The sequence below is a fragment of the Hemitrygon akajei genome, chromosome 30 (genome assembly GCF_048418815.1).
Source record: "Hemitrygon akajei chromosome 30, sHemAka1.3, whole genome shotgun sequence".
Classification (NCBI taxonomy): Eukaryota; Metazoa; Chordata; class Chondrichthyes; order Myliobatiformes; family Dasyatidae; genus Hemitrygon; species Hemitrygon akajei.
This window is the reverse complement of record NC_133153.1, coordinates 44642398-44881917: the sequence shown is the minus strand read 5'-3', so window position 1 is coordinate 44881917 and position 239520 is coordinate 44642398. Positions and strand designations below refer to the sequence as shown.

At 43.9% G+C, this 239520-nt stretch overlaps 3 protein-coding genes across 6 annotated transcripts; 1 reads left to right on the top strand and 2 right to left on the bottom strand.

Moving 5' to 3' along the window:
* Positions 1 to 52776: 52776 nt before the first annotated feature.
* On the bottom strand, positions 52777 to 70958 carry LOC140718723 (uncharacterized). The gene is made up of 2 exons (XM_073032819.1): positions 70923 to 70958; positions 52777 to 55591 (listed from the first exon to the last, which is right to left on the bottom strand). Exon 2 carries the CDS (start codon positions 55202 to 55204, stop codon positions 53936 to 53938), a length of 1269 nt encoding a protein of 422 aa, XP_072888920.1. The 5' UTR covers positions 55205 to 55591; positions 70923 to 70958; the 3' UTR covers positions 52777 to 53935.
* Positions 70784 to 125479, top strand: ints14 (integrator complex subunit 14). Of its 2 annotated transcripts, XM_073032818.1 has the most exons (14): positions 70784 to 70838; positions 80750 to 80896; positions 81346 to 81668; positions 86663 to 86770; positions 87538 to 87693; positions 87831 to 87949; positions 88518 to 88660; positions 106192 to 106284; positions 112465 to 112609; positions 113715 to 113848; positions 113934 to 114052; positions 120058 to 120123; positions 121227 to 121305; positions 122306 to 125479. In XM_073032818.1, the coding sequence occupies exons 3-14, from the start codon at positions 81447 to 81449 to the stop codon at positions 122461 to 122463; spliced, it is 1542 nt and encodes a 513-aa protein (XP_072888919.1). In that variant the 5' UTR covers positions 70784 to 70838; positions 80750 to 80896; positions 81346 to 81446; the 3' UTR covers positions 122464 to 125479. The 2 variants fall into 2 exon arrangements, with proteins under 2 accessions (XP_072888919.1, XP_072888918.1); XM_073032817.1 differs by lacking the exons at positions 70784 to 70838; positions 122306 to 125479 and having other exon boundaries at positions 80703 to 80896; positions 121227 to 122093.
* Positions 125480 to 127830: 2351 nt separating this feature from the next.
* On the bottom strand, positions 127831 to 233755 carry hacd3 (3-hydroxyacyl-CoA dehydratase 3). 3 transcript variants are annotated; one of them, XM_073032821.1, is made up of 11 exons: positions 233547 to 233755; positions 223660 to 223702; positions 187524 to 187597; positions 176742 to 176906; positions 176489 to 176543; positions 167547 to 167657; positions 145163 to 145290; positions 143242 to 143354; positions 136052 to 136158; positions 135758 to 135886; positions 127831 to 127983 (listed from the first exon to the last, which is right to left on the bottom strand). In XM_073032821.1, the coding sequence occupies exons 1-11, from the start codon at positions 233637 to 233639 to the stop codon at positions 127907 to 127909; spliced, it is 1095 nt and encodes a 364-aa protein (XP_072888922.1). In that variant the 5' UTR covers positions 233640 to 233755; the 3' UTR covers positions 127831 to 127906. The 3 variants fall into 3 exon arrangements, with proteins under 3 accessions (XP_072888922.1, XP_072888921.1, XP_072888923.1); XM_073032820.1 differs by having other exon boundaries at positions 135758 to 135889; positions 233547 to 233753; XM_073032822.1 differs by lacking the exon at positions 167547 to 167657 and having other exon boundaries at positions 135758 to 135889; positions 233547 to 233754.
* Positions 233756 to 239520: the final 5765 nt, after the last annotated feature.

Below are 239520 nucleotides of genomic sequence, written 5' to 3'. Positions count from 1 at the left end.
CTGCCACCTGATGGTGTCCTGTTGGAATGACAGTTCCACTGTTGATAATACTCCCAGCTGGTGGTGTCCTCCCACAATGACAGGCCCTATGTGGATAACAGTCCCACCAGGTGCTGTCCTGTCATAATGACAGATCAGATGTGGACACAGTCTGACCTGGAGGTGTCCGTTTGCAATGTTAGCTCCGCTGTCGACAACACTCTGACCTGGTGGTGTTCTGCCTTAATGAGATGCCCCCTGTGGACAACACTCCCACCTGCTGGTGTACTGCCACAATGGCAGATCATATGTGGACAAGACTCCCAGCTTGTGTTGTCCTGCCATAACAACAGGTTAGATCTGGACAAGAAACCCACGTAGTGGTGTCTTGCCACAATGACAGTTCCGCTGCGGATAACACTCCGACCTGATGCTTTTCTGCTGTAATGACATGCCCGCTGTGGGCAACACTCCCTCCTCGTGGTATCCTGCTACGTTCGACTGTGGGCAACACTCCCACTTGGTGGTGTCCTGCCATAACGGTGGACTACACTCCCATCCGGTGGTGTCCTACCGCAATGACATGTGTGCTGTGTATAACATTCCCACCTGCTGGTGTCCTGCTGGATGAACTGATCTCTTGCAGACAACACTCTCACCTTGTGGTGTCCTGCCGCAATGACAGTTCGTCCGTGGACGATACTCCCACCTGGTGGTGTCCTGCCGCAATGACAGATCAGGTGTGGACAACAATATGACCTGGTGTTCTCCTGTCGCAATGACAAGCCCGTCGTGGACAACATTTCAACTGGTGTTGTCCTGCCGTAATGACAACCCATCTATGGAGAACACTCCCACCTGGTGGTGTTCTACTGTAACAGTAGATCCACTGTGGACAACACTTCCGCTGGTGCTATCCTGCCTTAATGACAGGTCCAGTGTGGACATTGCTCCCACTTGGTGGTGGCCTGTCGCAATGACAGTTCCACTGTCCACAAAAATCCAACCTGGTGGTGTTCTGGCCTATTGAGATGTGTCCTGTGTACAACACTCCCACCTGCTGGTGTCTTGCCGCAAGGGCTGATCCATTGCAAACAACGCTCCCATCTTCTGGTGTCCTGCCACAATGACAGATGAGATGTGAACAAAACTCCCACCTGGCGGTGTTCTGTCGCAATGTTAGTTCCGTTGTCGACAACACTCCCACCTGCTGGTGTCCTGCCACAATGGCAGATCAGATGTGGACAATACTCCCATCTGGTGGTGTCCTGCCATAACAACAGGTTAGATGTAGACAACAAATCCACATAGTGGTGTCTTGCCGCAATGACAGTTCCACTGCAGACAACACTCCGACCTGCTGGTTTTCTGCTGTAATGACATGCCCGTTGTGGGCAACACTCCCACCTGGTGTTGTCCTGGCACAATGACAGGTCTGCTATGGACAAAATTCACACCTGGTGGTATCCTGCTGCAAGTTCGACCTTGGGTAAAACTCCGGCTTGGTGGTGTCCTCCCACAATGGCAGGTCCACCGTGGATAACAGTCCCACCTGGTGGTGTCCTGCCATAATGGTGGACAACACTCCCACCCAGTGGTATCCTACTGCAATGACGTGCGCTATGTATAACATTCCCACCTGGTGGTGTCCTGCAGCAATGTCAGTTTTGGTGTGGACAACACTCCCACCTTGTGGTGTCCTGCCGCAATGACAGTTCGTCCGTGGACAATACTCCCACCTGGTGGTGTCCTGCCGTAACGACAGATCAGATGTGGACAACACTCCCACCTGGTGTTGTCCTGCCGCAATGACAGGACCGCCGTGGACAACATTTCAACTGGTAGTGTCCTGCCGTAATGACAACCCGTCTATGGAGAACACTCCTACCTGGTGGTGTTCTGCTGTAACAGCAGATCCACTGTGGACAACACTTCCACTGGTGCTGTCCTGCCTTAATGATAGGTCCAGTGTGGATATGAGTCCCACCTGGTGGTGACCTGTCATAATGACACTTCCACTGTCCACAACACTCCGACCTGGTGGTGTTCTGCTGCAAGGACAGATCCGTTGTAAACAACACTCCCATCTTCTGGTGTCCTGCCACAATGACAGATCAGATGTGGACAATACTCCCACCTGGTAGTGTCCTGCCATAACAACAAATTAGATGTGGACAACACTCCCTGCTACTGGTGCCTTGCCGCAATGACAGTTCCACTGTGGACAACACTCCCATCTGGTAGTGTTCTGTCGCAATGACAGCTCCGCTAAGGACAGCAATCCCACCTGGTGGTGTCCTGTCACAAGGAAGGGTCAGGTGAGGGCAGAACTCCTACCTGGTGGTGATCTGTCACAATGACAGTTCTGCAACCTGACCCTAACCCTAATCCTAATGCGTTCTCCTATGTCAGGAGGGGCCAGATTCAACAAAGGCAAGTGCTGGTTGACACCACACTCTCACCTTGTGATGCCTTCCGCAATGACGGTTTGGCTGTGTACAATACTTGCACCTGCTGGTGTCCTGCCGCAATGAAGGGTCAGGTGAGGACAACACTCCCTGCTAGTGGTGACTTGCTGCAATGACAGTTCCACTGTGGACAACATTCTCATCTGGTGGTGTCCTGTCGCAATGAAGGGTCAGGTGAGGACAGCACTCCCACCTGGTGGTGACCTGTCGCAATGACAGTTCCGCAACCTAACCCTAACCCTAATCCTAATGCGATGTCCTAAATCAGGAGGGGCCAGATTCAACAAAGGCAAGTGCTGGATCTGGTTAATGAAGGCGTAGGCCAGATCAAAGTGGCAGGGTTGCGTGAGACTGAATCTCAAGTGACAAGATCAAAAAGCACAAGAGGACTGATTCACCCACTGCCGGCATAATCTCAACCTAACCCTAACCCAAATGCAAGTGGTATTGGAGCATGATAATGAAAGGCCTGGGCCAGATTAACCTGGCTTCCCAATACAAGCCTATCCACCATAGCAGTTCATACATCACCACTCAAAACTCTGCACCCTAACCTCTCCCAGCCAAACATATACATCCACCAGCCCAACACTCAAACCTAATCCTAAAGTCCAAAAGAGCACACACCCCCACAAACCCCAGGCACACCCCGATTACCCCTTGCAAAACCCTCACAAACACGATGTCCTATGTCAGGAAGGGCAAGATTCAAGAAAGGCAAGTGTTGGACCTGGTCAATGAAGGCGTGGGCCAGATCAAAGTGGCAGGGTTGCGTGAAACTGAATCTCAAGTGACGAGATCAAAAAGCACAAGAGGGCTGATTCACCCACTGCCCGCATAATCTCAACCTAACCTTACAGTGACACACTCTTCATTCTCCAGGGTCACAAAGTGCCAATAAGAAAGCCCAGATACACACAAGGCGAGAGAGAACCAGTAAATTAAACCCAAGATGAGGCGACAGACAACAAGTCAGTGCTAAACTCAGCTGCAGTTCTGCTGAATGCCCAGTAAACACTGTCAATTTAACCCATGCAATCCCAGGCATACAGATGCCAGGTAATGATGTTTAACAATATCATTACCTTCGGAACTACGTGCCTCTGCTTATCCTGGTCCATGGGAAAAACACAAGCCAAGTCTGATCAACTTTGGCTGGGCCACCTTGGGGAAGGTGTCTAATGATTAAAGGCCCAAAACACCTGACGATCCGAGGATGCATTACTGACAATGTGTCCCAGTGCACACCAGGTTTGTTGAACCAAGTGGTGTCGGACCATGATAATGAAAGGCATGGGCCGGATTAACCTGGCTTCACCATATAAGCCTATCCGCCATAGCGGTTCATACATCACCACTCAAAACTCGGTAGCCTAACACCTCCTAGCCAAACATATACATCCACCAGCCCAACACGCAAACCTAATCCTAAAGTCCAAAAGGGGCACACACCCCCACAAACCCTAGGCACTTCCCGATTAACCCTGGCTTCAGCCCCACAAACCCTAAGCACACCCCAATTAACCCTTGCTAAACCCCCACAACCCGATGTCCTATGTCAAGAGGGGCAAGATTTAACAAAGGCAAGTGTTGGACCTTGTTAATGAAGGCGTGGGCCTGATTAAAGTGGCAGTGTCGCGTGAAACTGAATCTCAAGTGACGAGATCAGAAAGCACAAGAGGGCTGATTCACCCACTGCCCGCATAATCTCAACCTAACCTTACAGTGACACGCTCTTCATTCTCCTGACCTACGAAATGCCAGTAAGAAAGCCCAGATATTCAAACCCAAGCTGGAGCTCATAAGACTAGTCAGTACTAAACTCAGGTGCAGTTCTGCTGAATGCCCAGTAAACACTGTCAATTAATCCCATGCAACCCCAGGCATACAGATACCAGGTAATGATGTAACCCCAACCCTAATTCGATGTGAACAACACTCCCACCTGGTGGTCTCCTGCCAGAATGACAGGTTAGGGTGGACAATGCTGCCACCTGATGGTGTCCTGTTGGAATGACAGTTCCACTGTTGATAATACTCCCAGCTGGTGGTGTCCTCCCACAATGACAGGCCCTATGTGGATAACAGTCCCACCAGGTGCTGTCCTGTCATAATGACAGATCAGATGTGGACACAGTCTGACCTGGAGGTGTCCGTTTGCAATGTTAGCTCCGCTGTCGACAACACTCTGACCTGGTGGTGTTCTGCCTTAATGAGATGCCCCCTGTGGACAACACTCCCACCTGCTGGTGTACTGCCACAATGGCAGATCATATGTGGACAAGACTCCCAGCTTGTGTTGTCCTGCCATAACAACAGGTTAGATCTGGACAAGAAACCCACGTAGTGGTGTCTTGCCACAATGACAGTTCCGCTGCGGATAACACTCCGACCTGATGCTTTTCTGCTGTAATGACATGCCCGCTGTGGGCAACACTCCCTCCTCGTGGTATCCTGCTACGTTCGACTGTGGGCAACACTCCCACTTGGTGGTGTCCTGCCATAACGGTGGACTACACTCCCATCCGGTGGTGTCCTACCGCAATGACATGTGTGCTGTGTATAACATTCCCACCTGCTGGTGTCCTGCTGGATGAACTGATCTCTTGCAGACAACACTCTCACCTTGTGGTGTCCTGCCGCAATGACAGTTCGTCCGTGGACGATACTCCCACCTGGTGGTGTCCTGCCGCAATGACAGATCAGGTGTGGACAACAATATGACCTGGTGTTCTCCTGTCGCAATGACAAGCCCGTCGTGGACAACATTTCAACTGGTGTTGTCCTGCCGTAATGACAACCCATCTATGGAGAACACTCCCACCTGGTGGTGTTCTACTGTAACAGTAGATCCACTGTGGACAACACTTCCGCTGGTGCTATCCTGCCTTAATGACAGGTCCAGTGTGGACATTGCTCCCACTTGGTGGTGGCCTGTCGCAATGACAGTTCCACTGTCCACAAAAATCCAACCTGGTGGTGTTCTGGCCTATTGAGATGTGTCCTGTGTACAACACTCCCACCTGCTGGTGTCTTGCCGCAAGGGCTGATCCATTGCAAACAACGCTCCCATCTTCTGGTGTCCTGCCACAATGACAGATGAGATGTGAACAAAACTCCCACCTGGCGGTGTTCTGTCGCAATGTTAGTTCCGTTGTCGACAACACTCCCACCTGCTGGTGTCCTGCCACAATGGCAGATCAGATGTGGACAATACTCCCATCTGGTGGTGTCCTGCCATAACAACAGGTTAGATGTAGACAACAAATCCACATAGTGGTGTCTTGCCGCAATGACAGTTCCACTGCAGACAACACTCCGACCTGCTGGTTTTCTGCTGTAATGACATGCCCGTTGTGGGCAACACTCCCACCTGGTGTTGTCCTGGCACAATGACAGGTCTGCTATGGACAAAATTCACACCTGGTGGTATCCTGCTGCAAGTTCGACCTTGGGTAAAACTCCGGCTTGGTGGTGTCCTCCCACAATGGCAGGTCCACCGTGGATAACAGTCCCACCTGGTGGTGTCCTGCCATAATGGTGGACAACACTCCCACCCAGTGGTATCCTACTGCAATGACGTGCGCTATGTATAACATTCCCACCTGGTGGTGTCCTGCAGCAATGTCAGTTTTGGTGTGGACAACACTCCCACCTTGTGGTGTCCTGCCGCAATGACAGTTCGTCCGTGGACAATACTCCCACCTGGTGGTGTCCTGCCGTAACGACAGATCAGATGTGGACAACACTCCCACCTGGTGTTGTCCTGCCGCAATGACAGGACCGCCGTGGACAACATTTCAACTGGTAGTGTCCTGCCGTAATGACAACCCGTCTATGGAGAACACTCCTACCTGGTGGTGTTCTGCTGTAACAGCAGATCCACTGTGGACAACACTTCCACTGGTGCTGTCCTGCCTTAATGATAGGTCCAGTGTGGATATGAGTCCCACCTGGTGGTGACCTGTCATAATGACACTTCCACTGTCCACAACACTCCGACCTGGTGGTGTTCTGCTGCAAGGACAGATCCGTTGTAAACAACACTCCCATCTTCTGGTGTCCTGCCACAATGACAGATCAGATGTGGACAATACTCCCACCTGGTAGTGTCCTGCCATAACAACAAATTAGATGTGGACAACACTCCCTGCTACTGGTGCCTTGCCGCAATGACAGTTCCACTGTGGACAACACTCCCATCTGGTAGTGTTCTGTCGCAATGACAGCTCCGCTAAGGACAGCAATCCCACCTGGTGGTGTCCTGTCACAAGGAAGGGTCAGGTGAGGGCAGAACTCCTACCTGGTGGTGATCTGTCACAATGACAGTTCTGCAACCTGACCCTAACCCTAATCCTAATGCGTTCTCCTATGTCAGGAGGGGCCAGATTCAACAAAGGCAAGTGCTGGTTGACACCACACTCTCACCTTGTGATGCCTTCCGCAATGACGGTTTGGCTGTGTACAATACTTGCACCTGCTGGTGTCCTGCCGCAAGGACTGATCCCTTGTAGACAACACTCCCAGCTTGTGGTGTCCTGCCATAACAACAGATTAGATGTGGACAACACTCCCTGCTAGTGGTGACTTGCTGCAATGACAGTTCCACTGTGGACAACATTCTCATCTGGTGGTGTCCTGTCGCAATGAAGGGTCAGGTGAGGACAGCACTCCCACCTGGTGGTGACCTGTCGCAATGACAGTTCCGCAACCTAACCCTAACCCTAATCCTAATGCGATGTCCTAAATCAGGAGGGGCCAGATTCAACAAAGGCAAGTGCTGGATCTGGTTAATGAAGGCGTAGGCCAGATCAAAGTGGCAGGGTTGCGTGAGACTGAATCTCAAGTGACAAGATCAAAAAGCACAAGAGGACTGATTCACCCACTGCCGGCATAATCTCAACCTAACCCTAACCCAAATGCAAGTGGTATTGGAGCATGATAATGAAAGGCCTGGGCCAGATTAACCTGGCTTCCCAATACAAGCCTATCCACCATAGCAGTTCATACATCACCACTCAAAACTCTGCACCCTAACCTCTCCCAGCCAAACATATACATCCACCAGCCCAACACTCAAACCTAATCCTAAAGTCCAAAAGAGCACACACCCCCACAAACCCCAGGCACACCCCGATTAACCCTTGCAAAACCCTCACAAACACGATGTCCTATGTCAGGAAGGGCAAGATTCAAGAAAGGCAAGTGTTGGACCTGGTCAATGAAGGCGTGGGCCAGATCAAAGTGGCAGGGTTGCGTGAAACTGAATCTCAAGTGACGAGATCAAAAAGCACAAGAGGGCTGATTCACCCACTGCCCGCATAATCTCAACCTAACCTTACAGTGACACACTCTTCATTCTCCAGGGTCACAAAGTGCCAATAAGAAAGCCCAGATACACACAAGGCGAGAGAGAACCAGTAAATTAAACCCAAGATGAGGCGACAGACAACAAGTCAGTGCTAAACTCAGCTGCAGTTCTGCTGAATGCCCAGTAAACACTGTCAATTTAACCCATGCAATCCCAGGCATACAGATGCCAGGTAATGATGTTTAACAATATCATTACCTTCGGAACTACGTGCCTCTGCTTATCCTGGTCCATGGGAAAAACACAAGCCAAGTCTGATCAACTTTGGCTGGGCCACCTTGGGGAAGGTGTCTAATGATTAAAGGCCCAAAACACCTGACGATCCGAGGATGCATTACTGACAATGTGTCCCAGTGCACACCAGGTTTGTTGAACCAAGTGGTGTCGGACCATGATAATGAAAGGCATGGGCCGGATTAACCTGGCTTCACCATATAAGCCTATCCGCCATAGCGGTTCATACATCACCACTCAAAACTCGGTAGCCTAACACCTCCTAGCCAAACATATACATCCACCAGCCCAACACGCAAACCTAATCCTAAAGTCCAAAAGGGGCACACACCCCCACAAACCCTAGGCACTTCCCGATTAACCCTGGCTTCAGCCCCACAAACCCTAAGCACACCCCAATTAACCCTTGCTAAACCCCCACAACCCGATGTCCTATGTCAAGAGGGGCAAGATTTAACAAAGGCAAGTGTTGGACCTTGTTAATGAAGGCGTGGGCCAGATTAAAGTGGCAGTGTCGCGTGAAACTGAATCTCAAGTGACGAGATCAGAAAGCACAAGAGGGCTGATTCACCCACTGCCCGCATAATCTCAACCTAACCTTACAGTGACACGCTCTTCATTCTCCTGACCTACGAAATGCCAGTAAGAAAGCCCAGATATTCAAACCCAAGCTGGAGCTCATAAGACTAGTCAGTACTAAACTCAGGTGCAGTTCTGCTGAATGCCCAGTAAACACTGTCAATTAATCCCATGCAACCCCAGGCATACAGATACCAGGTAATGATGTAACCCCAACCCTAATTCGATGTGAACAACACTCCCACCTGGTGGTCTCCTGCCAGAATGACAGGTTAGGGTGGACAATGCTGCCACCTGATGGTGTCCTGTTGGAATGACAGTTCCACTGTTGATAATACTCCCAGCTGGTGGTGTCCTCCCACAATGACAGGCCCTATGTGGATAACAGTCCCACCAGGTGCTGTCCTGTCATAATGACAGATCAGATGTGGACACAGTCTGACCTGGAGGTGTCCGTTTGCAATGTTAGCTCCGCTGTCGACAACACTCTGACCTGGTGGTGTTCTGCCTTAATGAGATGCCCCCTGTGGACAACACTCCCACCTGCTGGTGTACTGCCACAATGGCAGATCATATGTGGACAAGACTCCCAGCTTGTGTTGTCCTGCCATAACAACAGGTTAGATCTGGACAAGAAACCCACGTAGTGGTGTCTTGCCACAATGACAGTTCCGCTGCGGATAACACTCCGACCTGATGCTTTTCTGCTGTAATGACATGCCCGCTGTGGGCAACACTCCCTCCTCGTGGTATCCTGCTACGTTCGACTGTGGGCAACACTCCCACTTGGTGGTGTCCTGCCATAACGGTGGACTACACTCCCATCCGGTGGTGTCCTACCGCAATGACATGTGTGCTGTGTATAACATTCCCACCTGCTGGTGTCCTGCTGGATGAACTGATCTCTTGCAGACAACACTCTCACCTTGTGGTGTCCTGCCGCAATGACAGTTCGTCCGTGGACGATACTCCCACCTGGTGGTGTCCTGCCGCAATGACAGATCAGGTGTGGACAACAATATGACCTGGTGTTCTCCTGTCGCAATGACAAGCCCGTCGTGGACAACATTTCAACTGGTGTTGTCCTGCCGTAATGACAACCCATCTATGGAGAACACTCCCACCTGGTGGTGTTCTACTGTAACAGTAGATCCACTGTGGACAACACTTCCGCTGGTGCTATCCTGCCTTAATGACAGGTCCAGTGTGGACATTGCTCCCACTTGGTGGTGGCCTGTCGCAATGACAGTTCCACTGTCCACAAAAATCCAACCTGGTGGTGTTCTGGCCTATTGAGATGTGTCCTGTGTACAACACTCCCACCTGCTGGTGTCTTGCCGCAAGGGCTGATCCATTGCAAACAACGCTCCCATCTTCTGGTGTCCTGCCACAATGACAGATGAGATGTGAACAAAACTCCCACCTGGCGGTGTTCTGTCGCAATGTTAGTTCCGTTGTCGACAACACTCCCACCTGCTGGTGTCCTGCCACAATGGCAGATCAGATGTGGACAATACTCCCATCTGGTGGTGTCCTGCCATAACAACAGGTTAGATGTAGACAACAAATCCACATAGTGGTGTCTTGCCGCAATGACAGTTCCACTGCAGACAACACTCCGACCTGCTGGTTTTCTGCTGTAATGACATGCCCGTTGTGGGCAACACTCCCACCTGGTGTTGTCCTGGCACAATGACAGGTCTGCTATGGACAAAATTCACACCTGGTGGTATCCTGCTGCAAGTTCGACCTTGGGCAAAACTCCGTCTTGGTGGTGTCCTCCCACAATGGCAGGTCCACCGTGGATAACAGTCCCACCTGGTGGTGTCCTGCCATAATGGTGGACAACACTCCCACCCAGTGGTATCCTACTGCAATGACGTGCGCTATGTATAACATTCCCACCTGGTGGTGTCCTGCAGCAATGTCAGTTTTGGTGTGGACAACACTCCCACCTTGTGGTGTCCTGCCGCAATGACAGTTCGTCCGTGGACAATACTCCCACCTGGTGGTGTCCTGCCGTAACGACAGATCAGATGTGGACAACACTCCCACCTGGTGTTGTCCTGCCGCAATGACAGGACCGCCGTGGACAACATTTCAACTGGTGCTGTCCTGCCTTAATGATAGGTCCAGTGTGGATATGAGTCCCACCTGGTGGTGACCTGTCATAATGACACTTCCACTGTCCACAACACTCCGACCTGGTGGTGTTCTGCTGCAAGGACAGATCCGTTGTAAACAACACTCCCATCTTCTGGTGTCCTGCCACAATGACAGATCAGATGTGGACAATACTCCCACCTGGTAGTGTCCTGCCATAACAACAAATTAGATGTGGACAACACTCCCTGCTACTGGTGCCTTGCCGCAATGACAGTTCCACTGTGGACAACACTCCCATCTGGTAGTGTTCTGTCGCAATGACAGCTCCGCTAAGGACAGCAATCCCACCTGGTGGTGTCCTGTCACAAGGAAGGGTCAGGTGAGGGCAGAACTCCTACCTGGTGGTGATCTGTCACAATGACAGTTCTGCAACCTGACCCTAACCCTAATCCTAATGCGTTCTCCTATGTCAGGAGGGGCCAGATTCAACAAAGGCAAGTGCTGGTTGACACCACACTCTCACCTTGTGATGCCTTCCGCAATGACGGTTTGGCTGTGTACAATACTTGCACCTGCTGGTGTCCTGCCGCAAGGACTGATCCCTTGTAGACAACACTCCCAGCTTGTGGTGTCCTGCCATAACAACAGATTAGATGTGGACAACACTCCCTGCTAGTGGTGACTTGCTGCAATGACAGTTCCACTGTGGACAACATTCTCATCTGGTGGTGTCCTGTCGCAATGAAGGGTCAGGTGAGGACAGCACTCCCACCTGGTGGTGACCTGTCGCAATGACAGTTCCGCAACCTAACCCTAACCCTAATCCTAATGCGATGTCCTAAATCAGGAGGGGCCAGATTCAACAAAGGCAAGTGCTGGATCTGGTTAATGAAGGCGTAGGCCAGATCAAAGTGGCAGGGTTGCGTGAGACTGAATCTCAAGTGACAAGATCAAAAAGCACAAGAGGACTGATTCACCCACTGCCGGCATAATCTCAACCTAACCCTAACCCAAATGCAAGTGGTATTGGAGCATGATAATGAAAGGCCTGGGCCAGATTAACCTGGCTTCCCAATACAAGCCTATCCACCATAGCAGTTCATACATCACCACTCAAAACTCTGCACCCTAACCTCTCCCAGCCAAACATATACATCCACCAGCCCAACACTCAAACCTAATCCTAAAGTCCAAAAGAGCACACACCCCCACAAACCCCAGGCACACCCCGATTAACCCTTGCAAAACCCTCACAAACACGATGTCCTATGTCAGGAAGGGCAAGATTCAAGAAAGGCAAGTGTTGGACCTGGTCAATGAAGGCGTGGGCCAGATCAAAGTGGCAGGGTTGCGTGAAACTGAATCTCAAGTGACGAGATCAAAAAGCACAAGAGGGCTGATTCACCCACTGCCCGCATAATCTCAACCTAACCTTACAGTGACACACTCTTCATTCTCCAGGGTCACAAAGTGCCAATAAGAAAGCCCAGATACACACAAGGCGAGAGAGAACCAGTAAATTAAACCCAAGATGAGGCGACAGACAACAAGTCAGTGCTAAACTCAGCTGCAGTTCTGCTGAATGCCCAGTAAACACTGTCAATTTAACCCATGCAATCCCAGGCATACAGATGCCAGGTAATGATGTTTAACAATATCATTACCTTCGGAACTACGTGCCTCTGCTTATCCTGGTCCATGGGAAAAACACAAGCCAAGTCTGATCAACTTTGGCTGGGCCACCTTGGGGAAGGTGTCTAATGATTAAAGGCCCAAAACACCTGACGATCCGAGGATGCATTACTGACAATGTGTCCCAGTGCACACCAGGTTTGTTGAACCAAGTGGTGTCGGACCATGATAATGAAAGGCATGGGCCGGATTAACCTGGCTTCACCATATAAGCCTATCCGCCATAGCGGTTCATACATCACCACTCAAAACTCGGTAGCCTAACACCTCCTAGCCAAACATATACATCCACCAGCCCAACACGCAAACCTAATCCTAAAGTCCAAAAGGGGCACACACCCCCACAAACCCTAGGCACTTCCCGATTAACCCTGGCTTCAGCCCCACAAACCCTAAGCACACCCCAATTAACCCTTGCTAAACCCCCACAACCCGATGTCCTATGTCAAGAGGGGCAAGATTTAACAAAGGCAAGTGTTGGACCTTGTTAATGAAGGCGTGGGCCTGATTAAAGTGGCAGTGTCGCGTGAAACTGAATCTCAAGTGACGAGATCAGAAAGCACAAGAGGGCTGATTCACCCACTGCCCGCATAATCTCAACCTAACCTTACAGTGACACGCTCTTCATTCTCCTGACCTACGAAATGCCAGTAAGAAAGCCCAGATATTCAAACCCAAGCTGGAGCTCATAAGACTAGTCAGTACTAAACTCAGGTGCAGTTCTGCTGAATGCCCAGTAAACACTGTCAATTAATCCCATGCAACCCCAGGCATACAGATACCAGGTAATGATGTAACCCCAACCCTAATTCGATGTGAACAACACTCCCACCTGGTGGTCTCCTGCCAGAATGACAGGTTAGGGTGGACAATGCTGCCACCTGATGGTGTCCTGTTGGAATGACAGTTCCACTGTTGATAATACTCCCAGCTGGTGGTGTCCTCCCACAATGACAGGCCCTATGTGGATAACAGTCCCACCAGGTGCTGTCCTGTCATAATGACAGATCAGATGTGGACACAGTCTGACCTGGAGGTGTCCGTTTGCAATGTTAGCTCCGCTGTCGACAACACTCTGACCTGGTGGTGTTCTGCCTTAATGAGATGCCCCCTGTGGACAACACTCCCACCTGCTGGTGTACTGCCACAATGGCAGATCATATGTGGACAAGACTCCCAGCTTGTGTTGTCCTGCCATAACAACAGGTTAGATCTGGACAAGAAACCCACGTAGTGGTGTCTTGCCACAATGACAGTTCCGCTGCGGATAACACTCCGACCTGATGCTTTTCTGCTGTAATGACATGCCCGCTGTGGGCAACACTCCCTCCTCGTGGTATCCTGCTACGTTCGACTGTGGGCAACACTCCCACTTGGTGGTGTCCTGCCATAACGGTGGACTACACTCCCATCCGGTGGTGTCCTACCGCAATGACATGTGTGCTGTGTATAACATTCCCACCTGCTGGTGTCCTGCTGGATGAACTGATCTCTTGCAGACAACACTCTCACCTTGTGGTGTCCTGCCGCAATGACAGTTCGTCCGTGGACGATACTCCCACCTGGTGGTGTCCTGCCGCAATGACAGATCAGGTGTGGACAACAATATGACCTGGTGTTCTCCTGTCGCAATGACAAGCCCGTCGTGGACAACATTTCAACTGGTGTTGTCCTGCCGTAATGACAACCCATCTATGGAGAACACTCCCACCTGGTGGTGTTCTACTGTAACAGTAGATCCACTGTGGACAACACTTCCGCTGGTGCTATCCTGCCTTAATGACAGGTCCAGTGTGGACATTGCTCCCACTTGGTGGTGGCCTGTCGCAATGACAGTTCCACTGTCCACAAAAATCCAACCTGGTGGTGTTCTGGCCTATTGAGATGTGTCCTGTGTACAACACTCCCACCTGCTGGTGTCTTGCCGCAAGGGCTGATCCATTGCAAACAACGCTCCCATCTTCTGGTGTCCTGCCACAATGACAGATGAGATGTGAACAAAACTCCCACCTGGCGGTGTTCTGTCGCAATGTTAGTTCCGTTGTCGACAACACTCCCACCTGCTGGTGTCCTGCCACAATGGCAGATCAGATGTGGACAATACTCCCATCTGGTGGTGTCCTGCCATAACAACAGGTTAGATGTAGACAACAAATCCACATAGTGGTGTCTTGCCGCAATGACAGTTCCACTGCAGACAACACTCCGACCTGCTGGTTTTCTGCTGTAATGACATGCCCGTTGTGGGCAACACTCCCACCTGGTGTTGTCCTGGCACAATGACAGGTCTGCTATGGACAAAATTCACACCTGGTGGTATCCTGCTGCAAGTTCGACCTTGGGTAAAACTCCGGCTTGGTGGTGTCCTCCCACAATGGCAGGTCCACCGTGGATAACAGTCCCACCTGGTGGTGTCCTGCCATAATGGTGGACAACACTCCCACCCAGTGGTATCCTACTGCAATGACGTGCGCTATGTATAACATTCCCACCTGGTGGTGTCCTGCAGCAATGTCAGTTTTGGTGTGGACAACACTCCCACCTTGTGGTGTCCTGCCGCAATGACAGTTCGTCCGTGGACAATACTCCCACCTGGTGGTGTCCTGCCGTAACGACAGATCAGATGTGGACAACACTCCCACCTGGTGTTGTCCTGCCGCAATGACAGGACCGCCGTGGACAACATTTCAACTGGTAGTGTCCTGCCGTAATGACAACCCGTCTATGGAGAACACTCCTACCTGGTGGTGTTCTGCTGTAACAGCAGATCCACTGTGGACAACACTTCCACTGGTGCTGTCCTGCCTTAATGATAGGTCCAGTGTGGATATGAGTCCCACCTGGTGGTGACCTGTCATAATGACACTTCCACTGTCCACAACACTCCGACCTGGTGGTGTTCTGCTGCAAGGACAGATCCGTTGTAAACAACACTCCCATCTTCTGGTGTCCTGCCACAATGACAGATCAGATGTGGACAATACTCCCACCTGGTAGTGTCCTGCCATAACAACAAATTAGATGTGGACAACACTCCCTGCTACTGGTGCCTTGCCGCAATGACAGTTCCACTGTGGACAACACTCCCATCTGGTAGTGTTCTGTCGCAATGACAGCTCCGCTAAGGACAGCAATCCCACCTGGTGGTGTCCTGTCACAAGGAAGGGTCAGGTGAGGGCAGAACTCCTACCTGGTGGTGATCTGTCACAATGACAGTTCTGCAACCTGACCCTAACCCTAATCCTAATGCGTTCTCCTATGTCAGGAGGGGCCAGATTCAACAAAGGCAAGTGCTGGTTGACACCACACTCTCACCTTGTGATGCCTTCCGCAATGACGGTTTGGCTGTGTACAATACTTGCACCTGCTGGTGTCCTGCCGCAAGGACTGATCCCTTGTAGACAACACTCCCAGCTTGTGGTGTCCTGCCATAACAACAGATTAGATGTGGACAACACTCCCTGCTAGTGGTGACTTGCTGCAATGACAGTTCCACTGTGGACAACATTCTCATCTGGTGGTGTCCTGTCGCAATGAAGGGTCAGGTGAGGACAGCACTCCCACCTGGTGGTGACCTGTCGCAATGACAGTTCCGCAACCTAACCCTAACCCTAATCCTAATGCGATGTCCTAAATCAGGAGGGGCCAGATTCAACAAAGGCAAGTGCTGGATCTGGTTAATGAAGGCGTAGGCCAGATCAAAGTGGCAGGGTTGCGTGAGACTGAATCTCAAGTGACAAGATCAAAAAGCACAAGAGGACTGATTCACCCACTGCCGGCATAATCTCAACCTAACCCTAACCCAAATGCAAGTGGTATTGGAGCATGATAATGAAAGGCCTGGGCCAGATTAACCTGGCTTCCCAATACAAGCCTATCCACCATAGCAGTTCATACATCACCACTCAAAACTCTGCACCCTAACCTCTCCCAGCCAAACATATACATCCACCAGCCCAACACTCAAACCTAATCCTAAAGTCCAAAAGAGCACACACCCCCACAAACCCCAGGCACACCCCGATTAACCCTTGCAAAACCCTCACAAACACGATGTCCTATGTCAGGAAGGGCAAGATTCAAGAAAGGCAAGTGTTGGACCTGGTCAATGAAGGCGTGGGCCAGATCAAAGTGGCAGGGTTGCGTGAAACTGAATCTCAAGTGACGAGATCAAAAAGCACAAGAGGGCTGATTCACCCACTGCCCGCATAATCTCAACCTAACCTTACAGTGACACACTCTTCATTCTCCAGGGTCACAAAGTGCCAATAAGAAAGCCCAGATACACACAAGGCGAGAGAGAACCAGTAAATTAAACCCAAGATGAGGCGACAGACAACAAGTCAGTGCTAAACTCAGCTGCAGTTCTGCTGAATGCCCAGTAAACACTGTCAATTTAACCCATGCAATCCCAGGCATACAGATGCCAGGTAATGATGTTTAACAATATCATTACCTTCGGAACTACGTGCCTCTGCTTATCCTGGTCCATGGGAAAAACACAAGCCAAGTCTGATCAACTTTGGCTGGGCCACCTTGGGGAAGGTGTCTAATGATTAAAGGCCCAAAACACCTGACGATCCGAGGATGCATTACTGACAATGTGTCCCAGTGCACACCAGGTTTGTTGAACCAAGTGGTGTCGGACCATGATAATGAAAGGCATGGGCCGGATTAACCTGGCTTCACCATATAAGCCTATCCGCCATAGCGGTTCATACATCACCACTCAAAACTCGGTAGCCTAACACCTCCTAGCCAAACATATACATCCACCAGCCCAACACGCAAACCTAATCCTAAAGTCCAAAAGGGGCACACACCCCCACAAACCCTAGGCACTTCCCGATTAACCCTGGCTTCAGCCCCACAAACCCTAAGCACACCCCAATTAACCCTTGCTAAACCCCCACAACCCGATGTCCTATGTCAAGAGGGGCAAGATTTAACAAAGGCAAGTGTTGGACCTTGTTAATGAAGGCGTGGGCCAGATTAAAGTGGCAGTGTCGCGTGAAACTGAATCTCAAGTGACGAGATCAGAAAGCACAAGAGGGCTGATTCACCCACTGCCCGCATAATCTCAACCTAACCTTACAGTGACACGCTCTTCATTCTCCTGACCTACGAAATGCCAGTAAGAAAGCCCAGATATTCAAACCCAAGCTGGAGCTCATAAGACTAGTCAGTACTAAACTCAGGTGCAGTTCTGCTGAATGCCCAGTAAACACTGTCAATTAATCCCATGCAACCCCAGGCATACAGATACCAGGTAATGATGTAACCCCAACCCTAATTCGATGTGAACAACACTCCCACCTGGTGGTCTCCTGCCAGAATGACAGGTTAGGGTGGACAATGCTGCCACCTGATGGTGTCCTGTTGGAATGACAGTTCCACTGTTGATAATACTCCCAGCTGGTGGTGTCCTCCCACAATGACAGGCCCTATGTGGATAACAGTCCCACCAGGTGCTGTCCTGTCATAATGACAGATCAGATGTGGACACAGTCTGACCTGGAGGTGTCCGTTTGCAATGTTAGCTCCGCTGTCGACAACACTCTGACCTGGTGGTGTTCTGCCTTAATGAGATGCCCCCTGTGGACAACACTCCCACCTGCTGGTGTACTGCCACAATGGCAGATCATATGTGGACAAGACTCCCAGCTTGTGTTGTCCTGCCATAACAACAGGTTAGATCTGGACAAGAAACCCACGTAGTGGTGTCTTGCCACAATGACAGTTCCGCTGCGGATAACACTCCGACCTGATGCTTTTCTGCTGTAATGACATGCCCGCTGTGGGCAACACTCCCTCCTCGTGGTATCCTGCTACGTTCGACTGTGGGCAACACTCCCACTTGGTGGTGTCCTGCCATAACGGTGGACTACACTCCCATCCGGTGGTGTCCTACCGCAATGACATGTGTGCTGTGTATAACATTCCCACCTGCTGGTGTCCTGCTGGATGAACTGATCTCTTGCAGACAACACTCTCACCTTGTGGTGTCCTGCCGCAATGACAGTTCGTCCGTGGACGATACTCCCACCTGGTGGTGTCCTGCCGCAATGACAGATCAGGTGTGGACAACAATATGACCTGGTGTTCTCCTGTCGCAATGACAAGCCCGTCGTGGACAACATTTCAACTGGTGTTGTCCTGCCGTAATGACAACCCATCTATGGAGAACACTCCCACCTGGTGGTGTTCTACTGTAACAGTAGATCCACTGTGGACAACACTTCCGCTGGTGCTATCCTGCCTTAATGACAGGTCCAGTGTGGACATTGCTCCCACTTGGTGGTGGCCTGTCGCAATGACAGTTCCACTGTCCACAAAAATCCAACCTGGTGGTGTTCTGGCCTATTGAGATGTGTCCTGTGTACAACACTCCCACCTGCTGGTGTCTTGCCGCAAGGGCTGATCCATTGCAAACAACGCTCCCATCTTCTGGTGTCCTGCCACAATGACAGATGAGATGTGAACAAAACTCCCACCTGGCGGTGTTCTGTCGCAATGTTAGTTCCGTTGTCGACAACACTCCCACCTGCTGGTGTCCTGCCACAATGGCAGATCAGATGTGGACAATACTCCCATCTGGTGGTGTCCTGCCATAACAACAGGTTAGATGTAGACAACAAATCCACATAGTGGTGTCTTGCCGCAATGACAGTTCCACTGCAGACAACACTCCGACCTGCTGGTTTTCTGCTGTAATGACATGCCCGTTGTGGGCAACACTCCCACCTGGTGTTGTCCTGGCACAATGACAGGTCTGCTATGGACAAAATTCACACCTGGTGGTATCCTGCTGCAAGTTCGACCTTGGGCAAAACTCCGTCTTGGTGGTGTCCTCCCACAATGGCAGGTCCACCGTGGATAACAGTCCCACCTGGTGGTGTCCTGCCATAATGGTGGACAACACTCCCACCCAGTGGTATCCTACTGCAATGACGTGCGCTATGTATAACATTCCCACCTGGTGGTGTCCTGCAGCAATGTCAGTTTTGGTGTGGACAACACTCCCACCTTGTGGTGTCCTGCCGCAATGACAGTTCGTCCGTGGACAATACTCCCACCTGGTGGTGTCCTGCCGTAACGACAGATCAGATGTGGACAACACTCCCACCTGGTGTTGTCCTGCCGCAATGACAGGACCGCCGTGGACAACATTTCAACTGGTAGTGTCCTGCCGTAATGATAGGTCCAGTGTGGATATGAGTCCCACCTGGTGGTGACCTGTCATAATGACACTTCCACTGTCCACAACACTCCGACCTGGTGGTGTTCTGCTGCAAGGACAGATCCGTTGTAAACAACACTCCCATCTTCTGGTGTCCTGCCACAATGACAGATCAGATGTGGACAATACTCCCACCTGGTAGTGTCCTGCCATAACAACAAATTAGATGTGGACAACACTCCCTGCTACTGGTGCCTTGCCGCAATGACAGTTCCACTGTGGACAACACTCCCATCTGGTAGTGTTCTGTCGCAATGACAGCTCCGCTAAGGACAGCAATCCCACCTGGTGGTGTCCTGTCACAAGGAAGGGTCAGGTGAGGGCAGAACTCCTACCTGGTGGTGATCTGTCACAATGACAGTTCTGCAACCTGACCCTAACCCTAATCCTAATGCGTTCTCCTATGTCAGGAGGGGCCAGATTCAACAAAGGCAAGTGCTGGTTGACACCACACTCTCACCTTATGATGCCTTCCGCAATGACGGTTTGGCTGTGTACAATACTTGCACCTGCTGGTGTCCTGCCGCAAGGACTGATCCCTTGTAGACAACACTCCCAGCTTGTGGTGTCCTGCCATAACAACAGATTAGATGTGGACAACACTCCCTGCTAGTGGTGACTTGCTGCAATGACAGTTCCACTGTGGACAACATTCTCATCTGGTGGTGTCCTGTCGCAATGAAGGGTCAGGTGAGGACAGCACTCCCACCTGGTGGTGACCTGTCGCAATGACAGTTCCGCAACCTAACCCTAACCCTAATCCTAATGCGATGTCCTAAATCAGGAGGGGCCAGATTCAACAAAGGCAAGTGCTGGATCTGGTTAATGAAGGCGTAGGCCAGATCAAAGTGGCAGGGTTGCGTGAGACTGAATCTCAAGTGACAAGATCAAAAAGCACAAGAGGACTGATTCACCCACTGCCGGCATAATCTCAACCTAACCCTAACCCAAATGCAAGTGGTATTGGAGCATGATAATGAAAGGCCTGGGCCAGATTAACCTGGCTTCCCAATACAAGCCTATCCACCATAGCAGTTCATACATCACCACTCAAAACTCTGCACCCTAACCTCTCCCAGCCAAACATATACATCCACCAGCCCAACACTCAAACCTAATCCTAAAGTCCAAAAGAGCACACACCCCCACAAACCCTAGGCACACCCCGATTAACCCTTGCAAAACCCTCATAAACACGATGTCCTATGTCAGGAAGGGCAAGATTCAAGAAAGGCAAGTGTTGGACCTGGTCAATGAAGGCGTGGGCCAGATCAAAGTGGCAGGGTTGCGTGAAACTGAATCTCAAGTGACGAGATCAAAAAGCACAAGAGGGCTGATTCACCCACTGCCCGCATAATCTCAACCTAACCTTACAGTGACACACTCTTCATTCTCCAGGGTCACAAAGTGCCAATAAGAAAGCCCAGATACACACAAGGCGAGAGAGAACCAGTAAATTAAACCCAAGATGAGGCGACAGACAACAAGTCAGTGCTAAACTCAGCTGCAGTTCTGCTGAATGCCCAGTAAACACTGTCAATTTAACCCATGCAATCCCAGGCATACAGATGCCAGGTAATGATGTTTAACAATATCATTACCTTCGGAACTACGTGCCTCTGCTTATCCTGGTCCATGGGAAAAACACAAGCCAAGTCTGATCAACTTTGGCTGGGCCACCTTGGGGAAGGTGTCTAATGATTAAAGGCCCAAAACACCTGACGATCCGAGGATGCATTACTGACAATGTGTCCCAGTGCACACCAGGTTTGTTGAACCAAGTGGTGTCGGACCATGATAATGAAAGGCATGGGCCGGATTAACCTGGCTTCACCATATAAGCCTATCCGCCATAGCGGTTCATACATCACCACTCAAAACTCGGTAGCCTAACACCTCCTAGCCAAACATATACATCCACCAGCCCAACACGCAAACCTAATCCTAAAGTCCAAAAGGGGCACACACCCCCACAAACCCTAGGCACTTCCCGATTAACCCTGGCTTCAGCCCCACAAACCCTAAGCACACCCCAATTAACCCTTGCTAAACCCCCACAACCCGATGACCTATGTCAGGAGGGGCAAGATTTAACAAAGGCAAGTGTTGGACCTTGTTAATGAAGGCGTGGGCCAGATTAAAGTGGCAGTGTCGCATGAAACTGAATCTCAAGTGACGAGATCAAAAAGCACAAGAGGGCTGATTCGCCCACTACCCGTATACTCTCAACCTAACCCCAACCCTAATTCGATGTGAACAACACTCCCACCTGGTGGTCTCCTGCCGAAATGACAGGTTAGGGTGGACAATACTGTCACCTGATGGTGTCCTGTCACAATGACAGTTCCACTGTTGATAATAGTCCGACCTGGTGGTGTTCTGGCGTATTGAGATGCCTCCTGTGTACAACACTCCCACCTGCTGGTGTCCTGCCACAAGGACTGATCCGTTGTAAACAACGCTCCGATCTTCTGGTGTGCTGCCACAATGACAGATGAGATGTGAACAATACTCCCACCTGGCGGTGTTCTGTCGCAATGTTAGTTCCGCTGTCGACAACACTCTGACCTGGTGGTGTTCTCCCACAATAGCAGATCAGATGTGCACAATACTCCCACCTGGTGGTGACCTGTCGCAATGACAGTTCCGCAACCTAACCCTAACCCTAATCCTAATGCGATGTCCTAAGTCAGGAGTGGACAGATTCAATAAAGGTGTCGGACCACGATAATGAAAGGCATGGGCCAGATTAACCTGGCTTCACCATACGAGCCTATCCAGCATAGCACCTCATACATCACCATTCAAAACTCTGCAGCCTTACATCTCCCAGCCAAACATATACATCCACCAGCCCAAGATCCAAACCTAATCCTAAGGTCCAAAAGGGACACACAGCCCCACAAACCCTAGGCACATCCCGATTAACCCTGACTTCAGTCCCTCAAGCCCTAGGCACACCCTGATTAACCCTTGCTAAACCCCCACAAACCCGATGTCCTATGTCAGGAGGAGAAAGATTCAAAAAGGCAAGTGCTGGAGCTGGTTAATGAAGGCGTGGGCCAGATTAAAGTGGCAGCATCGCATTAAACTGAATCTCAAGTGACGAGATCAAAAAGCACAAGAGGGCTGATTCACCCACTGCCCACATACTCTCAACCTAACCCTAACCCTCACCAGTACCACACCACCCCACAACCATCCCCAACCCTACACTTCAGCCTAATCCTAACTTCCAAGGGACCGTGCACCCTAAGTAAAACAGGCAGCATCCCAACTAAACCAGACAGTACCCCAAATAACCCAAGCCAGTTCCCAGAAAAGACAGCCTTACCTCCCAGCCATACATCTAATCCTAACACCTCTAACCCTCCTACACTCCCCCAAAAACCTCTACACTCTCCCTACTAGGGAGCCAGGTTCACCTCACATCACCAATACCACGCCATTCCATAAACATTCCCAATCATACTCTTTACCCTAACCCTAACTTCCAAAGGATCGCGCACCCCAACAAAACTAGACAGCACCCCAAATAACTCAAACCACACTACACAAAAGGGCTTACATAACGGTCCTTTACCCTATCCCTAAACCTAACATCTCCAACCCTGCTACACACCCCCATAAACCCAAGCCACCAAGGAGCCAGATTCACCCAAGATCACCAGCAGTTAGGCTCCTAGTCCAGTCCTCCACCCTACTGAAAAGAAACAGCCCCCCGCAATGCCATTTGCCACCCTACCCCACCTTCCTTCACTGGGAATCCACAGCCCCCGTTACCTAACCCTATACCCAGGCTGGTCCCTCCCCACAACACCCCTCAATTAGCTGCTGCACAACCGCCAGATCACAGCACCCAGTCCCTACAAAAAAAACCCAAATCCAAAGCACTATCCATAAATAATAACTCCACAATTTTAACACAAACTCCAGAATGGAGGTTAACGAGGAGGAAGATCCTAATAAAGGCAAGTCGGGGACATAGATGATGACAATGTGGGACAAAAAACAAAGTGGCAGGGTGAAGTGAGATCCATCTCCAGTACGAGATCCACAAACACTAGAGGGTTATTTTGCCCACTACCCGCATACGCTCAACCTAACCCTAACCCTAACCCTAATGAAAGGCATGGGCCAGATTAACCTGGCTTCACCGTATGAGCCGATCCGCCATAGCACCTCATACACCACCACTCAAAACTCCGCAGCCTTACCTCTCCCAGCCAAACATATATATCCACCAACCCAACATCCAAACCTAATCCTAAGGTCCAAAAGGGGCACACACCCCCACAAACTCCTGGCACTTCCCAACTAACCCTGTCTTCAGCCCCAGAAACCCTAAGCACACCCCGATTAACCCTTGCTAAACCCCCACAAACCTGATGTCCTATGTCAGGAGGGGCAAGATTCAACAAAGGCAAATGCTGGACCTGGTTAATGAAGGCGTGGGCCAGATCAAAGTGGCAGGGTTGCGTGAAATGGAATCTCAAGTGATGAGATCAAAAAGCACAAGAGGGCTGATTCGCCCACTACCCACATACTCTCAATCTAACCCTAACCCTGACTCTGACCCTATCCCTAACCCTAACCGTGACCCTAACCCTAACCGTGACCCTGACCCTAACCCTCTAACCCTGACCCTAACCCTTATCCTAACCCTTCCTAAGGACCGCGCACCCCAACTAAATTGGACAGCACCCCAAATAACACAAGCCAGTCCCCAAAAAGGACATCCCCACCTCCCAGCCATACCCCTAATCTGAACACCTCTAACCCTCCTACACTCCCCCATAAACCTGAACCTTCTGCCCACTAGGGAGCCAGGTTCACCTCACATCACCTGTACCACGCCATCCCACAAACATCTCCAATCCTACCCTTTACCCTAACCCTAACTTCCAATGGACCGCGCACCCCAACTAAAGTGGACAGCACTCCAAATAACCCAAACCACACCACACAAAGGGCTTACATAACGGTCCTTTACCCTATCCCTAAACCTAACATTTCCAACCCTGCTACACACCCCCATAAACCCAAACCATCAAGGAGCCAGATTCACCCAATATCATCAGCAGTTAGGCTCCTAGTCCAGTCCTCCCCCCTAATGCAAGGGAACCCCCCCCCACAACAATGCCATTTGCCACCCTACCCCACCTCCCTTCACCAGGAATCCTCAACCCCCATAACCTAACTCTATACCCAGGCTGGTCCCTCCTCACAACACCCCTCAATTAGCTGCTGCACAACCCCCAGATCATAGCACCCAGTCCCTACAAAAACCCCCAAATCCAAATCCAAAGCACTATCCATAAACAATAACTCCACCATTTTAACTTAAACTCCAGAATGGATGTTAACAAGGAGGAAGATCCCAATAAAGGCAAGTTGGGGACCAAGATGATGACAACGTGGGCCAAAAACAAAGTGGCAGGGTGAAGTGATACTGCATCTCCAGTACAAGATCCACAAACACTAGAGGGTTATTTTGCCCACTACCCGCATACTCACATCCTAACTTTCCTGTAATACTATGGGCTTTTAACTTGTTAAGGCAGCTCATGTCTGGTATCTTGTCAAAGGTGTTCTGATAATCCAAGTTCTCAACATCCACTGATGACCCTTTGTCTATCATATTTGTTATTTCTTCAAAGAATTCCAATAGATTTGTCAGGCACGATTTTCACTCAAATACACAACAATGATTATGGCCTATTTTATCATGTGCCTCCAAGAACCCCGAAACCACATCAAAAACAATGAACTCCAACATTTTTGCAAACACTAAAGCAGAATAACTGGCTTATGATTTACTTTCTTTTGCTTCTCTCCCTTCTTGAAGAGTGGAGTGATATTTGCAATTTTCCAGTCTTCCAGAACCATGCCAGAATCAATTGATTATAGAAAGATAATTATGAATGCCTTCACAATCCCTTCAGCCACCTCTTTCAGAACACTTGGGTGTATGCCATCTCTTCTAAGTGACTCATTTCTCTTCATACCTTTCAATTTCCTAAGAACCTTCTCCATAATAATGTCAACTTCACATACTTCAGCCTTGACACTCGGACTTCCAATATACTGCTAGTTTCTTCCACTGTGAAGCCTGATGCAAAATACTGACAGTTCATCCACCATTTCCATCTCCCATTACTGCTTCTCCAGCATCAATTTTCCAGGGATCCAATATCTACATTCAGTTCTCTTTTACAATTCATGTCAAAGTCCCGAGAGAGTGTGCAATATTGGCTTTCTTTTGCTCTGAGAACGCTAAAGCTCTATTCTATGCAAATGGTGATATTGCTGAAAGTAACTTCTCTAACTTAAGGAGCACACACATAAAACTAGCTGCAGACAACTCTATATCATATGGTAAGTAACATTAAAACGTTTACATCAAGTTAGCCCTTAGTACTTCTGAGCAAAATTTAAATGAGTTTAGTACTGACTTGTTTTCTGAGCCCCATCTTGGGTTTAATTTACTGGTTCTCTCTTGCCTTGTGTGTATCTGGGCTTTTTTATTGGCACTTCGTGGGCCGGGAGAATGAAGAGCGTGTCACTGTAAGGTTAGGTTGAGATTATGCGGGCAGTGGGCGAATCAGCCCTCTTGTGCTTTTTGATCTCGTCACTTGAGATTCAGTTTCACGCGACCCTGCCACTTTGATCTGGCCCACGTCTTCATTGACCTTCATTGGCACTTGCCTTTGTTGAATCTTGCCCTTCCTGACATAGGACATCGGGTTTGTGGGGGTTTAGCAAGGGATAATCAGGGTGTGCTTAGGGTTTGTGGGGCTGAAGCCAGGATTAATCTGGAAGTGCCTAGGGTTTGTGGGGTTGTGTGCCCCTTTTGGACTTTAGGATTAGGTTTGAGTGTTGGGCTGGTGGATGTATATGTTTGGCTGGGAGAGGTTAGGCTGCAGAGTTTTGAGTGGTGATGTATGAACTGCTATGGTGGATAGGCTTATATGGTGAAGCCAGGTTAATCTGGCCCATGCCTTTCATTATCATGGTCCGACACCACTTGGTTCAACGAACCGGGTGTGCACTGGGACACATCATCAGTAATGCATCCTCGGATCGTCAGGTGTTTTGGGCCTTTAATCATTAGACACCCTCCCCAAGGTGGCCCAGCAGGGTCCGCTCAGACACTGCTTGTGTTTTTCCCATGGACCAGGATAATGAGAGGCATGTAATTCTGAGGGTAATGATCTTTTTAAAGGTCATCACCTGGCATCTATATGCCTGGGATTGCAAGGGATTAATTGACAGTGATTACTGGGCATTCAGAATAACTGCACCTGAGTTTAGTACTGACTTGTTTTCTGAGCCCCATCTTGGGTTTAATTTACTGGTTCTCTCTTGCCTTGTGTGTATCTGGGCTTTTTTATTGGCACTTCGTGGGCCGGGAGAATGAAGAGCGTGTCACTGTAAGGTTAGGTTGAGATTATGTGGGCAGTGGGCAAATCAGCCCTCTTGTGCTTTTTGATCTCATCACTTGAGATTCAGTTTCACGCAACCCTGCCTCTTTGATCTGGCCCATACCTTCACTGACCAGGTCCAGCACTTGCCTTTGTTGTATGAATACGGACAACTACGGTATTCATTTTGAGGTGAAACTGTACAGAAAATGCTTGAATAGTGCTCCTAACCTTGGAATACCCAAAATAAATCTGTATTCTGGAAGTTAACACACAGCATTTACATTGGAACAGGTATTGGCTTAACTTTGGTCTGAAAACGCTAAAGCTCTATTCTGTGCAAATGGTGATATTGCTGAAAGTAACTTCTGTAACTTAAGAAGCACACACATAAAACTAGTTGCAGACAACTCTAAATCATATGGCAAGTAAAATTAAAACGTTTACATCAAGTTAGCTCTCAGTATTTTTGAGCAAAATTGAAATGTATACTCTTTTCATCTGAATGCATTACTTTCTATAACTATTCAGGTTGAGGTGCCTGAATACTACAGAAAATGCTTGAATACTGCTGAGAACCATGGAGTACCCAAAATAAAGCTGAATTCAGGAACCTACCACACAACATTTACACTGGAACAGGCATTGGCTTTCTTCTGCTCTGAAACGCTTAAGCTCTTTTCTGTGCAAACGGTGATATAACTTAAAGTAACTTCTGTAACTTACAGAGCACACACATAAAACGAATTGCAGACAACTTTAAATCAGATGGTAATCAAAATTAATACTTTTACATCAAGTTAGCACTCAGTACTTTTGAGAAAAAATTTAAATGTCTACTCTTTTCATAAGAATGCATTACCTTCTACTGTGTGCATTTTGTGTTATGAATATGGACCGAACTATTCAGGTAAGGTTCAACTGTATAGAAAATGCTTGAATAGTGCTCCTATCCATGGAATACCCAAAATAAATCTGTATTCTGGAAGTTGACACATAGCATTTACATTGGAACAGGTATTGGCTTTCCTTTGGTCTGAAAACACGAAAGGTCTATTCTGTGCAAATGGTGATATTACTGAAAGTAGCTTCTGTAACTTAAGGAGCACACACATAAAACTAGTTGCAGACAACTCTAAATCATATGGTAAGTAAATTTCAAACGTTTACATCAAGTTAGCACTCAGTACTTTTGAGCAAAAGTGAAATTTATACAGTTTTCATCTGAATGCATTACTTTGTATTGTGTGAGTTTTCTCTTATGAATATGGACAACTATTCATGTTGAGGTGCAACTGTATAGAAAATGCTTGAATAGTTCTCATAACCATGGAATACCCAAAATAAATCTATATTCTGGAAGTTACCACATAGCATTTATATTGGAACTGGCATTTGCTTTCTTTTGCGCTGAAAACACTAAAGCTCTATTCTGTGCAAATGCTGATATTACTGAAAGTAACTTCTGTAACATTAGAAGCACACACATAAAACTGTTTGCAGACAACTCCAAATTAAATGGTAAGTAAAATTAGAACATTTACATCAGGTTAGCACTTAGTACTTTTGAGCAAAATTGAAATGTATTCTCTTTCAATCTAAATGCATTACTTACTATTCTGTGTATTTTGTGTCATGAAAATGGATTTAACTATTCAGGTTGAGGTGCAACTGTACAAAAAATGCTTCAATAGTGCTCAGAACCCTGGAATACCCAAAATAAAGCTGAATTCTGGAACCTACCACATAGCATTTACATTGGAACTGGCATTGGCTTTCTTTTCTCTGAACACATAAACCTCTGTTCTGTGCAAATGGTGATATTACTGAAAGTAACTTCTGTAAATTAAGGAGCACACACATAAAACTGGTTGCAGAGAATTCTAAATCATATGGTAGGTAAAATTAAAATGTTTACATAAACTTAGCACAGTGTTTTTGAGCAAAATTGAAATATATACTCTTTTCATCTGAATGAATTACTTTCTATTGTGTGCATTTTGTGTTATGAATATGGACCTAACTATTCAGGTTGATGTGCAACTGCACAGAAAATGCTTGACTACTGCTGAGAACCATGTGTCGCCTCATCTGGAAGGACTGTTTGGGACCTGAATGGTAGTGAGGGAGGAGGTGTAGGGGCAGGTATGGTACTTGTTCTGCTTGCAAGGTAGGCACCAGGAAGGAGTTCAGTGGGGAGAGACAAGTAGTCAAGGGAGTTGCATAGACTACTTTGCTGTGCACCTTCTCTCCATCTGTCACAAACAGCAGGATCTCCTGGTGGCTACCCATTTCAATCCTACTTCCCACTTCCATTGTGACATGTCTATCCATAGCCTCCTCTACAGCCAGGAGGAGGCCACACGCAGGTGGAACAGCAATACCTTAAATTCCATCTGAATAGCCTCCAACCTGATAGCATGAACATCGATTTCATGACCTTCTGGTAAATGCCCACTCCCCTTAAATATTCTCCATTCCCATTTCCCCCATTCACCTTATGTCCTTTCCTGCCCATCACCTCCTTTAGGTGGTCCTCCCCCTTATACCCTCTCCTATTATATTTCTCCTTTCTCCAGCCCTTTATATATTTCACCAAAGAACTTCCCAGCTCTTTACTTCACACCCCTCCCCTTCCCAGTGTCACCCATCACCTTCCACTTTGTACTTCTTCCTCCCTTCCCCCTGCTCAAACTTCTTACGATGACTTTCTCCCTTTCTTTCCAGTCCTCATAATGGGCTGGAAATGTTCAGTTTACTATTAACCATAGATGCTGCAACCCAGGGGTGCAGTGCCAATTTTTTAGGTGCTGGAGCTATATGAGGGTGATTGATAAGTTCGTAGCCTAAGATTATACAGCTCTCGTTATGTGCAGTTTAACACTTTGAGTGATTATACAGAAAGTTTGAAGTTAATAACTTTTGTGGTATTTGTTTCAGATAACTGATAATTGTTCAGTTCTCTAAAATTGTCTCCTTCCACCTTATGCCATGAACTTATCAATCACCCCTCGTATGTCACACCCAATTTGTGTACCTACTCATTTCATGTACTGAGCAACTTCCTTGCCCCATTCATGTAATGAGCAGGTACACAAATTGGGTGTCTCTCTCTCTCACACACACACACACACACACACACACACACACACACACACACACACACACACACACACACACACACACACACACACACACACACACACACACACACACACACACACACACACACACACACACACACACACACACACACACACACACACACACACACACACACCTTCTTATAATGTCAAGCACTAAACCAAGATTAAATAAATACTGCATATGAATTCCAGAGCTCCACAGAAATATAGTGATAGTTAAGACATTAACAAGATTATAGCCTATCAATCATCTGAACAGGGATACAAGCCTGACTTCAAAGGGCCATTACTTTCAGAACTGCATTTGGATCAGGTTAGAAAATTTGAACTAAAAGCAGGCGAAACAGAGCTTTTGTCACTTTTACTGTTATCAGTCTCTTTTACATTATTCTTGTTACACTCCTCAGCTTGTTTATGAAAGGAAGTTAACATTGTTTGCTTAGAAGCCATAGAGTTGTTAGTGAGAAAAATTTACTTTTGTATTAGTGAGTAATCCACGGACTACCACTGATGTAGCCTTACTAATATGACTGAGTCAGAGCAGATAGCAGGGCCTGCAGCACCTAGCAGTGTTCCTAAGCAGGTATAAAAATAGCAGAAATAAAGCAAACATGAGGAAATCTGCAGATGCTGGAAATTCAAGCAACACACACAAAATGCTGGTGGAACACAGCAGGACTGGCAGCATCTATAAGGAGAAGCACTGTCGACGTTTCGGGCTGAGACCCTTCATCAGGACTAACTGAGAGGAATGATAGGAGAAGACCGGAGGGGGTGGGGTGAAGCTGAGAGCCAGAAAGGTGATAGGCAAAAGGGATACAGAGCTGGAGAAGGGAAAGGATCATGGGATGGGAGGCCTAGGGAGAAAGAAAGGGGGAGGGGAGCACCAGAGGGAGATGGAGAACAGGCAGAGTGATGGGCAGAAAGAGAGAGAAAAAAAGAGGGGGGAAAACACTAAATATATCAGGGATGGGGTAAGAAGGGGAGGAGGAGCATTAATGGAAGTTAGAGGTCAATGTTCATGCCATCAGGTTGGAGGCCACCCAGCCGGTATAGAAGGTGTTGTTCCTCCAACCTGAGTGTGGCTTCATCTTGACAGTAGAGGAGGCCATGGATAGACATATCAGAATGGGAATGGGACGTGGAATTAAAATGTGTGGCCACTGGGAGATCCTGCTTTCTCTGGCAGACCGAGCGTAGGTGTTCAGCAAAACGGTCTCCCAGTCTGCGTCGGGTCTCACCAATATATAATGTTACGTATCCCGTAACTGGATCACTTACCAGCAAAGATAGAGAGGTCCGCTGAAGTCTGATGGTACCATTTTCAAACGTTTTTATTTATAAAGGGGCACAAAAGTAAGGTTAATACAAACATCCAGATACCATAAGTCGTCAATACTCAATCTAAAGCGCAGGTATAGTAATAACCAATAAGAAATAAACTCTATCGTTGTCTAGGGGTAATGTATATATTGTCCGCTGTATATCTGAAAGTCTCTTGCGGTCACTGCAGTTCCACCAGCTGCTGTCTTTTGTGGTGTTGCGTTGGTGCACTTTGTTAAAGAGAGAGAGATAGAGATTAAATGAAACAGTTACCCGGCGGGGTTTTCCAACCTTTAGGAGTTCGATTCGTCAGAGTCTCGTTGGGGAATGGACGCTCACTTGTGGCCTCCCCTGTAGCTAAGCCGTTCTTTCGTGGTGAGGTCGCCAATCCCAGGCAAGGAAAAGACGCACACAAACCCCACCACCGGCTGACGCTATTAAACGCTGTCGCAGGATTTCTAGTGTGTCTTCTGGTGCGTCTGGTGGGGCCGTCTTTACAACCCCTCTTTTATCTGAACTCACGGGGTCTCAGATGTCAATCAGGTTGGGATGATGCAATCTCTCTCCATCTCTCCACCCACGTTGCCCTGAGGGTATACACGTAGTACAGTTCCCAATTCACAAAGGTGTCTCCACGAGACAATGACCACCGTCGCCAGCTTTGCCTCGCCGTGAAACGAGGGACACCGCACGTATCTCTCTTCTCTTGGGTCATTGACCCCCCCTTCACTAGGGCTCTGGCGATTCTCACAAAGGAGGGGGCTGGGATCATAACAATAAAAGGCCACACTGAGAGCACCAGACTCAGTATACCACACCAGCTGACTCACAGGTGAAGTGTTGCCTCACCTGGAAGGACTGTCTGGGGCCCTGAATGGTGGTGAGGGAGGAAGTGTAAGGGCAGGTGTAGCACTTGTTCCGCTTACAAGGATAAGTGCCAGGAGGGAGATCAGTGGGAAGGGATGGGGGGGAGACGAATGGACAAGGGAGTCACTTAGGGAGTGATCCCTGCGGAAGGGAGGGGGAAGGGAAAGATGTGCTTGGTAGTGGGTTCCCATTGGAATAAATAAATAAATAAATAAATGCAAATAAGCTTTTTACACTTTTAGCCACCTAAATTGGAACCAAGTAATCAAGTGTGAAAAAGAACGTCTATTTACTATTGCTGAATATTAGTATCAAAAGTGGTAGGTTGGCAAATCTGCCTCGTACCATTTCTCTCTCAGAGATAGTTGGACAGGAAGTGTACCTGTAAGTGTCGATACTCACAACATCCTCACACGTCGGGTATTACATGGTTAGACCAATACAGATCCTGTTTAGTCTTTAAATATATAAAAAGTTAAAGAAGCTTGAATCTTTACATAAATTATTATCTATACCAATAAAAAATACTGTATCTTATTTTGGAAGTGACAAATGTCAACGGGAGGAGAGCAACCGTCTGAGAGGTTTGGAAATGCGTTTTGTCTCGTTCATTGCCTCACTAAATTACTCTTCTTCCTATCAACACAGAGAAAAAGAGCCTCTTTCCAATCACCTATAGTTGGTGGAGCTAGGCCAAGGAGTCAAGGTGCAAAGGCACATTACCAACAGTCACACACAGTAAGCTCACACAAGATCGCAATTACGTAGTAAAAGTTCCCAGGACCATCTCTACCATCTCCCCCACGAAGTCGCGGCTGGATGCATACAAGAAAACAAACCCATATAGAGTATCAGTAAAAAAAAGACGCAGAATATACTTGTAAGTATTCAGACCAGAACCCCACCCACCTATATCATCTGTTGATTGGTCCCCGAGGCCCGATTCCCGTGATTTTGAAGCCCAGTCCTCGCATATACAAGCACATATAGATTAATAACACAACCAGATAAATAAATATGTATATAGTCCAGACCCTCACCCCCCCCCCCCAGTTCATTGTAAATCGTCAGTCGTCACAACTGCGCCGCTCCCGGTAGAGTCACCTCCGGTGGATGAAAAGCAAGCGACTTCAGTTTAAGGTCCGAGGCCATTGAGTGTCGCTGAAAATCAGCATTCGGCCACAAAAGAGTGAAACCCTGTGAGGGCAGCTCCAGCTCCGTTATGGACATCGTGCCCCAACGCATCTGGTGAAGCACGTGGGCTTCGTCACCTCATTCCCCACGCGGCTGCAAACAGGCGACACTGTAGCTTCAGGTCTAATCCTCTCTGCGACCAAGGACTAGGCTCCCTCCATCCACCCCTGCTCGCATCCAATAAAGCAGCGAATCGAATTTGCGGCGTATCGGATTACTAATGTGCAAAGAGGTCTTGTGATCACAAGAAAAGCGACCAAGACAGTCACTCAGTATTTGACTGTAAGCCCCCATAGCAACAGATAATTGGATTTAAACAATAATTTGTGTTATATTTTAACGAAGTGGATAGTCTGATATTTCTACTTCACGATACCACACCCGACACCGTGTCCGTTTCTGTAATCCACGAATATCACTTTGAAGTATGTTAAGTCTTTGTCTTGTTATTCAAAGATCAGGGATCAATTTTACTCAACATATTCATTTATGTGTATTGGGAATTTGCCGCGGTGAGATGGACAGGATTAGGCATGCAACAAAAGAACAATATTCAACAAATATAAATAATATAAAAATACAATTAGAGGTTAAAGTACGGATATGGAATAAAATATGCATATATAACAGTATTTATATACAATGTGAATAATATTCGAAACGTGGTTTAAAGTGTTTACAGTGCAGTGGCTGAGTTCATGGAACTGGGGTTGCTAACTACAATGGTTGATCAGATGAACTGCCTAGAGCAGTGGTCACCAACCTTTTTAAGCCCAAGCTCCCCCACCTCAGCCTTAGTGAAAAGCAAGAGCGACTAGTTATACGCATGCGCACTGGGGCAGAAAACCCGGAAGTAAAACCACGTAACCCGGAAATAGACATAATGTATTAAACACTAGGGGTTCCCACCCTTTTTTGCACCGCGGACCTGTTTAGTATTGACAATATTCTTGCAGACCAGCCGACGGAGGTGGGGTTAAAAAGAACCGGAATACACCGATAGAGGTTTCTTATGTCCAGTCTATTCCGCAATTTCGCGGCTCTCGGCACTTAGCTTCTGTCCCACTTGCTCACGTTTTTTCCACTGAAAAATCTCAACGCGTTTGCCTTTAAGTGCTGGGTGCTTGCACTCAAGCTGCCGAAGCCGTTTTGAGGGCTTCATTGCCTTGGACAGCCTCCCGGCCCGAACTCCAGCCTCCCGCCCGCCCGCCGCCAGACGCCTTTGGCAGATGCGGTTGGTCGTGGGTGGGGTGAGAGGACAAGGTCAGGGCCAGAGGTCCCCGTACCGGGGCCGCGGCTGTTGCAGTCTGGAGAGAGCGGCCAACTGAGAGAGGAGTGCGACAGGATGCCCGCCCGCCCCCCTTGTAGGATCTATCGGCCGACAAGTTTGTTTTAGTAGATCGCGGCGCGGTAGCTGCTCTGATACTTAGGAAACGCTGAGCCTGAATTAGGTCGCCTGTGAATATTTTAGCACCGGGTTCCCCACGAACATTCGGTGTGTGGAACAGGTTTAGAGGCGGCGCTGAACTGGCCGTGCTCCAGGCCGGTAGCAACGGCACTTCCCACCGGCCGCGCGAGGCCAACCAGTGATCCCTGGCACGAGGGTATCACTGCGTTTAGGCGACTGATGACCTCGCGTGGGTTCAAGTTCAACAGTGGCCGTGACAGGAAATGAGGAAAAGTGCAGCTGACGTATATTGTTTCCTCGCGGCCCGGTGGTTGGGGACCATTGAATGTCAGTGTAATGCGGGGAGCTACACGCATGCGCACTGGGCAGAAAGAACGGAACTAAAACTCCGCAATCCGGAAACAATCTCTCAACAGTATTTGTGTATTCATTTTTCTTTTTTTTTCGGGATTTACTGGGAAAGTCTCAAAGATCGACCAGTCGATCGCGATCAACGGGTTGGCGACCACTAGTCTAGAGGAAGAAATGATTAAAATGCATAAATTTATGAAGGTGTTGCCTGGACTAGAGGGCGTGATGTATGGGGAAAAGTTGGCCAGGCTGGAGCTTCATTCTATGAACGTAGGAGAATGAGGGGTGAACTCGAAGAAGTGTTTAAAATTAGGGAAGACAGAGATCAGGTGGTAAGTGACAGTTATTTTTCTCATTGGGTAAGGGGAAGACTCTTTTAAGATGGCATGAAGCTGTTTTACGCTTTCCAAGCGTAAAGCAGTTCGCATGGTGGGTTTTGTCCGCATGATTTTTTCTGCACATTTCTTTGTCCTGGATACAGACAAGTCGCGCAGTGATGGTAGACTGCCGCCAATGACTTTTTCTGCTGACCTAACATTTCGTATATTGTGAGAGGATGCATTGAACTCTGACGTGATGTGAGGATGCGGTGTAGAATTGTACTAGTAGGTTCTGAGGAAGATTGAATTTTACCAGTTAGTGCAAGAAGTACATCCTCTGCTAATCATTTTTCTTAAATGAAGGAGATATGTTTCTCCCACATGAGGTCTACATCAGAGTAGATCAGCCACGCTTCTCTGTATTTCAAGAGCGGGTTGATATTGGCTAACTGCTGCTCGGCTTTCAGTTCTACTTAAGTGTTCACGTGTTTTTGCATATAGCCGAGGCTCAAAGGATGGTAGCCTGAAATGAGTAACCAATTTGTGTTGGGACGTGAAACTGATTTGAGGAACATGAGGCACCAGACACCATGCTTCGGGGCTTCTCCAGCGGCTCATCCTACACAGATAGTCAGTCCCCGCTCTCCCATGACGAACGACTTTCCCCTGGGGGGGCGTATGCACCACTCCCTGATTCGCTATTCATAGACAACCGTGGATTCACAGGACAAGACTCACAAGTCTGCATCCTTACCACAGTCGAATCTGAAGTTTCTAGGATGCAATGAAGGCGCTGGTTCTCCTCGTTGGACTTCTGTTCATGGCACAACACTTCCAAGTGGCGGATGAGTCAAAAAGCCATAAAGTCCTAGAATCACAGAAAAGTATAGTATGGAAGCAGGCCCTTTGGCAAATCTAGTTCGCGCCGAACCATTTCAACTACCTACATCCATCGAAATGCACCGGACCCATTTCTCTCCATTCCCCTACCATCTAAAAACATATCTAAACTTCTCTGGGACGTTGAAATTGAGCTTCCATGTACCATTTGTGCTGGCAACTTGTGCCACACTCTCACAACCCTCTGAGTGAAGTTTCCATTCATGTTCCCCTTAACCTTTCACCTTTCATCCTTAACCCATCACCTCTAGTTCCAGTCCCTCCCAACCTCAGTGGAAAAAGCCTGCTTGCATTTACCCTATCTATACTCCTCATAAGTTTGTATACATCTATTAATTGTCCCCTCTATCTTGTACGTTCCAACAAATAAAGTCACAACCTATTCAATCTTCCCTTATAAATGAGGTTGTCCAGACCTGGCAACATCCTTGCAAATTTTATCTGTACTATTACAACCTTACTTACATCTTTTCTGCAAGAAGGTCACCAGAACTGCACATAACACTCTAAATTAGACCTCAACAATCTCTCTTACAACTTCAACATATGGTACATTTCATCTTCTGTACTCAATATTTTTATCTATTAGGGCCAATGTGCAAAAAGTTTTTTTTTTGGAGCATATCTACCTGTAAAGTCACTTACAATTAATTATGGACCTGTATTCTCAGGTGTCTTTGTTTTACTACACTCCTTAGTGCCCTACTTACACTGTGTAGTGTAAGACCTCCCCTGCTTGGTCCTACCGAAGTGTAAGACCTCACAATTGTCTGCATTAAGTTCCATTTGCCATTTTTCAGCCCATTTTTCCAAATGGTCCAGATCCCACTGCGAGCTATGATGGCCTTCCTCGCTGTCCACTACACCTCAAATCTTGGTGCCCCTCTGACCCTCAACACAAGTACCTCTCAGGGCTGTGTCCTAAGCCCCCTCCTTTGCTGTCTGTATACCCATGACTATGTCGCCATCCACAGCTCCAATCTGCTAATTACATTTGCTTACGATACATTGATTAGCCTAATCTCAAAAAATAATGAGGCAGTCTACAGAGAAGTCATCACCCTGACACAGTGGCGTCAAGAAAACAGCCTCTCCCTCACTTTTGCAAAAACAAAAGAGCTGTTTGTGGATTACAGGAGGAATGGAGACAGAATAACCCCTATTGCCATCAATGGATCTGGGGCTGACAGGGTGAACATGATCTCATGTGATCTGTACATACTGGCTGTATGGCTAAAAGAACACAACAGTGCCTCTTTCACCTCAGACGGTTGAAGAAGGTTGGTATGGGCCCTCAAATCCTAAGAACTTTCTACAGGGACAAAATTGAGAGCATCCTGACTGGCTGCATCACTGGGAACGGTACTTCCCTTAATCACAGGACTCTGCAGAAAGTGGTGCAGACTGCCCAGCGCATCTATAGTTGTGATCTTCCCACTATTCAGGATATTTACAAAGACAAGTGTGTAAAAAGGGCCCGAGGGATCATTGGGGACCCAAGCCACCCCAACTACAAACTGTTCCAGCTGCTACCATCTGGGAAATGGGTGCACAAAAGCCAAGACCAACAGGCTCTGGGACAGCTTCTTCCACCAGGCCATCAGACTGATTAATTCATGCTGATACAATTGTATTTCTATGTTATATTGACTGTCCTGTTGTACATACTATTTATTACAAATTACTATAAATTGCACATTTAGACAGATATAACAAAGATTTTTAGTCTTCATGTACATGAAGGATATAAGTAATAAAGTCAATTCAATCCAAATGTGGTGATCAATTTTACCTTGTCTTGTCTTGTCCATACCGCCGCCACTGGGCTATAAATGTGCAGGAGCAGTGTGTGGTTAAGTGCCTTGCTCAAGGACACACACACTGCCTTGGCTGAGGCTCGAACTAATGACCTTCACATCACCAGCCCAAAGCCTTAACCCCAAGTGGTTATCATTGATATAGATGAAAAACAACAACAGACCCAACACTGATCCCTGCGGCCCTCCACTGGTCACAGGCCTCCAGTCAGAGAGGCAACCATCTACTACCACTCTCTGACTTCTCTCACACAGCTAATGTCAAATCCAAATTACTACATTATCTTGAATGTCAAGCTTCGGAACCTTCTTGACCAACCTCCCATGCAGAAGCTAAAGTTCATGCTGCCACTGCCTTGCCTTCATCCACTTTCCTGGCACCTTCCTCAAAAAACTACAAGATTGGTTAAACATGACCTACCTTGCATGAAGCTATTCTGACTATTCTTGATCAGTTCATGTCTACCAAATACTTATATATTTGTTCCCTCAAAATGGCTTTCATTAACTTTCCCACTACTGACGTCAGGCTCACCAGTTTATAATTTCCTGGTTTCTTTTAAGAGCCTTTCTTGAACCGTGAATAACATCCGCTATCCTCCAATCATCTGGTACATCACCTGTCGTTAGGGAGGATTTAAATATCCGTGCTGAGGCCTCGACAGTTTCTACACGCCTCCCATTGTGTCTGATGCAACAAGTTGTCAGGCCCTGGGGATTTATCCACCCTAATCTGCCCCAGGACACTCGAAATACCTCCTCCTTTGTAATCTGTGTAGGGTCCGTGAAGTTGTTCCACTTTGGCTCATTTCTATAGACTCTCTGTCCATCTCTGAGTAAATACAGATGCAAAAATATTTAACATTGTCTCCATTTCGTTTGGCTCCACACAAAGACTACCATTCTGAGTTTGCAGGGGAATTTCTTTGATGTTCAAAGTAAGTTATTTTCAAAGTACATATATGTCATAAAAAAATTGGATAAGTATATGGACAGGAAAGGAATGGAGGATTATGGGCTGAGTGCAGGTAGGTGGGACTAGATGAGAGCAAGTGTTCGGCATGGACTAGAAGGGCCAAGATGGCCTGTTTCCGTGCTGTTATGGTTATATGTCAGCAGACCCTACCTCAAGATACATTTAATTGCGGGCATTCACAGTAGATACAATGAAGCACAAAAGAATCACACAAAGGCTGACAAAACAATGTGCAAAAGAAAATAAATTGTGTAAATACAATAAAAAGAAATAACGAATCAATAAATAATATTGAGGACATTGTAGAGTCCTTGAAAATGAGACCATAGATTGTGGAATCAGCTCATAGTTGAGCTAAGTTAATATATCCACGCTGGTTCAGGAGCCTGATGGTTGAAGGGCAATAACTGTTCCTGAGCCTGGTGGTGTGGGACATGGGGCTCATATTGTCACGCTGAATTTTCGGATGCAAGCACAGGATCACACAGAGACTCGGAAGACTTAAACAAAACCAGGAAATTTATTAACAAAGCAGACAAGATCTTGGATAACTTGGTATACGTTGGCCAGAAATTCACTCGGCAAGGATCAAACACTAAACCCTGAGGGATTAGCACTGCCCTGTTAAAACACTCCAGGGTACAAAGGACAATTAAAGGCCCAAACTCTTTTGACAAGCTTACAAATGTAACACTTACCCACAAAGGCTGGTATATGTCTAGGGGAAAAGGAGATCCAGCCACACACCAACCCCGCCTCCCGTACACGCAGGTGCTGTGAGAATCGAGTTTATGCCTCGCTCCCGCCGACAGTATCAAACCCACAACAAATACCGTTATGAAATACAATTTAAAGAGTTTACTAAAATTAAAAGAGTATTAGGCAATACAATATATATATACAAGGAAAAAAACAAAAGGCACCAACTTATCAAAGTTCAGTCAGGGTAGTGCACTCGTTGGAGCTCAACCAGCAAACGATTCGACCCCTCGTCGCTTGCCTCCGACTTCAACGTCTTCCACCTCGGACTCCCCGGTGGTCTTCCGAGCGCACGTCCACCTTCCTCGGCTCTCCCTCCCGACTGCCTTCACACCCCAAGCCCGTGCAACCCCTCCCCCAAGTTCCCAGCCTCACAAAACACAATAACATTCCCCATTGATTAATAAATGAATACAATTACCATATCAGCCATTCTACAGCGAAACAACGGCGATAGAAACATTTAACAGACAAAGAAGCATTCCTACTCGTAACAAACCAAAGAAGCCCTTTTTAGTAACATACACAGGACATTGTACACAAGTAACCATTTTGATAAGAGACAAAAGTCCAAGGATAGTTAATTTGTCACGAGGAGAATTAATTGAAGGCATCCAAAGGCAACTGTAACTTAAATGCAAAGTATAACATATAAATAACCCAAAGCACAATGATACATTATAATTATAATTAATAAAACGCAGAGAATACAAAAAAGTGAAAAACAAACTTAAGAGTGCTGAGAATACTTGACCATTGACCCAAAGTTGTGGCAGAACCCCGTGACCTATGGCCGGCACCTGACAGCCCAGGACTACGTGGATGCAAAAGATGAAATTCTGAACCAGGGTCAGTATCCAAACTATCCCTGGAAGGAACCCAACACTAGTCCTGTGGACCATGACTCTCCCAGTCTACCAAGTATTGTAGTTCTCCCCTTATTTTCTGTGAATTGAACAGTCTACGGTTTCTGTAGACAGTTTCACCTTCTATGATCCTTGCCGGTGGGTGGGGAATTGGTGGCTTGGGAATCAGAGTCAAGGGGTTACAAAGTAAAGGTTCCAATTTGGAAACATGAAAGGTGGGATGAATTTGCATAAAATGGGGAAGTTGTAACTTGTATTTTAACGGGTTGATTGTCCTGATGGCTTTAAAGGGACCGATAAAATGAGCGGCTAGTTTCCACAATTCTACTTTGAGTGGAAGATCTTTAGTTGAAAGCCTGACCCGCTGACCAATATAGAAAGACAGACCTAACTATAGGAAAGATATCAATAAAATAGAGAGAGTACAGAGAAGATTTACTAGAATGTTACCTGGGTTTCAGCACCTAAGTTACAGGGAAAGGCTGAACAAGTTAGGTCTTTATTCTTTGGAGCCTAGAAGGTTGAGAGGGGGCTTGATAGAGGTATTTAAAATAATGAGGGGGATAGATCAAGTTGATGTGGATAGGCTTTTTCCATTGAGAATAGGGAGATTTAAACAAGAGGACATGATTTGAGAGTTAGGGGGCAAAAGTTTAAGGGTAACATGAGGGGGAATTTCTTTACTCAGAGAGTGGTAGCTGTGTGGAATGAGCTTCCAGCAGAAGTGGTAGAGGCAGGTTCTGTATTGTCATTTAAAGTAAAATTGGATAGGTATATGGACAGGAAAGGAATGGAGGGTTATGGGCTGAGTGCGGGCCAGTGGGACTAGGTGAGAGTAAGCGTCAACACGGACTAGAAGGGCCGAGATGGCCTGTTTCCATGATGTAATTGTTATATGGTTATATGGTAACTGCCTCTGAGAGGGGCCACTGTTGGAGCTAAAATTTCAGACAAATCTGTAACCTTGCGAACCCCAAAGACCTTTGAACTTGACTAAACTTGAAGTAGGTGGAGGCTGGTCCCGCACGACACATGTTTTTACAGGGCCCATAAGATGATTTCCTTGGGAGATGACAAATTCCAATTGGGGACATGGAACCTACTGTTTTCTAATTTCACAGACAGGCGACTCTTTAACAGACTCTGAAGAACTGGATTCACATGTGTTGCACGCTCCCCATAGGAATTAAAAAAATCAAAATGTCATTGAGGCATACAAACAAGAACTTGTTAAGCATTTCCCCCAGAAAGTCATTAATAAATGTCTGAAAGACAACTGGAGCATTGGCCCGCCATAATGAACCGTCAGGATATTAAAAGCTGTCTTCCTCTCATCTTCTTCACGAATATGAATTATAAGCATTCCTCGGGTCCAGTTTAGTGAGAATAGTTGCCCCTTGCAACAGTTCAAACGCTGTGTTAATTATGAACAAGGAGTAGCGATTCGTACCTGTTATTTTGTTTAAGCCCCTATAATCTATGCAAAATCTCAGACCTGTCCACCACATGGTTACCAAAAAAGACCTGCTCACACCAGAGATGTGGAGTGTCTGATAAACCCGAAGGTGAGCGCCTCTTGAATATATTTATCCATGGCCAGCATTCTGGGTCCTGAGAGGGAAAACAGCCTTCCTCATGGTGGTCAGGTCCCTGGCAATAACTCTATGGCATAATCATAGCACCGACAGGACGGTAGTGTGTTTGCTAAGGAGGTCGGAATACTCAGGGGTGGGTACTTATTGTGATTAAAATAAGGAATGTCAGAGGCAGACTTGGAAACACGGGTGATGGGCTTGGGAAGCTTTTGGAAACTCAGCCCAGGATACTGCCATTAGACCAATCTGTTATGGGGTCATGCTGCGACAACCACAGATACTCTAAGACAAGAGGGACCCAAGGGGAAGCGCAGGGGCTCTGAAACATGACATACGTTTTCTGGCTCGAGTTGTTCAATTGAAATTATTAACCTGCTCAGTTGAGGAAAAACACCAGAGACACGAAATTACCTCTGAAACGGTTTTTATTCAGAGAGGAATTCGCAGCCCCACGCACTTCGGGCGTAAGGTAGCCAACTCCCAATTTGTCGGTTTACAAAGGTCATACTTATACCCAAAAACGGGGCACTACATTCGCAAATATGGTTACCGATTCAAATTCATCGATTGATTGGCTATTGCATAGTTAAGCATGCGAAATACTCGGAATAAGCATAGACGCAAGCGAAGTACTTGGAATAAGTATAGACGCAAGCAAAACACTCGAAATAGGTATATAGCTCAGATACTTTGCCAAACACATTGTCTTGTGGTCGCAAGGTTCCCCTTTCCTTGTGGTTTCCATGTCCTGTCTGGCATTCTATTTTAGTTACCTGTTCTCTGTCCTGCTACACTTCCCCAATGATGTATTCTCTCCCTGGTCCTGTCGACATATTTTGCTATACTTACCCCTCGTCCCCCCTTTTACACGTACCCCTTACCCTCTCCACATTCTCAGAGTGGTCTCAATTGTGGTGGCTGCCAAGGGATAATCTAATTTAGAGACTGAGACTCCCACCCGTCAGGTAACCCGCAAATGTAAAAAATTACTTGTGGAGCTGGAGTCTACAAATGCCTGTTGGGCCAGTTCCTTGTTGCCCCGGCCCAAAAAGAGGGCACATGTACCCCAGAGTCGTAGGATTAGGGGTATCTTCGGGACTGTCACAGAACTCCCACTACTGGACGGCCCTTGCAGCTTCCTAACACAAGTAGGTCAAAGGTGCCTTGCTTCTCCTTAATAAGGGCACCTTCTCTATCTCATCCCCTTGCCCCATTCAGCTGAGGGGGATACGGGTCCTGCCTGGCTGCAGGGACTGCTCAGTTGCAGGTGGGGACACTTGCGGTATTGTACTTGGACAAGTAGGAAATGACGACAAAGAACGGGGATAGAAGGAACCTAATCTGGGGAACTCACTGCGACTCTCCAACGTCCGATTATCATAGAAACAGAAGCATAGACACATGGACATCTACAGCACATTACAGGCCCTTCGGCCCACATTATTGTGCCGACCATGTAACCTCCTTCAGAAACTCCCTAGAATTACCATACTGCATAGTCCTCTAATTTTCTTAACTCCAAGTACCCATCGAAGAGTCTCTTAAAAGACCCTTTTGTATCCGCCTCTACCACCTTCGCTGGCAGTGTATTCCACGCATCGTGTGACAGACTTATCTCTGACATCCCCCTTGTACCTACTTCCAAGCACCTTAAAACTATGCCTCCTCGTGTTAGCCATTTCAGCCCTGGCAAAAAGCTTCTGGCTATCCAAACGATCAATGCCCCTCATCATCTTATACACCTCTATTAGGTCACTTCTCGTCCTCCAAGGAGAAAAGGCCAAGTTTACTCAACTATTCTCTTAAGACATGCTCTCCAATCCAGGCAACATCCTTGTAAGACCATAAGATATAAGAGCAGAATTGGGCCATCTGTCCCATTGAGTCTGCTCTGCATTCAATCATGGCTGATCCTTTTTTTAAATCTCCTCCCCGACCCCAGTTCCCAGCCTTCTCCCTGTAACCTTTGATGCCATGTCCAATCAAGAACCTATCAATCTCTGCCTTAAATACACCCAACGACCTGGCCTCCACAGCTGCATGTGACAACAAACTCCACAAATTCACCACCCTTTAGGGTGTATACTTCCTCTGCACTCTCTCTATAGTATCCACATCCTTTCTGTAATGAAGTGACCGTAAATGAACACAGTACTCCAAGTGGGGTCTAACTAAGGTCTTATATATAGCTGTAACATTACCTCACAGCTCTTGAATTCAATCCGATGGTTGATGAAGGCCATCGCACCATACACCTTCCTATATATTCTGTCTTCAAATTTGACCTACCAAAATGAACCACTTCACAGTTATCTGGGTTGAACTCCATCTGCCACTTCTCAGCTCAGTTCTACTTCCAATCAATGTCGCGCTGTAACCTCTGACAACTCTCAACACTCCCAACTTTTGTGTCATCAGCAAACTTATTAACCCACCCTTCTACTTCCTCACCCAGGTCATTTACAGAAATCACAAAGAGGAGGGGTCCCAGAACACCACTGGTCACTGTCCTCCATCCAGAATACGAATTATCTACAACCACCCTTTGCCTCCTCTGGGCAAGCCAATTCTGGATCTACAAAGCAAGGTCTCCTTGGATCCCATGCCTCCTTATTTTCTGAATGAGCCTCGCATGGGGAACCTTATCAAGTGCCTTACTGAAATCATATACTCTACATCTTCTGCTCTACCTTCATCAATGTGTTTTGTTACATCCTCAATCAGGCTTGTAAGGCACATCCTGCCCTTGACAAAGCCATGCTGACTATCCCTAATCAGATTATGTCTCTCCAAGCCCTCATAAATCCTGCCTCTCAGGATCTTCTCCAACAACTTGCCCAGCACTGAGGTAAAACTCATTGGTCTATAATTTCCTGGGTTATCTCTGCTCCCTTTCTTGAACAAGGGAACAAGCAACCCTCCAATCCTCTGGAACTTATCCCATCCTTATTGATGATGCAGATCATTGCCAGAAGCTCAGCAAAGTCCTCCCTTGTTTCCCATAGTAGGCAGGGGTTTATCTCGTCTGGACCCAGCGACTTATCTAACTTAAAGCTTTTCAAAAGCTCTTGCACATCATTTTTCTTAATGTCTATATACTCAAACATTTCAGTCTACTGTATTCATTACATACCTCTGCTACCTCCTTTGACTCCATGCACATGTTTCCACTATTGCACCTGATTGGTCCCACTCTCACAGGGCTCAACCTCTTGCTCTTCACATACTTGTAGAAAGCTTAGGGGTTTTCCTTAATCCTGCTCACCAAGGCCTTCTCATGATCCCTTCCTGCTCTCCTAATTTCATTCTTGAGCTCCTTCCCGGCACCCTTGCAATTTTCTAGAGCTTTAACAATACCTAGTTTCTTGATCCTTGTATGGTTCTTTTACCCTACTATCCTTTCCCTGCCTCAATGGAACATATCTATGCAGAACACCATGCAAATATTCCCTGAACACTTGCCACATTTCTGCCGTACATTTCCCTGAGAACATCTGCTCCCAGTTTATGTTCCCAAGTTTCTGCCTAATAGCATCATATTTCCCACTACCCCAATTAAATTTTTTCCTAAATTTTCTGCTCCTGTCCCTCTCCAGCTCTATGGTAAAGTAGACAGAGTTGTGATCACTACCTCCAAAGTGCTCTCCCACCAAGAAATCTGACATCTGCAAACAAGCTGGAGGAACTCAGCAGGTCGGGCAGCATCCGTGGAAACGAGCAGTCAACATTTCGGGCCGAGACCCTTCGTCAGGACTCCTGATGAGGTTCATTTCCGAATACCAGATCAAGTACAGCCTCTCCTCTAGTTGGCTTATCTACATATTGCGTCAGGAAACCTTCCTGAACACAGTTAACAAAATCCACCCCATCTAAACTCCTTGCTTGCTCTAAGGAGATGCTAGTAAATATTAGGAAAGTTAAAATCACCCATCACAAGAACCCTATTATTATTGCACCATTCCAGAATCTGCCTTTCTATCTGCTCCTCAATGTCTCCATTACTATTGGGGATTCTATAAAAACACCCAGTAGAGTTATTGCTCCCTCCCTATTTATGACTTCCATCCACACTGACTCAGTAGACAATCCCTCCATGACTTCCACCTTTTCTGCAGCCATAAAGGTATCCCTGATTAGCAATGTTATACCCCCACCTCTTTTGCCTCCCTCCCCATCTTTTTTGAAACATCTAAAGCCCGACACACTCAGCAGCCCTTCCTGCCCCTGAGACATCCAAGTCTCTGTAACAGGCACAACATCATAGTTCCTAATCCACGCTCAAAATTCATCTGCCTTGTTTATGTTACTGTTTGCATGAAAATAGACACATCACAAACCATCTGGTTGAGTGCATCTTTGCTCCATCGTCTGCTTATCCTTCCTTACAAACTCCCTATAAGCTGTCTCTACTTGTGCGCCAACCACCCTCTTGCCTCTTCACTTCAGTTCCCATGCCCCTGCAAATCTAGCTTAAATCCTCCCCAACAGCTTTAGCAAACTTCCCTCCCAGGATATTGATTCCCCTCCAGTCCAGGAGCAACCCATCCCACTTGTACTAGTCACCCCTTCCCCAGAAACCAATGATCCAAAAACTTGAAACCCTGCCCCCTGCAGTCCCCTCAGTCACTCATTTGTCTGTGCTATCTTCCTGTTCTGACCTTCCCTAGCTCGTTGCACCAGGAGTAATCCAGAGATTACCACCTTGGAGGTCCTTATCTTCAGGCTCCTTCCTAACTCCCTAAACTTACTGCACAGGACCTCTACTCCTCCCCTGCCTATGACATTGGTCCAATATGTACCACGACTTCTGGCTGCTCACCCTTCCCTTCAAGAGTATTTTGCAACCGCTCAAAGGCATCCTGGACCCTCACACCTGGGAGGCAACACACTGTCCTGGCATTTCTTTTGCTGCCACAGAATCTCCTATCTGTCCCCCTTTCTATTGAATCCCCATGACTGTTGCTCCGCCTGACTTCACCGTACCCTTCTGAGGCTCAGAGCCAACCACTGTGCTATTGGTTTGGCTGCTGCTGCCTTGCCCAGATAGGTCATCCCCCTCATCAGTATCCAGAGGTGTATACCTGCTGCTGAGGGGAATGGCCACAGGGAGACCCTGCACTGCCTTCTTTCTCCCTTTACCTCCCTCAGTGTTCACCCAACTACAGTATTCTCTGAATTCTGCACTCTGGGTGTAACCACCTGCTCAAAAGTCTTATCTATCAATTGCTCTGCCTCCCAGATGATTCTTAGTTTATCCAACTCCAGCTCCTTAATGTGATCTTTCTAATGATGGAATTGGCTGCATTTCCCACAAGTGTAGTCATCAGGGAGAGCTTTCATCTCATCTGCTGATTTGTGCACGGCATTCATAGCAGTATGTAAATCTCGATACTGCTTTTTCCATTTCTTTAATGTTGTGTTTGCCTGTTTACACTCCTCTTCAGTTTTCTCATCTTCTCTTGTTAAGTGTTCACACTGAGAGTGAAACTGACTTATGTGGATCAAATTAGCCTGATCTTGCTCTCTCATAATTTCATTTTCTTTCCTCTCTCTCTCTCTCTCTGTCTCCAATTCTTCCCTACACTCACACAATTCTCCTTCCAGTTTCTGTTTTTCTCTCTTCACTTCGATTACACCTTCCAGCATACATCCCATTAGAACTGCTTTTTAAATCCCTCGTAATTTATTTGATTTTTCACTAACATGCATCACCAGGATCCCTGACCCTCCACTCTCAACCTTTCCTATCCATCTCTCATAGTCGGGAAAGTAATCTCTCCAATCCTCTGGAAACTCTGGATTATTCTTGTCCTTTTCCCTATTTTGCTATCATAACCTAGTGGATGATTCAACTGGAAACTAGGGTCCCAGACCTATATGCAAAGGCAACTGGTTTGTCTTCTTCCATATTTTAATTCCTTCATGGCCAACAGTGATGTATTCTAACAACTCAGTGACCATGAATGCATTCTAACAACTCAGAGACCAGCAGAGGAGGACAAAGGGCTTAATTAGGAAAGGGAAAAAAGATTATGAGAGAAAGCTGGCAGGGAACATAAAAACTGACTGTAAAAGCTTTTATAGATATGTGAAAAGAAAAAGATTGGTCAAGACAAATGTAGGTCCTTTACAGTCAGAAACGGGTGAATTGATCATAGGGAACAAAGACATGGCAGACCAATTGAATAACTACTTTGGTTCTGTCTTCACTAAGGAGGACATAAATAATCTTCCGGAAATAGTAAGGGACCGAGGGTCTAGTGAGATGGAGGAACTGAGGGAAATACATGTTAGTAGGGAAGTGGTGTTAGGTAAATTGAAGGGATTGACCCCAGGGCCAGATGGTCTGCATCCCAGAGTGCTTAAGGAAGTAGCCCAAGAAATAGTGGATGCATTAGTGATAATTTTTCAAAACTCCTTAGATTCTGGATTAGTTCCTGAGGATTGGAGGGTGGCTAATGTAACCCCACTTTTTAAAAAAGGAGGGAGAGAAACCGGGGAATTATAGACCGGTTAGTCTGACATCGGTGGTGGGGGAAATGCTAGAGTCGGTTATCAAAGATGTGATAACAGCACATTTGGAAAGAGGTGAAATCATCGGACAAAGTCAGCATGGATTTGTGAAAGGAAAATCATGTCTGAAGAATCTTATAGAATTTTTTGAAGATGTAACTAGTAGAGTGGATAGGGGAGAGCCAGTGGATGTGGTATATTTAGATTTTCAAAAGGCTTTTGACAAGGTCCCACACAGGAGATTAGTGTGCAAACTTAAAGCACACAGTATTGGGGGTATGGTATTGATGTGGATAGAGAATTGGTTGGCAGACAGGAAGCAAAGAGTGGGAGTAAACGGGACATTTTCAGAATGGCAGGCAGTGACTAGTGGGGTACCGCAAGGCTCAGTGCTGGGACCCCAGTTGTTTACAATATATATTAATGATTTAGACGAGGGAATTAAATGCAGCATCTCCAAGTTTGCGGATGACATGAAACTGGGCGGCGGTGTTAGCTGTGAGGAGGATACTAAGAGGATGCAGGGTGACTTGGATAGGTTAGGTGAGTGGGCAAATTCATGGCAGATGCAATTTAATGTGTATAAATGTGAGGTTATCCACTTTGGTTGCAAGAACAGGAAAACAGATTATTATCTGAACGGTGGCCGATTAGGAAAAGGGGAGGTGCAACAAGACCTGGGTGTCATTGTACACCAGTCATTGAAAGTGGGCATGCAGGTACAGCAGGTGGTGAAAAAGGCAAATGGTATGTTGGCATTCATAGCAAAAGGATTTGAGTACAGGAGCAGGGAGGTTCTACTGCAGTTGTACAAGGCCTTGGTGAGAACGCACTTAGGATATTGTGTGCAGTTTTGATCCCCTAATCTGAGGAAAGACATTCTTGCCATAGAGGGAGTACAGAGAAGGTTCACCAGATTGATTCCTGGGATGGTAGGACTTTCATATGAAGAAAGACTGGATCGACTAGGCTTATACTCACTGGAATTTAGAAGATTGAGGGGGGATCTTATTGAAACGTATAAAATTCTAAAGGGATTGGACAGGCTAGATGCAGGAAGATTATTTCCGATGTTGGGGAAGTCCAGAATGAGGGGTCACAGTTTAAGGATAAAGGGGAAGCCTTTTAGAACTGAGATGAGGAAAAACTTCTTCGCACAGAGAGTGGTGAATCTGTGGAATTCTCTGCCACAGGAAACAGTTGAGGCCGGTTCATTGGCTATATTTAAGAGGAAGTTAGATATGGCCCTTGTGGCTAAAGGGATCAGGGGGTATGGAGAGAAAGCAGGTACAGGGTTCTGAGTTGGATGATCAGCCATGATCATACTGAATGGCGGTGCAGGCTTGAAGGGCTGAATGGCCTACTCCTGCACCTATTTTCTATGTTTCTATGGTGTGACTCACAGCCCTTTAGAAGCAGCCCAAATGGGCTTATATGGGTTTCACTTTGTCACATTACAAGATTAAATACATAAAATATCTCAAATTTCGAATATATTTCCGCAGTAGTCCACTCCCATACCTGTGAGTATCCAGCTAATCCAGTTAAAATAACAGCATCTTGTATTTGCCAACGTGTTGCATTGAATGTGCTTGTATTTAGAGTGGTTCGACAGCCTCCTGTATCACTATGAAATTTTATAGGGTGCTCTCCTATTCAAGCTTCTACAAAAGGTCTACCCACACCATTCCACCTTGCGGTGCACACCCACGTAACTGAAGCCTGTCATTGTGCACTTGGAGTCCCCTTAGGTAGCTCCAGGTACAGTCATGGCTTTTCACCAGCACTCTGAACATTACATTGTTGGTAACATGGTTAACATTCTAGGGGCAATAGAGCCTTTGTACACACATTTGTGTAGTGGGCAATCCCTGACAAAATTACCTTCATGTCTGCAATTGAATAATTTCCATTGGGATCCAGTATTCAAAAAAGTAGTAATGTAGACATTCCAACCATGTCCTCAAACAGCTACTCTACTAGCTAGCATTGTTGAGCGCGCCAGTGGCATATCGTGATTGGCACCTCATCTCCATTCTGCCACTGCACCTTGTTTTCTGATACGGGCCATTTTAGAACAGTTTCCCCTTATTCTCCTTAGTACTTTTCTCCCTTACTTCCTTTTCCCGTCCTCATATCATCCTTCAGAGAACCTGTGCTTCAGTATGTTTGGGGTATGCAGGATCAAACATTTCACATACTCTTTTGCTCTCCTCAGTGTTGTGTGATACCAAATTCCTCAACCAGTTACTACTCTGTCATTGAGGTAAATTCTGCCTATCCAAAGTAGAACACTCAAGAAAACTTGCCACAGCCTCATCAAAAATGCATTAGTTTGCATCTCTCTCTGCTTACTGCACTTGTGCAAAGACTCCACTAGGTCACCTCGATTAGTTCCTGCAACTTCCAATGTAGCCTCCTTTAACCTACCCAGTGTCCACTGGCCTTGTGCCTGTTCCTCCGTCAGAATGGAATGTAACACTGAAGTTAGATGCAAAAGCGTTAACTCCCATTCTACTGTGCCATCTAAACTGTGAATTACCTTGTGCCACTGAATGGACTGAAGAAGTTCCCCTGGATCATCTCCCAGCCCGCACTTTGGCATATTCACAGTTATAGTACTCAATTGGGCCATGTCAAAAGGGGTAGAATTCCATGTCATAACCAGTCCCCTAGGCTCTGGTGTCTCCTGAACTCTTTCCATTACCACGGGCATCACTGAGGCAGTTGGTGTTGAAGTTTCTTGGAAAGATCAATAGGGAGGCAAGCCATTTCCCCAATCATTCTCACTATTGCATTGTGTTGCCTCATAACTAAATCACTCCAATGTACACCATTATTATTGTCAGTCCTCGCACCAAATGCACTTATTACTCTTCTCTGAGCTGAGAGTTGACTTTGTAGCTTTTCAATCTGTTTTACACACTTGTTGTGATTGGTACTGCCTTATCAGCTACCAATTTCTGCACGACATCCATAGCAGTCCGTAAATCCTGCCCCAAGTTTTCCATTTCTCTTGTTCTGTATTCGTCTATTTATACTACTACTCAGATTTCTACTTTTCTCTTGTTATGCATTCACAATGAACCCGAAACTATGTGGATCACATTTGCCTGACCCTGCTCCCTCAGGATTTCATTTTCTTTCCCCCTCTCTCAGTCTCTTCCCTACATTGACACCATTCCTCTTCCAATTTCTTTCTCTCTTCATTTCAATTACATCTTCCATCATACATCCCATTAGGACAGGTTTTTTTTTAATCCCTTGTAATTTCTTTGACTTCTTTTCACTATTTTATACAACCCATCCCCCAGGGTCTCAGACCCTCCACTCACAACCTTTCCTATCCACCCCTCAAAGTTGGGCCACTTCCTCAATATATAACTATGAAAGTAATCTCTCTAATCCTCCAAACCGTCTAGGTTCTTCTTGTCCTTTACTTTTCCCATTTTAATATCCTAACCTAGTGGGTAGTTCAACTCAAAATTAGAGTGCCAGACCTCTATTCTTCTTTTCAAATGCACCCCGGAATGTCAAGATATGTTAACCAATCATTAACTCAACTAGTTTTAGAAATTACTATGCAACTCTTTAATTAATCAAAGGTCGCACTTTATTGTCTCTGCACAAACAAAAACAACAACGCAACTATTTTGACCCCAGTCCAACAATGTAAAATATGAATTTTACTGGTCCTCTGTATCAATACTTAGTCAGACCACCTCTCCAATTTATAACACCGCAACAGGGGATCACCCATTGGTCAAATGATTGATCCTTTCTTCTCCCTGGTATGGTGGTACTTCCTTGCAATGGTTAGTCTCTGGAGTTATCACCCCTTTGTATTTGAAGCTCCTAACTTTTTGATCACTTCTGATCAGTTCAAACGACGCACCTCATTCAAGTTGGCTCGAGGTAATCTGACTGACCGATAATAGATTCCCAATGGATGAAGCCCAAGGGCTAAACAACTTCATGCTTTAAGTGATTTCTTATGTTCTCTTCAACTCTGTTTCAAAACAGTCAAACCAGGTTACTCAAACACTGGACCAAGATAATGTGATTACTTCTGCAAACCTGCCATTGTACATAACACACAGCTTATCTGAGAATGATTTCAGGTTCAGAAGATCAATAGCAGAAACTCCATGTGTCCACATTCAATTGCTCTGATTAGGTTATCCCAGAGCAAGAATCAGTTCATCAAACAGTTCACACATGGAGGTTACAGAGCAACATCATAAAAAGACAGCCTCCATTCCTTCAACCTCATGGCATGAACAAAGACAATTGGTTTGTCTACTTGCACCATCCTTGACCCTTAAAGTTCGATGTTTTCTTCCATATTTGCATGTCTTCTTCTTCAGTCTGCAGAAAGTCATGCTGGAAATTCAAAGGAAAACTTCACCCACAGAGTGGTAGCTGTTTGAAACCCATCACCACAGCGAGTGTGATAGGTCAACTGCAAGAATGGATTTAAAAGGACTGTTGTGGAACAGAAACACTAGCAGGGAGCAGCTGGGCTGAATTGACTCCCAGCTGTACACTGGGTGTTTTATAAATTCAATAAGTATCAAACATTGAGTTTAAAATAGAATTGACTTATTTGTCATAGATCCAAATATTAAAATCCAGTCTCATTAAAGGTGAACATCAGCACAAGAAAATCCTCCCATGTCCAGTGACCAGGGTGCAGAACTGGTTTGATGAACAGCAACAATAATTGCAGTTAGGCACCAACAGTCATTTTTGAACTTAATTCTGTATTCAGCAACCATGAAGGTTAAATACCCAGCATGCATCTTATTTAAACTTTATCCCCAGCGTGAATTTGGTAGTGCACCACAAGGTTCGATGACCGATTGAATCTCTTCCCACATTCAGTGCAGGTGAACGGTCTCTTCCCGGTGTGAACTAACTGGTGTCTCTGTAGGTGGGATGAATAAGCGAATCTCTTCCCACATTTGGAGCAATTGAACGGTCTCTCCCCAGTGTGAATTCGCTGATGTACCTTCAGTTTAGATGACCGAGGAAACCCTTTCCCACAGTCTGAGCAGGTGTATGGCTTCTCCCCTGTGTGAACTGACTGGTGTGTTAGTAGGTGATATGATTGAGTGAATCCTTTCCCACAGTCTGAGCAAGTGAATGGCCTCTCCCCAGTGTGAACTGACTGGTGTCTTTGTAGGTGGGATGAGTTAGTGAATCCCTTCCCACAATCTGAGCAGGTGAATGGTCTCTCCCCAGTGTGAATTCGCTGATGTACTTTCAGTTCTGATGACTGAGTAAACCCCTTCCCACATTCTGAGCAGATGAATGGCCTCTCCCCAGTGTGAATTCGCAGATGTATCTTCAGCTTAGATGACTGAGTAAATCCTTTTCCACATTCTGAGCAGATGAATGGCCTCTCCCCAGTGTGAATTCGCAGATGTATCTTCAGCTTAGATGACTGAGTAAATCCTTTTCCACATTCTGAGCAGGTGAATGGCCTCTCCCCAGAGTGAATTTGTTGATGTACCTTAAGTTCTGATGACTGAGCAAACCCCTTCCCACAGTCTGAGCAGGTGAACGGCCTATCCCCAGTGTGAAGTCGTTGATGCACCTTCAGTTCGGATGATTGTGTAAACCTCTTCCCACAGTCTGAGCAGGTGAATGGCTTCTCCCCAGTGTGATTTTGCAGATGTATCTTCAGTTTAGAAGACTGAGTGAATCCCTTCCCACATTCTGAACAGGTGAATGGCCTCTCTCCAGTGTGAACTCGCTGGTGTACCAGGAGGTCATATGAGAGAATAAATCCTTTCCCACAGTTTGAACAGGTGAATGGTCTCTCCCCGGTGTGTATTCGTTGATGTATCTTCAGTTTATGTGACTGAGTGAATCCCTTCCCACATTCTGAACAGGTGAATGGTCTCTCCCTAATATGAACTCGCTGGTGTACCAGTCGGTGAGATGATAGAGTAAATCCCTTCCCACAGTCTGAGCAAGTGAATGGCCTCTCCCCAGTGTGAATACGTTGATGTACCTTCAGTTTATATGACTGACTGAATCCCTTGCCACAGTCTGAGCAGGTGAATGGCATCTCCCCAGTATGAACCAACTGCTGTGTTTGTTGGCTGGATGACTGAATGAATCCCTTCCCACAGTCTGAGCAGGTGAACGGCCTCTCCTCAGTGTGAAATAACTGGTGTGTCTGCAGGTAGATGAGTATGTGAATGCTTTTTCACAGTTCTCTATCAATTCTCTGTCAATTCATCAAGATAGATGTCAGACGCAGTGAATCCTTTGTACAATCAATGCAGTTGAAGAACTGATCTCCAGTGAATAAATGCTAGTGTGTTCTCAGCACCCCGGTTGCAGTGGATTTCACTGAGTTACAACAGAAAACTTCACTTCAGACACAAAGCATGTTTCCAGCTGGGTTGAAATACTTCTTCATCTCCAAGAGTCAACAACTGCTATATTGGTGCTACAAAGGAAATATTTGGTCACTCCTTAAATATCTGAACAGAGAGAGCAAAACTGATGTGTCATTGTGTTTTGAGATGCCCATACACAATTTTTTTTTCCGTTTCTAACCTGTAAAAAGACATCAATGAGTGAAGGACAGCATTTCGGGAAGTGTATGGTCATGCACTTTGTTAGAAGAAATAAAAGTGTAGATCATTTTCTAAATGGAGTGGACTTGGAAGCCCTTGTGCAGAATTCTGTTAAGGTTCATTTGCAGGTGAGTCGGTGGTGAGGAAGGCAACGTGGTGTCAGCATTCATTTTGGGGGAGTAGAACATAAAAGCAAGGATGCATTGTTGAGGCTTTATAAAGCACTGGTGTCATTTCATTTAGAGCATTGTGAGCAATTTAGGACCCCTTATCTGAAAAAGGATGTGCTGAGGTTGGAGAGGATTTATAGGAGGTTCACGAAAATTATTTTGGGATTGAAAGGCTTGTCACATGAGGAGAGTTTGATGGCCTTGGGCCTCTACTCACTGGAAGTCAGAAGAATGAGGGGGAACATCATTGAAACCTATCAAATGTTGAAAGGTCTGAATAAAGTGGAAGTGGAGAGAGTTTTTCCATTGGTGGCATAGTCTAACACCAGAGGACACAAATTCAGAATAGAATGGCGTCCTTTCAGAATGGAGTTGTGGAGGAATTTCTTTAACCAGAGAATGGTAAATCTGTGGAATTCATTGCCACAGGCAGCTGTGGAGGCCAAGTGATTTGGTAAATTTAAGACAGAGGTTGATGGATTCTTGGTTAGTCAAGGCATGAAGGGATATGGACAGAAATCAGCATATAGGGGCAGAGAAGAATGAAATGATGGAGCAGACTCGATGGACCTAATCTTTGGATTTAGATAGCTGAAGCTCCGCAGTGTCTGAGAGATCCAACCACTGCCATTCCCTTTGCCTGTGCTTCCATACACGCCCAATGTACTGGCAGAGAAAGCACTGGACTTGTCACCCATAGCTACCACTGTATGCAGAAACCCCCACAAAGGAACATAGAACATAGTACAGCACAGAAACAGGCCATTTGGTCCACAATGTTTTGCCAAATCAGCTAAAAAGTAAATCAATAACACCCAAACACTAATCCCTCCAACCTACACAATGTTCATATCCTTCCCACCTTCCTTATCTCTTCAAAGCCTCTAATATATTTGCACCTACCACTACATCAGGCAGCACATTCCCCTTGGAATCCACGACTCTCACATGTCCCTTGAACATATCCCCTTTCATCTTCAATGCATGCCCCCTGGTATTTATTAGACATTTCAACCCTGGGAAACAGATCCTCTTTGCCCATTCTGTCCATGCCTCTGATAATCTTGTAAAACCCCCTCAGCCTCCGACTCTCCAGAGAAAACAACCCAAGTTTATCAAGTCTCTCATGATAGCATATGCCCTCTAAACCAGGTAGCATCCTGGTAAACCTCTTCTGCATCCTCTCCAAAGCCTCAACATCCTTCCTATAGTGCGATGTCCAGAACTTTATAAAGTTGAAACATAACTTTCTGACTTTTGAACTCAATGTCTTGACTAATAAAAGCAAGCATTCCATCAGCCTTCTAAACCACCTTATCCAACTGTGTACACGAGGAAATCTGCAGATGCTGGAAATTCAAGCAACACAAATTTCTGGTGGAACACAGCAGGTCAGGCAGCATCTATAGGAAGAAGTACAGTTGACATTTCGGGCCGAAACCCTTCGTCAGGACTAACTGAAAGAACAGATAGTAAGAGATATGAAAGGGGGAGGGGGGGAAATCCAAAATGATAGGTGAAGACAGGAAGGGGAAGGATAAAGCTAAGAGCTGGAAAGTTGACTGGCAAAAGGGATATACAGCTGGAGAAGGGAAAGGATCATGGGACAGGAGGCCTAGGGAGAAAGAAAGGGGGAGGGAAGCACCAGAGGGAGATGGAGAACAGGCAAGGAGTGATTGTGAGAGGGGCAGAGAGAAGAAAAAAAGGGGAGGGAATAATAAATAAAATAGGGGATGGGGTAAGAAGGGGAGGAGGGGCATTAACGGAGGTTAGAGAAATCAATGTTCATGCCATCAGGTTGGAAGCTACCCAGAAGGAATATCAGGTTTTGTTCCTCCAACCTGAGTGTGGCTTCATCTTGACAGTAGAGGAGGCCATGGATACATCTACGTCCCATTCTGATATGTCCACACATTTTAATTCCACGTTCCATTTCCATTCTGATGTGTCACATATTTTAATTCCACGTCCCATTCCCATTCTGCTATGTCTATCTATGGCCTCCTCTACTGTCAAGATGAAGCCACACTCAGGTTGGAGGAACAACACCTGATATTCCATCTGGGTAGCCTCCAACCTGATGGCGTGAACATCGATTTCTCTAACTTCCGCTAATGCCCCTCCTCCCCTTCTTACCCCATCCCCTATTTTATTTATTATTCCCTCCCCTTTTTTTTCCTCTCTCTGCCCCTCTCACAATCACTCCTTGCCTGTTCTCCATCTCCCTCTGGTGCTTCCCTCTCCCCTTCTTTCTCCCTAGGCCTCCTGTCCCATGATCCTTTCCCTTCTCCAGCTGTGTATCCCTTTTGCCAATCAACTTTCCAGCTCTTAGCTTTATCCCTCCCTCCTGTCTTCACCTATCATTTTGGATTTCCCCCCCTCCCCCTTTCATATCTCTTACTATCTTTTCTTTCAGTTAGTCCTGACGAAGGGTCTCGGCCCAAAATGTCAACTGTACTTCTTCCTATAGATGCTGCCTGGCCTGCTGCATTCCACCAGCATTTTGTGTGTGTTATCCAACTGTGTAGTCACTTTCAAGGCCTTATGAACTTGGATTCCAACATCTCTCTGCTCAGCAATGCTGTTAACGACCTTTCCCCTAACAGCGTACTTTCTCCTTGTATTTGCCCTATTATCTGGGTTAGTCCATCAGTCATTTCTCATCCTATATCTGCACCTCGTATATACCATGCTGTACTCTTTGCCAGTTTTCTACACTATGCATAATTCCACCTATGTTTGTATCATTCACAAATTTACTAACCCAGCTATCTATATTTTCATCCAGCTCATTTATATACATTGCAAACAGCAGTGGTTCCAGCACAGTTCCCTGCAGAACTCCACTAATTCCAGACCTCCAGTCTCCCAGGATAACACATGCCCTGTTAACCAGGGGAATGAGACAGGGCAATTGATAAAAGTTTTTGCAGTGGCACACTTTGTAACTAGTGACCACATGCCATTAGTTTCAAAGTAAATATGCAAAATGATATGTAGGTTGGTTCACAGGTTGAGATTCTAAGTTGAAGACAGGCCAATTCTAATGGTTTCAGCAATGATTTGGCAAGTGTGTATTTGGACAGGCTGTTTCCTGGCAAAGGAGTACTTGAAAAATGAGAGGCCTTCAAAAGTGAATTTTTGAGAGTAGAAAGCCAGTATATGCTTGTTACAGTAAAATGTAAAGATAACAAGTGTAAGGAACCTTGGTTTTCAAGAGATATTGAGGGCCTGGTTAAAAGAGAAAAAGGAGGTGCCTAGCAGGTAAAGGCAAATAGGAACAAATGAGGTGCTTATGGAGTATGAGAAATACAAGAGAGCACTTAAGGAAGAAATCAGGAAGCCTAAAAGAAGGCATGAAGTTACTCTGGCAGACAAGGTGAAGGAGAATCCTCAGGGATTCTACAGGTATGTTAAGAGCAAAACAAATGCAAGGGACAAAATTGGTCCTCTGGAAGACCAGAATGGCAATCCATGAGTGGAGCCAAAATATCTGTATTTACTCAGGAGGCAGACAGAGTCTATAGAAGTCAGGCAAAGTGACATCAACTTCATAGACCCTGTACAGATTACAAAGGAGGTGCTTGCTACCCTGAGGCAATTCTGGGTGAATAAATCCCCAGAGGCTGACGAGGTGTTCCCTCAGACCCTATGGGAAGCAAGTGTAGAAATTGCTGGGGTGCTAGCAGAGGTATTTATATCATCCTTTGTGACAGGAGAGTTACCAGAGGATTGGAGCATGGCCAAAGTTGTTCTGCTGTTTAAGAAAGGCTCTAAATATAAACCAGGAAGTTATAGGCTGGTGAGTCTGACATCAGTAGTGGGAAAGTTATTGGAAGGTGTACTAAGGGACTGGATATATAAGTATTTGGATAGATATGGACTAATTAAAGATAGTCAGTATGACTTCATGCATGGTAGGTTATATCTACCCATCTTAGAGATTTTTTGAGTGAGTTACCAGGAATGTGGATATTGTCCGCACGGACTTTGGCAAGGCATTTGACAAGGTCCCACATGGAAGGCTGGTCAAGAAGCTTCAGTCACTTGGCATTTAAGAGAAGGTAGTAAATTGGATTAGACATTTGTTTTGTGGGAGAAGTCAGAGAATGGTAGTAGATGGTTGCCTCTCTGACTGGAGTCTTGTGAATAGTGATGTGCCACAGGCATCAGTGGTGGGTCCTTTGTTGCTTGTCATCTATGATAATGTGGTTAACTGGATCAACAAATTAGTGGATGACACCAAGATTGGAGGTGTAGTGCACAGTGACAAATATTACAGCTTGCAGAGGGATCTGCATCAGTTGGAAAAATGGCAGATGGAATTTAATGCAGACAAGTGTGAGGTTTCAGTAGGACCAACCAGGGTAGGTCTTACACAGTGAACAGTAGGGTGCTGAGGAGTGTAATACAAAGGGATAGAAACAGAAAACCTACAGCACAATACAGCTCTTTGGCCCACAAAGTTGTGCCAAACATGTCCCTACCTTAGAAATTACTAGACTTACCTATAGCCCTCTATTTTACTAAGCTCCATGTACCTATCTAAAAGCCTCTTAAAAGACCCTATCATATCGGCCTCCACCACCGTTGCCGGCAACCCATTCCACGCACTCACCACCCTCTGAGAAAAAAAAAATTACCCCTGACATCTCCTCTGTACCTACTCCCCAGCACTTTAAACCTGTGTCCTCGTGTGGCAACCATTTCAGCCCTGGGCAAAAGCCTCTGACTGTCTACACCATCAATGCCTCTCATCATCTTATACACCTCTTTCAGGTCACCTCTCATCCTCCTTCGTTCCAAGGAGAAGATGCCGAATTCACTCAACCTGTTTTCATAAGGCATGCTCCCCAATCCAGGCAACTTCCCTGTAAATCTCCTCTGTACCTTTTCTATGGCTTCCACATCCTTCCTGTAGTGAAGCAACCAGAACTGAGCACAGTACTCCAAGTGGGGTCTGACTATGGTCCTATAAAGCTGCAACTCATCTGGTCTCGGTGACTTATCCAACTTGATGCTTTCCAAAAGCTCCAGCACATTCTCTTTCTTAATATTTACATGCTCAAGCTTTTCAGTCCACTGCAAGTAATCACTACAATCACCAAGATCCTTTCCCATAGTGAATACTGAACTATTCATTAAGTACCTCTGCTATATCCTCCGGTTCCATAAACACTTTCCCACTGTCACACTTGATAGGCCCTATTCTTTCATGTCTTATCCTCTTGCTCTTCACATACTTGTAGAATGCCTTGGGGTTTTCCTTAATCCTGCCTGCCAAGGCCTTCTCATGGCCCCTTCTGGCTCTCCTAATTTCCTTCTTAAGCTCCTTCCTGTTAGCCTTATAATCTTCTATATCTCTAACATTACCTAGCTCTCTGAACCTTTCGTAAGCTTTTCTTTTCTTCTTGACTAGATTTACTACAGCCTTTGTACATCATGGTTCCTGTACCCTACCATAACTTCCCTGTCTCATTGGAACATACCTATGCAGAATTCCACACAAATACACCCAGAACATTTGCCACATTTCTTCTGTACCTTTCCTTGAGAACATCTGTTCCCAATTTAAGCTTCCAAGTCCCTGCCTGATAGCCTCATAATTCCCCTTACTCCAATTAAACGCTTTTTTAACTTGTCTGTTCCTATCTCTCTCCAATGCTATTGTAAAGGAGATAGAATTATGATCACCATCTCCAAAATGTTCTCCCACTGAGAGATCTGACACCTGACCAGGTTCATTTCCCAATACCAAATCAAGTACAGCCTCTCCTCTTGTAGGCTTATCTACATATTATGTCAAGAAACCTTCCTGAACACACCTAACAAACTCCACCCCATCTAAACCCCTTGCACTAGTGAGATGCCAATTGATATTTGGGAAATTAAAATCTCCCATCATGACAACTCTGTTATTATTACACCTTTCCAGGATCTGTTTCCATATCTGCTCCTTGATATCACTGTTACTATTGGGCGGCCTACAAAAAACACCCAGTAGATTTATTGACCCCTTCCTGTTCCTGACCTCCACCCACAGAGACTCCGTAGACAATCCCTCCATGACGTCCACCTTTTCTGCAGCTGTGACACTATCTCTGATCAACAGTGCCACGCCCCCACCTCTTTTGCCACCCTCCCTGTCTTTTCTGAAACATCTAAAACACCGCACTTGAAGTAACCATTCCTGTCCCCGAGCCATCCAAGCAGTAATACAGGTCCACAATTCATTGAAAGTGGCATCACAAGTAGATAGGGTTGTAAGGGAAGCTTTTGGAACATTGGTCTTCATAAATCAAAGTTCTGAATATAAGAAAAGGGATGTTATTTAGTAGTTGTATAAGACGTTGGTGAGGCCTAATTTGGAGTATCATTTTGCTCACCTACCCACAGGAAAAATGTAAACAATGTTGAAAAAGTACAGAGAAAATTTACCAGGTTGTTGCCAGGTCAAGAGGACCTGAGTTATAGGGAAAGATTGAATAGGTTAAGACTCTATCCCTTAAAATGTAGAAGATTGAGAGGAGATTTGATAGAGGCATACAAAATTATGAAGGGTATAAATTCATAGGGTAAATGTAAGCAAGCTTTTTCCACTGAGGTCATATTAACCAAAGGTCATGGATTAAGGGTGAAAGGTGAAATGTTTAAAGGGAACATGAAGGGACTATTCTTCACTCAGACAGTTATTAGAGTATGGAATGAGCTGCCAGCACAAGTGGTGTATGTGAACTCAATTTCAACTGTTAAGATTTGTAGGGATATGCAAGGCTATGATCTTGGTGCAGGTCAATGGGAGCAGGTGATTCAAATGGTCAGCATGGACTAGATGGGCCAATGGGCCTCTGTGCTGTGCTTCTGTAAGAATGTGAATAAGCTCCTTCAACCACTACCCTCTGTCTTTTATGTCCAAGCCAGTTCTGAATCCAAACAACCAATTCCGCACACCCCATGGTTCCTAATCTTCTGGATTCACCTCCCATGAGGGAATTTGTCAAATTCCTTACTAAAATCCATGTAGACAACATCCGCTACCTTACCCTAATCAATCTCTCTTATCACCTTGTCAAAAAACTTAATCAAGCTTTTAAGGCACAACCTGCCACGCACAAAGCCATGCTAGCCCTCCCTAATTAAGCCATGGGTTTCAAATGCCCATATATCCAATTGCTAAGAATTTTCTCCAGCAATTTACCTACAACTGAAATGAGATACACTGGTCTATGGTTCCCAGGATTTTCACTTGTTCCCTCCTTAAATAGAGGGACAATATTAGTCACTTGCCACTGCTCCAGGTCCTCGCCTGTGGCTAGAGAGAACATTAAGATCCTGGTCAAGGATCCAGCAATCACATCTCTTGACTCCTTCAATAACCTGGGGTATATCCCATCAGGCCCTAAGGACATCCACCTTAATACTCATTAACAGGCCCAACTCTTCCTCCTCGACCTCTAATTGCCCTAATGTATTTACACACTCAGCACTGATCTTCCATATCCTTTTCCTCAGTAAATGCTGAAGCAAAGTACTCATAAAGTGCCTCACATTATCTTCACACAAGCAAATGCTCCCCTTTATCCTTGATGGTCCCACTCTCTCCCTAGTTATCCTTTTACTTTGGATGCATGTATAGAATGCCTTGGGATTCACCCTAATCTTACTTACCATGGACTTTTCCTGGCTTTCTTAATTCCCTTCTTTCATTCTATTCTAGCTTCTTTATACTCCTCATATGTTTTGTTGATCATGATTTCCAAAGCTTTACATACTTTTCCTTATTCATCTCAATTAAATTAAGCACCTCTGGGCATCCAAGGTTCTCTTGTCTTTCCTTCCCTGTCCTTCCTTGTAACAGGAATATACCTTTCCTGTGTTCTGTGTAATTGGTTTTTAAACACACTCCATGTTTCTGATGTGGACTTGCCAGAAAAAAGGTGTTCCCAGTTAACCCTTCTTAGGTCCTGTCTAATGTCCTCATAATTTGCCTTACTCTAATTTAAAACTCTCTGACAAGAACCATAATCTATAGCTATCCTGAAAGACAAGGAGCTGTGGTCATAATTCCCTAACTGTTCATCCACTGAAAGGTCAGTCACCTAGCCAGGTTCATTACCAAACACAAAGTCCAGTATGGCCCCTCCTCTTGTTGGACCATCTACATACTGATTTAAGAAACCTTCCTGGATACCCCTTACAAGAAGATCCCAGTTCATATTTTGGGAAGCTAAAATCCCCCATGAAAATAATTCTATTATTTTTATACTTTTCCCTAATCTGATTAGATACCTGTTCCTCAATGTCCCAGTGGTTCTTCAGTACAATCCCAGCAGTGTAATTGCACCCTTCCTAATCCTGAGTACAACCCAAATGGATTTGGTGTCTGACCCCTGCATTATGTCTCCTCTGAATGTAATATTTTCCCTGATTAGTGGTGCAACTCCACTCCCCACCTTTTACCACTCCCTCTATCTTTTCTAAAACTTCAAAAACCTAGTATGTTAATCACCCATTCCTGCCCTCTCTCAACCAAGTTTCAGAAATGGACACAACATCCATGCTTTAAGTTCATCACCCTTACCTACAATATTTCTAGCATTAAAATATAACAAACTTCTAACTATCTGACCCATCATACCTGTTATTTCAATTTGGACTTTCAATAATTTCCCTGACATCTACCTTCCAGTCCAATCATTTCCTTACTGACCTGAGGCTCCAGTTCCCAGCCCCCTGCAAAACTAGTTTAAACTCTGCCAAGTAGCATCAGCAAACCTCCTGGCCAGGATACTGGTTCCCCTCCAGCTCAGGTGCAACCCATTTCTCTTGCACAGGTCACCTGTTCCCCAGAAAAAGTTCCAATGACCCAAGTACTTTAAACCCCTCCCCTGCACCAACTCCATAACCACTCATTAATCTGTGCTCTCACCCCATTCCTATCTGCACTAACCCAAGGAATAAGGAGTAATCTGGAGATTGTTATCTTGAAGGCCCTTCTCTTCAGCCTCTTTCCTAACTCTACATACTCACTGCAAATAACCTCTTCCCCTTTTTTACCTAGGTCATTGGTGCCAATATGCACCACATACTACAGCTGTTCCCCTTGAAAATATTCTGCAGCTGCTCTGACACATCATGGACACTAGCACCAGAGAGGCAACACACCATCCTGATGTCTCTTTTGCAACCAAAGAATCTTTCTGCCCCCCTAACTATCGAGGCCCCATAACTACACAGCTACCACAAGGCTTGACTTTATCCCTCCCTGTCGAGGCTCAGAGCCAGCCATGATGCCACCAGCCTGGCTACTGCTGTCGCCGTAATCTGATGAGTCATTCCCCCCCCCCCCCCCCATGAGTATCTGTAAGATTCAAAATTAAGATGTGCGTTTCTGACAGGTCCGGGTTAAAGTCAAAGGACAAATGTGATTTAATTATGTCTGGGTTAAAGTCTGTAAACAAGTGTGATCTAATTATGAATGCAGAAGCCTTGACAAAATTAACTGTTTGTGGAATCATTGAAGTCCTGAGATATGGACTATTGTTTTACAGAAACGTGTAAAAAAACAACTCCAAATATGGAATGGGAAAACACTGTGTACCTCCCGAGTCAGGGAGGGGAGGGGTAAGGAAGAAGGATAAAACCTGCTGCCCTGTAAGGTTCAGGGTTCCCTTCTCTGAAGGGGCCCAGCTCTGCAGAACTGTTAATAAACTTTGTTTCCTTGAATTTGTCTTGAAGCCATTATTCGGGAGCGTGGCTCGTTTCTGACAACTTGGGGGCTCGTCCGGGATCCACACTCCAGCCGTGAGGGGGGCAAGGAAGGACATCGGAGAAGGTGCACCCTGCCGAGTTCGGCAGTCCCTGATTCCTTGCTTGTCGCCCCGCGCGGCTTGAGCGAGTGATATCCGGCGGACTCAAGGAAACAAAGAGGGGTTGTCGAGGCAGTTGAGACAGTGAGCGATCGAGTAATTTCTGTGCACAGGACCCAGGTAAGAAATTGAATTCCTGTAGAGACGTAGTACACAAGAATCGTGGAACTGCGGGGTTCCTGCAGGTGATTTCTCCTGTAGAGACGTAGTACACGAGAATTGTGGAACTGCGGGGTGCCTGCAGGTGATTCTTCCTGTAGAGACGTAGTGCACGAGAATTGTGGAACTGCGGGGTGCCTGCAGGTGAATTCCTGGGCGATCGCGGGAATACAGGTTCCGGAATTGGACAGGAGTGACCGAGCTAGGTGGGTCACATTCAAATTAAATTCCTGCAGAGACGTAGTGCACGAGAATTGTGGAATTACGGGGTGCCTGCGGGTGGATTGGAACCGAGCAAGTCCTCGAGATGGGGAATAAGGGGTCTAAGAGAGAAAAGGGTAAAGGAAATCCAGGCGCCAATGATGAAAAATACCCCGGGGTACCCCCTGATAGTCCGTTGGGACGGATGTTAGAAAATTGGGATTATGGGAGGCGAAAAGGGAAGTCAAAGAAAAAATGATACAGTACTGTGAATTCTGGTCCCGCCAGCCGATCCAAGGGTCGGCTGTGTGATGGCCTAAGTTCGGGTCTAGCGAGGATTGGGTACAACAAGCCCTTAATCTGTACGTGAATTCAAAACCTAACGTTAAACCCGAAGAAAGTGATTATGCCCTATGCTGGTTACCAACGACAAATAGTTATAAATTGAAAATGATAAATGAAGGAGGACAGAAAAAGAATACATGGGAGGTGCTCGACCACCTGCCGCCCCATATGTGCCCCCATCGAAGACCCTGAGACGGAGGTTGGCCAACAGCTGATTCGTGTTGAATTTGTATCGAAAGCATGGCCAGAAAAAAAAAAACTGTAAAAACTAGAAGATTGGAATACTAAACCCTTACGTGAACTACTTAGGGAGGCACAGAAAGTGTTTGTAAGAAGGGATGAAGAGAAGCAGAAGACGGCAAGGATAATGGTCCAGACAGTGCGACAAGTAACCGCAGATAGTAGAGAGAGAGAGACGGGGACCATGGTTGGATCGAGGTAGTAGCCAGGAGCAAGGAAGAGGGCTAAGGAAGGCTTTAAGATGTTTTCACTGCAACGAAGAAGGACACTTCAGGCGCGAGTGCCCCAGATACCGACGGGAAGTGCGCTCGTACGCTATGATGGAAGATGAAGACTAGGGAGGTCGGGGGTTCCACCCCTTGGGGATGAATTATCGGCAGGAACCCCTGGTAAATTTAAAAGTAGGTCCCCAAGGGTCAGATACAACCTTTGTGGTAGATTCGGGTGCCGAAAGATCTAGCGTAATCCAGATACCTCCCGGCGCCCGAACCGGAACAAAGGTAATGGGAGTATCCGGTATTGGAGGCAAAATAATACAAGTACCTGTTATAGAAAACGTGAAAATTGAACATGAGGATAGGGTAACGGGACAGGACCTACTTCTGTTACCCTCTGCGAGATTCAACCTGCTCGGGCGGGATCTGCAAGTCAGGCTAGGCATCGGGACTGTGCCCAGGAACGGGAAGATAATGGTACAGCTGTTTGCCCTCAGGGAAGAAGACGATAGGAAAATAAGCCCGGAGGTATGGTACCAGGAAGGGAACCAGGGGGGTTTGAACGTCCCCCCTTGCAAATCTCACTATTACCTAACAGTTCGCCAGTACGGAGAAAACAGTACCCTATTTCAATGGAAGGAAGAAAAGGGCTGCAGCCGGTGATTGAAGGACTGATCGCTGACGGACTACTGGAGGAATGTATGTCACCGTATAATACCCCAATACTCCCGGTGCGAAAGCCAGATGGGACTTATCGGATGGTACAAGACCTGCGGGGCCTAAATGCAGTAGTCCAAACCCGATACCCGGTAGTGCCCAACCCTTACACACTGATGAGTAAGATCTCCCCTGACCATGAATGGTTCAGTGTAATAGATCTAAAAGACGCCTTCTGGAGTTGCCCGCTAGAAGAGAGCAGTCGTGACATGTTTGCGTTCGAATGGGAAAATCCTACGACGGGGCGGAAAAGACAACTCCGGTGGACGGTCCTGCCACAGGGGTTCACCGAATCACCTAACCTATTTGGGCAGGTCTTGGAGCAAGTACTAGCGGAATTCCAATGTGCTCCAGAGAGCCAACTGCTACAGTATGTGGACGATCTCTTACTATCCGGGCCAACACAGGAAGGGGTGCAGGAAGACACCATCAGACTACTGAACTTCCTGGGGAAGCAGGGGCTACGGGTCTCAAAGAAAAAGTTACAATTTGTAGAAAAGGAAGTAAGGTATCTGGGACACCGGGTCAGTAAAGGTCAGCGATGCATTACCCCAGAAAGGATAGCTGGAATAACGGGAATGTCACTACCACGTACCAAGAAGGAGATACGCATCAGTTAATTTGCGATGCACTTGATATCGAATGGAAGTACCATACCCCGTGGCATCCCCAGAGTTCGGGAAGAGTAGAACGAATGAACAGCACCCTGAAGGCACAGCTAACCAAGTTGATGTTGGAAACCAAGCTACCATGGACCAAGTGTTTGCCGATCGTTCTCCTGAGAATACGAACTGCACCCCACAAGGATATAGGAATATCTCCTTATGAGATGCTCTTTGGACTGCCATATTGGAATAAAATAGAGGGGTATCCCACACTACAGGGGGGGTGATTTATTTGTAAAGAACAATTTACTGGCACTGTCCCGTTCCTTTGCAGAACTGCGGAAAAAGGGTCTCTTGGCCCAGACTCCGCTGCTCGATTTTGCTTTACATCAGATCGTGCCTGGAGATTGGGTTCTGGTAAGGACCTGGAAGCCGGAGAAGTTACAGCCACAGTGGGAAGGCCCTTTCCAGGTCCTGCTAACAACAGAGGTGGCTGTACGGACAAAAGAAAAAGGGTGGACACACGCAGCCAGGGTAAAAGGACCGGTGAAGTCCGAAAGCCGCACTGAGTGGACCTGTGTTCCCGGTGAAGAACCGATGGTGGTGAGGCTAAAAAGGCAGCAAAAATGAACTCTATGTGGACTGTAACATTATTGACTGTAATATATTTGATTCTATATGTCGGGGAAATTGAAGGGAAATGTGACAAGTGCAGAACCGTGGTACGAGTGGGGCAGAGGGTGTTCCCAGGATCATTTGTGTCCCACTCGCATGTGAATGATCGATGCTATGATCTACGCAAGAGAGAAACATGTTGGGAGAATAGTAAACCTTATTACCAAGTCTATAATAAAGGATACATGGGACAGGGGGGGACCATGAGAAGTCTCAGCTGTCCCAGGAAAGACCGGAGTTCTTCCTCCTGCATCAGGAGGGTGACCGGAAGCTGGGAATTAAGCTGTTTGATTCATTAAGGAGAGAAACACGGGAGATAAAGGTGGGCGAGTGGGGTGATGAGTGGCCACCGGCTCGCATCATTGAATACTATGGGCCAGCGACCTGGGCCCAGGATGGGTCGTGGGGGTATCGCACTCCTGTCTACATGTTAAACCGAATTATTAGACTGCAGGCGGTGGTGGAAGTGATAACCAATCAAACGGCACTGGCATTGGAGCTGTTGGCAAAACAGCAGAGCCAGATGCAAACAGCAATATACCAGAACAGGCTGGCTGTGGATTACCTATTGGCCTCTGAAGGCGGGGTATGTGGGAAGTTCAATCTTACAAACTGTTGCCTTAAGATAGACGACAGTGGAAAGGCCGTGTTAAAAATATCCGACAAAATTCGGAAGCTGGCCCACGTGCCAGTACAAACCTGGAGATCCCTGGGGAACATGAGTTGGCTAGACGGGCTACTGGGAGGTAGTTGGTGGCGCACCGCTCTCCTAGTAGCAGGCGGGGGTCTAATGATTCTCTTACTTTTGCCGTGTTTGATTCCTTGTATACGAACACTGATCAGGCGCAGTATATTCCAGCTCCAGGCAGTAGCGATACCCCATCATGGGACAAACGAGCTAAAACTTATGCTATTAAAGAAGAAGGTGGGCCCCCTGGGAGTGAGAGAAATGCTAGCTGAAACGCACATCTTAAAAAGAAAAAGGGTGGTATTTATTGTAAGATTCAAAATTAAGATGTGCGTTTCTGACAGGTCCGGGTTAAAGTCAAAGGACAAATGTGATTTAATTATGTCTGGGTTAAAGTCTGTAAACAAGTGTGATCTAATTATGAATGCAGAAGCCTTGACAAAATTAACTGTTTGTGGAATCATTGAAGTCCTGAGATATGGACTATTGTTTTACAGAAACATGTAAAAAAACAACTCCAAATATGGAATGGGAAAACACTGTGTACCTCCCGAGTCAGGGAGGAGGGGTGGTAAGGAAGAAGGATAAAACCTGCTGCCCTGTAAGGTTCAGGGTTCCCTTCTCTGAAGGGGCCCAGCTCTGCAGAACTGTTAATAAACTTTGTTTCCTTGAATTTGTCTTGAAGCCATTATTCGGGAGCGTGGCTCGTTTCTGACAGTATCCAAAGGGGTATACTTGTTGCTGAAGGAAATAGCACAGGCGAACACTGCACTGACTTCTTAATCCCCTTACCTCTCCCCCAGTAGTCACCCACCTACTGTCTAAAGCCTGTATTAAGACCACCTCTTCAAAAGTCTTGTCGATAATATCTTCAGCGTCCCGAATGATCCGGAGTTCATAAAACTCCAACTCCTTGATCCGGTCCGTCAAGCGCTGAAGTTGGGTGCACTTCCCGCAGTTGTAGTCATCAGCGAAACCGCCAAGTATCGTGAATTCCACATCTGACAGGATGAGCACTCCCACCCCCCGACTACCTATACCAAAAAAGAAAATGGTTTGTCTCTTCGGCACTGTGCCCGGAGCGGTCTGCCTGTCCGTCATGGTCTCGGCAATGCGCATGTGCTACAAAAACACCGCTTTCGCTAATGTGCAGAAAGCTCCCTGGGCCCGGATACGGATCATGGGGCTGACAAAGAGGGGAAGAACCGGACTGTCGCGGGCTGTGGAGTCACGGTGAGTCCGAAGCCTCACAACAATTGTCCCTCAATTTTGGTTTGGACGCTGGTGCCGATGATATTCCCGAGCGCCCGCTCCTACCTGCAGCCGATTCACCAGAGCTTTTTGTCCATTGAGTGCACGCGCGATTTTCCGGGTCCATACGCATATGCGCATTTGATCGCCTAGTCACCGACGGCGAAATCTGGAACGAACTCTAGAAAGACTGGAATAATCTGGAAATCCAAAGCAACTCACTCAAAATGCTGGAGGACCTCAGCAGCTCAGGCATCATCTACGAAAAAGAATTAACAATCGACGTTTCGGGCCGAGACCCTTCTTCAGAGTTGAGAAGGAAGGGTGAAGATACTAAAATAAAAAGGTGGGGGGGGGGGGTGTCGTAAAGAACTCAGGTGTGTGGGAAAAATTAGGGGCTGGAGAAGAAAAATCTGATAGGAGAGGAGAGTGGACCATAGGAGAGAGGGAAGGAGGGGTGACCCAGTGAGAAGTTACAGATAGGTGAAAAGCACTGTAAAGTCTGAGTGTGTCATAAGGGGACGTGAGACTGGACCCAAAAGCAGGACGCAGGCACTGAAGTACTGGGGGCAGGACGGGACAAGCTAAAGGATAGGACAAGGTGTGGAGACCGTGGCATTCAGAGATGACCCTGGAGTTCAGAGATGGTCTCGAGGCTCTGCTGGAGGCTGGGGTCTCGGGACTAGGGATGCTGGGAGGATAGCCCCCTGGGTGGGCTGCAGAACTCCTGGGCAGGGCCTGGACCTCCCAGGCAGGACACAGGGGCCTGGGCAGGTCGTGGGGCACAACCCATCGGTGGCAAGGGATAGGAAGCAGCAGAGCCCTCCACCGGGCAATGTCAATCTGGCCTGGCTTACCTGACAGAGGCAAGGGATAGGAAGGGAGCTTGGTCCAGGGTGACTTCAAGACTCACTGTGACAGGAAGGCTCGGACAGGCTATGGAGCAGCCCAGTCCAGAACTCATCATTAACAGTGGTTCTTCAAGCTGGGATGACCTGACCCGACCCGACCCGACCCGACCGGAACTATACTCACTCCCAGAGCCCCTTATATTCACAGCCAACTGATAGGCATCAGGTGCGCCTCCTTGAGCCCAACCAAGCTAAGATGATCCTCAGGTGTGACTATTTCAGTTCAAGGCGAAACGAAGGGCGGTCGAAGGACCCGGAGTCCGCAGACCGGATCAAGAACTGGAACACGGACTTCGGACCCGACCATAAAAGAGAGGGGGATAGAGGAAGCATTTTTTTTAACCAGAAGGAGAAATCGTTATTCATGCTATAGGGCTGGAAGGTACCCAAATGGAATATAAGGTGTTCTTCCTCCACCCTGAGGGTGGCCTCATCAATTGGGGTACTGCTTTGTTGAGCACATCCATACCATCTGCCACAAGCGGGACTTCCTGGTGGACAAACATTTTAATTTTGATTCCCATTCCAACATATTGATCCATTGTCATGCCAACATATCCCAGACCCTGGCAACTGGGAGGCAACATACTACTGGGGAATCTTGTTCTCTCCACAGAAACACAGCGACCGAACCTTCGTGACCAATCTCCATGTAGGATCTCGTCAAATGCTTTGCTAAGGTCCATGTAGACAACACCTACAGCCTTGCCTTCTTCCACTTTCAGAATCAGGTTTAATATCATCAGCATATGTTGTGAAATTTGTTACCTTTATGGCAGCGGTACAATGAAATACATGATAAATACAGAGAAAAAAACTTGAATTACTGTATATACTTGTTAAATTAAGTAGTGCAAAAACATGGAAGTAAAAAATAGTGAGGTACATTCATGGGTTCAATGTCCATTTAGGAATCTGATGGCAGAGGGGAAGAAGATGCTCCTGAGTCACTGAGTGTGTGTCTTCAGACATATGCACCTCCTTCCTGATGGTAACATTGAGAAGAGGGCATGTCCTGGGAGGTGGGGATCCTTAACGATGACGCCGCCTTCCTAAGGCACTGCTACTTGAATCTGTCTTGGACTCTACGAAGGTTTGTACCCATGATGAAGCTGACTAATTTTAGAAAATTCTGCAACTTACTTCAATCTTGTGCAGTAGCCCCCACAGACAAGAGTGAAGCAGCCAGTCAAAATGCCATCCATGGTACATTTACCAAAGTTTTCAAGTGTTTTAATTGACAAACCAAATCTCCTCAAACTCTTAATGAAATATAGTGACTGTTTTGCCTCCTTTATAGCTTCATCAATATGTTGTGTCCAGTTAGGTCTTCCGAGATATTGACACCCAGGAATTTGAAATTGCTTACTCTCTTCACTCTGATCCCTCTATGAGGATTGGTTTGTGTTCCCTCACCTTACCCTTCCTGAAGTCAACAATTAACTCTTTGGTCTTGTTGACATTGAGTGCAAGGTTGTTGCTGTGACACCACTCAACTAGCTGTTATATCTCACTCCTGTATGCCCCTTCATCACCATCTGAAATTCTGTCAATGATGGTGTACCATCAGCAAATTTATAAATGGCATTTGAGCTATACCTAGCCATACAGTCATAGATGTAGAGAGAGTAGAGCAGTGGTCTAAGCACACATCCCAGTGGAGCACCAGTGTTAATTGTCATTGAGGTCGAAATTTATTATGGTTTTCTGGTTAGGAAGTTGAGGATCCAGTGCAGAGGGAGGTACAGAAGCCTCACTTCTGTAGCTTTTTGATCAGGACTGTAGGCATGATAGTGTTAAATGCTGAGCTATGGTCAACAAACAGTATCCTGATATGGGTATTTGTACTGTCCAGGTGATCCAAGGCCATGTGGAGAGCCAGTGAGATCACATCTTCTGTAGACCTATTGTGGCGATAGGCAAATTGCAGAGGGTCCAGGTCCTTCCAGAGAGAAGTGTTGATTCTTGCCAAGATCAACATCTCAAAGCACTTCATCACCATAGAAGTGAGTGCTACTGTGCAATAGTCATTAAGGCCGCTAACGCTGCTCTTCTTAGGCACTGGTATAATTGTTGCCCTTTTGAAGCAAATGAGAACTTCCAACCGTAGCATTGACAAGTTGAAGATGTCTTTAAATACCCTGGCCAGTTGATTGGTACAAGTTTTCAGAGCCTTTTCAGGTACTCCATCCAGCCCTGCTGCCTTGTGAGGGTTGACCCTCTTGAAAAACAAGCTTACGTCATCTTCTGAGACAGAGGTCACAGGGCCACCTGATGCTGTAGAGATCCCCATAGCTGTGGTTTTATTGTCCCTTTCAAAGTGAGCTAAAAGGCATTGTGTTTGTCTGGTAGTGAAGTATTGCTGCCATTCATGATGTTGGGTTTTGCTTTGTAGGAAGTAATGGCCTGCAAACCCTGCCAGAGTTGAGGCACATTCTATGTCACCTCCAACCTCACTCAGAATTGTTTCTTTGCTCTTGAAGTAGCCCTCCACAATTCATACCTGGTTGTCTTATACAGACCTCGGTTGTCAGTCTTAAATGCCACAGATCTGAAAGCTGGTGCGGGGGAAATGGCTTCAGGTTCTTGGATCATTGGGATCTCTCCTGGGAGAGTTATGACCTGTACAAAAGTGATTTCTTGCACCTGAACCCAAGGTGGGGGGAGGGAGGGGGAACAATATTCTCACCAGCAGGTTGGCTAGCATTGTACGGTACTAGTGTTATATCTCAATGCACAGAGTATAAGCAATAAGGTGGATGATCCTGTTGCCCTTTTACAGATTCCCAGGTATGATGTTGTGGGCATCACTGAATTGTGGCTGAAGGATGCTTGTAGTTGGGAGCTGAATATCCAAGATTACACGTTGTATTGGAGGGATAGAAAGGTAAGCAGAGGGGGTGGCATAGCTCTGCTAGTAAAGAATGGCATCAAATCAGTAGAGAGGTGTGACATCAAATGTTGAATTCTTATGGGTAGAGTTAAGAAACTGCAAGGGTAAAAGGACCCTGATGGCAGTTAAATACAGGCCTCCAAACAGTAGTTCGGATGTGGACCACAGATTACAATGGGAAATAGAAAAGGCGTGTCAAAAGGACAATGTTATGATAGTCATCAGAGATTTTAACATGCAGGTAGGTTGGGAAAATCAGGTTGATAATGGATCTCAAGAGAGTGAATTCGTTGAATGCCTATGAGATGTCTTTTTAGAACAGTTTGTTGTTGACCCTCCTAGGCGATCACCTATACTGGATTGGGTATTATGCAAAGAACTGGAAGCGATTAGGGAGCTTAAGGTAAAGGAACCCCTAGGAAGCAGTGATCACAATATGATTGAGTTCAACTTGAAATTTGATAGGGAGAAAGTAGCAGTATTTCAGTGGAGTAAAGGAAATTACAGTGGTATGAGAGAGGAGTTGGCCAAGGTAAATTGGAAGGAGATGCTGGCAGGGATGTCACCAGAGCAGCAATAGCCTGAGTTTCTGGGGGAAATGAAGAAGGTGCAGAGTAAGTGTATTCTGAAATAGTACAACTGTGGCTGATAGGGGAAGTCAAAGTTAATGCAAAAGTAAAAGAGGGCACACAACAAAGCAAAAATTGGCAGGTACACAGAGGACTTGGAAGCTTTTAAAAATCTACAGAAATCAACTAACAGAATCATTAAGAAGGAAAAGATGAAATATGAAAGCAAGCTAGCAAACAATATCAATGTTGATAGAAAAAGAAATGAGAGTGGACCACTAGAAAATTATGTCGGAGAAATAATAACAGGAGCAAGGAGATGGCAGATGAACTAAATAAGTATTTTGCATCAGTCTTCACTGTGGAAGACACAAGCAGTGTGCAAGGTATTGAAAATTGTGAGGAAGAGAAGTAAGTGCAGTTACTATTACAAGGGAGAAGGTACTCAAAAAGCTGAAAGACCTAAAGGTGCATAAGTCACCTGGACCAGATGAACTGCATTCTAGGGTTCTATAAAAGGTAGCAGTAGAAATTGTGGAGGCATTAGTAATGATCTTTCAAGAATCATTGGACTCTGGCATTATTCTGGAGGACTGGGAAATTGCAAATGTCTTTCAACTCTTTAAGAAAGGAGGGAGTCAGCAGAAAGGAAATTATAGTTCATTTAGCCTGACCTCAGTGGTGGGAAGTTGTTGGAATAAATTGTTAAGAATGAGGTGATAGAGTACTTGGTGACAGAGGACAAGGTAGGACAAAGTCAGCATAGTTTCCTTCAGGGAAAATATTGCCTGACAAACCTATTGGAATTCTTTGAGGAGATTACAAGTTGGAAAGATAAAGGGGATGCAGTGGATGTTGTGTATTTTGATTTTCAGAAGGCCTTTGACAAGGGGGCTACATGTGAAGCTGCTTATCAAATTAAGAGCCTGTGGTATTACAGGAAAGTTACTAAGATGGTTAGAGCATTGGCTGATTGGAAGAAGGCAGTGAGTGGGAATAAAAGGATCCTTGTCTTGTTGACTGCCAGTGACTAGTGGTGCTCCGCAGAGGTCGGTGTGGGCTGCTTTTTATGCTGTATATAAATGATTTAGATGATGGAATAGATGTTGCCAAGTTTGCAGATGATATGAAGATTGGTGAAGGGGCAGGTAGTGTTGAGGAAACAGGTAGGAAGCAGAAGGACTTAGACAGATTGGGAAAATGGGCAAGAAAGTGGTGAATGAAGTATAATGTTGGAAAATATATGGTCATACACTTTGGTAGTAGAAATAAATGTGCAGACTATTTTCTAAATGGGAAGAAAATCCAAAGTTCTGACATACAAAGGGACTTGTGAGTCCTTGTGCAGAACACCCTAAAGGTTAACTTGCAGGTTGAGTCGGTGTAAGGAAGGCAAATGCAATATTAACATTCATTTCAAGAGGTCTAGAATACAAGAGCAGGGATATGAGGTTGAGGCTTTATAAGGCACTAGTGAGGCCTCACCTTGGGTAGTGTGAACAGTTTTGGGCTGCTCATCTTAGAAGAGATGTGCTGGCGTTGGAGAGGGTCCAGAGGAGGTTCACAAGGATGATTCCAGGAATGAAAGGGTTATTATACAAACGTTTGAGGGGTCTGGGTCTATTCTTTCTGTTATTTAGAAGGATGAGGATGGATCTCATTGAAACCTTTGAATGTTGAAAGGCATAGATAAGAATAGGTGTGGAAAGGATGTTTCCCATGGTGGGAGAGTCTAGAACAAGAGGGCACACCCTCAGGATAGAGGGGCATCCATTCAAAACAGAGAAGTGGAGAAATTTCTTTAGTCAAAGGGTGGTGAATATGTGGAATTTGTTGCCACATGCAACTATGAAGGCTAGATAGTTGGGTGTATTTAAGGCAGAGATTGATAGATTCTTGATTGGACATGGCATCAAAGGTTACGGGGAAAAGGCCAGGAAATGGGGTTGAGGAGGAGAAAAAAAAAGGATCAGCTGTGATTGAATGGCAGAGCATACTCAATGGGCCAAATGTCCTAATTCTGCTCCTATGTTTTATGTTCAGGGGAAATCTGCATTGACTTCCTAATCCCTTTACCTCTCCTAGTGCTCACCCACCTCCTGTCTGAAGCCTGTATTCTGAGTCCATACAACTTCAGCACCAACTCCTTGATCAGTTCAGACAGGAGCTGGAGTTGGGTACTGATGCACCATCAATAACTCACTCTGAGACGTAAAAGCAAGGTATCGGCTTTTATTGACCGGAATAAGGAACAAGCAGTGAGTGACCACCATACTACATCCTGGAGACTGAGAGGCTGGGCTCAGACCTCCATCACCTTTATACAGGGGTCTGTGGGAGGAGCCACAGGAGCAGTCATCAGGGGGCGTGTCCAGACAGGTATATGTAGTTCACCACAGGTACACTCCCACAGATGTATTCATCAGGGTAATCCATCAGCAATGATAAATTCCAACATGTTACTGGAGGTGAAGTCATCCTGACTACACTGTACTAAAATACACCACTGACTGCAGTTCTTCGTCCATCAAATCTCTGGGCTGAGGAAGAATGACTTTGGTAGTTGGGCTTATACTTCCTGTTTATGGGTCATTTTCACTGCTTCTGAAGGGTTGTGTGTCACACTGGGTACTGGAGAGGATGGGATCCGCCATTTTGCAGCGCATGGAGTAAGTCGTATTTCACAGCGGCACCACTTTTCTTTTTACATCCCACTGACAGATTCCTTTTAAGTTTGATGATTTATTACTTCTACTGCTTCTGAAGGGTTGTGTGTCACACTGGGTTGTTAGAATACACCACTGTTGGAAGTGTTCATCGAAGAAAACATCAAACTTGAATGGGTCAAGGATGGGGGAAATTGACAAACCAATTGTCTTTGTTCTTGTCATGAGGTGGAAGGGATGGAGGCTGCCATTTCGTGAAGCTGCTCTGTAATCTCCATTTTGTGAACTGTTTGATGAACTGATTTTTGCTTTGGGAGAGCAATTAAATGTGGGCACAAAAAGTTTCTGGTATTGACCTTCTGAACTGTAAGATTCAAAATTAAGATGTGCGTTTCTGACAGGTCCGGGTTAAAGTCAAAGGACAAATGTGATTTAATTATGTTTAGGGACAAATGTGATTTAATTATGTCTGGGTTAAAGTCTGTAAACAAGTGTGATCTAATTATGAATGCAGAAGCCTTGACAAAATTAACTGTTTGTGGAATCATTGAAGTCCTGAGATATGGACTATTGTTTTACAGAAACATGTAAAAAAACAACTCCAAATATGGAATGGGAAAACACTGTGTACCTCCCGAGTCAGGGAGGGGAGGGGTAAGGAAGAAGGATAAAACCTGCTGCCCTGTAAGGTTCAGGGTTCCCTTCTCTGAGGGGGCCCAGCTCTGCAGAACTGTTAATAAACTTTGTTTCCTTGAATTTGTCTTGAAGCCATTATTCGGGAGCGTGGCTCGTTTCTGACATGAACCAAAACTCATTCTCAGATAAGGTATGTATTATGTACAATGGCAGGTTTGCTGAAGTAATCTCGTTAACTCAGTCCAGTGTCTCAGTGATCCAGTTTAACTGTTTTGAACCAGAGTTGAAGAGAACAAAAGAAGTCATCTGAGGCATGAAATTGTGAGGCCCTTGGACTACATCCAATGGGAATCTGTTATAGGTCAGTCAGATTACCTCAAAACAACAAGAATGAGGTGCATCATTTGAACAAATTAGAAGTTCATAAAAAGCCAGTAGCTTCAAATGCAACAGGGTGATAATGCTGGAGACTAAGCATTACAAGGAAGAATCCCCATGTCAGGGACTGGGAGAAGAAAGGATCAATCATTTGGTCAATGGGAGATACACTGTTTTTGCGTTATAAATTGGAGTAGTGGTCTGAGTGAATATTGTTACTGAGGGAACAGTAGAATTCAAGTTTTAAGTTGTTATCCTGTGGTCAACCTAGTTACAGACAGACAGACAAACATACTTTATTGATCCCGAGGGAAATTGGGTTTCGTTCCAGTTGCACCAACCAAGAATAGAGTAGAAATATAGCAAAATAAAACCAGAAATAATTAATTGATAATAAGTAAATTATGCCAAGTGGAAATAAGCCCAGGACCAGCCTATTGGCTCAGAGTGTCTGACACTCCAAGGGAAGAGTTGTAAAGTTTGATGGCCACAGGCAGGAATGACTTCTTATGATGCTCAGTGTTGCATCTCGGTGGAAAGAGTCTCTGGCTGAATGTACTCCTGTGCCTAACCAGTACATTATGGAGTGGATGGGAGACATTGTCCAAGATGGCATGCAACTGGGACAGCATCCTCTTTTCAGACACCACCGTCAGAGAGTCCAGTTCCACCCCCACAACATCACTGGCCTTGTGAATGAGTTTGTTGATTCTGTTGGTGTCTGCTACCCTCAGCCTGCTGCCCCAGCACACAACAGCAAACATGACAGCACTGGCCACCACAGACTCGTAGAACATCCTCAGTATTGTCCGGCAGATGGTAAAGGACCTCAGTCTCCTCAGGAAATAGAGGCGGCTCTGACCCTTCTTGTAGACAGCCTCAGTGTTCTTTGACCAGTCCAGTTTATTGTCAATTCATATCCCCAGGTATTTGTAATCCTCCGCCATGTCCACACTGATCCCTTGGATGGAAACAGGGGTCACCGGTGCCTTAGCCCTCCTCAGGTCCACCACCATCTCCTTAGTCTTTTTCACATTAAGCTGCAGATGATTCCGCTCACACCATGTGACAAAGTTTCCCACCGTAGCCCTGTATTCAGCCTCATCTCCCTTGCTGATGCATCCAGCTATGGCAGAGTCATCAGAAAACTTCTGAAGATGGCAAGACTCTGTGCAGTAGTTGAAGTCTCTGTGAAGTAGTTACTTTGTTGTTTGTGCAGAGATAATAGTGTGAGTTTTGATTAATTAGGAGTTGTGCAGTGAGTTTCCTAACCTAGTTCAGATAATGAATTGTCAACATATTTTGACATCCGGGGTGCACAGGCAAAGAGGATTTTCAGAATGCATTGGATAAGGTGCCACACACAAGGCTGCTAAATAAGATACGGGTAGAAGGCTGGTTGGGGCTGAGAGGAAAATTGGATTAACCATTATGAAATGGCGAACAGACTCGATGGGCCAATTGATTTAATTCTGTTCCTATAACTTGTGGTCTTATGGTCAATTATTCAGGAACAACTTCTTCCCCCTGCACAGTCAGATTTCTGAATGAAAAATGAATCTACACTACCTCACTATGTTCTCTCTCTTTTTGCATTCCTTATTTAAATTTAAATGTGCTTTTTACGATTCATAGTTTATATTTTAATGTATTGCAATGTACCTCTGCGGCAAACCAATACAATTCACGACATAGCTGGGGCTTTAAGCGGCATAACCCATTAAATTCGTTAAATGGAGTTAAAGAGATGGGGTGAGCTGAGAGTGCCGCAGAGATTAGCCCCAGTAAATTTTAAAATTTTAGGTAGTTAAAAATTCAACCTGTGGTTATTTATTTGAAGGAAACGAGAGAGACCGGAACGGAAGTTGTCAGTGAGCAGACGAGACCGGAGCGGGACTGCGCCGGACTTGGAGGACCGAGCGCGGGGTGGCGCCGGAGGACCTCAGTTCACAATTCACAGTCGAAGGCCGCACTGCAACGGATTCGGGTAGGTACCGAGGGCAAATTCAAAATGCAGAATCTTGCCCTCCGGCCATTTCATTTCGGAGAACAGCCACCATCCCCCACTTCCTCATCCTTTATCAGTAATCTCCTAACTCTTTCCCCTATCCTTCTTCACTCCCCCTTACCTTCTTCGCTCCTTCTCTCTCCTCCCCCTTACCTTCTGTGCTCCTTACCTCTTCCCCCAACTCCCTCCTCCTCCGCACCACCCATTCCTTCCCCCTTACCTTTTTCGCTCCTTCCCCCTCCTCCCCATCCTTTGCTCCTTCTCACACCACCCATTCCTTCCCCCTTCCTTTCTTCCTCCTCCTGCTTCCTCCTCCCCCTCCCCCCCCCCCCCCCCCGGTCGTCCCTTCCCCTCCCCCGAGCCTATCCTGCTGTTCTTTTACAAAATATTAGTTGTTGCTGATTGCTGTATTTGTTTCTTGTTTGTAGGCAGTCTGTGCCTTGCCTTGTTGAAGTGGAGGAGAGAGTGGTGTAAGCAGTGTGCGCCGTGCCTTGTTGAGGTGGAGGAGCGAGCGCTGTGTTCTGAAGCCATGCCAACGGTGGTGCTGTTAGATGTTTCTCTCTCCATGACTCGCCCTGTCCCTCTGGAGGGCACTGAGGAATACCAGCGCAAACATTTGGCTGCTCATGGACTCAGTATGCTGTTTGAACATATGGCGACCAGTTACAAACTGGAGTTCACTTGCCTTGTGGCTTTCTCTTCTCTCTGGGAACTCATGGTTCCCTTCACCAGGGATTATAACGCTCTTCAGGTGCAATTCAACATGTTTCAGTTGTCCACCCTCATTCCTGGCCAGGTTATTTGTGTGAAATAATCCTGTCTCTAGTTAGCGGGAGATGCTAACTGGCCCTCTCATGACAGACAAAGTCTGGTACAGCACAGTGTCAGGCCCTTCAGCCCATTATTTTAATTACCATTCCTGTTCTGACTTGTCAGTCCATGGTCACCACTTGTGACACAATGAGGCCACCCTCAGGGTGGAGGAGTAAAACGTATTTACTCTGGGTAGCTGCAACCTGATGGCATGAATATCAATTTCTCCTTCTGGTTAAAAAAAAATTCTCTCTCACTCCCCTCTTCTTCTATTCCCCAGTCCCTATTCTGAACTGTCTATTGTTTCCTCCTGTGGCCCCTCTCTCCTATGGTCCACTCTCCTCTCCTATCAGATTCCTTCTTCTCCAGCCCTTTACCTTTCCCACCCACATGGCTTCACCTATCACCTTCTAGCTTGTCTTCCTTCCCCTCCCCCCACTTTTATTCTGGTGGCATCCCCCTTCCTTTCCAGTTTTGAATGAAGGTCTCAGCCTGAAATGTCAACTGTACTTATTTCCATAGATGTTGCCTGACCTGCTGAGTTCCTTCAACATTTAGTGCGTGTTGCTTCAGCCCATCATGTCTCTGAGCATGATTCCAATTTCAACTGAACATGGTTCAGAACAACACACACAAAATGCTGGAGGAAATCAGCAGGTCAGGCAGCACCTACGGTAACGAAAAACAGTCGACGTTTCGGACCAAGACTCTTCTTTAGGACTAAGACACCTGAATAGAAAGGTCAGAGTAGGGAACAGAGGGTGTGGGGAAGGGCAGGAAGGAGAAACTGATATTCATGCCATCAGGTTGGACAGTACCCTGACAGAATATGTGTTCCTCCTCTCCCCTGAGGGTGGGCTCATCATGGCACAAGACAAGGCCATGGATCAACATGTCAGAATGGGAATTGGAATTAAATGTTTGGCAACTGGGAAGTCCTGTATGTGGCAGATGGTGCAGAGGTGCTCGATGAAGCAGTCCCTCAATTTACAACAGATCTCACCAATGTAGAGGAGGACACATCGGGAGCATCATATGCAATAGACACAGATGTCGGCGGTTATTGTGGGACATTGATAGAATGTAGAACTGGGCTGAGAAGTGGCAGATGAAGTTCAACCCAGATAAATATGAAGCGGTTCATTTTGGTAGGTCAAATTTGAAGACAATATAGTTTTATTGGTAAAACTCTTGGCAGTGTGGAGGATCAGAGAGATTTTGGGGTCCATCTCCATAGTACACTCAAAGCTGCTGTGCAGTTTAACAGTGTTGTTAAGAAGGTGCATGGTGTGTTGGCCTTCATCAACCATGGGATTGAGTTCAAGAGCTGTAAGGTAATGTTAAAGCAATATAAAATCCTAGTTAGACCCCACTTGGAGTACTGTGTTCAGTTCTGGTCACCTCACTACGAGAAGGATGTGGATGCTGTAGAGAGAGTGCAGAGGAATTTACAAGGATCTTGTCTGGATTGGAGAGCATGCCTTATGAAAATAGGTTGAGTGAACTTGGCCTTCTCTCCTTGGAGCGACAGAGGATGAGAGGTGACCTGATAGTTGTATAAGATTATGAGAGGCATTGATTGTGTGGATGCCCAGAGGCTTTTTTCCACGGCTGAAATGGCTAACACGAGGAGACATAGTTTCAAGGTGCATAGAAGTAGGTATAGAGAAGTAAGTTTTTCACTGACATGTAATGGGTGTGTGGAATGCACTGCAAGCAACAGTGGTAGAGGTGGATATAATAGGGTCTTTTAAGAGACATCTTGGATAGGTACATGGAAGTACCAGAGGACTGGAGAATGGCAAATGTAGTTCCCTTGTTTAAAAAAGGTAATGGGGAGAAACCTGGGAACTATAGACCGGTGAGTCTTACGTCAGTGGTGTGCAAACTACTAGAAAGGATTCTTAAGGATAGGATCTATGAGCATTTGGAGAAGTACAGGCTACTCATGGATAGTCAACATGGCTTTGTGAAGGGAAGATCGTGCCTCACGAGCCTGATTGGGTTTTTTGAAGAGGTAACAAAAGAAATTGATGAGGGTAGGGCAGTGGATGTGGTCTACATGGACTTCAGCAAAGCATCTGACAAGGTCCCTCATGAGAGACTCATTCAGAAAGTCATGAGGCATGGGATAAGTGGAACCTTGGCTGTTCGGATAAAAAATTGGCTTAAAGGAAGAAAGCAGAGAGTAGTTGTGGAAGGAAAATATTCTGCCTGGAGGTCGGTGACTAGTGGAGTGCCGCAGGGATCTGTCCTGGGACCCCTGCTATTTGTGATTTTTATAAATGACCTGGATGTAGAGGCGGAAGGATGAGTGAGTAAGTTTGCGGATGACACAAAGTTTGGAGGAGTTGTGGATGGAGCTGTAGGTGGTCGAAGGTTACAAGAGGATATAGACAGGCTGTAGAGTTGGGCAGAAAAATGGCAGATGGAGTTCATTCCGGACAAGTGTGAGGTGATGCATTTTGGAAGGACAAACCAGAAGACTGATTACAGGATTAATGGTCAAATCCATACATCCCTCAAGGTCGCTGCACAGGTTGATAGGGTAGTTAAGAAGCCCTATGGGATGCTAGGCTTCATTAACAGGGGGATTGAGTTCAAGAGTAGAGAGGTCATGTTGCAACTCTACAAATCTCTGGTGAGACCGCACTTAGAGTATTGTGCTGAATTCTGGTCACCTCATTATAGGAAGGATGTGGAAGCTATGGAGAGGGTGCAGAGGAGATTTACCAGGATGTTGCCTGGATTGGAGAACAAGTCATATGAAGCAAGGTTAGCAGAGCTGGGACTTTTCTCTTTGGAGCATAGAAGAATGAGAGAGGACTTGATAGAGGACTACAAGATTATGAGAGGCATAGATAGGGTGGATAGTCAGTACCTGTTTCCCAGGGCATCAATAGCAAACACCAGAGGGCATAGGTACAAAATTAAGGGAGGGAAGTTTAGGGGATAAAATCAGGGGTAAGTTTTTTACACAGAGGGTTGTGAGTGCCTGGAATGACTTGCCAGGGATGGTGGTGGAGGCTAAAACATTAGGGGTGTTTAAGAGCCTCTTGGACAGGCATATGGATGAAAAAAAAATGGAAGGTTATGGGGTAGTGTGGGTTTAGTACTTTTTTTTAAGGATTATATGGGCTGGCATAACATGGAGGGCTGAAGGGCCTTTACTGTGCTGTAGTGTTCAATGAAGCTTAGAAAATAGGGCTGTGCGGTAGGGAAATTCTATGCAGTTTCTGGAGTAGATTACATGGTCGGCACAACATTGTGGGCCGAAGAGCCTGTAATGTGCTGTAAATTTCCATGTACCATACCCTATCTGTTCATGGTCCATATCTGCCGAAATCTGCTTTTACAACCTCCTCTTCCCCACTGCCCCCCAGCCACATGTTCCAGGTACCCACCACTCTGTGTAAAAATAAATAAATAAATAAATAAATAGATGGACTTGCCTCAGAAATCCCCTATAAACTTCCCCACTCTAATATACATGATATAGTGTTTGACAATTTTATCTTGGTGAAATAGACTATCAATGCCTCTCATAATTGTGTGTATATATATATATTTATATACTTTTTGATACTCCAGAGTAAACAATCCAAATTTCTCCAATCTCTCCTTGCTAATAATGCTCTTTAATCCAGGCAAAATCACAGTGTCCATCTTCTGTGCCTTCTCCAAAGCCCTCTCATACTCCTTGCAATGAAGTGACACAGCACTCCAAATTTTTATATAAGTACTACACAATTTACAAATATTAAGCAGTAGTAAATCAAGGCAACTGGACTTGCTGTGTTGTTTAGAAGACATTTTATCACTCATCCAAGAGGCATCATCAGCTCTAATTCACGGTGAATAGTTTTCCAGCTTATAAACTCTGAGAGTTCTTTAAAGGGGAAACAATCACATGAGGGTCTTTAGAAGTCGTAGAGGTAATGAAAGGGTTATTAGTCTTATCTTTGTGTGAATGGAGATGTGGATTGTTGTGGAGACACTGGGATGGAGAGGTTAGGACTGCATTGTAAGTAGCTGATAGGTAGTGTCCTACCCCACCCCTTCTTCAGGAATGGGTCTTCCAGTTTGACAAAGATGGCTTCTTTAACACCTCCTTCAAACCACCTGTCCTCCCTGTCCAAAATGTGCACATTGTTATCTTCAAAGGAGTATCCCTTGTCCTTTAGGTGTAGATATGCAGCCGAGTCTCAACCTGAGGTGTTAGCCCAACAATGTTGGACCATCCCTTTGTGAAGTGGTTATTTTGTCTTTCCGATATACAGATCTGTGCAGTTCTTATTGTACTGGATAGCAAATACAATATTGCTCTGTTTATGTTTGGATTTTCAACAAACAGCAAATCCGTCTGTTTTTCAAACCAACAAACATACTCACACTCGTCTATCTCAAGGATCCCACACCCAACCCGTTTCCAATTTCTGACCTTCAACCGGAATTGGGAAGTGTGTAAATGCACCTTTGAACACAGATGAAATGTGGTAGATCCAGCAGTATATGGACCCTGGATTTCATGCTCATGTCCAAGGAGTAACATCATTTATTGGAAGCATTTACAATTTTAGTGATCTATAGATGTCTCTAGTCAAGTTGGGTACATCAATGTTACATTACTTCCAAATGTAACCACTTTGAAATTCCTTATTTTGTCAGATCTCTCCGTTGGTTTGCCATTTGTAATCTGCTCCAGCTTGTAACCGTCTACCATCTCGCTGCTTCAGTTTTGCCCTGTTGATTACTCTCAGTTTTAATGACTGCAGTGTTCAAGGCCTTAACCCCTCTGTACTTTTTCTCCTTTCATGGGAGGTCATTAAACATTGTTCATGTGTTCTTTTAGCTCAGTGTCTTTCAAACTTTCATGAAGTATCTTTGACAATTAAAATGTTCAATTTTCTCACCACACTGGATCTCTTACAGGAAGCTCTGACCACCATGGATGACTATGACAAGACCTGCCTTGAGTCTGCTCTTGTGGGGGTCAGTAATATTGTGCAGGATGAGTGGGGTGCCTGCATTCCCTGTCAGGTAACTGCACGTCCACTTATGAGTTTGACCATCTACCTGATCATGAGTTTCTATCTTGTACATTTGCTGATGTGTTTCAGAAGTTTTGATATTGGATGTTCTTGCTGTGGGTAAAGCTATGGGGCCTCTTACTCTCAGATTATGTTGGGAAAAGAGGATTCTGAGGAATGACTTTTCCTGCTATAGCAGTTTCAGGTAGTTCATATTTAGAATGTGTGAGTTTGTGGACAGTATATGCTTGTTTTCTGAAAGTTTTTAGAGACCTTCAGTACCCACTCTAAGGTTGATTGCATCTTTTAATGAAATGACTGGTTACCAGAATGTGTTTCATAACAATTCCTGGTTCACTGTGAATATTTCGCCTCTTTGATTTAAACTTATGGTGAGTATTAATTGTGATCTCTGTGGCCTGAGATATGTGAGTATAATTGACAATCTCTGTGACAATCTTTAAGCCGTTCCTGATCTTGAAATGTATAATTATTCAATAAAGCAGGGAAGTTGGATTGTTTCCTCATCTGGTCCAGCCTGTTCTAGAAGTATGCTGTTCAACTGTTCTTGTCTCTACTGTTCAATGATGACACTGAAGCTAATAGGTTAGAAGCATTTCTAATGGTTGTAGAATGCAGAAAACTAATATGTAACAAAATATTTTATCCTGTAATTAAAAACTGAAATTCTTTACATTTTCCTGATTCAGCTCCTTCTCTTACTAAAGCAATTTTCTGATGAAGTTTCTGATTGGAAGTTTGTTTTATCTATCTCAGGTGATCCTTGTAACAGATGGGAGCCTGGGAATAGGTCGAGGATCCCTGCGTCATTCACTCTCCATCCTTCATCAGCGTTCCGAGGAGAACAAGTTCCCACTTCCCTTTCCATTTCCATCAAAACTATATATTATGTGCATTGCCAACTTAGAGGAGGTATGGCATATCTGAGGGGAAATTGGACACTTTGGTAACAAAGTCCTAAAGAAAAGAATATGGGATTAATTTGAGATGGTTATTTGATGTGACCCTGAATTCTGCTTTCTTCATGAACATTAACTTTGTTTTTCTAGCTTCAGGCCACAGACACACTGGATGTTCTCGAACGACTGATAGATTTAAACAACAGTGAGGGGCAAATCTTCACTATTGATGGTCCTCTTTGCCTGAAAAATGTACAGTCTATGTTTGGGTATGTTGATTGCTATGAATCTGATACTGACAGGATAGTGTGGATGTGGCAAGATGTATACTGGCTGAGTCTAAGACCAGAGGTCATAGCCTCAGAACAGAGGGATGTCCATTTAGAACAAAGATCAGGAGGAATTTACTTTAGCCAGAGGGTGCTGAATTGATTGCTACAGGTGGCTGTGGAGGCCAGGTCATTTAGGTATATTTAAATGGAGGTTGATAGATTCTTGATTGATGAGGGCATAAAAATGTTACAGGGAGAAGGTAAGAGAACGGGTTTGTGAGAGAGAGAGAGATAATAACTCAGCCATGAGGAAATGGTGGAGCAGACTCCATGAACTGAATGGCCTAATTTTGCTCCTATGTCTTGTGGTCTTCTGAACGTGGATTGATGCTGTGATCTGAGTGACTGCTTTGTCATGAAGTGGATGGGGTATATTCTGAGAATGGGTTGTGAGAGTTATAATTCAAGGGTATTGTTTGTTCCTCTGTAGATTACATATCAGTCCCACTCCTGGTACTTTTTCTGGATTTTGGATCATAATCATGTTTCTCTATTTGCATTGCAGCAAACTGATTGACCAAGCATACTCTCCTTTCCATGCTGTGCTGAAATGTGGGCATCTAGTTTCTGACATGCAAATGTTTCCAAGACCAGAACCTGTTGTCATTGATGAAGAACTGGAGCCCATACCAAAGACTATCAACACAGGTAAGATTTAAGAGTCTTAGAGCTATACATTAGAGCTGTACTGTACAATATTTCAGCCTAACTTGTCCACGCCAATAACGATGCTTAGCTATGTTATCCTCATTTGCTTATACTAGGCCCGTATTTCTCTAATTCTTTCCTATCCGACTGCTTCTACAAATGCCTATTCTGTACATATATATTTGGCTCAACCGTTTCCTGACCTTTCAGATCTCTTTTAAACTTTTCTTCTCTCACTTTAAACCCTTGCCCTATAGTGTTAGATTCCCTCACTCTTAGGAAAAAGTCTCCGACTATCCTATTAATCATGATTTTATAAACCTCAGTGAGGTCTTCTCTAAGGCTGCTGTGGTCCAGAGAGATAAACCTAATCTATCCAATAATTATGTCCTTATTAGTACAACTCTCCAATTGCCTGATTTGACTGTTTCTACTAGCCACATTGACAGTGAGTTTCAGATTATTTGAATTCTTTGCATTAAAACAATTCCTCATGTTGCCTATAGATTTTGCCCACCACTTTGAATCTGTGGCATGGTCTTTGAAATATCTTCCCACTGGGTCATCTTCAGTAATGAGTCTAAACCTTCAGCATGATGGATTACTTTCCTCTCAGTTTTCTTTGCTCCAAGGAGAACATCCCTACGTTCTCTGGGCCATTTGGCCCAGTTTGCCAATTCCAGCCACTTCATCCGTCCACATTAATCTGATGCAAAAAATTGGTGGAGTTGTGGATAGTGTTGAAGAATTCAACAGGATATAGACCAGTTGATGAAATGGCAGATGAAGGTTAATTGAAGCATGTACAAAGAATTACACTTTTAGAAGAAAGTGGAAGAGTATTATTATATAGTCAAGGTGCAAAGCAGGACCCTTAGTGCTAAAACAATAGACTCAATCCTTTGAGTCATGGCACATTCTTCATAAATATTTTCTACACTCTTTTCATCTTAATTATGTTTTTCCAACAGCAGAGTGGGCAAAACAACACAATGTTCTAAGTGCAGCTTCACTGACATTTTGTACAACTGCAATGCAACATCCCAGTGCTATACTCGAGGCTTTAACTAATGAAGACCAGCACGCCAAAAGACTTCTTCAAAGGTGTCTACCTGTGATGCCACTTTCAGGGAGCCTGTAACTGAACTTCAAATAGCCTCTGTTTTACAACACTTTCGAAAGCTTGACCATTCACTGTGAAAGTCCTACCTTGATTTGACTTCCCAAAATACAAAACATCTTGCACTTTCTTGAATTAAACTACATTTGCCATTCAACTTACTAAACTGATCAAGATTTGGTTGTAATTCTGGTTAACCTTATTCACTGTCTTAAATTTCCACCTGTTCTAATGTTATCTGCTCACTATTCCTTGTACATTTTCCTCTAATTTATTGATATGGATGACCAGCAACAATAGCCCCAACACCAGAACATTGAGACACACTAATAGTCAAGGGCCTGTGATATGAAAAACACCCTTCTGCCATTACCGTTCCCTTCCTACCACCGAAGTAATTCTGTATTCATTTAGCAAGCTCTCACTGAATTGCATGTGATTTAATCTTCTAGAGCAGTCTGTAAAGCAGGACCTTGGAACAGTACAGCACAGGAACAGAGCATTTGGTCCAGAGTATTGTGCCAAACCAGCTAAAAAGCAAATCAAAAACACCCAAACACTAATCCCTCCTACCTACACAATGTCCATATTCCGTCATCTTCTTTACATCCAAACATCTCTTTAAAAGCCTCTAATGTATTTTCCTCCAGCACCATACCAGGCAGCCATTCAGGGCATCCACGACTCTCTTGAGTAAAAAAAAACCTACCCCTCACATTCCTCTTGAACCTAACCCCCCCCCCACCTTCAATGCATACCCTCTGGTATTAGACATTTCAATCCTGGGAGACAGATACTTGTCACAGACCTTGCTGAAGTCCATATATGCTAAATATATCATCCTGCCCCGGTGCCCTTCTTGGTTACTACTTCAAAAAGCTAAAAGAAATTTGTGAGACAGTAAGATGTAGTAATGAATGAAGGGTCTCGGCCTGAAATGTTGACTATTTATTCATTTCCATAGCTATTGCCTGACCTGCTGAGTTCCTCCAGCATTTTGTGTGTAGCTGATCTCCTCATGAACTCAACCGCGAGTTGATCTATAAAGCCTTCTTGTATACATTCTACTGATGCCCCTCTAACCAGCACTAACCTGATTTTTGTAATCTACTTGCATATTGAAATTTCCCATGACTATCATAGCATTGTTCTTTTGACATGCATTTTCTATCTCCCATTGTAATTTACAGACCACATCTTTACTACTGTGTGGGGGTCTGTATATAGCTCCCATTGCTTTTTTTTTAGCTCTACCCACAATGATTCTACACCTCCCGATCCTATGTCATCTTTTCCTTATGATTTAATTACTTTTTTTTTAACCAACAGAACCACCCACTCCCTCTGTGTACCTGCCTATCCTTTTGATACAATGTATATCCTTGGACATTGAGCTCCTGGCTATAATCTTCTTTGAACCATGATTCAGTGATGCCAACCACATCATGCATGCCAATCTGTAACTGTGCTACAAGTCAAGTTGAGTTTATTGTCATTTAACTATACACGTGTATACTGTCAAATAAAATAACGTTTCTCTGAATAGGCACTGTAGTATACAAAACACATATTAACTTATAAAAGTAAGGATGAAATCTACAGATGGATTGCACCAGAAGTCCCTTTGTAGGGGCTTCTGCTCCGATGCTCAGCTGCCCCCATATTAGATGGAGATGCAACTTGTCAGGACAGTCTCAATAGTGCTCCTATAAAATGTAGTTAAAATGTGGGGGAGCCTCACTTTCCCCAATCTCCTTGGGAAATGGATTTGCTGCTGTGCCTTGTCAGGAAGATGTTAAGGAACCAGGTGAGGTAATCCGTGATGTGAACTCCCCAGAACTTAACTCTGTCTATAGAGGAGCCATGTATTGGTAGAGGGGGATGGTTCATCTGCACCTTCCAGAAATCCTTGGTGATTTCCTTGGTCTTCTCCACATTCAGACTTGGGTTGTTCTCACACCTGTTCACCAGCTGCTACACTTCCTCTCTACTCTAACTCATCATTGTCGTTGATGGGACCAACCATAACTGTGTCCTCTGGAAACTTGATGATGCAGTTTGAGCTGAATCCTGTGACACAGTCATGCATCAGCAGTGTGAACAGAATGGGCTGAGCACACAGCCCTGGGGAGTGCCCTTGCTCAGCGTAATGGGACTAGAGACACTGAGCACCATTCATCTACCTTATCCTGTATAGTGTACATTCAAATATAACACCTTTAGTCCTGTATTCATCACTGTTTTCGGTTTTGTCCACCTTTCACATTGCAACTCATAACTTTGACTGCAATTTTGCCCTATTTTTGCCTGTCCTTGCAAGCAATCTCACTACACATTGCCTCTGTTTGTAACCAACTGCTTTAACCCTCCCGAACAGCTCTGACAACCCTGCCTGCAAAGATATTGGTGTCCCCTTGGGTTCAGATGTAATCTGCCCCTTTTGTATATGTCATACCTTGCCCTGAAGAGATTCCAGTGATCCATAAATCTGAGCCCCTGTCCCCTACACCAGTTCCTCAGCCACACATTCATCTGCCAAATCATCCTATTCTTGTCCTCACTGGCACACGGCATAGGCAGCAGTCCAGCGATTACCCTGAAGGTCCTGTTTTTCAGCTTTCTACATAGCTCCCTAAAATTTCTCTTCAAGACCTTCTCACCTGTACCTAGACTCTGGCTGCTTACCCTCCCCGTTTAGAATGCTGTGGACTTGATCCAAGACATTCCTGACCCTGGCAGCTGAGAGGCAACATATCTGGGTGTCTCTATCACATCCACAGAATCTCATCTCTGCACTTCTGACTATGGAATCCCCTATCAGCACTATGGTCCTCTTCATCTCTCCTCTATTCTGAGCCACAGAGCCAGAGACCTGGTCCCCCTCAACAATATCCAAAGTGGTATACTTATTATAGACGGGAGCGGTCACAGGAGTACTCTGCACTGGCTGCCTATTTCCCTTCTTTCTCTTGACAGTCACCCAGTTACCTGCCTCTTGCAACCTAGGGTTGACTACCTCTCTGTAGCTCCTTCCTCAGTCTCCTGTATGAGCTGAAAGTCTTCGAGCAGCAGCTCCAGTTCCTTTAACAAGTTCTGTGAGGAGCTGCAGCTTGGTGCACCATAAGACAGGAGCAGGATTAGGCCATTTGGCCCATCAAGTCTATTCTGCTGGCTGAATCTTTTTTCCCCCTCCTCAGCCCAGTCTCCCAGAATTCCCACATCTCACACACAGAACAAAACACGTCCCCGGAGGCATTCTCACTGCACTACCTGTACCCTAACAGCCAAGGAATGAAGAATGAAAAAGAAACTTGCCACATACTTGGCTCACACAAACCTGATAAGCTAAAGTCACTCCAACACTAGCCCACTAGCATAATGGCTGCTGCTTTGCCCCTGCCCTATTTTTATTTGTCCTTTCTAATAAATCCTGTTCACTGATTGAGTGCAGTGCAACTCTGAAACCTGCCGCGAAGCGCTGCCTTTTTAAATCTTCAGCCATGGACCTAAATGAAACCGCTGTTTTGACACTCCAGACAAAACAATCCAAGTTGGACCAATTTTCCCTTGTAGCTAAAACTCTATAATCCAGGCAACGTCATGGTGAATGTTTTCTGCACCCTCCTCAAAACTCTTCCTGTAACGAGGCAACCCGGAATAAACATACCACTTCAGATGAGGTCTGCCCAAAGTTTTATCCAGCTTCAACTGGCTTGCCAACTTTTATACTCCGTGCTCAAACTGATAAAGGCAAGTATACCATATACTTTTTTTCCCTTTCTAGTGAGTTGCCAATTTCAGGGAATTATGAACTTGAACCCCAAGATCCATCTTTACAACAATGCTCCCCAGGATCCTCCAATTACTGTATACATTCCTCTTACCCTTGACCTTTCAAAGTGCAATAGTTCACATTTGTCTGGATTAAACTCCATTTGCTACATCTCCATTGGCATTTCCAACTGGTGTATATCTTAATCCCTTTAACATAAGACCACGAGATATAGGAGCAGAATTAGGCCATTTGGCCTATCAAGTCTGCTCTGCCATTTCATCTTGGTTGATCCATTTTTCCTTTTCAGCCCCCATCTACTTACTTGCCCCCCCACCTGCATATTCCTTCATGCCTTCCAAATCAATCAAGAATCAATCAACCTCTTTCTTAAATATACCTAAAGGTGGCTTCCACAGCTGCCTGTGGCAAAGAATTCTACAGATTCACCACTCTCTAACTAAAGAAATTTCTTCTCATCTCCATTCTATTCCTAGGCTTGTCCTCTGGTCTTAGACACTCCCACCATAGGAAATACCCTCTCCACATCCTTTCAAGGCCTTTCACCATTCGATTGGTTTTAATTAGGTCTACCTTCATTCTTCTGAATTCCAGTAAAAACAGGCCCAGAGCCATCGAGCGCTCTTCATGTTACAAGCTGTTTAATCCTGGAATCATTTTTGTGAACCTCTTTTGAACCCTCTCTAGTTTCAGCACATCCTTTCTAAGATAAGGGGCCCAAAACTGCTCACAATGCTCCAAGTGCAGCCTTACCAGTGCTATATAAAGTCTCAACATTACATCCTTGCTTTTATATTCTTGTCCTCTTGAAGTGAATGCTAACATTGCATTTGTCTTCCTCACCACTGACTCAACCTGCAAATCAGCCCTTAGGGAATCCTGCACAGGGACTCCCAAATCCCTTTGTGCCTCAGATTTTTGAATTTTCTTTCCATTTAGAAAATAGACAACCCTTTCATCTACCAGAGTGCATGACCAAACACTTCCTGACACTGTGTTCCATTTGCTACTTCTTTGCCTATTCTCCAAATCAAAGTCCTTCTGTAGCCTCTCTACTTCCTCAAAACTATCTGCCTCTTCACCTATCTTCAAAATTGTCTGCATACTTAGCAACAAAGCCATCAATTCCATCATCCAAATCATTGGCATATAATGTGAAAAGAAGCAGCCCCAACACAGACCCCTGTGGAATAATATTAGCCACCAGCAGCCAACCAGAAAAGGCTCCCTTTATTCCCACTGCTTCATCCATGCAAGAATCTTTCCTGTAATACCAAGGACTCATAGCTTGTTAAGCAGCCTCATGTGTGGCACCTTGTCAAAGAGTTCTGTAAATCAGCTGCTTTCCCCTTTGTCTATCCTGATTACTATTTCTTCAAAGAATTCCAACAGATTTGTCAGGCAAGATCTTCTCTTAATAAAGAGACGAGGTCTTCTCTTAATAAAGGGATGAGGTGAGGCAGTTGTTGATTGCAAAAGGAGGTAGTATGTGTGTGAGGCCAGTTTTCTGTGGTTAGTGTCAGATGTGGGAGGTCCTAGAGTCTCCTGGTGTCCTGGATGGCCACATTTGCACCCGGTGCATCAAGATGCAACTCCTAAGGGACCGTGTTAGGGAACTGGAGCTGCAGCTCGATGACCTTCGTCTGGTCAGGGAGAGTGAGGAGGTGATAGAGAGGAGTTACAGACAGGTGGTCACTCTGGGGCCAAATGGGTCACAGTCAGGAGGGGGAAGGGGAAGAGTCAGGTACTAAAGAGTACCCCTGTGGCTGTACCCCTTGACAATAAGTACTCCTGTTTGAGTACTGTTGGGGGGCACAGCCTACCTGGGGGAAGCGACAGTGGCTGTGCCTCTGGCACAGAGTCTGGCCCTGTGGCTCAGAAGGGTAGGGAAAGGAAGAGGAAGGCAGTAGTGATAGGTGACTCTATAGTCGGGTTCAGATAGGCGATTCTGTGGACGCAGGAAAGAAACTCGGATGGTAGTTTGCCTCCCAGGTGCGAGGATCTGGGATGGTTCTGATCGCATCCAAGATATCCTGCGGTGGGAGGGAGAACAGCCAGAGGTCGTGGTACATATTGGTACCAATGACATAGGTAGGAAAAGGGAAGAGTTCCTGAAAGAGGACTACAGGGAGTTAGGAAGGAAGTTGAAAAGCAGAACCTCAAAGGTAGTAATCTCGGGATTACTGCCTGTGCCATGCGACAGTGAGAATAGGAATAGAATGAGGTGGAGGATAAATGCGTGGCTGAGGGATTGGAGCAGGGGGCAGGGATTCAGATTTCTGGATCATTGGGACCTCTTTTTGGGGCAGGTGTGACCTGTACAAAAAGGATGGGTTGCACTTGAATCCCAGGGAGGCCAATATCCTGGCGGGCTGGTTTGATAGAGCTGTTGGGTAGGGTTTAAACTAGTTTGGCGGGGGGGTGGAAATCAGAATGTGAGTGCAGGGATTAAGGTAGAAGGACAAGGGCATGATGTTAAGAGTTCTGAGTTGATGAGGAAGGACAGGCAGGGGACAGAACATAATTGCAGCCAGTTAAAGGGGTTGAAATGTGTCTATTTCAATGCTAGGAGTATTAGGAACAAGGAGGATGAACTCAGCATGGATTAGTACGTGGAACTACGATGTTGTGGCTGTTACTGAAACTTGGTTGGAGGAAGGGCAGGATTAGATGATGCAGCTCTCGGGGTTCAGGTGTTTTAAAAGGAATAGGATGGGAGGTAGAAAAGGGGGGGGAATGGCATTGCTGGTCAGGTTATAGAAAGGGAGGGCGTTGCAGAAGGAGTGTCCACAGAGGCAGTCTGGGTGGAAGTCAGAAATAGGAAGGGATCAATCACTGTGCTGGGAGTAGTCTATAGGCCCCCAAATAGCCCTCGGGACACCAAGGAGCAGATAAGCAGGCAGATTTTAGAATGGTGCAGAAAACACAGGGTAGTAGTTATGGGTGATTTCAACTTCCCTCATATTGACTGGCACCTCCTGAGTGCAAGGGGGATAGATGGGGCTGAATTTGTCAGGTGTGTTCAAGAAGGATTCCTGACACAGTATGTGGACCGGCCAATGAGAGGAGAGGCTATACTGGATCTAGTTCTGGGTAATGAACCTGGTCAGATGACAGACCTCTTGGTGGGGGAGCATTTTGGTGAGAGTGACCACAACTCCCTTAGCTTCAGCATAGCTATGGAAATGGATAAAGTCAGATGAAATGGTAAAGTGCTAAACTGGGGAAGGGCTAACTTTGAAGGGATGAGGCAGGAACTAGTGAAAGTAAATTGGAAACAGATGTTCAAAGGGGAAAGTACAGAAGTAATGTGGGAGAAGTTTAGGGACCACTTGAGCTGGGTTCAGGATAGGTTTGTCCCTCTGAGGCAAGGAAAAAATGGTAGGCAAAGGGAACCGTGGCTGACAAAACATGTGAGGCAACTCGTCAAGAGGAAAAAGGAAGCATATGTTAGATATAAGAAGCAGGAAGTAGGAGGGGCTTATGAGAAATATAGGGTAGCCAGGAAGGAGCTAAAGAAAGAACTTAGGAGAGCTCGAAGGGGGCATGAGAAGGCCTTGGCATGTAGGATTAAGGAGAACCCCAAGGCGTTCTATGCGAATGTGAAGAATAGGAGGATGACGAGAACGAAGGTGGGACCGCTAAAGGATAAAATGGGCAACATGTGCCTGGAAGCAGAGGAGGTTGTGGAGGTCCTAGATGAATACTTTGCTTCAGTATTCACAAGTGAAAAGGATCTTGATCAGGATGAGGTCACAGTAGTGCAGGCCTGTGTGCTGGACAATGTGGAGATTAAGGAAGAAGTAGTGCTGGATCTTCTTAAACACATTAAGATTGATAAATCCCTAGGGCCAGATATGATACACCCCAGGTTGTTGTGGGAATTGAGAGAAGAGATCGCAGGAGCATTAGCTATGATCTTGGAATCCTCTTTGGCTGCAGGGGAAATGCCGGAGGACTGGAGAATGGCAAATGTAGTTCCCTTGTTTAAAAAAGGTAATAGGGAGAAACCTGGGAACTATAGACTGGTAAGTCTTATGTCGGTGGTATGCAAACTATAGGAAAGGATTCTTAAGGATAGGATCTACGAGCATTTGGAGAAGTACAGTCTGCGATAGTCAACGTGGCTTTGTGAAGGGAAGATCGTGCCTCACGAGCCTGATTGAGTTTTTTGAAGAGGTAACAAAAGAAATTGATGAGGGTAGGGCAGTGGATGTGGTCTACATGGACCTGAGCAAAGCATTTGACAAGGTCCCTCATGAGAGACTCATCCAGAAAGTCATGAGGCATGGGATAAATGGAACCTTGGCTGTTTGGATAAAAAATTGGCTTAAAGGAAGAAAACAGAGGGTAGTTGTGGAAGGAAAGTATTCTGCCTGGAGGTCAGTGACTAGTGGAGTGCCACAGGGATCTGTCCTGGGACCCCTGCTATTTGTGATTTTTATAAATGACCTGGATGTAGAGGTGGAAGGATGGGTGAGTAAGTTTGCAGATGACACGAAGTTTGGAGGAGTTGTGGATGGAGCTGTAGGTGGTCGAAGGTTACAAGAGGATATAGACAGGCTGTAGAGTTGGGCAGAAAAATGGCGGATGGAGTTCAATCTGGACAAGTGTGAGGTGATGCATTTTGGAAGGACAAACCAGAAGACTGAGTACAGGATTAATGGTCAGTTACTTAAGAGTGTGGATGAACAAAGGGACCTTGGGGTTCAAATCCATACATCCCTCAAGGTCGCTGCGCAGGTTGATAGGGTAGTTAAAAAGGCCTATGGAATGCTAGGCTTCATTAACGGGGATTGAGTTCAAGAGTAGAGAGGTCATGTTGCAACTCTACAAATCTCTGCTGAGACCACACTTAGAGTATTGTGTTGAATTCTGGTCACCTCATTATAGGAAGGATGTGGAAGCTATGGAGAGGGTGCAGAGGAGATTTACCAGGATGTTGCCTGGATTGGAGAACAAGTCATATGAAGCAAGGTTAGCAGAGCTGGGACTTTTCTCTTTGGAGCGTAGAAGAATGAGAGGGGACTTGATAGATGTCTACAAGATTATGAGAGACATAGATAGGGTGGATAGTCAGTACCTGTTTCCCAGGGCACCAATAGCAAACACCAGAGGGCATAGGTACAAAATTAAGGGAGGGAAGTTTAGTGGAGACATCGGGGTAAGTTTTTTACACAGAGAGTTGTGAGTGCCTGGAATGACTTGCCACGGATGATGTTGGAGGCTAAAACATTAGGGGCATTTAAGAGCCTCTTGGACAGGCATATGGATGAAAGAAAAATGGAGGGTTATGGGGTAGTGTGGGTTTAGTACTTTTTTTTAAGGATTATATGGGCCGGCATAACATGGAGGGCTGAAGGGCCTGTACTGTGCTGTAGTGTTCTATGGTTAAAGTGATGCTGACTATGGCCTATTTTATCACATGCCACCAAGTACCCTGAAACCACATCCTTAACAATTGATTCCAACATCTTCCCAACCACTGTGGTCAGACTAACTGGCCTATAATTTTCTTTTTTTTCTGCCTCTTTTCCTTCTTGAAGAATGGAATAACATTTGCAATTTTCCAATCTTCCGGAACAATTACAGATTCTAGAAAATTCTGGAACTGCAAGAGATAGCAGAGGTACTCAATGAATACTTTGCTTCAGTAGTCACTACGGAAAAGGATCTTGGTGATTGTAGGGATGACTTGTAGCGAACTGAAAAGCTTGAGCATGTAGATATTAAGGAAGATGTGCTGGAGCTTCTGAAAAGCACCAAGTTGAATAAGTAATTGGGACCGGATGGGATGTACCCCAGGCTACTGTGGGAAGCAAGGGAGGAGATTGCTGAGCCTCTGGCGATGATCTTATCATCATCAATGAGAGGTTCTGGAGGATTGGAAAGTTACGGATGTTGTTCCCTTATTCAAGAAAGGGAATATAGATAGACCAGGTAATTATAGACTGGTGAGTCTTACTTCAGTGGTCGGTAAGTTGATAGAAAAGATCCTGAGAAGCAGGATTTATGAACATTTGGAGAGGTATAATATGATTAGGAATAGTCAGCATGGCTTTGCCAAAGGCAGGTTGTGCCTTACGAGCCTGATTGAAGTTTTTGAAGATGTGACTAAACACATTGATGACGGTAGAGCCATAGATTTAGAGTATATGGATTTCAGCAAGGCAATTGATAAGGTACCACATGCAAGGCTTATTGAGAAAGTAAGGAGGCATGGGATCCAAGGGGATCTTGCTTTGTGGATCCAGAATTGGCTTGCTCACAGAAGGCAAATAGTGGTTGTAGATGGGTCATATTCTGCATGGAGGTCGGTGACCAGTGGTGTGTCTCAGGGATGTGTTCTGGGACCCCTACTCTTTGTGATTTTTATAAATGACCTGGATGAGGAAGTGGAGGGATGGGTTAGTAAATTTGCTGATGACACAAAGGTTGGAGGTGTTGTGGATAGTGTGGAGGGCTGTCAGTGTTTACAATGGAACATTGATAGGATGCAAAACTGGGCTGAGAAGTGGTAGATGGAGTTCAACCCAGATAAGTGTGAGGTGATTCATTTTGGTAGGTCAAATATCATGGCAGAATATAGCATTAATGGTAAGACTCTTGGCTGTGTGGAGGACCAGAGGGATCTTGGGGTCCGGGTCCATAGGACACTCAAAGCTGCTACGCAGGTTGATTCTGTGGTTAAGAAGGAATACGTTGTATTGGCCTTCATCAACTGTGGGATTGACTTTAAGAGTCGAGAGGTAATGTTGCAGTTATATAGGACCCTGGTCAGACCCCACTTGGAGTACTGTGCTCAATTCTGGTTGCCTCACTACAGGAAGGATGTGGAAACCATAGAAAGGGTGCAGAGGAGTTTTACGAGGATGTTGCCTGGATTGGGGAGCATGCCTTATGAGAATGAACTCAGTCTTTTCTCCTTGGAGCAACGGAGAATGAGAGGTGACCTGATAGAGGTGTACAAGATAATGAGAGGCATTGATCGTGTGGATAGCCAGAAGCTTTTTCCCCAGGGCTGAAATGGCTAGCATGGGAGGGCATAGTTTTAAGGTGCTTGGAAGTAGGTACAGAGGAGATGTTGGGTAAGTTTTTTTTATGCAGAGAGTGGTGAGTGCGTGGAATGGGTTGCTGGTGGAGGCAAAAACGATAGGGTCTTTTAAGAGACTCCTGGATAGGGACATGGAACTTAGAAAAATAGAGTGCTATGGGTAAGCCTAGTTAGTTCTAAGGTAAGGACATGTTCAGCACAGCTTTGTGGGCTGAAGGGCCTGTAGATATCATTACTAATGCCTCCATAATTCAACTGCCTCTTTCAGAACCTCGGGGTAGTTAAGTCCAGGTGAGTTATCTACCATCAGATCTTCCAGTTTCTCAAGAACCATCTCCTTAGTATTGGTAACTTTGCATGCTTCATGACCTCTGACACCTGGACACTCTAGCTGCTCTGCCATTATCCTTGCCAATGTTCTTTTCTAATCAATTCTGACAAACTCCTTTCTCATGCTTCTATAATTCTCTTTACTATCATACTGATACTTCTGACTTTAGCTTCTCCTCAAATTTCAGGGTGAATGTGATCAAATTATGATCACTTGCCCATAAGAGTTCTTTTACCTTATGCTCTGTAATCAATTCTGGATCATTTCACAACAACCAACCCAGAATAAAATTCTCTTAGTGAATTCAACCACAAGCTGCTCTAAAAAGCCATCTCGAGGGCACTCTTAAAAACTCCCCCTTCTGAAATCCAGTACCAACCTGATTTTCCCCAATCTTCCTCAATATTGAAATCTCCAATGACGATTGTAACATTGCCCTTTTGGCATGCATTTTCTATCTTCTGTTCTAATTTGTTGACTATATCCTTACTACTGTTTTGGAGTCTGTATACACTCCCATCAGGGTTTTTTTTTACCCTTGCAGTCACTTAGCTCTATCCACAATGGTTCAAACCTTCCAACCTTATGTCACCTCTTACTAATGTTTTGATTTCAGTTTTTACCAACAGAGCAATGCCGCCCCCTCTGCCTTTCTCCTGTCTGTCCTTTCGATATAGTGTGTATCCTTAGACATTAAGCTCCCAGCTGTAATCTTCTTTCAGCCATGATTCAATGATACTTACAGCACCATATCTGCCAATCTGCAACTGTGCTTCAAGCTCATTGACCTTATTCTGTGTACTGCGCACATTCAAATATAACAATTTCGGTCTTGTGTTCACCCTTTTTGATTTTGTCTGCTTTTTACATTTTAACATCCAGTTGTCTTCAATTTTGCCTATCAACAGCCTCTTCTCACTATGCATTGCCTCTGTTTGTAAACCAGCTACCTTATCTTCAGCATGCTCATCTGCCTTTGCTATGGTATTTCAATTTTTCCTTTTAACTTGGGTATTCCAGACCCAGAAATATCCTTGTAAATTTTCTCTCTACTCTTTCAACCTTATTTATATCCTTCCTGAGGAAGGTGACCAAAATTGCACACGATACTCCAAATTGCGCCTCACCAATGCCTTGTACAACTTCAACATAGCATCCCATCTCTTGTACTCAATGCTTTGATTTTTGAATGCCAATGTTCCAAAATCTACCTTTATGGCCCCATCTACCTGTGACGCCTCTTTCCACAAATGATGAACCTGTATTGCCAGATCCCTTTATTCTGCTGCACTCCTCAGTGCCCTACCATTCACTATATAAGACAAACCCTAGTTGGTTTTCTCAAAGGGCAACATATCACACTCGTCTGCATTAAATTCCATCTGCTATTTTTTATCCCATTTTTTTCCAGATCCTGCTGCAAGCTTTGATAGTCTTCACACTATCCACTATACCCCTAATTTTGGTGTTTGCAAATTTGCTGATCCAGTCTTCCTATTTCTGGCCTCACTAGTTCATGGTGCAAGTAGCAATACTGAGATCACAACTCTGGAGGTTCTGTCCTTTTACTTAGCACCTAACTCCCTGAACTCACTTTCAGGACCTAGTCCCCCATCCTACCCATGTCATTAGTAGTGACACATGACCTTGAGCTGCTCACCTTCCCACTTAAGAATGCCGCAGACTTGATCCAAGATGTCCCTGACCTTGGTACCCGGGAGACAACAAACCATATGGGAATCTCGTTGTCATCCACAGAACTTCCTTTCGATTCCCCTCAGCGAAGAATCCCATATAGCATAGAACATTACAGCACAGAAACAGGCCTTTTGGCCCTTCTTGGCTGTGTAAAACCATTTTTCTGCCCAGTCCCACTGACCTGCACCTGGACCATATTCCTCCATACACCTCTCATCCATGTACTTGTCCAAGTTTTTCTTAAATGTTAAAAGTGAGCCCACATTTACCACTTCATCTGGCAGCTCATTCCACACTCCCACCACTTCTCTGTGTGAAGAAGCCCCCCCCCCACAATGTTCCCTTTAAACTTTTTCCCCTTCACCCTTAACCCATGTCCTCTAGTTTTTTTTCTCCCCTAACCTCAGTGGAAAAAGCCTGCTTGCATTCACTCTATACCCATCATAATTTTATATACCTCTATCAAATCTCCCCTCATTCTTCTATGCTGCAGGGAATAAAGTCCTAACCTATTCAACTTTTCTCTGTAACTCAGTTTCTCAAGTCCCAGCAACATCCTTGTAAGCCTTCTCTGCACTCTTTCAACCTTATTATTATCCTTCCTGTAATTTAATATCCTCTCTTATCACTACAGATCACCTCTTCTCCCCCATTCCCTTCTGACCCACAGATCCAGGCTCAGTGCCAGAGACCTGGTCACTGCGGCTTCTTCCTTGTACATCGTCCACACTGCTCCCTCCCCAAACAGTATCTAGAGTGGTAATACTTATTATTGAGGGAACAGCCACAGTTGTACTCTGCACTAGCTGCCTATTCCCTCTTGTTTTCCTGGCAATCACCCAGGTACCTGACTCCTACAACTTAGAGATGAGGAACTCCCTGTAGCTCCTATCTACATCTTCCTTATTCCCCTGTATGAACTGGAGGTCATTGAGCTGCAGCTCCAGTTCCTTAACACAGTCTGAAAGGAGCTGCAGGTCTCCGCTCTTCGCACAAGAGTAATTGACAGGGAGACTGGAGGTCTCTCAAAGTTCCCACATCTCACACAAAGAATATAGCACTAATTCTGGTCCCACTGTCAGTACATTAGCTTTGTACTAACAGAAAATAAAATACTGTAAGTTTACTTAGAGCCTGCAACTGTGCTTGTCTAAGCCTGTTGAGCCAAAGCTGGACCACTTTAACTCTGGTCCTCTCGCGCGACTGTGTTCTATATAAATTGTGTTTGGAAACATGTTAGAGTTATGATTATGTTTTATCAGAACTACTTTGTAAAGGATATTCTATGTTTCCTTTTAGCCTTTTATATTCCTCAGAGACCCTGATTTATCAAAATCTAGAAATGTAATTGCAGTAATTACAGTGTCATTTAAGGTAAAATTGGATCGGTATATGGACAGGAAAGGAGTGGAGGGTTATGGGCTGAGTGCGGGTAGGTGGGACTAGGTGAGATTAAGAGTTCGGCACGGACTAGGAGGGCCGGAATGGCCTGTTTCCGTGCTGTGATTGTTATATGGTTATATATGGTAATTGTGGAAGGGCTGTTGCCCACAACTGCTCCTTACTCTGTCTAATTCCATACAGCAATGAATGAATATAGTAAGAAGATAAATTTGCAGGATTGTGGGAATAAGCACAGCAATAAGAAGGAGTAACACACAAATACTGGAGGAACTCAGCAGGTCAGGCAGCATCTATGGCAAGGAATAAACAATTGATGTTTCATCCTGAGACCTAAGTCCAGACCTGCTGACTTCCTCCAGGATTTTGTATGTGTTACTCTGGATTTCCAGCATCTGCAGAATCTCTTGTGTATGCATTAAGAAGGAACATGTGCAGTGACCTCTTGTATCCCTGATGATACAGAATTTGAAATGGGGGCATGTCAAGTACCGATGAGTATATTGGTATCGTTTGCACTCCCTCAATAGGAGTGACACAAAAAGTACAGTCAGTCATGCCTTACGAGCCTAACTGAATTTTTTGAGGATGTGACTCAGCACGTTGATGAAGGTAGAGCCGTAGATGTAGTGTATATGGATTTTAGCAAGGCATTTGATAAGGTACCTCATGCAAGGCTTATTGAGAAAGTAAGGAGGCATGGGATCCAAGGGGACATTGCTTTGTAGGTCCAGAACTAGCTTGCCCACACAAGGCAAAGAGTGGTTGTAGATTGGTCATATTTTGCATGGAGGTCGGTGACCAGTGGTGTGTCTCAGGGATGTGTTCTGGGACCCCTACTCTTTGTGATTTTTATAAATGACCTGGATGAGGAAGTGGAGGGATGGATTAGTAAATTTGCTGATGACAGAAAGGTTGGGTATGTTGTGGATAGTTTGGAGGGCTGTCAGAGGTTACAATGGAACATTGATAGGATGCAAAACTGGGCTGAGAATTGGCAGATGGAGTTCAACCCAGACAAGTATGAGGTGATACATTTTGGTAGGTCAAATATGATGGCAGAATACAGCATTAATGGTTAGACTCTTGGCAGTGTGGAGGACCAGAGGGATCTTGGGGTCCAAGTCCATAGGGGCATTCAAAACAGCTGCGCAGGTTGACTCTGGTTAAGAAGGCAAACGGTGCATTGGCCTTCATCAACTGTGGGATTGAGTTTAAGAGCCGAGAGGTAATTTTGCAGCTGGTCCTGGTTCAGGACCCTGGTCAGACCTCACTTGGAGTACTGTGCTCAATTCTGGTCGCCTCTCTATAGGAAGGATGTGGAAACCATGGAAAGGGTGCAGAGGAGATTTAGAAGGATGTTACCTGGATTGGGGAGCATGCCTTATGAGAATAGGTTGAGTGAACTTGGCCTTTTTTCCTTGGAGCAATGGAGAATGAGAGGTGACCTGATAGAGGTGCATAAGATAATGAGAGGTATTGACCGTGTGAATAGTCAGAGGCTTTTTCCCCAGGGATGAAATGGCTAGCACAAGAGGGCATAGTTTTAAGGTGCTTGGAAGTAGGTACAGAGGAGATGTCAGGGGTAAGTTTTTTTTAATGCAGAGGGTGGTGAGTGTATTGAATGGGCTGCCGGTGGTGGAAACAGGGTCTTTTAAAAGACTCCTGGATGGCTACATGGAGCTTAGAAAAATAGGGGGCTATGGGTAAAGCCTAGGTAGTTCTAAGGTAGGGACATGTTCAGCACAGCTTTGTGGGCTGAAGGGCCTGAATTGTGCTGTATGTTTTCTATGTTTCTGTTTTTGTTGGGTATCAGGCCCCTCGGACCTGCTTTGCCATTCATCAGGATCAACACTGCCCTTTTACCTTAGTTCCATTTTCCAGCACAAAATTCAATCGACCTCCATTTCAAATTGACTCAGTTATTGAGCATCCACAGCCCTCTCGTAATGGCTGGAGACAGGCACTGTCTTGAGTACATCCATTGTAACTCCTAATCTGTACTCTGAACAGTTCAAAACATTCTGCAGGAGTTACTCCTAAGTCACTTCTGGTCAGTCTAAATCCTAGGATTGCATGGAGAGGGGAAAATGTTTCTTTTTTTTAATCTTAAACACTTATTTTTCTTTTCTAGAGTTGGATATAGTGGGATTTATAAAGATTGCTGATATCGCCAGTCCCCCTGTTCTCTCTCGGCATTTGGTCTTACCTGTAGCTCCGAATAAAGGTGAGTTCTTGCACTGGGTTTTGATGGAGAATCCTGTCATTGACTGAGTAGAAAAATAGAAGATGTCAGAAACATTCAGTGTTCAAGTGCATGTTTCACATTGAAGTTCCTTCATTAGAACAGGAAACATGAGAAAACAATTCACACAATTTGCCCAAAGGTTGGGGAAGGATGGGGGCAAAAGGGGATAATTGTGACATGTCACCAGATTTGCCAGGTGATTCCATGCTTAATAAGCCATCTAGCCAATGGATTAATGAGTACATTTGGAGAGAAAATAAAATGAAGGGATGTGTAAAAGCTGTTAAATGCATATCAGAGTTGACACTGACACTGAACCAAAAGGAGAATTTAAGAAATGCCAGCAGATCTAACAGTACCTGTGGCATGAGGAAAGTTTTAACCTTCTCTACAAGTAGCCAGTTCTGGTATAAACAGAAACTTAAGACCCTGTAAATGTGAAGCAGTTGCCTACCAGGAATGCTGCAGAGCATTACTACATTACACAGGGCAGACTTTCTTGTCCAACCTTGTTGGTCAATTTATACAAGAAACTATGAGTCACTACCCTCATGAGCCATTTCTTTCTGGAATAGTTTTTGGCCAGTTTCTGAGTACAGCAGTGTGAACCAGAATAGTGTAAATCTTGTGAACCAGAATTTCTTGTTTGGAGAGGGCATGATGCCCTCTCCAAACAAAAACAATCCATTCTGACACATTTCAAATAATTGTCGGGGATTTTTCACAACAGAAAAGGATCTTGGCAATTGTAGGGATGATTTACAGCGGATTGAAAAGCTTGAGCATATAGATATTAAGAAAGAGGATGTGCTGAAGATTTTGGAAACCATCAAGTTGGGTAAGTCTCTGGGACCGGATGAGCGGTACCCCAGGCTACTGTGGGAGGCGAGAGAGGAGATTGCTGAGCCTCTGGCAATGATCTTTGCATCATCAATGGGGATGGAAGAGGTTCTGGAGGATTAAAGGGTTGCAGATGTTGTTCCCTTATTCAAGAAAGGGAGTAGAGATAGCCCAGGAAATTATAGACCAGTGAGTCTTATTTCAGTGGATGGTAAGTTGATGGAAAAGATCCTGAGAGGCAGGATTTATGAACATTTGGAGAGGCATAACATGATTAGGAATAGTCAGCATGGCTTTGTCAAAGGCAGGTCATGCCTTACGAGCCTGATTGAATTTTTTGAAGATGTGACTAAACACATTGATGAAGGTAGAGCAGTAGATGTAGTGTACATGGATTTCAGCAAGGCATTTGATAAGGTATCCCATGCAAGGCTTATTGAGAAATTAAGACGACATGGGATCCAAGGGGATCTTGCTTTGTGGATCCAGAATTGCCTTGCTCACAGAAGGCAAAGAGTGGTTGTAGACAGGTCATATGCTGCATGGAGGTTGGTGACCAGTGGTGTGCCTCAGAGATCTGTTCTGGGAGCCCTACTCTTCGTGATTTTTATAAATGACCTGGATGGGGAAGTGAAGGGATGGGTTAGTAAACTTGCTGATGACACAAAGGTTGGGGGTGCTGTGGATAGTGTGGAGGGCTGTCAGGTTACAGCGGGACTTTGATAGGATGCAAAACTGGGCTGAGAAATGGCAGATGGAGTTCAACCCAGATAAGTATGAGGTGGTTCATTTTGGTAGGTCAAATATGATGGCAGAATATAGTATGAATGGTAAGACTCTTGGCAGTGTGGAGGATCAGATGGATCTTGGGGATCCTTTCAATCACCTCCTCGCTGGCCCTGACCAGGTGAAGGTCATCGAGCTGCATCTCCAGTTCCCTAACGCAGTCCCTTATTAGGAGCTGCAGCTCGACACACCGGGTGCAGATATGGCCGTCTGGGAGGCTGGGAGACTCCAGGACCTCCCACATCTGACACTGAGCACAGAAAACTGGCTTCACACACATACTGCTTCCTTTCCACAATTAACACAGTTAATCCTTCCTCACCTCGTCCTGTTACCCGCCTAAGCTCATTGAGCCAAAGCCCTACCACTCTGCTGCCTCTCACTCCGCTGCCCACTGGATATAATGATCTTTTTAAACCTTTCCTGCTCTACTGGCTGACGTGATGTGCCTGCGCAGTCCTGCCTCTCTTTTACTCCAAGCAGTAAAACTGCTTTCGCTCTGGAAATCTTTAGCCATTTACCTGCAGCCTTCTTGCTCCAAATCAAAAACCGCTGGAGATTTCTTGCCTTTTTAAACCTTTCTATGACTCCAGCCAGGTTCCTTTGAATAAATTCATGTTCAATTACCATCAGCGTGTAACCTGTAGTACCAGATGTCCCAACACTAAGATAAGGGATGTGTACAGTTCCATGCCTAGACCACATTTCAGGAAATCTGATCACTCAGCTGTCCTTCAGCCTGCATACAGGCAGAGGCTAAAGAGCAAGGCTTCAGAGGAAAGACAACAAAGAGGTGGTTATGGGAAGTGGGGGAACGACTATGGGATTCCCTTGAGTCAGTTGACTAGGCCATGTTCAAGGGATCATCTGTGGATCTGAATTAATACAAAGTGATTGTCATGGACTTGTAGATGAGTGTGTCCACATAAAGTCGTTCAGTCTTCCCCAACCGGAAGCCCAGAATGAACCATGAGAACTGCACTCTTGTGACGATTAGAGGCATACAAATCTGGTGACCAAGAAAGTTAAGAGGTCCAGGTATGATCTCCAGAAAGCCATCTCACAAGCAAAGTGGCAATTCTGGACTAAACTTGAATTGCTGGAGGATGCTGGACAGTTGTGGCAGGGCTCAAATACTATAATCTCTTATAAAGTAAAATCCAGTGACGTGTGATAACAGTGCTTCGCTTCCAGATGACCTCAATGTCTTCTATGCTTGCTTTGACCATCAAAACATAAAGGAACCATCATGAACTTCCACAGCCCCTGATGATACTATGATTTTGGTCTTTGAGGCTGATGTGCAAGCAGCTTTCAGGAGGATGAACCCATGCAAAGCATCTGGCCCAGATGGGGTTCCTGACCAACTACTAAAAACCTGTGCTGATCAGCTGGCTGGAGTGTTCACTGAGATTTTTAATTTCTTGCATCAACTGTCTGAGTATAAGCAGGCTTCGCTTATACTGGTGCCTAAGAAGAATGTGTAACCTGCCTCGATGACTATCATCCAGTAGCACTTGCATCCACAATTATGAAGTGTTTTAGACCGTAAGACATAGGAGCAGAATTAGGTCATCTGACCCATCGAGTCTGTAGCGCCATTCAGTCATGGCTGAACCATTTTTTCATCTCATTCTCAACCTCCATTCCTGGCCTTCTCTGCATAACCTTTGATGCCATGTACAATCAAGAAGCTATCAATCTCTGTCTTAAATACACCCTACGACTTGGCCTCCACAGCTGCATGTGGCAACAAATTCCACAAATTCACCACCCTTTAGTTAAAGAAATTTCTCTGCATCTCTGTTCTGAAAGGGCGCCCCTTTATCTTGAGGCTGTGCCTTCTTGTCCTAGACGCTTACCATGGGAAACATCCTTTCCACATCTACTCTATGTAGTTTCAAAAAGTTTCAATGAGATTTCCCCCTCATCCTTCTGAATTCCAGCGAGTACAGACCAGAGCCGTCAAATGTTCTTTGTATGATAACCCTTTCATTCCTGGAATCATCCTTGTGAACCTCCTCTGGACCCTCACCAACGCCAGCACATGTTTTCTAAGATGAGGGGCCCAAAACTGTTCACAATACTCAAGGTGAGGCCTCACCAGTGCCTGAAAAGCCTCAGCAATACATCCTTGCTCTTGTATTCTAGACCTCTTGAAATGAATGCTAACATGGCATTTGCCTTCCTCACCACTGACTCCACCTGCAGGTTAACCTTTAGGGTGTTCTGCACTAGGACTCCCAAGTGCCTCTGCTTCTCAGATTCCTGGATTTTCTCCCTGTTTAGAAAATAGTCCACACATTTATTTCTTCTGCCAAAGTGCATGACCATGCATTTTCGAACATTGTATTTCATTTGCAATTTTCTTGCCCATTGTCCTAATCTGTCTGTCCTTCTGCAGCCTACCTGTTTCCTCAACACTACCTGCCCTTCCACCAATCTTCGTATCATCTGCAAAGCCGTCTATTCCCTCATCTAAAACATTGATATACAGCAACACTGACCCCTGCAGAACACCACTAGTCACTGGCAGCCAACCAGAAAAGGATCTTCCTACCAATCAGCCAATGTTCTAACCATGTTAATAACTTTCCTGTAATGCTATGGGCTCTTAACTTGGTGGTACCTTGTTAAAGGCCTTCTGGAAATATACAACATCCACTGCATCCCCTTTATCTATCCTATTTGTGATCTCAAAGAACTCCCAACAGGTTTGTCAGGCAGGATTTTCCTGAAGGAAACCATGCTGACTTTGTCCTATCTTGTCCTGTCTCACCAAGTACTCCATCACCTCATCCTTAACAATTGACTCTAACATCTTCCCAACCACTGAGGTCAGGCTAAAGGTCTATCATTTCCTTTCTGCTGCCTTCCTTCTTTCTTAAAGAGTGGAGTAACATTTGCATTTTTCCAGTCCTCTGGCACCGTGCCAGAGTCCAGAGTTTTGGGAGGGGTTGATGATGAAATGTATCAATTCCTACCTGAGAAGCAACTGAATCCATTCTGATTTGCCTGTCAGTGTAACAGGTCCACAATAGATGCCATTTTGTTGGTTCTTCACTAAACCCTGGGACATCTAGACAGCAAAGATGCATAATTCAGGATGCTCTGTATCGACCACAGCTTGGCATTCAATGCCATCATCCACTCAAAATGAATCAATAACCTTGGTCTCAATACTACCTTGTGCAATTGGATCCTCAGTTTCCTCACTTGTAGACCCCTGTCAATTCAGATCGGCAACAACATCTCCTCCACAATTTCTGTCAAAACAGGTGTACCACAAGGCTGTGTGCTCTATTCACTTTATTCTTATAACTACACAGCTCCAATATTGCTTGCTGATGGCACCACTTTTGTTTGTCTAACCAAATCGGCATATAGGAGGGAGACTGGAAATCTGGCTGAGTGGTGCCACAGCAACAATCCCTCACTCAATATCAGCAAGACCAAGGAGCTGATTATTGACTTCAGGAGGAAAGAACCAGAAGTCCATGAGCCTGTCCTCTTTGGGGGATCAGGTGGAGAGGGTCAGTAATTTTAAATTGCTCAGCGTTATCATTTCAGAGGACCTGTCCTGAGCCCAGCAGCCAAGTGCAATTACAAAGAAAGAGCAGTGCTTGTACTTCCTTAGAAGCTTACGAACACTTGGCATGACATCTGAAACTTTTGACAACCTTCTATAGATGTGTGGTGGAGATATTGACTGGCTGCATCATGGTCTGATATGGAAACACCAATAGCCTTTATTGGAAAATTCTACAAAATGTAGAGGATATGGCCCAGTCCATCATGGGTAAAGCTCACCCCACCATTGAGCACATTTATATGGAGCATTGCTGCAGGAAAGCAGCATCCATCATCAGGGATCCCTACCACCCAGGACATGCTCTCTTCTTGCTGCTGACATCGGGAAGAAGGTATAGGTGCCTCAGGACTCATACTACCAGGTTCAGGAAAAGTTATTACCCCTCAATGGTAAGGCTTTTGAACCAAAGGGGATAACTTCACTCAACTTCACTCAACTTCACTTGTCCTGTCACCGAAATGTTCCCACAACCTATGGACTCACTTTCAAGGACTCTTCATCTCATGTTCTTGATATTTATTGCTTATTTATTTATTATTATTTCTTCATTTTATATTTCAGTTTGTTGTTTTTTGCACTCTGATTTGAAAGCTCAGTTGGTGTGGTCTGTCTTTGATTCTATTATAGTTATTCTATTATGGATTTATTGGGTATGCCTGTAAGAAAATGAATGTCAGAGTTGCATATGTTGACATATATTTACTTTGATAATAAATTTACTCTGAACTGTTTTGGGAATGAAACCAGAGAGTTCTGTAGAAAACATGCCTAACAAGGTTGGGAAAGGAACAGAAAATACTGGGACATTCATTAGGTCAGTAAGCAACTGTGGAAATGAAATGAATAATGTTTCTGCTTATAGAATTGTGTTGCTTTGTTAGTGGGTTGGTGTTTCTGCTGGCAAATAGGTAACTGAGTATTTGTTTTCCCTTGTTTGATAGAAGGTGACGAGTTGGGGAGTGGTTTACCTGAAGAAACTGAAGATGAGAATTCTGCTTCTCAAATAGCTGGGAAGATGCCTTCATTTTGTGTCTTGCTCCATGGCAGTCTGAAAGTAGAGGGGATGGTGGCTATTGTGCTGCTTGGGTGAGGAACTGTATGACTGTGAAGTTACTCATTACTTAAATGTGACTAATGAGCAGATCTTATTCAATTTCATGGGAAGATGTTATAATTTTTTGCTTGCAACAACAGATAGAATGGTAGGGATGTGAATGAGGACCTCACGGCATTGCTTAATAAACTATATTAGACCAATGCTCACCTTTTCAAGAATGTGAGGGAAGCAGAGAAAAGTTAATTTCCTGTGGAGAAACCTGAATTTTAGCTTTATGCATTAGTTCTGTGTGGGAGAAGGATTTCTTCTATCCTCTTCAGTTCTGCTCCATGCTGTTTACTGATCCATGTCATTTCTACAAAGCTTGTTTGTATGTTTTCCAGAACAAGCATTCTTAAGTTATAATTATTCATCTCAGTTTTGGCTTTCTATGTCACTCACTATTGAAAAGGTGACTGACTGCCTGTAATGACTCATTTCTAGGTAACCTTATTGAGACTATTATAAAATGATATTTGGAAGACTTTGTATTCTTTCTTCCCCACCCCATCCCACTTTTGCCTTAATTTCCACCTGTTAATGATTCATTCATTCCCTCTTGCCCATCAGTCCTGCTGCTTCTCACTGCAATATGATGAATTGTACTTCATATATATGCTATGTGTTATACACTGTTTTGTGGGTAAACCATGGTTTGGAGGAATATTGTTTCATTGGGCTGCATGTATGTACAATCAGTTGACAGTAAATTTGAACTTTGGACTTAATGAATGTACTTGGTTAATCAGGCTCTTGAAATTTTGGGATAACTTCACCCACCCCAACAATGAACTGTTTCCTCTACCTACAGACTCACTTTCAAGGACTTCATCTCGCATTCTTAATATTTATAGCTCATTTATTTATTATTATTAGTTTGTTTTTTTTTCTCTTGTATTTGCAGTTTGTTGTCTTCTGCACATTGGTTGTTTGTCCATCTTTTTGTATGTGGTTTTCATTGACTCTATTGTATTCTTTGTAGTTCCTGTGAATGCCCACAGGAAAATGAATCTCATATAGTGACGTATATGTACTCATAATAACTTTACTTTTAACTTTGTCTAATAGTAACGCTTTTTTTTCTTGTTTTCCCAGGCCTGATTGGTATGGGATGTTATACTCTCAGGCTGACAGTAAAAAGAAATCCAATCTGATGATGTCCTTGTTTGAGCCTGGTCCAGAGCCTCTTCCTTGGCTTGGGAAGATGACACAGTTGGGGCCCATTTTAGGTGAGTGTGAATTAGGAATGCCTAAATGGCCTTCTCCATATTTGATTCCTCATTTCATTAAAAACATTATTTTGATTTGTTTTAGATGCTGAAGAAAACCCTTATGGTGAAGATGACAGCAAGAGCCCATTTCCCCTTCAGCCACGGACAAAGCGTAGCTATGCACAGAATGTAACAGTATGGATTAAACCTAGTGGACTGCAGGTTGGCATTATGGGTTGTTGTGATACTGGACTGCAGGTTCATGAGTTCCTAATAGTCATTGCACTAGCTAATGGGTACATAGATCTTAATATTAATAATAAAAGAATAGGATAACTCATGGAAAAGTCCCCTCAAGGACCAAAGGTGTAATATATGTTTATTTTTTTATTTTTAGAGACCTAGCCCAATTAGACCCGTGTGACCAATTAACCTACTAACCCTTGGTCTTTGGAAACTGGGAGAGAATTTGAAGATTCTGAGGGACCAGATATATGATCACTGGGAAAGTCAGGAACTCATTAGTCACAGACTCTTGGAGCACAGAAGTAGGCCTTTTGGCCTGTATTGGCCATGATGGTTATCTGATTTTCTGCCTAGTCTCATCCACCTGCACCTGGACTTTAATCCCTCCAAGCCACACTCAGTAATGTACCTATCCAAATTAAGTGCAGATAGATGGGACTAGGCAGAAAACCAAGCCGTTGCTGTCTAGAAGGGCCTGTTCTGTACTGTAGTGCTGTATGATTCTATGACAACCACTCCTCTTGCTGCCTGTCCAGTCTGGTTCCCTCTCTACTATAGATCTACAGTTATGTGCAAAGTCACCCTAGATTTTTCATAAGGTTTCAGATGGTATGGCCTCCACTGAGGTCATGGAAATTGTCTGTGAAATTACCTGGAGAGACAAAAGCAAGTGAGACCAGCCAAAGTCTGCAGAAGAACTATGTCAAGTTCTCCAAGATACTTGGAACAACCTACCAGCTGATTTCTTAGAGTGTACCAAAGAGAATTGATGCAGTTTTAAAGAGTGGTCACACCAAATATTGACTTGATTTATTTTGTTACTATTACTGCTCTTTATGGTAAATTTTCTTATATTTAGAAACCTTTCATTGTTTATGAAAGCATCTTTGCTTTTACAGAATTTTTTACGTCTAAAACTTCTGCACAGTACTGTAGATCTGAAAATGCACCAGGTCAAGCTCTGTGAATTTATCCACCTTAATGCACTTTAAAGCTTCAAAAACTCTTCCCTACTAATTTGTATGTGGTTCAAGGCAATATCATCCATTTCTGCCATTTACTTGGCCTCCATCATTTCCTCCACAGTAAAAATGGAAGGAAAATAATTGTTAAAACTCTTCCTCATTTTCTTTGGTTCCATGCAACGATAACCATACTGATCTTTAAAGGGACCTATTCTCTCTCTATCCACCCTTTTACTATTAATATACCAATAGAATGTCTTGGAATTTGCCTTATTTTACCTGCTAAATTCGTCTTGTATCCACTCTTGGTCATCCACACTCCTCTCAAGTATAGTCACTAGTTTCCAATAGTTTATCCACAGAGTAAGCATCACTTTCTTAACCAGAGCATCAATATCTCTTATCAGTTAAGTTTCCCAAGCCTTGCCCTTCACACTAACAGGACCATGCAGGTGCTGAACTTTTGACATCACACATTTGAAGGTCTCCCTTTAAAGAAGCAGACGTAAACAATCTTGCCCTATCAACCACTGCAAGATCCCAACTAATGGCTCTAGAATTTGCTCTGTTCTAGTTTGGGACTTTAACCTGTGAACTGGTTATATCCTCCATAATTATTTAAAAACTAATAGAATCATGATCACTAGACCCGAACTGCTCTCTGACAGACACTTCCATTACTTGCCCCAACTATTTTTCCAGGAGAAAGTCCAGTGTTGCATCCTCTCCAGTAGGTCCATCTTTGTTGATAGAGGAAGCTTTCTTAGACACATTTCACAAATTTCACTCTGTCCGAACCTTTTATACTATAGTTGGCCCAGTCTATATTAGCTAAATCTCTCAGTAATATAATACCATAAGACATAGGAACAGAATTAGAATCCTTTCTTACCTGCACCTCTGTCACACCTGTAGCATCTATATCCAGTTCTGCCATTCCCTTGGCCGTACTTCTCTTATGGTGTGATATTCCAGTAGCCAGAGACAATTCACTCCCTGAGTTCATCCATCTTACCTGTCAAGCCTCTGGCAATGAAATAAATGCAGTTTAACTAATGGTCTTTTCTCTTCTGAGCTCTTGTATGTCCTAACGACTATAAGCTTTCATTAGATACAGAATTATCCAGATTTCTCTTGAGCCACTCCACTTCTCAGGATCCTGCTACCATGCCACTCTAGTTTAAATCCCAAGTAGCCCCGATTAGGATTCAGATCATGAATCACAAATTTAATTAAGTTTTTTGTGGAGGTACCCAAGAAATGATGAAAGAGTGCTATATGTGGTTTACATGGTTCTTAGTAAAGTTGATTAGTAACTTTGCAGATTTCTAAAATAAGTACATGTTTGGCATGGCATCGTGGGCCAAAGAGCCTGTATTGTGCTGTAGGTTTTCTATGTTTCTATCACACAAAAAATTATAGGAATTGTGGAAGTTGTCAAAGAATATAGCAGGATATAGATTAGTCACAGTGGACAGAGAAATAGCAGATGGAGTTTAATGTGGACAAGTGTGGGGTATTGCTCTTTGGGAATTAAAATATAAAGTGAAAGTAAACAATAAATGTCAGAACTGTTGAGAGCATTGATATTCTGAAGGATAAGCTCCTTGATGGAGACAACACAAGTAAATAGGTTGGTAAGAAGCAATGCTTGCCTTCATCAGTCAAGAAATTAATTATGAAAGTTAGGAAGTCATGTTGCATCTGTATAAAACATTACTTTGAACCACTTTTGGAGTATTGTGTGCAGTTCTGGTTGCCATTCCACAGGCTTTGGAGAGAGCGCAGAAGAGATTCACTAGGTTATTAACTGAATTAGAGAGTTTTACCAGTAAAGAGAGTTTGGACAATCATGGATCGTTTCTTCTGGAGAGTCAGAGGCTGAGGGGAGATTAGATAGGATTTTGTAAAATTATGAGAGACTTAGATAGGATAGTCATAGATAGGATGGCCTTATCTCAAACAATAATGAGGTGGCCTACAGGGAAGAAGTCATCTCTCTGACACAGTGGTGTCAAGAAAATAACCTCTCCCTCAATGTCGCAAAATCAAAGGAGCTGGCTTTGGATTACAGGAGGAATGGAGACGGGTTAATCCCTATTGACATTAATGGATCTGGGGCTTGAGAGGGTAAACAGCTTTAAGTTCCTCGGCTTCCACATCACTGAGACCTCACGTGGTCTGAAAATACCAGCTGTGTGGTGAAAAAGGTGTAACAGTGCCTCTTTTATCTCAGACGGTTGAGGAAGTTTGGTATGGGCCCCCAAATCCTAAGAACTTTCTACAAGAGCACAATTGAGAGCATCCTGACTGGCTGAATCACTGCCTAGTATGGGAACTGTACCTCCCTTAATCACAGGACTCTGCAGAGAGTGGTGTGGACAGCCCAGTGCATCTGTAGTTGTGAACTTCCCACAATTCAGGACATTTACAAGGACAGATGTGTAAAAAGGGCCCGTAGGATCATTGGGGACCCAAGTCACCCCAACGATAATCTATTCTAGTTGCTATCATCCTGGAAACGGTACCGCAGCATAAAAGCCAGGACCAATGGGCAGCCAATGGACAGCTTCTTCCATCAGGCGATCAGACTGATTAACTCTTGCAAGTACTATATTACATTGACTGTTCTATTTATAAAAAATTACCATGATTGCGTATTGCACATTTAGACAGAGACATAACGTAAAGATTTTCAGTCCTCATGTATGTGAAGGATGTAAGAAATAAAGTCAATTCAATTTTCCCAAGGGTGGTAATGTCAGATATTAGATGGTATAGTTTAAGAGGGGAAAATGTTCAAAAAATGTGCAGGGCAAGTTACTTTACACAGAGAAGGCACTGCAATTGTAGGAGTGAGTGGGGGCAGGGTGGAAGCAAATAATGCAATGTTTAAGAGTCATTTAGACGGGCATTTGATTGTGTACAAGCAAATAATGGAGGGATCTGGATCATGTGCAGGTAGAAGGATTAGTTTAAACTGGCATCATGGTCAGTACAGACATCGTGGGCTAAAGGGCCTGTTCCTGTGCTGGTATTTCCCACCTGGTAGACTGGTCCAGGTTATGGCACAAGGATCTAATGTGATATTAAACTGGATCCAAAATTGGTTTGGTGATAGTAGGGAGCTGTAGTGGTAGTTCTGCCTAGATATCTGTATTAACTGGTGTACTGGGACCTTTGTTGTTAAAATATGTATAAATGACTTGGAGAGAATATAAAGTTACTGATAAAAAGCTGGTGTATAAGTAGACAACAAAAGATGTCAGCTGAAGAGGGACAGAGTTGGCTGATGGAATTTAATCTGGGGAACCCTAATTCTGGTAGGACAAATAAACAGTAGGGACTTTAAAAGTGATAATGTACCGAGGGAACTTGGGATGCAAGCCCATTGCTCTCAGAAAATGTTGACTCATGTGAATGGGATAATGAAGAAGGCATTTAGTATACTTGCATTCATAGGCCAAGGCATGATTGGAATGTTAGATTGCATTTGGTGTTCTGGCCACCATGGTCATTGGGGAGAGAGTGTGGAAGATTTACTAGGAGGTTGCCTCAACTGGAGGGCTGTAGTTTTAAGACTATAAGACATAGGAGCAGAATTAGACCATTCAGCTCATTGAGTCTGCTCTGCCATTCGATCATGGTGAATCCCAGATCCCACTCAACCCCATACACCTGCCTTATCGCCATATCCTTTGATGCCCTGACCAGTCTGGAAACTATCAACTTCTGCTTTAAATATACCCACAGACTTAGCCTCCACCCCAGTCTGTGGCAGAGTATTCCACAGATCCACTGCTCTCTGGCTAAAAAAGTTCCTCCTTGTCTGTGTTCTAAATGGCCCATAAGAGACTAACTTCTACAGTTGTTGTGGCCTATTCTGTGCTGTAGAGTAAATCACTGTAAATGGTGCAGGCTGTTTTGGTAACTGTTCTCAGTTTCTTATGTACGCTGGTTAATTCAGAACTTGTATAAATCCAAATGCAGTTGGTTATGAAACTTGGGTTAAGCCACCTTAGAGTATTGTCACCCTGTTACAGGTAAGACATGGAGGGTTTGGTGAAGCTGCCGAAGTAGTTTGGATATGGATTTAATTTTGGTATACATAGTTATAGATATGGAAGGCATAAATAGAATCTTTCTTCTAGGGTAGAAATGTTAAATACTAGAGGATGTGCATTTAAAGTGAGAGGAGAAAGTTTACAGGATTTGTGTGCAGCAAGTTTTTATTACTGAAGGCTGATTTATACTTTTGCATTGACAGCGTAGGTACTGCATACTATATGCTATAGGGTGATGTGCAACTCCCCAAAAAAGTAACTCCCGCGTCACGGCAATGCAGACTGCAACAACTGATTGGTCCGCTTGGTAGCATCACATTTCCTACTACGCATTTCCAGTTGCTGCTTCTCCGCCATGCCTGTCCGATGCGAAATAGATGAACCAAATAGTCAAACCTACCTGCCGACATAGGAAAATGTTTGAAATGCATTGTCTCGTCCTTGTCACCCATGAAGAAACTCAACACAGTGGCATAGAAACCCCACCGCCAACTAGCATTTTCGTGCACACCAATGCATGCTTACTATGGCGTAGAGCAACGCAGAAGTGAAAATCAGGTCTACGGCATAGCCCGTACGCACAACTACAAATCAGCCTTTATTTTTATTTATTTATACACACACATGATTCGTTAGTTGTGTTTAAGAGGTTAGACACATGAATACACAGGGAACAAAGAAAGAAATGTGAATTAATGATTGTGTTCAGTGCAGATATTGTGGACAAGGAAATTGTTCCTGTAGTCTAATGTTCTATGTACTGCCTTTCTGTGGGATTCTGAATTTGAGATTGTGCGCTCAGTTTATCATTCTCATAGCTTTATGCACGGTAGCTTTATTCTTTGCAGGGATTCACAGCATCAATAGATATCTCTAGAAACTCAAGCATGTATTAACATGTTGTGAAGGGAACATTGTTGGTCTGTTGATCATGTTTTTCTCCTGTTTTCAGACTGATGTTCAAAAGATTTTAAGAAATGCCCGAAAACTTCCAGAAAAGACACAGACATTCTACAAGGTAAATAGCTGATCTTTGAAAAATTTGCATTAGCTATGTTCAGGCATTCAAATCTGGAGGGCATGATGATAAGAAACTGGGAGAGGATAGGTGGAAAAGATAAAATGCTTAAGAGGGAATCTGATAAGCGAGGACAGTGAACCATAGGAGATGGGGAAGAAGAAGGGGCACCAGAGGGAGGTAATAGGCCAGTGAGAAGGGCTAAGGAGCCAGAATGGGGAAGGGGAAAAATTACCAGGTCGGAGAAATCTGCATTCATGCCATCAGTTTGGAAGCTACCCAAACAGAACATGAGATATTGCTGCTCCAACTTGAGAGCGGCTTCATTATGAGAGTGGGGAAGGCCATGGTCCAACATGTCAGAATGTGAACGGGATGTCAAATTGAAATGAATGACCACTGGGAAATTGCACCTTTTGTGGTGGACTGAGCGAACTGCTCAATAAAGTGGTCCCCCCAATCTTCATTGAGTCTAACCAATGTAGAGGAGGCTGCTCTGAATATAGTATATGGAAAATTTTTCCCCAATGGAAAATTTCTATCTCAGCAAGGTGTTTTGCATTTTGGCTTTTTTTTTTCTAAGAACAGTACTGATTAAATATTTTTGCTTGGAATTAGATTGTGGAATCATGAGAGTGCATGAGCTTTCAAACATTCACCTCTTTATCCTGCCTTTCATAGCAAAGTATTCCTTGGATTATCTCTTGACCTCTTTCATGTTAGAAATTCTAACATAGAGCATGAATGGATATTTTTTCATTCTAAAATCACTGATTTCTTGTGGCAGGGAATCCATTTTGGGTCCCACTTGATCTTGTTTACCAATTGAATCCCAAGTTTATAGCCCCTTATTCATCCATTCCCATCCCTTGATGGTAACTTGGGTACTAAATCTAGTCTAGACTTGCTGCAATTAACATACATGATGATAATGGCTGAACAGTTTGAGAGCTGAGGTGACGCTCATAGTGGGGTGCAGATGCATGTTAGGAAAGAGTATGGATGTCAAAGCTGGACACCTTGGCTGGGTAATCTGCTTAGTATCAAATCCTTTACTGAGTGAACACTATTTTAAAAGCATCCTTCTGTGCTTCCTTCTATAGGAACTGAATCGACTGAGAAAGGCAGCCCTTGCATTTGGATTTTTGGACCTTCTGAAAGGCGTGGCAGATATGTTGGACCGTGAGTGCACACTCCTCCCTGATACTGCTCATCCTGATGCCGCATTTCAGCTCTCTCACGCTGCCCAGCAGCTCAAGTTAGCTGGCACTGGGAATTCTGAATATGCAGCTTATGAACACAATATCACTCCACTGCAGACAGATTTTTCTAGCAGCAGCACTGACAGAATTTGAGTGGTCAATATGATATTTTTGGTTCACTTTTGAGGACCTTTTTTGATGTTCAAGTGCCATGCACAAGGATACTGCGACAGATATGGGACTACAAGAAAAAATGTTGCTGTATTTCTCTGGGATCTTAGTATACCACCAGGAAGTCTTTATTTTAAAATAAATTTCAGTTTTTGATATTGTTAAAGATGATTAAGATCTCCGAAATGTAATGGCACTCTATTCATTTCCTCTGCATTCTGAGGGTACACGGCCTCTGGAACAAAACTGAATTGCCCTGAGATCTAACACTGATGATTTGTTCTAGCGATGTGTATACTACATTGGTAGTCACTAACCTAAAATTTCATTGCCCACTGAGATCCAACACCTTACCTTTCCCACCCATCACCTTCTAGCTAGATCTCCTTCCTCTCCCCCCTTACTTTCTGCCCTGAAGGAAGGTTTATTCATTTCCATAGATGTTGCATGACCTGCTGAGTTCCTCCACAATTTTTGTGTGTTGTTTTAGATTCAACACTGATAGGGACATTGTTCTAACAACATATGTACTGCATTGGTACAGTCTCCTAGCTCAGCAAGCATTTGTCAAAATAAAATTCAGATAAAAAAGGCAAACTGCTACCCTTCTGCAGTTTAGCTTTTGTGAATCCAAACCTAAATATTTGTGTGAAATTGTGTTAAACATAAGAAAATTAGACCACATGGATTGAACATAGTTTTAAACACAGCAATATTGTTCCAGTCCAAGAATCTTCAAGAACTATTTCAGGTGGTTCCTGGGGAATTAAGAGATATCCCTAACTTACACTCTCTCTTTCTTTAATAAGATCCTCTGACTCCAATCATCCTATGTGAATTCCATCCTTCAGTTTGGAACTATTCTGGATCAGGATCAGAAATAGAATCAGGTTTAATATCATCGGCATGTTTAATACTGTATCATCATGGATGTGTTCAAGCTACCCAAACCCTATTTGTACAATGAACTCAGATTTTCTCTCTGCTACAGTGTACTATAACTTGCATTACAGTTTTTTTGTCTCTTATTGCCCTAATTAATTTACTGATCAGTTTTATAAATGTTAGGATCACTCAGTAAATTTCCTTTTTAATTCTACCCATTATTGCTAATATTTGGGGGTGATAAGACAACCATTGCTAATCTTTTCTGATCCTTGCTCTTGCTTATCTACATCCAAATTTCACACCATGATTTTCCTAATATTCCTACTCACCATTATACTGGTTTCCTGCTTTACCAACACTTCCTAGCTCCAAATGTTCAACCGTAGGACCTTTTATTAAAAGTTATACTGTTAATAAAAGACAAGACAACCAGCTGTTTACCCATTCACTGATGATCTTGGCTGGATCACTGTTCTGTGTTTTACCCTATGGAGATGTACATTACTTAAACTGTATTCATTATTTAACAATCAGCCTTTGTTTATTTTACTCTTATACATTTTAAATACAGTCTCCCAGCCTACTGAAGCCAACTCATATCATGCCTTTATTTGTATTTTAACACCCTAGATTCAAATTAACCTAAATCATTTAGTCTTAATATAACATTCTATAAGGCATCTGCCAACAAGGAATGACACAAAGATCTTTGTATAAGACTGGTAACAATACCAGGGTGGCCATTTGGTTTATGTGAAACCTAGTTGCCTTCAATTAACCAATATGGTTTAACAGTGGCTTTGTTAGTGAGAATATTCAGTATCAAATCCAGATTCAGTCATAGAATACTACAGTGCAGAAACATGCCCTTCAGCCCACCTAGTCCAGCTGATACTGTCATTCTGCTCAGTCCCATCAACCCTCACTTGGACCTTAGCACTCTATACCGCTCCCAGCCATGTACTTGAAATGTAAGCAAATTCTGTATCTTACAAAGAATGTTTCAGCAAAATAGGAAATGCATCTCATCCTTGCAAGATTATTTTCATAACATTTACATTTTTCAAATCTTCATGCAAAGTACAGACAAATATTTCAGCTTACCTAAACATCTGCCTTATCCTCACCAATTCACCCATTGTCCCCTTGCATGCTGATTCACAATTAACAGAGAATAAGATTTATCCGAGAACACCACTAATCACATTTCCAAAGGCCTACAATGCCTTGTCCATATTCTCCTCTAACCTACATAAGAAATAGGAGCAGGAGTAGGCCATCCAGCCCATCGAGACTGCTCTGCCATTCAATAAGCTCATGGCTGATCTGTCCGTAAACTCAGCTCTACTTACCTGCCTTTTCCCTATAACCCTTAATTCCCTTACTATGTAAAAACCTATCTAACTGTATCTTAAATATATTTAGTGAAGAAGCCTCAATTACTTCCCTGGGCAGAGAATTCCACAGATTCGCAACTCTCTGGGAAAAAGTTTCTACTCATCCCAGTCCTAAATCTTCTCCCCTGAATCTTGAGGCAATGTCCCCTAGTTCTAGTCTCACCTACCAATGGAAACAACTTTCCCACTTCTATCTTATCTATCCCTTTCAAAATTTTGTATGTTACTATAAGGTCCCCTCTCATTCTTCTGAACTTGAGAGTATAGTCCCAGGTGACTCAATATCTTCTCATAGGTTAACCCCTTCATCCCTGGAATCAACCTGGTGAACGTCCTCTGCACTACCTCCAAAGCCAGTATATCCTTAAGTATGGAGAGCAGAACTGCCCATAGTACTCCAGGTGTGGCCTCACCAGTACCCTGTATAGTTGCAGCATGACCTCCCTGCTCTTGAATTCAATCCTTCTAGCAATGAAGGCCAATATTCCATTTGCCTTCTTAATAACCTGTTGTACCTGCAAGACAACTTTTTGCGATTCATGCACAAGCACTCCCAAGTCCCTCTGCACAACAGCATGCTGTAATCTTTCACCATTTAAATAATAATGTGCTCTTCTATTATTCCTTCCAAAGTGGATGATCTGGCATTTACCAACATTGTATTCCACCTGCCAGACCTTGGCCCACTCACTTATCTATATCCCTCTGCAGACTCTCCACATCCTCTGTACAATTTGCTTTTCCACTCAATTTAGTGTCATCAGCAAATTTTGCTATGTTACACTCAGTCTCCTCTTCCAAATCATCAATGTAAGTGGTAAACAGCTGCAGGCCCAGCACTGACCCCTGCGGGACCCCACTCACCATTGACTGCCAACCGGAGAAACACCCATTTATACTAACACTCTGCCTTCTATCAGTTAACCAATCCGCTATCCATGCCAGTATCCAACTCCACGCATGCATCTGTATCCGTCTCTTGTGCAGCACCTTATCGAATGCCTTCTGGAAATCCAAGTATACAACATCCACCTGTTCCCCTCTATCCACTGCACTCATTATGTCCTCAAAGAACTCCAGTAAGTTTGTCAAACAGGACCTGCCCTTTCTGAATCCATGTTGCATCTGTCTAATGGAACTATTCCTTTCTAAATGTTTCGCTATTTCTTCCTTAATGACAGCTTCAAGCATTTTCCCGACTACAGATGTTAAGCTAACTGGCCTATAGTTGCCCATCTTTTGTCTACCTTTTTTAAAAAAAGTGGCGTGACATTTGCTGTCTTCCAATCTGCCGGGACCTGCCCAGAGTCTAGAGTTTTGATAAATGATTACCAACACATCTACTATAACCTCTGCCAATTTCTTCAGCACCCTGGGATGCATCCCATCAGGACCAGGGGACTTACCTACCTTCAGGCCCTCTAGTTTGCTCATCACTATCTGTTTAGTGATAGTGATTTTATCGAGGTCCTCACCTCCCATTTTATCCATAACATCCTTCTTTGGCATCATTCACATAGCACTCCAAAAACCATGTTTCTTCAGTCCAACATCTGGCACATCTTTCATTCTGTCTCTCTCCACTATTTAGAGTCCCAAAATCAAAACTGCCTTCTCGAACTGCAAACACGAGGAAATCTGCAGATTCTGGAAATTCAAGCAACACATACAAAGTGCTGGTGGAATGTAGCAGGCCAAGCAGCATCTATAGGAAGAAGGACAGATGACGTTTCGGGCCGAGATGAAGTCCTGAGCCCCAACGAAGGGTCCTGGCCCGAAACGTCAACTGTCCTTCTTCCTATAGATGCTACCTGGCCTGCTGCGTTCCACCAGCATTTTATGTGTTGCCTTCTCAAACTTCCTATCTTTGCCTGAAGATTTTTTTTCAAAATCTATATTAGCCAATCCTTTAGTCATCATTGTAATCTTTCAGCTGATTTTGCTCTACTGCCTTGGGAAGATGAGTCACACAAAAATGCTGGTTACACTGGTTGGGTAGAGGCTTCTGTGAAGCACAACACTAGCAAAGCCTAAATGTGCTGACTTTTTTTAAATTTAGAGCTAGAAAGTTCTGTGCAGTAAATGTTATCTTATACATTCCTTTTTTTAATAGGTCTCAGCCTTAAAGTTTATATCATTATTATTCTGCCACTAAGATATTAAGAGATTTCACCTAAGATCTGTTCCTTTTTAAATGTCATTTACCTTGATCACTTTCCTCCAATCCAATCATAAATGTACAGGTGCTGCCCACTTAGTAAAAAATCACTAGCAGGAGGGAATGCAGTCATTAACTCCACGGTTCAATGACACTGCAGAAACATTAACTTTTTTGCCACCTCAGTAACCAATAACAATATTTTAATGTACAGATTTCAGTGCAGTTCAAATAATGTTATACACTGTTCAATTCGTGTGACTGAATGACAGAAACAAAGCATTTACATAACTTACATTAAATCTGAAGCAGATAGGTTATCTAGTCTGCTGTAACACTTGCTTCTGTTTAAGACCTGGATCAAAAGGTAGGTATGTGTGTGTCTATATGAGAGAGTGAGAATTTTTTTAATGCTGCCAAATTCTGCAGTGATACATGGCCATGGTAATCAAAAGTGCAGAGAAAATACAGAGAATAAACTATACGTAACAAGGCACTTAATGCTCAATATGGAGTTGATGAGCCAAAGCAACTATTTCTGCATTGCACGTCCAAAATACAGTAGGAAGTCACAGCCCATCAGTAGTACTGACAGTACTGAATGGTGTCATTACAACAAGTTCTCACTAAATGTCAGCAAGACTAAGGAACTGACTTCAGGAGAAGGAAACCAGGTCCATGAGCTAGTCCTCATTGGAGGTAAAAGAGGGTTAGTAACTTTAAATTCCTGGGTGTTACTATTTCAGAGGATCTGTCCTGGACTCAGCACACAAGTGCAATTGTGAAGAAAGCACAGCAACACCTTTACTTCCTTGCAAGTCTGTGGAAATGCAGCATGACATCTAAAACATTGACAGACTTCCTATAGATGTGTAGTGGACAGTGTATTGATTGGCTGCATCACTGACTGGTATGGAAACACCTGTGGCTTTGAATAGAAATCCTATGCAAGGTGGTGGATTTGGCCCAGCACATCATGGGTAAAAAGCCCAACCATTGAGCACATTTACATGAACAGTACTGTAGGAAAGCAGCATCATCATCCATGACCAAGGGGGGATCTTACTGCTGCCATCAGGTAGAAGATACAAGAGCCTCAGGACTCCCACCACCAGGTTCAAGAACAGTTACTACCCTCAACCATCAGGCTGTTGAACAAAAGCAAATAACTGCACTCACTTGCCCATCCACTGAGATGTTCCCACAACCAATGATATCACTTTAAGGACTCTATCTCATGTTCTCATTATTTATTGCTATTTATTTATATTTGCATTTGCAGTTTGTTGTCTTCTGCACTCTGGTTGATCTTTCATTGTTCCTGTTATAGTTATTCTATAGATTTGCTGAGTATGTCCACAGGGAAATGAATCTTAAGGTTGTATATAATGACATACATGTACTTTGATAATAAAATTTACTTTGAACTTTGAGAAATATTCTAAAGCACAAGTGTCAGGTAGCATAGCAGTAGCATAATTTTGTACCGTTACACTCATCTCAGTGTACAACCTGCAATGGATTTCTTGTTTGAACGATATAATGAAGATTAAAACCACATAGTCAAAATTAATTATTCCAGAAAGAGAGAAGATTAATTTATCTAATAATTCCCACCTAATTATTGGGATACCAGTATTCACACCTTCATTTAAGTCTATCAGCCAGTTAACTAAGTGAAATGCAAAAGCAAATTGAAAAATTGCAGTTTTTTCTAAGTGTAAAATGATAGTCACAAATCAATTTTCCTCACACAAGATATGGATTTCTTCAAACATGTATACAAGGAAAATAAAGCTGGAATGAGTTTGGTCACATTGGCAGCAAGACAACAATGAGGTGAGTGCCTGCACCCGAGGGTGGCAGCCAAAGAGAAAATGGTTACTGTGACTTTCTACAAAATGATATTTTTATTAGAAAGGCAAGGTACACTGAATTGACTGAAGTGTTTCTTTGAGACATGCCTCCTAATACATCTTGTACTTCTTTGGTCGGAGACGCTTGTAACGTTGTTTGTACAGGTGCCGGCAATTAACAAACAAACCTGGAAAACAGAAGAATTGGTTCATAATGAAGACAGCTGCCTGATTAGCAAGTTGCCATATTCAAGCTTTTCTAACACTACCATGAAATGTCATGCAATTTCATGAAATTCCTCTCAGTACCTAAACTACCTACTGCCTGTTGACCACACTTCAAAAAGTCCTTTTGAAACATTCTGTGGTGGTCAAGGATATTATACAAGTGCCAAGTTTTTAAAAATGTTCCATTTGAAGTAAACAAATTAACTATAAAACATTTAAACAAAGAGCACAGAACAGTACACATATCCTTTAACCGGCTCCAACATCAATAACTAACCTTTTCCACATAGCCCTCCATTTCTCTATCAGCCATGTACCTATCTAGGAGTTTCATAAATGTTCCTAATGTATCTGCCTCTATCACCACCCCTGGCAGCATGTTCTATGAACCCGCCACTCAGTTTTTTAAAAAACCTATGACATACCCCGTCTACTTTTCTCCAATCACCTCCAAATTATGCCCTCTTGAACTAACTACTCTGCGGGGAAAAAGTCACTCGCTGTCCACTTTAGATAGTCACAGAAACATGCCCTTTGGCCCATCTAGTCAACGTCAAACTTATTCTGCCATCCAAATAACCTGCACCTGGACCATGCCCCCATACCCTTCCCATCCATATACCTATCCAATATTTTCTTAAATATTGAAATCAAACCTGCATTCACCATTTTTGTATTACTTCTATTATATCTTCTCCCATTCTCCTACATTCCAGGGAATAAATGCACCTTTCTCTATAACTCAGGTCCTTAAGTCCTGGCAACATCCTTGTAAATTTTCTCTGCACTCTTTCAATATTATTGCTATCTTTCCTGTAGGTAGGTGATCAGAACTGCACACAATACTCCAGATTAGGTCTCACAAATGTCTTGTATAATTTCAACATAACATCCCACTCCTTTACTCAATACTTTCAATGTTTCCAAACATTGGACACATAACCCTATCATCACTTTCAAGAAATTATGGATCTGTATTCCCAGATTTCTGTTCTGCTGCACTCCATAGTGCTCTACCACTCACCATGTATGTCTTACCTTGGTTTGTCCTCCCAAAGTGAACTCACACCTGTCTACCATTTTTCAACCCATTTTTCCAGCTGGTCCAGTTCCTGCTGCAAGCTTTGATAGATGTACTCACAGTCCACTACATTCCCAATCTTGGTGTCATACATAAATTTGCTGACCTATGCTTCATATCATCTTGTATACTTCTATCAAGTCACTTCTCATTACCTTCTGCTCCAAAGAGAAAACTTAGCTCATTCAATCTATCTTCATAAGACATGGTACCTTATTCAGGCAGCATCTTGGTAAATCTCCTCTACATCTTCTCTAAAGCTTCCTATCAGAATCAGGTTTAATATTACCAGCATATGGCATGAAATTTGTTAACTTAGAGGCAGCAGTACAATGCAATGCATGATAATATTGGGGGGGAAAAGTAAATATATTTATTAAATAGTTCATTTAAAAATAGTGCAAAAACAGAAATAATCAATGAGGTAGTGTTCATGGGTTCAATGTCCATATAGAAATCGACTGATAGAGGGGAAGAAGCTGCTCCTGAATCACTGAGTGTGTGCCTTCAGACCTCTGTGCCTCCTTCCTAATGGTAACAATGAGAAGAAGATGTCCTGGGTAATGGGGGAGGGGTGTCCTTAATAATGGATGATACCTTTCTGAGGCACTGCTCCTTGAAGATGTCTTGGATACTACAGAGGCTGGTACCCAAGATGGAGCTAATTTTACAACTGTCTGTAGCTTCTTTTGATCCCGTGCGGTAGCCCTGCCCCTATACCAGACAGTGATGCAGCCTGTCAGAATGCTCCCCACAGTACATCTGTAGAAGTTTTCAAGGGTTTTAGGTGACAAACCAAATCTCAAACTTCTAATGAAATATACAAACATAAGAAATAGGAGCAGGAGTAGGCCATCCGGCCCATCGAGCCTGCCCTGCCATTCAATAAGATCATGGCTGATCTGTCCATAAACTCATCTCTATCTACCTGCCTTTTCCCCATAACCCTTAATTCCCTTACAATACTATGCAAAAACCTATCTAACTGTATCTTAAATATATTCAGTGATGAAGCCTCAACTGATACCCTGGGCAGAGAATTCCACAGATTCATTACTCTCTGGGAAAAACAGTTTCTCCTCATCTCCATACTAAATCTTCTCCCTCGAATCTTGAGGCAATGTCCCCTGGATCTAGTCTCACCTGCCAATGGAAACAACTTTCCTACTTCTATCTTTCCTAACCCTTTCAAAATTTTGTATGTTTCTATAAAATCCCCTCTCATTCTTCTGAACTCCAGAGAGTATAGTCCCCAGCAACTCAATCTCTCCTCATGGGTTAACCCCTTCATCTCTGGAATCAACCTAGTGAACCTCCTCTGCACTGCCTCCAAAGCCAGTATATCCTTCCTCAAGTTTGGCGAGCAGAACTGCATATAGTACTCCAGGTGCGGCCTCACCAGTAACCTGTATAGTTGCAGCATGACCTCCCTGCTCTTGAATTCAATCCCTCTAGCAATGAAGGTCAACATTCCATTTGCCTTCTTAATAACCTGTTGTACCTGTAGGCCAACTTTTTGCAATTCATGCACAAGCACTCCCAAGTCACTCTGCACAACAGCATGCTGCAATCTTTCACTATTTAAATAATAATGTGCTCTTCTATTATTCCTTCCAAAATGGATAATCTTGCATTTACCAATGTTGTATTCCATCTGCCAGACCTTGGCCCGCTCACTTAACCTATCTATGTCCCTCTGCCTACTCTCCACATCCTCTATACAATTTGCTTTTCCACTCAGCCACAAACAAGAGAAAATCTGCAGAATCTGGAAATCCAAGCAACACACAATATGCTCGAAGAACCCAGCAGGCCAGGCAGCATCTATGGAAAAGAGTACAGTCAACATTTTAGCCTGAGACCCTTCAGGAGAATGAAATGCAGCCACTGTCTTGCCTTCTTTATTGCTGCATCCATATGTTGGGACCAGGTTAGATCCTCAGAGAACTTGACACCCAGGAACTTGAAATTGCTCACTTTCTCTGCTTCTGCTCCTATGAGGATTGGTTCATGTTCCCTTGTCCTACTCTTTCTGGTTCACAATCAGCTCTTTGGTCTTACTGAGTCAAGTGCAAGGTTGTTGCAGCGACACTACTCAACTAGCTGATATATCTCACTCCTGTACACCCTCGTCTCCATCTGAGATTCTGCCAGCAATAGTGGTATCATCAGCAAATTTATAGATGGCATTTGAGCTATGTATAGCAACGCAGTCATGGGTATAGAGAGAGTAGAGCAGTGGGCAAAGCACACACCCCTGGGGTGCACCAGTGTTGATCGTCAGTAGGAGTTGATACTAATAACAATCCACACAGATTGTGGTCTTCAAGTTAGGAAGTACAGGATCCAATTGCAGAGGGACATACAGAGGCCCAGGTTCTGTAGCTTATCGATCAGGACTGTAGGAATGATGGTAAACGCTGAGCTATAGTTAGTCAATCAACATCATCCTGACATTCGTGCCTATAATGAGGTGAACAGAACTGGACACAATATAGAGTGGCAACATTACTTTGTGGATCTTGAGCACAATCTCCTCTGACTAAGGCAGGCCAATGACTGTTTGTTCCTTTCCATATTTGCTGCCTGACCTATTGTGTTCCTCCAGCATATTGTAAGTGTTACTCTGGATTTACAACATCTATAGAATCTCGTGTTTACAATATACCTTCTTAACAACCGTATCAACCTACAGTACTGTTCAAAAGTCATAGGCACATATATATATATAGCTAAGGTTGCGCAGTACTGTAGTAATTTTATGTATTCCCCTGTACTGCTGCCACAAAAAAATTCATGACATACGTGAGTGATGATAAAACCAATACTGATGTGGACTGAGTGGAAAAGGGGCAAGGAGAGGGGAATTGTGGTTGGGAAAAGGGGAAGGAGAGGGAAGTACTAGAGAGATATTCTGTAATGATGAATAAACCAATTGTTTGGAATCAAATGACCTTGCCTGGGGTTTCAGGGCCAGATAACTCTCCGCCATTCAATCATGGCTGATCCTTTTCTTTTGTATCTCCTCAACTACCATTTCCAGCCTTCTCCCCATAACCTTTAATGCCATGTCCAAACAAGAACTTATCAATCTTTGCCTTAAATACACCCAATGACCTGGCCTCCGCAGCTGAATGTGGCAATAAATTCCACAAATTCACCACCCTTTGGCTAAAGAAATTTCTCCGCATCTCTGTTTTGAAAGGGCGCCCCTCTATCCTGAGGCTGTGCCCTCTGGTCCTAAACTGTCCACCATGGAAACACCCTTTTCACATCTACTCTGTCTAGGCCTTTCAACATTCGAAAGATTTCAATGAGATCCACCGTCATCATTCTGAATTCCAGCGAGTACAGACCCAGAGCCATCAAACGTTCCTCATATGATAATTCTTTCATTCCTGGAATCATCCTTGTGAACCTACTCTGGACCCTCTTCAATGCTAACACATCTTTTCTAAGATAAGGAGCCCAAAACTGTTCACAATACTCAGGGTGAGGCCTCACCAGTGCCTTCTAAAGCCTCAGCATCACATCATTGCTCTTGCATTCTAGACCTCTTGAAATGAATACTAACATTGCATTTGCCTTTTTACCATACTCAACCTGTAAATTAACCTTCTGTGGGACTCCCAAGTCCCTCTGCACCTCTGATGCTTGAACCTACTCCCCATTTAGATAATAGTACACACTATAGTTCTCTTTACCAAAATGCATTATCATTTGTTTTCCAACTCTGTATAACATTTGCCACTTTTTTTGCCCACTCATCCATTTTGTCTAAGCCCTGTTGCAATTGCAATGCTTCTTCAGCACTACCTACAGCTCCACCTATCGTTGTATCATTTGCAAACTTTGCCACAAAGCCATCAATTCCATTATCCAAAACATTGACAAACAATATGAAAAGTAGTGTTTCCAATACTGACACCCTGAGGAACACCACTAGTCACTGACAGCAAACCTGAAAAGGCCCCTTTTATGCCCACTCACTACCTCCTGCCCGTCAGCCATTCCATCTATCCATGCCATTATCTTTCCCATACAACTTTATCTTGTTAAGCAGCCTCATGTGTGGCACCTTATCAAATGCCTTCTGAAAATCCAAGTAAATGACATCCACTGCCTCTCCTTTGTCCACCCTGCTTGTTACTTCCTCAAAGAACTCTTAACAGATTTGTCAGGCAAGATTTCACTTCACAAAAACCATGCTGACTTTAACTTATTTTATCATTAGTCTCCAAGTACCCTGAAACTTCATCCTTAACCCTGGTCGCAGACTCTCAGGCAGAATACACCCCAACTACTACCTGGTCTTCTATGACCAAGACAATTCTATATCTACATAGCCAAGTCCCTGGACCCCATAACTCCTGATTTTCAGAATGAGCCTACCATTGGGGAGCCTTGTCAAACACTTTACTAAAATTCTTATACCCCACATCCACTGCTCTACCTTCAACAATGTCATTTCCCTAAAAAATTTAAACAGGCTCGTGAGGCATGACCTGGCCCTCACAGAGTCTTGCTAGCCATCCCTCATCGGACTATGCTTCTCCAAACACTCGTAAATCCTGTCTCTAAGAACCCTGTCCAATAGTTTGTCCACCATTGATGCAAGACTCACTGGTCTGTAATTCTCAGGAATATCCCTATTACCTTCCTTTCATGGGACAAACATAAGAATAGTGTGCCAAACTGGACAAATGTAGCTAGAACAAAGATAGGAAGTACTGCAGTATGTCTAAAAATCACTTTTTTCATAAGTTATTAATATAACTTACGTGCATAGCCACAAAACTGTTGATTCTCACTCATGTTTCTAATAATATAGCCCAACTCTATACAAAAAGAGTCCATGGGAATGATTTTGAAGTATGAACTGATTTGATTCTCAATGCATGGCAGTCAATGTCTGGTTCTTAGCCATTCCCTACAATATGGATACTGAGTCCCACTATGTACTGGGATATGGATATGGATATGAATTGCAGTCAATTTTCGATTTTTAGCCATTCCCTACAAAACAGATACCGAGTCCCAGTATCTACTGGGGTCTGTGTTTCTATGGGATACGGATATGAATTGCAATCAATGTTTGGTTTTTAGCCATTCCCTACAATACAGATACTGAGTTTCTGTATCTACTTTATATCATAGGGAATGGCAAAAAAACAAATGGCATTTCTGCTGAGAAAGCGTTGCTGGGAAAGTGGAAGCAGATTATAATAGTGGCATTTAATAGGACAGAAACCAGAGGGAAACAGACCACATGCAGGTTGATACTCCACTTAAACTGGCATAAAAATTTGGTCAGCACAGATCAGAGATTGCATTATGATCAGAGATTAAGGGAGCTAGGGCTTTACTCTCTGGAGAGGAGGATGAGAGGACACATGATAGAAGCATACAAGATATTAAGAGGAATAGACAGAGTGGACAGCCAGCGCCTCTTTCCCAGGGCACCGCTGCTCAATACAAAAGGACATGGCTTTAAGGTAAGGGGTGGAAAGTTCAAGGGGGATATTAGAGGAAGGTTTTTTACTCAAAGTGGTTGGTGCGTGGAGTCAGTGGTGGAGGCAGATACACTAGTGAAATTTAAGCAACTACTAGACAGGTATATGGAAGAATTTAAGGTGCAGGGTTATATGGGAGGCAGGGTTTATAGGTCGGCACAACATTGTGGGCCGAAGGGCCTGTACTGTGCTGTACTATTCTATGTTCTACAGACAATGGGCCAAAAGGCCTCTTCGTGTGCTGTAATGTTCTATTTTCTTATCTGTAATTATTCTTAAGATGTCTTACTCAAACCATTTATTGACTGTAGGTATTGTGTATATTATTATTCTGTATTTTATTATTAGTTATGTCTGCACACTGTTAGGTGTATTTTTAAATATTGCTACTGTAACAAAAGTATTTCCCACTTGGGATCAATAAAGTATTATTATTATTAAGGTTGAGAGAAGAAAGGTATAAAAAGACACTGGACCTCATCTCCCATATGTAGAGACCCCATTTACACTTACATCCTGAACTGATTTAGTATTCTATGCATCAACTGCTTGACAACTGAAATACAATCAGTGGTCACTTTATTAGGTACAGTTGCCCGTTAATGCAAATACCTAATTGGCCAATCACTCAGCAGTAACCCAATGCATGTAGACATGGTCAAGAGGTTCAGTTGTTGTTCAGCCCAAACATCAGAATGGGGAAGAAATGTGTTCTAAGTGACTCTGATCGTGGAATAATTGTTGGTGCCAGGTAGAGTGGTTTGAGTATCTCAGAAACTGTTGATCTCCTGGGATTTTCAAACGTGTCTCTAGAGTTTACAAAGAATGGGTGCAAAAAAAACCCCAAAAAAAACATCAAATGAGCAACAGTTCTGTGGGCAAAAACACCTTGTTAATGAGAGATGTCAGAGGAGAATGGCCAGACTGGTTCAAGCTGACAGGAAGGTGACAGTAACTCAAATATCCACACATTACAACAGTGGTGTGCAGAGGAGTATCTCTGAACACGCAACACATTGAATCTTAAAGTGGATGGGTTACAGCACCAGAAGACCACATCATGTTCCACTCCTGAATCTAATAGTGTGGCCACTGATTGTAATCAAACATACAAAAATTTCACTAGAAATTGGTACTTACCCAAGAACATCATAATAAGGTAACCTCGTAGAAAATATGAAAAACTGAATGAGATGTTGAGTGGGTTGGGCAGCTGGACAGTAAATCTTCCAGTTTCCTCAAAGTATGGAATAGATTGAACCACACAAACTGCTGTGGAAGAAGTAAGGGAAATGAAAGTGAATGTTAACAAGCACAAACCAGCAATTATGTGCGATTTCAAAAGGAAGAGACAGTCACCAGGAGCTCATACTCCACTCAGAGCAAGTTATTTCACAACCCAATAATGAGAACATTAAAAAATTAACAACCAACCTTCTGAAGTTACTCCCAGTGGATAAAGAGGGATCCAGATGGTGTATCGGATCCAGGTCAGGATTTTCCATTCTGTTCCTATACATGATAGCATGTAGTAGGGATACCTGTTTCATTAAAATAATGATTCATGTACATAGCGTTGTCTCAGTAGCATACAAAACCTGCACAGAAGACAGATGTGGCTTTACCACGATAAGTGTCCCTTCTCAGTACAGTAAAGTGCCCATTCATTAGTGTAACTGCACTAAATCCAGATAATTTGTAAATAAGCCTGCAGGTCAAATTAAATTTCACCAACTGTGCACAAAGAGGACATGAGAGATGCTTTCTCCTGTCCCTCGTACACCTCCCAGATAAAAGGCCGCACAATAGCTATCATGCACTGAATCGTCCTAGGCTGTGCTTCTGTGATTGTTAATTAAACAAGTGTGGTGCAACAACAAGGATGGTAAATGAGTTGCCATTTTCTTGACATTGCTAATGACCCTGTCATTATTCCCTTTGAAGTAAGACTCATTCCCTAACCAAATTACACAGTCCAACTTCACAGAAAATTGATACAACAAAAACAGTCTGTACCTGAAGCATTCTAGGATGTGCAACATTTAGATTATTGATACAACACAGGACATCATCCTCACTTCCTTGTACATGTTCTCAGCATGGGAAGGAACATTGAAGGAATGCTCCTGAACTTACAAATGCCCAACTTGTGTACAAGCAGTACATATGAACAAGCGTTTGGGAGACCAGAATGGATATGCTACAGCTATATTACTACAAGCATCTTATGCTACTTGGGAACTTAGTGCACAGCTGTATTTCCCACTGTTCACCTTCACCCTCTCCCTTTCTAGCACCATCTTCTTATCTGGGAGTCATCTGCTGCTTCAGTTTCTAAACACAGCCTCCCTTCAGCTCATCATCCTACCATGTCCTCAGTGCACTAATCACCTCTGGCTCCTACCTCACTACTCTCCCCACAGAATGATAGTCATGCAGCACGAGGTCCTTCAGCCTCACCTGTTCATGCTGGCCAAGATGCCTATCTCAGCTGGACCCATCTGCCTGCATTTGGCCCATAACTTTCTAAACTTTTCCTATCCATGTACCTGTCCAAGCACCTTTTAAACGTTGTTAATGTACCTGACTCAACCACTTCCTCTGGCAGCTCATTCCATATATGCATCACCCTGTGAGCAGAAAATTTGCCCTTCAAGTTCCTAGTAAATCTCTCCACTTCCATCGAATTCTTGATGGGAGAAAGATTGTGTACACTGGTCCCATCGATAGCCTTCATGATTTAATGCACCTGTACATGATCACCTTCCAGTCTCCTATGCTCCAATGAATAAAAACCTGGCCTGCTCTACCACTCTCTATATATTCAAGCACATCCTTATGAATATTTTCTGTATTCTTTCCAGCTTGATGCCATTTTTACAACAGCAGGGTGACCAAAACTGAACACAATACTCAAAGTGAGAATACAATAAACCAACCTCTTGTACAACTTCAACTTAACTTCCCAATTTCTAAACTCAGAGTGCTAAGTGATGAAAACCAACATGCCAAAAGCCGTCTTCACTACTCTGTTTACCTGTAACACCAATATCAGGGGAGCACATACTTGTACTCTGTTTTATAACAGTCCCCAGGGCTCTACCATTCACAGTTCTACCCTCATTTGTCTTCCCAAAATGCAACACATCACACTTACTTCAATTAAACTCCATTTGCCTTTCCTCGGCCACTTACCCAGCTGATCAATATCACTCAATAATTCTTGATAACAATTTTCACTGTACTTAAAAGCAGCTATTGTCATTTGCAAACTTACTAACCATGTCTTGCACATTTTCATTCAACTCATTGACACAGATGACAAACAAGAGGCCTGATCTTCAAAGGCCACCAGCATGAAAACAGCCTTCCCTTACACTCTGTGTGTGGATCCAACTAGCCATTCTCTGCAACCCAACTTTCCATTAGGTGACCTTCAAAAAGAACTCAAATCAAATTCATGAAACCATGATCTCCCACAAATAGAACTATGCTGACTAACCTTAATCTTATCCTTCAGAATCCCGTCCAGTTTGTTCCACATACCCATTTACACCCCTCCCCACATGTAGGTTTATAAAAATTTTCCCTTCAGGTCCCTTTTCAATCTTTCCCATCCACTCCACTAATTTTCCCACCATTGATTTTTAGGCTGATCAGCCAGTAGTTCCCTGACTTGACCTATGAAACCACGGCATATTAACCATCTTTCGGCCTCTGCTGCCTCACCCATGTCAATATTTCTGCCACAGTTCCAGCACCTTGTTTCCCAGCTTCCACAATGTGCTGGTTGGAAAGAGAAAAAAGAACAAAACAAATGGGCAATGGGAGCTCTGTGTGTTGTGGGGGGGGGGGGGGGGTTGAATCACACAACAGAAGGCCAAATAACTTCAAATTCCTTGATGTTGATATCTCAGAGGATCTATCTTGGGTACAACACACTGATGCAATCATGACAAAGACACACCAGTGGCTCTACTTCATTTGGAGTTTGAGGGGATTTGGAACGTCAACAAAGATTCTCACAAATTTCTGCCAATGTATGGTGGAGAACATTCTGCATGGTGTGGAGTCTCCAATGAGCAGAATCACAAGAGGCTGCAAAGTATTCTAAACTCAGCCAGCTCTCTCAAAGGCACAAACAGAAAATCTGTAGATGCTGGAAATCCAAGCAACACACACGAAATGCTGGCCAGGCAGCATCTGTGGAAAGAAGTAGTCAACGTTGGAGGGGTGAAAGCACCTGAGGGAGGTGATGGACAGGCAAGGAGATAAGGTGAGAGAGGGAAAACGGGATGGGGAATGGTGACGGGGTTGGGGGGGTAAGGTCTATTACCAAAAGCTCGAGAAATCAATGTTCATGCCATCAGATTGGAGGCTACCCAGATGTAATATAAAGTGTGTTCTTCCAACCTGAGTGTGGCCTCATCACGAGAGTAGAGGAGGCCACGTACTGACATATCAGAATGGGAATGGGAAGTGAAATTAAAATGGGTGGTGTTACGAATGTGCCACAACTCTGAGGGGCCGAAGGGTACAAAGTAGCCCCCTCTTTTTTGAGAATCGCAAGATCGCTATTAATTCAGGTCTGGGACCCAGGAAATGAGAGAGACACACAGAATCCACAAAGGTTTGGAATGTGTCCTGGCCTCAGCAAGACGGAACCATTGATAATGGCTATTGTCTCTTGGAGACGGAATTGTGTATTGAGTACTGTACTATTCATTGAAGCCCTCGGGGGTGACCAGAGTGGGCTGGTTGAGGGATTGCATCATCCCAACCTGATTGACATCTGAGACCCCGTGAGTAAGGATAAAAGAAGGTCTGGGGAACAACCCCTTCAGACGCACCGGGAGAAACGCTAGAAATCCCATGACAGCGTTTAATAGCGACAGCCGGTGGGGCTCGCGTGCGTCCTATTCCCTCGCCAGGGAATTGGCAGGCTCGCCATGGAAGAACGGCTTTAGCTAAAGGAGAGGCCACACCAATGGAACTCTGGAAGGATCGAAATCATAAAAGGAAAAGCCGGCAAGTTCTAAAAATCTCTCTGGACTCCAACCAAAGGCTGCAGCCTGAATGAACTGAGTCACTTTTATATTTCCATCGGACGATACATTATCCCCTAGACAACGATAGAGCTTATTTCTCATTGATTATTATTATACCCGCACTTTTAGATTTAGTATTGACGACATATTATCTGTATGTTTGCATTGATATTATTTTTGTGTATTTTTACTAATAAATACTGGTAAAAATAGTACCATCAGGCTTCAACGGACCTCTCTATCTTTGCTGGTAAGTGACCCAGTTACGGGGTTCCTAACAGTGGCCACTATAAGATCCTGATTCTTATGGTGGACAGAGCATAGGTGCTCAGTGAAACGGTCTCCCAATCTATGTCGGTTCTCACTGATCTACAGGAGGCCACACCAGGAGCACTGGACACAGTATATGACCCCAACAGACTCACAGGTGAAATGTCGCCTCACCTGGAAGGACTGTTTGGTGCCCTGAATAGTAGTGAGAGAGGAGTAGGTGTAGCATTTGTTCCGCTTGCAAGGATAAGTGTCAAGAGGGAGATCAGTGGGGAGGGATGAATGGACAAGGGAGTTGTGTAGATCCCTGTGAAAAGCAGAAAGTGGGGGGGGGGGGATGTACTTGGTGGTGGGATCCAGTTGGAGATGACAGAATTTCCAGAGAGTTATGTGCTGGATGCAGAGGCTGATGGGGTGGTAGGAGAGGTCAAGAGGAACCCTATCTCTGGTAGGGTAGCTGGAGGATGAGGTAAGAGCAGAGGTGCGTGAAATAGAAGAGATGCGGTTGATGGCAGCGTTGATGGTGGAGGAAGGGAAGCCCCTTTCTTTGAAAAAAAGCAGACATCTCCTTTGTTCTAGAATGAAAAGCCTCATCCTAAGAGCAGATGGAGGAATTGAGAGAAAGAGATGGCATTTTTACAAGTAACAGGATGGTAAGAGGTGTAGTCCAGGTAGCTGTGAGAGTCCGTAGGTTTATAACAAACATCAGTAGATAAGCTGTCTCCAGAGATAGAGACAGTGAGATCGAGAAAGGGGAGGGAGGTGCCGGAAATGGACCAGGTAAATTCGAGGGCAAGGTGGAAGTTGGAGGCAAAGCTGATGAAGTCGACGAGCTCGGCATGGGTGCAGGAAGCAGGCCCACTGCAGTCATTGACGTAGCATAGGAAAAGTGGGGGACGGAAACCAGTGTAGGCTTGGAACATAGACTGTTCCACATGGCCAACAAACAGGCAGGCATAGTTTGAACTCATGCAAATGCCAATGGCTACACCTTTTGAAGGAAGTGGGAGGAGCCAAAGGAGAAATTATTAAGAATGAAGACAAGTTCCGCTAGACAGAGGAGAGTGGTGGTGGAGAGGAACTGGTTGGATCTGGTGTCCAGAAATAAACAGAGAGCTTTGAGGCCTTCCCTGGTGGGGTGGGGGGAGGTGGATGTGTATAGGGACTGGACATCGATAGTGAAAATAAAATGACAGGGGCCAGGAACTTGAAATCATTGAAAAGATCCAGAGCATGTGAAGTATCACGAATGTAGATAGGAAGGGACTAAACTTGGGGGATAAGACCGATTCGAGGTATACAGATACAAGTTCACTGGGGCAAGAACAAGCTGAAACAATGAGTCTACCTGGACAAGCGAGTTTGTGGATCTTGGGTAGGAGGCAGAAACTGGAGGTGCAGGATGCGGGAACTATGAGGTTTGCAGCAGTGGATGGGAGATGACCAGAGCTAATAAGGTCAGTGATGGTTTTGGAGACAATGGCCTGGTGCTCCTTAGTGGGACCCTGTTCAAGGGGTAAGTAAGAGGAGGTGTCTGAGAGTTGTTGCTGAGCTTCAGCAAGGTAGAAGTTAGTCCAGCAGACTACTACGGCATCTCCTTTATCTGTGGGTTTGATGGTGAGATAAGGATTAGTGTGCAGGGAATGGAGAAGTTAGAATTGGAGAGAAGAGTGTTGAAGTTGAGATGGTTGATGTCCTGTCAGCAGCTGGCAATGAAAAGGTCCGGAGCAAGCAGAAGACCAGGGCAGGGTGTCCAGGAAGAGAGGAAGGTAGAAGACAAGGTCATTGGTGCAGGGTGGAGAGTCCTGGCCGAAGAAGTACGCTCGGAAATGGAGGCGGTGTCGTGGTGGGAGCTCAGCGTCATGGTGGGTGCGGAACTTGCTGAGGTGTGGGCGCAGGGGGACAAAGGTGAGGGTCTTACTGAGGACAGAACATTCTGCCTCAGAATGAAGTTCCGGTATGAATGTAAAGGCACAACCCCTCCCCACCATCAAGGACTTCTTCAAGAGGTAATACCTCAAGAAGGCAGCATCCATCATTAAGCACCCTCACCAGAATAAGTGTTTTTATTTCAACTATCAGAGAGCAGGTACAGGAGCCCAAACACTGATCCACACTCAGTTCTTTAGGAACAGTTTCTTCTCTTCTGCCATGATTCATGAAGACTAACTTCATACTCTTGCACTTTATTTTTATTGTAACAGTAATTTGTTAATCCTGCACTGGACTGCTACCACAAATCCACACATTTCACAACACTAAACCTGCTCCAATTTATCTGCCTCTTAAAAGAGAGCCTAGAGCATTGTCAGAACCACCAGCACCAATGAATCTGCTGTAGTAAGTCGGTGGGAGGAAAGGAATTACCGACGTTTCCACTCAAAACTCTACATCAGAACTGAAAGGGGCCTGTCTAAAAATGGAAGGGAAATAGTGAGATACGCATTTGAGATGACTGATAGATTCAGGAGGAGTATAAGGTGACAAACAGGTTGTATCAGGTATGGGAGGGCAAGTACGCGATTTTGGAGTTAGGGTATCATAGCAGCTGAATGATACGTGAAAGCAGATTTAGAGGCAGATGCCTGGGGTGACAGATAGCTCGTGCTGGCTGTATAATCTACAACTCATTCTCCTCTCTCCCAACAGCCTCTGCTGATCGTTAAATCAACAGCAGACCCAACCACCCATCTTCGCCTTCTGGTTCTATACCCATCACTACAAACCAACCAACACACCCACCAACCACACACTGATAATACTCACTGCACACAATGACCATCGTGCCTACAATACCCATCAGACACACCGACTGCCCTGCCCCCCCAACTCTGACTGATGTGGATTCCATCTGCCATTCACCTCTTCCTGAATGGTTCCCATTCTCATCTCCTTTACTGATTGGAGTCCAGCACTGGGAACCCTTTGTGTTCCTGCTGATCTTTCTCCATCAGTTGTCTTCAACCTGCACACTCTTCTCCCCACCTTGCCCGGTCTCTCACTTTTTCTCTCTGTCTCTCCCTACCTCCATCTATCATTCACCTGCCACTGTCCCCAACTCCCACTCCCCTCCCTTATCTGGCAGAACCTGCCTTTCATCTTACACCCATCCTCAGCCCCAGCAATCATGTTGAGCTCCTTTCTCATCACTTCCCTTCCCCTCTTTATAAAGGTCATCTCCCCTTACTACTGAAAGTTGAGAGGCTAATCCTTTAACTGCTGAGATCCGCCAGTAGATTGTTGTTGCTCCACAGTCTTTTGACAATCAGTTGAATCTGAGATAAAGAAAGTGAGTGAAATACAAACCGGAACATTTCAATGATGCTCCAGAGGTAAAAGACGGCAAAAACTGCTGCTTTATTCTGCATTTCCGCCTGATTTCCTATTACCACAAACAGAATCATGATCCTTCCAATTACCTGTTAAAACAATTGGAGCAAAGATTACATTGGTAAATATCTCAACTATAAAAACAGGATTTGCACCTCAAAGGATGAAAATGCTTTGAAGGTTTTAAATACCTAATGCTTTATTTATATTTCTGCTCCTCTTTGTTTTGTACATAATGGCACTTAAAAATAGACTCACTCCCTAACCAAATTGCTAGGTTTATGTTTACTTTGGTGAGTCAAGTTGACTTACAGATAACAGTCTACATGTGAAGCACAACATTCAGCTTACTAAATGAGGACAACACTGGATTTCACTCAGTTCCTCACTGCAGGTTACAAGTCTTACAAACTTAATTGATTTTTCATTGAGGTGACAAAAGTGATGAATGAAAGTAAAACAAAGGATATTGAACGGATGAATTTTAGTGATACATTCATCAAGGTTCATCATGGTAGACTCAACCAAAAGATTAAGATCCATGAGATTCAGGGGAATTAAGGGTTATGGGGAAAATGCAGGTAGGTGGAGATGAGTCCATGGCAAGATCAGCCATGTTCTATTGAAGGGCAGAGCAGGCTTGACAGGCCAGATGGCCTACTCCTGCTCCTATTTCTTATGTTCTTATGGTAATTTGGCCACTTGGGTTCAGAATTGGGATAGAGAGTAGTAGTTGACACATCTTATTCTGGCTGGAGGATTGTGACTAGTGGTGGTGTTTCGCAGGGTCCTCTGCTGTGTGTGATATATATAATCATCTGGATGAAAATATGGATGTATAGGATAGCAAGTGGCACGGTGGATAGTGCAGAAGATTGCTAAAGGATAAAGCGATATATAGATCAGTTGCAGATATGGGCAGATGGTCTTCAATCAGGCAAGTTGCACTTTGGAAGACTGGATGTAAAGGGAAAGTATACAGTTAATGTCAGGACCCTTAACAGCACTGTGCAATGGGATCTCGGGGTCCAGGTCTATAGCTCTGTGAAAGTGGCTGCACAGGCTGATAGGATAGTAAAGAAGGCATGTGTATGCTTCCCCTTATTAATCGAGGCATTGATTTTAAGAGTCAGTAAGTTATGTTGTAACTTTATAAAACTTTATGTTAGGCCCCATCTGGAGTATTGCATTCAGTTCTGGTTACCATATTATAAGAAGTTGTAGACACTTTGGGGAGGGTGCAGAGAGAGTAGTTTACCAGGAAGCCCTATTAGAGGGCATGTGCTTTAAGATGATGGACAGACAAGGGTTCTTTTCTCTGGAGTTTGGAGGTTGAGGGGAAATCTGATAGAAGTTCATAAAATTATGAAAGGCATAGACAGACAGTCGGTATCATTTTCCCCGAGGTCAAAATGTCTAATAGCACAGGTGAAAGGAAGAAAATTCAAAGATGATGTGCATGGCAAGGCAAGTTGTTTTTTTATTAAAATAGAGTGTGATGGGTCTCTGGAATGTATTGCAAGGATGGTGGTGACGGCAGATACGGAAGAGGAATTTAAGAGGCTCTTATATATGTAAGCACATGAAAATGTAGAGGATGAAGGGATATAGACTATGAACAGGCAGAAGGGACTAGGTGTCATAAGCTTAATTAGCTCAGCGCACATGGTGGTATGAAGAGTCTTTTCCTGTGCTCTACTATTCAATGTCCTATACAAGCACATCCTGGAGCACAGTATTCACTGGCAGCTGTACACACACTATCTCAACAAGAAGCAAAGTAGAAGCAATATTTCTATGATTTTTACCAAAACATTTTCCCACAAGGAAAGGAGTAGTAATTTGCCTTTACCTTGGTTTCTTTCTACCCACTGTCCCATTCAATACCTATTCATACCTGGATTATTGCAGGTACCAATGCTGTTCTCACTAATCCCAATAGCGGGTTTATAACCTCCAGTATTGCAAGTATCTGACAAATGTTCATCATGTCACCTACTGCATGGAATGTATCAAATAAAGAATCTGCAGACAAACACAAGCAAAATAATTAGCACTTTACACAGCTACATCAACTAAACATAATACAGGCTACCCCCACTGCTCTCCCAACAGGATTTCTGTTTCTCTAGCCTCCGGATTTCCGTCCTCATCTTTGTTAAGCTGTTGGCCAAAACCCATTTCCACAGCCACATCCTCTTTCCTTAGCAAATTTCTCCATCTCGTTTACTCTTACATTAATAGTAAAAGGGTGACCAGGGAATGAGTGAGCCACAGAAAATGAGTGAGTATTTCTCATCAATTTTTACTGATAACTGAGAAGATCACAAAGGCAAAGGAATTAAGGCAAATGAGCTGTGATGTCTTGGACCACAAATTGCCAAAGTGGAAGTATTGGCAGTCTTAAAGTACATTAGGTTGGATAAGCCATGCTGGTTAGCCCTCCCAAAATGCAACACCACACACCTGGGGGCATTAAAGTTCATCTGCCATTTGCTAACACATTTTCTAAATAGCCTAGATCCTGTTGGATGCTTTGATAGTCTTCTTCACTGTCTATTCACACCCCGGATCTTGGATCATCTGCAGATTTGCTGATCCAGTTTACATTCTCACCTGGATCATTGATATAGATGACAAAAAACAATGGACCCAGAACTGATCCCGGCCGCACACCATTATCCACAGGGCCTCCAGTCAGAGAAGCAACCATCTACAACCACTCTCTGGCTTCTTCTGCAAAGCCAATGTCTAATCCAATTTATTATGTCTAATCTACAATTGTACTGCCACACACAGCTCCAATCTGCTGATTAAATTCACAGATGACACGGCTTTGATTGGGCTTATTTCTAGCAGTAATGAGAAAGCCTACAGAGGAGAGGTTGAGACCTCAACACAGTGGTGCCTGGATAACCATCTCTCATTGTCCAAAAAACAAAAGAGCTGATTGTGGATTACAGGGGGAACAGAGACAGGCTCGACCCAATCAACATCAAAGGGTCTGCAGTTGAGAGGGTGAGTAGTTTTCAAGTTCCTCGGTATACACATCATCGATGATCTCACTTGGACTGTACACACTGGCTTTGTGGCAAAAAAAAGCAGAACGGTATCTCTTCCACTTCAGGCAAATGAAGAAGTTTGGCATAGGCCCCCAAATCCTCAAGATCTTCTACAGGGGTATCATTGAGAGCATACTGACTGGCTGTATCACTGACTGGTACGAGAAATGCACCAACCTTAGGGTAGTGCAGTGGATGTGATCTACATGGATTTTAGTAAGGCATTTGACAAGGTTCCACACGGTAGGCTTATTCAGAACGTCAGAAGGCATGGGATCTAGGGAAGTTTGGCCAGGTGGATTCAGAATTGGCTTGCCTGCAGAACGCAGAGGGTTGTGGTGGAGGGAGTACATTCAGATTGGAGGGTTGTGACTAGTGGTGTCCCACAAGGATCTGTTCTGGGACCTCTACTTTTTGTGATTTTTATTAACGACCTGGATGTGGGGGTAGAAGGGTGGGTAGGCAAGTTTGCAGACGACACAAAGGTTGGTGGTGTTGTAGATAGTGTAGAGGATTGTCGAAGATTGCAGAGAGACATTGATAGGATGCAGAAGTGGGCTGAGCAGTGGCAGATGGAGTTCAACCCAGAGAAGTGTGAGGTGGTACACTTTGGAAGGACAAACTCCAAGGCAGAGTACAAAGTAAATGGCATGATACTTGGTAGTGTGGAGGAGCAGAGGGATCTGGGGGTCCACAGATCCCTGAAAGTTGCCTCACAGGTAGATAGTGTAGTTAAGAAAGCTTATGGGGTGTTAGCTTTCATAAGTCACAGGATAGAGTTTAAGAGATGTGATGTAATGATGCAGCTCTATAAAACTCTAGTTAGGCCACACTTGGGAGTACTGTGTCCAGTTCTGGTCACCTCACTATAGGAAGGATGTAGAAGCATTGGAAAGGGTACAGAGGAGATTTACCAGGATGCTGCCTGGTTTAGAGAGTATGGATTATGATCAGAGATTAAGGGAGCTAGGTCTTTACTCTTTGGAGAGGAGGAGGATGAGAGGAGACATGATAGAGGTGTACAAGATATTAAGAGGAATAGACAGAGTGGACAGCCAGTGCCTCTTCCCCAGGGCACCACTGCTCAGTACAAGAGGACATGGCTTTAAGTTGAGGGGAGGGAAGTTCAACGTGGAACGCACTGCCTGAGTCAGTGGTGGAGGTGGACACACTAATGAAGTTTAAGAGACTACTAGACAAGTATATGGAGGAATTTAAGGTTGGGGGGGTTATATGTGAGGCAGGGTTTGAGGGTCAGCACAACATTGTGGGCCGAAGGGCCTGTAATGTGCTGTACTATTCTATGTAACCTTGATTGCTAGGCACTGCAGAGTGGTCTGTAAATGTGAACATTTCTCCACTGAGGACAGATATAGCAGCAGATGCAGAAAGAAGCTCTAGAAAATCATCGTATACACAGTCACCTAAACCATAAACTGTTTCAGCTGCTTCTATCTGGCAAACGCTACCACAGCATTAAAGCCAGGAACAACACGCTACAGGACAGCTTCTTTCTACAAGCCATTAGACCTTTAAATTCATAGAAACATAGAAAATAGGTGCAGGAGTAGGCCATTCGGCCCTTCGAGCCTGCACCGCCATTCAGTATGATCATGGCTGATCATCCAACTCAGAACCCTGTACCTGCTTTCTCTCCACCCCTGATCCCTTTAGCCACAAGGGCCATATCTAACTTCCTCTTAAATATAGTAAATGAACCGGCCTCAACTGTTTCCTGTGGCAGAGAATTCCACAGATTCACCAATCTCTGTGTGAAGAAGTATTTTCCTCATCTCGGTCCTAAAAGGCTTCCCCTTTATCCTTAAACTGTGACCCCTCGTTCTGGACTTCCCCAACATCGGAAACAATCTTCCTGCATCTAGCCTGTCCAATCCCTTTAGAATTTTATACGTTTCAATAAGATCCCCCCTCAATCTTCTAAATTCCAGTGAGTATAAGCCTAGTCGATCCAGTCTTTCTTCATATGAAAGTCCTGCCATCCCAGGAATCAATCTGGTGAACCTTCTTTGTACTCCCTCTATGGCAAGAATGTCTTTCCTCAGATTAGGGGATCAAAACTGCACACAATACTCTAGGTGCGGTCTCACCAAGGCCTTGTACAACTGCAGTAGAACCCCCCTGCTCCTGTACTCAAATCCTTTTGCTATGAATGCCAACATACCACTTGCCTTTTTCACCGCCTGCTGTATCTGCATGCCCACCTTCAATGACTGGTGTACAGTGACACCCAGGTCTCCTTGCACCTCCCCTTTTCCTAATCGGCCACCATTCAGATAATAATCTGTATTCCTGTTCTTGCAACCAAAGTGGATAACCTCACATTTATCCACTTTAAATTGCATCTGCCATGAACTTGCCCACTCACCTAACCTATCCAAGTCACCCTGCATCCTCTTAGCATCCTCCTCACAGCTAACACCGCCGCCCAGCTTCGTGTCATCCGCAATCTTGGAGATGCTGCATTTAATTCCCTCGTCTAAATCATTAATATATATTGTAAACAACTGGGGTCCCAGCACTAACCCTTGTGGTACCCCACTAGTCACTGCCTGCCATTCTGTAAAGGTCCAGTTTACTCCCACTCTTTGCTTCCTGTCTGCCAACCAATTCTCTATCCACATCAATACCATACCCCCAATACCGTGTGCTTTAAGTTTGCACACTAATCTCCTGTGTGGGACCTTGTCAAAAGCCTTTTGAAAATCTAAATATACCACATCCACTGGCTCTCCCCTATCCACTCTACTAGTTACATCTTCAAAAAACTCTGTAAGATTCGTCAGACATGATTTTCCTTTCACAAATCCATGCTGACTTTGTCTGATGATTTCACCTCTTTCCAAATGTGCTGTTATCACATCTTTGATAATCGACTCTAGCATTTTCCCCACCATCGATGTCAGACTAACTGGTCTACAATTTGCCGGTTTTTCTCTCCCTCCTTTTTTAAAAAGTGGGGTTACATTAGCCACCCTCCAATCCTCAGGAACTAATTCAGAATCCAAGGAGTTTTGAAAGATTATCACTAATGCATCCACTATTTCTCGGGCTACTTCCTTAAGCACTCTGGGATGCAGACCATCTGGCCCTGGGGGATTTATCTGCCTTTAATCACTTCAATTTACCTAACACCAACTTCCCTACTAACATGTATTTCCCTCAGTTCCTCCATCTCACTAGACCCTCAGTCCCCTACTATTTCCGGAAGATTATTTATGTCCTCCTTAGTGAAGACAGAACCAAAGTACCGGTAGTTATTCAATTGGTCTGCCATGTCCTTGTTCCCTATGATCAATTCACCTGTTTCTGACTGTAAGGGACCTACATTTGTCTTAACCAATCTTTTTCTTTTCACATATCTATAAAAGCTTTTACAGTCAGTTTTTATGTTCCCTGCCAGCTTTCTCTCATAATCTTTTTTCCCTTTCCTAATTAAGCCCTTTGTCCTTCTCTGCTGGACACTGAATTTCTCCCAGTCCTCAGGTGTGCTGCTTTTTCTGGCTAATTTATATGTTTCTTCTTTGGACTTGATACTACCCCTAATTTCCCTTGTCAGCCACGGGTGCACTACCTTCCCTGGTTTATTCTTTTGCCAAACTGGGATGAACAATTGTTGTAGTTCATCCATGCGATCTTTAAATGCTTGCCATTGCATATCCACCGTCAACCCTTTAAGTATCATTTGCCAGTCTATCTTAGCTAATTCACGTCTCATACCTTCAAAGTTACCCTTCTTTAAGTTCAGAACCTTTGTTTCTGAATTAACTATGTCACTCTCCATCTTAATGAAGAATTCCACCATATTATGGTCACTCTTACCCAAGGGGCCTTGCATGACAAGATTGCTAACTAACCCTTCCTCATTGCTCAATACCCAATCTAGAATGGCCTGCTCTCTAGTTGGTTCCTCGACATGTTGGTTCAGAAAACCATCCTGCATACATTCCAAGAAATCCTCTTCCTCAGCACCCTTACCAATTTGGTTCACCCAATCTATATGTAGATTGAAGTCACCCATTATAACTACTGTTCCTTTATTGCATGCATTTTTAATTTCCTGTTTAATGCCATCCCCAACCTCACTACTACTGTTAGGTGGCCTGTACACAACTCCCACCAGTGTTTTCTGCCCCTTAGTGTTATGCAGCTCTACCCATATCGATTCCACATCCTCCAGGCTAATGTCCTTCCTTTCTATTGCATTAATCTCCTCTCTAACCAGCAATGCTACCCCACCTCCTTTTCTTTCCTGTCTATCCCTCCTGAATATTGAATATCCCTGGATGTTGAGCTCCCATCCTTGGTCACCCTGGAGCCATGTCTCTGTGATTCCAACTATATCATATTCATTAGTAACTATCTGCATATTCAATTCATCCACCTTATTACGAATGCTCCTCGTATTGACACACAAAGCCTTCAGGCTTGTTTTTACAACACTCTTAGCCCTTATACAATTATGTTGAAAAGTGGCCCTTTTTGCTTTTTGCTCTGGATTTGCCTGCCTGCCACTTTTACTTTTCACCTTACTACTTTTTGCTTCTACCCTCATTTTACACCCCTCTGTCTCTCTGCACTTGTTCCCATCCCCCTGCTACATTAGTTTAAATCCTCCTGAACAGCAGTGGCAAACGCTCCCCCTAGAACATTGGTTCCAGTCCAGCCCAGGTGCAGACCATCCTGTTTATACTGGTCCCACCTCCGCCAGAACTGGTTCCAATGCCCCAGAAATTTGAATCCCTTCCCCTTGCACCATTTTTCAAGCCACGTATTCATCTGAAATATCCTCCTATTTCTACTCTGACTAGCACGTGGCACTGGTAGTAATCCAGAGATTATTACCTTTGTGGTCCTACTTTTTAGTTTATCTCCTAACTCCCTAAATTCACCTTGTAGGACCTCATCCCGTTTTTTTACCTATATCACAATTCACAAGTCTTTACATTGCGACAGAGTCATAATGCAAAGATTTTTACTCCCTTACGTTGTGGGATGGATGCAAGATTTAAATAAATTCTAATACCTCATCTTGAATACTAAGGGACTGAACGTTCTTGACCAACCTCCATATGGGCCCTTCTCAAAAGCCTTGCTAAAGTCCAAGTACACATCATCTAATCCATTGCCTTCATCAACTTCCCTGGTAACTTCCTCGAAAAACTCTTAAGATGTTCTTAAACATGTCTTACCATGCACAAAGCCATGTTGACTACCCCTAATTAGTTGTTATCCTGGCACCACTGTATCAGGGTGTCAATCTCTCCTCTGTAGGCTTTCTCATTACCACTAGAAATAAGTGTCTATCCAAATACTTAAATGTCCGGACCTTAAAAATACCTTCCAATAACTTTCCCACTACTGATGTCAGGCTCACAGGTCTATAATTTCCTGGGCTATTCTTAAAACTTTTCTTAAACAATAGAACATCACCCATCTGCCAATCCTCCAACACCTCACCTGTGGCTAAGGATGTTTTAAATATCTCTGCTAGGGCCTCTGAAGTTTCTGTACTAGCCTCCCACAATGTCCAAGGGAACACCTTGTCAGACCCTGGTGATTTATCCACCCTATTTGCCTCAAGACAGCAAACACCTCCTCCTCTGTAATCTGTATAGGGTCCATGACCTTACTGCTGCAGTGCCTCATAACTCCCGAGTAAATACAGCTGCAAAATGTCCATTTAAGATCTCCCCCATCTCTTTTGGCTCCATGCATAGATGACCACACTGATCTTCAGGAGGATCAATTTTGACTGTTGCTATCCTTTTGCTATTAATATCTGTAGAAGCCCTCAGGAGCAACCTCATGCTTTCTTTTAGCCTTCCTGATGTCCTCAAGTGTTCTACTGCATTTATTAACCTCATGTACCTCATTTGTTTCCATCTATACCTGCTAGGCACCTCTTTTTTTTAAACCAGGACAACAAAATCTCACAAAAACCTTGCCTCTTATTCTGCAGGAACAAACTCTCTACTCTCAAAATTTTACTTTTGAAGGCCTCCCACTTACCAAGAATACCTTTGCTAAAAAACAATTTGTCCCAATCCACATTTTTTGATCTTTTTAAGAATCTCAACCCAAGGACCAGACCTATCCTTTTCCATAATTACCTTGAAACTAATGGCATTATAAGACCATATGATATAGGAGCAGAATTAGGCCATTTGGCCCACCGAGTCTGCTCCTCCATTTCATCATGGCTGATACATTTCCCTCCGTATCTCTTCATGTCCTGACTAATCAAGAATCTATCAACCTCTGCCTTAAATATACTCAATGACTTGAACTTCTCAGCTGCCTGTGACAAAAAAAATTCCATACTCACCACTCTCTGGCACAAGAAATTCCTCACCTCTGTTCTAAGTGGTCATCCTTCTATTCTGAGACTGTGTCCTCTGGTCTTAGACTCCCCCACCATAGGAAATATCCCTCCATATTGACTTTATCCAGGCCTTTCAACATTCAATAGGTTTCAATGAGATTCCCCCTCATTCTGAACTCCAATGAGTACATGCCCAGAGCCAAACTCTCCTCATATGATAAATCTTTCAATCTCAGAATAATTTCTATGAACATCCTTTGAATCCTCTCCAATGCCAGCATCCTTTCTTAGATAAGGGGCCCAAAATTGCTCGTAATACCCTAAGTGAGGCCTCACTAATGTGTTATAGTCTCAACATTGTATCCTTGCTTTTATACTCTAGTCCTCTCGAAATGAATGCTAACATCACATTTGCCTTCCAATCTGCAAATTTACAACTCAGAATTTTGAATTTTCTCTCCAATTAGAAAATATTCTACTCTTTTATTTCTTCTACCAAAGTGTATGACCATACTCTTCCCAACACTGTATCGCATCTGCCACATACTCCTGATTTGTCCAAGTCCTTCTGTAGCCTCTCTGTGTCCTCAGAATTATCTACCTCTCCACCTATCTTCATAAAATTAGCCACAAAACCATCAATTCCATCATCCAAATCATTGACATATAACGTAAAAAGAAGTTGTCCCAACACAAACCCACTGTGGAACATCACAACCAGAAAAGCCTCCATTTATTCCCACTCTTTGCCTCTTGCCAATCAGCCAATACTCTATCCATGCTAGTATCTTTCCTGTAATACCATGGGCTCTTAACTTGTTAAGCAGCGTTATGTGTGGCACCTTGTCAAGGCCTTCTAAAAATACAAGTACACAATTATGATCACTAGATGCAAAGTGTTCTCCTACACAAACTTCTGTTACCTGTCCTCTCTCATTCCCTAATAGGAGATCTAGTATTACACTCTCTAGTTGGGACTTCTATGTGCTGATTAAAGAAACTTTCCTGAACACATTTGACAAACTCTAACCCATTAATTCTATTACAGTATGGGAGACCCCGTCAATATGTGGAAAGTTGAAGTCACTTATTATCACAACCTTGTTTCTTGCAACAATCTGCAATCTCTCAACAAAATTTGCTCCTCCAAATCCCATGGACTACTGGGTGGTCTATAATATAACCTTATTAACATGCTCATATCTTTCTTTTTCCTCAGTTCTACCCATAAAGCCTTACCAGATGAGCTCTCCAGTCTGTCCTGGCTGAGTACTGTTGAGATATTTTCCCTGACTTGTAATGCTATCGCTCCTGCTCTATCACATCTGAAACAAAGGAACCCCTGAATATGGAGCTGCCAGTCCTGCCTCTCCTGTAATCAAGTCTCACTAATGGCTACAATATCATAATTCCATGTGTTGATCCATGATCTAAGCTCATCCACCTTTCCTACAATGCCCACTGCAGTGAAATATATACAACTCAGAACACTGGGCTCACCGTGCTGGGCCATTTGATTCCTGACCATGTATGTGGGCTTAACAACATCCTTCATCACTACCACTTCACTATCTGCTGTGGTACTCTGGTTCCCAGCCCCTACAACTCTCTCTTAAACCTCTGGCCCCACCCCTGTGCAGCAATAGCAAACCATCCCGCGTGGATAAAGAATTGTAAAGCTGCATATTGATTTCCCAAATCTTGAACTCAATGCCTTGATGAACACACCTTCACCTGGCCAATCTCTTACTTATTTTCCTGAATCTCTTTCTCCATTTTAGGAGATGGGACAGCTACTAACATCCATTTCCAGCCTACCCACTCCTACAGCAATCTCAACTACTCTTCATCCCACCCTGCCTCCTCCAAGGACTCTATTCTATTATTCTCATTCCTTTGTCATTGTTATATTTGTCCCAGTGATGATTCTCCCCACATGAATATCACTGGTGTCCCTTTCTGAACCCCTTTACCATTTCTAACAAAACCCTTAAGAGTCATAGCACAGAAATAGACCCTTCAGCCCAATTAGTCTGCACCAAACAATTTAAACAGCCTATTTCTATCGACCTGCACCAGGACCATACCCTCCAGTCCCCTACCATCCATGTACCTATCCAAACCTTTATGTTTCTGATCGCGTCCACAAAATCTTGAAGTGGGAAGGAGAACAGCCAGAGGTCGTGGTACATATTGATACCAATGACATAGGTAGGAAAAGGGAGGAGGTCCTGAAAGCAGACTACAGGGAGTTAGGAAAGAAGTTGAGAAGCAGGACCTCAAAGGTAGTAATCTCAGGATTACTGCCTGTGCCATGTGACAGTGAGAATAGGAATAGAATGAGGTGGAGGAAAAATGCGTGGCTGAGGGATTGGAGCAGGAGGCAGGGATTCAGATTTATGGATCACTGGGACCTCTTCTGGAGCAGGTGTGACCTGTACAAAAAGGACAGGTTGCACTTGAATCCGAGTGGGATCAATATCCTGGCGAGAAGGTTTGCTATTGATGAGAGTTTAAACTAGAATTGTTGGGAGGTGAGAACTGAACTGAAGTGATGGAGGAAAGGGAGGTTGGCTCACAAATAGAGAAAGCTTCGAGACAGTACAAAAGGGAGGATAGGCAGGTAATAGAGAAGGGACGCGCTCTGACGAGGAGTATTATGAATAAAGCGGATGAGCTTACAGCGTGGATCAGCACTTGGAGCTATGATGTTGTAGCCATTACAGAGACTTGGATGGTGCAGGGGCAGGAATGGCTACTTCAAGTGCCAGGCTTTAGATGCTTCAGAAAGGATAGGGAGGGAGGCAAAAGAGGTGGGGGCATGGCACTGTTTGTCAGAGATAGTGTTACGGCTGCAGAAAAGGAGTAAGTCATGGAGGGGTTGTCAACGGAGTCTCTGTGGGTGGAAGTTAGGAATAGGAAGGGGTCAATAACTCTACTGGGTATTTTCTACAGACCATCCAATAGTAACAGAGACATCAAGGAGCAGATAGGGAGACAGATTTTGGAAAGGAGTAATAGCAACAGGGTCGTTGTGGTGGGTGATTTTATTTTCCCAAATATTGATTGGCATCTCCCTAGAGTGAGGGGTTTAGATGGGGTAGAGTTTGTTAGGTGTGTTCAGGAAGCTTTCTTGACACAATATTTATATAAGCCTACAAGAGGAGAGGCTGTATTTGATCTGGTATTGGGAAATGAACCTGGCCAGGTGTCAGGTCTCTCAGTGGGAGAGCATTTTGGAGATGGTGATCACAATTTTATCTCCTTTACCATAGCATTGGAGAGGGATCGGAACAGACAAGTTAGGGAAACGTTTAATTGGAGTAAGGGGAAATATGAGGCTATCAGGCAGGAACCTGGAAGCATAAATTAGAAACAGATGTTCTCAGGGAAATGTATGGAAGAAATGTGGCAAATGTTCAGGGGGTATTTGTGTGGGGTTCTGAGTAGGTACGTTCCAATGAAACATAGAAAGGATGGTAGGTTACAAGATCCGTGGTGTACAAAGGCTGTTTTAAATCTAGTCCAAGAAGAAGAGCTTACAAAAGGTTCAAAAAACTAGGTAATGATAAGAATCTAGAAGATTATAAGGCTAGCAGGAATTAAATTAGGAGAGCCAGAAGGGGCCATGAGAAGGCCTTGGTGGACAAGATTAAGGAAAACCCCAAGGCATTCTACAAGTATGTGAAGAGCAAGAGGATAAGACATGAGACAATAGGACTAATCAAGTGTGACAGCAGAAAAGTGTGTATGGAACCGGAGGAAATAGCGGAGGTACTTAATATTTGCTTTAGTATTCATTACGGAAAAGGATCTTGGCGATTGTAGGGATGACTTGCAGTGGCTGAAAAGCTTGAGCATGTAGATATTAAAGAAGAGGATGTGCTGGAGCTTTTGGAAAGCATCAAGTTGGACCAGACGGGATGTACCCCAGGCTACTGTGGGAAGTGAGAGAGGAGATTGCTGAGCCTCTGGAATGATCTTTGCATCATCAATGAGGACGGGGGAGGTTCAGGAGGATTGGAGGGTTACGGATGTTGTTCCCTTATTCAAGAAAGGGAGTAGGGATAGCCCAAGAAATTATAGGCCAGTGAGTCTTACTTCAGTGGTTGGTAAGTTGATGGAGAAGATCCCGAGAGGCGAGATTTATGAACATTTGGAGAGGCATAATATGTTTAGGAATAGTCAGCATGGCTTTGCCAAAGGCAGGTCGTGCCTTACAAGCCTGATTAAATTTTTTGAGGATGTGACTAAACACACTGATGAAGGTAGAGCAGTAGATGGAGTTTATGTGGATTTTAGCAAGGCATTTGTTAAGGTACCCCATGCGAGCCTTATTGAGAAAGTAAGGAGGCATGGGTTCCAAGGGGACAATGCTTTGTGGATCCCAAACTGGCTTGCCCACAGAAGGCAAAGAATGGTTGTAGACGGGTCATATTCTTCATGGAAGCCAGTGACCTGTGGTGTGCCACAGGGATCTGTTCTGGGACCCCTACGCTTTGTGATTTTTATAAATGACCTGGATGAAGAAGTGGAGGGATACGTTTGTAAATTTGCTGATGACACAAAGGTTGGGGGTATTGTGGATAGTGTGGAGGGCTGTCAGAAGTAACAATGGGACACGGACAGGATGCAAAACTGGGCTGAGAAGTGGCAGATTGAGTTCAACCCAGATAAGTGTGAGGTGGTTCATTTTGTTAGGTCAAATATGATGGCAGAATATAGCATTAATGGTAAGACTCTTGGCAGCGTGGAGGACCAGAGGGATCTTGGGGTCCGGGTCTATAGGACTTTCAAAGCTGCTACGCTGAATGACTCTATGGTTAAGAAGGCATACGGTGCACTGGCCTTCATCAACTGTGGGATTGAGTTTAAGAGCCAAGAGGTAATGTTGCAGCTATATAGGACCCTGGTCAGACCCCACTTGGAGTAATGTGCTCAATTCTGGTTGCCTCAGTACAGGAAGGATGTGGAAACCACAGAAAGGATGCAGAGGAGATTTACAAGGATGTTCCCTAGATTGAGGAGCATGCCTTATGAGAACAGGTTGAGTGAACTCTGCCTTTTCTTCTTGGAGCGACAGAGGATGAGAGGAGACCTGATTGAGGTGTACAAGATAATGAAAGGCACTGATCGTATGGATAGTCAGAAGCTTTTCCCCAGAGTTAAAATGGCTAGCACAAGAGGGCATAGTTTTAAGGTGCTTGGAAATAAGTACAGAGTAGATGTCAGGGGTAAGTTTTTTTTACACAGAGAGTGGTAAGTGCATGGAATGGGCTGCCGGCGGCGGCAGTGGAGGTGGAAATGATAGGGTCTTTTAAGAGACTCCTGGATGGCTACATGGAGCTTAGAAAAATAGAGGGCTATGGGTAAAGCCTAGGTAGTTGTAATGTAGGAACATGTTTGGCACAGCTTTGTGGGCCGAAGGGCCTGTATTGTGCTGTAGATTTTCTATGTTTTTAAACATTGAAATTGAGCTTGCATGCAGCACTTGGCTGGCAGCTTGTTCCACACTCTCACAACCCTGAGTGATGTATCACCTCATGTTCCCCTTAAACTTTTCACCTTTAGCCCATGACCTTAATGGAAAAATCCTGCTTGCATTTGCCTTGTCTATACCCCTCGTAACTTTGTATACATCTATCAAATCTCCCCTCAGTCTTCTAAGTTCAAGGGAATAAAGCCTGAACCTATTCAATCTTTACTTGTAAAGATCCTTGTAAATTTTCTCTGGACTCTTTCTATAGGTAGATGACCAAAATTTGACTACACCACATCCATTTACTGCATTCAATCCTCCTCTTCAGGACAGAATAAGGATGGAGGCCCCCAGTCCTCTTCTTCCAACCCATCAACCTCCATAATTTTCGCCGCCTTGAAACAAATTCCACCAACGAGCACATCTTTTGACTTTCAACATTATAAAAGTACAGAGGGATAAGCGGAGCAGCCATTGTCAGGAGTAGGCCAGTGGCGAGTTAAGTGGTAGGCTTTGGCTTTAAAAAGTTTCGGCTCAGAAGAGGTATCGGCTCGGTGTAAAGCGCCTATTAAGGTTTCCTTTTTGGTTTTATTTCCTCTCTTACTGTACCATTTAAATGGCTGTGGTGTGTTCTTCGTGCTGGATGTTGGAGAACTGGAAGACCCAGAGTCTCCCAGGGAAGCATCTGCGTGAAGTGCATCCAGCTACAGCTCCTTAAAGACCATGTTAGGGATCAGGAGCAGCAAATGGATGACCTTTGGCTTGTAGGGGAGACTGAGGACATAATTGATCAAAGTTACAGAGAAGTAGTCACCCCGAAGTTGCAGGTGGCAAGTAGCTGGGTGACTGTCAGAAGAAATGTAAATAAGCAGTTACAGCAGAGCACCCCTGTGGCCATTCCCTTCAAAAATAAGTACACCACTTTGGATACTTTTGTGGGGGATGACCTCCTGTGAGAATGCCGCGGCAACCGGGTTACAGGTTACACCATGGGTCCCTGGTGCTAAAGGGAAAGAGAGAGAAGGGAGCGGTAGTGATAGGGGCCTCAATAGTCAGGGGAACAGACAGGAGATTTTGTGGATGTGAATGGGACACCTGGATGGTATGTTGCCTCCCAGGTGCCAGGATCAGCGATCATACCCACAACATTTTGGAGAGGGAGGGGGAGCAGCCAGATGTCTTGGTACATATTAGTACCAGTGACACAGGACGGAAAAGCAATGAGGTCCTGAAAAGAGAATTTAGAGAGCTGGGTAGAAAACTGAGAAGCAGGACTTCCAGGGTAGTAATTTCTGGATTGCTGCCTGTGCCACACGCGAGTGAGAGTAGAAACAAGATGATTTGGTAGATAAATGATTGGCTGAGAAGCTGGTGCAGGGGGAGGGGTTCACGTTCTTGGATCATTAGGATCTCTTCTGGGGGAGGTATGACCTGTTCAAAAGTGACGGGTTGCAACTAAACCTGAGAGAGACTAACATTCTCGAAGGCAGGTTTATTAGAGGTTTGAAAAGGGTTTAAACTAATTTAGCTGGGGAGGGTTAGGAACCGGAGTGAAGGGACTCAGGATAGAACAAAATTAAGGATCGCATGCAGTCAGACTGTCAAGAAGGGCAGGCAGGTGATGGGACTTAGTTGCAGCTAACTGGCTGAGTATCAAATCATTAGGGATACAGAATAAGAAAGGATATGGTACTCAAGGTGTTGTATCTAAATGTGCGCAGTATAAGAAATAAGGTGGATGATCTTATAATATTACAGATTGCCAGGTATGATGTTGTAGCCATCACTGAATCGTGGCTGAAGGATGGTTGTAGTTGGGAGCTGAATGTCCAAGGTTACACATTATATTGGAGGGATAGGAAGGTAAGCAAAGACGGTGGTGTAGCTCTACTGGTAAAGAATGGCATCAAATCAGTAGAAAGATGTGACACAGGATTGAAAAATGTTGAATCCTTGTAGGTTGAGTTAAGAAACTGTAAGGGTATTAGGATGTTGATGGCCTCCCAACAGTGGCTGGGAGGTGGACCACAGGTGACAACAGGAAATAGAAAAGGCAGCTCAAAAGGCCAATGTTATGGTAGTCATGGGAGATTTTAACATGTAGGTCGATTGGTAAAATCAGGTTGGCAATGACAATAGACAACAGGTGCAGAAGTAGACCATTCGGCCCTTCAAGCCTGCACCGCCATTTTGAGATCATGGCTGATCATCTACTATCAATACCCGGTTCCTGCCTTGTCCCCATATCCCTTGATTCCCCTATCCATAAGATACCTATCTAGCTCCTTCTTGAAAGCATCCAGAGAATTGGCCTCCACTGCCTTCCGAGGCAGTGCATTCCAGACCCCCACAACTCTCTGGGAGAAGAAGTTTTTCCTTAACTCTGTCCTAAATGACCTACCCCTTATTCTCAAACCATGCCCTCTGGTACTGGACTCTCCCAGCACCTGGAACATACTTCCTGCCTCTATCTTGTCCAATCCCTTAATAATCTTATATGTTGCAATCAGATCCCCTCTCAATCTCCTTAATTCCAGCGTGTAAAAGCTCAGTCTCTCTAACCTCTCTGCGTAAGACAGTCCAGACATCCCAGGAATTAACCTTGTGAATCTATGCTGCACTTCCTCTACAGCCAGGATGTCCTTCCTTAACCCTGGAGACCAAACTGTACACAATACTCCAGGTGTGGTCTCACCAGGGCCCTGTACAAATGCAAGAGGATTTCCTTGCTCAAAGAACAAAGAATTCCCTTTGTAATGAAGGCCAACATTCCATTAGCCTTCTTCACTGCCTGCTGCACTTGCTCATTCATCTTCAGTGACTGATGAACAAGGACTCCTAAATCTCTTTGTATTTCTCCCTTACCTAACTTTACACCGTTCAGATAATAATCTGCCTTCCTGTTCTTACTCCCAAAGTGGATAACCTCACACTTATTCACATTAAACATCATCTGCCAAGTATCTGCCCACTCACCCAGCCTATCCAAGTCACCCTGAATTCTCCTAACATCCTCATCACATGTCACACTGCCACCCAGCTTAGTATCATCAGCAAACTTGCTGATGTTATTCTCAATGCCTTCATCTAAATCGTTGACATAAATCGTAAACAGCTGTGGTCCCAATACCAAGCCCTGTGGCACCCCACTAGTCACCACCTGCCATTCCGAGAAACACCTATTCACCGCTACCCTTTGCTTTCTACCTGCCAATCAGTTTTCTATCCATGTCAATGTCTTCCCCCCAATGCCATGAGCTTTGATTTTACCCACCAATCTCCTATGTGGGACCTTATCAAATGCCTTCTGATAATCGAAGTACACTACATCCACTGGATCTTCCTTGTCTAACTTCCTGGTTACATCCTCGAAAAATTCCAATAGATTAGTCAAGCATGATTTACCCTTGGTAAATCCATGCTGGCTCGGCCCAATCCTATCACTGCTATCTAGATATGCCACTATTTCATCTTTAATAATGGACTCCAGCATCTTCCCCACTACTGATGTTAGGCTGACAGGTCGATAGTTCTCTGTTTTCTCCCTCCCTCCTTTCTTAAAAAGTGGGATAACATTAGCCATTCTCCAATCCTCAGGAACTGATTCTGAATCTAAGGAACTTTGGAAAATGATTACCAATGCATCTGCAATTTCCAGGGCCACCTCCTTTAGTACCCTAGGATGCAGACCATCTGGACCTGGGGATTTGTCAGCCTTCAGTCCCATCAGTCTACTCATTACCGTTTCCTTCCTAATGTCAATCTGTTTCATTTCCTCTGTTACCCTATGTCCTTGGCCCATCCATACATTTGGGAGATTGCTTGTGTCTTCCTTAGTGAAGACAGATCTAAAGTACTTATTAAATTCTTCTGCCATTTCTCTGTTTCCCATAACAATTTCACCCAATTCATTCTTCAAGGGCCCAACATTGTTCTTAACTATCTTCTTTCTCTTCACATACCTAAAAAAGCTTTTGCTATCCTCCTTTATATTCCTGGCTAGCTTGCGTTCGTACCTCATTTTTTCTCCCCGTATTGCCTTTTTAGTTAAGTTCTGTTGTTCCTTAAAAATTTTCCAATCATCTGTCCTCCCACTCACCTTAGCTCTGTCATACTTCCTTTTTTTTAATGCTATGCAATCTCTGACTTCCTTTGTCAACCACTGTGGCCCCTTTCCCCCCTTTGAATCCTTCCTTCTCCGGGGGATGAACTGATTTTGCACCTTGTGCATTATTCCCAAGAATACCTGCCATTGCTGTTCCACTGTCTTTTCTGCTAGGATATCCGTCCAGTTAACTTTGGCCAGCTCCTCCCTCATGGCTCCATAGTTTCCCCTGTTCAACTGCAACACTGACACCTCCGAGCTGCCCTTATCCTTCTCAAATTGCAGATAAAAACTTATCATATTATGATCACTACCTCCTAATGGCTCCTTTACTTCAAGATCGCTTATCAAATCCTTATTCAAGATCGCTTATCAAATGGATCTCAAGAGAGTAAGTTTGTTGAATGCCTAAGAGATAGCTTTTTAGAGCAGTTTGTTGTTGACCCTACTAGGGGATCAGCTATGCTGGATTGGGTGTTATGTAATGAACCGGTGGCGATTAGGAAGTTTAAGGTAAAAGGATCCTTAGGAACCAGTGATCACAATATGATTGAGTTCAACTTGAAATTTGATAGGGAGAAAGTAAAGTCTGATGTAGCAGTATTTCAGTGGAGTAAGGGTAAGTACAGTGGTATGAGAGAGGAGTTGTCCAAAGTAAATTGGAAGGAGCTGCTGGCAGGGGTGTCAGCAGAGCAGCAATGGTGTGCGTTTCTGGGAAAAATGAGGAAGGTGCAGATGTATTCTAAAAATGAAGAAATACCCAAATGGTAAAATAGTACAACCATGCTGACAAGGGAAGTCAAAGCCATTGTAAAAGCAAAAGAAAGGGCATACGACAAAGCAAAAATTAGTGGGAAGATAAGAGGATTGGTAAGTTTTTATAAAACTACAGAGAGCAGCTAAAAAAATCATTAGAAGGAAAAAAATAAAATATGAAATAAGCTAGCAAACGATATCAAAGTGGATAGTAAAAGTTTTTTCAAGTATGTTAAAAATAAAAGAGAAATGAGAGTAGATATAAGACCACTAGAAAATGAAGCCAGAGAAATAATAACAGGTGACAAGGAAGTCGGCTGATGAACTAAGTAAGTTTTTGCATCAGTCTTCACTGTGGAAGACACTAGCAGTGTGCCTGATGTTGTAGTGTGTGAAGGAAGAAAAGTGGGTGCAGTTACTATTACATGAGAGAAGGAGCTCAAAAAGCTAAAAGACCTAAAGGTACATAAGCCATTTGGACCAGATGAACTGCATCCTAGGGTTCTGAAAGAGGCAGCATTTAGAGATTGTGGCAGCATTAGAAATGGTCTTTCAAAAATCATTGGACCCTGGCATGGTGCCAGAGGACTGGAAAATTGCAAATGTCACTCCATTCTTTAAGGAAGGAGGCAGGCAGCAGAAAGGAAATTATTGACCAGTTAGCCTGACCTCAGTGGTTGGGAAGATGTTATTGAGTCAATGGTTAAGGATGAGGTGATGGAGTACTTGGTGACACAGGACAGTCAGCATGGTTTCCTTCAGGGAAAATCCTGGTTGACGTACCTGTTGAAATTCTTTGAGGAGATTACACGTAGGATAGATAAAGGGGTTGCAGTACTACTACTACTACTACGTCAACTCAGGCCTAGGGGCCCGGTGCCGGGGATGTAGTGGATGTTGTATATTTGGACTTTCAGAAGGCCTTATACAAGGTGCCAAACATGAGGCTGCTTACCAAATTAAAAATTCATGGTATTACAGGAAAATTACTGGCATGGTTAGAGCATTGGCTGATTGGTAGGAGGCAGCGTATGGGAATAAAAGGATCCTTTTTTAGTTGGCTTACATCCGTCATCATGAAGTGTTTCGAGAGGCTCGTCATGAGGCATATCAAGACCCTGCTGCCCCCCTCACTGGACCCCCTGCAGTTTGTGTACCATCCCAACCGCTCAACAGATGACGCCATTGCCACCACCCTCAACCTGGCCCTAACCCACCTGGACAAAAAAGACACATATGTTTGGATGCTGCTCATAGACTTCAGTTCAGCATTCAACACAATCATCCATCAGAAACTGATTGGAAAGCTGAGCCTACTGGGCCTGAACACCTCCCTCTGCAACTGGATCCTAGACTTCCTGACTGGGAGACCTCAGTCAGTCCAGATCATGAGCAGCATCTCCAACACCATCACACTGAGCATGGGAGCTCCCCAGGGTTGCATGCTCAGTCCACTGCTGTTCACTCTGCTGACCCATGACTGTGCTGCAACACACAGCTCAAACCATATCATCAAGTTCACCGATGACACGACCGTGGTGGGTCTCATCAGCAAGAATGACGGGTCAGCTTACAGAGAGGAGGTGCAGCGGCTAACAGACTGGTGCAGAGCCAACAACCTGTCTCTTAATGTGAACAAAACAAAAGAGATGGTTGTTGACTTCAGGAGGGCATGGAGAAACCACTCCCCACTGAACATCGATGGCTCCTCGGTAGAGATCGTAAAGAGCACCAAATTTCTTGGTTTTCACCTGACAGAGAATCTCACCTGTTCCCTCAACACCAGCTCCATAGCAAAGAAAGCCCAGCAGTGTCTCTACTTTTTGCAAAGGCTGAGGAAAGTCCATCTCCCACCCCCCATCCTCATCACATTCTACAGGGGTTGTATTGAGAGCATCCTGAGCAGCTGCATCACTGCCTGGTTCAGAAACTGCACTATCTTGGATCGCAAGACCCTGCAGCAGATAGTGAGGTCAGCTGAGAACATCATCGGGGTCTCTCTTCCTGCCATCAGGGACATTTACATTACACGCTGCATCCGCAAAGGGAACAGCATTATGAAGGACCCCATGCACCCCTCATACAATCTCTTCTCCCTCCTGCCATGTGGGAAAAGGCTCCGAAGCATTCGGTCTCTCACGACCAGACTATGTAACAGTTTCTTCCCCCAAGCTATCAGACTCCTCAATACCCGAAGCCTGGACTGACACCTTGCCCTACTATCCTGTTTATTATTTATTTTAATGCCTGCACTGTTTTTGTGCACTTTATGCAGTCTAGTGTAGGTCTGTAGTCTAGTGTAGCTTTCTCTGTGTTGTTTTTTTTATTGCATAGTTCAGTCTAGTTTTTTGTACTGTCATGTAACACCATGGTCCTGAAAAACGTTATCTCATTTTTACTATGCACTGTACCAGCAGTTATGGTCAAAATGACAATAAAAGTTGACTTGACTTGACTTGACCTGACTAGAGGTGTTCCGCAGGGGTCAGTGTTGGGACCACTTCTTTTTATGCTGTATATAAATGATTTATAAATGATGGAATAGATGGCTTTGTTGCCAAGTTTACAGATGATACAAAGATTGAAGAAGGGGCAGCCAGTATTGAGGAAACAGGTAGGATGCAGAGGGACTTAGACACATTAGGAGAATGGGCAAGAAAGTGGCAAATGAAATATAATGTTGGAAAATGCATGGTCATGTGCTTTGGTAGCAGAAATAAATGTGCAGACTATTTTCTAAATGGGGAGAAAATCCAGGAATCTGAGATACAGAGAGATCTGGGAGTCCCTGTGTAGAACACCCTGAAGGTTAACTTGCAGGTTGAGTCAGTGGTGAGGAAGGCTAACGTGGTTTCAAGAGGTCTAGAATACAAGGGCAGGGATGTGATACTGAAGCTTTTCAGGCACTGGCATGGCCTCACCTTGAGTACTGTGAATAGTTTTAGGTCCCTCATCTTAGAAGAGATGTGCTGGCATTGGAGAGGGTCCAGAAGAGGTTCACAAGGATGATTCCAGGAATGGAAGTGTTATCATACAAGGAACGTTTGATGGCTCTGGGTCTGTACTCACTAGAATTCAGAAGGATGAGGGGGGGATCTCGTTGAAACCTTTCAAATGTTGAAAGGCCTAGACAGAGTAGATGTGGAAGGGATGTTTCCCATTGTGGGTGAGTCTAGGACAAGAGGGTACAGCCTCAGAATAGAGGGGTGCCCTTTCAGAACAGAGATGCGGAGAGATTTCTTTAGCCAAAGGGTGGTGAATTTATGGAATTTGTTGCCACATGCAGCTGTGGAGGCCAAGACGTTGGATGTATTTGAGGCAGAGATTGACAGGTTCTTGATTGGACATGGCATCAAAGGTTTTGGAGAGACGGCCGAGAACTGGGGTTGAGAAGGAGAAAAAAAAAGGATCAGCCATGATTGAATGGCGGAGCAGATTCAATGGGCCAGATGGCCCAATTCTGCTCCTATGTCTTATGGTCTTAACCCTGTGGCAATTTTCATGCGGCTCTGTGAGGAATCCAGAGATTATCACCTTTTGGTTCTGATTTTTAATTTAGTCCCGAGCTGCTCAAATTCCCTCCACAGAACCTCTTTCCTCATCCTACCTATATAATTGATACCCACATGGACCATGACAACTGGATCTTTCCCCTCCCACTGCAAGTCAGATCAGACGTACTGACCCTGGGCACCAGGCAGGCAACACAATCATCGGGACACTCTATCCCTGCGACAGAGAACTTTGTTCATTTCCTTGACTATACTATCTCCAATTACAACTACATTTCTCTTCTCTCCCATCTCTTGAACCACGGTGCCACAGTTCGGTTGCTCAACCTACCTACAGCCCCCACTCTCATCCACACAGGGGGCAAGAATCTCAGACCTGTTGGACAAGCTCAAGGGCAAAGGCTCCTCCAGTACTGTCTCTTGGATCCCACTACCCACCTCACTCACAGTCACATCCTCTTGTCCCTGACCACAGACCAAATTTGAGGCAGCTAATCTACAGGATATTCCTTGAAACACAAGAGGCTGAGATGTGATCTTATAGAGATGCATAAAATCATGAGGCATATCAACAGTGTCAATGCACACAGTCTTTTCCACTAGGGAAGGAGAACAAAAAACTATAGGACACAGGTTTAAGGTGAGAGGTGAAAGATTTACAAGGGACCTGACAGACAACTTCTTCACACAAAGGGTGGTGCGTGAATGGAAAGGGCTGCCAAAGAAAGCAGTTGTGGCAGATAGAATAACAACAGTTAAAATATATCTGGATAAGTAAATGGATAAAAGGGGTTTTGATGGATAAGAGAGGATTATGGGGATAACTGCCAAACGTGGGCGCCTTGATCAGCATGGACAAGTTGGGCTGAAAGGTCTGCATCCATGCTGTATTGATCTACAAGCTCTGACACTACTGAAAGTTTCATGCTTAGTATCAAGACATAAAATCAAAAATCAAAAATAACGTGATTTCACCATGAGGCAAGGTAGGAACTCTGGATTTACAAATAATGAAATCACTTACCTTGGCCAAAGACAAAGAGTCTCACTGTCATATTGATAAAAATCCAAGAGAAGCCCAGAAACTGCACCAGGTTATACATAAAGAGGTAACCAGTCCTCAAAGTGACATAGGCTGTTGGGAAGCAAATTTAAAAACCTCAGCATTTTAAACATCATAACTCCTAAAGTTAGTTCCTGTCCTTCTTGATTAAATTCATCACCTTTGTCAACCTGCAAGGTTCCTTTAACTTGCTATCTTTGTCCATTCTTCTTACCAGAACATTCCTGCTTTGTATTCTGTAGAGTTGCACTTCATACATCCTCAACGTCAAATGTGGACTTGCCTGAAATCAGCTGTGCTCAAATAACTGTCCTTAGATCCTGACAAATACTCTCATAATTTGGCCTGCTCAGACTTGATACTCACTCGCATGATCAATACTTATCCTTACCTATAGTTATCTTAAAATATGACGAATTGTGATCACTGTTCCCCAATTGTCCTATCACTGAAAGGTTGGTCATTTGGCCAGGCTCATTCCCCAACACCAAGTTCAACATCTTGTTGGATTACCTACATATTGATTTAAGATATCCTCCTGGATATACCTAACAAATTCTGCCTAGCCTAAATCTCTTGCACTAGGAGATCCCAGTCTGTATTAGCAAAATTGAAGTCATCCTTGTTTTACACTATTACCTAATCTGCCTACATGCCTGTTCCTCAATTTCCTAGTAGCTATAGTATAGATCTGTAGTATAATCACATCAGAGTGATTGTACCTTTCTTATTTTTGAGTTCTATCCATATAAACAGTGAATGAACCCACTGAGTGCAGGAGATATGGCGGGACCCATTGTATGATTTTGTGAATGAAACATGGATGAATTGTTTAATATGCTTAACAAAAGCTATAACCAACAAACCCCAAAAGCTATAACCTTACATTGATGTCATTACCATAAGATATAGGAGCAGAATTAGGCCATTTGGCCCATCGGGTTATCTCCTACACTTCATCATGGCTGATTCACTTTCCCTTTCAGCCCCAATCTTCTGCTTTCTCCCAGTATTTCTCCATGCTCTGACCAATCAATAATCCATCAACCTCTGCCTTAAATATACATAAAGACTTAGCCTCCACAGCTGCCTGTAGCAACAAATTTGACAGAGTCACCACTCTCTGGCTAAAGAAATACCTCATCTCCATTCTAAAAGGTTACCCATCTATTGAGGCTGTATCCTCTGGTCCTGCAGCCAACCAGAAGAGGCTCCCTTTATACCTACTCTTTGCCTCTTGCTAATCAACCACTACTTTATCTCTGGTAGTACCTTTCCTGTAATACCACAGGCTCTTAACTTGTTAAGCAGCCTCATGTGTGGCACCTTGTCTAAGGCCTCCTGTAAATCTAAATACACATCATCAACCAATTATCCTTTATCTTTCTTCAAAGAATACCAACAGATTTGTCAGGCAAGATTTTCCCTTGAGGAAATCTTTACAGCCTATTTTATCATGTGTCTCCAAGTATCCCAAAACCACACCCTTTACAATCAACTCCAACATCTTCCCAACCAGAGGTCAGACTAACTGGCCTACAATTTCCTTTCTTTTGCCTCTCTCCCTTCTCAGAGTGGAGTGACATTTGCAATTTTCCAGAACCATCCCATAAACTAGTGATTCTTGAAAGGTCATTAGCAATGTCTCCATTACCTCTTTCAGAAGTCTAGGTCCAGGTTACTTATCTACCTTTAGACCTTTCAGTTTCCCAAGAACTTTCTTCCTATTAATGGCAACATCACACACTGACACACTGGAACTTCCATCATGTTGCTAGTGTCTTCCACAGTGAAAACTGATGCAAAAGACTTACTCAATTCACCTGCATTTCCTTGTATCCCTTTTCTACCTCTCCAGCATAATTTTCCAACGGTCCGATATCCACTCCTACTTCTCTTTTACACTCAATGTATCTGAAGAATTTTTTTTGGTATCTTCATTATTACTGGCTAGCTTACTTTCATATTCCATTTCTTCCTTTTAATGACTTTTTTAAATTACCTTCTTTTGGTGTTTTTTTTTAAAGCTTCCCAATCCTCTAACTTCCCATTAACATTTGCTGTTACATGCCCTCTCTTTGGTTTTTATGTTGGCTTTGACTTCCCTTGTTAGCCATGGTTGTGTCATCTTTCCTTTAGAATACTACTTCACCTTTGGGTTGTATATATCTTGTGCCTTCCGAATTGCTTCCAAAAATTCCAGCCATTGTTGCTCTGTTATTTTCCAATTAATTCTGGCCAATTCCACTCTCGTGCTTCTGTAATTTGCTTTACTCCAATGTAATACTGATACATCTGACTTTTGCTTCTGCTTCTCAAGTTTCAGGGTGATTTCGACTATATTATGATCACTTGCCCCCAAGGGTTCTTTTTCGTTAAGCTCTCTAATCAATTCTAGTTCATTGCATTATGCCCAATCCAGATTAGCTGAACCCATAATGGGCTCAACCATGAGCTGCTCTAAAAAGCCATCTCATAGGCATTCTAGAAATTTCCTCTCTACCTGCATATTGGAATCCCCCATGCCTATTGTAACATTGCGCTTTACGTCAGAAGCCGTCTCTTAAAGTGAACGCAACAACTCATTGACCAGGGGTGTGCTGACATACAACATCATCCGTAAGAAGGGTCTTGGCCCAAAATGTCAACTATTTATTCATTTCCATAGATACTGTCAGACCTACTGAGTTCCTCCAGCAGTGTGTGTGTTGCTTTGGATTTTCAACATCTGCAAAATTTCTCGTGTTTACAACTGCTTGTGAATTATGTAGAACAGTTTCTATCATGAACAATATGTGTCATCTGTCATCCATTATATTACCCTACACAGATGCCCCCCAGCCCAGAATTCACCAAAACAAGTACACAAAAAGAAATTCCAAGTCACCTAACAGAGAACCCATTAATTGCTGAAAAGTCCATGCTGTATTTTTCAGCCAAAATGGTATGAACAGAAATTCAAATAGGCCAAATAGGGTTATAATTTCAGTTTTGGGAATGTCCTCAGCACACACAGGCACCTGATAGGAGCCCCTGACTAAGTCTAATATAGAAAAAAATATCTTTCCAGCTAAACATGCTGAAAAGTCTTGAATATGTTAGACTGGTTAATGATCAGGGGGTGGTGTCCTTGTTAAGGCAGCAGTAAACCACCATCAGGCTTAGGGGTCATGTGGAGGGGTGAAGCTCAAGAGCTATTCAACCTGTATACAATACCAAGCATTTCTAAAGCAACACACACAAAATGCTGGGGGAAACTCAGCAGGTCAGGCATTTATGGAAATGAATAAACAGTTGATATTTTGGGCAGAGCCTCTTCTTCAGGACTCAGAAAGAAGGGGAAAGCCATCTGAAGCTTGTACAAATCACCCATCTTGGAGTAATGGTAGGTGCCTCTGGCTCATCTGAGGTGTGCTGACACACACATGGTCATGTCGTGCTGCGGGGGCACGGTAGTGGAACTATCAAAGTCTCTGTGGGCCAGTTTAAAGCGATCTACAGAAACACATTCTGCTTTACCCTCCCTATCTACAATAAGTGTTGGAGGTAAACTAAGGCAGGATCTTCCAGACCCACGACCACTACCATCTAGAAGGATGAGAACAGCAGATACCTGGGAACACCACCACTTGGAAATTCCCCCTCCAAGTCACTCACCATCCTGACTTGGAAACATATCACTGTTCCTTCATTGTCACTGGGTCAAAATCATGGAATTCCCTTCCTAACAAAACTGTGGGTGTACCTACACTTCAGGAACTACAGCAGTTCAAGAAGGCAGCTCATCACCACCTCCTCAAGGGCAACTAGGGATAGGCAATAAATGCTGGCATAGCTGGCAATGCCCATATCCCATAAATGAATAAATTTTTAAAAACATCTTTTCACCCCATTCCAAAAGGCAGAACGGGTCACAGTAAGGGGGCTTAAGAGGGTGTTAATGTACATCTTTCCCCTTCCTTCTCAGTTCTGAAGATGGTTCTTGGCCTGAAATGTCAACTGTTTACTCATTTCCATTGATGCTGCCAGACCTGCTGAATTCCTCCAGCATTTTGTGTGTTGTTTTGGATTTCCACCATCTGCAGACTTGCTTGTGTTAACCAAGCATTTCCATGTTAGCAAACTCAGCCTTCTCCTTGACCAGCTTTTCTGAGTCTAGTCTACACAAATGGGTGTGGACTGGCAAGCCAGTTCTGGAAATGTGGTGTTCAACCTCACGCTTTGTGACTTTAGTGGAAAATGCGTGCTTGGTGAGGTTTGGGAATTTACCCAGCAGGTGAATGTATTCATATGTGGTGGTGCATGTACTAGACAGAGTCTTCATGGGAAACTTACTGAGAGTACAGGGTTAAAAACCCAAAGTCCTTTGTATATACAGGCTGGCAGTTTTTAAGATCTACTAACAAGTCCTTTGGCGCACAGGAAATCTGCACCGAGCAGAGGTCTAGCAACTTTAACCAAGACAATGTCCATATGTGAGGCAGAGCGTCATGTGCCACGTCCCACAAGTCTGGATCCTGTTGAAGTTAGCAACCTCCAGTGAGGGTCTATTGCTCTCTGCCTTATAATCAATGGATGATGCAGGCAGCACATTCATTTCAGCTCCAGTGTCATACAGGAAACATCGCCCTGATAGGGTGTCCGTAATGAACAACAGACAACCCTGACAGCTGGAATCCATGGTGTTCAGACCTCCAATGTCATAATGTCCTGGCACTGTCGAAGCTCCATGGTGGTTGACACTTCTTGGGAGTTCATGATAAAAACACAGACCTAATGTTGTGGGTGTGAGTCTGCTGAAGGCTTATTGAGACAGGGAAAGGAAGAGGAACAATGCACCTCTGCCTGGCTGAGCATAGATTAATCAGCCATTTTAGCAAGCTCCCTATAGTCTTTCATGGGTGTATTAGCAAGGGCTGTGTGAACTTGATCAGGCATTTGTTGCATAGAGTCTATGTACAAGAAGGGCCAGAGTTGCCTCTACTTCCTGAGAAGACTGAGGTCTTTTGGAGTATACAAGCGTCTCCTTCACATGTTCCACCAGTCTGTTGTTACCAGTACAATCTTCTATGTGGTAGTGTGCTAGGACAATGGCACGAACACAGGTGATGCCAACAGGCTCAATAAACTGATTAGAAAGGCTGGTTTTGCTATAGAGCCAAACTGGACACACCGCAGGCTGTGGTAGAACAAAAGACCCTATGGAAAATCCTGGTAATTCTGGACAATGTTTCTCACCCTCTGCATGCCACCTTTGCTGAACAGAGGAGCACTTTTAATAATAGACTAAGACACCAAAGAGCGCTATACGAGGTCATTCTTACACTCAGCCATTAGCCTCTATAATGAGTTAATCTATAGCTGGGGAAGTGATGGTCCCCTCCTGTTAGACTGTTTGAGGTAACTTATTTTTTGTTCTTTCTTCTTATTTTTTTCTTCTAATATCTGTATATTTGTGTTTCTGTGCGCTTGTAATGCTACAGTAACATTGTAATTTCCTTTGGGATCAATGAAGTATCTATCTAAAATTAAAACAATGATGGTGATTGCCCAGGAGAGATAGCATGTTGTCTATTAGTTCTGAAAGCCTGGCGTCACTGAGGCAGGGCAGGGAAAGCAACTTTTTGGCATGCTCAGACTCAGACAGCCCAAATCTGTCAACACAAAGTCTGTAATAGGTGAGTTTGCAGTGTGACATACAGTGGTGCTAGCAAGTTTGTAAACCCTGTAGAATTTTCTCTATTTCTGCATAAGTATGACCTAAAGTGTGATCAGATCTTCCTAAAACTAGATAAAGAGAACCCAATTAATTAAATAATACAAAAAACATTATACTTGTTCATTTAACAAACAACACACACAAAATGCTGGTGAAACTCAGCAGGCCAGGCAGCATCTATAGGAAGAAGCAGTATCGACATTTCGGTCCCAGATCCTTCGTCAGGACTAACTGAAAGGAAAGATAGTAAGAGATTTGAAAGTAGGAGGGGGAGGAGGAAATCTGAAATGATAGGAGAAGACAGGAGGGGGTGGGGTGAAGCTAAGAGCTGGAAAAGTGATTGGCAAAAGGGATACAGAGCTGGAGAAGGGAATGAATCATGGGACGGGAGGCCTAGGGGGAAAGAAAGCAGGAGGGGAGCACCAGAGGGAGATGGAGAACAGGCAAAGGGTGATGGGCAGAGAGAGAGAGAGAAAAAAAAGGGGAGGAATAAATAAATCAGGGATGGGGTAAGAAGGGGAGGAGGGGCATTAACGGAAGTTAGAGAAATCAATGCTCATTTATACTTGTTCATTTATTGAGAAAAATGATCCAATATTACATGTATTCGTAGGACAAAGTATGTGAAGCTCTGAGGTAATGCCTTTTACAAAAGTTATTTGGAGTCAGGTGCTCCAATCAATAAGATGAGATTGGAGGTGTGGTTTGTAGAGGTGCCCTGCCCTATATAAAGACACACAAAGTCTGGTCACTGACAGAACCTGCTCTTCTCAAGAAAGATCTATTTATGTGAAGCATGCCTCGATCAAAACAACTTTCAGAAGGCCTTAGAAGATGAATTGTAGAGATGCATGAAGCTGGAAAAGGCTACAAAAACATTTCTAAAGGCCTGAGTGTTCATCAGTCCACAGTAAGAGAAATTGTCTACAAATGGAGGTAACTTACTGTTGCTACTCAGAACTTTGCACAAGTGGGCATCCTGCAAAGATCACTCCAAGAGCACAAGGTGCAATGCTGAAGGAGGTGAAAAAGAATTCAAGGGTAACACCAAAAGACCTGCAGAAATCTCTAGAACTTGCTAAAGTCTCTGTTCATGTGTCCATTATAAGAAAAACACTGAACAAAAATGGCGTTCATGGAAGGACACCACAGAGGAAACCAATGCTTTCCAAATAGTGTCAAGTTTGCAAAAGACCACCTCAATCTTCCACAACACTTCTGGGACAATATTCTGGGGACAGATGAGACAAAAGTTGAACTTTTTGGCAGAAATGCACATTGCTATGTTTGGAGGAAAAAAGGGCACTGAACAGCAATGCTAAAACCTCATCCCAACAATGAAGCATGGTGGAAGGAGCATCATGGTTTGGAGCTGCTTTGCTGCCTCAGGACCTGGACAGCTTGCAATCATTGAGGGAACAATGAATTCAAAACTGTATCAAGACACTTACGGAAGAATGTCAGGGTAGCAGTCCATCCCCTAAAGCTTAATAGAAGTTAATAGAAGTTGGATAAAGCAATAAGACAATGATCTGAAAGACAAGAGTAAACCAACAACTGAATGGTTTAAAAAGAAGAAAATTGAGTTTTGGAATGGCCGAGTCAAAGTCCTGACCTTAATCCTATAAAAATGTGGAACAAGATGAAGCAAGCAGTTCATGCAAAAAAGCCCAGCATCTAGAGTTGAAGCAGTTTTGTAAGGAGGAATGGCCTAAAATTCCTCCAAGCCAAAGTGTAGGACTGATGTAGTTACCGGAAACATTTAGTCGAAATTATTGCGCACAACAGTGACTGAAAGCAAAGGATCACGTACTTTTTCCTACAAATACACGTAACATTGGATCATTTTTCTCAATAAACTAATGAACAAGTATGTTTTTTGTGTTATTTATTTAATTGGATTCTTTTTATATAGTTTTAGGACATGTGAAGATCTGATCATATTTTTGATCATATTTATACAGAAATAGAGAAAATTCTACAAGGTTCACAAACTTACTAGCACCACTGTATTTAACACATGCAGACAGGTCTTTTAGTAGACTCGCTACTTTGGCTGCAGTGGAACTACTTAGCGATTCTATGACATAGTAAAATTTGGTATTGTTCATGGTGATTTCTTGGTATGAACTAGTCTTCCGTCTGTACAAACCACATGGTAGTGTGCTGCCTCTATTACACCGGCAACTTTCAAGTGACTGCATTGGTCAACATATCGTTCAGTAACTCTGAAATCATCCGAGAGTGTCAAGAGTCACCAATGCAGGATTTTGTGAATAAAACATGTGAATCTTTTAAAGTGCTTAACAAAAGCCGCAGCCCTTTACTTCCATTGTGAACAAACCTTAAAAGCAGTCGCCTTACACTGATGTCATTACGTCAGACCATCTTTCAAAGTGAACACAACAAACTCAATGACGGTGTTCGCAAATTATGTAGAACAGTTTCTATTATGAACAATATGTGCCATTTGTCATCCAATATATTACCCTACACCATAACTACGGAGTTTCCTATCACTGTTGTTCTGCCTGACTTTACTCTTCCCTGCTGAGCCCCAGAGCTACTGACCTGGATGCTGCTGCTGCTGCTGCTATGTCAGTTACAACATTTATCCCCAGAAATATTCAAAGAGGATCTTTGTTACAGAAAGGAACCCTGCACTAAGCATAGTTCACCTGGAGGCCTCACACCTAAATTAAGCCTGTACTTTGGCTTCATAGGTAGACACTTTAACTTTAGTAAAAGTCTCACCTATGAAGCCCTCAGCTTCTCAGATGTTCCTGAGTACCTCCATGATGAAGCCATATCTTCTGATATTTTGAATCTTTAGCATTCTGTACCTCAGTGAATGCAGATGCTCAGACATTAAGTGCATTTTCCCACCTCTCCCCATAGCCCTCAATTCCCTTATTGATTAAAATCTATCCAGCTCAGCTTTAAATAAATTCCAGAGTTCATCTCTCTAGTGAAAAGGACACCAAAGACTCATGACACTGAGCAAAGAAATTCTTCCTCAGCTCACTCTTAAATACTACTAAGCTTGAAATACCGTAGATTCTTGGACCAGTGATGGACTGGGCAGGAAATTGGAATCAAGATACCTGTCGACTCATGCATACTGAATAGTGGAATAGGTTCAAGATGATTTGTGGCCACTCTTGCTCCAATTTCTTATACTTACAATTCTTCCTAACCCTTGACTCCACACTCATTCTATTAATCTCTTCTGCTTCCTCCTAGAAAGGTAAAATAGAACAGGTGATAAAATTGTATGTAAATATCATCCAGATGATAATATAACCCATTAAACGTTAAAGAGGGGAAAATCTGAAAACAGATCTGCAAAGAGCAAAGTCTTCACTGTCTGCTTGTTAAGTAAAAGAACAGAAAGGAAAGCTTTCTTACAATGCACAGATCTCTCTCAATGAATTTACCTTTGCTTTAAGTTCCATTTCAGCATCAGATTCATCCAGCCAGCGGTCAAAGTCAGGAGCCAAGAATATTGGTTTCTTTTCTTGTTTAGTCAGTCTGTCCCACCATTTGCTCTTCATTTTCTTCACTGTTATATTTACTTGTCTTTCTGTGGTTTTGAACAGCGGCTATCATGACAATTTTTAAAGTAAATTTCCTATCAAGTGACTTAGTGAACAAAGACTGCAAATCTTTTTTAAAAAAAACAATAGTCATGTATTTGTACAGAAACAACATAACTGCATAGATAAATAGCATTGGAGAAATTAAATATCCCTGATACAAAACATTCTCATAAATCAAATCAGATTTAAAATCTTCAGAATCATAACAACTTTTTTTATATATAGCAACACACACTAATTCATTGTCAGAATTTGGATATTTCTGGCAAAGCTATCATTCACAGTGCCTTAAAAAAAGTATTCAGCCCCCATCCCTTTTTCACATACATGAGTATTACAACCAGAGAATCACATGCTCCTTTTTCACTGTAGAGCCCCAAAATGGAAAATTGTAAAACATGAAAAACTAAAAATTCGAAAACTGAAACATCAGCACTTCAAAAATACTTATCTCCCTTTGCTGAGTACTTAGATGAGCCACCTCTCACAGCTATTTCAGCCAGTAATCTTTTTAAGACAAATCTCTATTAGCTTTGCACAACATGAAGAGGGAAGATTTGCCCATTCCTCCTCGCAAAATTGTTCAAGCTGTGCTAGGTTACCTGGGGAGTGGCGGTGAACAGCAATCTTGAGATCTTGCCAGAAATATTCAATCAGGTTAAGGTGAAGACTTGGACTAGGCCACTCAAGGACATTAACTTTCTTCATTTGAAGCCACTCCATGGTTGCTCTGGAATAGACTTCCTCCCAAGTTTATGCTTTCTGGCAGAGGCTAGCAGGTTTTTATCCAGGATATCTCTGTATTTAGCAGCATTCACCTTCCCATCAATCCAGAGCCTATTGCTGAAAAGTATCCTATTAGCATGATGTTACCTCCACCATACTTTACAGTAGCAATGGTGCTACCTGGCTGATCCGCAGTATTAGATTTACAACACACATAGCGCTTAATATTGAGGTCAAAAAGTTCCACTTTAGTCTCATCTGACCACAAGACCTTCTTCTACAGCTTTACAGTATCTTCTAAATGATACTTTGCAGTTTTTACGATCAAGGATATGCTTTTTTTCTCTCTTTAGCCAAGGTTTCTTCCTTGCCATTCTTCCATAAATACCCTTTATGTAAGAAGTCTTAGAGATTGTGGAGCCATGAACGTCATCTCCAACTGCAAGTATTGACTTCTGTGCCATTCTTCTCCAGTGACTAAGTTTAGAGGAGTGGTGTAACCTAGGCAGTGTGGCTGTTGTTTCATATTTTTTCCACTTTTTCATAATAGACTGCACTAGCTCTGAGGTACGTTCAACATCTTTCAGATGGTCTTGTACCCTTCACTAGATTTATGCTTTTCTATTTCCTTGACTTGTCCTGAATGTTCTTTTATCTTCATTTTCGTTTGGTCTGTTGAAAATCTACCATACTGTTTGACCGTACAAAGAGGGAGAGTATTTATTCTTATGCATTCATTGAAAACAGGTGACCCTCCAATTTTCTACATCAACAAACTGGATGAGTTGGTATGGTAGCATATTGCACTTGAGCAAAGTTATAGTAATTACAAACAGGATGAACACTGCTTCAGCCTCGATATATTTTAAATTTAGAAAATGATACAGTAAAATGTGAAAATAGTTGTGGGGCTGAATACTTTTTCAAAGCACTATGTCCCATCTATAAATTACTTTAAGAAGGCAATGCTGAGGTACCTTGGACCATAAGACACAGGAGCAGAATAAGACCATTCAACCCATCAAGTCTGATCCACCATTCCCTCATGGCTGACCCACTCAACCCTATATACCTGCCTTCTCGCCATATCCTTTGACGCCCTGACCTATCAGAAAACGATCAACTTCTGCCTTAAATTTATGCACGGACTTGGCCTCCACCACAGTCTGTGGCAGAGCTTTCCACAGATTCACTACTCCCTGGCCAAGAAAATCCTCCATACGTTTGTTCTAAATGGCTGCTCCTCATTTAGAGGTTGTGCCCTCTAGTTCTGGATACTCTCACCGTAGGAACCATATTCTCCATATCCACCCTATCTAGTCCTTTCAACATTTAGTAGGTTTCAATGAGATTCCCCCAACGTTCTTCTAAATTCCAGTGAGGACAGGCTCAAAGCTGCCAAACGCTCCTCATATGGTAACCCCTTCATTCCTGGAATCATCCTCGTGAACCTCCTCTGGACTTTCTCCAATGACAGCAGATTCTTTCTGACATATGGGCCCAAAACTGTTGACTATACTCCAAGTGAGGCCTGACTAGTATCTTATAAAAGCTCAGCATTATCTCTTTGCTTTTATATTCTATTCCCCTTGAAATAAGTTCTTGAATTACTGTCATGAGTAGTGCCAGATTAAGCAAACAGGCCCTGTTAGAACTTTCTGTGGAGTTTGAGATCAATTGGGTTGTTAACAATTGGCAAGAACCAATAAAATGAATTTCAGAATCAGAATCAGTTTTATTATCACCGACATGTGTCGTGAAATTTGTTAACAGCAGCAGCAGTTCAATGCAATACATAATATAGAAAAAAATAAGTAAATCAATTATAGTATATGTATATTGAATAGATTTTAAATCATGCAAAAAACAAATAATATGTTAAAAAAGTGAGGTGGTGTTCAAGGGTTCAATGTCCATTTAGGAATCGGATGGCAGAGGGGAAGAAGCTGTTCCTGAATCACTGAGTGTGTGCCTTCAGGCTTCTGTACCTCCTTCCTGATGGTGAGAAAAGGGTATGCCTTGGGTTCTGGAGGTCCTTAATAATGGACGCTGCCTTTCCGAGACACCACTCCTTGAAGGTGTCCTGGGTACTTTGTAAGCTAATACCCAAGATGGAACCAACTAAGTTTATAACCCTCTGCAGCTTCTTTTGGTATTCACTGAAATACCAAATTTCTTCAAACTCCTAATGAAGTATAGTCGCTGTCTTGTCTTCTGTATAACTGCATTGATATGTTGGGAACAGGATTGGTTCATGTTTCCTCGTCCTACCCCTTCTAAACTCCACAATCAGCTCTTTGGTCTTATTAACATTAAGAACAAGGTTGTTGCTGCAACACCACTCAACTAGTTGGTATATCTCACTCCTGTATGCCCTCTCATCTCCATCTAAGATTCTGTCAACAATGGTTGTATCATCAATTTATAGATGGCATTTGAGCCATCCCAAGCCACATGGGTAAAGACAGAGTAGAGTAGTAGGCTAAGCACACAACCATGAGGTGCACCAATGTTGATCGTTGGTGAGGAGGAAATATTATTACCAATCCACACAGATTGTGGTCTTCTGGTTTGGAAGTCGAGGATCTAATTGCAGAGGGAAGTACAGAGGCTCAGGCTCTGCACTTAATTAGGATCAGAAAACTACATATGTAGCTCAAAGATGAGTGTGAACCAGAACTGAGGAAGGAGAGAGCTATTCTGATGGGATAGACTCCACCTGAGCTATACTGAGATCAGGGTCCTGGCAAACTGCATAACTAGGGTCATGTATAGGGCTTTAAACTAAAAGGAGGGGTGAGAAGTTCAACAGCTTAGAAAGGAAAGAATAAAGTAAAGGGAAGGAGAGTGCAGGAGAGATTATTGAAATCTCTAGGAAAAGAATAAGATAAAGATTTAGAAAGAGAAAAGAGCTTCAGGGAACATGGAGACAAAATTGAAAAGAAAGGTGGTAAATACAGGACTGTAGATGTTATATTTGAATGCATGATGTATATGAAATAAGGTAAATAATTTTGTAGTGCAGTTAAAAATCAGTGGTATGATGTTGTAGGCATCAGAGACACAACTGAATGAAGATCACAACTGGGAGCTTAGCATCCAAGGATACACATCATACCAAGAGAATAGGGAGGTAGGCCGACAGTAGCTAGAATGTGGGGTACAAATTACAGCATGAGATAGAGAAGGAATGTACAAAGGGCTAAGTTACAATAGTCATGGGGACTTTCCATATGCAGGTAAATTGGGACAATCATCTTGGTGCTGGATCCCAAGAGAAGGAATCTGTTGAATGCCTACAAGATGGCCTTTTAAGAGCCCAGTAGGGAAAAAAGCAATTCTGGAATGGGTTGTGTAATGTACTAGATTTGATCAGGGAGCTTAAAGTCAAGGGAACCTTAGGAGACAGTGATCATAATGTGATAGAATTATGATCACATAATAATATTTGAGAGAGAAAGCTAAAACTACAAACCCCCATTGCCAGAAAAGTTGGGATATTTTCCAAAATGCAATAAAAACAAAAATCTGCGACATGTTAATTCACGTGAACCCTTATTTGACTGACAAAAGTACAAAAAAAAGATTTTCAATAGTTTTACTGACTAACTTAATTGTATTTTGTAAATATACAAAAATTTAGAATTTGATGGCTGCAACACACTCAACAAAAGTTGGGACAGAGTTAAAATAAGATTGAAAAGTGCACAGAATATTCAAGTAACACCGGTTTGGAAGACTCCACATTAAGCAGGCTAATTGGTAGCAGGTGAGGTATCATGACTGGGTATAAAAGTAGCGTCCATCAAAGGCTCAGTCTTTGCAAGCAAGGATGGGTCGTGGCTCACCCCTTTGTGCCAAGATTCATGAGAGAATTGTTAGTCAGTTCAAAAGGAACATTTCCCAACACAAGATTGCAGAGAATTTAGGTCTTTCAACATGTACAGTACATAATATTGTGAAAAGATTCAGAAAATTCAGAGACATCTCAGTGTGTAAAGGGCAAGGTCCGAAACCACTGTTGAATGCACGTGATCTTCGAGCCCTCAGGCGGCACTGCCTAAGAAACCGTCATGCTACTGTGACAATTATAGCCACCTGGGCTCGGAAGTACTTTGGAAAACCATTGTTACTTAACACAGTCCGTTGCTGCATCCAGAAATGCAACTTGAAACTGTATTACGCAAGGAGGAAGCCATACATCAACTCTATACAGTAACGCAGGTGAGTTCTCTGGGCTCGAGCTAATCTCAGATGGACCGAAAGACTGTGGAACCGTGTGCAGTGGTCAGATGAGTCCACATTTCAGCTAGTTTTCGGAAAAAATGGGTGTCGAGTTCTCCATGCCAAAGATGAAAATGACCATCCTGATTGTTATCAGCAAAAGGTGCAAATGCCAGCATCTGTGATGGTATGAGGGTGCATCAGTGCCCATGGCATAGGTGAGTTGCATGTATATGAAGGTACCATTGACTCTGAGGCGGATATTAGGATTTTAGAGAGACATATGTTGCCATCAAGGTGACGTCTCTTCCTGGGACATTTCAGCAGGACAATGCCAGACCACATTCTGCACGGGCTACAACAGCGTGGCTTTGTAGACACAGAGTGCGTGTGCTTGGCTGGCCTGCTGCCAGTCCAGGTCTATCTCCTATTGAAAATGTAAGGTGCATCATGAAGAGGAGAATCAGACAACGGAGACCACGGACTGTTGAGCAGCTAAAGTCTTATATCAAGCAAGAATGGACAAAATTTCCAATTGCAAATCTACTACAATTAGTATCCTCAGTTCCAAAATGATTAAAAAGTGTTATTAAAAGGAAAGGTGATGTAACACAATGGTAAACATGCCTCTGTCCCAACTTTTGTTCAGTGTGTGGCAGCCAACAAATTCTAAATTTGTGTATATTTACAAAATACAATTAAGTTGGTCAGTAAAACTATTGAAAATCTTTTCTTTGTATTTTTGTCAGTTAAATAAAGGTTCACGTGAATTAACATATCACAGATTTTTGTTTTTATTGCATTTTGGAAAATATCCCAACTTTTCTGGAAATGGGGTTTGTAGATGTATCACTATTACAGTCAGTCATATTAGTGATCAACGAGTCCTGGGGTCAAGGCCCGAAGGTCAAAACTATCATTCACAAATATGGGGTCAACAGTAAAGGTCAAACCCTTGATCAGCCTGTCCTAGTGTCATATTCTAGTGGTCAGCGTAGACCAGAAAATACAGAGCTTGGTAAGCTTGGAGCTAGGAAGCCAAAAAAGTCAAAGATCTAAGTCAGCAAATCTAGAGGTAGAGGCCCAAAAGTTGAGAGTGTGAGTCTGGGCCAGAGACGAATGGTTGGAGACTCAATGCCTGCAAGTTTGAGAGTCTGGGGTCAAGACTGGAGGCCTGGATGGGTTTAAGACCAGTCTGTATGTGTGAGACAGTGGGTAGATGATAGGGTGGGATGTTGTCTTGTTTAGTTCAGGAAATTATAGGTCAGTTAGACTGACTTCAGTGGCTGGAAAAATTATTTAATTATTATCCATTATTAAGGATGAAGTTTTGAGGTACTAAGTCAGCGGGGTTTGCTTAGGAGGAATTTTGCCTGACAAATCTGTTGGAATTCTTTAAGGAAACAACAGGCAGGATAGACAAGGGGAAGTCAGTAGATATTGCTTACATGGATTTTCAGAAGGCCTTGACAAGGTGTCACACGTGAGGCTGTTAAACAAGATAACAGTCAATACTGTTACAGGAAAAATACTAGCATGGATAATAGATTGGCTGACTGACAGGAGGCAAAGAGTGGCAATAAATAGGGCCTTTTCTAGTTGGCTGCCAGTGCCTTGTGGTGCTTCACAGGGGTCAGTGTTGGGACTGATTCTTTTCAAGTTAGATGTCAATGATTTTGATGATGGAATTCATGCTTTGTGACCACGTTTACAAACGGTATAAAGATAGGTATTGTTGAGGAAGTAGGGAGTCTACAGAAGGACTTAGACAGTTTAGGAGAATGGGTGAAGAAATTGCAGATGAAATGCAATGTAGGGAAATTTATGGTTAAACACTTTTGTTGAAGAAATAAAAGCATAGACTGTTTTCTAAACAGGAACCAAACTGAGAATTCAGAAGTTGAAAGGCGGAGGACTCCCTAAAAGTTAACCTGCAGAATAAGTCAGCAGTAAGGATGGCAAATGCAATGTTAGAAAGCAATAGCCAACCATTTTAATTCTAATCCCTATTCCCATTCCAACATATCAATTCATCGCCTGCTCTTTTGCCATGATGCAGCCACTATCAGGGTGGGGGAACAACACCTCATGTTCCATCTAGCTGGCCTCCAATTCAATGGTATGAACATCAATTTCTCACAAGTTTCTACAAATGTATCACGGAGAGCATTCTAACTGGCCACTGTTGGGCTGGGGTGGGGGGGGGGGGGGTAGTATACAGCACAAGATTGAAATAAGCTCCAGAAAGTCGTATTCTCAGTCAGCTCCATCATGGGCACTAGCCTCTATAGTATCCAGGCCATCTTCAAGGAGCAATGCCTCCCAAAGTTGGCATCCATCATTAAGGACCCACCACCCAAGTATGTCTTATTCTCATTGTTACTTTCAAGAAGGAGGAGCAGAAGCTTGAATACACACACTTAACTATTCAGAAACCCCCTCTGCTACCCAATTTCTGAATGGACATTGAACCCATGAACACTACTTCACTATTTTTCATTCCTATTTTTACACTACTTACTTAATTTAACTATTTTAATACACTTATTGTAATTATTTTTTTTTATTATCATGTATTGCATTGTACTGTGGCCACACACATTTCACAACATATGCTGGTGATATTAAACCTGATTCTGATTCTCCAACTTTCGGAAATATTTTTCCCTCCCCTTTCTTTCTTTTTTTCTATTCCTCACTCTGCCACCCCACCTCTTCTTCTCACTTGTCTATCTCCCCTGATGCCCATCCTCCTTTTCTCCCATAACCACTCCCCTCTCCTATTAGGCTCCTCTTCTCCATCCTTTTACCTTTTCCACCTATCATCTCCCGACTTCTTACTTCATCCACCCAGCTTCACCTATCACCTTCTAGCTTGTACTCCTTCTACTCCTACACTACCTTTTTCTGGTACCTTCTCCCTTCCTTTCCAGTCCTGAGTCCTGGGTCCTCAGCCCAAAATATTGGCTGTTTATTTCTCTCCATAGATGCTGCCTGACCTACTGAGTTCTGCCAACATTTTGTGTGTGTTACTCTGAAATGCAATGTTAGCATTTATTTCAAGAGGATGAGAAGGCACATTTGGAGTATTGTTAGTAGTCTTGAGCCCATTATCTCAGAAAAGATGTGCTGGCACTGGAGAGGATCCAGAGGAAGTTCATGAGAATCTTACTGGGAATGAAAGAGTTAACATATGAGGTGTGTTTGATGTCTCTAGGTCTGTACTTGCTGGAGTTTAGAAGAATGGGGCGGGGGGGGGGTGAGAAATCTTATTGAAACCTACCGAATATTGAAAGGCCAAGATAGAGTGGACGTGGAGTGGATGTTTCCTATAGTGGGACAGTCTAGGACCAGAGGGAAAAGCCTCAGAATACAAGGATGTCCCTTTAGAACAAAAATGAGAAGGAATTCTTTAGCCACAGTGGTGTATCTATGGAATTCGTTGCTACAGGTGGCTGTGGAGGCTAAGTCATTGGGTATATAAAGCAAAGTTGATAAGTTCTTGATTAGTAAGGGTGTCAAAGGTTATGGGAAGAAGGCAGGAGAACATGGCTGAGAGGGATAATAAATCAGCCATGATGTAATGATGGAGCAGCCTCAACGAGCTGAATGGCCTAATTCTGTTCCTATGTGTTATTGTCTTACTGCAGTGAAGGTGCACCCCGCATTAGGGTTAGGGTTAGGGTTAGGGTTAACCCTAATTCTGTTCCTATGTGTTATTGTCTTACTGCAGTGAAGGTGCACCCCAGTGTAGATGGGGAATTCCAGGATTTGGATTCAGCAACAATTGAATCAGAATCAGGTTTAATACCACCAGCATATGTCATAAAATTTGTTGTCTTTGCCGTAGCAGTCAATGCAATACATAATAATAGGGAAAAAAGTGATTTACAGTATGTATATTAAATAGTTAAACAAAATAAGCAGTGCAAAAATAGAAATAAAAAGTAGTGAGAATGAGGTAGTGTTTGTGTGTTCAATGTCCATTCAGAAATCAGATGGCAGAGAGGAAGAAGCACCTTCTGAATTACTGAGTGTGTGACTTCAAGCTTCTGTCCCTCCTTCCTGATGGTCGCAATGAGAACAAGGCATCACGTGGGGGATGGGGGTCTTTAATGACAGGCATTAGGGTTCGTTTGAGGCTTCGTTCCTTGAAGATGACCTGGATACTACAGAGGCTAGTGCCTACGATGGAAATGACTGAGTTTACAACTCTGCAGCTTATTCAATCCCGTGCAGTGGCCCCTCCATACCAAACAGTGGTGCAGCCAGTTAAAATGCTTTCCATGGTATGTCCTAGAAATTTGCAAGTGCCTTTGGTGACATACCAAATCTCCCCAAATTCCTAATGAAATATAGCCACTGTTGTGCATCTTTGTAGCTGCATCAATATGTTAGGTCCAGGATAGATACTCAGAGATGTTTACACCCATGAACTGGAAATTACTCACTCTTTCTACTTCTTTGAGGACTGGTGTGCGTCCCTCATCTTACCCTTTCTGAAGTCCATAATCAGTTTTCATACAGGCAATGTATTCCAAGTCAGGATGTTACAAGACTGGGAGAGGAATCAGCTATATTCCCATGTGGCTTCCACCTTTGCTCTTTGTGGTAGTAGAGGTTGTAGATTTGGGTGCTGCTGTCATGATGGCTGTAGTGCACTTTACATATGCCAACTACTGACAAGATGCTCCAGTGGTGAAAAGAATATATATTTAGGGTGGTTGAAGGGGTTCCAGTCAAGCAGGCTGCTTTGTTACTGTAGAGTTTCTTGAGGGTTGTTGGTTCTCATCAACATAATCAGGTAAGTAGATCATATTCTGCATTAATTTGTCCCTTGTATGTCTTGGAAAAAGCTTTGTTGTCTCTCATTGTGGGGTATGAAACTCTAACTTCCTCTTGTAGGCCACAGTATCTGATCCAATTGCTGGTTAACTGTGACCGCAGGATATTGATGATAGGGACTGGAAGAGTAACAACTTTGAACATCAAGGATAGGTAGTTAGGCTGCTGTTGGAAATAGATATTACCTGGCACTTTTGTGGTATGAATGTTACATCATGTCTAACTTAACATGAAGATCTTTCACACCTTTGATCCTTTATCAAGGACACCCAGAATAAATAAATAAGATGTTTGACTAATTTCTTTAAGGGACAGTTCTGGCAACTACATGCAATTTGACACCATTTGACACTATGATTCACTTGCATTGTCACCAAGTTACTCAATGATGGCCATTCCAGAATCATGCACAGCTTGTGAGGAAAATAATCCAATCTTAAGCTTATCATATTTCAAAAATGCTACTTTAACCACCTAAACACCATTTTTGGTGCTCTTAGCCTCTATTGACCTATACTCTAATCAGCTTAGTCTTCAAACATATGCTGGAAACCAACCATTGTGAAGAATGTTATGGTATCAGCAAGGTTATCTTACAGATTCATTAGAATAACTGGTCATCCTGCCGGCGTACCACCTCAGAAATTAGCAACAAATCAATCTTCATCCCTGAAATTCATTGGAGTATGCAGAAACATTTTGGAAACTCAGGGACAAAAATTGGAATAGTTCCCTGCAAAATTACACAAGCATTAAAAAGAGCTTTTCATTATGTTTGTTGCTGAATTGCAATCACAGTCAAGCTTTAAACCATCAATGACATACCTCAGAACTCACAGCTTCTAGGAATGCCAAGCAGAATTCATAGGCATTGTCTCCTTTTGCCCCATGGCCATGTGCTGGAGATGTACAAGAAAAATTTTATTATATACTTGACATTATGCAACAAATGATTACACTCAAACTCCTTTCACAAGCAAGGCTACTGTTGGGAATGGAAGAAAACAGGAGCAGGAGTAGGGCCATCAAACCCCAAATCCTGCCACACCATTCAAGATAAATTTAACACAATCATGGTTACTCTATGCTGGCCTCAAGTACTCTTCATACCTTTCATTCATTCATTCCTTGGCTATTAAATAATTATCTACCTCCAATTTATATGTTTCTAATGACACAACTTCCACCACTGCCAGGGTAGAGAATTCCAGAAATTCATCACCCTCTGCAAAAAGAAATTTACGTACCTCAGTTTCAAACAACCAGCCTCTTTACTTGTAGTCATGTCCTCTTATTCAAAACTCTTCCAGCTCGTGAAAACATCCCAACTTCTACTTTGTCAAGCACCTGAGGATCTTGTATATTTGAAAGCAAGGTCACCTTGCATTCTTCTAAACTCCAAATGATATAGGCCCAAACTATTCTGCCTCTATCCCAGGAATTAAGAGTGGTGATCTCCCCATCTTCCTCCTTGGTAAATACCATACCAAGTACTTATTTAGGACACACACAAAATGCTGGAGGAACTCAGCAAGTCATGCAGCATCTATAGAAATGAATAAACAGTCAACATTTTGGGCCAAGACCCTTCTTTACAACTGGAAAGTAAGGGGGAAGACACCAGAATAAAAAGGTAGGAGGGGAAAGAGGCTAGCTGGAAGGTGATAGGTGAAGCCAGGTGAGTGGGAAATTCAAAGGGCTGAAGAGAAAGCAATCTGATAAGAAAGGAGAGAGAACCATAGAAGAAAAGGAAAGAGGAAGAGATCCAGAAGTGATAGGTAGGTGAGAAGAGGCAAGAGACCAGAGAGGGGAATAGAAAAGGAGTGGGAGGGAAAAGAATTTTTTTTAAACCAGAATGAGAAATCAATATTCATGCATCAAGTTGGAGGGTAACCAGATGGAATAAAAGACCGTAATACAGAGGTGTCGAACTCAATTGCACATGGGGCCAAAACTCAAAGCACACTTTAGGTCACGGGCTGAACAGGATAAACATTTATTGAACATAAATATGAATAAAAACAGACAGGAATATTATTCCAGAAAAAAAAACTAAAACTTTAAATAACTTAAATATTTTGCTCTCCATAAAAATATCTCCTGTCAGTATTATACAAGTTAGAAATATGAGCATGCTGCAAAAAAACCCTGAAAATATAAATAAAATTTGTGCTTTTCAGCAAAAGTTAAAACAACAACAAATCAAAACACTCAGTTTTCTTTGCTTTTATGCCGTTTTGTCAGAACTGGATGCTTGGCATCTTTTCTTGGCAATAAGTTCATTTAGGTTTGGTGTAAGGTTCTGTGTTGTGGAGATTCTCAGGATGGACTGCAGGTGTTCATCAGTGAGACGACTCCTGTGTGATGTTTTGTTAATCTTCATCACTGAGAAAAGCTTCTCACACAGATATGTGCTACCAAACATGCACAAGGTTCAAGCCGCATGTAGATGGAGCTGAGGCATTGCTTCAGGAATGGAGCGAATAAACTGTACGGGCCCTGCAGTGTCGTACTTTGCCTTTAGTGTCCCATTACACTGCAGCTTTGACTTCAGAATAGCGTTGTATACAGCAACAGACGCTTGACGCGGGTATGTTCCCGGGTAGCCTATCGGCAGCTGTTGCGCTGCATTATGGGATCTGTAGTTTGCGTGTTATCAGCGCTTCATATCGCCGGGCCATTAATAATTAAAATAATAGATCTATCTAAAATGATCTCGCGGGCCGGATATGGCCCGCGGGCCTTGTGTTTGACACCTATGCCATAATATATAGGAGCAGAACTAGGCCATTTGTCTCATCAATTCTGCTCCGCCATTTCACCATGGCTGATTAAATTTTCCTCAGACCCCATCTCCTACCTTCTCCCCTGTATCTCTTCATGCCCTGACCAAACAAGAATCTATAAGGTGTTGCTCTTCCACCCTGAAGGTGGCCTCTTCTTGGCACAAGAGGAGGCCATGAATCAACATATCGAAACAGGAATTGAAATTAAAATGTTTGGCCATTGGAAAGTTCCACTTTTGGTGGATGAAACAGAGGTGCTCAACAAAGCAGTCCCCAAACTTACAACAGGTCTCACAAATGTAGGGGAGGCCACATTGGGTGTACCAGACACAATAGATGACCCCAGCAGATTTGTAAACGAAGTGTTGCCTCACCTGAAGGGACTGTTTGGAATCCTGAATGAGGCGAGGGGCGACGAATGGGTAAGCTTGGACAAGCAGGGACAAGAGCCTGGAGGGAGATTAGTAGGGATGGATGAATGGATAAAGGAATCGTGGAGGGAACAATCCCAGCAGAAAGTGGAGAGGGTGAGGTTTGGTAGCAGAATCCCTTTGGATATGGCAGATGTTGCTGAGAATGATGCACTGGATGTAGAGGCTCATGGAGTGGTAGGTAAGGACAAAGGGAACTATGATTCTTAAGATGGCAGGGAAATGGGATGAGTGCAGATGTTCAGGAAATGGAAGAGATGCAGGCGAGGGTGGCATCTACGGTGGAGGAAAGGAAACCCCATTCCTTGAAGGAGAACACCTCTGATGTCCTGGAAAGGAAAGCCACATCCTAGGAACAGCTGTGGCGGAGACAGAGAAAAGGGAAACATTTTTACAGGAGATAGGGTGGGAAGAAGTAGAGTCAAGATAACTGGGAATCAGTAGTACCTTGCCCACGTACTTTGTCTCCAAGTACACGTTCCCTTCTTTATCCTTGAATAGTCTTACCCTCTCCCTTGTTATTCTCTTACTCTTGGTATATGAATACAATGTCTTAGGATTTTCTTTGCCAAGGATTTTTCCTGGCTTTCCAAATTCCTTTCAAATTCTTTTCTAGTTTATTTGTAAATTTTAAACCTTACACAAGTTTTCTTTTCCTTCTTGACTAAATTTGCCATCTCCCTCGTAATCCAAGATTCCCTTAACTTGCCATCCTTGTCCTTCCTTCTAACTTGGGCATATTCATCCTGTATTCAATTGGTCTTTAAAGACTCTCCATGACGGTTGTGGACTTGTTCAAAAACTGCTGTTCTAATTAATTCTCCCTGGTTTCTGTATAATGACCTGGTAATTTTCCCTGACCTAATTTAATACTCTCATCCATGGTACATCCTTTTTCATTGCCATCTTAAAACTTGAATTGTGATGACTGTTTCCAAAATACTCCCCCACTAAAAGGTCAGTCACCTGGTCATGCTCTTTTCTCAAAACCAGGTCCATTACGGCCATTCTCTAGTTGGCCTATCTACAAAATGATTTAACTAACCCCTCTGGATGCAATAAGTAAATTTTACTGTCTAACCCATTTGTACTAAGGAAATCCCAGTCTACATCAGAGAAGTTGAAGTCACCCACAACAATTTCATATCATTCACTGTACGCAATAGAATTTCTCTATTTTTAAAAACTCCAGCTCTTTGCACGAAAGGCTAAAATATTACTTATCTTCTTAAATACTTATTGAAACTGCCTTTTACAATTCATGCACTTGAAAGAGGTAGTTTAAGAGAGTGTGGAGATATTAGTAATCCCAGAGGACTCGAAAATTATCAAAAGACAAGAAAATTATAGGCCAAAAACCTGACTTCAGTGGTTGGGAAGATGTTGGAGTCAATTATCAAGGATGAGGTTTCAGGGTACTTGAAGGCACATGATAAAATAGGCAAATTCAGCATGGTTTTTTAAGGGAAAATCTTCCCTGACAAATCTGTTGAATTTTTTGAGGAAATATCAAGCAAGACAGACCAAGGAGAATCAGTGAATGTTATTTTCTTGTAAAAGATCTTCTGAAAATCCAAGGAGTCACAAATGAGACTTCTAAACAGATAGTATATATAGCATATTCCCATAGTATAACAGGGAATACATGAGCACGGATAGAGGATTGGCTGACTGGTTGAAGGCACAGAGTGGGAAAGGTGGGGGGGAGGTACAGCTGGTGATTATTGGTATTTCACAGGGATCAGATTTAGGTACATTAATTTTCACATAGTATGTTGTTGATTTAGATAGCTTTGTGGCAGTTTGTACTCTGGCATTTACTCCTTCCAGTCTGAATAGGACTTTAGCAGCTAGGCTCTAGAACAAGCTACTGGCTGGGATAAGGTATCAGAAACCACAGAACAAAGAAGCACAGTGATTGACAACTAGTGAATACAGCTGAAATAAAGATCCCACTATGAGATATCCACAGGACAGAACAAGCAAAGAGGAATATTTTGGAAATAACATCTTGTGGAAAGGATTTGGAAATCTAATTAAACTCTATCTACAGGTTCCCTTAATGAACTCTCTCTAGTTACATCCTCAAAGAATCCAAGCAAATATAACTTTGATAAAAACACGCTGGCTAGGTTTAATGATACTCAACTTCCCTAAATATTAGTTTTTTTTCCTCCCAACAGTTGTTAAACTAACTGGCCTCAGCACATTCAATGGAACTGGTAATGCAATATCCTACAAACACTTAAACATTCACAAATCAGTGTTCAAGCTTTGAAAACATTATCAGGCATATTAATATTTATTGGGAGGCTATTTCGGTGACAGGAGAGGGCCGTGGTCTGTTATCCACAAGTCTGTGCCCTTATCCCTTAAATTTAACAATTGTTGGTAGGGGTCTTGGTATGGAGTAGACGTGTGTCCCAGGAGCTGCACCTACCTTCACCTTTTACCTCAGCCAAACAGCAGTTAATTCTATTTTTTAAGTGACTGAAGTGAGCTATAATGGGCTGAACGAAATGATGAAGCCAGGTAAAGGGAAGAAACAAGAAAAAGGGCACAGGACAAGAAGATTCTGGTGAGGGCTCCACGAAGATAGCGGGCTCAGAAGAAGCTAAAGCCAATGCTGCTAGGGCCCTGGCCCTAGTTACTATCGAAGAAGTCCTTGAGGCGGTAAACAAACTGTACAGTTTGGTAGATGGGAGACATGCAGAGCACAATAAGTCCATCATGAACTTAACGGTGGCTCTAACCCAGGTCAGTAAACGTGTTTCTTTAATGGAGGATGCCGCTGAATTGTATGAGAGACGAATCGAAGAGTTGGAGAGGCGGCTTGAAAGTCTAATATCCCAAAACACGCGGCTACAGGCTAAAGTGGATGACCTTGAAGCCCGGTCTCGCATTAAAACATTCGCATTATGGGGATTCAGGAGAAAGCTGAAAACAATAAGCCAACGGATTTTGTAGCCACGTTGCTTCCAAAGTTGCTGAGAGAAGAACATTTCCATCAGCCGATTAAAGTGGACCATGCCCACCGGAGCCTAGCACCTGCTAAAAATGGTAGGCCAAGAGCTATTATTGCAAGGCTACACCATTACCAGGTTAAAGAGCTGGTGCTACGGTTGTCCAGGGAGAGAGCTCCGCTGCTACATGACGGGCGTCCGGTGTTCACTTACCCAGATTTAACCTCGGCTACCATGAGGAAACGTCAAGATTTTCAGCACATTAAGTAGAAATGCAAAGCCAGGAAAATTAGGTGTGGATTCTGGTATCCAGCGATGTTCGTGGTTACAGTTAACAATAGCACCAGTACATTCAGCACTGCAGCCATAGCAGAGGAGTTCCTGAGCCGAGAAGTTAAAGATTGGCATTCGGACACCATATAAACCTAAAAACAGATTAACGCTGGGCAACTGGATTCATCGTTGATCGATAGTGGTTTCATCTGGAGGCTGTTTGTTCTGTTCAGCGCATGAGGAACTGAAAAATAAGCTCACACTAAGATGTGGGTGAGGACTGATTGTTGTTATTTATTTTTATATTTCATGGTATTTGTGAAGAGGTGTTTCTCCCGTGTTTAGTGAGTAATGGGTCGTTATCTTGCTATTCCGGACCATGTGTTGGCTGGTGGATATAGCTTTGACTCTAGGTTAGGGATATAGAAGTACTACTCCTGGTGTGTTTTTTTTTATTTTTGGGAGGGTTTTTTGTGTTTCTCAAGGGGTTGTTACAGCACATCTATTTGTTCAAGTTACAGTTTGTGTTATGCCACGACCATACAGCATTTTTTCTTTTGTTAAGCAGCAGATATTACATCTAATTCGCATATGCACAGCATTGGTGAAGCTAAATTTGTCAGCTGGAATGTACGGGGGATGAATAGTCCACTGAAGAGAGGGAAGGTGTATGCACATCTTCATACACTCAAAGCTGATATTTGTTTTCTCCAAGAAACGCACATTAAGGAAACAGCAGCGAAAGTGCTTTGTCCCTCCTGGACATCTCAGGTCTACCAGTCAAATTTTAGTACTAAAACTAGAGGTGTTGCAATCCTATTTTTAAAAAAAAACATACCATTCGTTCACACACAAACTATCTCTGACCAGAGGGGCAGATATGTAATAGTAAGTGGAATATTAAATTCTATACCATTGACACTAGTAAATGTGTACGGGCCCAACTTTGATGATCCAATTTTTTTTCAGAACCTCTTTAAGGCCATGCCTAATCTGTCTGACTCTAACATAATTGTAGGTGGAGATTTTAATTGCATCTTAAACTCCCTCCTAGATAGACAACGTCCCCAAGTTTGTTCATTTAAAAATAGTGTAACACTTAATAATCTCATGCAATCGGATAACATAATGGATATTTGGAGGCTTCTTAATCCCATGAAGAAGGATTTTTCATATTTCTCTGCAGTACATAAATCCTACTCTAGGATTGATTATTTTCTGTTAGATTCGAAATTGGTCTCGTCAGTAGTCCGTTGCACTTACCATAATATACTTATATCGGATCATACTTCTGACTCCCTTATACTCCAACTGAACCACAAAAGAGGTGAATATAGTTGGGGGTTAAATAATGCTTTGCTAAAGGATAAGGATTTTTGCTCTTATCTTTCAGATAAGATAAATCTATACTTAAGCACCAATGATGTGGTCAATGTTGATGATTCCACTCTTTGGGAGGCTGGTTATTAGGTTGCATAATAGCATATGAGACAGCAGAAAAAAGATGATTCAAGAAAAGGTTAACTGAAATAGATGATCAGCTGGCAAATCTGGAAGCCTCTTATAAAATAAACCAGTAAGCAGAATTACTTAATAAGATTACTGCCTTAAGGTATGAGTATAATTCTATAATAGAACATAGAATAGTACAGCACATTACAGGCCCTTCAGCCCACAATGTTGTGCCAACCCTCAAACCCTGCCTCCCATATAACCCCCCGCCTTAAATTCCTCCATATACCTGTCTAGTAGTCTCTTAAACTTCACTAGTGTATCTGCCTCTACCACTGACTCAGGCAGTGCATTCCACGCACCAACCACTCTCTGAGTGAAAAACCTTCCTCTAATATCCCCCTTGAACTTCCCTCCCCTTACCTTAAAGCCATGTCCTCTTGTACTGAGCACTGGTGCCCTGGAGAAGAGGCGCTGGCTGTCCACTCTGTCTATTCCTCTTAATATCCTGTACACCTCTATCATGTCTCCTCTCATCCTCCTTCTCTCCAAAGAGTAAAGCCCTAGCTCCCTTAATCTCTGATCATAATCCATACTCTCTAAACCAGGCAGCATCCTGGTAAATCTCCTTTGTACCCTTTCCAATGCTTCCACATCCTTCCTACAGTAGGGCGACCAGAACTGGACACAGTACTCCAAATGTGGCCTAACTCGAGTTTTATAGAGCTGCATCATTACATTGTGTCTCTTAAACTCTATCCCTCGACTTATGAAAGCTAACACCCCATAAGCTTTCTTAACTACCCTATCTACCTGTGAGGCAACTTTCAGGGATCTGTGGACATGTACCCCCAGATCCCTCTGCTCCTCCACACTACCAAGTATCATGCCATTTACTTTGTACTCTGCCTTGGAGTTTGTCCTTCCAAAGTGTACCACCTCACACTTCTCCGGGTTGAACTCCATCTGCCACTTCTCAGCCCACTTCTGCATCCTATCAATGTCTCCTTGCAATCTTCGATAATCCTCTACACTATCTACAACACCACCAACCTTTATGTCGTCTGCAAACTTGCCAACCTACCCTTCTACCCCCACATCCAGGTCGTTAATAAAAATCACGAAATGTAGAGGTCCCAGCACAGATCCTTGTGGGACACCACTAGTCAACAACCCTCCAATCTGAATGTACTCCCTCCACCACGACCCTCTGCCTTCTGAAGGCAAGCCAATTCTAAAACCACCTGGCCAAACTTCCCTGGATCCCATACCTTCTGACTTTCTGAATAAGCCTACCGTGTGTAACCTGGTCAAATGCCTTACTAAAATCCATGTAGATCACATCCACTGCACAACCCTCATCTATATGCCTGGTCACCTCCTCAAAGAACTCTATCAGGCTTGTTAGACACAATCTGCCCTTCACAAAGCCATACTGACTGTCCCTGATCAGACCATGATTCTCTAAATGCCCAAAGATCCTATCTCTAAGAATCTTTTCCAACAGCTTTCCCACCACAGACGTAAGGCTCACTGGTCTATAATTACCTGGACTATCCCTACTACCTTTTTTGAACAAGGGGACAACATTCGCCTCCCTCCAATCTTCCGGTACCATTCCCGTGGACAACGAGGACATAAAGATCCTAGCCAGAGGCACAGCAATCTCTTCCCTCACCTCACCTCGTGGAGCAGCCTGGGGAATATTCCATCAGGCCCCGGGGACTTATCTGTCCTGATGTATTTCAACAACTCCAACACCTCCTCTCCCTTAATATCAACATGCTCCAGAGCATCAAACTCACTCATATTGTCCTCACCGTCATCAAGTTCCCTCTCAGTGGTGAATACTGAAGAGAAGTATTCACTGAGGACCTCGCTCACTTCCACAGCCTCCAGGCACATCTTCCCACTTTTATCTCTAATCGGTCCTACCTTCACTCCTGTCATCCTTTTGTTCTTCACATAATTGAAGAATGCCTTGGGGTTTTCCCTTACCCTATTCGCCAAGGCCTTCTCATGCCCCCTTCTTGCTCTTCTCAGCCCCTTCTTAAGCTCCTTTCTTGCTACCCTATATTCCTCAGTAGACCCATCTGATCCTTGCTTCCTAAACCTCATGTATGCTGCCTTCTTCCACCTGGCTAGATTTTCCACCTCACTTGTCACACATGGTTCCTTCACCCTACCATTCTTTATCTTCCTCACCGGGACAAATTTATCCCTAACATCCTGCAAGAGATCCTTAAACATCAACCACATGTCCATAGTACATTTGCCTGCAAAAACATCATCCTAATTCACACCCACGTTCTAGCCTTATAGCCTCATAATTTGCCCTTCCTCAATTAAAAATTTTCCTGTCCTCTCTGATTGTATCCTTTTCCATGATATTGCTAAAGGCCAGGGAGCGGTGATCACTGTCCCCCAGATGCTCAGCCACTGACAGATCTGTGACCTGACCCAGTTCGTTTCCTAATATTAGATCTAGTATGGCATTCCCTCGTCGGCCTGTCAACATACTGTGACAGGAATCCGTCCTGGACACACTTAACAAACTCTGCCCCATCCAAAACCTTGGAACTAATCAGGTGCCAATCAATATTAGGGAAGATAAAGTCACCCATGATAACAACCCTGTTATTTTTGCACCTTTCCAAAATCTGCCTCCCAATCTGCTCCTCGGTATCTCTGCTGCTACCAGGGGGCCTATAGAATACCCCCAATAGAGTAACTGCTCCCTTCCTGTTCCTGACTTCCACCCATACTGACTCAAAAGAGGATCCTGCTACATTACCCACCCTTTCTGTAGCTGTAGTAGTATCCCTGACCAGTAATACCACCCCTCCTCCCCTTCCCCCCCTCTATCCCTTTTGAAGCACTGAAATCCAGGAATATTGAGAATCCATTCCTGCCCTGGTGCCAGCCAAGTCTCCGTAATGGCCACTACATTATAATTCCATGTATGCATCCAAGCTCTCAGTTCATCACCTTTGTTCCTGATGCTTCTTGCATTGAAGTACACACACTTTAGCCCTTCTACCTTACTACCTTTACACCCTTTATTCTGCTTCTCTTTCCTCAAAGCCTCTCTATATGTTAGATCTGGCTTTACTCCATGCACTTCTTTCACTGCTCTATCGCTCCGGGTATCAGCATACACTTGATGCTGATACAAGCCTAGATGAGATCAAGAAGGTCATCTCTTCCCTCCCCAATAATAAGGCAGTGGGTCTGGATGGTTTTAGCATGGAATCCTTCAAAGTATTTGGTAAAAATTGTCACCTCTGCTCTTACAAATGTTGAATCACTCCAGGACAGCTTCCAGATTGCCACCTACTTTATGTAAAGCCAATGTTTCTCTGATTCCAAAATTAGGCCGTAATCCCAAGGTGGTTTCATCATATCGCCCCATTTCGCTGCTGCCCAATGAAACCAAAATTCTCGGGAAAGTCCTGGCCAATAGGTTAGAAAAATGCAGTTGCTCTATTATTCATCCAGATCAAACTGGCTTTATGCCAGGTAGACACATGCATTTTAATTTGCATCGTCTTTTCAATATTTTATATACAAAACATGCAGAAGAGGCTGTAGTCATTTCATTAGATGCACAATGTGCGTTTGACCAAGTGGAATGGCCATATATGATGTTTGCACTTAAGAAATTTGGATTTGGACCATCTTTCATCAAATGGATTGAGATAATTTATTCACACACATCTGCCTCTATTATCACTAATCAGAATATTTCCTCCCCTTTTGCAATTCATCATGGGACTCATCAAGGCTGCCCCCTTTCCCCGTTTTTGTTTGCAGTTATCATTGAGCCACTGGCTGTTAGCATCAGACAGGACCCTTTGCTATCTCCCATTGACATACATGGACGTAAACATCACCTTTCATTATACGCTGACGATCTCCAGCCCACAAACATCAATACCTGCCCTTCTGACTCTAATTAATAATTTTGGTAGTTTCTCAGGTTTCTCTATTAATTGGGATAAGAGTGAACTAATGCCAGTCACTGCAGTGGTTAATACAGAGTATTTACAGTCTATTCCCTTTAAAATAACTTATGATAATTTTTCCTATCTTGGCGTGTCTATTACAAAAATCCCAGATGACCTTTTGCAAGTGAATTGGTGAAACAAAGTTGAACAGGTTAAACGCAATATTGACTTTTGGAAAACCCTTCCAATTTCTTTGGTGGGGAGGGTTAACACAATCAAGATGATTGTACTGCCACGATTTCTTTATCTTTTCCAGTCAATTCCATGTTTTAATTCCTCTGTCGTATTTTAAGCAATTGGATTCAATTATTATACCCTTTATTTGGAATTATAAAGCCATTAGAATTACTAAAAAACACTTGTCAAAGCCCAAGGAAGCCGGACGTTAAAATGTATTGCTGGGCTGCCATTCTTGCATGGTGGAAAAAAGGCCCACCCTCTACCTCAGACTCGTGCCCGGCATGGTTACTCATAGAGCAAGTGCTTTGTAAGAAGACTTTCTTACCAGCACAACCAACACACACAAAATGCTGGTGCAACACAGCAGGCCAGGCAGCATCTATAAGGAGAAGCACTGTCGACGTTTCGGGTCTCAGCCCGAAACGTCGACAGTGCTTCTCCTTATAGATGCTGCCTGGCCTGCTGTGTTCCACCAGAATTTTGTGTGTGTTGTTTGAATTTCCAGCATCTGCACATTTCCTCGTGTTTGTTCCTTACCAGCTCTCCTTAATAGCCCCACTGCAGTTAATAAGTCACATTTTAGTAACAGCTTTGTGGTTGGCAGCACTATAAGAATTTGGAAGCAGATTCAACTACACATTAAGGCCCCAAACACTTATATTGACACTCCGATTTGTGACAATCATTCCTTTTTGCCTGGCCTGAATGATACCGTTTTTACGTCCTGGAAACAGAATGGCATCTGTAGTGTAGGTGACGTATATGTTAATGGAAACTTTGCCTCATTTGCACAGTTACAAGCAGTTTACAATATTCCTGCAGCTAGTTTTTTTTAGATATTTACAAATTCAAGATTATGTTAGGAAATATATACCTAATTTCAAAGTTTTAGACAAATATGAGTCCCTGGAGGCAATAAATAAATTTGATCCGGTTACTCGTAGTGCCATATCCTATTTTTATCAGATCCTACATAATGGAGCTTGGGTGAATACTGCAGGTCTTAAACAGGCATGGGTGGATGAATTGGGTATAGAACTGACAGAGGAGGTCTGGGATGAGTGTTTAAAGAGTATACCTGGTCAACATCAGACACAGACTTATACAGTTTAAAACAATACATAGACTCCATTATTCCAAAGTGCACAGCTTCTATCCTGATGTTTCACCAGTTTGTAATAGATGTAAATCTGAGAACAGTAACTTGTCACATTCATTCTGGTCATGTTGTAAGCTTTATGCATACTGGAAAAATATTTTCCACTGTTTCACTGAGGCTTATGGGAAGCGGTGGGAACCAGACCCGCTCATAGCCATCCTTGGAGCAACAAGTTCCCTATCTTCAGCCAATAAGTATGAAAAAATGGCTATATTGTTTGGAATGGTGATTGCTAAGAAGTTAATCCTGCAAATGTGGAAAATGGACTCTGAGCCTACGTACAATCTGTGGCTGAGAGAACTGGCAAATACTGTACATTTGGAGAGACTGAGACTATGTAATGAGGACAGAGGGGACACCTTTGAAAGGATATGGGGCCCTGTATTGGAATTTCTTACGGGGTGAGGACTAAAGTTTTTTTGGTGCAGAGCACCTCTGCTGTGTATGTTTACTTCTGCCTTTATATTATTCTCCCTTTTGCTGCTCAATATTTAATTTGATTTTGTTATGGTCGTGGTTTTTGTGGATGTGCTGTACTTTTTTTTGTTGTTTGTTTGTAGAAAAAAAGAATAAAAAATATATTTTTGAAAAAACAATTGTTGGCAATGCAGCCTTCTGCTTTTATGGAGATAGAGCCATAAACATTTTTATTTATTGTAGCTTATAAGTCATATTTTCTTCTGTCTGTATTTATAACCCATTGTTTTATATTCTAATTGCATTTCTATTGTAAATTCATACACATTGAATTTATGCTTTTTTTAAATAAATTATGCTAGTATAATGTTATGTGGCTATGATGCTGCTGCAAATAAGTTTTTCACTGTGCATATGTGGACTTGTACGACAATACACTCAGCTCTGACGTTCTATTTTGAGCCAGGTACCAGGACACACAAGAATGTTCATTGAAAGGTCTATCCATATTACAAAGCTTACAGGTGAAACACAAATACAATGATGATTAGTTGGATGCTGAGAATGTAAACCCTGCTACAATTCCACTTTATGATCTTAACATTTCAACTAACACACTATTTAGCATGCAGAATTAAACAACTTTCTTTGAGCTGTGGCATTAAATCAGGTTACGTTTTTTCATCCACCAAATTCAGCGATCTTAAATGAAATGAGAGATATTAATGCCATGTCATTGCTCCAGACCTGAGGTAAACCAAACAGCAATTGGTCTTGGCATGGATAATTATACCCAAATGTTGCTCAACTGCCTTCACAAATCAGAACATTTACATAAAATGTTTCTTTAGGAGATAAACCAATTTCACAAAGCTATCCTTCACATATACTATTCAATGGGACTAGGCAGACTAATGATTCAGCATGAGCTAGTTGGGCCAAAGGGGCTGTTTCTGTGCTATAGTCTTATAGTGTTCTGTGGATCCCAAATCAGCCACTATAGCCTCCCATGGACCCACAAACATACAACACCCTTAGGAGAACTTTTCAAAGTACATTTATTTATCTAAGTATGTATACTATATACAACCTTGATATTCATCTCATAAAACAAAGAAACCCAATGGAACCCATTAAAAAAGATGGTTAAAAAACATATTCAGAAAACATGTTCAGAAAAAAAAACATATTGTGCAAGCAGTAAAAGTAAGTAATATTCAGAACTGAAGTTCATGAAATTGGGTCAACAGCCATGAAGCCAGTCATCACTGCAGCCAACCCAGGAGCTTGTTAGTTGCATGCCACAGCCTCAGTTCAGTGCAGAGACAAATAAACCTCATGGAGCTGTGAGCTGAACACTGGCCCATCCCTCTCTACTGACCCTAACACTCTGATCTTTTCAATCTAGCCAGACACTTAAATCAGTCAAACCTTAGGACTTCTGTTCACACCACAAAACTGCAAGGTCATATAGACGGTTCAGCTCTGACTGGGAAGTTACAGGCTATTGATTGCAGAGATAGTTTCTGAGAAAAAGTGTGATTAATGCAATAATTTTTACTCATCTTACTCAACTTGAGTGACCTTAGTCAGCTTAATTCATTGTATTACTACTAGAGCTCTATGACTCTTAAACATTTAAGACAGAATGTAAGAGTTTATAACACACTCCAAAGCAATTTTGGGGTGAGAGAGCCAACTACCAGTTTGTCTAGATTAGTGGTTCCCAAACTTTTTTGGGTTCCTGCCCACTTGGCTCCCAGACCACATCCCTAGTGCCCCTTCCCTTTCTAGCCATTACGTAAAATCTATGAAGAATTTTGATTTATAATACAGTGAAAGAAAGTAGGAACTACACATTCAAAGCAGGGACAAATAATTGCAGAAGTTATTCAAATCTATTTAATTCTACAATAAAGCTATTGCTATTGCTTTAATTACAGTAAAAACAATTTTTATCAACAATTTTAGAGCATACATTGGTAGTCCACCTATTCATTACTTCATTGCTTTTTCACCTTTCAATAAGATGCACTGAGGCTAATGAACGGCTTGGTGCAGTGATATCAGCTTCTCAACATCAGGCTGAATGTCACCCAGATGGAGTCTCAAGTCCCCACATTCAATAACTTGCAGTCAGTTTTGTTGCTTTGAAAGAAGCTAGGTGACCACACTGAAAATGCTCCCCACTAAACATGATGTTGGAAAGGCAATAAAGAACATCTTGACCTTTTTCCACAGTGCAGGATAGTGTTCAGAGATTTCTTTCTGCAGCCAAAAGTCTTGATATAACTTCAGTTTCAGTTCAGTCATTTTGTTGTGAGATCAGTTCTTCCTCCATTCTTCCTGTTAATTCCTTATTACAAGTGTTCAGGAATGGATTTATTATCCAATCTGCAATTTGGATCAAGAGAAGATCCTGAAAACTCGTTGACTTGTTTTTATGCAGCTCACCCAGGTGAGCAAAGTAGTTGATAGAGGCTCGAAAATTGGAAAAGAACAGCCGCCAATGTTGCACTTAAATAGGGTTAACTTGGACTGACATGTGGAGACAACTGATTTGATGTTGATAAGATTCACATTTCCTTGCAAGTGAAGTTTTATTTCATTAAACTTTGTGAATAATTCATACAAATAAGCAATGTCATGCCTAATATTCTTGAGCTGATTACTAAATGAAGCACTCGCATCTTCTCAGTTTCAAAAGGCACATAAAAGCATGTCAGGCAGTTTCCTTTTGAGAGCTATCTTTTTTTTATTAGTTTTTACAATGGGAAAAAAACAATAATGAAGAAATTTGTACAGTGCAAAACAAAGGTACTGAATGTACAGTTCATAACAGTTTTTAAAAAAAAGCACCCATGGTAGAATCATATACAGTTAGTTACCACCCCACCCTCCCATTGCCTGACTCCAAGCTAACCATACAATATATAGAAAAGTTAAACAGAACTTTTATCTCCACGGAGCTATATTTATAAAAAGGTATATTGCCTTCTACCTGGACTATAATATGTTTACACATCAAAACCGTAAATCTTAACTGAAAGAACCTGGAAGTAAGGGATTTATATGCAGAAAAAAAAGGGATGGACCTTTAATCTAAGCGGGAATTATGAAAGTATTCAAGAAAAGGTCCCCACACCCTTTGGAACTTTATGCCTGAATTAAGGAGTGAACAATAAACCTTTTCAAGGTCCAAACACGACATAATATTTCTGAGCCATTGAGCATGAGTGGGTGGGGCAGCATCTCTCCACCTCAGAAGGACCATGCATCTGGCCAAAAGAGAGGCAAAAGACAGTGTATGACGTTTAGTCGGACTCAGATGCGTATCAGCCTCTCCCGAGGTGCTGAAAAGAGCCATCAGAGGATTAGGTTCCAAACAGTAATTAAGTACAGTCGGCCCTTCTTATCCGCGAGTTCCGCATGCGTGAATTCAACCAACCGCGAATCGAGGAAACCCGGAAGTGCTCTTCCAGCACTTGTTGTTCAAGCATGTACAAACTTTTTTTCTTGTCATTATTCCCTAAACAATGGAGTATTACAACTAGTTTACATAGCATTTACATTGTATTAGGTATTATAAGTAATCTAGAGATGATTTAACGTATATGGGAGGATGTGCGTAGGTTACCGTGGATTGGGATCAAAAAAAAATCGGAAGTTCTCTTACTATACAAGTCAGAACAGGTACATCCGGTATTATTTAGTGTCACAGTTAGTCAAACGTTTGTCTTAGTATATTAGTATATATTTTACCTTTCTATGCATATAAAACACCTAAGAACGTATGTTTCAGCGCCGGGCTCGGGAAGTTCCTGAGTTCGATCCAGTGACAGACCACTTCCGAATGCACTCTCCTTCCGTGCCTGGTTGATGTGGAGGATCAAGAACCCAAAACCCCAAAAATTAAACCACTGTATTGCTTAGTAATAACTATAGCTTTCATCGGGGCAGGGCCTTTCTCAATTTATCCTTTAAAATTATTCCGATCATTGACCGACTGTAGCCTAACGCTTTTCCAATGTCTGATGGCGTTTCACCTCTTTCCGATCGCTTTATTATTTCCACTTGATTTTTGATTGTGATCGTGATTATTTTCATGAACAGAGACACTGTGGATTCAGAGCTTGACCACCGGGTCCTAATGTCCACCGCACTGAGACAGGTTAAATAAGGTCTGGGGTTCTGCTGGGTCCTAAGGTCCACCGCATTGAGACAGGTTGAATAAGGGACTTGAGCATCCGCGTTTTTTGGTATCCGCGAGGGGTCCCAGAACCAATCCCTTGTGGATAAGGACGGCCGACTGTATATATGGGATAAAGACATCTCTCCAGTATTTCTCCAAGCCAGAGCAAGTCCAATACATATGAATAAGGGAAGCCTCGCCCCTTTACACTTGTCACAACAGGGACTAATGTCTGGATAGATACGCAATAATTTAGTTTTAGACATATGAACCCTATGTAAAACTGCTCCTAGGCAGTTTTAATTTTGTCAAGAGGAGTTCGCCTCAAAGTCGCTAACTTATCTTGAATAGTAGATATTAAACCTTTACACAATGGATTCACACGAAGAAACAAGTCGACAACATTTTTATCGGGTACCTCAGGGAAGTTTGATATTAAAGGGTTGATGAAATGTCCAATTTAGAAATATCTAAAGAAGATTTGATATTGGGTAGGTTTTATATTGGGTAGGTTGAACTTTACAATTGTACAAAAGATGCAAAACGATTGTCTATAGAATGATCTTCAAAGCACCTAATGCCCTTTCTGTGCCAGACTTGAAAATGATAAATCGTGCATAGAAGGCTGAAAGAGATGATTATGCAAGATAGGACTAGAGAGAGAGAAGCCGTGAAGACCATTATGCTTTCTAAATTGAGCCCATATTCTCAAAGTGTGCTTGATAACAGGGTTAACAATTAGTTTGGGCGGATGGCAAGCAAGTGCAGATCTAAGAAGTGCAGAGATAGAGAAATTCTTATTAGAGTTCAACTCCATTGCCACCCATATTGCGCAGTCAGACTGATTATGAAAGTAAGACCAAAAAAATAAGACAGCGTATGTTGGCTGCCCAGTAATATAAGCGGAAATTGGGCAAGGCCATACCCTCTACACTTTTAGGTTTTTGAAGATGAGCTTTATTTAATCGGGGACATTTACCCTTCTTCCATATATAGGACGAAATAATTGAGTCTAACAAGTCGAAGAAAGCTTTAGAAATAAAAATTGGTAAAGATTGAAATAAGTATAAAAATTTAGGAAGAATATATATTGTAACGACATTAATACGACCCATCAGGGACATGGACAGAGGTGACCACTGTACTAAACTCTGTTTTATATGATTTAAGAGATTAGTAAAATTTTCTCCAAAAAGACACATATAGTTCCTTGTTACTGTAATGCCAAGATAAGTAAATTGATTATTCACTACTTTAAAAGGGAGGCTGTGAAACTCTAACACTTGTGCTTCTCTGTTTATTGGAAAGAGTTCACTCTTATGTAAATTAAGTTTGTATCTAGAAAACTGGCTAAATTTGTTAAGGAGTGAAAACATTGAAGGTAGGGAGGTAGTCGGATTTGATATTAAAAGTAAAAGGTCATCAGCATAAAGAGAGATTTTGTGCTCAACACCCCCCCTCCAAATCCCCATAAGATCAGCACAACCATGAAACGCAATCGCCAATGGCTCTATGGCCAGATCAAAGAGTAAGGGACTTAAAGGGCACCCTTGCTGGGTGCCACATTTAAGATTGAAAGGTTGGGATTGCTGAGAGTTAGTCAAAACAGGGGCAGTGGGATGGGAGTATAACAATTTAATCCACGTAATAAAAATTTGTCCAAGATCAAATTTTTCTAAAACCACAAAGAGTTAGTTCCACTTCACATGATCAAATGTTTATTCCGCATCTAAAGAAATGACATGTTCAGGAATCCCAGCTGAAGGTGAGTATAAGATATTAAATAGATGCCTTATATTAAAAAAAAGGGAGACAATTTTTAATAAAACCAGTTTGGTCTTCAGAAACAATTAAAGGCAGAATATTCTCCAATCTATGGGCCAAAACTTTAGCCAAAATTTTAACATCAACATTTGGCAGAGATCAGCCTATACGAAGAACACTCTGTTGGATCTTTGCCTCTTTTCGCTAAAAGAATGATTAGGGTTAGGGGGAGGGAGAAATCACTCCTTGCCTGCTCTCCATCTTCCTCTATGAGCGTCATAGGAAGTCATTCCTGCCTGTGGCCATCAAACTTTACAACTCATCCCTCGGAGTGTCAGACACCCTGAGCCAATAGGATGGTCCTGGACTTATTTCCACTCAGCATAATTTACTTATAATTTAATTATTTATGGTTTTATATTGCTATATTTCTACACTATTCTTGGTTGGTGTAACTGTAACAAAACCCAATTTCCCTCGGGATCAATAAAGTATGTCTGTCTGTCTGTCTGGTGCTCCCCTCCCCCTTTCTTTCTCCCTAGGCCTCCATCCCATGATCCTCCCTCTTCTCCAGCTCGGTGTCCCTTTTGCCAATAAACTTTCCAGTTCTTAGCTTCATCCCTCCCCCTCCTGTCTTCTCCTCTCATTTTGGATCTCCCCCTTCCACTTTCAAATCTCTTACTATCTCTTCTTTCAGTCAGTCCTGACGAAGGGTCTCAACCCAAAACGTCAACTGTACTTCCTATAGATGCTGCCTGGCCTGCTGCATTTCACTAGCATTTTGTGTGTGTTGCTTGAATTTCTAGCATCTGCAGATTTTTAATGTTTGCAAAAATGTTTGCATTTTTAAAAAGACCTTGTTAAAGTGGATATGGAGAGAATGTTTCCTGTGGTGGGAGAGTCTAAGACAAAAGGACACCAGCTCAGAATAGAGGAGCATCCTTTTAGAACAGAGGTGAGGAGGAATTTCTTTAGCCAGAGGATGGTGAATCTGTGGAATTTGTTGCCAGAGACAGCTGTGGAGGCCAAGTCATTATGTATATTTAAGACAAAGGTTGACAGATTCTTGATTGGCCAGGGCAGGAAGGGATACAGGGAAAAAGCAGGAGATTAAGGCTGAGAGGAAAGATGGATCAACCATGATGAAATGGTGGAGCAGCTCAATGGGCCAAATGGCCCAATTCTGCTGTTGTATCTTATGGTCTTATGAACTGAAAATAAGCAGATTCTTGTTTGCTTTATCAGAGTATATTCTCTTCAAATGTTCAAGGAGACTGGATCATTTTATTGCCTCAATGGAATAAAACAATTTCACACAATAGACACATTGGCTGCTGTTGGTTGCTTAGTGCTGGTATAAATCCAATTCCAGATACTCGACACTATACTGTCTAAACTTCTTTTTCATCCGTTGTGGGAATCTGAGTCGTGGCTGAAAGAAGGACATTCTTGAAAGTTTTATAACAAAGGATATACTTTGTATCCATAGGACAGGCAGGAAGGCATAGGCAGTGGTGTGGCTCTGTTGGTAAGAAATGGAATTACATCTTCAGAAAAAGATGACATGGAATCAGAGAGTGTTAAATCTTTGTGGGTAGAGTCAAGAAATTGCAAGGGTAAAAATACCATTATGGGAATCATATATAGACCTCCAAACAGTAGCCAAGATGTGGGGTTGAGATTGCAAAGGGAGCTGGAAAAGGCACGTAATAAGGGTAAAGACACAATTGTAATGGAGGGAATCAATATGCAAGGGAATGGGGAAAATCACTTGTCAGTTCGCAAGACAGAGAATTTGTTGAATGCCTATGCGATTGCTTTTTAGAGCATCTTGTGCTTGAGCCTACTCAGGGAAAGGCCATCTTAAATTGGGTGTTGTGTAATAACTCAGACCTTATTAGGGAACTTAATATAAAGGAACCTTTAGGAGGCGATGATCATATGAGTGAATTCATATTGTGATTGGAGAGGGAGAAGCACAAGTCACATGTATCAGTATCACAAAAGAATAGAGGGAATTACAGAAGCATGGGAGAGGAGCTTGACCATGTATATTGGAGGAGAATACTGGCAAGGATGATGGCAGAGCAGAGATGGCTGAAGTTTCTGGAAATAGTTCGCAAGGCACTTGATTCTGGGATGGTCCCAGAGGACTGGAAGATTGCAAATGTCACTACACTCTTGAAGAAGGGAGGAAGGCAAAAAAAGGAAATTATAGGCCAGTTAGCCTATCTCAGTGGTTAGGAAATTGTTGGAGTCAATTATTAAGGATGAGATTTTGGGGTACTCAGACACTCATGATAAAATAAGTCAAAGTCAGCGTGGTTTCTGTAAAAGGAAATCTTGCCTGACAAATCTGTTAGAGTTCATCAAGGAAGTAAAAGCAGGGTGGACAAAGGAGAAGCATTGGATGTCATTTACTTGGATTTTCAGACGGCATTTGATAAGGTGCCACCCATGAAGCTGCTGAACAAGATAAAATCCTATGGCATTATAGGAAAGATACTGGCATGGATAGAGGAATGGCTGACAGGCAGGAGGCAGCAAATGGGAATAAAAGGGTCCTTTTCTGGTTGGTTGCCAGTGACTAATGGTGTTCCTCAGGAGTCAGTACTGGGACTGCTACTTTTCACATTGTTTATCAATAATTTGGATAATGGAATTGATGGCTTTGTGACAAAGTTTGCAGACGAGATGAAGATAGGTAGAGGGGTAGGTAGTGCTGAGGAAGCAATGTGATTGCAGCAGGACTTGGGCAAAAAAGTGGCAGATGGAATACAGTGCACAGAAATGTATGATAATGCATTTTGGTAAAAGGAACAATAGTGCAGACAATTATCTAAATGGGGAGAAGGTTCAAACATCAGAGGTGCATAGGGACCTGGGAGTCCTCGTGCGAGGCTCCCAGAAGGTTAATTTACAGGTTGAGAGTGGTTAAAGGCGGCAAATGCAATGTTGGCATTTATTTCAAGGGGAATAGAATATAAAAGCAAGGAAATAATACTGAGCCTTTATAAGATACTAGTCAGGCTGCACTTGGAGTACCATCAATGGTTTTGGGCCCCATATCTAAAAAAGGATGTGTTGTCATTGGAGAGTACAGAAGAGGTTCACAGATGATTCCGGAAATGAAGGGGATAACATATGAGGAGTGCTAGGCAACTTTGGGGCCTGTACTCACTGGAATTTAGAAGAATGCACGGGGATCTCATTGAGAACTACCGAACTACTGAAAAGAGGATGCTGTCCAAGTTGCATGCCATCTTGGACAATGACTCCCATCCACTCCATAATGTACTGGTTAGGCACAGGAGTACATTCAGCCAAAGACTCATTCCACCGAGATGTAACACTGAGCGGCATAGGAAGTCATTCCTACATGTGGCCATCAAACTTTACAACTCCTACCTCAGAGTGTCAGACACCCTGAGCCAATAGGCTGGTCCTGGACTTATTTCCACTTGGCATGATTAACTTATTATTATTTAATTATTTATGGTTTTATATTGCTATATTTCTTCACTATTCTTGGTGCGGCTGTAATGAAACCCAATTTCCCTCAGGATCAATAAAGTATGTCTGTCTGTCTGATTGTTGAAATGACTAAGTGGGGTAGATACAGAGAGGATTTTCCTATGGTGGGGGTATGCAGAACTAGAGGGCACAGCCTCAAAATTGAGGGTTGACCTTTTAGAACAGAGGCAAGAAGGAATTTTATTTAACCGGTGGGTAGTAAACCTGTGGAATGACTGCCACAGACAGTGATGGAGGCCAAGTCTGTGGGTATACTTAAAGCAGAAGTTGATCATTTCCTGATCAGTCAGGGCATCAAAGAATATGGCGAGAAAGCAGATATATGCGGTTGAGTAGGATCCAGGATCAGCCATGATGGAATGGCAGAGAAGACTCGATGGGTTGAATGGCCTAATTCTGCTCTTATGTTTTATGGTCATATTTGGTCTGCTTCTAGATTAATAACCATGGTCAAATGTCTTTTGTTTAAGTCTAATCTCAAGCGCAGCAATCAAAGGGGAAAGTCATGTTGTCATCATAGCTCAGACAATACCTGACTCTCTGCCTGAAAGTACATAAAGTGGGCCAATATCTCAGTTGGGCTGTGGGCTAGATAAGACGAGATCATTCAAAAGGTCAAATTATGAACTTTAACCCATTGAACATCATAGAAACATAGAAAACCTACAGTACAATACAGGCCCTTCAGCCCACAATGTTGTGCCAAACATGTACTTACTTAGAAATTACCTAGGGTTACCCATAGGTATTTTTCTAAGCTCCATGTACCTGTCCAGGAATCTCTAAAAAGACCCTATCGTATCTGCCTTCAACACCGTCGCCAGCAGCCCATTCCATGCATTCACCGCTCTCTGCGTAAAAAAACATACCCCTGATATCTCCTCTGTACCTACTTCCAAGCACCTTAAAACTGTGCCCTCTCGTGTTAGCCATTTCAGTTCTGAGAAAAAGCCTCTGACTATTCACTCAATCAATGCCCCTTATACACCTCTATCAGGTCACCACTCATCCTCTGCCGTTCCAAGGAGAAAAGGCCAAGTTCACTCAACCTATTCTCATAAGACATGTTCCCCAAACCAGGCAACATCCTTGCAAATCTCCTCTGCATCCTATCTATAGTTTCCACATCCTTCCTGTAGTGAGGTGACCAGAACGGAGCACAGTACTCCAAGTGGGGCCTGACCAGGGTCCTATATATATTACCTCTTGGCTCTTAAACTCAATCCCATGGTTGATGAAGGCCAATGCACCATATGCCTTCTTAACCAGTCAACCTGCGCAGCAGCTTTGAGTGTCCTATGGACTCGGACTCCAAGATCCCTCTGATCCTCCATACTGCCAAAAGTCTTACCTTTAATACTATCTTCTGCCATCATACTTGACCTACCAAAATGAACCACTTCACACTTATCTGGGTTGAACTCCATCTGTCACTTCTCAGCCCAGTTTTGCATCCTATCGATGTCCTGCTGTAACCTCTGACAGCCCTCACACTATCCACAACACCCCTAACCTTGGTGTCATCAGCAAATTTACTAACACATCCCTCCACTTCCTCATCCAGGTCATTTATAAAAATTACAAAGGGGTCCCAGAACAGATCCCTGAGGCACAGCACTGGTCACTGACCTCCATGCAGAACATGACCCGTCAACAACCACTCTTTGCCTTCTGTGAGCAAGCCAAATTCTGGATCCACAAAGCAAGGTCCCCTTGGATCCCATGCCTCCTTACATTCTCAATAAGCCTTATATGGGGTACCTTATCAAATGCCTTGCTGAAATCCATATACACTACATCTACTACTCTACCTTCAACAATGTGTTTAGTCACATCCTCAAAAAATTCAATCAGGCTCATAAGGCACAACCTGCCTTTGACAATGCCATGCTGACTATTCCTAATCAAATTATGCCTCTCCAAATGTTCTTAAATCCTGCTTCTCAGGATCTTTTCTATCAACTTACCAACTACTGAAGTAAGACTCACTGGTCTATAATTTCCTGGGCTATCTCTACTCCCTTTCTTGAATAAGGGAACAAAATCTGTGACCCTCCAATTCTCCGGAACCTCTCCCATCCCCACTGATGATGCAAAGATCATTGCCAGAGGCTCAGCAATCTCCTCCCTTGCCTCCCACAATAGCCTGGGGTACATCTCATCTGGTCTTGAGAGACTTATCCAACTTGATGCTTTCCAAAAGCTCCAGCACATCCTCTTTCTTAATATCTGTATACTCAATCTTTTCAATCTGCTGTAAGTCATCCTTACATCACCAAGATCCTTTTCCATAGTGAATACTGAAGCAAAGTATTCATTAAGTATCTCTGCTATCTCCTCCGGTTCCATACACACTTTTCCACTGTCACACTTGATCGGTCCTATTCTCTCACGTCTTATCCTCTTACTCTTCACATACTTGTAGAATGCCTTCTCATGGCCCCTTCTGGCTCTCCTAATTTCATTCTTAAATTCCTTCCTGCTAGTGTTATAACCTTCTAGATCTCTATCATTACCTAGTTTTTTGAACCAATTCATACCCCAATTCACAGGGGAACTACATCACTGCATGATCAAAGTATGGGAATTATACTAGATAGATAGATAGATAGATAGATAGATAGATAGATAGATAGATACTTTATTCATCCCCATGGGGAAATTCAACTTTTTTTCCAATGTCCCATACACTTGTTGTAGCAAAACTAATTACATACAATACTTAACTCAGTAAAAAAATATGATATGCATCTAAATCACCATCTCAAAAAGCATTAATAATAGCTTTTAAAAAGTTCTTAAGTCCTGGCGGTAGAATTGTAAAGCCTAATGGCATTGGGGAGTATTGACCTCTTCATCCTGTCTGAGGAGCATTGCATCGATAGTAACCTGTCACTGAAACTGCTTCTCTGTCTCTGGATGGTGCTATGTAGAGGATGTTCAGAGTTATCCATAATTGACCGTAGCCTACTCAGCGCCCTTCGCTCAGCTACCGATGTTAAACTCTCCAGTACTTTGCCCACGACAGAGCCCGCCTTCCTTACCAGCTTATTAAGACGTGAGGCGTCCCTCTTCTTAATGCTTCCTCCCCAACACGCCACCACAAAGAAGAGGGCGCTCTCCACAACTGACCTATAGAACATCTTCAGCATCTCACTACAGACATTGAATGACGCCAACCTTCTTAGGAAGTACATTCGACTCTGTGCCTTCCTGCACAAGGCATCTGTGTTGGCAGTCCAGTCAAGCTTCTCGTCTAACTGTACTCCCAGATACCTAACACTGTTCTATAGTAGTGAGTGGCAATAATGCGTGGGCCAGGCCCGGAAATAATATACTTCTTCAATCCAGATTTCTCATGATATGCCAAATAGAGAGGTGTCACAATGCTTTTCAAAAACTATAACATGCTTCGAGCGAAGTTTAAGAGAACGGAGGGTTAGCAAGAGATGAGATAATTACGTGATCATTGTAATCAATTATGAGGCACTGAGGATCAAATACTTATAAGTCATTCATTTCTTTTTTTTGTCATTTATTTTTTATTGAAGTTCATCATCAAACAAACATTTCCATAAGATGTATTTCAGACATTGTACATATATATCATATTGTGGCGACCCACTTACTAGCACACTCGAACCGGCTTACAATTAGCCAGCGTGCAGGCACAAAGGCTAGGTCTGCAACAAAGGGAGAAAGCCTGAGGGGGTGTCAGTACGTGCCTCTCGAAGCATCCGCGCGGGGGAGGGCGGATGGAGGGAGGTTTTAAAGCAAGGCTGTGAAGTTCGAATAAACTTTATCTTTGACTGCAGTTTACCGACTCCGTGTCGTTATTTTAGCGCTGCGTGTAGCACACCGCTACAATTGGTGACCCCGACGGTCCAAACGTTTTTGGACCGGAGATGAACGACGCCGCATCTGTTCATGCGGTTTCCTTGAAACTGCCAAGCTTCTGGACGCTACAACCTCACCTATGGTTTCAGCAAGCAGAAGCCCAATTCCACGTTCGGCAGATAACCTCAGAGGACACCCGTTACTACTACGTGGTGAGCTCCCTCAACCAGGACACAGCGGCCCAGGTCGCGGAGTTCGTACAGTCTCCCCCGGCGGACGGCAAGTACACGGAATTCAAAGCCCTGCCCATAAGGACTTTCGGGCTCTCCTGCCGTGAGCGAGCTGCCCGTTTACTGCACCTGGATGGCTTGGGAGACAGGCCTCCATCAGCTTTAATGAATGAGATGTTGTCTCTGGCCGACGGACACACACCCTGCCTCATGTTTGAGCAGCTGCCTGAGGACATACGCCTGCTGCTGTCCGACGCGGATTTCAGCGACCCCCGGAAGGTGGCAACCCGGGCGAACATACTATGGAACGCCAAGAAGGGGAGTGGGGCGTCCAACTCACTGATCACCCGCCCACGCTCCCAGCAGCAAACCAGTCCAGGCCCGGCCGCAGAGCCCGCTAAACCTGGAGGCCAGGGTGTGGAGCCCAACGAGCAATGGTGTTTCTACCACCAGTGGTGGGGCGCAGAAGCCCGCCGTTGTCGCCCACCCTGCCAGTTCCCGGGAAACGCCAAGGCCAGCCGTCGCTGATGGCTACGGCGGCTGGCCATTGGGATAGCCTCCTGTATGTGTGGGACAGCAGGTCGGGACGCCGGTTTTTGGTCGACACCGGTGCTGAGATCAGCGTCTTACCTCCGACGAGTTACGACACCCGCAGCAGGGCGCCGGGTCCCCCCCTGCGGGCCGCGAACGGCAGCACAATAAGGACCTATGGCACCCGTCCGGTGCAACTACGGTTCGGCTCCAGCCAGTTCACGTGGGACTTCACACTGGCCGCTGTAGCCCAACCGCTTCTGGGTGCGGATTTCTTGCGGGCTCACAGCCTACTGGTCGACCTGCCCAGGAAGAGACTGGCTCACGCCGAGACCTTTCAGACGTTCTCCCTGGGTGCAGCCCAGTTGCCAGCCCCTCACCTCGGCTCCATCATGCTGTCCAACAACGACTTCACCAGGGTCCTGGTGGATTTCCCATCAGTTCTGGCACCGCAGTTCGCAGCACCCATGCCCCGACACAGCGTACAGCACCACATCCTGACCCAGGGACCACCCCTCCACACCCGTGCTCAGCGGCTTCCCCCGGACAAGCTCCGACTGGTGAAGGAGGAGTTCAAGAGGATGGAGGAATTGGGGATCATCCGGCGGTCCGACAGCCCATGGGCCTCCCCCCTGCACATGGTGCCCAAAGCGACGGGGGCTGGAGACCGTGCGGCGACTACCGCAAGCTGAACGAGGCTACAACACCGGACCGCTACCCTGTGCCGTACATTCAGGACTTTGCAGCAAACCTGCACGGATCTTCTCCAAGGTAGACCTCATCCGCGGATACCATCAAATCCCGATGCATCCGGACGATGTCCCCAAAACGGCTCTCATCACCCCGTTCGGCCTTTTTGAGTTCCTCCGCATGCCGTTCGGCCTGAAGAATGCCGCACAGACGTTCCAGCGGTTGATGGACGCGGTGGGACGCGACCTGGACTTCGCATTCATCTATTTGGACGACATCCTCATAGCCAGCAGCAGTCGTCAGGAGCATCTGTCCCACCTCCGACAACTCTATGCCCGGCTGAGTGACTACAGTCTAACAATCAACCTGGCCAAATGCCAGTTCGGGCTCGACACCATTGACTTCCTGGGCCACAGGATTACCACAGACGGGGCAACCCCTCTGCCCGCCATTTCCCCCGACCCACCACGATCAAAGGCCTTCAGGAATTCGTAGGTATGGTCAATTTCTACCACCGTTTCCTCCCTTCAGCTGCCCGGATCATGCGCCCCCTGTTCGCCTTGCTGTCCGGTCTGGGCAAGGACATTACCTGGGACGAGGAGTCCGCCGCCGCTTTCATTCAAACGAAGGATGCCTTGGCAAACGCCGCGATGCTAGTGCACCCCAGAATGGACGTCCCTACCGCCCTCACAGTGGATGCATCTAATACGGCAGTTGGTGGGGTACTGGAGCAGCTCATCGCGGGCCACTGGCAACCCCTGGCGTTTTTCAGCAAACACCTGCGGCCACCCGAGCTCAAATACAGTGCTTTCGACCGGGAACTGTTGGCGCTATACCTGGCAATCCGGCATTTCAGGTATTTCTTAGAAGGTAGGCCCTTCACCGTGTTCACGGACCACAAACCGCTTACCTTTACGTTCACAAAGGTGTCCGATCCCTGGTCGTCCCGCCAGCAGCGCCATCTGTCCTACATCTCTGAATACACGACGGACGTCCGGCACGTCTCGGGTAAGGACAATGTCGTGGCGGATGCGCTCTCTCGCCCTAACATTCACGCCCTTTCCCAAGGGGTAGACTTTGAGGTGCTGGCAGAGGCACAGCAGGCAGATGAGGAGATCCCGAGTTACAGGACCGCAGTCTCCGGTTTGCAGCTCCAGGACCTCCCCGTAGGCCCAGGTGAGAGGACCCTACTCTGTGACGTCGCCACTGGCCAGCCCTGTCCCGTCGTCCCGCCACCTTGGCGACGACGTGTTTTCGACTCTATTCATAACTTGGTGCACCCCTCCATCCGCACTACCGTCCGGATGGTCTCCAGCAGGTTTGTTTGGCACGGACTCCGCAAGCAGGTCTGTGAATGGGCCAGAACGTGCATGCACTGCCAGACGGCCAAGGTGCAGCGACACACCAGGGCCCCGCCGCAGCAGTTCCACCCCACCCACCGGTGTTTCGACCACATTCATGTGGATATCGTGGGCCTCCTGACTATCGTGGACCGGTTCACAAGATGGCCAGAGGCGGTCCCGCTCACTGACACCACCTCCGAATCTTGCGCCCGGGCACTGATCGCCACCTGGCTGTCCTGCTTTGGTGAGCGATGGCCAGCCTGTTGGGGACTCAGCTGCACCACACCACTGCCTACCACCCACAGTCGAACGGACTGGTGGAGCGTTTCCACCGTCACCTGAAGTCGGCTCTCATGGCCCGCCTGCGAGGAGCTAACTGGGCGGACGAGCTTCCCTGGGTCCTACTCGGCATCCGCACGGCGCCCAAAGACAACCTGCACGCTTCGTCGGCCGAGTTGGTCTACGGCGCACCCCTGGTCGTTCCCGGGGAGTTCATACCAGCCCCAAGGGGGTGAGAGGAAGAACCCGCAGCAGTCCTGGGCAGACTACTCGAGAGGCTCGGTGCCCTGGCCCCCATACCCACTTCGCAGCATGGGCAGCACCCGACCTGCGTACCCAAAGACCTGCAGAACTGTAAGTTTGTGTTTGTACGGAAGGGCGGGCATCGGCCACCGCTGCAACGGCCCTACGAGGGGCCGTTCACGGTGCTCAGGAACAACGGTTCCACATTCGTGCTGGACGTTGGGGGGAGAGAGGAGTTTTTCACGGTGGACCGACTCAAGCCGGCCCATGTGGACCTGGCGCAACCGGTCGAGTTTCCAACATTGCGGCACAGAGGCCGACCTCCCAAACAGGGTCTGGCCCAGACTGTGGACATTGGGGGGTGTATCGCCGGTTCTTGGGGGGGGGGGGTTATGTGGCGACCCACTTACTAGCACACTCGAACCGGCTTACAATTAGCCAGCGTGCAGGCACAAAGGCTAGGTCCACAACAAAGGGAGACAGCCTGAGGGGGTGTCAGTACGTGCCTCTCGAAGCATCCGCGTGGGGGAGGGTGGATGGAGGGAGGTTTTAAAGCAAGGCTGTGAAGTTCGAATAAACTTTATCTTTGACTGCAGTTTACCGACTCCGTGTCGTTATTTTAGCGCTGCGTGTAGCACACCGCTACAATATAATCATATATATCACAAATCTCCACGAAGTATTTATCTGAGGTACACTTATAGAAAAGAGTGGAAAGAAAAAACAAGCAAAAGGAAAGAACTATGTACAAGTAGGGAGTGATCTTTTTTTTAACAACAGATTCATTGATTTGTGAGAATAAAATCAGGCCTATGAGGCATTATGTAGTTAAACCATTTTTCCCAGTATGAATCAAATTGTTCCAAATTGGATAAAATTCTCTTACGTTTGATTGGATTTAATAGCCCATTGACATTAAAAGAAATTAATTTTACCTTGTCCTTAGCCATCTGTATTTATCTGTCAATGTATCATTGAAATTAGAATAAAACTTAATCGATCTACTCCCTGAACAAATAAGAACCAAGAAACGCAAATAATAACAAAAATGGCAACGGATGTGTGATTCCAAGGCTGAGGTCTCTAGTAGATGACCCTGCGTTGAGCTAGAGGAAATGTCTAGCTGTGGGGGATAACCCCTCCTACTTGTGAGTTGAGGGCCCCCATTGCAGTATTCATAAAAGTCAGTGAACAAATCCATTACACAGAAAAGATTTCCCTGTGTACTCCTCCTATACACAAACACACTACACATATATATATTCTCATTTTGGCGGGGAAAAAGGAGTAAGTGAGCGAATAAAGAATAACAACTAAGTAATATAAAATCCACATTATAATAAGTATTTCTCGAGATAGGTGTATTACCGTGTACTTTTGCTTCCGTTTAGCTTCTCAACATTTTTAAAGTTAGCCAAACCTTATGGCTCCTCTGAAGGGGGTGAGGACTGTCTTTGGGAAACTCCCGGTCTCTTCCTGATATATTTCTCTCGGCCTCCTCCCGTCTCCTGCTTTCTCGATTCTTGCACTATTTCCCAAGCGGAGCGGGATAATTCCTCAGCCAGGTTTTCCCTCGTTTTGGTCACGCTGATGGGCAATCCTCTGGCCTTCATGTCTGTAGTCGCCTCTTCCACTGTTTGGTACAACTGCATCCCATTGTCATAAAACACTCGAAGTTTAGCAGGATACGGAGTTTGAAATCTAATCTTTTTTTGCTTTAGTACTTGCTTTACTTCAGAGTATTCTTTGCGTTTCTGCAGGACTACGGGGGTGATAATCTTGGTCGAAATATACTAATTTATTGTCGAAAAACACTCTCTTCTTACCCCAGGCCCTTCGTAGAATCTCTGCCCTGGTGCTGTACCGAAGCAATTTAATTATTATTGAGTGTGGCTTTCTATCCCGGGTAAGTTTCGGGACTAACGTGCAGTGGGCTCTTTCGACTTCCAGCTCCATAGCTGAGGGAAGATCCAGCGCATCCCGCAGTAACTTTCCCACAAACTCCATCATAGATGAGCCCTCCGCTCCTTCCGGAACGTTGTAGATTCTGATATTTTTCCATTGTGATCTTCCCTCCAGGTCAAGCATCTTGGTGATGTAGTATTTTTATTGTCTTACTCAGTATCCATTCCATGTTTTGAACCCGATCTTCCACCTTCTCAATTCAAGTCTCTGCCACCGCTATTTTTTGAATGACGCTGGTGAGCTTTGACTTACTATCACAGAGCTGCTGTTTTATATCTTTCTGGAACTCCATTATTTTTTTCAGGATTTCGAACATATTCGCCGCTTCGCCTGAACGAGGCCCAGCGTCCGCCTCGCTACGCAGTCAGGTAGGAGAGCTGCTCACTGCACTCCTCTCAGCTGCAGGCTCCGCAGTGTCGCTTTTTTTATTTCCATTCCTTTTCCCCATTCTTGCCCCTCTTTTCAGTTCAAATATTTTTCAAAAAATATTATATTTGATGGGTTAATGGGGCTTAATATGCGTTTTTCTGGAGGAGCTTGTGACTTAAGCTGCCATTCTCGACGATGACGTCACCAAAACCCCCAGTCATTCATTTCTTAAAGTAAGCCTGTAACCTCTCAGCGCCTCTCCTTTCCACTGAGCACCCCCCATCCCCTTTATCCCCCCCCTTAGAAACTCCCACTGAACCCAGGGGTTGATATCACCCACTTTGGGAACCTCTGATCTAGGTGGACAACCCAATAGGAACTGAAAGGCTCTACACATTCACTTCAGTCTAATTCCTGGGATTCACAAGTTAATATCATAAGACCATAAGGTTCAAGGTAAATATATTATATGTACTTTGATATGTCTCCATATACAACTCTGAAATTCATTTTTTTCCAGGTATTCTCAGTAAATCGAAGAAACATAATAGAATTGACGAAGACCACAGCCACCAAGATGGACAATCAATGTGCAAATCACAATAAGTTGTGTAAATACAAGAAATAAAAAAATAAGCAAGCAATAAATATTCAGAATATGAGATGAAGAGTCCTTGAAAGTGGATTGTGGGAACAGTTCAGTGATGGGGTGAGTGAAATTGAAAGAAGTTATCCCCAATGATTCAAGAGCTAAATGTTTGAAGGATAATAACTGCTCCTGAACCTGGTGGTGTGGGTCCTGAGGCCCCTGTATCTTCTTCCTGATGGCAGCAACTAGAAAAGAGCATGGTCTGTGTGATGGGGGTCCTTAATGATGGATGCTACTTTCCTGCAACAGCGCTCTGTGTAGATGTGTTGAATGATGGGGAGGGCTTTAGTTGTAATGGACAATGCTGTATCCACCACTGTTTGTAGGATTTTCCATTCAAGAGCATTGGTGTTTCTATACCAGGCCATGATACAACCAGTCAATGTGCTCTCCACCACAACTATAGAAGTTTGTCAAAGTTTTAGATGGCATTCTGACTCTTGCGCAAACTGGGCCTGGGATAGAGCCTCTGAAATTATAACACCCAGGAATTTAAAGTTGCTGACTCTCCCCACCTCTGCTCACCAATAAGGACTCGCTCATGGACCTCTAGTTTTGTCCTCCTGAAATCAATAATCAGCTCCTTCATCTTGATGACATTAAGTGAGAGGTTGTTGCTGTGTTCCACAGTTTGAAGATTGAATGAGTAATCTGGTGCTTCACTGTCTCAAAGATTCCAGGAGGCAAGCAGCCACGAGGCCTGGAAGCTTAGAATCAGGGCACAAGCCCATGATTGACGCCATTTCTCACCAATTAAAGCATTGAAGAAGATTGAAACGTCGAGGCAAATGCAGAAGGTGAGCGTGTATTCAGTGCCATCTGTCAGTATCTCATTCCCTGCTTCCAGAGGTTAGGGCTGGTGTGGCAGTCTCTCCCTCTCGTTCCTCATCTCAATGCTGTCAGAAGACGATACTAAAGATCTGGGTCTACAATTCGTGAATTAGTTTGTAGTTCCCTTGGACTCTTTCAGTTTAATGTTTTCTATTCTGTGTTTTTGCTTGTTGCTACTTGTTGCCATTTGCACAATTTCTTGGTTTTTGCACGTGGGAGGGGGATGTTGATGTTTTTCTTTGAACGGCCTCAATGGTTTTCTTTTGATTTGTGGCTGTCTAGAGAAGACAAATCTCAAGAGTTGTATATTGTATACCATGGCATGCAAAAGTTTGGGCACCCCTGGTCAAAATTTCTGAAAAGCTAAGCGAGTAAAAGATTACCTGATTTCCAAAATGCATAAAGTTAAAGATGACATATATCTTTAATATTTTAAGCAAGATTACCCTTTTATTTCCTTCTTTTAGTTTCAAAATAACAAAAAAGGAAAAGGGCCTGAAGCAAACGTTTGGGCACCCTGCATAGTCAGTACTTAGTAACACCCCCTTTGGCAAATATCACAGCTTGTAAATGCTTTTTGTAGCCAGCTAAGAGTCATTCAATTCTTGTTTGGGGGATTTTTGCCCATTCTTCCTTGCAAAAGGCTTCTAGTTCTGTGAGATTCTTGAGCCATCTTGCATGCACTGCTCTTTTGAGGTCTATCCACAGATTTTTGATAATGTTTAGGTCAGAAGACTACGAGGGCAACGGCAAAACCTTCAGCTTGCGCCTCTTGAGATAGTCCATTGTGGATTTTGAGGTGTGTTTAAGATCATTATCCTGTTGTAGAAGCCATCCTCTTTTCATCATCAGCTATTTTACAGACAGTGTGATGTTTGCTTCTAGAATTTTCTATTTAATTGAATTCATTCTTCCCTCTACCAGTGAAATGTTCCCCATACCACTGGCTGCAACACAAGCCCAAAGTATGATCGATCCACCCAGTGTTTAACAGTTGGAGAGGTGTTCTTTTCATGAAATTCTGCACCCTTTTTTCTCCAAAACATACCTGTGCTCATTGTGGCCAAAAGGTTCTATTTTAACTTCATCAGTCCACAGGAGTTGTTTCCACAAGGCATCCGGCTGGTTTAGATGTTCCTTTGCAAATTTCTGACGCTGAATTTTGGCCGCAATGAGCAAAGGTATGCTTGGATAAAAAAGGGTGCAGAATTTCAAGAAAAGAACACCTCTCCAACTGTTAAGCATGGGGGTGGATCGATCATATTTTGGGCTAGTGTTACAGCCAGTGGCACGGGTAACATTTCACTGGTAGAGGGAAGAATTAATTCAATTAAATAGCAGCAAATTCTGGAAGCAAACATCACACCATCTGTAAAAAAAAAGCTGAAAGCTGATGATGAAAAGAGGATGGCTTCCACAACAGGATAATGATCCTAAACACACCTCAAAATCCACAATGGACTACCTCAAGAGGCGCAAGCTGAAGGTTTTGCCATGGCCCTCACCATCCCCCAACATAAACATCTTCAAAACTCTGTGGATAGACCTCAAAAGAGCAGTGCATGCAAGACAGCCCAAAAATCTCACAGAACTAGAAGCCTTTTGCAAGGAAGAATGGGTGAAAATGCCCAAAACAAGAATTGAAAGACTCCTAGCTGGCTACAAAATGCATTTACAAGCTGCGATACTTGCCAAAGGGGGTGTTACTAAGTACTGACCATGCAGGGTGCCCAAACTTTTGCTTCGGGCCCTTTTCCTTTTTTGTTATTTTGAAACCGTGAAAGATGGAAATAAAAAGGTAATCTTGCTTAAATTATTAAAGATATATGTCATCTTTAACTTTATGCATTTTGGAAATCAGGTCATCTTTTACTTCCTTAGCTATTCAGAGTAACAGAAATTTTGACCAGGGGTGCCCAAACTTTTGCATGCCACTGTACATACTTTGATAATAAATGTACTTTGAAGTACAGAAGTGCGAACTTGAACAGACTGTTGCTTCACAAAAGCTAATTACTGGACTTTTACCAAAAACTGTTGAAATGTTCCAGCTAAGATAATGAAACCTTACTTTTTCATAATTTACACTAAAAATGTTACAATTGCATGGATTGTCCTAAATAAACTCTTATTACATGCAATTTCCCGCAAATTCTTCCAATTATAAATTCTTGTCAACATTTATCAGAAATTAATGGTAAAACAAGGACTTCATAAAGCTGTCACTGCCATGTCTCCTGTTCCTCAAGTTGTACTGAATAGCTCCAACTATCTCTGCTTACCAACTTGTACAAACTTTGTACTATGTTCGCTTTTTAAGAATAACATTAAATGAATTGCATAGAAATGACGATGTACAAACCTATTTGACGTGGGCACTGAATCATAACAGTGGCCCACTCAACTGCATTGCCAAACTCTCACCTTAAGAGTTAGGCTAAACCTATTTTAGAACAAGGTGAAGGATGCTTTTATAGTAACAAGAATTTTAGTTATGATGACCTTTGACAGTAAAAAGTTTTATTCTGTGTATTTTGTATTGTATTTGAATTATGTGTATTTGTATTTTAAATCACATGCATTAAGTTTTAGATTTATTATCTACTGTGAGTATTTTATATTGTGTTTAACTCTATGTAGTGTGGTGCTGTGCATCTTCAGCTCTGTGATGGTCTTACCACTACACAAATGAAGTTCCTCACAGAAAATAAAGTGAATTGAATTGAATTGATTTGATTTTGACTTCTACTAACATAAAAGGAAATGTGTTTGCAGATGCCTTAACATGGAATTGTTCACAGCACAGAAAAAGCCCATTTAGAAGTTAAAATCTTACCTCTGAAGAAAAGAGAATTTTCAATTATCTTGATGTCAGGTTTCTGTTGATAGAGAAAACAATTAAAAGGGATAGGATTGTTTAAGATTTACTATCTCTCACAATTTTACAGAAAAAGCAAACGTGCTACAATAGTCTCTCTCACGAATAAATATTGTGTTACGTACCCCGTAACCGGGTCACTTACCAGCAAAGATAGAGAGGTCCGTTGAAGTCTGATGGTACTATTTCTAACAGTATTTATTGATAAAAATACACAAAAATAATATCAATGCAAACATACAGATAATATACGTCGTCAATACTAAATCTAAAAGCGCGGGTATAATAATAATCAATAAGAAATAGCTCTATCGTTGTCTAGGGGATAATGTATTGTCCGATGGAAATATAAAAGTCACTCAAGTTCATTTAGGCTGCAGCTTTTGGCTGGAGAGAGACGGGGTTTAGAACTTGCCCGTTTTCCTTTCTATGATGTCAATCCTTCGAAATGTCGTCGGTGTCCTTTCCCTTTTTAGCTAAGCCGTCTTCCGTGGTCAGTCCCACCAATTCCGAGGCAAATGGAAAAGGACGCACGTGGGCTTTCCACCGGCTTTCGCTATTAAATGCTGTCACGGGATTTCTATCGTTTCTCCTGGTGCGTCCAAAGGGGTGGTTCCCCAGACCTTCTTTTATCCTTACTCACAGGGTCTCAGATGTCAATCAGGTTGGGGAGGATGCCATCCCCCCAACCAGCCCACGCTCATTCCTTGAGGGCATCGATGAATAGCACAGCGCTCAATACACAATTCCGTCTCCAAGAGACAATGGCCAGTTCCCATGGCTTTGAAATCGCTGAGGGCTAGGACATTCCAAACCCCCTGTGGATTCTCTCTCTCATTTCCTGGGTCTCCTGACCTGAATTAATAGCGATCTTGCGATTCTCAAAAAGGAGGGGGCTACTTTCTACCCTTCGGCCCCTCAGAGTTGGGGCGCAGGCGTAACACCCCCTTTCTTCAACACATTTTTTTTACCATCGGAAAAAAAACGAAGTAATACAGAGTCTTACAGGATTTTAGAATCTAACACAATAGAAAAGTTTTTTTTACACTACAGAGTAATACCGTTATACATCAAATTCAGCATCTAGATAAACAGTCCACGAGCACATTATCACTTCCTTTAATATGTTGTATCTTAATATCGAACTCTTGCAGCATCAGACTCCAACTCAATAACCTCCTGTTTTTATTTTTCATATTGGCCAGGAATACCAACGGGTTGTGATCTGTATAAACAACTACGGGCTTCTGCGCTGGACAAATGTACACTTCAAAATGTTGTATCGCCAAAACAAGGGCCAACAATTCCTTTTCCACGGTAGAGTAATTCCTCTGGTGTACACTGAACTTCCGAGAGAAATATGCTACCGGGTGCTCCACTCCATCCCCTGCTTGCTGTAATAGGACTGCTCCTGCAGCCTCATCACTCGCATCTGTTGCCAGGGAGAAGGGGGCTAACAAATCGGGTGCTTTTAACACAGGGTGATGGCACAATATGGCTTTTAACTTTTCAAAAGCATTCTGACAAGAATGGCTCCATTCAAATTTTTCCTCATTCCGTAGGAGTTTTGTAAGTGGGAGAGCAATATTCGCAAAATTTTTACAGAACTTCCGATAGTATCCCACCATGCCCAAAAACCTCCTCAGTGCCCTTTTATTGGAGGGTACAGGGACCTCAGAAATAGCCTGTACCTTTGCTTGCACAGGAGTCAACTGCCCCTCTCCTACCACATACCCCAAGTATGTGATCGTGGCATGACCAAATTCACTCTTTGCAAGGTTTACTGTAAGTTGGGCTGCTGACATCCTCTTAAACAGATTTTCTACAGCCTCCATGTGCTCCTCCCAGGTGTCACTCCAAACTACCACATCGTCAAGATAAGCCTTGGTGTGGGTTAACCCCTTTATCACTGTGTCTATCATCCTCTGGAATGTCCCTGGTGCATTTTTCATTCCGAACGGCATAACATTGTACTCATACAACCCAGATGGGGTGACAAAGGCTGAAATTTCCCGAGCCCTGTCTGTTAAAGGAACGCACCAGTACCCCTTTAACAAGTCAATTTTAGTGATGTACCTCGCCTTCCCCATTTTATCAATGCAATCATCCACCCTGGGGATAGGGTAATCGTCTGTCTGAGTGACAGCGTTTACCTTTCTGTAATCGGTACAGAATCTTATGGTACCGTCCGGTTTTGGGACAACCACGCAGGGAGAAGCCCATGCAGAAGAGGATTCGCGGATTATCCCAGCAGCTAGCACATGTTCAATCTCCTTTCCTACTATCTGGCTCTTTTCTGAATTCATCCGATAAGGGACTTGTTTAATCGGCGGTGTCGAGGTAACTATCACATCATGTTTTGTCCCACTACACCTTCTTGGGACATCTGGACATAAGTCTGTATGCCGGTTAATGAGCTGTGTTACCTGCTCCCGCTGTTCAGGCTCTAAGTGACTAACTTTATCCGCAAGGCTTGCTAAAATAACAGAGTTCTCCAATCTGATGGGTACTATACTTATCTTTTCAAACCGTTCTGGTTCCTCCTTACCACCCCCTGCTGCCTCATCAGTTTTCAGGACCGTACCGACCACCGCGGGGGTTGTTTCATGGTACCCTTTCATCATGTTCACATGAACTAACTGGGTCGGCTTTCGCCTATCGGTGTTTCAATCACGTAATTCAGCGAGTCTATTTTCTTACACACTGTATACGGTCCTTGAAACCTTGCCTGTAGGGGGTGGGTAACTACAGGAAATAGGACCAAAACCTTATCGCCCACGTGAAACTCTTGCTCTCTCGTTCGTTTGTTATACCATTGGCTCATTTTGATCTGGGAGCCTTTAAGGTTTTCTCTTGCCAAGGCACATGCCTTATGCAGCCTTTCCAGGAATTTTAAAACATAGTCAATCACACTGACTTGAACGGTCGGACTAGACCACTTCTCTTTAAGTAGGGTTAGAGGTCCCCTGGTCCTGTGACCAAAAACGAGCTCAAACGGACTGAACCCCAGAGATCCCTGAACTGTATCCCTTACGCAAATAACAGAAGGGATAAAGCATCATCCCAGTCTCGAACGTTTTCCTGACAATAAGTTTTAATCATGGTCTTTAGTATAGCGTGGAATCTTTCCAACACTCCCTGGGATTCCAGATGGTATGCCGAAGCTAAAATTTGTTTGACCCCCAGTTGGGTCATCATCTGCTGAAATGCTCTGGATGTAAAGGTACTCCCTTGATCCGACTGTATCTCCTTAGGCAGCCCCACTGTAGTAAAGAATTTAATATGGGCCTTTACCACCACAGAGGTCCTAATATTTCCCAGAGGCACAGCCTCTGGAAATCGTGTAGCAGCACACATCAGGGTCATGAAGTCGTACTGCCGCCCACTCGCAGTTTTAGGTAAAGGACCCACAAAATCCACAATGACTCGGGAGAAAGGCTCCTCACACGCGGGGATGGGTCAGAGGGGTGCCTTAGGGATAACTTGGTTCGGCTTACCAACCACCTGACATGTATGTCACCTTTTACAATACTCAGCAATATCTTTTCTCAGGTTTGGCCAATAGAAATCTCTCATAACCCGATCCACTGTCTTCTTTACTCCCAAATGCCCCCCTAAGGGTCCCTTATGAGCTAAGTTCAAAATTTCGTCCCGATACACTTTCGGAACTACTACCTGATGTACCACCGCCCAATCTTCATCGACCGGCACCGTGGTGGGCCTCCATTTCCTCATCAACACACCCTCTTTCAGGTAGTAACCCTCTGGCTCTGTCTCAATCTCGGTCTCAGAAAGAACTGACTCTCTCAATGCTACCAGCTCCTTGTCACATTCCTGTTCTCGTACAAACTCTCTTCTTGCTAAGGGTAGGCCTACCTCCTCCCTTTTACTCTCTTTTTCCTCCCTACTCTCCGTTTTACCCCCCCTCTAACCCTTGTTGGTACAGGGTCAGTAAAAACGTCTCGGCCAAGTCGATACTGGCCGGATTTAAACCAGTCTCTTTCTCAGCTGCCTTTCTCGACATGCTGCGAGTGATCGTGCATGCGGGATAGATCTTGGAATCTAGGGGCGGGGCCTCAACACTCACAGGCTTGGTTGTCAGCTTCACGGCTTCACCCATCTTGCCACCCGCTAAGTCGTTACCAAGAAGGACGTCCACGCCTTCCCCCAGTAATTCCGACAGTACCCCCACTTCCACTGGTCCAGATATCAGCTCACAATTCAGAATGATCCTATGCAAGGGCACCACTTCGGTCCCTTTTCCTATTCCTCTCAAGGCTACCTCTCCCGTCTGAGGACCAAAATCTAGCACCTTACTGCTAATCAATGACAGCTCCGCTCCCGTGTCTCTCCAGATCCGTACTGGAACTGGTGGGTCTCCCTCTCTCACAGACACGGTTCCTTCTGAACGAAACGTCTCACGTCCCTCCTGTACTCCATCTACCTGGGGCTCTCTCGTCGATTTTCTGATCGACGCAATACAGCCTATAGGTATAGCTGCTCTCCCTTTTCCTGGCTCCTTCCTCGGAGCGGGGCACTTAGATACAATATGACCCACCTTTCCACAATTAAAACAGGTCAAGCCAGGAAATCTCCTGGCTTCTTGCCTCTCCTCCTCAATTTTACCACTAGCTTCCGGCTGAGTTTCTCCCTTAGCCGGCGGGCTTTCTCTACCGTTCCCACGGTCTCTCTCTGGTAACTTTTATTCGAGGAAAACTTTGTCTTGTGGGTTAGGGCATATTCATCTGCGAACCTAGCAAATTCGGAGATGGACTTATTCGGCTTCTCATTCAAATACATCCGGATATCCTCCGAAACACAACCTTTAAATTCCTCAATCAGAATTAACTCCCTGAGACGCCAAAAATCCTCTTCCACTGTTTCTGCTGTACACCAACTATCCAAGAGCACACCCTTCTCATAGGCAAACTCGGTATACGTCTGATTCCACCCTTTCTTTATATTTCTGAACTTTTGTCTATACGCCTCAGGTACCAATTCGTAAGTCCAGAGAATGGCCTCGTTTACTTTGGCATAATTCTCCGCCTCTTCCTCCTCCATGGACAACGCCGCATATGCTCGTTGTGCCTTCCCTTTTAACACACTTTGTAACAGCGCCACCCACTGCTCTTTGGGCCACTTCTGATTCACTGCCACCTTTTCAAACTATCAACATCCATCTCCTCGAACGGAGGTACTAACCTCAACTCCCGACTAACATTAAACCGCTCCTCTCGGTCTGACCCTTGAGCTCTTCGCTCTTGCCTTAACTTTTCCATATTCAAGTCATGTTGCCTCTGTTTCTCTGCCTCCTCATACTCTCTCTCCTTCTCGGCTCTTCCCTTTTCTTTTTCAGCTGCTTCCAGCTGTTTTAACTGAATTTCATGCTCTCTTTGCTTCGCAGCTTGGTCCTGCTCTTTTTTCACCTCTAACCCCTTTAGCTGGAGCTCATGCTCCCGTTTCACCTCTAACTCCTTTAACTGGAGCGCATGCTCCCTTTGTCGGCCCTTTCTTTCTCTCTCTCAGCCCTTTCTTTCTCCTTCTCAGCTGCTTTAATTTAATTTCATGTTCCAACCTTAATTTCTCCAACTCTAATTGAGCCGTCCCACTAGCTGGTACCTTTTCAGGGATATTTTCCAATACCTCAGCTGCAAACACATTCTTCTCAATATAATATTGATTTATGGCCCTTCGCACCTCCCGCTTTTTCATTGACAACCTCACCTCTGCGAGGTTTAGCCCCTTCGCCATATTTATCAAGTCCGATTTGGTGGCCGCCTCTAGCGCCTCCAGAGTCGGGTTTTCTATAAATTCATCCACGTCCATCTTTGCTGGTTTCCCGTCTGGCTACCCGCGTACCAGATCCAAGTTTGGACTTACAAGCCTGATTCACTGGCCTCCCAATTTGGTGTCAAATCTCGAGACGAGAACCCCAATTGTTGCATACCCCGTAACTGGGTCACTTACCAGCAAAGATAGAGAGGTCCGTTGAAGTCTGTTTCTAACAGTATTTGATAAAAATACACAAAAATAATATCAATGCAAACATACAGATAATATACGTCATCAATACTAAATCTAAAAGCGCGGGTATAATAATAATCAATAAGAAATAGCTCTATCGTTGTCTAGGGGATAATGTATTGTCCGATGGAAATATAAAAGTCACTCAAGTTCATTTAGGCTGCAGCTTTTGGCTGGAGAGAGACGGGGTTTAGAACTTGCCCGTTTTTCTTTCTATGATGTCGATCCTTCGAAATGTCGTCGGTGCCTTTTCCCTTTTTAGCTAAGCCGTCTTCCGTGGTCAGTCCCACCAATTCCGAGGCAAATGGAAAAGGACGCACGTGGGCTTTCCACCGGCTTTCGCTATTAAACGCTGTCACGGGATTTCTATCGTTTCTCCTGGTGCGTCTAAAGGGGTGGTTCCCCAAACCTTCTTTTATCCTTACTCACGGGGTCTCAGATGTCAATCAGGTTGGGGAGGATGCCATCCCCCCAACCAGCCCACGTTGCTCATTCCTTGAGAGCATCGATGAGTAGCATAGCGCTCAATACACAATTCCATCTCCAAGAGACAATGGCCAGTTCCCGTGGCTTTGAAATCGCTGAGGGCCAGGACATTCCAAACCCCCTGTGGATTCTGCGTCTCTCTCTTATTTCCTGGGTCTCCTGACCTGAATTAATAGCGATCTTGCGATTCTCAAAAAGGAGGGGGCTACTTTCTACCCTTCGGCCCCTCAGAGTTGGGGCGCAGGCGTAACAATTGAAGCAAAGTATTAAGGGTCTCCCCTACCTCTCCAATTCTAGGCATGTTTCCTCTTCTATCCCTGATCAATCTTACCCTCATTCATCATCCTCCTGTTCTTCACTTATGTGTACAAAGCCTTGGGGTTTTCCTTAATGCTATTCATCAAGGCATTTTCATGCACAATTCTAGCTCCCTGGAATCCATTCATCAGCTTTTTCCTGGCTACCTTGCAACTCTCCTGACCCCTGTCTGATCCTTGCTTTCTAAACCTTAAGTAAGCTTCTTTCTTCCTATCCATTGCACTAAAGAGTTGCCAATAACATTAGGGAAGTGGAAGACCCCCATGACAACCCTGTTATTTTTGCATCTTTCCAAATTCCAACTCTTGATCTGTTTCCCAGCATTTCTTTTGTCACTGGGTGTCTCAATACTCTCAATAGAGTGATTACTCCCTTCCTGTTTCTGACTTCCACACACACTGACTCAAAAGACAATCCAAACATGAGTCCACCCATTGTGCAGCTGTGCTACTCTCCAATCTCTTATCTCCCTCCCTGTCCATTTTGAAACATCTAAACCCTAGAATATTCTGCAGCCACTCCTATCCTTGTGACAGCTAAATATCCGTAATAACCACAAGATCATAGATCAATGTACTGACCCATGTTCTAAGTTCAAAACTCTTGTTCCTGAAACTTCTTGCATAAAATAAGCACACTTCAACACATTCCACTAATGCAATTTTTCCCTATCAACTACCTATCGTTCCTCACAGACTCTATATATGCTGTATCTACCTGTACACCAACTGCCCCATCCTCTATCACTCAGGTTCCCACCCCCTGCAAAACTAGCCTAAACACTCATTTGATGAGTTTCATAATTCTGGTCCTGTAAAAACAAAAAACAAATACAAAATGCCTGTTTGTTCATTTAACCAAAAATCATACATATACAGCTAATACTGTATACAATTTTCACAAAGTGAGACCAACCAGCATTTTATTATTAAAATGTGCAGCTTGGAAGCAGGCAACTGAGCCCAAAAAATCCATATTAGTGATCATGTCTACACAAGCAGTGGTTGTAATCTCCAGCACTTATTCCTTTTCCTCTATCCAACATGTTTTTACTTCCAAATTAGCAATTTTCAGCAATGCTTTACACACCATTTCAACACAATCCTTCACAATACATCAACATCATTTTGAGACTAAGAGACTACAGGTCTGAGTTGTGGAGCATCACCTAAAAATCTACAGGAACCTAGCAGGTCAGGCAGCACCTATGGAGGAAAATAGACAGTTGACTTCTTTGGTGCCTGACCTGCTGAGATGCTGCAGGTTTTTATGTGCTGCTCAACATTATTTTGATGTCACACAACTGTAACTAGAAGAACAGTGACACAGACAACCATAAGTGAAATATCATCACATCAGAGATAAACAAGATCAGAACACATTTCAGATATGTAGTAAAATGGCTTATGACAGAGCCTCTCAATAATGGTTTCAAACTGACTAGATACTTCTAGCAGTCATTCAATATATCGGTAAATTGGTTTTATTATTGTATATGCACTGAGATACAGCGAAAAACTTTGTTTTGCATGGCAAAACATAAAGATCATTTCATCACATCAGTACGTTGAGCTAGAAGAGAAAAGCAATAATAGAATGTAGAATAAAATGTTACAGTTGCAGAGGAAGTTCAGTGTAGGCATATAGCAAGGTGGAAGGCTATTAAGTGGTCAATTATGATGTTAAGAGTCCATCTTATTGTAGATAACCAGTTAACTGTGGAACAGAGGCTGTTCTGTGCATTCAGGATTTATATCTTCTGCCCAATGGGTGGGGCATATGGATAGAGAATGTCCAGGGTGGATGGGGTTATTGATTATGCTGGCTTCTTTACAGAGATAGCACAAGTGTAGAGAGAGTCTATATAGAGGGGAGGTTAATTTCTGTGATGTTCTGAACTGTGTCCACAACTCTCTACAGTTCTTTGTGGCTTCAGAAAGAGTAGTTGCCACACCAAGCTGTGATGCATACAAATAGGATCGTTCTATGGTGCATCTATAAAAATCTGGTGAGGGGCAATGGGAACATGCTGAATTTCTTTAGCCTCCTGGGAAAGCAAAGGTGCTGGTGCGCTTTCTTACCCAAGAATGGACCATGACAGGTTATAGTGATGTTTGTTTCTAGGAACTTGAAGCTCTCAACCCTTCTCTCATCATTCATCCTTCTTTCAATTTATATTCAACACCTGCCAAAAAAATGACCTCACCAATACCACTTTGTCTAAAATATAATTGTGCACAAAGTAACTTTCCAGAATGTTCTCTGTCACTAGTGTCATCAAACAGAATATATTATTTATACATCATTATAAGTGAGCGTGCAGCTAGCATTGCAGTTTTATCTCATGTTGCAAGCATAGGGTTACAGCATTGTACTAGCTTGTTCTGGCTCATTCACCCACAAACTGCAAGCAGTTCCTGGAGCAACAACTGTTACATCATCTGCCCACAGGGCTCTGACCCACCTCTACCTTCCTGTCCACCACAACCACTTCATCTACCTCAATAAAAATGTCCATCCTGTCCCATCTCCACCTTTTCACCTATCCCAACCACTCCATCTAGTTTAATCAGAATGCCTGTCCTGTCCCACCTCTACCTTCCCATCCGCCCCAACCACTCCAACCTTCCCATCCACCCCAACCACTCCATCTACCTCAATCAGAATGTCCGTCCTGTTCCACCTCTACCTTCCCATCCATCCCAACCACTCCACCTACCTCAATCAGAATGCCCATCATGTCTCACCTTCACCTTCCCGTCCATCTCATCCACACTATCCACCCTACACACCGACACACGTCTGCCTTCCCACTTACCCCGATCAGAACGACCACCCACACACACCATCCTTCCCACCACCTCACCCGCTGCCAGGCCTGCTCGCGGTGCTTGTCATCCCCAAGTTAATCATTACCGGGCCCTTTCCCCGCCGACCCCCACCTCTTCCGCGCTCGCACACCAGTCATGCACCGTGTACGCGCGCCGATAACCCCTCCCCCAGCCCGTCCGCTTCACCTGCACATCACTTAGGTCCACCCTGAGGAACAGCTCGCCATGCCTCTGCGCCCAGTAAACGTGCGGAGTCAGGCTCAGGCTTTGGCCCGGCATCTCGCACCACAGCACTAGCGCACGGTGACAGATGACCAACCGGAATCCGCGTCCTCGCCGCGCCGCTGCTGTTTTACTGGAACAATCGGCACGACTGACGTACGCGTCACGCGAAGTGGGTGCGCGCACGCTCTAGGACGCTGTGGCAGTCCCTTCCGCATCCCTTACAGGGGAAAAAAAGCTTTCGTTTTAGGCAATGTTGAAACGGAACAAATATAGCAACCAATCTGTTCATAGCAAGCTGGCAGCGGTAATAAACAGATAATCTACTTATAGTGACACAGGTCATGGAATAAATATTAGCTGGTCAACAAACATTAGATCAGATCAAAATCAAGTTTCATATCATCGATCTATGTCGTGGAATTTGTTGTTTTGCAGCAGCAGTACATTGGAATGCATAATATTCTTACATATAATTTACAATAAGAACTGTATAAAAATTTCAATTGTATGTAAAAAGAGAGAAAAAAAAGAAATACTTAGGTAGCGTTCATGGGTCTATTGTTAATTAAATCTGATGGTGGAGGGGAAGAAGCTGTTCCTAAAACATTGAGTGTGTGTCTTCAGGGTCCTGTATCTCCTCTTCGATGGTAACAATGAGAAGAGGGTATATCCTGGGTGATAGGAGTCCTTAATGATGGATGCCAACTTTTTGGCTAGTGCCTCTGATGGAGCTGGCTGAGCTTACAACTTTCTGCTGTTTTTTCTTTGCAGTGGCCCCTCCATACTAGATGGTGGTGCAACTGAGATTAAATTATCTCCATGGTACATCTAGAAATTTACGAGTCTTTGGTAACAAACCAAATCTCCTCAAACCCCTGATGAAATTTGTTGTACCTTCTTTGTAATTGTTGGGCTCAAGATAGATCTTCATCAGAGATGTTGACAACCAGGAACTTGAAACTGCTCATCCTTTCCACTGTTGATCCCTCGATGAGGATTGGTGTGTGTTCCCATGACTTCTGAAATCAACAATCTATTCCTTGGTCATATTGACGTTGAGTGCAAGATTGTTGTTGCATCACCACTCAACCAGCTGATCTGTCTCACTCCTGTACTCCTCCTTGTCACCATCTGAAATTCTGCCAACATTAGTTGTGTCATCAGCAAATTTATAAATGATATTTTAGCTGCGCCTAGCCATATATTCGTGGGTGTAGAGAGAGTTTAGCAGTGGGCTAAGCACGCATGCTTGAGGTGCCCCAGTGTTGATTGTCAGCTAGGAGTTAATATTACACCTGATCAGCACTGACTGTGGTCTTCCGGTGAGTAAGTTAAGGATCTATTTGCAGAGGGTTACAGGGACCCAGGCTTTGGAGCTTGTTGATTACAACTGAGAGTATCATTATGTTGAACGCTGAGCTGTTACGTTATATATACCAGGGTGCAATGAAATCCCTTTCTCACATGAACCTCACAGACTAAACAGTACATATCATGATAATAAATACAGCAAAACAACAGAATGGTGTGAAATACAGCACAATGGTGCAAATATGATCTTATTTAAGTCTAAATAATCTTTAGCGCAAAAAGAAATGCTGAAGTGCAGATAATAGAAAAACCAAACCACAATAGAACTAAGAGAGCCAGAACATGACAGCATCACCACAAAGGAGAATGTGAAAGAGATGCAAACACAAGGAAATCTGCAGATGCTGGAAATTCAAGCAACACACACAAAATGCTGGTGGAATGCAGCAGGCCAGGCAGGGTCTCGGCCCGAAACGTTGACAGTGCTTCTCCCTATAGATGCTACCTGGCCTGATGTGAAAGAGATGATTGGCTTAGCAGTCTGATAGCAGTGAGGAAATGGGATTAGAATTAATTCATTATTTTCTCATGAACAGGGATACAGTGAAAAGCTTATCTTGAATATAGTTCATACAGGTCAAGACACTGTTCTTGAGGCTGGCTGTTCACAAACAAGAGAAAATCTGTAGATGCTGGAAATCCAAGCAACACACAGAAAATGCTGGAAGAACTCAGCAGGCCAGATAGCATCTATGGGAAAAAGTACAGTCGATGTTTTGGGCTGAAACATCAACTGTACTTTTTTCCTATAGATGATCCCTGACCTGCTGAGTTCCACCAGCATTTTGTGTGTGTTGTTGAGATTGGCTGTCCAGGCTTTCAAGCTCCTGCATCTTCTCTCAGAAGGTAAAAGACAGAAAGGGAATGGCCAGGGTGGTAGGCATCTTTGATAATACCATTAGCTTTCCTGAAGCAATGCATGTGAAGGTAGACTGGAGGAAAGGATGTGATAAGCCTATGATGAACTGGGCAGTGTTACCTCCTTCTGTAGCTTCCACTGGTCCAGAACAGAGCAAGAGACATGAGAGTCATAGATTGGGCTGAGCCAGCTGTCAAAGATTCCCATCTAAGCTAGTCCCATTTACCCACATTTGGCCCAAATCCCTCTAATGTTTCCTATCCTAGAACCTCTCCAAGTACCTTTTAAATGTTGTTAATATGCCTGCTTCAAACACTTGCATTAGCAGCTCATCCCATATCCATCACTCTCTAAGTGAAAAGGATACTTCTCGACTTCCTATTAAATTGGAGTAAGGGGAATCATGAGACTATCAAGCAGGAAATTGGAAGCTTAAATTGGGAACAGATATTTTCAGAGAAAGGTACGGGAGAAATGTGGCAAATGTTCAGAGGTTATTTGTGTGGAGTTCTGCATAGGAACGTTCCAATGAGATAGGGAAGTTATGGTAGGGTACAGGAACCATGGTGTACAAAGGCTGTAATAAATCTAGTCAAGGAGAAAAGCAAAGCTTATGAAAGGTTCAGAGAGCTAGGTAATGTTAGAGATCTATAAGATTATAAGGCTAACAGGAAGGAGCTTAACAAGGAAATTAGGAGAGCCAGAAGGGGCCATGAGAAGGCCTTGGCGGGCAGGATTAAGGAAAACCCCAAGGCATTCTACAAGTATGTGAAGAGCAAGAGGATAAGATGTGAAAGAATAGGACCTATCAAGTGTGACATGTGGGAAAGTGTGTATGGAACCAGAGGAAATAGCAAAGGTGCATAATGAATACTTTACTTCAGTATTCACTGTGGAAAAGGATCTTTGTGATTGTAGTGCAGACTTGCAGCAGTCTTAAAAGCTTGAGCATGTAGATATTAAGAAAGAGGATGTGCTGGAGCTTTTGGAAAGCATCAAGTTGGGTGAGTTGCCGGGACCAGATGAGATGTACCCCAGGCTATTTTGGGAGGCGAGGGAGGAGATTGCTGAGCCTCTGGCAATGATCTTTGCATCATCAATGAGGGTGCGAGAGGCTCCAGAGGATTGGAGGGTTGCAGATGTTGTTCCCTTATTCAAGAAAGGGAATAGAGATAGCCCAGGAAATTATAGACCAGTGAATCTTACTTCAGCGGTTGGTAAACTGATGGAGAAGATCCTGAGAGGCAGGATTTATGAACATTTGAAGAGGTATAATATGATTAGGAATAGTCAGCATGGCTTTGTCAAAGGCAGGTCATGCCTTACGAGACTGATTGAATTTTTTGAGGATGTGACAAAACACATTGGTGAAGGAAGAGTAGTAGATGTAGTGCATATGGATTTGAGCAAGGCACTTGATAAGGTACCCCATGCAAGGCCTATTGAGAAAGTAAGGAGGCATGGGATCCAAGGGGACCTTGCTTTGTGGATCCAGAACTAGCGTATCCACAGAAGGCAAAGAGTGGTTGTAGACAGGTCATATTCTGCATGGAGGTCAGTGACCAGTGCTGTGCCTCAGGGATCTGTTCTGGGACCCCTTTGTAATTTTTATAAATGACCTGAATGAGGAAGTGGAGGGATGGGTTAGTGAGTTTGCTGATGACTCTAAGGTTGGAGGTGTTGTGGATAGTGTGGAAGACTGTCAGAGGTTACAGTGGAACATTGATAGGATGCAAAACTGGGCTGAGAAGTGGAAGATGGAGTTCAACCCAGATAAGTGTGAAGTGGTTCATTTTGGTAGGTCAAGTATGATGGCAGAATATAGTATTAATGGTAAGACTCTTGGCAGTGTGAAGGATCAGAGGGATCTTGGGGTCCAATTCCATAGGACACTCAAAGCAGCTGCGCAGGTTGACTCTGTAGTTAAGAAGGTATATGGTGCATTGGCCTTCACCAATCATGGAATTGAATTTAGGAGCTGAGAGGTAATATTGCAGCTATATAGGACCCTGGTCAGACCCCACTTGAAGTATTGTGCTCAGTTCTGGTCGCCTCACTACAGGAAGGACATGGAAGCCATAGAAAGGGTGCAGAGAAGATTTACAAGGATGTTGCCTGGATTGGAGAATGCCCTATGAAAACAGGTTGAGTGAACTCGGCCTTTACTCCTCGGAGTGAAGGAGGATGAGAGGTGACCTGATAGAGGTGTACAAGATGATGAGAGGCATTGATCATGTGGATAGTCAGAGGCTTTTTTCCCAGGGCTGAAATGGCTGCCACAGGAGGACACAGGCTTAAGGTGTTGGGGAGTAGGTACAGAGGAGATGTCAGGGGTAAGTTTTTTTACGCAGAGAGTGGTGAGTGCATGGAATGGGCTGCCAGCAACGGTGGTGGAGGCGGATGGGATAGGGTCTTTTAAGAGACTTTTGCATAGTTACGTGGAGCTTAGAAAAATAAAGGGCTTTGGGTAACCCTGCTAATTTCTAAGGTAGGGACATGTTCGGCACAACTTTGTGGGCCGAAGGGCCTGTGTTGTGCTGTAGGTTTTCTATGTTTCTAAATCTCTCTCCTCTTACCTTAAACCTGTCACAACCACGGATTTGGCAGCGCAGCAGATACAGCAATTGCACTCCTGAATATGTACATGTCAGCTAATTATTATTTCATTTTGACAGTATTTTATGCCATTCGTTCCGTTGTAGTACTTGTTGAGACTTGGACACAGCAATGCTTCGCTGTCTGCTTGCATTCCACCTTGCATGAGAAATTGGACTGTCAAGTCAACTGACTCTGAAGACAAGCAGTATCCATTTTATTCTTAGTTGTGTTATGTGCGCAGCCCCCTCCTTTGTGAGAATCACAGGTGTTGTGCCCGCAGCCCCCTCCTTTGTGAGAATCGCAAGAGCACCAAAGGGAGGGTAAGTCAGTGGACCCAGGAAATGGGAGAGAGACGTGCTGGATGCCTCGTTCCTTGGAGACACATTTGTGGATTGGAAACTAGTATACGTGCAAGCCCTCGGGCAACGTGGGCAGGGTGAGAGAGAGATTGCATCATCCACCAACCTGATTGACATCTTCAATCCTGCCAGTCAGGATAAAAGAGGGGCTGTAGGAACAGCCCCCTCAGACACACCAGAAGAGACGCTAGCGATCCCGTAATAGCGGGCAGCCATTTGAAGGAAGCCACGTGTGTTCGGTTCCCTTGCCTGGAAGCCGGTGGCGGATATCACAGAAACGATTTTCTTGAACTAACAACGGGGAACCAACTCCCCCGACCCAACGGATTGGCCTCATCGAAAGACCCGGGCAAGTTTCTTTTTCTCACAAATCTCTCTCTCTCTCTCCAACAAGTGAAAACCCAGCGGTCTTCAAAAACCTGAAGCCTGCAGGAACTGAGTGACTCTTATATTTCCAACGGACAATATATTACCCCCTAGACAAACGATAGAGCTCTTTCTTATTGATGATTATTACTATACCCGCGCTTTAGATTGAGTATTGACAACGTAGATTATCTGAATGTTTGTATTAACCTTATTTTTGTGCCCCTTTATAAATAAAGACTTTTAAAAATAGTACCATCAGACTCCAACGGACCTCTCTATCTTTGCTGGTAAGTGACCCAGTTACAGGGTACGTAACAGTTGTTATTTTCAGCCACAGTGTAGGCTTCATTTTCCATTTGAGAGTTTTAGTTAACAACCC

Bases quoted from the DNA above. Each gene is read 5' to 3' on its own strand.
- LOC140718723 (XM_073032819.1), bottom strand. From the start codon at position 55,204: ATGCCATTCACCTGCTCAGACTGTGGCAAGGGATTCAGTCAGTCATAT.
- ints14 (XM_073032817.1), top strand. From the start codon at position 81,447: ATGCCAACGGTGGTGCTGTTAGATGTTTCTCTCTCCATGACTCGCCCT. The intron at 87,694-87,830 runs GTATGGCATATC...TTGTTTTTCTAG, and splicing joins GCATTGCCAACTTAGAGGAG to CTTCAGGCCACAGACACACT. The intron at 120,124-121,226 runs GTAAATAGCTGA...TTCCTTCTATAG, and splicing joins AGACACAGACATTCTACAAG to GAACTGAATCGACTGAGAAA.
- hacd3 (XM_073032820.1), bottom strand. From the start codon at position 233,639: ATGCCGGGCCAAAGCCTGAGCCTGACTCCGCACGTTTACTGGGCGCAG. The intron at 176,544-176,741 runs GTAAATTCATTG...TTACCTTTCTAG, and splicing joins AAATGGAACTTAAAGCAAAG to GAGGAAGCAGAAGAGATTAA. The intron at 135,890-136,051 runs GTTGGTTGTTAA...CTTCTTCCACAG, and splicing joins ACTGGGAGTAACTTCAGAAG to CAGTTTGTGTGGTTCAATCT.